Source organism: Diuraphis noxia, unplaced genomic scaffold (genome assembly GCF_037042655.1).
Source record: "Diuraphis noxia isolate RWA-SAM2 unplaced genomic scaffold, SU_Dnox_SAM2 contig0004, whole genome shotgun sequence".
Taxonomy (NCBI): Eukaryota; Metazoa; Arthropoda; class Insecta; order Hemiptera; family Aphididae; genus Diuraphis; species Diuraphis noxia.
This window is the reverse complement of record NW_028301714.1, coordinates 40,065,755-40,316,135: the sequence shown is the minus strand read 5'-3', so window position 1 is coordinate 40,316,135 and position 250,381 is coordinate 40,065,755. Positions and strand designations below refer to the sequence as shown.

Here is a 250,381-nt window from a genome sequence, read left to right as displayed (position 1 = left end):
CAATACGATTTTAAAAATTTATAAGTTTTGTTCATTTTTAATACTAAGAACCAACTTTACTTCGTTGAATAAAATCGAGATGGTTTTAAAGGGTCAAAATTTAACAGAGAAGGAAGGTAAAAAGACACCTTCAGATCGAAAAATAACTGAAAATACATTACCTCCGGTAGCAGAACTATCTGATCATCAAGATTTAAAAAAAAACGAAATTCCATCAATTCAATCTCTTAAGAAACCAAAATCTTCAGAAATACAATCATGCAGTAAAATAATACTTGTGGAATCCTATGCAAATGATAAAAAAGAATATTTATGGATAACACCTAAGCCTGCATCGAACTTCAAAGAATATTTTGAGTTGATACCTAAAGTGTCGTTTTTCTAAAAAAAAAATTATTTTATAAAATATAACACCTGAAATAAAACCAGTTATTATACTATATGTATTATGTACCTACAGTATGGGTAAGTATTGTATGTATTGTACAAAATGTCCGTCTTACGATTGAATACAATTACTGTGGTAATCTTAATATAATATATTATTTGAATTTTATAACTAAGTATTCTTTTTGGACTTATCTGCAACTTCTGGATTAAGTTTCACTTTTTGGTAAGAATTCACAGCTTAGTCATTTTTCTTAAACTTTTATATTAATATATTGCAATCTGCTTCAACGTTTAAGAAATTACATACTTGATTTTGTTTCAGAAAAATAAAAAGTGTACTAAGGTAATATTTATTTTATTTATTCATTTATTTATACGTCCTAATATCTAAAGTTATTGTAGTTTCTAAATAAACATTATAATTAATTTAGTGTTAAAAAAAATATTGTATTTAATATGATACATGAATGGTTTAAATTATTGGAACTACATGTGATAAAATCTGGGTATTTATTTTCTGGATCAAGTTCTTATCTTTGAGGAGTTGAAAAAGATACGTTGTCATCTCTGGGTTGGATGCTAGTATTTCACATTGAATGTAGGGGAGCATTCTTCTATCGCTCAAGGTACTATTTTTATATTACATTGGTGCACAATTATAATTGTAGTGAATTATATGATAGTATTGATATTAAAATGCAATAGAAAACTTGATATTATTACAATATATTGAATTTTGATAATTTAAATTTTATTATAACCAATTTTCGTTTGAACTTAAAATATATTCTATTTCACTTATTAGTAGTGTCATTTTGAATTGTTGATATCACTAGTTTGTGAAATACACGAGTAATTAAATGTGGCATATGATCACGGAAATAGCTTAACTAACCTTATATTTCAGTATAGTATGCCCAATAACATTATATTTATGTAAGTATAACATATTCTGAACATGGTCAGTGGGATCCATTATTCAAGAATAAATAAATAGATAAAATATTCAATAAGTGAAGACAAGTATCAATAGAAAACCATATTGACGAGTATCCTTATTAACAAAGATCGTTATTTATAGCTCTAAAAAGTACGGAGATAACAAGAATATTTGAATAAATACGTACAAATTCGTGTTGCTTTTCATACTAAAACTAATTGCACGATTCCAGCAATCTTGCCAGCGGGATAAACGTGTCTACTTCGTGTTGCCTCTTAACGGTTTTTTTGACGATTCGTAGTTGTACATGGTGGAAAATGCATTAAGTAGGTATACAGGTATGCGAAATCTGATAAATGTCTAAGAGCAGCAAACGTACGTTCTTTTTTATCATTATTTACGTTTACGGTATAAGTAGCTGAATAATTATATTCGTTTCTATAATACTCCAATGATATTATATTTTTATCAATTTCCAGCCTATACCTAAATATTTAAAATTTTAATTTCGAAATACCTTGGTCATATTATTAGATATAGTCACCAAGTTCATAGGTGATACCAATTTAAATAATTATATCCTGATATTTCATCAGTTTTGATTTAGGATCTGATGTGTAGCCACTATTTTAATAGAAATAAATTTAAAGTAAGTAATCCCAAAATAATGGAATAAATACATTCTATAAAAGTTTGAATTTAATGTAATCGTTAAAATTAGTTATTGAAAATTCACTCTGTATTTACACATTACATACATCATGTATTTATACAACATGAATTAGGATATGCTAAACAGTAAATTCATTGAAATTTATTGATTATTGTATTCCACCCCTATTTTAACCTAAATTAAAACTAAACTAAAAACTAAATAGATACTTATGTTTGTCGTTTACCAAATCAAAGTGCATATATGCAGTGCAACTGCTTGTTTTGTAAATTTCGAGGGTACGGAAAGAACTTCTAAAGTGTTCACCAAAGGCGATGATTCAGTGATATCATCACTCATCTTAGTCAGGCTTATAAAAAATATTTTTTAATAATATTAAAATACAGATACATAAAATTGTTTTAAAAAATATTTAAAATAATTATATGAATACTTTGTAAAAAAGTAATTGAGTAAAAGTGCAAATACTTTAAAAATCATCAACATCTCTAATCGCAAAAAATGTTTAATTAAGTTTCATTTTTATTATTTTATTATTGATTAACATTCAAATTATATTATTCTTATTTTTCTCCGTCTTTTTCTCAAGATTGTCACATGTACAAAATAATGCATAATATCAATAAGTCATTCTTATAAATGGGTGTGATGATAATTGACGAAATATGTAACCTAGTGTAAAGTGTAATTCCTACTGTTAGTAGTATAATGTTTTTTATAAAAAATAATAACACAATTAACATTTTGAATACCATAAATATACTTCAACTAGTTCAACTTATTTTAAAACCAAATTATAAGAAGTATCACAAATAAAAACTTAAATTTTGATTTTAAAATTTGAATGTATACTTTAAAATAATATTTAATCACAATAATGTATTATTATAGGGATCTTTTTAATACAAATATTTACAGCTATAAAATAAACATTTTTTGTTACTGCCTAAGCGAGTAACAATGTGTTTACAATCATTTTATCTAAATACCTATATAATCGATTATATTTAAACGTGGGTTAGAAGTTATAAACCTTCAAACTTTTCAGAGCCAGTGATATGAAATAATGTTGATATAAAGGACGTAGAATAAAAGGTCCAATAAACTGCAATTAATGTCTTGCTTGGAATATTCTGAGTCGTGTTAAATCATTTTTAATGCAGTATAAAGTTTTAATCAAAAATTGTATAACCATTAAAATAAATTTATACTAGTATACACTTTTCTATTATATGGGGATTATCTCAATTTAATATTTATCAATAAAACTAACTACACACAATATCTTGAATCTAAACTATTTAAATACATCAATATAATTTATTTATTTATTTAAAATATTAAAATACCATCAAACTATATGAAATATATTGCAAATCCATTACTATAAAAATACCTATAACTTTAGATATGTCTTACTGAAAAATATAATATGTAAACAACTACATTATCTACATTAAACTTTAAATTATATTCAGTGATTGACACAAATAAAGTAAAAACATAAATTACGAAAAATGATTTAAGCCACAATGACCCAATATTTAGAAAAAATGAATAATTTAAATAATTGAGATTTCAAAAGATTACCAGAGATTTCCATAGATTACCATTGATTTCTAAAGATTACCAAGAGTTTCCAAAGATTACTAGAGGTTTCTAAATATTTTCAAAGATTACAAAAGATTATTAGAGATTTTTAAAGATAACTAGAGATTTCCAAATATTACAAGTGAATTCCAAAAATTACCTGGAATTTCTAAAGATCACCAGAGAACTTCCAAAAAATTTCAAAGATTACTAAAGATTTCTTAAGATTACAAGATATTTTTAAAGATAACCAAAGATTTCCAATATCTAATAAACATTTCCTGATTCACAGAGATTTCCAAAGATTACTAGAGATTACTAAGCTATTTTACCTAGGCGATTATTAATCTCAACCAAGGCTTTATAAAGTTTAAAAATCTGCTATCTTCAAATTTATTTCATCGCGTTTGGCACAAAAAGCTATTTCATAAACTTAGTATAGATATTCCTCTAGAATTTGAATTATAAATGAGTAGTTTTTTTCAAACCCTACTTGTTCAGTTTTTTTTAAAATTATTATTACTTTAACCTTTAAAGCTTCAATATCTAAAATTATTAGTTTACATTTACAATATTTAGTATGTATAATTTCACAGTATTTGATATAGGATTAAACATAGTATGCAAAATAAAGAAAAAAAAATAAAGATAAACTTTTACAAGGCTATGAAGTTTGGTTGTTTTTTGAAAAATTAAAATTTTGTTCGAATTAAAGTATGTTTAATTAGGTTCTAATGTCTGCATAATTGTAACTGTGTTGAAGGACGTATTTGGTAGTTATAGGTCTTCTCCGTAAGTACCTAACACATTGTATAGGTTTTTCACGTTTCATGAGAAAGTGTAAACCACGTTTGTCCGATTCTCAGTTGTTGTGCTACACAACTTGTTTACGTGATAGGTATTCTGTTGCTATTGGTAGAGGACAATAACCGAAGTAGATGTTGAAACTTGTAGAACATTCTAGCGAACCATAACGTAACCTACAAATAATGAATATTCATAATATTTTCCTATTTATTATTATAATATATAACATGCATTAACTTTGGATTTTTAATTTTTAATCTACATTTAATACAAACTATTTATAAAATCATTTTTTTTTTTTTTAAGACTCGTTCGTTTAAGTATTTTATTTAATTTTTTTAGTTTTTGAGATATAACCATTTAAAAACATGATGTAGTGGAAGCTTTTTGTGTTTATTTACACTTACACTTTTAATGTTCATAGACAGTCGTACAATCAGACTGGTCAAGTGACACAATGTAATCACTTGCCACTAAAAATATTTATTATTATAACGTCATATTAAATTATAGAAGATATTATGGAATATCAAAATTATTGTTTTACAAAAATAATTTACTTGAGCGTTAAATCGTTAAACATATAATATATAGGAATTCCACAGTTCAGAATCGTCCCTTTAAAACAACATTCCCAGTGTCATAATTTTTCTCTATTAACTTTTATTTAACAGATACTCGTCTATTTATAGATTAACCTTAATATTACCTATGGCGTATTTTAATGATAATATAAAGATATTACTAAGATAGATTTTATCTCAGTTCATGAATAAGTATTACGCTGAATAATATATTATCTTAGTTCATGATGCAATTTTGATTAAAATGACTTAGAAAAGAGATACCTAATTATTAAATTTCTTGAATTTTCAAAACATACACTTTAAAATGCTCGTAGTTGCTTCAGAATTCAAATATCTAGAAAAATTTTCCTGGGGGCTGAAGCTCTATAATAATCATAAGCTATAATAACGTAAGTACGTATACTTAGATGTAGTGCATACACATGTTAAAAGTTCGAATATTGTTCAATATATACACTAATGTATTATTTATTGTCGATAAAAAACATTACATAAATATGTTTTTCATTTGGAAATATACTCATGTATATCAAAACCATTGTTAAATATGCATATTATACAACTTTAGTATTATGAGCTGGTGCAAATACCTATTTAAAGTCATGTTTTTGTCACTTTAATATCAATAATAAATCAGTAATAAAATATAATTAGTAACAGAAACTGACTCATCTTTGTTTAGATTTATTTTTTATCTGAAATGTTTTTCATAAAATTCAAATTAAATTATTCAAAATATATTTAATTTATTTCACCAATTGACATATTGTTTAGAATATTATTATTTTTTTTAAGTAATAATTTGGCTTTCTAGCATGATGGCATAAATAAGAAACAATGAATAATGATAAGCTTTTAAAAGTATGTTCAATGTATCTATATAGGTAGATAAGGGTTTTCAATAGCTAATTGTATATTCATTGTTTACAATAATATACACGAAATATTATTTGGTCGTAACAATTTTAATCTTATTAAATAATATATAAATAACGCAACGACAATTCGTGGAATAAAAAAGAAATAAAAACGGAATAATTGCTTTATGAGTATAGCCATAATCTCTCAAACAACGACCGATATATTTCGCACCCTCTTAAAATGTTTGAGCTACTGCGTACAACTAGTGCTGTGGTACACAGTGTATGGGTATTTCAGCTATGATATTGATATTCGAAAATGTGACGATCGTAGAATATAATACATATGTTCAAGACACTAGGGTGACTGTAAATTTTTTTTTAAAAAGTAGCGAGTGGGTATAACGTTTATAATAATATCATTATTGATTAATGCAAAAGATATTGCGTTCATTGTTTATTATAATTAATAAAATACCTACCAATTTGTATCTAGGCACAAATAGGAATATGTTGTACGTTTTATTTTACAACTCATATAAACGGTTGATTAGAATATAAATATTAAGAATTTATGGAATTTTAGCTGAATCCTCATTATAGGTACTATGCAATGTACTAATATAGTAAAAGTAATATGTGTAGTCTATTGTACGAATATGTATATAATTATAGCATACGATTCATCGTAAAAATAGAGAAAAAAGGCTTGATCAAAAAATGAAAACTTAAGTTAAAAAGAATTTAAAAAAAAATCGTAAAAACTGGATATAATAACAAAATAATACGAATAATTCACTCGTGTTTACAATGTGTGGCCGTGCCTTTTAACGGTATAAAACTATAAAAGTCGTTTGATAATAATTATACACTTTTGCAAAAATAAATAATAAAACCTTTGCGTATGCATAACAGAATACCGCCACCTGCACCATTGGTTGGACGCGCGAGCATTTTTTTTATATTATATTATAAACATTTTTTTCTCCGCAAACTCGTATGTATATGCCAGATGTATGTGTATGTGTGTGTGTACATAAAAAATGCGCGACGCTATAATATAATATGAACCGTTGAGCACAACCGCTATATACCTACCGCTACCGCGGTTACCACGGATACGTGCGTTGTGTGTGCGCTCGCTCACGGAGCCGGCGCGAGCGGACCGTGCGGAGCGCAAGTCCCACAGGAAGAAGAGTGCAGTGCCGTAACGACCGCCGCCGGACGTGTGTGTAACTTTGGCGCGAGAATTTTGTTTGGATTTCGATTTTTTTTCGTTTACGAACCGCGCCGTTCCTCCATAATCATCGAGAAAATTTTTGTCGGTAGACACTTAATATAATATTGAGTTGTATTCGTAACTCGTACTCTTCTTTTTTTACGCGTTCCTGGCGTCCGCCGCGGACGACCACCGGCGGCGTGTGCCCCGTGGGGCCGGCTCGGATATCCACAAACGGATTTCACCGGTATCGAAACCCAACCGGAACCGAAATAGTGACAGTGGTCGAGGTTGCTATCAAAGTAACTGGTAACCGTCGTCTACGGTGGTGGTGGTGGTGGTGGTGGTGGAGGAGGAGCCATGCGAAAACCAAAGGTAAAATAAAATAAAATAAATAATATTAATATTATGAATAACAACGCAAGTATATCATTAATTTTTTTTAAATTTTTACCACTTTCAACTATTATAAAATAGATGCGTTATTATTTATTTTACCGTCTTTTCGCGTTGCCACGCCGCCGCGACTGTACGAAAATAAAGAGATTTGGCGGGACAGAGGCCAAAACGCTATTACAACGCTATACGTAATACATCTGTCTACCAAATAGCCATCTCGTGTCCACGGCAGGAAATTCGCACTCGGCCAATTATTACTACCGTTTTATTATTGCATAACACACTCGCCACACACGTTGTGACTGTGAGTAGAAATAACGTCTCAACTACAATTATTATTCCAGTTAAATTACTTGTTTCGTATCATATTATTTATATGGAAGAATTTTCCCCAACAAAAATATCAATGACAATCGTATGATATTGTTAGTATAATATTAATAATATTGTCGGGGACTATGTAGTTGGGGTGCTGCCCTATACTCACATTCACTATACCTATACTTTTGTATAGGATATATATATATATATTTGCAGATTGTAAAAGCAAAACACTTAATTTTAAATAGATAATAATAAATTGTACAAAATAAAAATACAATTTAAAATAAGCATTTCAATTCTTTATCAAAATTGTAGTTATCTTTCACTATAAATATAGGTCTAAGAACAGTAAGAACCTAGTTGAACTTTGTCCATCGTCTAAGATTTACCCTATGGGTGATATTGGTCATTCTTATGTTTAAATACTCGTTTAAATATTTAAAAGTTTTGGCACTTACATTTTCCTTTTCACCTTTTACAACCTTTTGCTGTAACAGTTTGACATTTGGCTCACTATTTACATCAATGATTTGAAATGGTGAGACATCCCAACTAGAGGTATTAAAGACAATAAAACAAAAACCAAACTGGTTCAAGTATATTATTAATTATGGCAAAGTACCATATTTTAGCCCATGTCTACAACATTTTTTTCTACAATTGACATATCGAGAATATTATGCTTCTCAGTCGCTGCTACTCGTCTTCCATCAACATAAAATAAATATGCAGATTAATTTTTATACATTCACTAACGTTTTATGGAAGAACTTTATGTCTAAGTTATGAATCATTATCAGTACTCAAATAGAAACAAAAATTGAGAATGAATGTTAATTTAGTTCAGAAAACATCATAACTTGTACATTTTATGGTAACTCACAGTACCCCTTACATATATAGTTAATTTAATAATAGTGTACACAATAACACTTTAATATTCAAACACTTATTTTATTGTTTAGTACTTCGTAGAATGTGACGTTGTGGCGTCTATTACCCGTGATTCGTTAATCCACGCGAAATTAATTCCGTGATTACGTCCAATAATAAAATATGAAAACAAAATAATATTATTATATATTATACAGTGTAGGTATATCGTATGTTTCGTATTTTCAATGATCGTCATCGGCAATAACCTAATTTCCGAGTGAATAGTATTAATTAATTTTTCTTATAGTAAAATATGTTTGATAAGTTAATAAATATAATATATGTAGCTAACATATTATTGATTCCGTATCGACTATCGTTGACGATAGCCGTTTTCTGGCAGAAAAATAGCCATCACTTAATAAGAAATAAACTGAAACAAAATCCAAATTCTCTTTTCTAACATTTCTTTCTTAAAATTAAACGAAGAGGAACACGATATCTACCTATGAAAAAATGAAAGTGGGCTGGCTGGACTCTGTTGGTATATGACCCTATAATTCGATCACTATACTCATTATTGTTTGATAATCCTACATTTATAATAACGAAATAACGTAATTTCATTCAAATTAATTAATATTATATGGTATGTATTAGCTGATGTTACACATATTACCTATAACATAGTTAACATTCATTTTATAAATACTTGTTGTATTATTTTTATTTTTGATCCTGAAATTCAATGTACTAATATTTAATAGGACATATTATAAATTACATTGTACTAATGATGACTAGTATACTGGTTTATAAGCTTTTTTTATCTCTAAATTCATTCACAGAAGATAAGACCATTCAAAACATTTATGTAAAGTGTTAGGTTAAACAAGCAATATGTAAATTTAATTTTATAGAATAAATTATAAAGTTTAATATACTTGAATAACTCGATTGTAGCAATAGAGATTGGACTGAGAATTTCTTGGTGATCATTACTTTTTTAATGCATCATAATACCAATACAGCAATACTTAGTTCATTAAAATCAAACTCTTTGCTCATTTGTACAGTTTTATTACCAAACCAATGGAATCTCTGATTACGGTTTGTTAATCTTCAACTTGTTTTTATTAAAAAATCTACATAAAATAGTAAAAACATACAAATAAATATGATTTCCTTTTCAAAATCACGTATCACCTACCTACTAAATCACCCTATATAATAATAATTTAATACCAATGGGAAAGAGAGAAAAGACGCAATGCTTATTAACGTAATAAACACAACCATTAAACTAAATTACTATAGAATTTATCATATTAATATAACATTTTTAACAATTAAAACATTTGAGCTTAATTTTAAATAGGTAATAATTTCAGCATTGTAGGATTTCCATTTTATTTGCTAATTGTGATAACTTAAACGGAATTTCTTATTGAAAAGACAATTTTACATTAAGAATAAATAGTAGGTAATAATGTTATTCATAAATAAAATAATGTTAAACAAAATAATATAGTGAACAACGTAATAATATTCATAAAATTGTATATTAAAAGGACGCCGCACCCGCATGTGTTTTATTTATTTTACAAGCGCGTAACATAGAAAATTTAACGCTCAACAGATCACGTTTAGCTCCGTTAAATTAAAATTCAGAGAGAATTGACCTGTTATAAAACTAAAGGTAACATTATTATCTAGGGTATCTCATGATCTTTTAATTATATTTTAATTTTAAAGTGAGTTATGAGAATTTTAAAATTAGGTGTAAAATTTGCTATGTTACGCATTTGTAAGATGGAGACAACACATGCGTTAGTGGCGTCCTCATAAATAATAAGATCTTATCATGAATGAATATATTCATAGAAAAAAATCAATACCTATATTATGTCTACTCAGTAGTTTATTAATTATATTTTGAATTTTGATATTTGTTGTCCGATTATATAAAATATATTTAAATAAAAAAAAAGGTTAGGTAGTAAGTTTAAAAAACCTAAGTTTCTAAAATATAATATCAATTTTTTATTCTTAACTATAAATAAATTATATAATCTTAGTCTACGTGTATAAGTCATTTACTTAAAAATATATAGGTAGGCAATTGATATGATATTACGTACTGTTTTTAGAGTTAATTTTTTATAAGCGACTAATAATATTTTTTTAAAAAATGTACAAGAACGGAATTAGATTAATATGTTTTTATTGTTTCATTATAAATAGTTGAATAACATTGTACATTTTAAATAAATTGCATGTAAAACTTGAGTGTGCTTATATTTTTATTTTATTCATATCTATATAAAAGAACATTATAGATATTATAATATTATTCAAAAATTTAAGCTATAATCTCGTAAAAACTTAAAAAATAATATTTGTCTTTTTACCTATTGCAGTACTTTCTATACACTTTCTTATACAAGAATGATATTTCAATAATAAGTAATTATTGATGAATAACCATCGTAGACATACACTTTTATCTTTTATTTTATTTACTTTAATTACAATAGTATTTATAACTAATAAGTTATAACGTCAGAAGTAAAGCGGAAGGTACATACGTACATATCAAATTACTTTTTTAATATCACATTTATATAGTTAGACATAAATTAATCATCAATTAAATGAATAGAAATATTTCTTTACAAAATCCAATTCTTATAAGCTATTTACTAATAATATTATAATCAGTGATTATTGATTAAAAATAGGTAGGTAATCGTATAGTCTTTTAACTTGGTGATATTATGGACTCTATAATATTACCTAATCAAAATTATTACAAACAATTCAGTATTTTATTATTAGGATATAAAATTTGTTGTATTTATAATCTTTGAATGGTGCAAATATTCGTTATGTATCCATTTTCACGTTGAACTCATTAAAAGATTATATTTAAAGTAATTATTTATTTATATAGATATATAATATTATACTAATTGTATATAACTAAATAACAGCTAATTAAAAAAAAATATACGACTGAAGGATCAAATTAAGAATAATGATGGATTTAACAATATTTTATAATTAAGTAACCATATTTTTAGATAGGTATATAAATAATATGTTCATAGATATTGTATTATTTTATTAGTGTTGATATAAACATATTATTATATGATATTTTTTTTTCAACAATTTTACAAAACGTTAGTACCCACGTTTTTTATACTTATAAAAATATAAATGCAGTATATCTATATTTTTAAGGACGTTTACTCTTATTTTTGCTTCCAATTAAGAGGACGCTACACCCGCATGTGTTGTCTCTGTCTTACACGTGGACTATGTACATAGCAAATTTTCGTTCGCTAGATTCAATAGTGTGCTGTTAGTTTTGATATTAGAGTGAATTGACCCATTATCAAACTTTTAGGTGAGAACATTATCTGTGTTCTCATGTTGGTTTTTACGATATTTTAATTTTTAAATGAGTTTTGTGAATTTTCAAATATCCACACTTAACATGCTCATACCTCAATTAAAAATTAAAATATCGTAAAAAACTTAAAAACCAACATGAGAACACAGATAATATTCTTACCTAAAAGTTTGATAATGGGTCAATTCACTCTAATATCAAAACTAACAGCACACTATTGAATCTAGCGAACAAAAATTTGTTATGTAGTACGCGTGTAAGACAGAGACAACACATGCAGGTGTAGTGTCCTCTTAATGATTAATTCTTAACACACATTTCTGTCCAAAACAAAATAAATTAATTAATTTATTCATAAATATATATTTATAAATTTTTTTTCTTCATATAATAACTGTATTTAAAAATCTTGCTCAAGGTTTGCACACTAATATATGATATATTTAGTAATAATGAAAAATACGACCAACATTTTTATAAAAACGATTCAAGTTTAGTTGAGTAAGGATCCGTTAATAGTAACCTGCATCAAGTGACACTTATTATTTTGATCATTGCCAAGCAATTAATTTTGTAAAAGGTCGTGGCATTTTATATTCAGTTAGTGATTGGGATCTGAGAGTGATTCATTCTATACATTTTATACAAGATGGGATGAATCAAACAGTGCTGTTTTCGTTTTGAAGGCTATTAAAAAAAAACTCCGAAACTTACAGAAATTATATTTATTTAATTTTCTTCAATACATCATACCGATCTATGTATCGTCATCCCAATTATCAAAAACGACGAATTAATTCTGTACAATATATGGTTTAATGGATGTAGGAAGAGTATAACAAACTATGAGTACCTTTCTATAATATAATAATACATATTATAAAGATAAAGCTACAATTTCCAAACAAAAATATAATACAATTTTCACTAGTAAACATTTAACAGATGAATGTATTTATAAAATATTATAATATATAAAATCCCTCTATCATATAAAAATGTTTTGAAAAATAGTTTTTTTAAATAATTATATCATGACAATCTATATTAAAGTTATTTTGAAAATTTTAAGATGGATAGAAACAGTGGTCATATTACATGAAAAACACATGTAATGAAAAAGAACACTTTATAGCCAATCAATAAAAATTAGACAAAACTAAAAGAGATAACATAAAGAATACCTATCCTGACAAGAAATTAAAGAAACACCAATTAGAAAAAAAGAGGAGCCTGAAAATTAGATATAAACATTCTGCGTTATGACAAAAAATTGTCAATATTGTACTTTAAACATTAAAAGAGGAGATTTAAAACCACTTGCTATTAATACGAAATGCTTAATTCCTCAAACACGATAAGTGCTCACATATGTATTGAAAGATTTATTGTATGGATGATGATGTAATCAATAAACATGTTAGACAAAATATCAGAATTAATACTAATTTTTTTCACTTTTTTCGTTTAGTGTTCAACATTTTGATATGAATCTAGGTAAGGAAATATCATCCAAGATAACTGCTAATAAAGCTACACAAAGCTTACAATCTAAATAACCAACATTTGGTTAGATAGTCTGAATAAAATATAATATAATATAATCCAAAATGATGTCAAAATAATATTGAGTTTCCCAAATTATGTGTGACCAAGCAACAAATTCCATTTAAACATATTTGTTATTTGATCACATCATACATCACTAAAGATTTGTATATAGACTTACTTATGACTTATAAGGGTATCTACTATACTTAAATGTTTATTTTTATCATTAAGTATTTTCAACGTTTACAGTTTGAATTTATTATTTTATTATTAAGTAAATATCTCAACTATTTAAATTGTTTTTAAATTTTACTTATGTAATAACTCAGGAAATCTGCAAGTTATTGTTATTTAATTTATATTAATGTTATATTATGAAATGTTAACCATTTTATTTAGCATAAATATCGCATTTATAATAGTTTAGTATGTATAAATATACAGTAAATACTCAGTAATAGAGCATATCTACATTTAATAAATAAAAAAAAAACACTTTCTTTATAATGATTTATATTAAGATTTAGTAGATCAATATATTAAAAATTTTAAGTATTACTTATTAAAAAAGTTTAATTAAATTCTCATCCAAATACAGTAGATTACTAACTAAAACTTATAAAACAAGTATATACTTATTGTGTAGAAATATAATTATCTGTATTCGGTTGAAACACCCTAAAATTCCTATGAACCGAAATATTAAGGGATGTTCCTTGAAATACTAAGTAATTTAAATATAAAATTTGTTTGAAGATTTTTGTAGTAATAAGTACTTACTTTGTAAATTTTATCTTAACAACCTATATTTGAAAATATTATATTATTATGACTGAGTTGGTCTTTGTTACACTCGTTTAAATATATATATATATTTTTTTTTTTTTTGTATGATTTGAAGTGACTACAGCACTAATTAGCTGTATAACCACTAAAAAAAAAAAAAACAAATTAGTTTTTCTGTGGTATATTCATTAACCATAACTACAATATTGCTTTGACAAAACACATTTAGACATTTTAATTTACTAGTTACCAATAATTAAATAGTCTTGTGTTTCGTTTTAATTCAATATTTATTATTATAATTTAAGTTAATTTATTTAAATACAAAAATACAATAGAATTCCTACATGATGCATTTTTATTTTTGTTTATTTATTTATCATATAATTAAAGTTTAGAATAAAAATACATTACATTTTATATTGGAGACGCTTATATTCTATATTATTAAAGCGTAAGTATTTGTGTCAAAGTTAAGTCATAGAAACAGAGAATCATAAGAATACAAACAAAAAACATAAATTACATAAATTAGCGCCATTATTTTACAATACTCCTATATTTAAACAACAATAAAAAATAATAATAGTAAAATGTCTTTGTTTCCCACAATGTAATTCAACTGTTTTGATTATCTTATGTTTGAATATTAAATTTAAAATAAATAATACAATCTAAATATTGTTTTCACATTTAAGTTAATTATGTATTATATTTGATAATACAAAATATTATATCTAATTCAGACACGCCAAAAGATGACTTAGTGATAAATAAATTGACTAGTTTGATTTGTTTTATGTTCCCAATAATTTCTAAATATTCCCGGAAATTACCACCAAGTTATACTATCGGAAGTTATACAATCTTTAATTATCTTGTAATTATATATTGTGTGGCAATGTCGGGAAGTAAGACGACGTGTGCAGCACGATATGTGATTGAAATTGCCTTCCTCCACGAGCCACACATATTATTTTTTGTCACGCCTCTGTGTTCATCAATCACAATAAAAGTGATGCAGGGATTTATGCATCAACCAGACTATTCTACGGAAATAATTTCAAGAAGAAAAATGTTTCCACGTCATTCAAAGAGGTTATAATATATGAATATTCATAATATGATGTAACCAGTTGTCCAACAACTTGTGTTTTGTAAGGACGATGGTATAAATCAGTGTCTGGTTGTGCATGGGATAAGCCAAGAACTTTTGTGGATTTCCAATTTACCCCATCCAGCACTTTTGGAAATTTCCATTTTACCACCTGGCAATATTATGGGAATTCCCACATAACTGTCCATTGGATAGGAAAAAGTGGAGTTCAACATTTCAATCATAATCGAAAACAAAATTTTAGGTGCAGGCGTGACAAATTAATATTATCTGTCAAGGTAACAACATACATATTTAATCATTAGTCGTTTGAAAATAAAATATACTTGTGTTACTGACAATTCAATATTTTCATAGAAATACATTCCATTCAGTATTATTAATTGTTATATTATATAATTATGTTTTTTCTTTATTGAGATTTTAACATTTATATAGTTATATAATCTGATATTTAAATTTCTGAAAAAATGTTATGAACATAACAATGACTATTCAAGTAAATTTATATATTATTATACCTACTCATTAAAAATTATAACATTTTTTTTACAAATTAAAATTTTTTTTATTAATAAAACCATATTAAATTTATAATCTGCACATAATATTATTATATAAATATTACAATAACCAAGTTTGGCATAATGTTTAAATTCGATTTAAGACACGAAAGAGGAAGTGTTGACCCATTTCTGGCAAACCAAAGCGTAATAAGTTTAAAAAATAAAATATTGTTTCCACATTACATTACATACCTACCTACCTACATTTTGCTTTTTTTTTTTTGGTGAGCTATGCTATAACAACAGTCTTTTGTAAATCTCAAAATTAGACACACTTATTGAGATACACATTTCTAAGCTTTAAACTTATAAAATATAATTAGGTGTAGGTATAGGGTATTGTTTAAGGAAATTTGTGAAATACTCACATTGGACCAGTTGATCATTAGCTACTTTCCATGATTACAGTAATAATTATTGGTATACTCAGAGGGGAAATGTGATTAAAGATCTACCTTTCTCATATTCACTTACAATAAAATACATATAATATAACCAAATCCAATTGGATAACTATAAGAAAATTAAAAACAATATTTAATTACTAATTATTATGCTAAAGTAAATTCTCGATAATAGTATACTACAGCTTAATATGTTTTTATTCAAACAATTTAAGTTTATTTAATATTTATTTGTCTACATAATATACGAATCATTTTTATTAAATAACATGACTGTTTGTCAGTTAATTTTATTAGTATTAATTGGATTACTGTAGTAGATGTTTTTCCGCTTTTAGCTGAGGAGTGCATAGAAGTTAACGACTAGTTTACTTAAGGAAATACTGTTAATTCCCAAAGCGCCTTTAAATATACAATATATAACGTAATAATTGAGAAATTCTACCTAGTAAGAAGATGGAATACAAGTAGAAGAAATTGAATTATATCTTGATTAAACTATTTTGATAAAGTTTGATGACCGTAGATAAGTACAGCTATAAACTGTTATACAGTGTGATCACGATAAGTGGAAACACTCAATAACTATGTGCAGGCTTCATATATTTCAATTCTGCTTTTTCGGCTAACTAATAAACATTATTATACACATTTTCAAATAATTAGACTATTTTTTTGACACTTAACTTTGCGCATGCGCACAATAACTTTTTTTTTTTAAATGGCATGATCCATTTTTGACCACAAATTATTTTTTTTGGTATTTTTTTTATGAATTTTAGTGGTTGAATTTCTTTTCTAAGTCAAAAAATGACCGAGTTACAGCAATTTGATTTTACGTTATTTGCACGGGTATAACAGATTATAAAATACTTAGTTAATAATAAAAAAATAAAAATAACTAATCCAATTTATGAAATACCTGTTTACCTATTGTAATAACGTAAAATCAAATTGCTGTAACTCGGTCATTTTTTGAAAAAAAATAATTTGTGGTCAAAAATGGATCATGCCATTTAAAAAAAAAAGTTATTGTGCGCATGCGCAAAGTTAAGTGTCAAAAAAATAGTCTAATTATTTGAAAATGTGTATAATAATGTTTATTAGTTAGCCGAAAAAGCAGAATTGAAATATATGAAGCCTGCACATAGTTATTGAGTGTTTCCACTTATCGTGATCACACTGTATATACCAACTATCGTAAATATGAAGTAAAAAAAGTAATAATTTTTAATTTTAGAAATTCGATGTTATACTAATTTTGCATTTTATAAAGACACATTAAATAGGTTTAGAGGTATTTATTTTAATCTAAAAACACAAATAATTAGTATATTTAATTAATTAATTGAGTTTATAATAATTATAAATATATTTCAACTTATTTCCTATTATTAGACTACTAACGTATTTGAAAAATATCAAACAAGACAAAAATTGTCTACTAACAAATTCCTAGCTTTTATTTTGACAATACTATATACGAAATGTTATAATATTGTTATAAGTTATAAACTAAGTTACCTATAACTTATAGCTATTAAAACTATTGTATACATTTTATGAGTATACAAACACTATACTAACACTTGTTAAACAATGTTTACAATAGGTCCATACCAAAATATTAATATCAATGTATTCCCCTTCAAATTATTTTGCGTACCTATTTAGTTTTTAATTATATTTTTTAAGGCATCATGAATTTAAATTGTACTCTTTAACTTAAACTTAACTTTAACTTAAAGAATCATGTGTTTAGAGTATACATTTAATGCTCGAAAAATACCATAGGATTTTTTTATTTTGGTGAACCCTTTAATATTATTTATTATTTATATATGTTTTTTTTAAGGTATATTAGAACAATTAAATTAACTTTTAAAATGTTTTAATGTTGTTTTTACTTTTATGTACCTATTATAACACTATGATACATGTTATATTATATTACGGTATGCTTAGTTATCCACACTGATTTATTATATAAAACTTAAGACTTAATTTTTAGTACGATTGCATTATAAATCATATTATATGATGAACTGTAAACGCTTTACTGATTACAAAATTTTAAAATAAAAAATCATTCGGTTGAACATTTATATCAAAATATAAGCGAATATTTAAATATTTCTCTTCTGGAGTTCATAAGATATTTTAATAGCATATTGTTTACAAATTGTATTTGTCATAAAATAAAATATCTTTTAAATATATATTTTAATAATTTTACCTCAATTTATGAAATTTACATATCAAAGTAATTTTCAAGTTTAAAGAAAAACTGTTTTTACGCAATCTTTGTTTTTAAACACCCGAAGGAAACAAACAGTCAAACTTGAAAAATATTAAAAAATATAAAAACTATAAGTAGAATTTATCAAACCACTTTCCTATGTTATACAAATAGCTCTTTTAATCGTAATTTACGAACTATAATTTATAAATAAATGCGATTATTAGAATGCTAAATTGTTTTTATTGACAATATTTATATATACTTGATTTAATACTAATAATACTTGAAGTCGGAATTTGATACGGATGGTTCTTTAATAACTGTATTAAAATTATTTATAGACATAATTTTAGGAAAGTAAAAAAAAATTCTACCTATTAGTTTAATGTAGTACTAATACTCATACATTTTTTATCAGTGGTATCGATTGAATATGGTTATTTGATTAGAAGGTTTTTTTTTTATTTTCCCAGTATTCCCATGTATATGAAAAATACAATTTTAGCTTTTTATTCAACTAAATATATCACTTTATAAGCTGATACACAATATTACTGCTATGTATAGTGGATTATACTTTATTTTAAAGATAATAAAAAAAAATATTTTATTTAATATGGTCTTGTGACTTTATAGTGGTTCGGTTTTTGCATTAAGTATATACACTGGTGTCTGTTGTACTGTAGCCTGCAAATTATAGAAGTGGACAGTAACATAGACCACAATATTATGTAATAATATCCTGAGCACAATGTTTTTATCAACGAATCAAGTGTGCATAAGACCCGGATGTCGTGTATCTATAATAGGGATGGTGTAATCTCCGGAAATCCATTATGGAGCTGCGGTACAATGGTGGTAGAACTTTTGCGGATTACGGTGGATGGCTCAGACAACGACTTATTTGTTAATTTAAATTTTAACTATTCATACAAATGAAATTCTTTTATAATTATAAAATTTAAAAGTTTATACTATTGTTCTATAGTATAATCTCATTAAAAAGTGACCAAATCACATGCAGAAATTGGGTGCAATTATTTGGAGGAGGTGCTAACAGCATATTAATTACCTTAACACAATAAAAAAATGTTTCCATTTCACTCGAAAAAATATTATTACAAATTCATGATAAATATTATTAAAAAGTGTTTCAGTAAATAAAAATACATAACATTTTCAATAATATCTAAGACTTGACAATTAATTAATACCAATAATCTCATAAAAAAAATTCTAAAATTCCAAATGCATATCAACAGCTTCAAATAATTTTAAATATTGCATAGAATATAATTAATAAAATCGTAATTTATGTAACATTTGAATTTTTTAAGTTTTTCTAAATAATACTTTTTGAGTTAAAACTAAAAAAAAAAAACCACGATATAACTTGAAATAAACCGGTGTATATGAATAACTCGAGGAATCTGCTACTTAAAATTTTCTCCGAAAAACCAAATAATTATATTCTATTTAAATCGATACAAAAAATAGACTAATTCAAACTAAAATACTTATAAATAGAACAGAATAAGTAGTATAGAAAGAACTGAAATTATTTCACTCTTGGTAAATGCAAATAATATGAAAAATTGTATTCATCTATAGTTTTTGATTTTTAAGTTAAAAAATATTAATATTTATTATTTATCAAAAACTGGAATTTTTTGGGATAATATGCAAATAATAATAATTTATTTTTTTTTTTTTTTTTTTTTTTATTAAGAGAAAAGCCTCGATAACGTGACCATTGGCTTATTTTTACATCAAATGACGACTTAAATTAAATTGTACAGTTCAGTATCTTTCAATAATAATTTAACTTATTGGCTACATTTGTAATAAATAATAACGATATAAATATAATATAAGAGATCCTATGCTGACAAACCATTTCCTCACAAAATCGTTTTTCGAATAAAATTACATTATATCATTGAATTAAAATGTAATACCATCCATTCATTGATTCACTTGTAGCCTACTGTACAGAAGAACATCATCTTTTTACCCGTTTATTTTTTTGCTCTGTTATCTTATAAACTATTATGAGTCTATGAATATTTTTAAGGCACCTTCTAAGTAGCGAATAGTTTCAATTTACTGCTAGATACCACACTCAAATTCAAGCATTATGACTTTTAAGAACTGATACTAGACAGAAATATAAATTATACCAATGTAAAAATCAACACATTCATCACACTGCTCCGAGTTTAGTAACAATTTTTTTAAATTTTTTGTTTAGTAAAATATTTTATACTTTATAGACAATAACATTTAAAAAATATTTAGGATAGTTATTTCATTCATATATATATATATATATATATATATTCGTTTTGAGTGAATGTAAATACTATAATTTCAATACTAACATTGTCATTTAAATATTTAAAGTATGATTAAAATTAATTTGTAAGTAATACAAGATTTTTATATATTATGAAGGCTAAGTATAAAAATAATTAATTTATCTGACATTACTTCACTACATCATAATATTATAACTAAATCTATTCTGGAAGAAACCTGTTTGCATAACTTAAGATATAAGTACTTATGATTATTATCGATTTAATTTTTTATATGCAGTAAAAACATAATATTATAATATATTATTAAGTATCTATAGTAGGTACTTGAAATCGTTTTTCAAATATCTCCTTAGCTTAAAGTGTTTCAAGAGGTCAATAAGTTTTCAGTTTTTTTTTATTATTATTTTTTTTTCTTTTTCATTTGAAGTGAATTACATGTTTTCAACATTGGTAGCTTATTTCCTTCTTACACTTTCAACTTATTCGATATGTTGTTTTCTTGTTATAATACTATATGCGTGTCATTAATTAGCTACCTGCATGTAACGGTAAACGTGAAGGGTTTAATATTGTAATATCCTCGTTTTTTGAGGTGTAGGTATTATAAGAAAAACTAGTAAAATAATAATGAAAAAAAAATCGTATACTGTAGACTAGATGTAACCGTAAAACTCTCTGGACTGCTGACACAGGCTACTGTGAGAATTTTCGAATGAAAATTCTCATACTTCCGGTTGTTTAACCCATATACTACGTATTCCTACAATCGTAAATCTACAAAACTATATATATATATATAAATATAAATATAAACCTATGTATCTTTTCTTTTTCTTTTTTTTATGTTTTCTGTTAACATATTCGTACTCTACCCGGTCGTAACACATTGAATGATGCAGCTATCAAATCCAGACATCAAATTCAGTAATACCAAGGTAGTATTGAAATTTGTGCACTTCTATAAGGAAAACGGATCATCCTGAATACCTGAGAGTAAATTATACTCGCAAAAGTGAACACCAACTCTACCCTATTTTGTATAAAGGAATAGTATCCATTTCACATCTATAGAAATTGCTGCGTCACTTATGATGTATTCACTATCACTTAAAAAAAAACTTTATTCAGAATATCTAAAACAACTAGTCATCACTCACTTCGTAAACTTTAAGTACTCAGCGGAGTATTTTGGAATTAATTGACCATAACTTTGAGTTTAAACTTTTACAGTAAGATAAAATATAATTTATATTTAACTAAAAATAAAACGTTATTTTGTGATAAAGCTATTATAGCTTTTTATAATCAAATATTGAATTAATTACATTGGCATTTATTAAAATCAAACCTAGATATAGGTTTTTAGCATTATATGAAGCATTGTTAAATACTTTTATTTATTTCCATTGATTTTCGTCGCTTTAACGTACTGATTTACATTAGTGATTATCAATTAGAATAGTGTAGCACCCTTTCCCAAAGTTATGGAAAATCTAGATTTAAAAGTATTTTTTGAACGATTAACTTTGGTTTTAAACTTGTAATTCACGACTATATAATATAATTGTTTTGTGTTTTTATAGTTTTTTTAACATTTTCAAAGATAAATATATTAATTTACGCAGAGTAAAAATTTTTAAAATAAAAATTACTATTTTTTAACAACCTCATAATTTTAAGTGAAACCTCGATATACAATTAAGATGTTAGGTTCATCCAACATGTATAATCACTGGATTATATATTTATTGTAATGATTTATAACTATAGACCTTTATTACATTATTAAGTTATATTATAAGGTTATTAATTTAAATGCGTGTATACATTTTATGGAGATGTTTTAAGTTTCTTAAAAATATTTTCTATTATATAAATTAGAGTAGTATATAAACCTAAATTTGAAAATAAATTTTGTATTTTGTTACCAATTTTATGTTTTTATTTTTGAATGAAAGGATATATTTTTAACTCCATATTCCAAAGCTGAATGCCTGAATATTTGAATATACCTATTAATAAAATAAACTTGAATTTTGAACAAGTAGTTAATTCATTATAATTTACAAGGATTTAAAGTTTAGATGAATGCTATTATAGTGGGCAACAATTTTCTATGTAGTCTTCTGACTCTCCACTCAGGTCATGAAAACTTAAATACTTTGAATTGAGTTATAATGAATAATATAGTCATTTAAAATTACATTTATATATACTTAAATTCTTTACAAAAATGTTGTTTTATAATATATATAAAAAAAAAAACTTAAATTGATCTTAAAACAATTTACATAGTAGGTACCTATATTATTTAAATTTATATTATAAATTATAAAATTGTTTTCAAATGTTTATATTGTAATGTAATTTACTATAAATCACATGATAATGTGTATAAAATCACTCTTTGATTTATTATCTGAGTAGCTACTTACTTGCAACTAGTTAGATTATGGTATTGAGGTATTCGTATCTACATGTAGCATGTAGTATGGTTCTTAACGTTAAATCATTCCTCAATCACACTTTCATATATTATAATATTTAAGTATAGTATAATATATTATAAGAATTGTTTAGCCTTAAAAGATTCATTATTATAAGTAGATTTATATTACACAGGATTAAAGATGACTGCACGTAAACATGTTTGCTGTGTCAAATAGGTAATACTCTTAGATGACAACGGAGGTGGTATAATATTATCGCGATATACGATTTCATTGAAGTGTTTTTGATGCACCTACTGTAGTACTATGTTGTACTGTCATTTTGTTTTCTTCAACTACTATTTTTCCCCCTTCTAATATATAATAATAATATGTTGATATGTAATATAATATAATATATGATAATATGTTTTCATTTACGTATTTAAATTATGACCACGATTTTTCTTTCGTTATCATGCCTCAAATTCGAAAAATATTACTGTGGATTTATGGTCAACTTTTTTTTTCTCACAAAATTTTACGGATAACTTGTATCACATTTTCAAGTTTTTTAACCTAGCTAAATAATTGTGTTATTAACATTAATTAATTAATTTAAAAAAAAATAAAAACAATGATCGAACATTTCATAAAACGCTCATAAATAAACTTAGCATCAGCCAAAATATATTGAAAATATTACAGTGTATAAAAAATGAAAATATAAACATTCACTGAAAATTGAATGTATGTATGGAAATTTGTTTTAGAATTACACCAAAATCTAAAACGATTTTATGGAAAATCGGTTTTGGGTAAAAATTCCCAATTTTTTCTTATATATTAGATACTGACCGAAGTGATGAATGTATTGATTTTACAATGATGTGTGTTTTTTTTTTTGTGTTTGTGTACAGCATAACTAGTAGAAATAATGCTTCAATTTCAAACTTTGGGGGTGGTTTCCGATGTAAAAGTGAATATCCTTGGTGCATTATAGAGGTCAAAAGTAAACATTTTTCAACAGTTTTCAAAAAAAAATCGAGAGAAACAAAAAAAAAAGGCAGAAAAGCGGGAGTTCTTACGCAAAACCAGTTTTCAACCAAACCGATTTTTTTTATATGGTTGTAATTCAAAAACTAATCACTGTAAATACTTGAAATTTTCACCAAATGTTTATGTTAGTGGTATATATATACAGTTTAATTTTCAAAAAGTTTTTATTTTTTTCTGAGTTATTTATAGACCACTGAAATTTTCGATTTTTTTGAGAATTTTTTTTTGAAGTGTCGGTAAAAAAATGTTGGACGACAAAAAAAACTTGAAAATTTAATACAAGGTTCCTTATAAGTTGTTCTTATTGTAGCTAAAAAAAATTAAAAATCGTTAGTCACAATTATTACGCTACATTTTTTTTATAAGCGTTTATAGTTCAAATTTTTACGAAATATGTCGAAAACGCGAATATTTGCAAGTAATTTTGAAGTTTAAAAATCATAAAATTTTTTCTGTTTATAACTAAGGATTAAAAATATAACACTAAGTTTTCCTTCAAATAGCTATAGAGAAAACTCGAAGCATCATTATTGGAAAAATTTTAAGTGCGTTTGAATTTTAAATTTTTACGAAGTAGCGTAACGAAACGATTTTAAACATTTGTTATTATTCAAAAAGTATAAGTCGTAGATACTTAAACATTTTACCAGTTATTTAGATTGACATTTTCTTTACATGATTTAATTTTAAAAATATTTTGGCCTTTTTTTGAGGTATTTATAGACAACTGAAATTTTCAATTTTTCTGAAAAATTTTTTTTTGAAGTGTTGATAAAATTTTTTTGGCCCTATTAAAATACTTGAAAATTTAATACAAAGTTCTTCATAAATTATTCATATAGTGATTGAAAAATTACAAAAAAAATAGACACGATTTTTTTATTAGCATTTGAAGTTCAAATATAGACAAAAATTCGTCTAGTTTTTCTTTTTATACCTAAAATTTAAAAAGTTTATGCAAGGCTCCTAAAATATTTTTACAATAGCATTTGAAAAATAAAAGAAATATATAGTTACACATTTTTTTTATAAGCATTTACAGTTCAAATTTTGACTAAATACATAAAAATTACGGCAATGTTCAAATTATCTTAGATCGAAATTCATAAAAGTTTTTCTTTTTAATTCTAAGATTTGAGAATTTAATACAAGGCTCATAATATATTTTTACAATATCAGTTGAAAAATAAAGGAAATATATAGCCACATTTTTTTTTACATGCATTCAAAGTTTAATTTTGACAACATACGTAAAAATCACGAAAATTCGTAAATTATTTTATTCTAGAAATTCATAAAAAATTTTTCTTTTATACCTAAGATTTGAAAATTTAATACAAGGCTCCTAAAATATTTTTACAATAGCAGTTGAAAAATACAATAAATGTATATAGTCACATTTTTTATTACAAGCAATCAAATTTTAATTTTGACAACATACGTAAAAATCACGAAAATTCGCAAATTATTATAAGCTAGAAATTCATAAAAGTTTTTCTTTTTAAATCTAAGATTTGAAAATTTAATAAAAGATTCCTTACAAATTTTTCAATATTTATCACAAAAAAAATGTCAACCGGAAATTCAAATTAAATATTATTAGCATTTGAATTTCAAATATTGACAGAAATTCGTCAAAACCATGAATATTTGCAAATTATTTTGTAGTTCAAAATTCATAATATTGTTTGTATTTATATCTAAAGTTATAAAATTTAACACTAAGTTTTCAATAAGTTTTGCTTCAAATAGCTATAGAGAAAATTTGAAGCGTCATTATAGGAAAAATGTTTTGAGCGTTTGAGTTTTAAATTTTTATGAAATCGCGTAATGATAACGATTTATCCTCAAACGAGTCAAACGAATTTAAATATTATTTGTTAAACTTCAAAAATTATAAGTCGTAGATACTTGAAAATTTCACCAAATATTTAGATCAGAAATTGAAAAATTGAAAATTTGTTCAATAATTGTACTACAGATTATAACACATATATATTAGACGAGATGATTATATTGTGATTACGAAATGTTTTCATGGATATTAGAGAAGAATTTGTTTGAAAATGTAATACAAAATTCCTCATAAGCTATTCTGATTAAAAAATTATAAAAATACGTAGGCACAATTTTTTTTTATTAGCATTTGAAGTTCAAATATTGACTAAATACGTAAAAATTATGAAAATTCGCAAATTATTTTAAAATAGAAATTTATACAAAATTTTTTTTTTAAATCAAAGATTTGAAAATTTTTAATTATCTATAATATATCCTAGACTGACAAATCATCTCCGTTCAGAATCGTTTTTCGTATACAATGATACCTATATTATACCTATATACCCAAATGATACTATATTTCTTGTTTTGTTTTTCCATGTGCTTTTAAAAAATTCAGAGAATTTTAAATGTTGACTTCTCAAATGCACCAACTAGATTCACTTTCTCATTCCAATGATATTGAAGTTGAATATAACGAAAAATTATTTCGACCATTTATCGTGAATATAGACACAAATAAAATAAAAATACACACACACATATCATTGTAAAATAAATTAATTCATCTTTCCACTCAGAGTCTTAAATAACAAAATATAAAAACATAAAATTATTTTTTAGTATTATACATATTACATTAAAATAGTTATATTTAGTATGTTTGTGTTCTAGGTGCTTAAAAAAAAGGTTACAGAGAGTCGAGGTTACAGAGCTTAAAAAGAAATTGATATATCCATTTACATAAAACTACTTAGCTACAAGTGTTCAACTATAGGTTAGGTTAGTTATCCTAACTTAGATAGGTAGAAAGTAAAATCAGTTTATCTATCTAACCATAATTCATATTTAGTCGTACATGGTTACCTACTTTCAATTAATTATTGGCAAATATAAATTCCAAATAATATCTGGTTAAAATAAAAAGAGTATAGTAATAATATTTAAACGGATTTCAACATCCCAATCAGTTTTCATTTTAAATAAATATTTGGTAGATATGGAATTTATTAAAGTTTTAAATCAATATTTTGTAGATTTATTTGAACTTAAAATAATATTTCATCGGTTTTTCTTAGAAAAATAAACGTAAAACATTCGAATCGATAGAACAAGTGCTTATGTACTAGCTGTTGTTCTAAAAAAGTACGTTATCGATGTAATATTCGTAGCTATAAAGACTGATACGGTTTTATTTTTCACATCACTTGACATTTGGCGATCATCCGTGGACTGTGCATGAGAGAAGAAGTAATGTTTACAGAGTGCCGATAAACCTATTTGAAATAAATATTTATTATCCACTACCCGTCTGTGTACATTTATAAGTATATTGCCCCTTCCATTAAATATAGTGGTATATACATACCGCAATCGAATGATAGTTACGGAGGGGATGCCACTTGTTAAAATAAAAGCTTTATTTTTATTCTTCCTGTTGCGTATCTTTAAAAAAAGATATTCGTCGCTAACCAGTGGGTGTTGTTGTTATCTTTTTTTATTTTATCGAATAGAATATTTTTTTGGGTCAAATACTACGGTCGTTATGTATAATTTCAACACATTTGAGGATAAAAAAGTAAAAACAAAAACTTCTTGATGGATATTACAATCACGGTGTTACCAAAAGGTATCTCCGTTAAATTATTAATGGACTTTGGTGGGACTCCGCTTTCGACCGTACATAAAGTGACGCATTCGAAAATTCCCAATACCCTTTTTACCACTACATACTCCCCACCCACGCATAAACCGCTATACACGCCCAAAATTGTATTATTAACCCTAACATACGATCACTACTTTAACTTAAACTCACGACCCACACTATATAATATATATATATTTTGTGTAAGCTTTCGTTTTTTTCTTCGTCTCGCATAATAATAAACTAAAATGCACTGCACTAATTTTAGGCTGAAAGTTGCATGCATTATAGCAGTTTACGCAGGTATAATATTCTTGTTTTGTGTGAACCATATAAATGATAAAATGTGAAAAAATATGACAAAGTGAAATCGTTCACGAACGGTCTGGTAAAATTAAAATAATAATAAAAATGCATTGTTTCAACCAAATTATTACAGTGGTTTCCGTTCGATATTGTATGACCCATTTATTTTATTCTTCTAAGACCATTATTTTACTGGCCCAAGCCCGATCCAATGGAAAATACGTGTTTTTTTATGTCTAAATTATTGTAACTATATAGGCAATTATTTGAATTACTTTGCCACTTTGGTCCTTAACATTGAAAAGCAATAATATTCTTTACTGTAGTGACTTTTGTTAAAACTAAAAAAAAAAAACCAATAAATCTATTATTATAACTTTAATAATATTTTCGATTATTTAATTAAAAATAATACAATATTTAAGAGTCACTTGTTATGACCTAACAATGCATTCGCTTAAGTAAATTTACCTAATATTAAATACATTTTAATGTACGTTAAACTTTATCCACTCGATATTAAATCATGTATTTATTTGTTTGATAATTTTGTTTTACATTTATATCAAAAAAACGTTTTATATTTACTGTCACTTAATAAAAAAATAACTAAATTTTTACTGTATATAATGTATGTATAGGTATTATTATTTCTTACAAGTATTTTTTAATCTAATAACAAAATAACAATAAAAATTAGTTTTTTATATTGAACTCATAAAGAGGTATTAGAAATAATCGGTGAATCAGTGAGTAATATATTTTCAAAAAACGGTCTAATGTAATTTATTTTATGTTTCGTTTGATGAAACCGTGTACTAGATAAAATAGTAAACTGCTGTTTTTAAGACTCTCAGAAGCTTTAAATCTATATATTTAAAATTAAAAACATATTATTTGATAATATAGTGAAACCTCTATCTATGGACACATTTGACACCTCTCGCAATAGAGAACACTTTGAAATCCCCCGACTATACCATAAGTTATGAGTTGGAAAATATTATGTATATTTGTTATTTATTATGTTACAGTATGTTATTAAAATTTGTCTACAATAAATAATAATTTAACCACTTTGGTTGTATCGTACGATGTACGAACGTCATTATTAAAATGTTAGTTTTTCAAGTTCCTGAGATAAAATTTTTATACTAGTTTCAAACGGGGTAGAGTAAGGCCATAGGAATTTCCCACAAAATGTTGATTTTCTACTCAATTGGTCATATTAACAGCATCTATATATATGTACCAGTATCATTCATATTTAATAGTTATAGAAGATATTCGTATTTGATATGAGGCGGGAGCTGTTTGTGGGCCTGCCCCTAGTGTTTTAATAATACAAATATAAAATACTGTATGAAATAATCACGTCATTGGATAAATAATCAGATAATTGTTATTTAACCTAATTTAAATAAGCTAATTTATAAAAATACGTGATTATATACCATTTATGCAATAATATTGGATTAGAATTCGTACAATGGTTCATAAGCTCTAGATCAAAAAAAAAAAATATTTTGTTTATATTTTAATTTTCAACATAAGTTTTAATACGAAGTAACACCTAGTATAACGAGTTGCTAAAAATAAAATTGTTTCATTAAGACTTTAAACGATATAATATCATGTTAATGAGTTGTGAGATATTCTCGAAAAACTCGAATTTTATGATAATATATTTTATAGTCCTTATTTTTATACTTCTCTTCATATCTGTCATATGTGGTATGTACCAACAATTATATTTTAAACTTCCTGTGAACCTCTTGTTGAAAACAACTAGTTTCCGATTCTATTTACAATTAATGTACAGTGAAGAATCCAAAGATTAGTATTCTTATCAATCGTTTCCTAATTAATTGGTACCTAATTAATTATTATCGAAATTCATCGAATTTCCATCTACGAACTGTAGTATATCCTGATATAATATACAAATGATCTGATAACTAATCCCGTGACTTCATTGACCGTAAGATGGAGTTTGGTATACCGAAAGTGTTGTCGTCAAAGGGGCAGCGGGTGAATAGGGGTGGAACTTAGGTTGTGGGCGGAGTCTTCGTAATGGTTTCCGGCAGAAGACCGGTTCATGCTGATGGCCTTTGGCGATTTCACCAAATCCTTGAGCGTGAGTCGAATGTCACCACCAACGGCCGTCGGTAGCACCACCACTACAGCCACCACCACTACAGCCACCACCACCACCAAGGCCGCTGGCGCGCACGAGTATAAGCGTTTCGGGCGTTGGTGGCGGTGGCAGTGGTGGGTAAACGGAACGGGCGTATTATTTCCACGGACACCACCGCCACACCATGCTTAAATATGCGATTGGGAGCAGGTGGGTGGATGTAGTCGGGTAGGAAACGCAAGCGGAGCCGGATGACCGTAAAATCAATACGCGTGATGGTACGGCGGCAGTCGTGGTGGGCCGCCGGCGTCTTGGGGAAACACCTCCAGCCACCCCAAGCGAACACGCACACCGACTCTGCCGACGTCCGCCCGCTCGCCCAACCACCAACCACTGTTCCACCACACTTCAAGCGAGCGTACCCCATCCCCTTCGGGGCCCCTAAGCAGTATATACTCCCCACCATCGGTCCGTCAGTTTTAATATTAAAATACGAATCGGATACACACGCATACACATATATAAGTTATTTACGTACTGATATACATATATATATATCGCAATAAAGGTCACTGGACGACGAGGATGGCGCACATATCATGTATATTATATTATATATATTATAAATAACAATATATGTAAGTATAATATATACATACATGTATATGACGTATTATATTTAATCTACATACGCACAAAGACGGTGCGCTGCGGCCTACAAGTGACGTGTTGCGCTTCTCACGCGGGGGGTTGGCCGTTAAACCGTTACGTGGTCAAGTATTATAAAATACGATAGAGGGATGACGTTTATATTATAATATAAATATAGTCACGTACAATTGTAAGTTCTTCTTCTTATTACTATTATGACATCGTTGACTCTTTAATACGTGACCATATAATGTATTATTATTATTATCATCAAAATTCAAAATTGTATAAAATAATTTTTAAAAGTGTAAAGTACAAATATAATCCTATGCTTAAAAACGATTCAAATTTACAATTTACTCTATAAGCTATAACAAAAAATTATTACTCAAATTAATTTTTATTATATCTGCATTAGTTTGTCAAATATAATTGATAAAATAAAATAAATTAGTGTGGTTAATATCAGTTAGGTATACTATTTTTATATTAAATAAAGGTTTAATATTAACGTTTTAAAAATTAAATTTTTATCAGCATATTTTTTAGGTAATATAATATTTTATAATATAGTAGATAATACCTTAAATTGAATTATAATTTTTAAATTTATAACTATTGTAAAAATAACTAAAATTCTGAAGCTTAAGTCCTCGTAATGAATATAGTTACTTAAATAAAAATAAAAATACAAACATTCACTATTTGAAATAATATTAATTTTATATTATAGGTACTCATTACACTACGGTACTTAATATGTGCTAATATATTTATTTAAAAATTTAAATCGTATATACTATATACTTAATTTAATGATGACTAATATTAGTTAAATACAAATTTATTATATATAGTCATCTGAAGATTGGCTTGGCAATTCATGACGTAGTTTCTATTGGACCACATTGGATAAAAATGTCTGTGGTTTAAATGGATTTTGTTTTTAAATCGGGTTAGAGAAAGGAGCTTAGATCAATCCTTAGAACCTAAGATTGAATTATGTAAAAATTTAGTTTAAAAACGAACGCTTGGAAAACTAAGAACATTATGGTATGACTCATGAGTAACTATAGGAATATTAAATTTGTAAGAAATATAACGTAGACAATTATTTTACACTAACTCGATAGTATCCTTCTATTTAACTTTATTTCTAATCCAAATAAAAGTGAAAATTCTCGATATTAGAATGAATAAGGGGTAAAGTGTATACAGGGCAGTTAAATCATTAAATTTAATAATTGAAATGTTCTTTTGGTAAAACCTAAATTACGCATTGCTTTGTGATAAATAAAAAAATAGTGTTCAGATAGGTAGATTTTTAGGCGTGTACAGAGAAACCATTAAACAACAGCACATGATGCTGTTTAAAGCTTTATGATCTCAAGACAAATGAAAAAAACTGTAGGTTAGGTTATCTCGTAGGTAAGAACATATCTTACCTTTAAAAGCATAATTTTCTGATCAGTCTTCTCGTAAATAATAAAATATATTTCCCAATGAACGTTAATAACCATGTTTATATCTTACAAATTTTTACATATTATTCTGGGATTTATTATTATATTTTTGAGAAATGTGTAGTTATTTATATCAAGTTTTATTTTTTCATATAACTCACAGGCTTCACGAAATGTTGTCACATACTTTGCAGTACTTGCTGATTTATGCGTCCATTCGTTTAACATATTAAATTATAATTCAGTTGCAGTATATTATGCTTACATGTTTTTATGAGAATCAATCAATTTCCGTAAAATGTTTATTGTCTATAAAAGGTAGGTACATTCAATATACACAGTGTTTGATATCGGTAAATAAATAACTTCTTTTTATCATGAAAAATCGTAAACAATCGGTTTTTATTGGATAGTGACTTTATATTAAATGGTGACCTTTAAATTTGTACTTGTAAAATGAAAAATTTTAATATTTGAAATGGTTTGAAAAAGCTTACCATAACCTAACCCCATTTTTTTAAAATTACATTACGAAATACTTACTATGTACCTACTTATAACTTATGGACTGTGGTTATTACCACATCAATATTTATATAATAACATGGTAATTTTAATTAAGATCTGACTTGAGATCGAATACATTATATGAAGTTTTCTATTAACAACAAAAGAATTATATATTGATTGTATTGTGGTGAGTGGTAATAATACAGGGTGTAACAGAAATATATGACAGATTTACATGTAAATCTTACACAAATCTGTCATATCTTTCTGTTACACCCTGTATAGTTTACATTAATAATATAATAATATAATAACTAGTACCTATAATATTCATCATTAGATATTCATATTAATGATGATAATATAATAACTTTTTTTCATTGATTAAATATTTTAAAGTTATGGATATTCCTGTGTATATGTTTCTGGAATCATACCTGGTAAATTTAACTATATAATATACTATTGACTATTTGTTTGAACTTAAAGAAGGTATAGAAGCAAATATTATGATGTATGATAAAGGTTATATAATATTGTATCATAGTTTACATATAAACATCTAATTTAATAAAAAAATATTAAGTTTATTAAGTTTAAATAATTGTAACTAGTTAAAAATCTTGGGTGAACATTTAAATTTTTTAAATTTGAAAAAACTAAATATTTTTTATAGCTATCATCGTAGTAAACGGTATGTTGTTATCATCAAAATAAAATGTTTCCCATTTTTATTATTCATTGGCTCATTGCTATAGCTTTTTAGGAACTTTGGTGAGAATTCAAATCCAAATAATTCCGTAGTGTTCATTATTCATGATTTAAAAAGACTTTTAGTTTAAATATTTTTCTTTATCCTTCTTTCTTTTAATTTTTAATATACACATCAACCTTTATTTATTTTGATTTCTTAGATTTCTTTTAAGTTTATCATAAAGATAATATATTTTAATACAAATAACTCTACCGTTACGCTTATTATATTTTATACTACATAATTCAGAAACTAGAAAAAAAATCACAGTTACAATATTAATCTACGAAAAAAATCGAATTCTTAGTTTTTGGTAAATACTTAGTAAAGGGAACTTAAATGCTACGATCATTAGTGATCCTAATATTTTTGTTTTACCCTTGTAATATTATTAAGTGATTAAACATTAGAACATTATTATTATTATGCATTTTACAATTTAATATCTTTTGTGATATTTGAAATAAATATAATAGTACCTATTACCTTATTAAAACAGAATATTATAAAATAATTTGGATTGAACTAATTAGAAATAGTTAAATATATAATATTTTAACATATTTTATCATCGTTTTTAAATTTAAAGTCACCCGACCTATCGATAATTTCAACTTCTGTTGCAAATTTTTTTATATATTATTTTATATAAACTTCAACTTAATACCTAATTATTTTAAATATTTTCCTTCATTATTATCTGGTTAGTATTATTCATAATTTACACGTAATGTCCAGAAGAGACGAGGTAATTCTTGTCCGCAATAGGCACGGATATCTCATGGCCAAAGAAGACCCTCCATCATGCCTGACGTGTGGAACAATCATCACAGTCAAGCATATACTAACAGAATGTCATAAATTCAGTGAAAGGCGCATTGAACTAAAACTACCCGATACACTATACGAAATGATATCACCCACTCCCGAGACGACCAAAAAACTCCTCAATTTCTTCAACTCAACAGAACTGCGTCAACTGATTTGAATATTCTAACTTAGATTAAAATATAAATCTTTAAATATAGGTAATAAGTAGAAATTAAACAAATATGTAAGTAATTAATGTAAATTTAATATGTAATGCCGGCTAATAACCATGTAGTTGATGCCATAAACAATTAATAATAAAAAAAAAAATTTTCATGTATTATAATTTTTTTTTTATCACATAATTTAATTTAATATCAGTATATATATATATATATGTTACGGTAAAAGTACGAATATCAGTTATGCCTAGGATTTACCGGTAATTCCTAGGTTTCACTGACTATATACTGTTGGTAAATGTCTGAATTTCGGATATTTACCAATTGATTTTGATAAAACCTAGGATACACAACATCGTTTGGTAAAACCCCAAATGATTTTTGTAGTCCGGAATTTTGCAATAGCGATTTGGTAAATCTTAGAATAATGTGTTAGTAAAATTCCAAAATTTTTTACCAAAGTTATTAATTATTATTATTATTTGAGTATATTAGGTAGATACTACATATTAAACACACACATTTATATTATTGTTATATATATTTTATGACAACAAATTTTTATAATTATTACATAATATTATTACTGTAGTGTTGGTATATTATTTTATTATTATTATTAAGTAGGCACTCGTGCAAAAATTGACATATTAAGTAGAAACAACTTTTATCACATACCTAGGTACTTTTTTGGCTAATTTATTGATTGTATTGTAATTCTATTGATAGAGATTTGATTGTATGAGTAATGAGTATATTATCACGATGTATATTAAAGTCGAAATGAAAATTCCCAAAGTCAATACTTAAATAAGAATAATTATGATAATCAAGATAAAAGCCGATCACAGTTTAGTTTCATAATAATATATAACAATAATATAAATGTGTGTATTTAATATATTAGCCATTGATGTAGTACCTATACCTAATCAGCGAAACCTAGGATTTACCGGTAAATCATAGGTTTAACCGATATTCGTACTTTTACCGTAACATATATATACTTATATATGTATGATATTATTGTTATTAATTTATTAAAAATTAATTATAAACTTATTCATACATACATTATTTATGATATTATAGTAATAGATAGTAAATAATAATAATAATAGATAATTTATATTTTACAAAGTATATATTATGTTAAAGCTGGAGAATGGAACGGATAATAAAAGTAAAAATTTAAATGAAATACACCCAGCGTGAGGTTGTAGATAGTAAGGTTTTGGTAAATGTTGCTTTAGTCTATGTAAGAGATTATTAGGAATTGTGTTTAATAATAAATCACTTATATAATAAGAAGATTTTTGAATGAAATATTTATGTCCCTTTTTAATAGTTGGTGAGTTATAGATAGTAGTTTGCAATTGTTTTCGTAATTTATTGGTAGTACTTACTGTATACCCTGGCATAAATTTGTAACTTACCAATACGTAAATTAAAATATATTTGAACAGTTTACGTGTTGGATGTCGTAGTAACTTTTCAAAACTACTTAACTAGAAGTTGTATAGCTTTATAATATTAATGTTATTCTTAGTAATATATACTTATAGAAAATTTGTATTTTAATAAGAAATTGATCATATAAGATAACATTTTAAATCAATTGTATTTATTTTATAATTTAAATAAAAATTAAACCAGCTAGTGTACTGCATTTTACATATGTCGTATGACTCAAGAATTCGTTTACCAATTATACTTCCATAATTCTTTGTAAAATTTTAATAATTAAATCGTCAAAGTAGAAATAGGACTTACAGTATAATATATGATTGGCTTTAACATGTCTTTAGTGAAAATCGTTTACAAGAAAAGTCTTGTATTATTTATTTGTCAATTTTTCTATCCTATGATTTCTATTATATGCATTGTCACTATTTCATACAATAGAAAGTCCAGAAATGTTGATTCAAAGGGGTTTTCATTTTAATTGAAAAAAACTAACGGATCGTTCAAAGAAAATTCTTTCTCAAATTTTAATACAACCACACTACTATTTTCCTTTGAATAGGTATCAAAAATAATTATTAAACTATCAGGGGTGATGCAATATGATGATGAACTAATATAACTTAAACATATATAAACAACCTAAACTTTATTAAAACTATTTTAAATTCAATTCCCTAATAAATCAATGCATTATTGTGTATGATCGTTTGGGAGACATATTTATACTCTTTATAATATCCAGTTAGGATAATTGATTTTCCAATAATGTTTATTTCTTTTTCTTTTAGATTCTGAGCGGAGCGATAAATGTATTGATTTTACCATGATGTGTGTTTTTTTTTTTTTTTGTGTCTGTTTTTCAGCATAACAAGTCGAAATAATGCTTCAATTTCAAACTTTGGGGGTGGTTTCCGATGTAAAAGTGAATATCCTTGGTGCATTATACAGGTCAAAAGTAAACACTTTCCAAAAGTTTTCAAAAAAATAGAGAAAAACGAGAATTTTAACGCAAAACCAGTTTTCGATCAAATCGATTTTTTTATATGGTTGTAATTCAAAAACTAATCACTGTAAATACTTGAAATTTTCACCAAATGTTTATGTTAGTGTTATCTTTATACAGTTTAATTTTCACAAATTCTTGACTTTTTTTGAGTTATTTATAGACAACTGAAATTTTCGATTTCTATGAGAATTTTTTTTGAAGTGTCTGTAAAAAAATTTTGGATGACCAAAAAAACTTGAAAATTTAATACAAGGTTCCTTATGAGTTGTTCTTATTGTAGCTAAAAAAAATTAAAAATCGTTTATCACAATTATTTTTTGTAAGCGTTTATACTTCAAATTTTTACGAAATCTTTCGAAAATGCTAAAATGATAATATCATTGGATTCAAATTTAATTCCATCCATTACAGTAACCCACTTGTAACCTACTGTACAGCAGAGCGACATCCACTTTCCCGTTTTTTTTTTATTCTTTTAACACTTTTTCTCCCTCTAAATTTGCTGAAAAGTACCAAGTATAGCATTTTATTTTTTCTGAAAGGTAATGTTCTTGAGTTGGTTACTTTACAGAGGTCATTTTTCGATTTTCGAAATGGTACTCCACATAAAAATGATTAAAGGAGAAAAAAGTACGATTTCACGATTTTATAATATTAAATAATTACGGACGACGTTTTCTACCAGAAATTTCAATTGTAAAATGACAAGATACATGTTTTATTGTATTTTAGATTTTTTTCCTTAAGGTTTAAAGCTTGGAACATTTTAGCCATTTTTTTGCTGTTTATAGACATTTTAATCTTGGGAGTTTTTTGTTGTAATTCGGTTAAAAACATTCGTAAAAACTTGAAATTTGGGTTGTTTACTTAAATTAGCTTTACCTAGACATGGTGAAATTTTAAAAACATTTGAGCAATTTTTGAGCTTTTTCTTTTTTTTTCATTTTTACGGTAGGTATTTCCTAATTATATAAATTACCTATTTATATAAATCGTTCTAAAGCTGTTCTTATAACGCTTTGTTTGTCACCATAGAAACGAATAAATTAAATAAAAAAGATTCCCTCGTCCGCTCAGAATCGTTTTTTATCGAATGCAATCATAGCAGTCAAATCGAATACAGTAAAATTACACTATTCTGTCCGAGGATCGAAGGGACGATTGACAAACTTCCACCACCGAAATGCTGACCTATTTTGTTTCTTTTACACAATTGTTCATTAAATACTTATCACACGTTCTAAACTTAATTTTGAAATAAACCATAAATAATTGAATAATATTGCTTCCATTACGATCACATGTGAATCGAGTTATTCAAAATATTTCTATATATTGTATACAACTATAGTACTTCAATATGTTAATAAGATATAGCGTAGATAACTTAAAAATATTAATGTATATAATATAGATACCACCATTTATATTTTCCCATATATTTAAAAACAATTTATTTAATGAACAATACTTTTTTTAATGATTTTGTACAGAGAAAATTTACCACGGGAAAAAAGCAATGAAAATTATAAATAATGAAAAATTAGCAAAAATAAAAAAACTATCCCAAAGTTTATAAATAATTTATAATTAAATTTTAAATTAACTATGTTAAATATAGTGTTCTTAATTTGTATCAAAAGCTTATAATTTCAATGTCAAATAGTTTGGACTCTTGTAAAGGTACAAAAGTGATATGGGTTTAAAGTATTCAGTTAAGTTGACATGTAATTTTTGTAATTGTAAACTAGAATTATCAAAACAAACATTTGTTTAAAGTGTTTATACATAATATCATTATGCTAATATGTCAGAAATAACACATTTTTTCTACCTCATAATAGAATAACCATAAAAAAAAAAATAAAATATAACTATACTACATGCAAGTTCTTTTGTAATCAAAATTAAACCAACTCATAGAAGTATAAGCTGCTCACATATATATTTTTTTGTATATTCTATATAGTGCTTTAGGTATTTTAAAACCAAACAAAAGTATATAATTTAAAAATAGCAATTAAATCGATGAGGAAATTAATTTTGTTATACGTTAATTATTGTGAATAAATAATTTATAAATCAGATTGGTTTATCAAAAAAAAAATATTTTTAAATTAAATGTCAATTAATTCATGAAATCATTTTTAATCAAGTATGTTGATTATTTTTTGGAGACTTTAAGTTTTAATTTTGAACATTTATACATATAATACAATTACAGGAAATGCATAAAATTAATTATAAATACAAACAACTTAATATTATCAAGATAAAAATTCTGTTTTTTAATACATATTTTCAGTGAAATGTATATTAAAATTATATTTTTAAAACAATAATTTGTTTAAAAATGCAGTTTAAATAAAAGTTAGTTTTTTTCAATATTATAGTCATTAGCCCAGTTTTCATTCATTTAAATTTAAATAATTTAAACTAAGTATATTTTTATTGAATTAATTAATTATTGGCCAACTAAAAAACTTAACAATATTATACATAATATTATTCACTACACTATATAGAAGAGGTTTAATTGTTTTATTTGATTAACAAAATGTTAAATTGATTATTATTCTGTAATCCTTTTCTTTCTAATACAGCAACAGTATATCAATAATTATTATTTCGTGAATATAGATACGGTTTTATGGTATGTTTAATATAATAATGATCAAAAACTATTCACAAAGTTTTAAAGAGCCGTTTAGCACCTTGTATCTCATTAAATAATTATTAAAAATCTCTTCAAACTTTTCACTTTGAATTCCTATTAGTATTCACGTGAGAAAATGTTTGTTTTCATTTAATGGGTGTAAGTATGATGGGCGTAACCGTTTTCCGCCAAAATCGACCTTTTCGTTTACCACCAAGTCCGTTTACCGCCAGTACAAAAATATATATTTCCTTTTACCGCCACCACAAATTTCAGTTTCTACATTTTGGTAAACCCTTGGTAATTATTTTTAAAATAACAGAAAAAATTAGGTACTCAAGTTTTAATTAATTATATGATTTTACAAAAAACATTCAAGTGATACTTAAAATTATGATTGAAAGTATTAAAATATTATATTATATACCTACGTATATTTATCACGTAGATAATCACGTTCAAAATCATGTTTTTTTTCTATTAATAAGATTATGTTCGAAATTTATGCGACAACTGACAATAATGATAACGCTTGTCTGGTTGGATCTTTTATAGATTTTACGATACCTATAACATTAATCAATAGAGTGTAACTATAAGAAATAAATAAATAAATGTTTGACTGTGATATTGTATTTTACGTCGTAATATTTACTTTTTTGTAATATATTATACAATATTCTATATAATTTTAATTTTAAATAATCACTTGAATGTGTTTTTGTAAAATAATATATTTAATTAAAAATTGATTACCTAATTATTTTTGTTATTTTAAAAATCATGACCAAGGGGTTACCAAAATATAGAAACTGAAATTTGTGGTGGCGGTAAAAGGAAATATATATTTTTGTACTGGCGGTAAACGGAAAGGTCGAATTTGGCGGAAAAGTCGATCACACGTAAGTATATATAGCTTACAATGAAAATGCATTTTAAGAAATGTTTCTTCGATTAACGAAAAGTTTAATAATTCTAAGGTTAGGTTAGGTTAACCTAATGGTTAACCAAATGGATTTAAATCATTCGTTTACCTAGCATTAAATTCATAATATAAAAAAATTATATAAATTCAATATAATATTTGTTTTTGATAATTATTTGTTGATAATTTTTAGTTTCTAAGTAATTAAGAAATATAAAAATGTTATTGGTTTTATGATATGAATGATACTACTAATATTATTGTTTTTTACAAATTTGAGTTAGGCAAATGTTTTTAAATTTATTTAACATTACGTGATAATGTTGTATAAAATATTCTTATTTCATAATTTTTACATAAATACATTAATTGTGATATAATTTTACTCATGTCAATTAAAAATAAATGTCACATTTGATCTATTGTTTTATTTTAATTTTAATTATACTATAGTTTAATTCAAAAAGACTTCATAATTTAGTTGGAAACATTTAAATATTTGAAAAATACAAAAAAGGTTTTTATGTAGTAGTATATAATATGATAAATGGATATGCTTTCCCTTAAAGGTTTAAGATAATCGTTTAACGTGAATAAGCTTATCCCAAAAATCTTTCTCCATCTATCAGTTATAATTTATGTTTTATTCAGTTATGCATATTGTATTTTTGCTTGTGAGAAATAATAGTAAAACATTATTTAGAACTTTATATTAGGTATACATTATACACGCATAATGCTTATTATTTCTATTTCATATAATTTTACTATCTTATGCAAATTAATTATATTTAAACATCTATCCTTATCGTATCATGCTGAATTTATGATTTTTTAAATGGGTTAAGTATAATCCTTAAATTATAGTTGAAACATTTTTGTTGAGCTCATAATAATGATCAATATCTTTTTACGTAATCAAATATCCAACATGTCTCTAACCATAAAATATTTGTTAGTAAATATACAACTATTATTTAGACATGATATTTGTTTTTTAATTTTTCTATGTATTACAGTATCATTTTAAACGTATTTGTAGTACACCTATACTCATAGGTAATCACTGATTGTGTCAAATAACGCATTATTCGTATATAAATAAATATTATTAGACTACGAAACTATACATATAATTATTCATGAATATAACCTAATTTAGTTAGAGTGAATAATATATATTTATAATTTATATATATATACATATACGTATATAGAGATATGTATTTATTTAGCTTGTGATGTTAAAATTGATTCATGATATTTTAGAGTATAATTTTAAATAAAAAGATTGATGAACGAATGTTATTATATCTGCTTTTTATGTACCTATAAAGTTATTGATGTCTATGGTGTTGATAAAACAATTGTTATATGCATATCAAGTATCTACACAATAGCTTTGAAGTCGGTACCTATACATACTTGAAGGATCCTATTATTGATGTAATTTTGTTTATTATTCACTTTTATCAGAATCATTGTATATTGTTATTGTATTACTACAGTTTAAAATTGTATCATGTAGGCACTAAAATAATAATAAGTTATATATATATATATATATATATAATATAATATAATATATCATCAACGTTTTAATAAAATATTTATGTTATTAAAACTATTTGATTATCAACATGTTATATTGTTTTTATAGTTTGGTATTTATCACAATAGTTTGTTGTTTAATCTTTACGATTGTAAAAAACTAAAAACGTTTCCATATCTGTGGGTAGCATTTGTATTTGTAAATATCTATTAAAACGCACTGTAAAAACTATTCTATTTCAGAGTTTATCTAAAAATGCTTAAAATGTGTTTATTTCAACATTTTCTATTGTTTTTTTTTCATATCATTATGAAAAATAATTGAACATTAAATATTGTACAACTTAATATTTTTAGTTATATACATTTACAAATTAACTTATTATGCAAATATTAATAAAAAATAAAAATAAAATTGTTCAAGTACATACTTAAGCTGTACCCATGGTGGTACATTGATAACTATTCAAAACATTAAACCAATGAAATTGGTTTTCTTATATTTATTTAAATGGCAATAAGGCACATAATATTTTATAAAAGTACTTGATTGGATTGTGTACTAAAAACCAATTATGATTTAAAATATTTAAATGAAAATTCTAAAAACCACCATAATAACTCATAAAAAAAACGAATACAACCATAAGTTTTAAATATTAATTTACATTGAGTTTGTCAATGCTTATTGAAATATCATAACACCTGCACCTACCCTATGTGTATTAACTCGAGGTTCATATCTATCGTTACCTACAAGAGATATAAAATGCAAGCGAACTTTTAAACTTAAAGGTAATTATGATTAATTGTTCAAGTTCCAAACAAGTCACAGTAAAAAATCCATGAGAGAATACGTATGTATTTATGTGACTTTGTACATTAGTATTAGATTTTTCAATTATTAATATTACCTATTATACTTCTGAATCTTTCTGAGAAATTTCTAGAATAACTATAGCCTTAATTATTATTCAATATTAAACTCCACTCCTGTATGTTATAACAATCCATTTAATTTATTTTAGGTGAGTCTACGAATTATCACTGCGATAATTATAAATACATTTTTTTTTTTTACATCGTAACGTTTCATATTTATTCTCTAAAACAGAATCTAAGGTTCATGCGCAAGGAATTTATTATGTATTATTTTCAGATTTTAAGTTAGAATATATCATTTTAATCAATTGGTTTTCAAAACATAATTAATAAGAGATCTTAATTAAAATTTTTAAATTATTTCATGTATTATATTCTTATTCTTATAAAGTTTCAAGGATTTAAAAACTTAAAATCACGTTCATATATATTACCTATTACCTATTATAACAATATTACCTTTTAATATTTACCTATTATTATATAAACTATGTGATTTGTGATTATTTTGAAAACTTGTTTATAGGTTTTATTATATTAAAAATTTAAAACACTTAGAACACAGTTCATACCTTAATCTAAAATATTTAACGAATAAAAGCAAAACGGAATATAATATACATTTGAATACAGACTTAATAGCACTCAGTTTATACTTGTAATCAACTCCATGCAGTTTTGAACTTCCCTGCAGTTAAAGCAGCAATTGAATGAGTGGTTTTATTTGTCTATCGTTGTCAAACTATCACTGATGAAAAATATAAAACCATGAAACATATTATAAAAGTTGTATAAAACTATTAATCTGGATCTCAATGTTAAAATCATATCAACAACATAATCTGACACAGCAGTACACCCATTATAATAAGCAAAATTTCTTATTATTTTCTCGTCCCTAACATTACATTTACATTTGGTGGCAGTATCACCATACAAATTTCCCAACTAGAATATTAATTATATAGAAAACTATAAATTTAGTTCAATATGTATTATAATAAAAATATATGTTAAAGCTTCAAACTTTTCTTAATATTATTCATAAATTTATTACACAATGTGAAACCTATAAAGGTTCTGACAAACAAGAAACATTTTAGTTTTAAATAAATAATGATATCCATACTATATTTATGAATTATATTATTTACTATTTAATAATTTATCAAGGAAACTCATTATCACTAGTGTTTAAATTTTATTTACTGGGCGATAAGGAACGAACTGATATATAAATTAACAATGAATAAATCGTTGCATTTTTATTTTTAAATCTAGGTACGAGTATTTAATATTATCTATTATTCTAACTTAACGTTGTTTAAATCTACTTAGTATAAAATGTATCAAGTCTTGTTAAGTATTAATTAATAAATACAATTTATAGGGAATAACTGGTTTGTATTTTTAGACAAGTAGTTTTTATTTGGAAATTTATAGGAAAAAAATTAATACTTACATAATATTATATTTTTAATTTATTTTAATACAAGTATACAACACTGAAGTTGCAGCATAATATACAACACACTCTCATAGTATCACATATTATACAAATGATCTCATATTGTGTATCTATAAATACAATATTAATGTTATTCATAGTGCGAATTTTAGCCAAAACTCGTTTTTCATTATACCACAACATTTCTGAACAACATATCAAGCGTCAGCCATGGATCCGATCATTACCTTTAAATTATATTATGCCTGATGAACCTCTTTGGTCCATGATTGTGGAATGTATTGTTGGCGGCTGCAGTGGAGAATGTATTGTGTGCATGTACATATAATATAATATTATACTATATACAGTACTTAGCATGTACTCTACTGTATCTCGCTATAGCGAACGGGTGGAAAGATATTAATTAACGCTCTGCCACTGCCATGGGAACAAAAGCAGAAAATGCTTCGGCAACTTTAATCTCCGGCATCCGTCGGAAAAACGCTGCCAGCGTCCGCTGATCGATTGTCTCGTTCATCTGAATTATTACTATATTATATTATTGTACTTCCGACTACTCCCCTTAGTTGTCACACCACCGTCGTATTTAGTCATCGGATCCTCAAGCCGTGATTTTAAACGATTGTTGTCGTCGTCATCGCCCACGAGTAGCAACGAATCCGATGGGATTTTATGGAAATCATCATAATCGTTGGACATGTCTTGTCCTGCGCATCTATGTTTCCGTCGTATGTCCTCGATGTCGATTTCGGCAGGTCAATCGGTTTTTTGTTTCTGTACAATTTTATTTTCATGATAATTCCCTTCTGGCTGAGCCGTTATATTGTGGCGTATTTATAGTATAATATACATTATACAGTCTGTTTCGCTTAAATGACAAAATTAAATATATCAGCTAGATGACCTTAGTTTTAGATGGGTATTTTTGATAAAGGCTGAAGATACTTAAGTATACATTTTGTATAAATTTTCAAAATCTTTACCATTTCGGTAGTGAGCAATGTGCATGTATTATACAACTTTAATTTTTTTGAATGGCATTACATAATTATCCATTACCAAGTTCAATATTTTTATTTTATTTAAGAATCTTTAATAAACACACTTTTTTATCTCATATTACATTATAGACTAACATACATCAATTCAAACTTTCTTGATGATCCTGATACTAGTGATGTAGTGAAATATGACATTTTTAACGTTATGAAAGTAACGCCCCAAAATCGTAAAAAAATGATAATTGATCCAGAATTTATATTATATTTTCATTTGTGATCCATAAAAATTCACATTTTAATTTAAGTTAATTCAGGTATGAGATTTCGTTTTAATGTTTAAATAAAATACACTTTATTTATATTTTATATAAAAGCAATATATCACGTATTCAGTGGTCTAAACAGGGCGGGGAGGGATGTATGTTGTAACAGAAACAACATCCGAAAACAAATCACATATCTGAATAACATCATTAAATCGACCATAAAACTGTAATTAGCTTATAGTAATAAAATTACAATAATTGATTAAATAGAGATATTACCAATGTTAGAAATATTAAAACGACTCAATAATAACTATATATAATATATGCGGACGACTTAGCAAAATATAATACACGATAATAATAACAATTTTCAATAATTAATGATTATTACCTATTCATTTTCCCACAGTATGCTTTATTGCATATTTTGAGTTTGGAGATTTACATTATAAAGATATTTGATTTACATTTTTATATATCTAATTTAAAATTAAAGTAATACCATAAATTACTTATTATTTTTTATGTGATTTTGCTGACTGTAATTTTAATTATAAAAATAAGTTAGGAAAACACTACACCTCTTAACGACTGTCCTAGATAATAGCATGATGCTGCACCACCATAATAACTAAAGTGATATTATAACTATCCATGATTAACAGGCTGTGTTAAATACAAACCAATGTATTGTGTTAAAAATGAATCCAAGCGTAAAAGCACGCTTAATTTCGTATAAAGAATATTTCCAAAAAAAAAAAAAAAAAATATATAAAAAGCCAATATTTCTATTAACTTCAGTCATACTTAGACAATTGTTAGTATTGTTGTAAAAACATTATACCTAGGTATCTAAAAACATTTTAGAATTTTTAAAACGTAAGATGATACACATAACTATAAAAATAATTGTGGTATCCAATAGTTTGTTTATATTATCTAAATAGGTATTTTTTAATGTTACCACTATAATATATTATATCCTTACATTCGTATGAATATCCTTGTACATTTAAATATGGCACAGACAGTGTATAAATACACCCAGGCAGTTGCGAACTTCTATATTAATACATAAAAACAGTAAACAATTGTTTCTCTTGGTTCTAGTTTTACTTTTAAACGAAATTATACCCTTAATTATGCAAACAAATGTGTTTGTACATATTTTTTCTATACAAGAATAACGTTTTATTAAAGATTTGCATAATTACTGCAAAGGCTGAAGTGCATAGTATTTTTTTTAAATATCAAAACTTTGGATATTCTTAAGTAATATTTTACTATTTAATAATGTTTAACTTTAAAATGACAAAATGTATAATATGTTTTCCATGGTTTATTCATTTTTATTTATTTATTTTTACGCCAAACGGCAATTGACAAAGACAAATACGTAGATGTTGGTGTGTATTAAAAAATTATTATATAAAAAACAATATAACTATATAGCTAAAGTACTGAAAATGATAATTATTGACATTTAATTAATATACATATTATTATTATCAAGTAAAAACAAAACTTTGTGTGGTCCGTGTCTAAGATTTATTCTACTCTTCAATTTTGACTCAAAATCCGAAAGTCTTGGTCTGAGTTAATTTTAAGCGTAGTTTTTTTGGATAGGATCATTGCATAGATAATTTGTTCTACGAGTACTAATTTCAAAAAAGCGGGTAAGTGGATGCCACTCTGCTGTACATTAAGTGGTGTGGTGCACCTTGGACCACTGACTAGGGTAGGTTAAATTTGAATGCAATGATAGGTATCATTGTATACGAAAAACGATTCTGAACGGAGATGATTTGTCAGTCTAGGATATTATATTATATTTAAATATTGTCATATTATATTCTATTTTGAAACAAATATTTTATTTTTCAATTAGGACGCATTTTGCACAAAGAGTGGTTAATCATTTTTTCAAAAAACATTGCATGTAGTTATCATAATTCATAATACCTTATATTATCATAGATATACATATACCTGGTTTGAGGATAAATCGTTATCATTACGCTATTTCGAAAAAATTTAAAATTCAAACGCACTTAAAATTTTTCCTATAATGATGCTTCGAGTTTTTAGCTACAATAAGAACAACTCATAAGGAACCTTGTATTAAATTTTCAAGTTTTTTGGGTCATCCAAATTTTTTTTACCGAGACTTCAAAAAAAAATTCTCATAAAAATCGAAAATTTCAGTGGTCTATAAATAACTCAAAAAAAGTCAACAATTTTTGAAAATTAAACTATTTATATATATATAACACTGACATAAACATTTGGTGAAAATTTCAAATATTTACAGTGATTGGTTTTTGAATTACAACCATATACAAAAATCGATATGATTGAAAACTGGTTTTGCGTAAAATTTCTCATTTTTCAGTCTTTTTTTTTGTTTTTCTCGATTTTCTTGATAACTGTTGGAAAATGTTAACTTTTGACCTGTATAATGTACCAAGGATATTCACTTTTACATCAGAAACCACCCTCAAAGTTTGAAATTAAAGCATTATTTATTTATTTCGACTAGTCATGCTGTACAGACACACACACAAAAAAAAACACACATCATTGTATAATCAATACATTCATCACTTCGTTTAGAATATAAAATTTATTTACTACGAAACCCATTCTTAAGTATACGAATTTTAACCCTTTTGAGTAGACGGCTAGTATAGGTCTTCCCTAACACAAAATTATTTAATAATCTTATATCTAGCATGTTTCTTCTAAATTCAAGGTTAGACAAGTTTAAATAGTTCAATGTGTAGTTATGAGAAGGGTGATTAATTTTTAAAACATACCCAGTGAACGCAAGAAATCGTTTTTGAACCCCTTCAATTCTTTGAATGTCTTTCTGAATATAGGGGGACGATGCATACGTATACTATAGTGCTTTCAGCTTTGCATGCGATGCACTCAACATAAATACTAAAAGATAAAGACGGTACTAATGTGAATCTTTATTGAATTTTATATCACGTGGATATTGTATTGTCACAATATATATCTATTTAATTATAATCTTGTAACGAAGTGAAATATCATTGGTAATCGGTTTTTCGCACATAAAATGTTATACAATTAAATTCCTAGGAAACTTATTTTATAATTTAATTAATATAATAGCTACATTAAGTACATTTTTGAACGATAATATAATAAAGAGTATAATTTATATTATTTACTGTAAAATATAAATAATTCATCAGTTGAAGAATTATATTTCACTGCAATTATTTGAATATTAAAGAATTCTATAGTTATAAATATATTAAGATATGAGGATATTATTTCGAAGACATTCTTCTATGTCAAAATAATCATTAGCATCCACAAGTAAAATCACGAAGAGAGTTTCCCTTAGCATTCATGTATTATAATATTTTTATCATTTATGGAAATAAAAAAACATGCTCTTCAGAATATTTGTTCATATTTTTTTATATGAAATATTGTCGTTCATATAAAAAAAACATAAAAGTTTTAATAAGCTAGTTATTTTATTTTATTTCAGAATTATGGTATATTTAATTCATTTTTTTTTTCCAAAACAAATTGCATACATTAGATAAATAGTAATTGTATTATTATATGTAGTATCATGTTATTATATTACAAGTTTTTAACTAAAACTTCAATAATGAAGTACTGCACATCCGTATGAATAGGTTCAAAGTATAAACAGCTTAAAATTAATCTTTTAAAAAAAAAAAAACCTGTTATTTTTAGTAAATAAATTTGGTCACAAATTTCAATACCCTACGTATAATATTTTTGAACAACAAACAAATAATATGTCAATTCATTACTTTTCGATTAAATATAATTCGATAAATAAAAGTTTACTTTTTTTAGCTTGACAAATAATGCAAGTTATTTATCATTTTGTAATATTAAGATTTTTTTTTAAATTTCAATGATATTGTTCTGCGATAGCGGTTGTCCGGTTCGCACGTGTGTTCGTGCTCCAGTGCGCTGTTATTTATTTTTTTTTCGACTAATTATTCACTTACAAATACGGTAAAAGCGTCGAAATGCGTTAGTCGACTAGTGTTTGTTTGATATTTTAGCTAAAATAATTTCAAATTCGTAATTTATGCTTATTTAGTTTACTCGGACGGTACCTATATCACGTTAACCGCAGTCGAATTTCATTGCAGCGGCCGCCTTAAAATTCGTATAGTCATTCTTATCACGTTGCTCGCTATCGCGTGAATAGTGAATAATTGAATAATTATAAATTTTTTGTTTTTTTTTTTTTTTTATATATATACGATATCGTGTTTATACCAAAACTTACGTCATAATGACTGGAAACAATAATCAAAGGAACAATAATCGAAACAATAATAATAATAGATTGGTATCACCTATTAAAATTGTTAATAACAGTGCATCGTCTCAATCGAATCCAAATGACACTTCAGATAATGGGAACTGGTCCGTTAAGACTAATAAAAGAAATCACTCAAGCTCATCAGCTCCAAACTCACTCAAAACGCCAAGTCAACCAACCAAAAAAAAAATATTTGCAACAACTAATCCATTTGAAGTTTTCAGCCAACCTGATAACGATAATGACAAAGTTAACAATAATCATAACTCTAACATGTCCTCTAATAATTCGGATTAAAACAACACAGAATCTACCGTCAAATCTCCTCCTCCAATTTTTATAAAAGGTGTCCTAGACTTTCCTGATCTATGCACAAGTCTTATTGAGTTACTTGGTGTTGATAACTTTTTTTGTAAGTCTTCCACGGATCGACTTAAAGTTCAAACTAGCACTCCTGATGCATAAAGAACACTAATACACTTCCTCAAGGATCAAAAATCAGAATATCATACTATCAGCTCCAAGAAGACAAACTCACTCGTGTAGTGATTAGAAACTTACACCCATCAACGCGAATCAGCTTAATCAAATCTGAACTAGAACTTCGAAATTTTGAGGTTCGTAATGTTACAAACGTTGTTCAGAAAGTCCATAAACATCCATTACCACTTTTTTTCGTTGACCTCGAACCTTCCCCCCAATCAAATGATATCTATAATCTAACTTCTATGCTCCACACCAAAATTAAAGTCGAGGAGCCCTTTAAACCCAAATTAATAAGCCAGTGTTAATACACTATATAAACTGTCAAGAATATGGACACACTAAATCTTATCGTAATTATCCATCACGCTGCGTTCGCTGTGGCAATTTTCACCTTTCATCAGACTGCACCAATTCTCGAGATGCCCACCCGTATGTGCCCTGTGTAAAGGAAACCATCCAGCCAGCTATAAAGGCTGCTCAGTATACAAAGAAATTCAACGACGTAAGAAACTTCATTTAAACAATGCTTTTCTATCTGATAATTCTAGATTTAAGATACATAATGTACAAGCTAGCCACCCAACAAATGATGCCCCACCAAATACTACTTGTTCCTACGCTCAGGCTACCTCTGGCCAACACTCAACTCATCCTCCTCTCTCCTCAAAACCTAACATGAATAAAGTAATGACTCATTTTCTAGAAGAATTTAAATCTCTATTAAATCCACTAATAACACTACTTACTAAAGTAATTTCCTCGCTGTTGGATAAAAAAAATGACTAATTCTGCTACTAATAAATCCCTACTTATTTTACTATTTAATGCTAACGGATTAAAAAATTAAGTATTGGAACTTAAATCAGTTCTATACAATAAACTTTTTGATATAGCCTTAATAACTGAAACCCATTTCACCCAATACTCGTACATACATATTCCTGGTTATAAACTCCATAAAGTCAATCACCCAGACAACACAGCGCACGGGGATGTAGCAATCTTAGTAAAAGATACTTTAATATATCAAACCCTCCCAGAGTTCTGCGAAGATTTTCTGCAATCTTGTGCTACACAAATCCATCTAAATAACGTCCCAATCACAGTTGCTGTAATTTATTCACCTCCAAAACATAATGTCTCTCATGCGAACTTAAACAATTATTTCGATACAATAAACAACAACTTTATTATAGGCGGAGACTATAATGCGAAGCATCAGAGTTGGGGCTGTCGGGTAAACAATTCCCGTGGAAACGTTCTATATAATTTCATAAATTCTAAAAAATTCAAGGTACTTGCTCCCCCAGGTCCTACTTACTGGCCATCATCCCCCCATAAAAATCCAGATATATTGGATGTCTTCGTAACAAAAACCCCTTCCAATTTACACCTTGATATTAATAATATTCTAGATTTAAACTCGGACCACTCTTCGGTCATTCTCACGTTTAATGACTACCCTCCAATCAATACTGTACCACCAAAGCTCTTTTACGCCTCTACTGACCGATACAAATTTCATGACCTTGTGAATCAAAATCTTTATTTAATGTAAGATTAAAATGTAATGATGATATAGATACAGCTGTAAATTACGTCACGAATGTTATTCAAACAGCAGCTTGGTCTGCCAACGCACTTAAAAACCATGTACATAATAATAATACCAATTCGCTACCAATTAACATCCGTATCCTTATAGCTGAAAAGAGAAGAGCTCGAGCTATTTACCAACGCACTCGTCTACCCTCCCACAAAAAAAATTACAATAAACTAGCCAACACTCTTAAAAAAGTCTTATCGAAAGTCAAAAATCGCTCCTTTGAAAACTTCCTGACTAATTTATCAATTAATAATGACAGTCTTTGGAAAGCGACTAAGCTAGCATTCCATTATAAAGTTACTATCCCACCTATTAAAAGATCTGATGGAAGCTACGCTTCGTCAGACTCTGAGAAAGCCGAACTATTTAAAAAACACCTTTTTAATGTATTCCAACCTAATCAAGACGTTTCACCTACTAACACAAATGCGGTACTTAGGTTTCTTGATTTTCCCTTTCCAAATACTCCCCCAGTTAAACACTTTTCACCGAGCGATATTAAATTTACCATTCAAAAATACTGTCTCAAAAATTCACCGGGCTTCGATTTAATAACTGCGGAAGTGGCTAGATGTCTACCTAAACGCGCAATCGTACTACTTACCCATATATTCAATGCCATACTCAGACTGTCGTACTTCCCACTTCTATGGAAGTTCTCTAAAATCAATCTGTTCCCAAAGCAAAATAAACCTCCGGACTTGGCAACATCGTATAGACCAATTAGTTTACTACCATTTTTCTCTAAAGTTCTAGAAAGACTCATATTGAAACGGATACTTCCCCTTATTAGTGAAAATAAAATTCTACCCAACTATCAATTTGGTTTCCGTGCACAACACTCAACTATCCATCAAGCGCATCGATTAGTCGACTCAGTTTCTTTTGCACTAAAAAAAAAACTGTATTGTTCCTGTGTTTTTCTGGATATTCAACAGGCCTTTGACCGAGTATGGCACCAAGGACTTCTCTATAAACTAAAAAAAATTTTCCCTCTACTTATTATACTCTCCTGAAGTCATATCTAACTGATCGCTTCTTTCAAGTTAATTTTAAATCCGCATATTCTAATTTAGCTGTTATCAGTGCTGGTGTTCCACAGGGAGGCATCCTTTCCCCAATTCTGTATAATATATTTGCTTAAGATCAACCAACCACGCCCCACACAATGGTGGCAGACTATGATGATGATAAAGTTATTATATCTAAAAACGAAGACCCCACTGTCACATCACATAATCCGCAAAATCATCTTTCCCTTATGGAGATTTGGTATAATAATTGGAGAATTAAAGTCAATCAAACTAAATCAAATCACACAACCTTTACTCATAAGCTCGGACATTGCCCAGCTGTTACTCTCTTCGATACTCTTCGACTCCTTTCAACACCAAACTCAGGTAGATGTAATCTACATTGATTTTCAAAAAGCATTCGATTCAGTCAATCATAATGTTCTTATACATATTCTCAAAGAATCAGGTTTTGGCGAACCCCTTCTGTCTTGGTTTAGTTCCTTTCTTATTAACAGGTATCAATGTGTTAAAGTACTTGATGTTAAGTCTAATTTGTTCTTAGCTTCGTCTGGCTTCGTCAAGGGAGTCATCTGTCACCAATATTGTTTTCGTTATTTATTGACAACCTCCATCGTGTGCTACATCACTGTCATTTTCTATGTTTTGCTGATGACATCAAAATATATATGCGCGTAACCACGCCAGATGATTGCACAAATCTTCAGTCCGACCTAGATCGGCTCTCAAATTGGTTCAACATTCTAGGTTTATCACTTAATCTTGATAAATGCAAAATAATGACCTTCACTAGATCCCGTTCTCCGATAATGTCCCCATACTTCATCAACAATGCAGCTGTTTCTCGTACTATGGACTATGTCATGGATCTTGGCTTCAAGCTAAGCTGCAATCTGGACCCAACTGCACACATCGAATACGTATGTTGTAAAGCTTTAAAAACTCTTGGTCTTGTCATCCGATTAATAAAGGACTTTCGGCTTGTATCATCATTAAAAACACTTTTCTGCGCTCTTGTGCGTCCCATTTTAGAATATGGGACCGTACTTTGGAACCCACATACAGCGGATAATGCAAGGCAAATTGAGCGTGTTCAGCGACGGTTCCTGCGCCACGCTAGTCATATTCTTAAGATACCTTGTCCACCTCACGACTATACACCGATTGCTGTTCATCTTGGTCTGGCCCCCTTGGCCGAACGTCGCTATGTTGCAGGTTTAAAATTCCTTGCGGGTCTTTTAAACAACAATATAGATTCTCCAGTCCTTCTCTCTCAAATCTCCATTAAAGTTCCATCCCGTCAATCCCGTTCAAAGGATTTCTTCTATGTCCCACACGCCACCACCAACTATATGGCTAATGAGCCTTTAAGACGCCTAATGTCGTCTGCCAATGCAGAGCCTTCCTTCGACGATTTGCTAAATTTGTAAAATATTTTTAATTTTTTATTTATTTTTTTATTTATTTTTTTTTTCAACATATTAAGCTATTATTGTCATCAGATATACATATTCTATATTAATGTAAATTGTTTAGATCTAAGTTGCTTTATCTGATTGTAAAATGTCTAATATAAAAATATATATTGTAATGTAAAAGGGCCAAAGCCCGTATAACCAATAAAATAAATAAAATAAAATAAAATACTCAAATTCCATCTACTCAGACTGTAAAATACCTCGGCCTAACCCTAGATCGTCGACTCACCTGGGCCCATCATACGCGTGTAAAAAGACTTCAACTAAACCTCCGACTTCGTATGCTCAAAAATTTACTAGTGAATAACAAACACACAAACCTAAATATGAAACTTCTAATGTATAAAACCCTTATCAAACCCATTTGGACTTATGGTCTCCAACTCTGGGGAAATGCTAAAAAATCGAATATAAACCAAATCCAGGCTTTCCAAAACATTGCTTTAAGAAAACTAACAAACTCCCCCCCCCCCATATGTTTCAAATCATACCCTCCACACTGATTTGAAAATTAAATCTGTGAAAGAAGAAGCAATAATTTACTATAAAAGATTCCACAATCGTCTATCCTCTCATTCCAATCCTCTTATTAAAGCTCTCTCAACAAATGCTATTCCTGGAAATCCTCCAAGACGCTTAAAACGCAAATGGTGTAGAGATCTTTTAACATAGAAAAAAAAAAACATTTTTTTTTTTTTTTTTTTAAATATTAATTCAAAACTAAAAGTGTCATCATTGGGGGCTTCTTTTATCAAATTCTCATGTTACTAATTTAACTTATAGCAAATACTCTTATTGTACCTTTTAGGAACATATTGTGTATATAAGTATATAAATAAAGAAAAAAAAAATTCAATGAAAACAGAAATCATGGTATATTGCCACTTGTTTATACCTAATATTATATAGACTTTATATAGTTTTGATAAAATAATTTAAGAATTAACATTATATGAATAAATAATAATAATCTTAAATATAAAAATAATGATGTAAATGTTAATAGTTTCTATTAATGAATTAAATTTAGAATATTCAAGGTATTTTTATTTTTCAAGGTATTTGTGTGTGTATATAATATATATATACCTAAATTAATTAATTATATAGGAGCTCAACGTTTCACCCTCGATTAAATTATTACAAAGCAAATGTTTTCATCGACCCAATTATATTATTAATATCACCATGAATTTATATTTGTGTGTATTGTAATATACAGTTTTACGATAACATCATTTTTAATGCTATTTTACATTAATTTCCTGTACAATACCTACTATTCGGCTAAAATACCTATTGAATTTAAAACTAAAATGTATTTAAATTTCTATACTAAAAACTATAATATTATACACGATTGGGCGTGAGACTGTAAATTATAAACCAGCATCGCCACTCTGTGCCATAATTTAGGCAGGTCATTGCAGCACCTAGTAAATAATAATCTGAGAAAAATGTGGATTTTTTACCATAATGGATCCTACCTGTATTTTGATGTTTAACAACTAAAATAAATTATTGTTTAGATTAAAATATTAAAAAATATATACCTCTGTACCATTGCTGACTGAAACAATTAATGCTCTCAATTTAACATAGGTTTATATTTGAATACGATGCATATAAATTCAGTCGCTTATACTTTAATTGTTTTATAAATATTTAAACATTGGACTTCGATATAGACTGCCTACGTTTTGCTTAATCTGGAGTATTAGCATTACAATGATATCAAATTTACGAATTTGTTTGTTGTAGATAATAATGTATATGTACATTTTAATTTGATGTGGCATGTGTCAGTGGTGTATAGCACGCTATACAGCCCGTGGCCTTGTAAACTAGTAAAATAACTTGAGGGAATTTAAAATCTACTGACCAGACTAATGGCTCAGACTTCGTTCCCGGTTAGTGTAATATAATGTTCCAGCCAATCCTTCGATTTTCTTGAAATTCGTGGTTGTTTAAAATTAATTTCTTATCTACTAACTCGCACCAAACGTCAACATTAATAAATAATAACCAGCAAAAGTGCAAGCTTTTCAAAGGATTTCGTTATAAGAATTAAATATAACTCGGTCAATTATATTAATTTTAAAAATCAAATGTTTTCTTGAATTAACTAAAACAACGAGAGTTGCACTACATCTATTACATATATCTCAGAGTTAAAACTTAAATTATGCAAGTTATATAATATTTTTAATTTATACCTGATTGGAATAAGTTTAGAAACGTGTTGTTAGTTGTTAGATTCAATTGTCTTTAAAACTGGACATTATATATTTTGCTCTAAATATAGATATTTTCCATCAAGTTTACCATGTTTATATAAATATACCTCTGAATTTTTAATTATTAAGTTTTACTAAAATAAATTCTAAGTATACAACCTTACAACCTATTAGAACTGGAAAATAACGCCCACCGTTTGTAGTTATTAAATGTTTTTTATGTTTTGAAATTAAAATATAATTTTTATTATTAAAATTGATTAATTATTTTAATTCAATAATTTTAATTGTAACAATGCGTACTTAGACCTGAACATGGGGGGGATAATTTTTTTCGTGATATTATTTTTAATTGTCATGTGATAATAAATAAATATGTCATTACTTCTTAATCATAGGTACGTATAAAAAAAAATTGTTAAATTATATATAATAATAATAATAATAATTTAAAAAAAAAAAAAATAAAAAAATGAATCAGTATTTATAAATATAGCTAGTTTCATACAACTTCCAGTAAAGTGCCATTAGTGGGTGGCTTCTTACTCATGTAAGTAACTCATTATAGTAACCCTTATCAAATATTCTAATTGTGCATAATTGTACAGATTGTATATATTATTGTGTAAAAAAAAGATATATTTTTTAAAACATTAATTTTCTATTTTTTTATATTGATCACTTCAATATTTTTTATAAGTACTTCTCTGTGAATACATAGATGAACCAATCCATTTATGTGATCCCCCCCCCCCCATTGAATTCCCTCAAGTATGATTTCAAACGTTTTAACATTGAAAAGCTCTGTTCTACGCTGGCAACTGTGAAGAGCAACGTAGCGTCAATTTTTAAATATTGGTATACTTTAGGGAACAGTAACTTTTCACAAAAATTTATTGCATTTATAAAAGTGCAAGGGAGTTTATCTTCCGCGGTTATCCATCTTTGTTTCTACAACAGAATTTCAATATTGTCTCATGAGTTTTATTATTACGATTGGCCATTGTCTTGACATCACTTCCATACTTGTCTGAAATTCATTTTCGAATAATCTTATTAATTTGTTTGGTATAAAACTCTAAATAATTTAGAGTGTATTTTTGTGTTTGGTAAATCTAATTTCTAACTGCGAGATAAAATGGTTAATAAACGGGATGAATACAGATACCCGATACTAATTTTCTGTTGAAGTTAACTCATAATTATTTGCTTTATGTTGTTGAAATTGTGTCAACACTTATTTTTATATCTTCTCTGATTTCATTAGCAAGTATTTCAGATATAAATTATGGAATTTCGACTGTACATTGCTATGCATTTTCTTTATTAGCATACTTTAATTATTAACAGTTTTCATTGCAGATGATAAATCAGCATTCACTTTTTATAGATTGATTGATAGTGGGTGAGCTCTTGAAATCATTTCTTGGATTACGACCATTGCAAAAATAAAACTTCAATTTTTGAGAGCTTATATACCATGAAAATTAGTCTTATTATAGAAATTAAACGATAAAAAAAAATCTAAAAATAATACATATATAATACAGTCTGCGTGAATATGAATATTTACAACACATAGTTCATTTTTAGGGTTCAATAGTAATAATAATAATAACAATAGCCTTACCTGAACTAATTTAATCAATTTCCGATTTCTCGTAGTTTGATTTGTTATTATAATTTGGATCATGCTGGTCTCTATAAAGTTAACGTTTTTTTACTATCCACTTATCCACTGTTAAATGTTAATACACTTATACTTTTTAATACAAATACAAATATACAATAGTTCGTATGCAATTGTAGTATCATTTGTCAATAAGTGTAATATAGTTCAATGGTTTATAAAATTACATGTACGATGGACTGCTTCGGTAATACATGAAAACGACATCAACGATTGTCAATTAAAGTTTAAAGTGGCTTATACACTATAGGTAATTAATCGCACAAAATAAAATACGTTTTACGACGACGATAAAAGATTGCCATAATAGTTACACCGATCATCGTTCACGTGTATGTCTACAATATCTTCATGGAAATACTCATATTTCCGTAGGTACCCACATCAGATAATGTAAGCTATACTATTTAATATTTATAATCAAAATTATATAGAACAATATTACAAAGGTATTTTAAAATGTACCCTGTTTATATTATTATATGATGGATAATTAAACTATTTTATTGATGGGCAATAAAATTAATTTACATGTAGGTACCAGAAATTTTAATTTTTTCAAAATAAATTAAATCATCTAAAAATTTCTGGGGGAGAGGAAGTTATCCCCCAAATACCCCCTCACGTTAGTATGCCACTGCAATATGTATAGCTTATATAACATGAATTTAATAAATATATTAATAAAACATAATTTATCTGGATTAAAATAGAAATTTGATATATCTATCGTTGTTTTAAATAGTCAGTATGATAGACGCTCAAGTTCCAAGTTTTACACAGCTATAAACAATATTTTTGTTTTGTTTTTATTTTAATCTAAAATATTTGTAAAAAATGGTTCAACCAGCATTTTATAGCATTTTTTCTGCATTTAAATAACTTTGAAAATAATTTTTGTTATTATATAAACGATAATAAATGTTCGCCGACACCACGGCGTGGCGTACCAAAAGCTACAAACAAACAACTATATGCTAATGTAATATTAATGAAAATTACTCTCCAAGTAATTTAAATAATGAAAAAAAAAAACATTTAACTATTTTTTTTTAGAGTCATGTTAATAATTATATGTGGCGTGGGTAACTTTAAAATATTACAATGTTATATTGTATAAGATTTTCCATCACGTGACAGACCAATCTAAGATGTTACTCTGCTTTTTTCAAAAATATTCCGGAATGTATTCAATTAAATGGCACCCACCTTTATCTGTGGCTTTTTTATAGAACTAAATGTAATTGTACTTTAAAGTACATATGATACATTGTTTAATATGTCACTTATCAATGACATACTTTGGTGTGATTATATTATATTTTCTTAATAGAAAGTAGAAACTTAATTTTGTTGATATTTTTTAAATCTGCGCGTATATACCGGTATTTATATTGAAAATATTTTTAAAGATTTATTTTTAGCAATACTAAGTCAACAAAGTTCAATGTAAATAACCATTTGATACATTATAGCAAGATAATCCATTTTGTGTGATATATTGTCCGAACGCCCGTCGAGATATCTTGCAATGTCAGGTCCCACGCTTATACTACAGCAGGATTATAACGAAAATCGTAGTTGTCCTTTTTGCCCGAGTAGCAACGGCTGAGCCATTTATTTAATGTACAGTCGACGCCATCCGACTTTTCTGTCCCGTGAAGTACATACACGTATTATCAGAAAAAAGAAAATATTATACTTCTTGCTTACAAATTGGTTTGTACATTTAACTTGTACAAACACTAAAAAAAATATATTATACAGAACCGATTTTTCAATATGTAAGAGTGTATATAATCGTTGATCAAGAAATAATATTTAAAGTGCACGATTCGTTAGCTGTAAAGTTAAAAGAATGATAACTTGATACTCAAATAATATTTTTATAACCATTTGTTTTTAATTATTTGTTTTAATTTCATTGGAATGCTATTTTTGACTTAAATATGTTATATTTGGTGGGTAATAACCCAATTTAAATGAGTATTGCCTGCCAAATTATTCAATATTCTATTAGATGTTAATGTGTCATAATTTTGATTATATGATAATATGTACCACTTAACGGCTATCTGAATTAATGCAAGGTATTTAGTAGATTAGATTAGGGTATGGAAACCTATATTAAATTATCTACGAAAAAAATTAATTTCTCAGTGCTCATACAGTAAGGCTCATAATTATAAAGCACAATCGCACTAAATCGTTACAATACTATTTCATTTCATCTCATTTATATAGATAATTATAGACACGTAAAATAGAATATGAATTATATTAATTACTATTAACTTTTGTCATAATATATATATATATATATAAATAATTATGCACAGTAAAATGGTTGATTAATGAACATTTTAATCAAGATTGTATATTTATGCATTTTTAAGAAATATTAATCACTTACACTACATGATTTGCGTTTTTATACTTAGTTATTTGATATATAAAGGTGAATATAAGATAATAATCAATAGTTTTTTATAATAATGATAATTTTACGATACTGGTTTTATGGAAAAAAAAATCATGGAAAATAAAAGCCAAAAATACTGATGATTAATTAATTATGTACACTAATCAATAAATAAATTATGTTAATAGAGTATCATATATTGCTACTAGTATACCTAAAATTACTACATGTAAGGTAGCTTCATTTAACCGAAGGAACATACATTTTAATATTTTTGTTGAAATATATTTATTATAATGAAATTTATTGATGAATAAAATACAATAAAATAATATGCATATGAAAAATATAAAAAATTAAAACAAATTATTATTTGTTATTTTTTAATATTACAAAAAAAATGTCGATACAGTGAAAAATAACGTAAATCATATTTTTTGATTGTTGTTGGTACAAATTACATGCGTTTGATTTTTTTTTATAGATTCATTATAATTTATCTATAAAAGACCTGATACCAGCGGCGTTAATTTGTGTTATTGTAGATTAGTGCTTAGTGGTAATATTTTTACTTTAATTTGTTACTTTGAACATATGGATTAGGTCATACTAACGTCTATATGGGAAGAAAATGAAATATCCCTCACTCTCATTTACGATAATAATAAACTAAAGTAGTAAATTTAAGGATTACATATTGCTCAGTATTGGTGAAGACCAAAGGTAAACCATGTCAATTTAATCATATCCATATGAAATAAGTAAATATGGAAGGTTAGTCCGTTGTAAAATATTTCAAAAATGTACAAACTGTAAAACCAAGTATATAATAGTTGTGTGTATCTTTCCCTGCATCCGAATTCTGAATAACTCCTAAAAATGTAATGATTTTCCAATTGGTTCTCATGCGATAACAGAATATTAATAATATAAAGTATAATAATTTATATTATTGTTACTTGAGTAATTCTGGCCTCCATAGATCTTTCCCGGTATAAGCTTTTCGTCATCATATAGCTTCCTTCACGGGCGATACAAATCCATCCTCGTCGTCCTGGATCGGCTAATCCACCACCCGGTTTCTCGCATGACGAGTTAATCGAGCGCTCAGTGGTTACGCGCGGAGGGTCCTGTCGTCCCACTCCTCTACCTTCTCCACCACGCTACCGTTCGTAGACAACGTGTGGGCAAAGAAGAGGGTTGTGCGCGAGCGGAAACGGTCATTAATTACCCCGAGAATATACACACTCACGCGCGCGCACACGTATGTATACTAATCCAGAACTACCTTCTTAAGCACCAACGCCACCGCCGCTAATACCGTTAGCGTCTCATTTGAATAGCCCGTAATTTGTCCCCGAGGAGCTCACGGGCCTTGGGATACCCGTTCCCCCCAAAAAATCCTCACCAGCGTACCGACAATATCGTCTCTGCAGAACGATATCATAATATAATTATGTACCTATGTAAATCATATATATGTGATAGTATAATATGTTATATAAATATATACAAGCTTGGATGCAGGCAACCGTACATAATATATAAAGACAACGGACATTATTATATTTTTATAATTCCGTACAAGTGAGTGTGCGGTGACAACGTGGTGAGTAACGCCTAGGAATTCATCCGAGACAAAAGTATACGTGACATTTAAAATTATGTAGTACACCAATAACTTGTGTAAGTAAACAATACCTACAATATTATGAGGGGTTGTGAAAGTATAGCTTAAGTCCTCAGTTTGTATATTATATTGTTACTGAGAATAAAGAATTCATGTGCTTGGTCATTACTCATTAGCCTGTGCGATTGTATTTACAATATTATTAATGAGTAGTTTAGTTATAATTGGTGATTACATAATTATGGGGTTACCAGTTTTTACAGAATTGTATTTTTGTAAAATATTTTTAAAGTAATAAACTGTGTAATATATATTTTATAATTAATATTTTTGTTGGTTATGTTGAAATTTTTGAGTCGATTTGAAGAAGCTATGGAGCATGTGTGTATGATGTGCTTCCTAGGTTCTAGTGCTTCCTCCATCGATGAAGGTTTGTTGAGGATGTTTCTTGTATTGAAGAATAGCGGACAGTGTAGGACTATGTGTTTGATCGATAGCGGTCCGTTGGATTGGCTTCAGAGTAGGGTTGCTCCTCATGTTTTATGAGCACGTATACTCTGAATGTCTAGAAGTATTGGGAAGGGTGTACCATTTAGCTATTTTTTTATATTGATTTGAGTTTGTTAGAACTATGGATTGCATCGCAGGACGATTGTCACATATTAGAGGTGTGTATGTTGATACTAATTTTCAAGGCTGGGCATTAACGCGTTAATAAGTTAAAGTTAAGTTAAAAAGTTAAGTTAATTTAACTTTTTAACTTAATAAGTTATTTTTTTTATGTTTACTAACTTAATTAATAACTTTAGGAGCTTTTGAATTAACTTTGAATTAACTTGAGTTAATTTTACATTTAAACAAGTTAATTTAATTTAATTTTGTGAACTATTGTAGGAATACAAATTGCTGGTAGGTACACATTTTATAAGGTTATAAGTATATGCTAACAAAATGTGTACTGTTAGCTTTTGCACACATAAAATAGTAATAGTTCTTTGGTCTAATAACATGAAAAATTTTAGGTACCGATTATTTTAATTTTATCTATAAGCAAACAAGAAACTTTTTTTAACTTAACTTGAATTAAAAAGTTAATATTAAATTTTGGTTAAATCTTAACTGAATTCAATTGATGGAACATTTTGAATTAACTTTTAACAATTAACTTGATTTAGATTTTAATTTAACTTAACTTAACCGAGTTAAAAAAAAATCATTAACTTGCCCAGCCTTGCTAATTTTTATATCATGATATAGAAGTGTAGTAATGGATGTGGATGTGGTCGAGTAAATTTCCCCGTTTGATAGTATTTCTATTTTTTAGTTTTTAATGATGAGTGCATTGATATGTTGTATTAAATCAATGTGATTTTGTTTAGTGTCTGTCATCTTCAACTTCAATATAATATTTTCCAATAGAAAAGTGAACTTTTTTATTTTATATGAATGAGGATAGAAATATTTATGCTCGCTCAAAGTTCTAAATAATTTATGAAGGCCAAGATAAGTTATTTTTTTAACAATATTTAAAACATTAGAATTGCATACTATGAATTTTTTTATAAACGTTTAATGTTAAAATTTTGACAGAATTATATATTTTAACAACGAATAACAATATAATCAATTTTTTTTTTTTTTGAAATTAAAGTGAGTAACTTTTTTTGGGTACCTACTTGAAATACTAACTTATTATTATATTTATTGAATGTAATACCGTTTTCAAAATATTTAGATTAACATCAAGCCAGGTATTGTTTATATTTATACCGTAGTAGTGTGGTATTAACTAAGTCGTAGACTAAAATAAATTACTACACTAGGAATATAAATATATTATGAGATGAACGTGATTATATAGGCTGACAGACAGTCTGCGCTCAAAATCGTTTTAACACATACTATAAATTTAACACTTCCACTGCAGTTACAGATGAGGTACACTACACTCAAACTATACAACAGAGCACAAGCGGTTCTCTACTATTGCTCGCTTTTATTTTGTTTATCCTTGCGTCATGGTTGGTAATATATTTTAATATAAGCCAACGATAAATTTCTAAATATTTTTAACAATTTCAATTTCAATCTTAATTTTTTTTTCATTTTTTTTACTTAATATATATATATATTATTAATATTATATTATATATTATAATTTACGATTTTCTATCGAAATTCCATATACTAATACAATGTATGATTAATGCGATTCATGCGCGTATACCTACTTTAGATCACACAATAATGGATTTTATTATACATATCTAATATATGCATACAATAGGTACATTTTTAAAAACGTGCGTAATTGTAAATCGTAATTGCATGTTTGACATCATAATCATACCTACTCAAAATAATCACATTATAAAAGAGTAGGTATTATAAACATTTACAAAAAAAACATTCCAATATAATATAATTTGAATAAGTTAAAAAAAATAATGCAATTTACTAATAGTATTTACTAATTAAGGGATAGGGTCATCATTGTCTTATATAGTTATATCTATATCAAAACAATAAATTTATCATGAACATGGGACAATATTTTATGTTATTATAATTTATAATACGTATCATTACAATTGAAATTATAGTTTTGTCATGGTTAATCTTTATTATTGTTGCTTTATACTATTATACTGTTAATACATGATTAATGATATGCCTAATTATGCCGTATTGTTTCAAATTGCTTACTTCGTTTAAAAAAATATATTTAACTATAATCATTAATATTATGATATAATTTATTTTATTGTCTATAAACAAATTAAGCACACAGATATTTAGTAAGTACCGGCATATACATTTTTATCTTTAACTTAACGCTCAATAGTAAAATTGGTAATGTTTATTATAATATTATAATAATATGTATTCTATGCTATAATATTATATCTAAATATTATTATGATATGCAGTAAGATATAATATGCACATACAAGTTATAATATTCATACTACTAGGTTCTTAAAAACAGAAAAAGTGTTTAAGACTTCAAAATGCAGTCTGTTGAAACTCCTTTTTTGAATTTGAATGCTATTTGGTTTGTAATTCGCACAAATATTATTAAGAATATAAAATTATAAAATAAACAAAAAAAATATGGAATATGCATTGAACTTTATATGAAATCTCTTTCGTGAATTCTAAATTGCATTTACTGTAGCGTCAATGATTGTATTATATTATTGACTATCGACCATTTAATACGCAGAGATCTACTTGCTTAAACATTTTATTTCTTAAGGTTTATGATTTAAAATTTCTAGAATTAATTTTTTACAAGCTATCTCCAATGAACCAACGTAGTATTACGAAAAAAATTATTAAATATTAAATATACCGGTATGTAGTAAGAATGTAAATCAATATATTGTAATTAAGTAACCGCAAATTGAAATTCATCATAATATTGTATTGATGATTAATTATGCTAATTATTATTCGACATTGGTTTGTTGATAATTTTAATAATAATAAGTAAAGAAAACCATGCACCGGGACAATATGATTTTATTAAACAATAAGACTTATTCAATGGCATATTTAAATCAGAAAATAAAATAACATAACAATTATTATTTTGCTTTGTGCTATTAATTTTTGAGGCGAATTTTTTCGATGAAAATTAAAACAACTAAATTACTTTTCTTATTCAATTTGATTTAATTTCCATGAATAATTCAGTATTTTTAATTTTATTTACACTGTTAACATTTTCATTATTAAAATATGTTATCATTTTTGAAAAGATTGCTCAACTTCTCAACAACTCATGATATGTATCCTTACACACATTTTAAAGCAATATATTAAAATCTGTTTTTCTGTTTAAAATAAGTTTCAATTTGAATATTATTTATATTTATGAAACATTGACAATTGTTGAAAACAAATATTTCAAATAAATAACAATATATTTGTAACTGAAAAACAAATTAATTAATTATGAAAAACAGGTATTATTTAAATTGTATATGCGATTGGAATATTTTTTTTATTTGTACAGTTAATGCGCTGGTAGACTAAAAATTTCAAAAATAATTTCACATTTCGGCCATTGCTATTCTTAAGGGTAGTATTTATTTTTATTTTTTTATGATTGTTTTAAATAAACAATGTACAATCGTCGGTGACAAGCAATTATCATACAAACATAGGTACAGGTTTTCTTTTGTACACTTGTACACTCTCAGTAGTAGCTGTTGGTGATTATATTCTGAAAACAAAGCCATTCGCTTTCACGTAATTAATTTGAACATTCTCAATGTACACACGATAGTTATGTATAACGTACTATCGCTGAAATATTTTATTACATAGGTAAACCGTATTTTTGAGCGAATGTAATAAAGATCTATAATGTTTATCTTGAAATAATAACTTATTGAAATTCAAAGAGAGATGGATGGAGTAAAATTGAGTGGAGATGTTTTTGTTCAACAGATTAATTCTGAATTGAACCAATTTAATTTGAATATAGTTGTTGAATACATTTCCCCAGAATTAGAAGCCGGAAACGCAAGATATTGCCAGGAGAGTTGGTGGAAGATTATATAATTAATGATCAACTTCAAAAATTTACCGCTGATGTACATAATAAAATTCTAGATACTATGGTACAAAGTATGAGAAGAAGGTTTCTAAAACATCGAGACTTATATACTGATTTAGCATGCCTTTCACCTACAAACTTTAAAGAAATAACTGAACAAGGACTATTTAATATTTAATGCAACCACTTTAAGGAACAAACTTCAACAGTTTAATAAAAATGCTTCCAATGAAAATATTAAAAATGAGCTTATAAGTTTTGCAGAGAATTGGAACAAATTGAAAAAAAAGTATCCCCGAAACCTATGCAACTATTTATATGAAAAATAATAATGAAGAAAAATATAAAAAAATATTAGTAGACACACAAACAAATGACAATGATTCAACAGCACTTTGTAAGAGTTGTAAAAACTGTTTTTTGTGCTGTTACACTGTTTTAACGAAATATTACTTATATTGTCAAACATACTCAAATCTATATCTTGCATATAAATATGTACTGACCTCACCTTCAACACAAGTCACATGCGAAAGATCATTTTCACAACTAAAAAATATTAAAACAAGACTTCATAGTCAGTTAACTGATTCAAAGCTTGAAGCTTTTATGATGATGGGCATAGAAAAAGAAAAATTGGCTTCTCTAGACCACGATGGAATCATTAAAGTAGTCTCTCAACAAAGTGATTTACTGTATAAAAGTCTAATGTTTTAAGTTAAAACTATGTTTAAAATTTGTAATAAAAAAAATAAAGAGCTAATTTGAATTTTAAAATATTGTTTTATAATAAATTACTAAGAATTTCAGTAAGTTTATAATATTATATTGGTCAATACAAATGGGCCTCCGTGTTTATAATTTCCGTGGCCGAATTTTGATCCCAATCTGTCATGTCCCTGTCTTGAATGTCTATTATAAATATATTATAATACTACTAGGTAGCCGATTCTCAACATCGTAACGTTTTGATACAAATAATTTGGCAACTTTTCTTATAAAGAAGTCAATGTTTATAAATGTTTCGTTGATTCGAACTGAATATACAAGGCGTTGATATAAAACATCAAAAGTGCATTTATTTATTTTGGTTATTGTCATATCACATTTCATATTTAAATGAACGAATTGTAAACATGGACCTATTTGATGAGAATAGTAAACATTCATTTTACTAACTTCAACATTGAAACCAAGTTGACTATCTAGTTGTACTATTATATCTGTGGTCACGTCATCATTTCCGCAGATACATGGTCCGAAGCGTATCCGTTTTGCGTCCCAGGTGTTAGCCGTAAATACAAAAGAGGGTATATGCGGAAATGAAAGTTATAAATTATGATAAACCACATCGTGATAATAATATTACTATATTTGAGAATATATAATTATTTGTTCTGTTTTCATGGTAATGATTAAGCATTAAACTAAACGCATATAATAAAATACTGTATGAAAGTTTACACAAGAAATAAAAGTGTACTACCATTACAGTGTGTTTGGTGCAAAATATAATGATCATCGAATTAATCATGATTTATCCTCAAACATTGCATTGCAACAGAATCATCGTTAAAATATGTCCATGGCCCATGATGTATTTTGATTTATTTAGTACTTTTCCGTTTAAAACTTTTTCATTTAGAAAATAATATTCTAGATTAAGTTAATTTCAATTACATAAAAACGTAATTATATTCTACAAGTTATAAAATACTTTAAAAAATCGATTTTCTAATATAAATCAATATTTATTTTGTATAAACAAAAAAAATTTCATCTTCAATAAAAGTAAGGTTAGCAAATCAGTTAATCCAATTTAATGCAAAACGTACATTTCGAAATAATATCTACAACCTATTACCTATCGACTATTGTTCAAAATTGTCACATTATACCCATAAACATACCTTTAGAGATATTAACATGATTAATATCTGAAATTCAATTACATTGTCCCAATAATAAATTAGTAATTTTACTTAGTATGGCGGTAAATTTCTAATACCTAGTTTTTTATGGTCAAAATTATGATTGTATCATAATATGATAGAAATTATGTCACAAAATTATATTTTATAATTTTTTTTGCAGTTTAGATGGATAGCTAATTGATAACCATGGCAATTACGACTATTTACCACGAGAAAAACAATTATTCCATATTTTAGTAATTGTGTACAAATATACATTATTAAAGAAAAAATTTCGGTCTATAACCATATTTTTGTTGACATTGTACGCTTAACGATTCAATCATTTGATTGTAAATTTTGTTCCACAATTATAATAATATAATATGTATACAATATGATACACATTCACTATACTTGGTATTTATGATGACTTGGCACGTTGTTTGACATTACAGTTTGGCAGAAATCTATTGATAACATTTCAAGTGAAAACACGCTTTATAGATGCATGAAATGTATGTGTCAAATTTACAAGAAGTTAATATTTAGGTAAAAAATACAGTAAATACTTGTGTATTAATAATTTTTTTATTTATAAATGATTAAATTCTTAATTATTATTACAATTAAAAAAATATTTAAAAACGTAAATAATAATATAATGGTGGTTATTATTATTATTACTTCCAACAATTATTAACCATAAGATTATCTTCAAGCTTGTTCACGAAGAAAATTAAGACTTAAATATTTTACTCATAAAATAAAATTAAATAGTTGGGTTAATAATGTTGTACTACTTATGTGCTATGATTCTATGTTTACATATTTGTAATTTGCATATGAATAGTTACCAAAATGTTTTTAATTCTGAAAAGAATAATGAACATATTTATTTTAAAATGATGTATTTCTGTGTAATGTGTTGTGACCTATGTACACTTTTTTATAGTATTATAAATACTTATATTAACAACTTGAAGAGTGGTTTCTAGTAGCCAACTGGATGTAGTTGGTAATTTCAAAGGACCCGAGTAAAAAATGATGAGCACTTTTAAAAAACTAGAACTTAACACAAGTTTAGGATGTACGAGTAGAATGCAATAAGAACAAATCTGCGTTGTGCACGTTCAACCAATTATTGCGAATCTGATGCAGTGTATGTGTCCCCAATCAACAGCACCACCATGTTAAACAATTGAGTGAAGTGGGTGGACTAGAAAATAATAAAAATAACCTAATACATATATAACTAATAATAGGAATACAGTAAATTATAAATTTGATAAAATCGTACACATCTCATGCATTTTAGATAAAATTATTTAATAATCTTCTTACCTATACTTCTTCCATGTATCTATGTATATATATATGTATATATATATATATATATATATATATATATATATATATATATATATATGTGATCTATTTGCCTGTCAGTATGTATTTTATGCATTTCTAAACGGCTGGACGGATTGGGACGAAATTTGGTACAGAAACATATACATACAGAGTGATTCTTTTAAGTGGGTACACTAATTATCTAGAAAAGTATTTACTTTTTTCAAAATATTTTTTTACATGGTTTCAAGTTGTTAAAAAACCAACGTTTTTATGAAAAAATTATATTTTTAAATATTTTTTTATCCTTATCATTTTTTAAGTTTTTTACTTTTTTGAATGACAACATAAAGTTTTAATTTCATATTCCAAAGCAGAATATTTTTCTAAGTATTTTGATTCATAAAAATCGAATTTAGGGCTAGTAGTTTTTGAGTTATAAGTATTTAAAGTTTAGATTGGTAGAGTGAAGTGGTACGGGGTAACCCCTCAAAATGTTTGTCCACTACTCTGCTTGTCTAAACTTTAAATACATATAACTCAAAACTTCTCGTCCTAAATTCGATTTTTATGAATCAAAATACTTAGAAAAATATTCTGCTTTGGAATATGAAATTAAAACTCTATGTTGTCATTCAAAAAAGTAAAAAATTAAAAAAATTATAAGGATGGATAAAAAAATATTTAAAAATATAATTTTTTAAGAAAAACGTTGGTTTTTTAACAACTTGAAACCATGTAAAAAAATATTTTGAAAAAAGTAAATACTTTTTGAGATAATTAGTGTACCCACTTAAAAGAATCACTCTGTATATTAGAACTATGGTCAAAAGATAGGATAAGTTAAAAAGTGATAGACCCAACCCTGGAAGGTTCCAAAACAGACATTTTGAGATTTACGATGGAAATTTTTTTTATTTATAAATGGTTGCTATTATTGAGGGTTTATATTAGTGCTAAAGAAATTATTATCGCTAAATTTGTTATAATTTGTTTCCCTGACACGTGCGTCTATGGCGTTACAAGTTTTTTATTGGTATTTTGAATTTTTTGTTCCTTTTTTGTTATAATAACGCCATTTCTATGCAGTTATGCCTCTTGAAAAATAATTTTTGAATATTATGAATTTTATTATCATAAATTAAAGTTGCTAAGATCTGGTTACCATGGGAAATTATAAATTTTTTAAAATATTTATTGTTCTTTAATTTATTTCATTGTACTCGTATATCATTGTATCAACGTGTCTGTAATACGATTGAATTGCGTGTTTTCCTTAATCACTTTAAGGAAATCACAATATTATTATTGGAGCTCAATAAAATACGATCGTTAATAAATATGTATGATACCTATTATAACGGTGTATTATTTCAAACCTAATAAAGTAATAACTGTTCACGCACGTTATCACATAGCAACATACGTATTAACAAGGCATAAACACCAACAAATTTTATCATCTAATTTTTACTTATGGTTAGGTCCAGAGTGAATTTAATTTATTTATTTATTTGTAAAAATGTTATCAAATATATAGGTAAATATATTGTTGATAACATTTTCATATTTCATATTAAATTTTAAAACATAAATTTGGTAGTCAAAATTGAAACCGAGAATTACATCAAAGTTAATATCAAAATGTAGCATAATTTAACTTATTTGTGGGTACAATACATAGATCTATTTGCAAAATTTTTGTAGTTGAACTCGGATCTGTTGAATTAATATTAACCAAGTTATTAACTATGCAAACAATCATAAGAAAAATATCGTATTTCTTATTATACCATTGAAAACAATCGTTTTAATCTTATATATATATAAAAAAAATTATAAATATATATATATTTAATATTAACTAAAATATCCTTGGCAATTAATTATTTTGTATAATATGCAGATTGTAGTTTATATTTAATCGTTTTTGAATAGTTCAGAACAATATTAAATTATATCATTATTCTGTACACATTAAATCAAGGTGGGGTCATCGATGGTGCTTTCGGTTTAATGTTAATTTTTTAAGTAAATCACAATAATATTATAATATCATGTAATATTGTATATTATAATATAAACAATGGATTGTCTCAATAATCTTTATTATAACAAACATATTTGTTTTTGTCTTGTAGAAATGTCACTGTCCATTCAAAACACATATTGTGTGTCTATGATACACACCTTATGCATGTTATGCCAACGGTTGCTGCAGTGATAGCAGTGATAGTGTCACCGAAGAAACATCATAATTTGACTGTTATCGTGAGGAGTAAGCGGCGTATAAAATTGACACAGTCGCCTGAGTAAATATCGTGAGTAGAAATCAGCAAAATGTTTGCTTCTTCCCACACTTTATAACGCTATATGAGCAATTTTTCCAACGTCATGTAAACCACCGACGACACTTTCCACCACCTCGTTTGACCCACTCATCACTCCAACCCCTGCAATCCGCGCTCTATTTCCAATTTATTATCGAACAACATTTCGGTCCCTCCTGCGGTGGCGGTAGCGGTGACAGCGGTGCTGCGTTTTTGCGGTCACCATGTATATACATATATACTACTACACACTATAATATAATTTGGTTCGGTTTATTTTCCGATGCAGTAGAAAGCCGTGAGTGAACGTATATATATATATATATATATATAAATATACAGTAATAACGAATTGAGGTTTAATTTTCGTTAGTCCCAAGTGTATTGAGATCAATTCCAAAGAATTTCACCACTTTGCTCAGTTTTTTTTTTTTTAATTTTAGTTCTCCATAGAGAAAAAATAAAATAAAATATGCTACGAGCTAAAATATTTCATTTGAAGTTTAAAAAAATGTTTAACTCAGAATTATAAATCCAATATCCATGTATAAATGTTTGAATTATAATACATAACTGTAAGTAAATTCGTATGACGATTTGTTCAACACAGTATTTACAATTATCAGAATTTTTCTAAAGACCATAACAATCTCATGTTTTAAGCTGACATGTAGGTAACTTGTACAGCTTGAGAACAGATCGTCAATTGATCAAATAGTGTGTGTATAACAATAGTTCTTAATCCACGGTTCGATAACAATATGAACAATATTATTGTTTATATATAATATTATAAGGTGTCAGTTTGTAATACAATGTGTTAAAGTTTGAAATTCAATTCAGTTAATGCAATATTATTCAATTTGCTTGTTATTAACTTGTCGAGTAATTTTTGACGTAATAGCTAATAGGTATGAGTTTAGAATTTACATTTTATCTTCACATTTTGGATTAAATCCATGTTTATACAATATATTACATGAAACACTGGTTAGTGGTCAAACTATTTTTAATGTACTATATTATTATTTATTACAAGAGATTATAATAATTTTGGTTATCGCACGTCACACATAATAATATATCAATGTTTTAATGATTCAATTTTACCAATGAAATTTATTACTTACGTAATTACCATTCTGATCTTCACAGTCACAATCGGTCAAACTCTTTGCATTTATTCATTTTTATTGACATGGTTCATTATTAAAATATGAAATAATAAAGTTTCGTTGGGTATAAGTGCACGGTGAAGAGTACTAAAATTATACGTTTTATTTGCTCTCAACGTAGTAGTTATATAGCTATTGTAGAGTCCCTTCAGATAACAAAAAAAGTATAGAATCCTCAAACGTCGTAGCTAGAGTAGGGTGACAGCCATGCGTTGAAAAATAATTTATAATAAAAAATAAAAATGTAATTTAAGGGGTAGAGTTAATAGATGGTTAGTTGACTACAGAAAATGAACCTTTTGAAAAAATATATAATAATAATAAATAGAATGTAGACGTTCATCATATTAAAAAAAAAAAAACGTTTGTTAATTTTAATATTTAAATATTTAAATCCAACTCAGTATTTATTTAAATTTTACTACGGGTTTTTTTTTTTTTTTTTATGAGGAATTCGTTAACGCACCGCAATATACGCATTTAAGGTTATTTCAGTAAATATATTTTTATATTTTATGTCATAATAATATAGTAATTGAAACTAAAACCTAGCTAAATATAATTTCACATGATGATATGTGTTTTGGACATTTTGGTAGTGATAATTTATCTAAAATAAAAATTGTATTTGTTTTATTACGCTTGAGTTGTATTTACTAATTTAAATGTAATTTTCATAATAATAATAATATTTATGTTTGCTTTTATTACTTTTATTACCATACATCTAGGAGTTTAAATAATTCCGAGAGTTACATAACTCATTATAATATAGTTCATTCATCGAGTAATTAATATTGGGAATAATTTACAGCTCAGAAATATAAAATAAAGTTGTAATGAGGTTTTTATATTGTTATGTTAAACAATCATTTCAAAAATGAAAATCCAATCAAATGTTTATAATGCTACTATACGATAATAGGTTATAATACTCAATTTAATACTAAAAATTACTTATTAGTTACAATTAAATATAAATGTATATCAAGTTGGGTTTCATATTTGAAAATATCGTTTAACTTTCGTTAAAGTAAAAACTAATAATTGGATATAACTTTTAGAAACCGGCATTATACTTTTTTAATGTTCAAGAATACCACCTCATAATTATACTTTATTCAGTTTATTAATTATAACTAAACAGAATATTGAAATAATGAATTAGATAGGTATGAATATTATGAAGTCAATCTCCAAGTTTATTCATAAAACATCTTTAGAATTCATAACGTTAAAAAAAATCTTATATGGCCATGATACAATCCGGTTAATGTAAAAACTTTTTTTGATTATAAAATTATATTGATGGATGGATAAATGAGTATTCGGTTTTAAAAAAGCTTGTGATGTATATAGTATTGAGCGTATTTGAATGACGAATTGATTTTTTGGTATTATATACGCAGTTTTCAAATATTCGGTGAAAAGTTCATCTGGGTGTAACCGTCATACTTTACTCGGCATTTCCGACCAAGTGAACTTCCACAGAACTATTCGATAAAACATTCAATATATTTTATTTGATTTATTAAAAATACCTTGACGGCCACGCCCGAATAATGTTTCCTCTTCAAAAATGGATTTCCTCCAACACGAAATATGATGATGATCATAATAATAATAACAATAATAATAATAATGATGATGATGATGATGATGATGATAGTAATAATAATAATATTATAACCGACCATGTCGAGGAAAAGCAACTTTGAAACATAGTGAACGACTGTAATTATTTTAGCAAGATGTTTGTACAATAATTTATAATAATAACTTTGAAAACATGATTATTATACTGTGGTATAATAAAAACGTTCTTTCAAGTCGTCTGCTGCAGCAGTTTAATATACGATGTTGACAGCAGATTTGTAGATTTATGTTGTGAATGATAAATACAATATGTATAAATTCAGTTGTTGCACATAAATTGCATTTACCAAAAATACTGATAACACCAAATTAGAGCCATTGTTTCAACTCCAAGTGAACAACGTCAATATGACGAAGGCACGTGACAATATTAATGTGTGCACAGGAAACGCGTATAAATTTAAGTTTCTGCTAATAATAATAACGTGTTAATAATGCCGAGGTGTCTGATGGATAGCAATATAGGTATCTAATATAATATTCTTATTTTGTATAGATATTGTTCTACCTACCTATAGGTACGACTAAAATAAAGAGAGGTCTGACGCTGTCATGTACAGTAAAGTTGTCGTATAAACAAAAAATTTGATTTTAATGATGATAATAATTAATTCGTATCACTCACAGGCGATCTCAAGTCTCTGTCAACCACACGTGGTTTTTAGTATTATACTTATTATATCTTATTATAGGTATAATATGATAAAGATCATAATAATATACAAATCGCCGCTATTAAGAAATTTAAACTTCGAAGGACCTGCAGTATTAACTATAATAAGTGTTTAAAGTAATTATATATATTTTTTAATATAGTAAATGTTTAGTTTTTTTGAAATAATACGCTTACCTAAATTTACCTAAAAAATATTTATATTAATGATTTTTATACTAAAAAGTAGCGTGCTCCCTGGGGTCTCTCTGCATGTCCTTAATTCACCGCTTTAATCAGATTAAAGTAATGATCTACGTGGTCATTAATTGCCTGAGACTCGATGTTTAGGGCTCATACATCGAATGAAACCGTATATTTGGTATTATGTGATGTACTGTGCTTGACTTAAAACCAAACGCGGCCTGTATTAGTATAAATAGTATAATATATACTATGGTATATAAGTGACTATAATTATATTGTATGAATTGTATGAGTATATACCAACGTTTCAAACTTAATATTTACATGTTACATCAATATGAAAATTGTATAATACACATGCACAATGTGCGTGCCCCTTGAACTCTTTAGTCTATATACATAAAGCATACTACACACACACACATATATATATTATATAGAAAATATAGGTATGTATATAAATCCAGACGAGTATATAGCGTATAGAAGTATTTTTCGGTAGTGTATTAAAATATAAATGCTACATATCACAATGTACATAAACATAACCTTAGCCGTATGGGTACGTGACCAAGCCACGCACCCCGTGAAATGACCTCCGAATTCCTTACATAAATGAGCCAGGCTAAATGTCTTCTCAGCAGACGTGTCCTCTATATATACCTCTCGCAAACGCCAAAACCATTAATCACCACCCCCTCCCCCGATCTCTCTCACTAATTCTCTGTCACCCCCCTCACTCTCTCTCTTTCTTACCACCCTATCTTTTCTCTTATATAATACGTACAATATATTTACCGTTTTTATCTGTGGTACTCGTAATCGTTTCCCCACAGCCATTGTCACCAAAACTGATGGCCAAGATCGGTGGCCGATCAGAGATCCAAATACCTATAATATAATGATATTAATAAAAAAAATACCAAAAACAATCAATAGATCACTACCGCTGTGGTGGAAAAAAACTCATTCCGTGGTCAAGCATATCGTTGCATTTTTATAATATGCTTAATGTGAGATATTTGATATTCCAGGCGACCACGCACGATACATAGTGTTCAATGAGGATTTACCTACCCAGTTCCACATCTCCTGAAATAATGTATATAATATCATCATTCAATTTTTTTTTTTTTCATAAGACTCACAAAGACAAGGTCTAGTATTTTATACTTTGATTAAACGTTTTAGTAAAAAATAATTTAAAAAATAATTTAATTTAATAATTTTCAAAAAAAAATAACGTTACCATTATGTATAGTTTGTTGTTTTTGAAAATGTTGACGTTTTTACATTTTGTTTTCATTTATCTCATAATTTAAATTTTTTTTTTTTTAGTTTTAAGAACAGTTGTATTACTGTACAATGTTGAACAACAAATTGTAATTGAAGTTTTTTCAAAAAACGAGAAAAGATAATATTATCATAAAAACATTAAATTTAATGAATATGGTATTAATTAATACCTAATTCAAATTATTTCTCTAACTAAACAAAATATCAAAAATCATGAGATTAAATTGAAATAATTAAGTAAAAATTATTTCTAACTTTTTTATCAAAACTTTTAATTAAATTTAAATTTAAAATATTGAAATATTTGTAGTCCTTTTCCCGATGAGTTTTATAAATAAAACAGAATTATGATATCTACATTATTTCAAAAGCAATCTCAATGGCTTAATTCTCACGGGACATCTTGTAGGTATAATCTAAAATATATCTGCAGATTATTTTGTACAAAGTAGCTCTCTGGTTTTTTTTCGGTTTGCTCCCTTTTATTTATTTCAACTTAACACAGGAAATGAAAAATTGAATGATGTCATTCAATGTATATACAATGTACATGTATATTAGGTTCGACAAACTTCATAAATGTAATCACATAATATATTCCACACAGAAATTTTTTTTTCTTTAGACTTTAGTCATATTTTGCTCTACAGTAGGAATATATTTACGTTCTATACTATTGTGATGATTATATTATTATGTATAATTTAGAACTGTATAAAATAATTTTTGCCTATTTTTATTTTTTAAATTTAATGAGAAAATAGTGATGTGCATAAAAGTTAATTAAATTAAAATACCGACTATAAAGTTTTTTTGGGCAATCTTTAAATAGGTTTTGTTAAACTTTTTTAATTTTTAATTCCATAATTTATTCCAAACAAAGTTATAAATTCATAGCATGCGCATAAATTCATTAATTCTGACTATGTATTTAAAACAACTTTCAACTTACAATTATAAAATAAAAATCTGAATGATGTCAACGTTTTAATGAAACTCATTATACGTTAAATTATATAGATCTACATTCACCAATTAAAATTGTAATAATATTCTAGACAAAACTGTCCAATTTGTGTTCAATGGATGCTTAATAATACAAACAGGCACAACGTCGAACAAATGGTTATCTAGTTGTTTGATTTTAAATAAAACAGAAATCATTTGATTCATAGAAACTCGAACAGTTAATTAATCTAGTCAACGATAGGTCACTTCAATAAAGTGTTTTAATTGTTGGTGACAGTCGTATACGAGATACAGATACAATGGAACCAATATCTGGCAATTTCATCACAACCACATCGCCTACCTACATAATAATCTAACATTTATTGTGATGAGCACTACTTAAAATCGTGTACAAATTATATCTAAATTGAACAAAAATAAATAATAAAATGACAGCTAGTACACACATTATTGTATTCAACGAGCATTTTGATAGGGTGATATAAAATATATTTAGTACCTGTTGCCTTGAGTGTAGAGTGCCTATATATATAGTGGAACCACTATAAGTCGAATTTTCGATAACTTGAATTTTTTTTTGCCCCCCCCCCCCAGAATTATTGAGAGTCCACTATATATATATATATATATATATATATATATATAGTATATTATATGAACAATGAAATATCCCCAAAATTGTATAACTCACGTGCACAATATTAAAATATTATACATCATGCTGTAATTATTTTCAAAATTGTTATTATTTTTTTTTCCCCCAGCAGCATTATATATATATAGATGTTTACTACTGGTGACTTGCCAGTCACTGCAGTTGGTACTCGAGATTTGAGTGTATATAACAGTGGTGGCGCGGTGGCGGTCAGCAAAACTTCAAAGTCCTCGTTATACGCCCTCCTCGCGGTCAAGTGCGATCAAAGATCTAGAAGACTCGACGACGTTTTCGGTCGTCTGCCGCAATCCAACCTACCGGTGTCGGGGACAATGACGGAAGCGGTAGCGGCGGTGTGTATAGAAGCATGACGGATGTGTGTGCGAGAAGTTTGAGGTACAAGTCCGTGAGCGGAATACGCTTTACGCTGCTACCTACTGTGGCGTGCAGGGTGGTGGGTGAAAAGGAGGTGGGTGTGTGTACGGATGGGAGAAGGGAGTGAACGACTCGTGAATCGATATAAGGGTGGCTCATACGCCTCTACTGCTATTACTACCGCCGCACTACTATATATTTATATACACAACCACCTCCGATACCTCCACTCTATCGCGACCACTACTGGTGACGTGGTGGCGATGTGTACATACATAGGTGTACTGCTCTAAAATCGATATCGGGCGGACACACGACACACGACTTAGAGGTTTTGTGGATATTTTTGACATTCGTATATATATTATATTATATAAGGCGTAGTGGAGTGATGGCGTGAGGGGGTCAGACGTATGATGGAGCGGATTGGTAGGTAAGCGGGGGTTGCGATTGTTATAGGATTTTTGGAACGCGTGATGTGAGGTCGAGGGGTTCAAAACTTACTCTCCTGCTCTGCGTGCACAAACACACAAAATATAGGTTTTTCTAATGACCAATCGTAAGACGATATTAAAATTCACGGTTCGCGTGTTCCAAGTTAGTTTTCCCAAAAACCACGGAACAGCATAATAAAACGGCCTCAAAACGTGGTTTTTACGTTCATTCCGTATATCTATAATAATATAATGTACATTACATACATAACATATTATATAGGTAGGTAGATGTACTGCTCTAATGTAGTAAAATAAAAATAAAATTCCACGCACGTGTGGTCTTAGCTACACCATAGGGCATTATAATATTGTATTGTAGCATAGTGATATAATATACATTAATATAATATACAGAGCATAACTAATAGCTGAATTTTTGATTGCACAAAATGTTATTCAAAATTACAGAGCTGTTTTAATGTTACTATAACGCCAATTAAAAAATTTTCTTTTTTTAAATTTTTTATTACTTTATGTTATAAATTCATAAAACTTCCAACCAAGCTGAATTGATTTATTAAAAATAAGTTCAACATAGAAACGCAATTATAATAAATCGTACATAATATAATAATATATTACTAGTTATGTACTGTCTTAAATATATACGACTTTAAAAATAGTGGACTAAAATATACATTTGTATTTTACACTTTTAAGTAAATAATATTCATAAATTATTTTATATATTAATCTCACTATGATCATCAATATATCATAATTTTAAAACACGTACCTAGGTAGTTGATTTCAAAGATAAAATAACATAACTACTCACTAAAATTTTGAAAATTTTACATGCATATTACTTACGTCACGTAACTTGAATTTTAATTAACTACACCCATGTAAAATAAAAATAATAATTAAATTGTCATATTTTTGAAATTTATATTGAACTAGGTACAATTTAATAAAAATAAATGTATTAATATGGAAACTATATTAAATATACACTATATTACTCTATTCTTCTATTAAGTAATGGATATTGATATTTTTGACACTTAAATCTTGTTAGGTACTTGCAATTATTATGATTAATTGTATTATATTTTGTGAATTTAACATTTCATGAATTCTTAGATTTTTTTTTTATTTTCATATTTAGCTTAAAAATATATAAATAAAAAAAAATTGAATTTATGCATTTATATTTGATAACATTTACTTACAAATTATAACAGCACTTACTTTGTATTAAATTTTATTAAAAACCCATTTAAATTGCTTTTCTGCCAAAAAACCGTAAACTTCTTTGTGAAACTTACTTAATACCGTGAAAATCGTTATTAAAAAATTATAATATATTTAAACACAATAAATTCATACCAATTGTGCTTGAGAAATCGTAATGAATATTTCAATTCGTATGGATTCGACGTTTGTAACAAACGTCACGTCGTTGTGTCTCAATTATATATTTTTATAAAAAGGAAATCATTTATTTCTTCAGTTTTATTGAGGTGATAAATAAATTAAACTATAGTTATTATTTTTGGAATATAACAACAATTAATTAATTTTCTCCTCTTAAATAACGATTCGTCAACATAAAATAACACGATGTAAAAAAGCTAACCAACAATAATTTTACTGGCTTCAACAATAGCGAGAAAAACGAGCCGTTTATATTAGCAATCAGCATATTATAGAAATTTTAGATAGGTACAATTCCGTCCCCTTCCACAACCACTCGATCACATTTTTACCGTTTGATAATATTGCTGGTTTCAGCTCATTTCAGAAGTTTGTAGATCCTTTCACACAATTTCTATATTTAACGTTAATATTATAAAACTAATGCTTTAGCTTTTCTCATAAATATATTTTTTAAACCAGTATTATAGACGCTTTCGAGGTATGCGGAGAGTGCAGTATAAGGTGTAGTGTAGATTTACTGACAAATACTATTATAATAAGCTCTACTCTAACGTGGCAGTAAATTGTATTCTTGTAATAACATGAAAACAGTGGCAAGAGCCAAGAAGGGGTATATAGTTCAGTGCTTATGCGCCTGTTGTTCATGTTATTTTATATGCGAGTATAGTGCACGCAAAGACCAACTTTAACTCTGCAGTGTAGGTACGGTCACTGCCACCTGTAAATAATTTAATTTTTGTTATACAACTATACGAACTAAAAATGAATTACTTCATGAAAACAATTGTTACGTGTCTATACATATTATATATTTATATATATGATACGAGTATTTTATCGGAAATATTTCTGGTAAATGGAGTTTTTTTGTTAATCGAACAATATAAATACAATGTTATTATTATTATTATTACCTAGGTATATAGTTTGTTTAGTAACAATTAAAAAATTGATTTTTCGTTAGTAACAAACTATGTATTAATAATAATTATTATAAAAATAATTTTAAAAAGTCACTTATTTCTAATTAAGTTATCCGGTTTTACGATAAAAGAATCAGTTCGTTTATATTTCAAACATACAAACTTTACTGACATTTTAAATTTTAAACTTTAAAATTTTTTTTTTCTGTAAATTTCGATAAAAATTTATTTGTTGGGTAGTAAAGCTTGAAAATTTAATTTAAGTCACCAAACACATTGTTACAATGTCAGTTGAAAAATATTAAAAATACATAGGCACGATTTTTCTTTTTAAAAGCATTTAAAGTTCAAATTTTGACTAAATACGTAAAAATTACGGCAATGTTCAAATTATCTTAGATAGAAGTTCATACATTTTTTTCTTTTTAAATCTAAGATTTGAAAATTTTTAATAATCTATAATATATCCTAGATAGATAAACCGTCTACGCTCAGAATCGTTTTTCGTATACAGTGATATAATATCATTGGATTCAAATTTAATTCCTTCCATCACAGTAACCCACTTGTATCCTAAAACTGTACAGCAGAGCGATATCCACGACTTACTCGATTTTTTTTAATGCTATTAAATGTCTGTACTCAGTATGCACAATTTATAATTGATAAAATGCTTCGATCTTACTTTATTTTGAGGGTAATTTCCAAAAAATGTATGTCTAGTTTCCTTTCAAGAATACAATATTGAAATTTACACCATTTTTAAAGTAATGGAGAAATAAAAAAACATATTAAATAAAAAGATTAAAACTTTTATGGAAAATACATTTTTGGCGAAATCGATAATAGTTTATCTTATTATTATTTGCTATTTTGAATTAATATGTAAGAAATAAAATAGTATACATATATGTGAATAAATATTTTTTAACGTTTATCTAAGTGGATGTTGAAATTTAAATCAAAGACGTAGATACTATTGACGACTTTGATTGTGATTCTATTAAAATTAAGTTGATGAGATCCAATAATGTAAGTAGATTTCAATATGTCACTATAATAATCAGTTGCACAAATATTTTAATGCAGTTGAGGAGCTAATTGGTCCCAACATTTTAAAAAATACCTGAAAAATATCCGATTATAAAACATATATTGTATAGGTATAATATTATATATTATTATTGACTATATCCCAATTAATAAGTTTATTAATATATGTGCAACTGCTTACAAGTTACAACTAAAATATTTTAACCACAGGACAGGTGATGTTGTCAAAATCACTGTAATATTATGTAGTACCTAGAGAAAATTATGAAATTTTCCACTATCAAGATGGTGTGGATGGCAAGCAGCATTTTGAATGTTTACACCCTTTATCGTTAAAAATATCACGTACGCCTGTATACATGAAGTTATGTGCAGTGTAGGTATGTGAGAGGTGAGAGTCATTATCGAGCATGGTAAAGATATACATCCCTTTCCCCCTTTCCGTTATTTACTTTGTGACGCTCGTGGGTATGAGTTTATTTGTATAAAAAAAAATTACTGACTGGATCTTAGCCAATGGATACGATGATGGTTGATTATGTGGCTGGAACAAAGAAAAAATATAAAAACATAAACTACTTTTAAAAACCTCTTTTGTCGTCGGAAATGTTGTTTGCATAAGCGAAACGAAACGTTTTCATCAATGACAACCATTATAATTAGAATGAAGATTTTTCGAACGCAGAACGAAAACCTGCACCGTATTATAATAATAATCAGGAGAACAGTGTAGTATATATCGAGCATTCATAGTTGACAAGCGAAATGGAGGGAAATGCATGGAAGGCTAAATGGGAGTCTTTAAACGATGTGGCAGCATTTTTCACGTGTGGTAGTGGCCTTTCGTCTGGTAATGATGTAACACGCGTTTGGATATTGTGCACACGTCTCATTCGCTCCGTTGATAATAAGCCGATCTTTTCTTTTTCATTAAACATCTAATTCGTGCCAAATGAATAAAGGGTTCGGGAGCTATAGTATTTAATCAACTATTTCAAAAGAGTCGTAATAACGAGCCCATTTAATCCTTTCAACGATGACTTTCAGTAATAATCTGAAACGAAAATGTGATATACCGAATAGGAATTTAATAGTAGAAAATAATCCAGTTTCTCTCGAACAATACCGAGTAAAATCGATTCATTCAATATTGACGTATACAATAATTGTAGTGGCTGCATAGTCACTGGTGTGCAGGATGGTTATTGAAACCTCCGTTCTTTGTATTTTATGTCATCAGTAACCATTCGAATAATCACATACGCAGCGTGCTTCGACACATAGTCGTTTCTTTTTATAACCAAACTGTGCTCGAGAATAGTCGTTCAAGACAGTCGTGGAATGAAATCACTTCGGGGATATTTCTTATAGGTCTTATGTTCATGTTTTTTTTTTTTTTTTGTAAAGAAGACCTATAAAATATTTTTGTGACGTAAAACTACATAAAAATACTTAAACATAATATAAAAATGAAACTCAATGATAATATTAAATGTATATAAAGTATTAACGTAATAATAAGTTGAATTTGTGATAGTAGACGTCAACGGTAAATAATAAAAACGAGCAGCATGGAAGGCAAATATATTGATCATCATTCTGATAAGAAGGTTTTTTTTAAGGTTGATAAAATAATATGGTCATTTCTAAATAACAATTTTGTAGTGATCTTTGTTTTTTTTTAAAAATATATTATGTTCACTCAATTTCGTCTGGTGTTTCAGAATGGGGTGGGCGATTGGCGTGTGGATGATACAATCCACGTTTGAGGTGCATTTTGGTTCAACTGCAGACATGAGGACGCCATGTTAAGGTTTGTCAGGCGTTGTGGTACAACCGCGATAATCGGAGCTCGACTGAGGGTGACGATAAACGGTGGCTGCAGTGGTTTCGTTCTGTTCAGGTTAACATGGTAGGTGGTCACCAGCCGCAGTCGACGGGAGGCGCCAACTGTACGGGCACTATGATGAACATACTGAACATAGACGCCGAGAACCGGGTGGTGCTGAACGTCGGCGGCATCAGGCACGAGACCTACAAGGCCACATTGAAGAAAATACCGGCCACGAGATTGAGCCGGCTGACCGAAGCGTTGGCCAATTACGACCCTGTGCTAAACGAATACTTCTTTGACAGACATCCTGGTGTGTTTGCTCAGGTCCTCAACTATTACAGGTGAGTGCTATACAAAACTATACTTTAATAATAATAATAACAATGGGGCCTTTATTCCACGACAAATCATGTGGTAATGTTGTAAAGCTTTGTGCTATTTAGTGTATTATTATAATAAACCTACGCGGTACTATTTTAATGAATAAAATAAATCTTGTAAAAATAATTTAATGTATATAAAAATGTATTATTATAATATGGATTTAGACCCAATAATAGTGGGGGAGTTAATGGAAATAAATTGATTTGTTTAAGCTAAAATCAAAATATTTATATTCAAATGATCAGAAAATAGTTCACGAATTATTTTATTTTTTTAACTCTATAAACTTAAAGTTAATATGGAGAATCATAATTACTTTGCTTAATTTATTAAAAAAAAATAATTCATTTTTCTTTTCATAATCACACTTGATATGTATATAAATTTACATAATACCTATGGTTCGTAAAATTTACTACATTTTTACATAATAAATAAATTTTTTCTTAATACTCATTTTACTATCAACTCTTGATTTTTTGAATAATTGTACTCGATGTGGTTTCTACTTTTTGAAAAAATATAAAAACATAACTTATTTTGTTAATAACTGTACTTATACAAATTATAACCGTGGATACATTTTTCCTGAGGTAAGTATATTTTTTTACTAACTGACAAAAGTTAAGTAATTCACATTGCTACTTAAAAGTTGATAGTGGTTTCACCAATAAATTTAAGACTGAAAAAAATAAAAATATTTTATGGTTTTAGAAAAACCTAAACCCAAAAATTTAAAATAGATAATACTTTTCAAGATGATTAGTGTACCCATGATATTCACGATTTCTTTTTTAAGCTATAGATCAATATAGTATATATAATTACTCGAAGATAACATTATTTTATTGAAGATTTAATTATTTATGAACATTAGATATATGAAATTTATATTTAAAAGTATACTTTTGAGGATTGAGTGTATGTTATTACAATATATAATCAGCCTAAACCAGAGCATAGTGATTCCGTTCGCAGCATTAACTCCTAATCGGATTTAAAAGTATGAACAAACAACAATAACAACGGTGAATAATGTAAAATTCAGAAAGTATAGAAATTCACAATAAAAATACAATTAAATTACACATATTATATGCTTGTGTGTTTTGCACCGTGCTTATGAACCCGAATATCGATTTGTGTGATTTGTTGGCTTAATGCAATTAACCACCACAATAATATTTTAATGTCACGGTTATCAACAAGTGTGTTTAGGAACAGCAGTAAGTTATAATTTAGTTACTAGTAGTCTTTGGCCAAATTAAAAATATCGTGATTATGTCACGTGTGTACCTTGTACTTAATTGTATAAAACGTAATACTATAAACGTCACTATCATTTTTTTTTTTTAATTAATGATACTTTTTTCAAAAAATTTAAATTGTAAAAAAAAATCATAAAAAATATTCATAAGTAAGTGAAATTTATAAATTTACAAATTTACAAATCTAATATGATTATAATATATACAACATTTTTAATTTTTATCGAAAATGTTTGTCTACAAGTCTTATTGATTTATCATATATTGTATTATATATTATTTCTCACGTAAATTTTATTTATTTTTTTATAAGATAGAAAGGTTTCAACAACACAGGGTTTTAGCCTACTTACATTTAATTAACATAATATAAGCGAAAGGCGTTAATATACATTAGATTTTAGTATAAATATTGATACATTATTTTCAGTGAACTGGGTAGGCTTATATAGTATAACAACGGTTATCTTTGAAGGCTTAGTGGAATGAGAGAAGATTTTTGAGTGTCTTGTGAGCTTCAATGTATTGAGGGGCAGATTATAACAATGTATTCTATTATCAGAGTTACGTTAAAAGTATCTACTGCTTATTGGTAAAGTTCCTTGCTGATTAGGTAGGTGTGTGTTAAGTTGGGAGTGGCCTATTTAAGCTCTTGTGAATGTCACATCTTCTCTTCTTTTTGAGCCAGGAGGACAATTAGATTTATATATTATAATTTACGTTTCTTAATTTTTTGACAGAGATATAATTTGTCTTATATGTATATTATGTAGTTGCATTTTCAGAAGTTTGTATTATTATTTTTTCCTGGGATTGAGCTGTCGGAATATTTTTTTATGCTCATCCGTCTTCCATAAAACTCTCACAACTCACTAAATGCCTACTTTATGTCAATCATTGGTATTGTAACATGGTTTCATTTAAATTTTCTAGCTGCAGTCATAATAATAATATTAAAATTATTCTTCAACGTTCATAAAAAAAAAAAAAAAAATATTGTATCCACATAAAAACTAACGAGTAAGTTTTAATTGATTGTTTGTTCCTTCACAGTTACTTACACAAACATCAGATCCACCCATCCAAAATAGTCCCAACACAAATAAAGTTAAGTTTTTAACTTCATTCTATCATATCATTCTCCCTTAATTTTTTTGGTAAATTTATTATGTAACTATACTATAAAAAAATATTGTATTTAACATAGAAGCACAACGCTTTATCTCTTACTCCTTCTACTGCCGGTATATCTAGCGGTGGCGTGATGTGGCGTCGTTATTTTCCGTTTTTATCTTGTTACAACACTGCTGTAGCTTGTGTAAAACATTAATAATGATAGCAATAAAATACTGGCAGTATTCTCGCAAAATAAATGATTTTATATAGTATTGTACACCTTGGAGTTTCAGAAATATTGAAAAATATGAGTGATTGTTTTAAAACATATTTTTTTAATGAACTATTTTATAACTATTATCGTCATAGTGCTTGAACTCCACTGTATTTGTGCTTGATAGATTATTTATGACCTAATTTTATAATTTATTAACGGATACAATATAAAAAGTATTTAGAGCTCATTTTCAAATAATCAAAGTTTTTAATATTTGAATGACATATTTTCTGTTTTTAATGTTCAATAATACGTTATTGATGCTTAGTAAAATTGTTAATATAGTAGTAATATTAAAAACTGTGTGTTTTAAAAATACAGACATTTTAGTGATGTGCATTCATTTTAAGTAGGTAGGTACTTACATTTTTAAGCCATGTCACATCTAGTATACTGACTTTGATCTTATAATTAAAAAAAAAAAAAAATTAAATGCTTGTATTTGCTATGATTTTGTTCGTTTAACGATAAAATAATCATAATATATGCACGTAAAAATATTAATGGCTGAATCCCTCTCCGCTGCATCAGAAGTAAAAACTCCCGAGAGAACAGCAGTAAAGAATGATATCGTGGTATATCAATTTATCGTAAGGGTAAAACGCATACAAAGAGGAATATTTTTATGTCTACGTGTAAAAATGGAGATCTTATATTATTATTTTTTATTTCATTTCCGTACCATTTAGTAGATATGTATGTTATTAGCGACATTATGGTTAGATTACGTGGTTGCTGAGGTTATCATGCATTGAATATTATTATTATTTTCGTTAACCAAATTCGTAGTAGGTATAACGCAGATTTTCACGATAAAAGCCAACGCCAGCGTGAAAATTGACGATAAATCGACAAGATATTACTGCGTAGTTTCTGAACCTATGTATGTAATCATTTTTTTTCCTTGTTGGGAACTGACGACTGCTGCTGTCTACGCCGTACGCAATATTGATCCACTGTCTTTACGCTTTTTAAAGAATCTGAGCTTAACTTATGAACGTGTAAATGAACGTTGAACCAATTTAATAACTGTGATTAATTTTATTCTAGAAAAAATATACAGTGAACAGTTTTACAAAATAGACATTTGTATGTTTCGATACGTTACTATAAGACTTTTAATGTTTGAATGTATAGACCTAAACAAGGAATGCTTTCGTAGATAGTTTAAGAACATATTTAATTTTTAGTTAAAAATAAATTCAAGTAAACAAAACTTTCTCGAATATTGAATGTTGTCCAAATGTCTGTCTAATCTATATTATTTCAGAAAAAAAAAGTTTTATTATTTATTTATTGGTCAATGTCTACCAACTTAATTAATAACTCAATACATTTTATTGGTGTTGTATGACATAGTAGCAACCATGGGTTCTATTAAAATCGTTATACTTTTTTTTTTTTGCTGACTTCATCGTAAAATATCACTTTTCAACAATAACTAACATAGAATAGATAATAATTAGAATTGATAAATTACAGATTTTGAAAATTATATCAATATTTTTCAGTCATGATGGAGCTGAAAAATCAGTTTTCATTTTTTATTAAATATTATTTCCAATAATAATTACAACAAATATTGCTTTATTTTATTTTATTCAACACAATTTTTCATTTTTATTTTTTATTTGGTAAATTTATTTCGCTAACATAACAAATGTTTTAACAAAACTCTTACCATAAATTTAACAAAAATAATCATAAATAAACAAAGACCTATATTTCTATAATATATTTGTATGTTGTCTAGTTGATCTTTTAGAGAAAGGTCTTATGATGGGCGTGGTTTTATAGCTTAGGTTTAGATGTTTTTACGTCGATAATTTAATGGAAACCTCTTTGGATTTTATTTGGGATAATGTCTACGTTTTTCGGCTAATTATCTATGTTGATAGAGAAGTCTCGTAACATTAAGTTATTGTTTATTTCACATATAATAAGGGGCTTTGATTGCTATTTATAGGAATTTATTGATTTTGGAGAAATTGCAATGTTTTCGTTTGGAATGCAGCACCCCGTGAACTGAGCATCCATAAGATAATAACGTTCTTATTATTACCATGTATAAAGTAGAAGACATGATTTCATCTGCATGGTTGAAGTTTAGTTAAATAGGGTGTACCTATAGGATTTCATCTTTATGTATTCTTGCCTCTTGGTTTAGATTTTTATTGATGTCGTCATAATTTAAATATACATATACATAATGGTCCGTTATGTTTCAACTTAATATCTTTATTGCTTTATATATTATTGATCTTTGTGACTTTATTATATATACCATATTATGATTCTTATAAAGTGAGATATTTTCTTATATCATATATGGACGATTTTGTAAGGTAGTTATTATGTAACTCATTTTAAGCATATACATTATATATAAATTGGTAGCTCAACTACCCAAGTTTAATATTGTAATATCAAAAATCCCTTCACTCCATCTAGTCATCAAAAACGATCTCAATATTTTTGTCCTTGGCGTGCCTATGCAGCGTCTTGATCATTACCGTTTGGGAAAAATTGCATTTTCAGATTATTATGATTGTTTTCACCTCACAAACTATTCTGATATTAAATTTTGTGTTATAGAATTGTTTTGAAAACACTTGTGAACCTTCTCCTCCACTTCATCATAGTATCATTACCATACCCTCTACCCTTCTGGAAAGCCAACAAAAATACCCCATTTGTTTAATATGCTTTAAATAGCAGCTGTCAAACATATAAATTATTGACAAGTTGTCAGTTTATCGGTGAACCTGACAAACTTGATTACACCACAAGGAATACGCGTATACATATTTACAATGTTGAATAATATATATATAAATTATAATTTTAATATTATATTTGTTGGATTTTTAGCATAGTATTGATTTTTTTTCAAAAACACATACACACACATACACACATACACATGCACATACAGATATAATAATCAATTTTGGACCTATATTATTAAATATACTATTTATAAATCAGAAAGAGAGAGGTATAATAAACACGGATCAATAAAGAATTTGTTTTGAACATTGATATGTTTTACAAATAAGAAAATTGAATTTATATAAATTGGATATGACTATACCAAAAATAATAATTGCATTGAGCTTAGAAGTATTCTTCAAATTAAAGCTACATAACTATAATAATTCACTAAAACTGTGCTAAAACTCTATACAAACATTTCCACCTTATTGCAAAGTCATCAAAACTTCATCATTTAAAAACCTCTCTCCTCATACAATCCCATCAGGTGACCCTGATCAACGTCTAAATCGAAGCTGATGCTATGATTTACAAGTCGACTAACTAACCACTACTACCCATGTCATTAAGTACTATTATTAAATAGTTTCTTTAATCAAACCAACCAAGCCTCTTATGTATCCTTCCATTGTGCTTATTATAAAAATATTTTATACGAATTATATAAATTAAAAAAAAATATGCTATAAACTCCTGTTCCCTTTCAAATCGTAAAAATCATTCTCATTTTACTAAAGATTCCCGTAGATGGGTATATTCAAATATTCTTTAAAAAGGTGTTATAATTTACTTAACAGCTATGAAACAATTATTTTATGCTTTTGATTGATATTTAAAACACATTAAGTAAATTATGTTTTTAAGAAATTATTTAATATAAATCAAATATTATACAAACAACAAAATAGTATTATTTCAAAATATCAGGTCTTTGCACCGGAATAATTTTTTCGGGTTTTGGGTTTTGGGTGTTTAAGGAAAATTTTGGTTATTGAATTTGGGTGTTTCGGGTTAATGAACTTTTCTGGTTATGGTTAAATGTAAATTTATTTGTGTTAAAAAATACCCATGTTTTATATCAATTAACATGAGCTTTTCGACGCGAATTTGGTATTGTACTTTTATTTTTATTTTTAAAGCAAATATAATTTTAAAAAAAACATATTAAAATCATACTAACCATTAAAAAGTCATTTTTCTACAAAAAAAGTTCTTGTTTATTATTTATTTTGATCAAACATAATTTTGTTGTTAGTATTGTTGAATACAAAGGTTAGATAACACAAATATAATTATTTAATATTGTGAAATAATATAAAACAATGATCTAGATTCTACATCTTTAGTTGGTTTATATTTAATATTAATTCATTAAATTTATATTAATTTTTCATATTATAATCTGTTGTATTTATAGTCTGTACACTGTATAGACACGTTTGACACTGTAAATTATTGTGATCACAAGCATGGATAAAAGAATAGATCACAAGTCATGACTAAACGCAGGTCACTAGCAACACAAGCAAATACGGGTAGGTAATACACGCGCGTGTTTAAAGATAATATCGTCGAGAATTAATAATTATACAGTTGCAGTCAATATCAATAGTCGATACAACATAATATTATTATGTTATGTTTTATTAATATAACGATTATAATGCCAACTATTTTCTTATCTTCTTATTTGCGTAAAATACATACGAATTGATATGCCACTCATGTCTTTGTATTTAATAATAATTCGGGTTTTGGGTTAACCCAAATATTAATACTGGTTTCTGGGTAATTCGGGTGTTTATTTTTTCATTCAGGTGTTGTATTATACGGGTTTGGGTTTGCAAATTTATTCGGGTTAATTGGGGTTTCGGGTTTTGGGTTTCGTTCAGGTGCAAAGCCCTGCAAAATATCGAATAACTATATATTGGTATACGAGAAAATTAGAAATTATTAGTATTAAAAAGAAATGTTACATAGAGCTTTAAAACATCACATAATAGTCTAATGACTATGGTTTAACACTTAATGAGCTACTTTATTCTTACGACTAACACAAAATGAATTTACATTCACAAAACACATGTGTATGTAATATTGTATGACCCACACAATAATACTTTGTTGGTTAGGAAATAGGAAATATAAATTTTAATATTATATACATAATATGCCAATTTCAAAGTTATATTAAAATTTTAAACTGACAATCTTATAAAATTAACTATGTTATTTTTAATTGAATGATTCAATATAAGTTTTATGAATTTATCCAAAAATGTTCATTCATTTCTATGAAAATATTAAAACTTTTTTTATTATTTTATTCTAGTTGCTGTTAATTTAGCTCAAAAAATTTAAGTTCATTATCTGTAAAATATTATGCCAGTTATATGGCATAAGATTCACTATTATTATTATTATTATTCATTATGGCAGTGCAAATAAGCAGATAAACTAGTCTGCTATATTTTAAAACAATTTTTGTTTCATATTTCCATATGTTATATCCTATAAATAACAACATAAAACCACAAATCCATTACTATGACCTACATACAATGTACATCCAATACTATAGTATAGAATCACTGTATTCATATTATGATACATTTTAAATTTTAAAATAAAAATTATTTATATAGTATACAAGCTAATAATATGTACCTAATCAGCTCATCCTTTTTTTATCTGTAGGTACTAGATACAGACTTGTTAATCTACTCACAAATATTATTATTTTTTTAGCAAAAACTCGGTTCTGCACATTATAATTACATGAACTAGATAGTATATATCCATGTACAAGTTTTGTTGTAAAGTTAAGCATTGCTTCTGAATTATGTTTAAGTATAAATATCTATATATAATATTTTATTATCTGTACCAGTTATTTGAAAAACACTTATTTCATATTTTTTTTTTTCAATATGTCGATAAATTCAATTAAATTTTGAAATATTTTTATGTACCTACACTTATGACGTTTATATAAAAATATAGAGATTGCATACTTCTTAAACACATTGAGTGATATTGGACTATTGCAGAAGGTTGTATAAATTAAAAGCTCAAACCCATAAATATCATTGACCTTGACCCCCACCCCCTATTTTATATGTCTCATTACAATATGATATAGATCATTAACTCTTATTAAAAAACAGATTTCTTTACGAATAAATAACGCAAAGTGTTTACTGTTAAGTTAAAATAATTAAGTATGAAAAAAAAAAATAAGTAATGAATGAATTTTATTATTATGAGGTAAAGTTTTGTTTTTTTTACAGTGAGCTATTTCTGCTATTAAAATTAATATCCAACCATAATTTGAACAGTGATTGCTCAACAATGTCAATTTTTTAGATAATAGAAATAAATCCTTAAACGAGTATAGATCAACGGTAGTTTGGTTGTTGAAACAACATTCAGTGAAACATCTCAAAATGGTTGTCAAAAATATAGAAAGATCATGAAATTTTTGATGCAAAGCCAGATGAATAAGCTAACATAAACTCAATCTGAATATAATGCGTTGGAAAAATATTTCAATCAAACAGTTTTATAAATAATAATGACGCCAATTTATTAATGGTTATTTTTTTGTTTTTACTAAGTATAATATTACCCCTCTTTATAAATCTTCTAAGTGCATGATATCGATTGTGGTGAATGATTTGAAATCAAAAACAATTTGATTACGCTATTGTTTATTTTGATCCATAAAACTTAACAATAAAGAAATGGAATATTATGCGCAGAAACATTTTGATACTTGGTAAAAACCAAAAACTAATGATGGTGTGATAACAAAAGTGTAATTATATCATGTTGGTTTATTAAAGTATAAATACATAAATCACCATTATCTATCTCTGGTAGTTATGATATTATAATAATGACATTTTGATTAGGTATAGCTAAAAAAGACATAAATAAAATAATAAAACAAACACATATTTGAGATTCAAAATATTCTGGTACGTAGCTGTATAATAAAAATTTAATACAATAGGTCCTCACTAATTTTTCTTATCTATATTTTATTTCTTCAGTACCATTGCAGTATAAGGAGTTTTTTTTCATATTTAGACCTTTGTAAATTTAATCCAAATTTATATTGTTTTTCAAACTGAATTTAACATAGGTTTATATTAGTGTAATGTTAGTTTAATTGGTGTAAGATAGTTTACCTATTAATTATTATTGTAGGTTGTTGATAGAAGTTCGTACACAATACATTTTATTCGTTTATAAACGTTAAGACATATTAACTCACAAAGTCAATATTGTAGATATTCGTTTAAAAACAAAAATTTGTATGCATATTTTAGATTCTGAGCGGAGCGAGGAATGTATTGGTTTTACAATGTTTATTTCTTTTTCTTTTTTTTTTCTGTAAACATTTTTTCTCCCTCTAAACTTGCTCAAAAATATCAAGTGTTGCAACTTTTCTGAAAGGTAATGTTCTTGAGCTAGTACTTTAGAGAGGTCATTTTTCGATTTTCGAAACGGTACCTACTCAAAATAAAAAGGGTTAAAGGAGAAAAAACTTACGATTTCACGGTTTTACAAAATTAAATAATAATTACGGACAACGTTTTTTTTTTTAATTATTATAATATAATTTATATACTATAACATTATCCTAGACTGATAAACCGTCTCCACTCAAAATCGTTTTTCGTATACAATGATATTACATCCTTGAATTCAAATTTAATACCATTCATTACAGTAACCCACTTGTAACCAACTATATTGCAGAGCGACATCCACTTACCAGCTTTTTTTCTGTAACTAGTTGTTATAATAATAATAATAATAATATGTATCTACATTATTTTATATGAGCTACGTTTCATATACAGTGAGAATATTTTCTATAGTATATGAACTTGATTGTTACGAAATCTTCCAGATATAAATAAAACTATCTAAATAAAATAAAATTTGAGAACTTGTACCACTAGGCCAAAATATTTTCAAACGAAAAATTGAGGATAATTTGTTGAATATATTATTCCAAAAATTTAAGACTTGTATAAATATATTTTTACTATCTATTAAATTCTAGAATTATAAACGTATTTTTAATTCATTTTCCTTAAAAACTAAATAATATTTAGAAACTATAAATTGTTATGTCACCAACAATTACCACTTTTGAATTTCAATAAACATACCATATTATATAAAAGTTAATAATTTAAACCATTTGAATTTTGAATAGATGGTATTCAGTTATAGAGTTCTTTTCAACTGTTTACGACTAGTAACTTATTCTCCTTGGTATTTCATAAATAATAATCTTCATAAAGACCTAAAAATCTCTATCCTTAATCAATATACAAAATTGTATTGCTTTAAATTATTTTAAACTCAAACGCTCTCAAGTAACCCATTAATCAAACAACTATTCTACACCTTAGTTTCCTATAACGGGACCACTTGGTCGGGCGACACTGTTGAATGCTTGTCTATAAACGCTAATCACCTTTTATTAACCATTATTATCAAGTGTACTCATTATACTTATTGTATTGTTTTGACTGTAAAAAATTTTAAATGTAATACCTATGTAAAAAATTTATTATAAATTTATAACGTAATAAAAAAATGTATATGGATAGTATTGTGTCATTAAATTACAACAAATAGAAACATATAAACAATTTGTATAAATATGACACGGTTTTGGGAAATAAATTGTTTTGTTGTTTTGGTGCTAATATTAAATTTCACACTAAAAATGTAAAAATTATACGTAGTATATTAAAAATAATGTAGAAAGCATTTAATTTTTTTTGTAAAGTTACGTGCGTGATAGAATAAATGTATAGTTGTAGTTTCAAGAGTTATCTGGTAGTATTTTCCTAAAAATTGGAAAAAAACCAAATTTAAAATTCAATAGTTCATATTGTAATAAAATAAAATTTAGGTATAGTCTCTTCTTTGATTCTGTATACATAGAGTATATATTTGTGAGTATACCTTTCTTGCTCTTTAATCTCTCTAATCCGGGCAAAATTTATAATAATTTCCGGAATGCTGCGTAGCGTGGATAGGGAACCGGAATTCACTGCAACGTCGTCTTATATTATATGCGCGTATCGTATACTCGTATATAATATTATTATACAGGCAAAGCCAGCAGCTGAGACCTGCAGTTTTGTGGTTGTGCAGTCAGAGCACCATCGCACGTGATATACAATATAATATATTATATTCACGTGCGTGCATACGTTCGAGTGTGTATACGTGTGTTTGTGTGTGTCTGTGTGTACACTTAGATAGGGAGTACGAAATGAATTTACCCATACCCATGGTCCCGTTTGACAAAGGGGAAGTTGAACCGGGTAGGGTAATGCAAAAGATCGTGGTGTAGAGAAGGACGACAAGGAGAAGATCGAGGCAGCAGGCGCAGCGACGAGCATCAAAAGGAGTAAAAGGGCCATAGATAAAAGGGTGTCAGCAATGGACGAGTGTGCAGGTATATTATATACAGCGTAATCGATTTACATACCTACACGAATTTTAGATTAAAATGAAAGTTGTTTTGTATTTAAATTATGAACGCAAAATGTTTAAAAATCATAGGTACATCAAATTAATGGTAAAAAAATCGTAGGTGATTATAAATTGGTATATTGAAGAAGTAAGAAAAAGTTATCTATAAAGTAAAGAGTGGTGGATGAAGAGAATTTTCGATGCCTCAAATTTTACCTATGAATAATATAAACCAAATAATACCTGATTTTTTTTAAGTAGGAACCTATGTTTTTTTTTAAATTATACAATCTATTTTCAGTAGGTACACTCGCGTTAAACAGGGGAGTTCACAGTAAAGTAATTCTGAATTTTTATATAATTAGTTATCTTTTGTTCTTTTTTTGTTGTATTTACAATTTAAATATTACATTTATATCTAGCCAATATTTTTAAAAGGAAACATCTATGCGTACATTTTTTTTTCAAAAATACTCAGATTCCTTTGTTATTTTATCCAAAAGTTTGCCATACTTTTTTTCTTTTATAATATTATGTATTATTATATTGAAAATGGAAAAATGAAAGGGTAAAAAAAATCTTTTTTAACAAGACATTATCAAAAATTTTATGAATTCTGTGTCAATTATTATTCTATAGCCTCATTTTGTCGACAATTTTTAAATTTTAAATTGTTATATCAATTGCAATTTTGTATTAATAGCAGTTTATTATATTGTAAATTATATGAAAATTCCAAAATTATTATTATTATTATTATATATGTTTTTAATAATATTTTGATTATTACTAACTATTTATTAGTAATTACGTTTATTAAATTGCTTGTAACAACAAATATCCTAAATCAATAACTATTAAGTTATGACAGTATAATTTATATTGATAAACTAAAAATTACAATTAAATTTTACAATATTTTAGAAATTTTATAAATGATTGTTTATACATTATTTCTCAAAAAACACATTAAAAATGATCAGATAAGTTAAAGTAGGTATAACTATTTTAGTTGAACATGCCATAGATTTACTCTGGAATTATTTTTTCTAAGGGTATACACCTATTATTTTGTAATATTTTAGCATTTATACATATGAACTACGTAGTCCGTAAAATTACTTCAATTACACATTATACTATATGGAATGTTTCACCATGAATATATCCATTACAATGCCATAAAACTATTCAGCGACTTAGTATGTATTTGAAATTTGAACTTCATATAACAGTATTATTTTGTCTTTCAGGACGGGTAAACTTCATTACCCGACGGATGTTTGTGGGCCGTTGTTCGAAGAAGAATTGGAGTTTTGGGGTCTGGACGCGAACCAAGTGGAACCCTGTTGCTGGATGACCTACACCCAGGTAAATTCTTACTTAACCGATTTGCATCTGTAAACGCGTTGTCTGGAGTATGTTTTATTTATATTAAATGGAATAGGTAACTTCATTTAAGGAACGTAAGTTTAGATATATATCTTGTTATAATAATAATTACGGTCATAAATTATAGCTGGAATTTGATTACATGTTAAATCCCTCGAGCATGACATCGTTCGACACCATTTTATTGTTGTTATTTTAAGTTGTGTTATTGTAGCGTCATATTGAGGTTTTGAAATTAATATCCTCTGTTTGGTTAAATGCTGTGGTAAATTAAAGTCTATGGGGATCTCATTTAAAATATATATAAATTAAAGGGGTAAGAACGAATAGGTTTATAGGCTTAAATATTAAAGTTTAGTTTTTACCGATCTCAAGATTCTTTATTTTTATTCGTTCTTTTAAAGTTTAATCCATTCAATATTTTGACACTGATTCTAAATACAATTTTTAATTAAACTTAATTGCTTATTCATGATTTTCATAAACCTCTGTATCGCCAATCCTAACCTGACCTAACTCACTGATCCTGTCAATATTTTTATTTTTTTTTCCGATATTATATCCTTTAATAATAATTATTTTATATATATATAATTTTTTTTTTTAACAACAATAATCAAACAAAAATGACAAAAAAAAAAAGAAATTTGACGAAATTAAAAGTATATTGGCTGTTGTTATTGTTCTCTAAGTACCTTGTAATGCAAAAACACAGTTCTAAACTCAGATAAATTTACATGAAACTATGTTTGATTTGCAAAAAAAAAAGTATTATCTGATTGCATATAATATTATATTTTATCTTTAAAAAAAACGTATTTTGATTTTTATATCATATTTACCAAGATTTTGATGAAAACAAAATTAAAATAGGTAACTATGGAGAAGATGGTATTTTTTAATATTTACTTTGTATACAATTATGTCTAAATTTGAATATAAAATAGTATTTTAAAAAAACTGTGATTTTATATTATATTTATTTTATTGATCATAAGTCTGGCAACTATGGTCATTAGTTGTTTATGGAGGGGGGGATGATTGGTTTGGAATTTGTAATGCATATGTGACAATTATTTGTTGTAAAAAATCTGGTTCATCACCCATCTGGCATTAGCGACACCAGTCGATACGTATACTCGATCAGATCGTTTTCAAAGTTGAGCAAACGACCAAGCCACTACATATAAATTTTTGTCAAGGTGTTATGACGATTGTATGAACTAAAGTTTTTATGAATTCCTAATTCAAAATAACATGCAAATGTTATGATTTTAACAAATTTTGTCAAAATGTTATTTTTTTTTTTATTAATTATCCCGTGGAAACTTAGGCCATTGGGAAGGAGGTGGTTTATGGAATGGTAGGTGTGTTACACGTGGGTGAGTTTTGGGGCACCCATAGGTTTCTGCCATGCCCCAGAGTGGGGGATGGTGACACTTGTTCTCCGGACACCGTGACTTGTCCGGAGAAAAATGTAGCCCGATGGTCGAAGATCGAACCCGGTCCGGCTGAGCTCAGCCGACGCGTTAGACCGCTCAGCCACCTCGTCCCCCACATCTTATCTTTATACAAAACACTGTTGGTGATATACGCTGGATTTTATTTTTTTTTGAATTTCCCATACCAACATCTTTTGAAGAATCTTTTCTTACACTTTGAAATATTTTACTGAGTGAAAATCTTTTCAATCGACAATAATATTAAAAAAAAACTTTTTCTTATTTCTTTAAAAATCTCAAAAAGTGTCAAAATGTTGTTCAAATATAGTGGTCTATATAAAATAATCAAATTTGATCTCTCGAAAGGATCAACTAGATCAACTAGAACAAAAATCGATCATTATTTCTACTAGAAAAAATGTTTACAGAAAAAAACACGTCATTGTGAAATCAACAATTTATTGCTCCGATTAGAATCCAGTATATTTAACCGATAGAAAATGCCATATTTATGTATACGTTTATAAATAAATGTTTAAAGTTATCATATTTATGAAAATGATAAAAGTTAAAATTTGTTATTGTTAAAATTAAAATCAATATTGATAGTTTAAATCCATAGCATTTATATCATATCCATTATTCTATAGGTACATTAAAATAAATTTACTGTTTTAAATAATATTTTATAAAATGTTTTTTTATATCATTCTCTTTTTTTCATAATTTCGTTTAATAGCATCACTGCATATTTATAGAAACGTACTAAGATACTATTACAGAATGCAATATAATTTTAAATTTTAGATAAATCCTACTAAAATAAAACCAAACATTAAAAGAGTTTAAATTTTAGTATAATACTGCAGCAATACATTTTCGATTTTAAATATAAAGCTTCGATATATTGTAAGTATTTTATAAAATTTAACTGCAACAATGTACAACATATATAGTTATAAACATTTTTTTTTATTTGTAGGTATATCGTTGTATGCAGTATAATGAACTGACACCTTTTTTATGTGGAAAGTTAACACTAATATTTCCACACCGGCATACTTCATAGACTTGACTTTAGATTTTTTGCCAAAAACTTAACACGAATCAAATTATTATGTTTAATAATAATTTATATTTAACAATTTGGAATTTTTCAGAAATTTTTGATATCACTTTAAGATCTTTGTTTTTTTCAATAGGTACAATATAATACTAGAATAGCATATCTTATTGTGTGCAATGTTAATATATAAAAAACGCGACGTCGGTTTTTTTTTTTGAAGGAAATAATATAATAGTATTGGATTTTATGTGCAGACGCTCTCGCTAGTATACATGTATTCACTAAAGCGTTTTCCTATGGAAATTTTTCTTGTCCATTAGCTTTGGTTGAAATACTACATTTATCATCAAGGGAAACATGTTGGCACTGAGGAATTGGAATAAACAATACTATCGTTGTAATTTTTCTCCCAAGACTAGACATAAGGATTATATTATTTCATCGTGTCTGCTCATTAGTATTTCAATGAAAATCAATTAAATTTAGTAGAAGTCAAAGCAAACTATCTATTAAGAAATGGTTTGATAGAACACTTTCTGTGGGTTTAAAATAAAAATTTCACATCGTCACTATACTAATATTGGGTTACTGCTAATCTAATGGTTTTTAGCCTTTTAGGGATTCATGTTTTCACTATTATATCAGTTAATTTTGTTTGTACAACAACACAAAATAAATATATATTTTTTATGAACCATAAAAACAAAATATGGTTTATTAAACATACATTTACTAGGTAGGTTCTATGTTTCTCTCCATATTGTTATCGCTGTTTTCCACCGCAATATAATATTATTTACCAACATAGGCAAATTCATTTTGATGAACTATTTTTTATTATTTTTTACTATTTTATTTCATATCTATAAAATAAAATTGTAAACTTTTCGATCACGTTTAAATGTAATGTCACCTTGTTTTTGGCGTAGATAGAGTAATTTTAATTTTATATGAACTGAAAGATGGTAATTTCAACTAAATGACTGACATTGCACAATACGTACACCGTTTGTATACAACAATTGGTTAAATTGAAAAACTTTTATTTTATTTGTGTTTTTCCATTACAATACTATGCATTAGCCATTCACTGAAATTAATTGTTGCAAAAAAAAATATATATTGTCATATAACCGTTGTGACGTAATTCACATTCGCAGTAGTTGATGTAGGTACATCATGGACACTGTAACAGCTGAATGTTGACCCATCATATATAAAGCTTTAAAATTAATAAATTTAACACTTAACTTTAATTTCCTAATCCATAAGCCAGGTAAACCTGAAAATCTTCCCTCTTCTTTTCGTCCAATTAGCCTACTGCCGCCGTTCTCAAAAATACTCGAAAAAGTAATACTGAAAAGAATCTACCTAATCATTAATGTTCAAAAGACGATCCCAAACACTCAATTTAGATTTAGAAATAAACGCTCAGCCCTCCACCAAGTCCATAGAATTGTAGATAACATTGCTTCTACTCTAGAAATAAAATATTTCTGCTCGGCTGTATTTCTAGATGTTGCCCAGGCATTCGATCGAGTGTGGCACAAAGGACTTCTCTACAAAACTCGATTTCTTCCTACTCCTATCTACCTTATTCTTAACTCATATCTCTCTAATCGTACCTTCCAAGTGCGCTGTGAAGATGTTCTTTCTGAAACTCATACTGCAAAAGCCGGTGTATAGGTGTACCCCAAGGTAGCATTCTTGCACCCACGCTCTATAATATTTACACATCTAATATTCCTCACTCTAACCTTACTAGCCTAGCTACTTTTTCCGATGACACATGCATAACATCCTCCAATCCAGATATAAACACGACAACGAGGAACCTTAAATCCCATATAAATGACTTACAAAATTAGTTTAATCTATGATAAGAATACAAATAAATGAAAACAAATCATCACATATCACATTTACGATTTAACCAAATAACAGCCCCTCGGTTACTCTCAATAACGAAACTATCCCTAGAGAAAGTTCAGTAAAATATATACGTATTCATCTAGACCAAAGATTAACATGGGCCACTCACATCAAAATCAAAAGGAAATCAATGAAACTTTTTTTTTTGTATGGCACTATTGTCCGGGTGTACTAACCTACACTGGAGGCCTGTTTGGCAGAATTTCTAATGGACACCCGTAGATTTCTGCCATGCCCCGGAGTGGGGGCACTTGTTCTCCAGACACCGTGACTTGCCCGGAGAAAAATGTTTCCCGATGGTCGAGGATCGAACCCGGTCCGGCTGAGCCACAGCCGACCCGACCGCTCGGCCACCTCGTCCCCATCAATGAAACTAGAACTACATAAACTCGTCAACTTCTCCGTTCTAAAATATTACTTGGTGTCAAAACTCTTGTATACAAACAATTAATTCATCCTGCATTGACATATGGTATTCAAATCTGGGGCTCAACCAAAAACTCAAACCTAAATCTTCTCCAATCCTTTCAATCGATTAGTCTCTGTTTTCTGACAAATGCACCTTGGTATGTTAGTAATCATACAATCCATAAAGACCTGAACATTCCAACTCTTCACACCCTTGCTTCAATACATTATAAAAAATTTCAATCTAAAACAAATAATCATCCAAACCCGCTAACTTCAAACCTCTTCTCTAAGACTCCCCGTCGACTAAACCGAAATTGGCCTCGTGATTTACTTCGCTAAATAAAAAAAAAACCTGTTTGAAGTAGTGTCAATGGACGCAACCTCCACTCAAGCATCGAAACCTTGTAAAAAAAATCTCAAATTTACTAATTGTTTTATTATATTACAGATTGTAAATACATTTATTTATAAACTTTAATTTTATATAATATATTACACTTATCACCTAGTAGACATATAATATTCTGTGTCATGAATCCAAAATGATTTTTTCGGTAAACATTTTATTATTTGAAATTGTATTGTTTTTATTTTACTTCAAATCGTTCTGCGGATATTCTTTCTATAATCAGAGATAGATTAATACAGGCTGTTAGAACCATAAAGCACATTTACAATTTACACTAAGGACTTATTACAGGGATTTTTAATTATTATTTTTAATAACATTCTTTAGTTTAAAATTAAATTATATATTATAACAATTAAATATAAAATTGAGCATAATATGTATTATTAAATATAGAATATTTGTTAAATATTTGTTATTAATATCGTAACTATTGTAATATAATTTCTAGTTTGTAGTCAATTATTCTATTATTTCAAGTTATAATTATTAATAAGTAAATGTATTTTCATTCTAGTTCAATAAGTACTTAATCTAAAAAATATACAAAATAATCATACAACACCAGAAAGTGATTTATTTAAGCAATATTTATGAATTATTAATAAATTAAATTACGTTTGAAAATCATTATCATAACTTGAAAAATAAACTACAATACGTATATTACAAAATTATCTTTTGACAGCAATTGTATTTTAAGTAAAAAATTATGTAAAAATTTAACATAAATAATAATTAATTAATTAATACGTTTTAATTTATTATGTGCCTATTGATATTCGTATGTTAGTAAATAAATTATATAATTCATAAATCATGAGAAATCGTTAAAACAAAATATCATAACATAATATGCAATATTCATTCATTTTTTATTCTAAGCAACGTACTAATTTTCCCATTAATTGGGATATGACATTGGATGATATGGCTAACACACTGTATATGGCTTTTATTATTATTTTACTTATATTTGTATGGCACTGTTATGATTGGGCTGTTGTTACAGAAGGATTATGTGAAATCCCCATTTTCCGTTACCCTATACCCACATGCACCTATCATAACTATTGCTGGTAAAAATTAAACTTAAATATTAACAACATACATCACGGATTTTATACATCATATTATATCTAGTCAATAATAATTAAGCACCACAATTTTTGTAATAGAATGTCATATGAAAATTATTATTCTATCCCTCATAGTCATGAATCAATCAAAATTATAAATTCGACGATTAACTTAGCTTTATTTTAATGAAGTCCGAAATCATTTATTACTGTTATTTTTTCATACAATAAAAATAATAAATTATACTATTTGTCATGTACGCGAGTATTATAATTTTATGTTATGATTTACAACATAAAATTATTGGCTTTTAAAAATAATTCCTATAGTTAAAGTTTTGCAAAATTACTAATATTAAAAATACATAAACAACATAAATAAATTTTATGTGGAAGTATACATAAAACGTGGTATGCATTTAATTGTATTTACTTTCTACTTTATAATTAATATTAAACCCAAAAACGATTTAAAAAAATGATTTAAGCCCGTTGTCATCTTTTAATGCGAACAAATATAATTTATAAATTATGTTATATCAATATTATATGGGCCATTTTTCATTAATATTTTAAGTTTTATATACCAATTAGATATGTAACCATAAATATATACCTATTAATTGAAAATACAAATTGATTTATCATCAATTTTTATTATAAATTATATTTGTATTTAATCTTTTAACTTGTAATTATTTCTCTTTAAAATAACTTGGAAAAACTTTAACATTAATATATTTAAATCTATACTCCAGTCATATATATAAAAAAAAAAAAATATGTGCTATAAGATAACAAAATATGTGAATATGTTCAAATTATTATATTTGAAAAATAATTAGAATGAATTTGTCTTGAATACTTTTACTGTATCTAGAATAATATTTTTAAATGTTGATACAATAATATTTATTTTTCTCACCTAGATATATTTATTTTTTTATTACCTATATGTAATAGTAACTATATTATCGTTTAATTAACTTAAGTACGGATTTCTAACTTTTTCCGTTCACTTTATGTATAATATTTTTGATAAGAATCAGGAATATATGTATATGTATTGTATAATATCGATTATAGTACTGATACGAATATGAAATCTTAGTGTATATTTTCGATATCGGATTTTATGGGTAATAAACTCATATCATTTCAATGTGTTATTAGTATATTATTGCACATTTACAGAGATATTTCAATGGCAATTTGGGATTTTATGCTCGTATACAATAGATGTCCACATATTATACTTCCTAAACACTTAACACTTCTAATGTAGTAATGTGAGATAGAGCACACGCGTTATAGACTTTAAAACAATATTATTATACTATCACCATTCATCGTAATGAACAACAAAATTACTACACATATCTCTTCTTTAGATCGAGGGTATTTAATCTGTCAGCCTCCGGGCTCTGAGCAAAGATGTGGTGTGGGCGTATATTATCATAAATTAATGTACTGTATATTAAATAATATGGTTTTTTTGCCAATGGTCTCTGATATCGTCAGACATTCAGATGTTATTTCCTGTCCAAGGTTTAAAGCTACCATGTCGTTTTCCCATTTTTTCCATGAGGTCAACACAGGAAAACACGGATTAACCTTATATAATATATAATTCTCAGCACGACGCCAATGTTCATTGGGATCTGTATGTCACGAAATGCTAATCGCCCACACGCATCGTCCTTGCTATTTATTGTATACTTTCATATCATATACCTCCATTGAAATTTAATCGAGTGTGAGTCTTTTAGTAAGTATAGGGCGATAGCTTCGCTTTGGTTTTTGTTTCCATAATCGATAGGATATAACACCATACATACGAGACCTAAATGAGATAGTTTCGAAACGGCAGTCTAAACGCAGTCGATACTTTCTGTAATGATATTGATAATATTATGTGGTTATAGTCGTTACTAAATCCAACACATATTGAACGTTATACTTTAACTTTATTTTACGCATAAGCGTTCAAAGTTTAGATGATGCCACGGAGAAGACGAGTTTTACTTACATAAGGTTGGCAATAATAGTAAATACGATAAACATTTTTGATATTCTAATGCAGGTCTCGTCTCAATTGCGATAACACAGAAAAAAGAATGAAAAAAAAAGTCCATTTTGGAAATAATCATAAACAATTTTTGAATTGTATTATCTCTTTCTTCCTCTCAAAGTTATAATATTAATTATATACTATGTTATGACTTATGAGATTCGGAATTGATAAACCACTCTGTTATAAATGTTTATTATTATTCCGAATATTATTATTAATAATATTATAACTATGTACAAATATGAAAACGGCGACAACAATCAAACTTCGCGTTCGTATATGGTATATACAGTAGGTATATTATGTATTGTTATGTGGCCTAAAAACGATGAAACCCATTAATCAAGTAGGATTCATCGTGCGTTACTTAGAACATATTATTATTATGGTCCAAATGCGCGTTATCGTATGTTTGGCAAGCAATGTCTTGAAGCACTATTTCTATATCATCTTTCCGTATTAATAAATGTAACTTTAAAACATACATCACGAAATTTGAAGTAGAGAGACTTGAATATTTAATAGTATTCATATTATTGTTAGTTAAGCATAAATCTAATGTTTAATTTACTTGTATTTTTAATTCTTTATTGGTTTGACAATACTATTAAATATAAATAAAATTAATAAATATTCAATATAAAAGTAAATTGTTTTTAATGTTTCTAACTTAGATGTACCTACTTACCATAATATGTATTATATATTTATATTATGTATTTATATAAACTAGTTGTTATTATCATTACGTCAAACTCAACGATTTTGAGGAATTTATGATAATACAATTTATTCAATCTATAATTAAATAAATTGTTGGATTACTATCTTAGTACGTTTAGTAGAAAATCGACTGTTTTTTTTTTTTTAATGTCAATCGTTTTCATGAATATTAAATGCCTACATTGTCTTAACGGCATTATTCTTACCGATCGTAAAACTTAAGTTTCTCAATAACAATAAAGACACTAGCTATTTCTGACATTAAAAAACAAAAAATTATTATCATTGTGTTTTAAGAATATTAATTTGTTGGATTGAAAACTGATATCAAAAAAAAAGTTAGAAAACTGGACCATGATTTCTATATTATATGTAGGATTTGTATCTGTAGCTTACAAATCCCATAAAACGGAGCTTAAACAAAGAAACTTTCACAGAACATTTATTTTAAAGTACTTCAAAGCCAGTCTTAAAAAAAACATTTGAGAATAAAAGTTTTCTGTATAATATCGATTTCCTTTAGATTCAATTTTAAAACTGACTTTTATGTTACTCACGCTTATTTTGTTTGAAGATTTATTACCTTAAGTTTAAATATTATATATTAGAACTATCTATTTCATACATTTTATATATAACAGGTGTATTTCCGTACATAATTTATTTATTATATGATTCATTAGCATAAACACTTTTGAATTCCAAGTGCAGTAAAACCTCTACATAGTGAAAATTTGCTAGGAATTACTAAATCTTCACTGTAGTATAGAGGATTGTTTATATATAACAAGCATACATACTTTAAAATTGATACACATAAGTTAATTATTTATTATATATACAATATGACGTATGTTTATTCATTATTTTATGTATGTATATTTATATTTATATATTTAATGTATAATTAAAAAAATCACTAATATTTTTTACTATTCATAATGAATTTTCAAATTAGCCATCATTGATAATGCGATCTCAACTTCTTTATTTTTAAATTATTTATTGTTTTCCAAACTTCTTTAAACGTTGGGTTATTGTGAAAATGAATAATTATAAATGAAATCATATAATAAAATGTTCGATGTGTACATGTATTGTATCAAGTCCAAGTCCTCTATTAGGAGGATATAATTCCTATTATGTGCATACATTTTTGAAGAGGAATTTAAAAGCTTCCACCACTGAGAAAGGCCCACTATTAAGAGGTGTCTATTAATAGAAGTTTCACTGTACAGTGTACTGTTTTAAAGAGATAATATATATGACCAAAACTTCTATTAACCACTGACCACTTTTCCTATGGACTCGTATGGACTTTTCTTAAGCGATGTTTTGCACATTTTATTATGCAAAGTATCACTTAGTTTGACGAAACTTAAATTTAATTAGTGTTGTAAATATAGATTTTCTGATCTATAGGCTATAATTAAAAACATGATTTACTTCAAACGTTTTTAATTGAAGAAATATTTGTAAAGTTGTTTTTATTGGTTGATAATGAACCATACAACATGAACAATTATTCAAGGCATTGACTATGTAGTTATTAGCCATCATTATTTACACTTATCTATTAACATATTCTGTCATATTTAAATGTATACATTGGTTTAATTTACCATTTTAGTAGTATTTTAAATTAATTGACGGAATTCACTTTTTTTGGTGAAATGCACTTGATTGCTAGATGTCTCCGGTGTAGATTTGAGTACTTTGTATGTCTCATGTATCGCGAGTACTTAACTACATGGCTTTTGAGACCCATAAATATAAAAAAACAAAAAAAACAAATATTTTATGATTACGAAATAGGCATTACCGTGTTTGCGAAACATAGGATACCTTATGATTTCATAATTTTTTCCAACAAGTTACAGATATTAATACGATAGCCTGATAAATAAATTATCGTAGGTAGAAATATACTTACGCATAATATTCTATAGTATAGTTGTATCAATCATTATTTGATATGAGTGTTACATTAGAATACATATTCAAATGGCTTAAAAAAGCTTATTAAGTAATTTTAAATGTTATATAGATTGTTATTTTGCTTATTCCTAATATGATCGAATTGTTACGTGTAATTGACACGTGATTGATTGTTATCAATTCTTGATGGTATAAAAAAGGATGCAAATAATATTTTTACAAGTGAAAATAACAATGATATAGGTATATAAATATTTATTCAACCACTATACATTTGAAAACATTATTTATTGATCAATTTTTATTTATGTAAATGCTCATATAACAATGTTTTTGTTAAACATCGACAAGTACGTACTCCTCTTGAACATTGAACTGATTAACTAAATTTAAAACTGTTAAGAAATAAATGACATATTATTCACTATTTTTTTGTTTTTTGGCAGTTAAAAATGAATATAAAGCAATATGAACTAACATCCTATATTACCCATTGAACGTATCAAGCGATCACCACTGAAGAACTCGCATATTTAATCTAGTCCTATCATTCACATATTATCGCTTAACCTAGTTTCTATTTTTCTACATCTGCTATAACTTACTGACTAAGACTTAACACTAAACATTGTTACACATTACATATTATATGTTTACATAACCTAGTGAATAGTTTTAATATTAATATATTAATATATTATGCATCATATACATTTATTAGATTTTTTTAATATTTTAGTTTTAGTATTTTCAGCATTTACGAGTATAATATGTTAAAACTGCTATATAATATGTGTCTAAATACATTGAATAATCTCAGTGTCGTTAAAAAACTTAAATAGTATAATTCTATTATTGTATAATGTTCAAATGAATCGATTAAATTACAAAACGAGTAGATACAAGTTTACAGCAGTATGACATTCATAAGTCCCGAATGAACTACATTTACTACAGTTTCATCCACTATGTACATTGTATAGTTATATTTTTACGTCATTGCATTTTGAAGAACGTAGTGAACAGATGAGTAAGTAAAATAAAGGAACCGAATAATATTAATATCATTATAAATCTTCACTAAAAAAATATATATATTTTTCGATTTAGTTAAAAAATAAGTAATTCCTTTCTTTTTTCCGTTTGAAATTATGCATAGTAACAAATATATTATTTGAAAAACATTGAATTTTTTTTTTGGACTACAAAAATATGCATGCATGCATTATTAAGTTTTATATATAGGTCGTCGTTCTATCTTATACTACACACTATGCATATTGCATATACAAGTTATATTGATATTTTTACTTTTAGATTTTGCTAATAAGAATGGATATTTGCACCTACCTATTAAAAATATTAATCTCATAATATTATATAAAATGAAAAAACATGAACTTATAAATGCAATTCTAATTTACGGTAGATAAAAGTGCTGTATGAATTATGATATAAATTGTATAATATAACTAATATTATTTATGTTTTAATGTTTTATTCAAGGTAAAATGTCGTTATAATGAAAAAATATACTTGTTGAAAAAAACAACAATAATAAGTGTGAAAATCAACAATATTTTTAGTGAAATCTAAAACTGTAAACCATGCAGGTTACTTGAAAACAATGATGCGCAAGCACAAAAATGAATAAATTATGCGAAAGACGCTTTGTCATGGATTCTAGAGTTTTTCCTCGGTACTAAAAATTCAATGACATAAATTATAACGTGATATCACTTTATTTTTTCATAGAAAAGAATATAGTAATATAATTTGTCTAGTTTAATGTTTAATACTGCATTTGTAAGCTGACTACGTAATCCATCGTACATTTTTCAATATCATTACGAAATGATCACTTAATCATATTCTTTTGGATGACAGTGAGACAAATATTATCAAATAATTATTTCGTAAAAAATTTAATTTATACACCTGACCAAAGTTGATAAAAACCCAATATAAATAGTATAAACAAACGTCACCTTTCAAACATAGTATTATGTCAATCAACAAAAATATTACGATACTAATGTGTTAATCTCTAATCAGATTTGTGCCTTATATGAAACATCTTGAAACTAAAAATTAGTTAAGGTATACATTTATGTACACTAATAAAAATCCAAGTATTAACATTTCTTATTATAGTATTAAAGGTACCTACTCCTCTTTTTATTTAATAAACAATTATCAATGAAAAAAATCATTGTATTAAATATATGATACTAACCAGAGAAATTTCTTCGTTCATTAGCCGCTTGTTCTTTTTTTTTTAATGATGATAAATTAACGTTACCTAATTATAAAACTATGACCATTGCAAATTAAAATTATGAAAATATAGGGACCCAAACATACTTGGTCAAACAGTCTTTCACAAAAAGTCTGCTAGGAAATAAGCTTTCTATACAGGTAAAATTCGAGCGAATTACGTGATGTGTGACGATATACCTACTATTTATAAAGCTATATAACTGGTATTATTATTATTTAACGAAACGTGGCTAATCTGCTCGCGTTCGGTTTCTATGTAATAATATATATATATATATAGTCACCCGGACGAGGAACTTTTGTTCTTGCTCGGCGCGACGTCGACGATTTGTCATCGAGTTATTAATGGACGCTGTTTCCGGCCACTGTTGCAGCGTGGTCGACCAATATTTGTGTGTGCGTGCGTTCATGTGTGTGTGTGTTACAGTTGCATTGTTGGAAAACCGAAACTCCATTCAGAGGCTTTATCATCTTTCTAAAATCGATGTTTTTCCCGAATATCGTACTTGCGTACAGGTGCTGAAAAATTGGTAAAGTATGCGCAGAATTATAAAAGGGTTTACAGTACCTACATGCTGATAGAGCTGATCGTAGCGTCATGAAACACATATACGATTACCTATATGACAACAGAATTTGAAGCTAAAATACAAAATTTCACCGATGGAGTTTCACGCAAATTGTGGGTCAAACTATGATTTGAGACGATAAGCTGGTACAAAGTGTTATATCAGTATCTGCATATAAGTTATCGATTTATTATTAAAATAAATAGTATGATATGTCAAGAAAAAATTAATGAGCCTATTAAATTTCTTTACTCTTACTTTGTTTATCATCATGAGATATTTCTTATGATAGTATAGCTATTATATACTAATATTGATTAGGTGGTTTTTGCAGCTTTTAGCTTTTATGTCTACTACACGAAAGACCAGAATGTGAAACCTGCCTTGCTTTAGTTGATTTTAATATATTGTTATCGTGGTTTCCAAGTTCCAAAGTTTGTAAATTTGTTAGTATGAAGTGTATTTTACTGACAATAACTTATGAGTTATGACACCAAGAATTTTAATAATACCAGTACGGTATTTAGCCAGAAACATCAACTGATTTTAAATAAAACAAGTAAAATATCTGGTATGATTACGTTAGTTAAGTTTTTAATAGAATGTCAGTTTTTTAATACATCAGTCTTAGTATTATAGGGACAATAACTAATTAGCACATATATAACAAATATTTTTTGTAAATTTGTATATCTGCTCATCACTACTGTGTATATACAAACATAAATTATTATTATTAAATAAAAGAACTGTATTGTAGCACCCGATCGAGTCTACCGCTGTATCTATTGCATACTTTATTATTATACTACAGTCGTCGTCGATGTATCCTACATACAAGACCGATATTTATTGCTCCTGTTCTAAACTCCAAGATATAAGAACGTGTAGGTACCCGTAATATATATATATATATATCACTATCTGAGTAGGTACACTTTTGGCAGACACGTGAGATATCACAGTGATGTATTGCGTTGACGGTGTAGGTATACATGTGCCACGGGCGCGGTTAGGGATAATTCACTTTAGTGTCACCAGCTCCAGCTCTTATTTCTACTTCTCCGTGCTGTTTGATCGTGTGTTACGAAAAAATATAGTATAGCTACAACTTTCTTCATATGACAAAATATGATACATAATATAATATAATATCCCTTTGAGATAGCCTATTGTTTTTGTGCATGTTTTTCCTCTCACAATCATAACATATTGCATAAAAAGCCAAGAAGATGACTGCTGGAAAACGGCAAGGGTTAACCCAGTCAAAATTCATTTTCAAAAGCCAAAAAAACCACCCTATACCCCACAATCCACAGTAAATAATAAATAACGAGTCACCATTACTTATCACTCATTCTCATAAAATATTAAAGAGTAGATTCGTAACTCATTCAATCTTTGGTGGTGGGGTAAAAGCTTTCAGATGCAGAAACAAAATATATTTTAAACACAAATATAAATATTATATCTAAAAAATTAACGAAGAATAAAACTAAATTATTTTCAAAATTGTTTTGCATTTTGTTAATAACCTATAGCCATAGTAGGATATGGGTTAGGAAGAAAAATAATGTATACTAGTTGACCCCGCCCACTTCGTTACGCATTAAAAATACCAACTTTATATGATTCAAACTTTGTTCAAATTGTTATTTGATATTAGGTATAATGGCGGTGTTCAAAACCATACTGAAGTTCAAAATACTTGTGCGAACATCACTTTAAAATGAAAATTTTGGAAAATGCTTTCTTAGTGTACATTTACATACTATGATAGTAAGAAGGTACCGTGAAAATTGCAAGCCTCATAAGCTATAAATGGTCAAGGTATATGATGATTAGTCAGTAAGTCAGTCAAGACACATTAATTTAAAATATTATATTAAATCCATCCCACCCAACGTTATCAGTGCGACTAACTCGTGATTATAAAACCAGTATAGTATCAGGTAGACGATCTACTTACGATAGGTTAGGTTAGGTTTGTAAGAGTAAAATTGTTATCTCTAAGGTTTCATATTTAAATCAAGTTTTTTTTTTTTTTTTTTTTTTAATTTTTTTTTTTTTTAGTTTACATAATTTATTCAATTCAATACAATGTACCATCTGGTTGTTTTTGATACAGAAATATAAACTGCCTTCGACCCGAAAAAAAATGATCAATTACAAATTATAATACAACGTTATATTGATATATTTAGGTTTTAGAATAACACTGCAATTTAGAGAAATACGCCAAAATTATTGTATGTTAAAAACCTTCAAGAGAGTGTACTCACAACTTCCTAAAGTTTCATCGTGATCGGATATACAGACACTTTTTTACTATATACATATATGTATAATGTATATACAGATATACAGAGAGAGAGAAACAGACAGAAGATAGCTGTCCCCAATGAATTTCGTTTCCTTTAAAAAATGCCTCCACTTATATAATTCAAACTTTGTATTAAATTCGTTATTTAATACCCAGCGTAGTGATGTTCAAATCATGAAAAATAAATTTAACTTTAACTTTGTTTTTTAACACCACTTTAATCATAACATTTCACATTTTATTTGTACTTGTTATTATGGCTTCAATAAAAAAGTTATGTGTATCATGCCGCTGACCATTTTTTAAATATATTAATGACTGATGTATTCGTGGTATATTGTTTTTTAATTATATCTGACCATTGTAATATGCTAAAATAAACTGTTTCCTGATAATTCCAATTTATTTATCGCATCTTAATCTCTATTGAATATTTTTAACACAGTCAATTATAAATAATATTTTATTTAAGTAACCGATAACTATAACCTTATAATAAACCAAAATGTATTATTTTTTGTGAGTTAAATTTTAAAAAGGTTAAATTTTTTATAATGTTAGTTGATAGATATAAATATATATTTTTTAATTCTGAATAGAATGAAGATGTCACTGTTTTAAAAACCTATTATTATCATTATTTTTTTTCACAATATTTTACGAGAAAACTGAATTTAATTTGTATTCCTAGTTTACAATATCAATGGCAATATGGCATACAATCGGTACCTAATTTTTACAGGATATGTATTGTTATTAAGACGTTTATGATAAAATGTATGTAAGAAAACACGAAACGATATAAATACAAGTTTGTTTAATTCGGGTATTGTGTATTTATTTTATTGTTTGTATATTTAATTTTTTTATAAGTCACACTAAACCATATCTATTATTTTCCTTATTCCCCTTATAATCTACTTAAATATGTTAAACGCAGTGAATATATAATAATCAACAATATTAGTATTAGTTTATTAGTTACTAATAAAATTACATTACTCAAAAGTTCTACTCAGCGTCATTTAATATAATATATCTATTACAGTTATCTAATTAATGATGAGAGGATATACAACAACTATAATAATATAGCATTCCAGATTCTGTATCTTTTTTTTTATCGATTATTACGATGAAAATAAAAAATACTGATTAGATTGAACTGAAAGATTTTTTTGGAATTTATTTTAGCAGAAAGTATAACAATTCTTTAAGATTATTTCAATGCATTTATTTGCTTTGTTTTTTTATTATCATTCATAGTGGGTCGTAGAAAGTAGCAATTGGGAAATAAACCAATAAAGATTGGTAATTTGTTAATAAAACCTTTTTGCGATCAACCAGAATGTAATCAATATAAAAAGAGGAATTTTACATTAGTTTAACGTATTTGGACAGACGTTTAAAATGTACAAGTTTGCAATAAAGATAATAATATATTATAAGGATCGATATGAACCGTAATCAGAGCGGCCCCGTTTGTGTAGAACCTATATATAATACATAACGTCGAACAGAGTTTGTTATTTCTGTTGCCATTGGATATGTGTACTGTAAAAAACAAAAATAGAAAACATTTCACACACTTTAGAACGACATAGACGACCTGAATTATCGATAAGTTGCAACAAACCATAATAATTTAAATATATTATTGGAAATATATGCGATTATACGTAAACATGATAACATTGAAATTTCGGAAATATCCAGGCAGTACAAAATTTGAATCAAAGTAAAATCAAAATATTATTCATTTTCAAGATTTACGTAGCATTGTATTATAATATTACGCGTTATTGGATACGACTTATCCTTTTGATAAAGTTCGATATATTACCGCAGCTTGTCGTTGGCAGCTACTATTTATTATAATAATATTTTTCAAACACAGATATAGCTATATAATATCGCCATATTATTATAGGCGACATATCAATCGATAACCATCTCAAACGATCGACGATCAGAAAACTCCAGTAATTTATGGTCATTTTACCTACCTAATATCTATGAAATCTGTTACATTTAAAACATGCTGTTCTGTTACCAGATTATACTACCAAACCCGTAAGGGATTATCTACCTTAATAATTGTCATATTATTTTTCCGTTGAACTGTTTTTATTAACCGTAATATTTTAGACCAAAAACGAATTACAAAACGACAGACATTCACGCTGACTATTGTGTCATAATTTGTGAAAATTAACCACTATTATTTTTTGTAATAAAATTATTTATTTACTTATGAAACGTGCTTTTTCATACTAAAAAAAAAAAATATTGCACGAATAATGCTAATTAACAAAAAAAAAAAATCTACTGGAAATTGATGATCCAAAATATTATATTATATGTATATAAATAAACCACGGATACTTTGTTTAAGACAAACATGAATATTTATACTTTCCGAATCCGCTAACTAATGCAATAGAATTCCTTAATTAGTATACAATTATATTTTATGAAATTATTTAAATGGAAAAATAGACTTCTGAATATTATATTTATTGAATATTACAAATAAATGTACTCTTATGAAAATAATAGTTAATTTCAAAGTATATATTATATATAATACGGTTTAAGATTATCAAAGTATGGAAATGACAATAGCTATTGAGGAAATTAATAAGTAAAAAATGTTTAAGCTATTATTCTTTATGACCATTAGATGGAAAAAAGTCGACAATAATTCAAATCTTTTGTTTAAAATAAATGTCAACGAAACTGCCGTTTCGTCGATTGTATTGTATACAATTTTGTTATTTTTATTCAAGTAATCTGGAAAAAAAAGATTTATACGTTTTCCAGTGAGGCCGTTATAATGGGAATGAATATAATATTTTGTTTAAAGTTCTAAAACTACTTAAAAAATATATAATTTCAGAATTCTTTACACAACTACTTTTAATAATGAGACTTTTTTTTAACACTTTAAGATACGAGGTACAATAATGTTTTACTACTTTAAATGAATACAAATCATATTTTATTACTTGTAGTAGTAATAATGGAGGAAAACTAAAAATGAATAAATTTACCGCGAATATTTTATTATTATTATCATTAATGATAGCGTTGAAAGATTTGTAGAAATTAATATTATCAATATAGACAGTTGCAATGATTGGCGTACATTTTTTTCAACAGACGGCTGTAAAGTGACTGTGCTTAATAATGAAACGACGTATGAGATGAGGATCGAGCTGGTATCGTGTCAAAAAAAAATGAATGTGGAATTATTGTATAAAGCACCCTCCTAATCGATGTTATTTCACTGCTGCGATCGGCTTGTAGTCAGTCAACTTTCATTTTCACTTGAACTGGCTCCACTCGAACCCTGAAATACTGTCTCCACATTCACTGCAGTATTTTGGGAATTGATACTCTACCCACACGATGTGAATCACAACTTTTCCTCGGATCGAAAATCCACACGCCTCGTTTCCCGTGAAGCCTTGTTTTTCCAACGGGTGAACTTCTCAAGTGTCCAACGCGAATTAGTATGGCTGTCTGAACTGTGAAATGGCCCAGATGAAATAATATTAACTGTCCCGTATATGTATATAAAAATAATAAAACTACATGAAACCCACGTATATCTATTGTAACTATGAACATATACAGAATAGTAATAAGTATTACGCAGTATTACGAATGGACGAAATATTATGAGTGTATATATAATAATATATGCATTTTTAGGACAGAGAACAGAGATCATGTGGATAAAAAAGATTCATCTTTATTTATAAATTTCCTAAATTGCATCCCTAAACCAAGGTCACCGTTATATTTTACTACGTAAATTCTGACCATGATATTTTTTAATCTCATGTAAATTGCGTCTTGAAATATTCTGTTTATTCCAGTCGGAAAAAAAAAATTTTGGGATATTATGTAATTATCTACTTTGTAGATAATATTTTGTTCACTAATATAATACAAGTAGTAGCCAGTGAGTATTTTATCGCCACTTGTGTTCAGTGTACAGTTATCCTTATCACATCTACGAAAATATCAAAACAATAAATAAATCGACAGAAACTTAAGAGGATATCAGCGCAATATTTGTTTTATTGCGCAACATAGATAAAACTCTTTTGCCTAAAATAATTTTTTATAATTTTTGAGTAATCTTTGAATAAAATCAATTATTACAAAAATATAAAGGATGATATTTTTGAGGGTTCGGCATGTCGGTTCTATATAATATTATGATTTTAAATTGCATTTGAATTTAAAAATAAAAAATAAAATTAGACATATCGATGTCAAACCTTCAAAAATATTATTTTCCGTTGTTTTTGCAATGAGTTATTTTACTCTAAGATTACACAAAGACATTAAAAATATGATTCTACGTTAATGTTTTTTATCTATACTGTGAGTAGGTCAAACAGAGTAAACAAACCACATATTGACATTCTCTTAACATTAATTCAATAATAAAGCTTGTTGGCCGTTCACGATATTATATTCACTAAGCTATCTAAAATTTTTTTTTTCCTAATTAGAAAATGCTCGTATTGAACTTTAAATTTCCTGAAAATATACAACTATTAACTAAAGAAATTTTCCCAATTCTATAGTTTCTATTCTACTTAATATATGTTCAGTATTTTTTTTTTCATAACTTCACGACATTTTTGTCAAAATGTAATTCAAAACGTACGAAATGATTTTTTTTTTGTTTATTGTTAATCACAAACAACAAAATAAATGTTAATATGTATAAATAAAAAAATATTTAGATCAAATTTTGTATGACGTACATGTATACAATGCTGGTGCCGAAATTTAAAAATTTTGTATGAAATATCCCAGGGCCATAAATTACATAAACATTTACAAATGAGATGACATTTACAATAGCTCTTATTTTATTTAAAAAAGGTCATTATGGTATACCTATAGATGTTTATTTGTTATCTGAACTGATAATAAGTTACAAAAAATAAAATTAAGCTCATGTTTGCATTAATATAGACATGCGTGTAGATTAACAGTATTACAATTGAAATTAACATATACTTTTGTAATATGTGACCATTACTAATAATTTCAATATTTATTGTTGAGTTGGTATATATTTTAATGTATATATTGTAATGAGTCTGAGCTGAGCGAGGAATGTATTGATTTTACCATGATGTGTTTTTTTTTTTATTTTTTGTGTCTGTCATCACGTTTTGGGGCAGTAAAAAAGCTTCGATTTTCGACTTCAGTACCTCGTTCGATCATAAAGTGAATAGCCTAGTTGGTACTTTGGGGCATGCACGTATCCAGGATCAATTTTCGGGGGGGTTTAAAATATTTTAAGTCTGTCTTCCGACAAGATTGCGATAAAATATTATGAATATATAACTATTTTAAAAATTTCGGGGGGGAGGGGTTGCCCCTAAATCTCTCCCTGTATACGAGCCTGCTTTGGGTGGTCGACTAAAGTTGAACTATTTATGCATATGCAATTTTCGTTCATTATTAGTTTTTTAAAAATTAATATCGATAAAAATTTATTTATTAGGTAGAAAAGCTAGAAAATTTAATATAAAGATCCTAACATATTGTTACAATAGAAGTTGAAAAATAAAATAAATTCATAAAAATTTTCTTTTTAAATCTAAGATTTGAAAATTTAATACAAGATTCCTTACAAGTATTTCAATTTTTATCAAAAAAAATAATGTCCCCCAGAAATTTGAATTTCATTTTTATAAGTATTTGAAATTAATTAAATGACAAAAAAAGAAAATTCCACCGGAAAGTCAAATATTTTAATAAATATTGATAATAAGTAATAATAATCTATAATATATTCTAGACAGATAAACCGTCTCTGCTCAGAATCGTTTTTTGTATACAATGATATGATATTATTGGACTCATATTTAATTCCACCCATTATAGTAACCCACTTGTAACCTACTGTACAGCAGCAGAGTGACATCCATGAGTAACCCGCTTTTTTATTTTTATTTTTTTTTCATCATTTCAACTGTTTAATTTTTTAAGTAACTACATAAATTATAATTATAAATAAATAAAAAAAAAAAACAATTTAAAATCTTAATTTAAAAATGTTCAATTAAAAATAAATCATAATATAGGTACCTACTGAACAAAGAAAATATAATTAATAAAACACGATTATAAAAAACTAAACTCACTTTGGGCCTTTATAATGCTTTGGATTTATAAACAAATATGAAAGAATTTATTTATATTTATAAATTTCATATTTTATGACCATAGCAAAGAGTTAAATTATGTCAACGATGTGATTTGAATTAATTATATAATAAAGTACTGCTCACTCAAAAGTTTTTCTTTTCAATTAAAATGTAATTGAAAAATCATTTTATTTAATTAATGACTATTCAATTTTATATTTTGTATAATTTTAACATTTTTGGACATTTGTGAAGAACCATTTGATATAAATTATATTTGTTCAAAGCCAAATATTATTTGTATTCCATATAAGTAACTAATAAATTTTCATTTCTAATTATTTGAACACATACGCTTTACAATACAAAAGTATTTACAAATTAGATAGATATTTTTAAAATTTTTAAAATTTTTAAAATTTGTATATAACCCTTCTTATAAAAAAGATAAATTATAACCTTAATATGATAGTATAGATATGTTTTAATAACCTAGTTCTTTTCGAAATAATAACAAATGGCAAAAAAGGCAGAAAAAATGACAAATACCTGAAATACCTATATACAATAAAAATGGTTTAGTATAATTACATTTTTTTTTTGTTTAATCATTATGCGTTCTTTGTTTCATAAATTATGCTCAAAAAGGATAAATAAAATATTTATTTTTAAGATATTTCAGTTGACCTGATTTTTAATTTATGTTTAACGTTACTTTTTTCTTTGACGTTGCTCAGACAGTACATTTTTTTTTAATAAGCACTGTTGACAACTAAAAAATATATGTTTTGAAAATAGTTTGTGTGCTAGTATATAATCTCTAATTTAATAATCAAAAATTATCCTATAATTTATTATATTTTATAATTATCTTAATTGTATACATTATTATATTGTATGCTATAATATTATTACACTTATTTTATTATTTTAACACTGAATATATTGGCTTGAAAATAATGGCTTTTGGATACTGAAGTAATATCAAAAATACTAGAAATATATATTTATGTCCATTAGAAATTATATTATATGTATGATGTTTTACATTGAATTTACAAAAAAAAAAACAAAAAATTTAAAATAAAATGTTTCAATCTACTAGCTTCAGGCTTATTCCGGAATAATATGGCAATTTTGAATGTTCATTCCCCAGAGGATAGATGGTGCCTGGAAGAAATAGATAATTTATTTTCACTATCAACGCGCATAGAATTTATTCTGAATGCGCAACACTAATAATTATTGTATACAATATATATATATATATATACTTGTTATAAAAATATATAATACATAGAGGAAGGTATCGCTGAACATTTTTGGGTTTTTCGTTTTAATGGAAAAGGACAGACTAATATTTTAAATATATCCCAAAGCTTCTATTTAAAATTCGAGTGAATTCTTTGAATGTTATGAAAAAAATACCGTAAGGTAAATATAATATGTACCTATTTCGGGAATTGCCGTTTTCTCGTAAACAACACACTCCAATCCAATTTTGGCAGTAATATAAAATATTTGTGTATACATATACATATATATTATAATGTATAGATGAATATACACTATATAGATACTGAATGCTGATTTTGTTTGTTATAATATTGCAAATAAAACGTGTGTTTATTGTTATAATATTATAACCTAACCTATTTATACTTGTATTATAAATCGAGAGTGGTTATTTACTTAATATAACCATTGCATGTTATCCGTATTGGTTGTATTAGTTATAAACAAGTACCTTTTAGAGTAAAAAAATTGTTTTGATATTTTAAGTAAGATATATTTTTTATTCACATTTTTGGTTTTGTTCATGGGTAATTATTCAAAATATTTAAAAATAGTTCAACAATTTCTAAGTAGAAAAATAAACATATGGTTTTATCGTAAAAAACGGTTGTTTTTTAATATTAATTTTTTTATTTTATTACTAAAACATGTTTTTAATGAAGAAAACAATATTTTTATTCAATTACCTATGTATATCTAAATAATATTTCACATATTTTTTACTTTAATAGTTTAATATGATGTTATAATCTATAATCTATAAACTATATGAACTAATGTATATTTTGTATTTTCCCTTTATTTTTCGTATTCAATGTTTAAAATGCATTTAAATTAAAAATTTCTGTTCTCATTTTTACATTTTTTGCCAAAAATTACTTTTTTGTGGAAGTATAAAATTGCATATTTTAACGTTTTATAGTGTTCCTAAACTAAGTAAGTCCCAAACCTTGCATTTATAATACTTTAGCTGAGGTAAAATGACCATGATTATATTTTCTTATTTATAGTTCATAATTATTCTTTGTATATATACTTTTAAATTATAATTCTATCATGAATTATAAGGAATAATTATTATGTACATTTTATGTTGATAATGCATAATGTATTGCTTGTACTGATAAAAATATAATATGTAAAATTATATACAGGGTGATTCACCAAACATGCTCACCCCCTTTTTTCTTTAATAATGAAGTTATTTTAAACTGAATTTCGGAATCTTGAAATATACTCAATGACAATATTTTTGTATTCTTGAGATTTTTGTACCACTTAAGAAATGTCCTGTGGCGATCCAAACTTTTGTTTTTCAAATAATAACTCCAATTTTTTACTGTAAATTATTTAGTGGGTATTGTTTTTAAGAATTTTGATGTATTGAAATCATAATTCTAATGAGTAGTTTTTGAGTTATTTAACTTTATATTCTGAGGATAAAAGGTTCATGGTTTAGGTTCATAAGATACTAGCTGAATTACCAGCCGTTGCCCTGGAAAATTAGCGTGTGTTTAACTCCTTTTGGTTGTAACTAGCTGTGGAAGTTACATACACTATCTGCTATTTATTATTTTGCGTTATTATTTGGAAATTGCATTTATAATATTAATTATTCGTGTACATATAATTGTTTCAACATGTAATAATTAAAAAATAGTCTTTAGACCTAGCGATTTGTGCCCAGTATATATTAAGCATTTAACCCCCTTATCACTTCTTTATGGATCGAATTTAGAAAAATACTTTCTGAGTGCTCGCCTACAATGTAGATGAAAATTCTGTGAAAAATTTCATGTGTCTAATCCTAGTGGTTTAGATTGTGGGTTGATATATCAGTTTATCTTTTTATATATATCCTTTAATTTATGTGTATTACTGTTCATATTTTGTAATAATTAGAAGTTGGCAAAAAATGAATATATTTTAATATTTTGAAGACAAATTGTATAATACAGAATCACTAATGACACAATAAAAAGTGTTGAATATAGGCATATCCAAGACATATCAACTATCATTTTAGGTTAGGTCATTATTATTTCAACTTTAACAAACAGGTATAATAAACAACATATCTTTAATATCTTTATGATATAGTTGTAACAATAGCTACTTAACTACCTACTTATTATACCAAATACACTGACTAAAGTAGGTACTATTTGAGTTCCTTTTAACCCAGGTAGTGGTTGAATTTTGAAAAACCTTTTCTTAGTGGGTGTCTACTACTATATATATATTTCGTTGCCCATTAAAAATACCAACTCTATATGATTCAAAATGTTTGGTTAATTCGTCGTTTATACCTGCCTAATAATGATAAAAACTTCCCGTGATATATTTCCGTAGATTTATGCTTTCTTAATCTCCATAAAATATTTCTAACTCAGTCATTTAAAATACAGGACCAAAAGTATATTCAATCATAATATTTACACCATTTTTAGCTTTGTCAGGGTGAAACAATTTTTAAAATTGGTACCTAATAACAACCTGCTAACTTCTTAGTCTTCCATACTAAATTGTATAATCAATAGAAACCATATAATACACACAAATATATTTAATGTTATTATTATTATTCCTATAAAAAAATCTCAAATTTGCAATAAAAAAATTAAGGGCGACTTATCAATATATATATAATATATCCTACAGATGCAAGATATTGTGTAGTTTTCTGATGGTAAAACATTATTAAATCTGTTTAATAGTTCCAAACATTAAACCGATCAAATAAAAATTGTTTTTTCTTTATGTTATATAAAGCCTTTTAACTACTTTAGGGGTGGAATTAAAAAAAAATTCTTTCTTAGTGGGTGTCTACACCAAGAAACAAAATAACTGTCCAAATTTCATACACATAGCTTCAGCGGTTGTGTCTATGCGATGATGAATCACTTAGGACAAGGCATAAACGGTCGATAAAAACAGTTCAATAAGATGTGAATCGGTTTGATAAACATCTTTATTGAATCCACAAAGTAGTGTTCGGTTGCACAAATAACTCCATTAAGTTCAATGGTTCGTTCGTTAACCGTGGTTATGTGGTTATTGATTACAAAATCACTTACAAAAAAGTGATAAGTCAATCGATTTTATCATTAAAACACACTGTTATCAGTTCAATAAAGTTATAGAATTCTTTTTAATATTTATCAAACCGATAGCAACATATTTATCGGATCGATAAAAGATAAAAATCGTTTATGCAACCCAGCATCAGTATCATAAATACTAAATCTAATCTTACATGTATTTTATATTTTTGTAAAATTAATTTTAAGAACTCTAATCCTTAATACAAACATTTTAATAACTAGAAAGCTACTCGTTCAAATTCTGGTTTCAAGACATCAAAATTCTCTGAAAAATTCTCCACTAAATACAGAAAAAATTGGGGTTCTCATTTGAAAAACAAAAGTTTGTATCACCAGAGGTTAAGTTAAAATTCAAAAATCATATTTTAAATAACTTCATTGTTAAAAAAAAAAAAGATTAGCATACTTGGTAAATCACCCTGTATAATTTAATGATTGTGTGATTTTATTGAATTGGTATTATATTAAAATATTAGTCTATTGTAATAGATTTAGGAACAGTAAATCATTATGTGCAGTACATCACTTTAATATTACACTGATCTATAATTTGATCTTGGTTCAAACATTGAATCCTTATGGATAGGTCCTATTTAGATAATTAAGAGAAGCGTTTTGATTTGGTGATTTACTTTACTAAAAAAATCTGTCACGAAAGATTATAATATGTAAATCCATTGTATAATATAATGTGTAATACGTACCTATCGTGTATATACGAATTTCGAATCTTTTTCTAGCACAAATTACACTATATGATTGATAAAATATAACGAAATGAAAGAATCACTTCAACTAATACCATTTCTAGTAAAAATATGTTTTAGAAACTATCATAGCTATGTTAATTCTTAGTATTTTTATAATAGTTAAAATATTACATACTTATTACTTACTTATTTATTCGAGAAGGCAGCCGACATAAAGTTGATAACAATTTCGTCTTCTATTCGATAATAATATGAAAGTTACTCAGTTTATTATTACCTACCTATTTTTTTTTTAAATATTATTTTTATTTCCCTGAATGTAGTTTTCCACATCGATGTTACTTTTTCCCTCATAATGTTATATGTTACCAATCGATAGTGAACACTAAAACTTTGGCTTAATTTTTTTGATTTCAATTTTCTATTTCTTTTTCCTCAGTCAATCATATTATTATTCACTGTTGTAGCTATGTTATTTCGTTACGTCAAGCATCGTTCTCATCAAATAATAACAATATTCATCATTGTGATTTTATTTTTAATCAAAAACATTAATAACTCGACTTCTCAAGAATAGAGTCACAAACTTTTTTAATTATTCACTTTAACGTAAGACCGTCTTCAAAGTTTGTATTATTAAAAAAGAATTTCAAATAATATTGTTGGTCTTGCCAATATCTGTTTATTTTTATGATCAATAATTTATATAACAGTCAAACGTTATGTGAATAATTCATCCTGAAAAAGTATTTCTGCCAAATCAGAATGATGAGGTGTAAAATAATGTATGCATTATTATCATTATAGTATTTTAATCATTAAAAAAACAAATTATTCCTGATAAAATTAAAAACAAACCTATGCCAAAAAAAATAAAAATCGTGGTGTATTTTTATATTATATTGGTTTGATAATGATGTCTTGTTTTTGTATGCTTATGGACAATTTTTGAGGTCTGCATCATTTTTGAGAGCCTTTTATAATTTAATATATCGAATAATAATATTGCCTTTTTTCTTCATAAAAATTTTGATTTCCGTAACATCTTAAAATGTCATACCAGCTAAGTAATAATACAATTGTAAAATTATAATTCATAAAATTTAAGCAAGTATTCAGAAATCCAAAAATCAGCTAAAAAAATTTTACTGTGGAAAATCAAACTTTAAAGAAAACTAAACAACATATAAACGATTTGTATATAATTTATCAAACACATTACGTGTATTTATATTTATTTATTTATTTATAACACAATACAAATAATTTTTACTCTATAAGTGCTGATGTTTTGATTATAGATTACTATATTTTTAGCAGTATTTTATCAAAGTCAGATGATGAGGTTCTAATCGACTGTTTTCATAAAAAAAAAATTAAGGTTACACGGCGTATTGGATAGGCAATCTAGGCACATAGCTGTTGAGATGATAATATAATAATTTAATATAACATTCATGCTTCACAGGACTATGGCTAGAGTAAGAATAGTGTGACTATTAAATGCAATAAATTCTGAATATTATAGCACATCCATCGTGTTTGACCTAGTTCGAAGTTTGAAGTTAGAAACATCTCAATCTCACATGATTCAGAGAAACACCAGAAACATGCCATATGGCATATGCATTATAATATGTGGAAAAATAAACCATCGATGAACAGTGGTGATATTATGAATATATTTTCGTTTTATTTTAATTAATTATAGTGGCAATCTAAACTTTGACAAAAATGCTAGCGAGATCATAAAGGTCATTTTTTAGTATTTTTATGATTTCATTACATAACATTGAATTCATTCTGTGCCTAATATATTATAGGCTACAGGAAATGTCTTTTTAGTATATTTTTATAGCACTAATCGGTTAAATGTGAACTTATTTTTATGTTAGACACTAGAATTTTAATCTTAATGCTACATTTGTACAGTACGTGACTGACAACTTACCACGTAGCACATGTTTACCGTATCGCCAGTGCGCATTTTATAGCTCTCGATAGCACATCCACGCTGTACACAAATACAAGAGTAATATAATTATATTAGTTAACCTAACTTATTATATAAGGAGCACCAATAAAAATATGGGAACAGCGTCATTTTCACTGGTCATTACAGGACCGATTTCATCCAAAGCTCCAAATAAAACTAATTTAATACAAATTACGAAAACTATAAATGCAGCTACTACATAATCTAATATCTATCTTGTCAGACAAATAATAAGTCTATAACCATTAACTACCCCACCTCCCTTTATTCACCTACTCCATTGTCTTCAGCACTATCACCTTCGGCGACTACTTCGATGAAAGATATCAACAGCCCAGAAATACGTCATAAAAAACTCCCAAATAATATTAAAAACTATATCTTAACTATTTACAACATGATCTGAGAAAATAATGCCTTTGTTAATTCATGGAGACACAGACACGTTATGTATAACATTAAGCCCAACATAAATAAATTTTAAGCTGAAAACTAGCGTCCCATTTCTTTTATATAAATTACTTGAGAAAATAATTAACCGTTGTTTAACATGGTTCCTTGAAAACTTCGATCTTCTTTCTTCAATTTAAAATTGCTTCCATCGCCATAGGAGTAGCTTCAATAACTTACCAACAATAAAAAAGGAGATTTAAACTTCAGAAAATTAAAAATAAAACCTTGGAATGATAAGCTTCGATATAACTAAAGCGGACGACACGTCATAGAGACCTTGAATACTTAACAGACTCAATAAAATCATCTCCAAAGGAAATTTAATATGCTCGACTTCATTACCAACTTCCTCAGTTGTCGAACTTTTCAAGTCAAAACTTCTAACACGCACTCCGATATATTTTGCCAAGAAAATGGTGTCCCACAATGCTCCACAAGGCTCCAAAATCTCCGTCACTCTTTTTATTATTGAAATAAATCACATCCCCAAGAAATAAAATCTCTCTGCGTACCTCTTTTATATGCAAATTACTTCACCATCTTCTGCCGCAGTACCAACTCCGACTCCATTCAAAGGCAACTACAAAACTCATGTCCTAGTCGAAATCATCTGGCTTCCACTTTTCCCCATCCAAAACCAACCTCTAATATTCAATAATTCAAAGAGGAAACCTCAAAACATACGTTCCAAAATCAAAGACCAAACAATAAAACCTACCAATATTCAAAATCCTAGGAGTGATTTTTTACGCTAAAACCACATGGATTCCTCATATCTCAAATCTTAAAATCCTGACTAGGTATTCCTAGTCACAACTTAATTTAAAAAAATTGCTCATACCTCAAAGGGAGCCTAGTTTCAGAGTCTCGTGAAAATACATAAAGCCTTCATCCTCACTAAACTCGATTATGTCATCTCTCTTTTCTCAACGGAAAAACTAGCCAATTTAGAAATATTAGACCCAGTCCACAACGCAGGCTTTGACTCTTCGACGGTGCCTTCCTCTCCAGTCCTACTCAAAGCATCCTTTCATTAGTCAGTATCTCTTCGTTAGCTAATGTTGGGAATAACTAAGTCCAAACTAGCGGCCAGAATGACCAGACATAATACCTCGCCCTAAACAACTGCTTAATAATATATACAAATAATATGATCTTGAAATTATAGTACCAAATGAAACCCCTCTATGTCCACCTTGGCTATTCAAAATTAACATCAATTTCGATCTGTACACTCTCCCTAAGAAATCAAAAAGCTCTAATACATTTAAGAACTTATTCAAGGAAAATCCTTCCTTCACACAAACCTATATATATAAACGGACGCATCCATATCAGGATGGCATTTCTATCACCCACTAAGATATCCAAATCCAAATTATACTGTCAGAAAAATTTTCCATATATACAGATGAATCTCTAGATATTCTTAGTCATTTTTTTTTTTATTTTTTTTTTATTTATAAAGTTTTCCTGACAATAAATTGGTCATCTAAACTTAAGGCTAAAGGAATATAATATTTTGACGTTTTGAAAAAGGTTAACATAAAATATTTACAGAATAGTAATTATTGATAATATAGAAATTAAACAACGTTTGATAAACTTAGAACTAATTATATTATTATATACAGAATAGGTATGTACAATTAAGATTTATTAAGAATTAATAAATGATAGAATAAACAAAATAATAGACAAATTAGCGTAGAAGGTCATGTGGACGTCCACGCTTGAGACGGCGTACAGTAGGAGGTACACTTAGGTTGTAGTATCTTAAAGTCATTTAATACATAGTATTAGAATCGACTTCATTAACTTCACAATACAGAGCGATTCACTATCTACACTAACCAGCCTAGAAAATCAACACAATCCCTTTGACATCTCCAGGAAAATCCATAATGCACACTTCACTGCAAAATCTTCCAGCAAAAACATATAATATACATGGATCCCTGGTCACTGTAACATTGAGAGAAACAAACAAGCCGCAAGGCTGTCAAACTAACATGCCCGTGCACATGCTGTGGGGTTGTCCTCACCGTTCAACACATACTCTTGGAGTGTGATGTGTATAGCTTGGAGAAAGGAATGATACAAATATCGAATCACCTTACTGAGTCTCTAAGCCTGAACCTTCCGATATCACCAAGTTTTGTCAATTTCTTTTCAACAACAAAGCTGTCAAATATATAGCAATTAACTTCGCATACCCCCATGTACTATACTTCTTCAAATTATGTATACATTGTTACTTCTTTATGTAATTTTATATTATCTCATTTGTCTTATATAACCTAACTATTGTTATTAACTAATTTGTAATTGTATACATTTAATTTAATATCTGTATTAAGTAATGTATTGTATTGTTTTGTAAATTGTAATAATTTATGCCCAATGGCCATAGTAGTCACCAACCTGTTCCATATAATAATAATAATAATAACTATAATTTGACCTTATCTTATAATTTTACTTCATAACGATATTTTTTTTAAATCTCCGATATAATATAAAATAGATAATGTGTATAGATTTAAGTTAATAGTCTTCAGGATAGTGTACATTTTCTTAATATGTAATTTTGTTCTTCGTTCGCTCTTGATAAATTATATTTTAATTATTTGTTTGACCGTCTTTCGTGAACATTTTTTTCTTCCTAAATCGTCCAATATTGTAAATTAAAACTGAACTGCGGTTCACCAGCTATTAAAATATAATATCTATCTAATTCAAACTGGTAAAAATACTGAAATTTTTTAAAAATGTAAATAAGAAATTGTATACTGACTAAATATTTATATACATGTGTCAAATATGTAGTTTTCCTTTAAATTTAAAATAATAATAACAACTTAGTGAATTCAAACGAGTGCCTGATATTCAGTTTCTATATTTTAGCTGTGTACTCTTTTTTTCATTTTGGTAATGAATCTTTTATAGCGTTGTTTTGAAATATAAACTTACAGTTTTTATGAATGTAAAGTTTTAAGTTTTTAACCAAGACTAACGAAAAAGTTTTGGAATATGATTATGAATTATAAATGTACGTAAAGATTATGGATATAAAAATGGTTATATAATTAAAAATTAAATTTTCTTGTAAGATTAAATAATATTATTGATCAGTTAACTACAATAATTGGAATAAAAATGTTCATGAAATATCTCTGGGAATAATCCTAAAAAAAGACAATCTCCGGAATAATAATTCCTAAAATATATTTGATGCACTCTATGTAGATCTATATAATTTGGACGTTGGAAAATCTCAAGCATATAAGTGTATTCATATATACATGTAAATATCATATTATTTACATGCTATTAATATTACAGTTGGAGTGTTCCATATTATTTTAAAATTTAATTATAATCAGTATTTATTTATCTTAACATAAGAATCAAATAACCAACATCCATCAATGAAAGTTGGTGAAAAAAACTAAATTAATATAATTATTCGATTCACTAGAGAATTTTTGACAGCAACAAAATTTGTTAGGGAGTAGACTATCAATTTGTTTAGGACTCATGAAGCTATCATGAAGCATGCATATTTTTAATGTATACATACATTACATATAATTTATAACGTATTATTGGTTGTTACGTCCATGAAATATCATTATATATCGAGCTTACAGAGTTTTTTCAAATAAAATTTTTTTTGCTTTTGTGTGATGTAATAAACCGTGTATTATTTATCAAATGGTGTGCAATAAAATGGGTGAAAAATCAAATATTTCCCTGGAAAACACTTTGACTCAATTGTTATTAATTTCAAAGAGTGCACGATCAAGACCAAGGATCAAAATCTGCACGTTGTTCCACGATTTTGGGTCGTGTGTATTCCGTTTAAGTATTCTGCTCACGTGATCCAATGGTAAAGAGGGTTTGGGGTGCATTGCAACCGACATGCTTGGTTTCCGAACGGATACCGAGAAAACGGGTGCAATTTAGTTTTTTCTTTCCATCCGACTAGCAGGTTGAGTTTACATGAAATCAAAATGAAAACGCAATAAAACGAAAACAATTTTTCATCCACTATACGTGGATTATCACAACATGAAGATACTAGGATTTCGAGAATGCAGGCTGTTCAATAAAAAAAATCAGTTCCATTTTAACACAATAAAGAAAATGCATTCAAAATTGTCGTTTAATTGAACGTTTACTGGGTGATTGTTGTATTACTTTAAAATAGGTACAAATTAAGTGGTAACTTTCAATGAAACAGAACATAGTTTCATCAAATATAACTACCACAGTAGAATTAATTCACATTCACACAGCTATAGGAACACCGACACCGATTCGTTGATGAACACTGAAATTAGGGTTAAAGCTTAGTAAAACCTAGTACGCCCAAAATGTGCCGAAGTTTATGTGTGTTAATTGTTTACGGACAAAGTCAACCTAACTTAAACTATTGAAGTGTTTGAATAGTTTGACTTAAAATTTAATGTAAAAATCAGATAACTTCCCCGATATTTTATTCCCCGAATAATTATTATGTGTACATATTACATTTTTAAACATATGTTTCCAAAATGATCGTTTTTTCTAATATTTTTTCGTTAAGGTGACATTATAGTTCGATTAATTTCCTTTAGTCTTTAATTATATTTTTAGTAATAATATGTTGTTATGTTATCTGCAATTAAATTGTTAAAATTATTAGACTTGTTGTACTCATGCATTGTTTTTTTTGAAATTTCTGTTTATAGCACAGGGATACGCAAGAAACACTAGCAGTTCTGGACCGGCTAGACTTGGATACGGAGAAGCCTAGTGACGAAGAAATGGCCCGGAAATTCGGTTTCGAGGAGGCTTTCTTTCAGGGTAGACTCACTTGGTGGCAGCGGTTCAAGCCCCAGCTGTGGTCCATGTTTGACGAACCGTACTCGTCGAACTCTGCCAAGGTACGTACTTTTATTTATTTTAAAACACAGCTACTATGTATATTGATAAATATATTTACATGTCAACTTGAAATAATTCTCTGCAGGTGGTCTGTTAGTTATTTGTATTTTCGTCATTAAATAATGCAGAATTTACAGTAAATATTGCCACTTTGTTGACTTTAAAAGAATACGTTTAAAAATATAAAAAATAAAATTTAAAACATTATTTTTCGTTCATTAAGCTTAATATTTCAAAACAGTATTTTCAGATATAGTCTATATCTATATACTATTCTATGTCATATAGAATAGCAGAATGAGGCTTAATGATTCTTAAACACAATAATTTTATATAAATCATATTTTATTTTATAACTTAAATTAAATTATCTTATTTCTTATTTATATTAACAGTATTACATAAATATCTAACGTTTAAATAAAACAAATGCTTCTTACGTTTGAGATCACAATCTATTTATATATTTTTGTTTTCGTTGATATGTTTTTAAACATATTACTATTTATATAATTAGAATTGACAAGTGTCAATTTTAGTTCAACATTCCTCCAAAGTAGCTTACGTTTTTGTCAATGTAACATAGTATTTGATAGTAAATTATTTCAATATTTTCCTGAAAGGGTATACACCCACATTGCTGTCAACACTGAACTAAGTTAAAGCTACTAAAAATGATACGAATTGAATTGAAATGGTCTTCAAATCCGCCGATCTTTGGTTGATGGTGTAATAATAGTGTATTATAATATTTATAATATAAGAGCTATTAGATCCTTTTCTGAAATACGAAGGCATAATAAAATCGTCAATGAGATTAACTAAAATAATGTAGTAATTATGTATAGTTTCTTCTGTTTCCCCATTTGGTTGGCGATGAGAAATTATTTTTTTGGTTAGCAAAATAGAATTTGATTGAAATACTCTTAACTCGCTGCCGATGTGATTATGGCATATTTTATTTGACAATAATTAGAGATATTCATATTAAATCATATTAATAAAGTTTATATATATGTATATGTATATAATACAAAGTGACGCCACTATTCTGTCTATTCTGATATGTGAATTTCGATCGATTGCAATAAGTTTAGACGCTGAACGTGTCTATAATTACTCAATGATTTCTATGTAATCAGATTGTCGCATCAGATTTTCGGTTTTCGTTAAAAGTTCAAAATATACAACAAAAATAACTATTGCAGATAATATAACTTCTACAAAAGTATCTATAATTATATATTAATACAGCATTTCAGTCATACTATTTAGAAAATTGTTTTAGAGAATTAACGAAGCTTATGAACCTAATATATAAAATCTATATTGTTTACAAAAAAATATTTCAAATGAGCTAAACTTTTAAATATTATTTAATTTATAAATTAAAATTACCTTGACTAAACATAAGTTTTAATCAATTTGTGTATGGATATAATTGCATTATCACATTGTCATTTTGTTAATGAAAATAAATAACTTTTGAATTCTTACGTCAAATTATATTTATATAATCTTGTTAATAATGAACGGATTGAAATAATTTTTATAAACCAAATAAGGCAAAAGTAATTCTTCAAAATTCTGCTTACAACTTTTACTTACAATGGTGTGGAGTAGTTATACATGACTAGTCGGTTTTTTTTAATTCCGAAAACGGACAATGTTTTGTTTTTTGTATAAATTGTTTGATATACATCCAAGCCCCAAGGATACAATATTTCATACTGTACACAATCAAATTGAGATAATTTAATTACTTTTAAATTCAATAATTCATATATTAGTATAATTTATATAGTGTTAAGTTCTTAAACTTAATATATTAATTGTATTACTTGGACAAAAGATTTATAAATTTTTTACGTCTATAGTATAAAATATATGACACAATAATATTTATTCGTTTAATATTAAATACACATTTTGTTTAAAAATAATAACTAGGTAGTGTAACATGTATAATTTTGTTAATTATATGAAATTCTAAAATAGAGAAAACTGATTTTCATTTATATATTGTGACTACTAACTACCTGAAACAATACGAAATGTTCGTGATTTCAATCCTTGCTATATAACCATATAAATAGTATCTAAACTTCTATCACATTTAATTTATAATTTTGACCTATCTATAAATTTCTCCAACAGACGAATTTTGTCCCATTTGATTATTTATTTTAGTGAATATTTTAGCCAAAAATAAATTTTAAATCAAGCAAATACATTTAAATATGTATCATGTTATAAGTTTTTTTTTTTATATATATAAAATTGTATAATGTATATATTTATGAGATAACAAATTTAAATTTTTTTTCTCCTTTTATGATTTTAAAGTTTTAAAACAATTAATAGGTTTGTTATATTTTTCTCGTACAAGATAATAACGATTATTCTAAATGATTGTTTTAATAAAATATATAATAAACATTACTCATTAGTTTACCTATCAATTAAACATTTTACAACGGAGTTCAAATTAAATGGTTGTAACCACACAGGGTCATAATAAGTTTAATGTGGATTTTACACCAGCGAAAAGTCCATTCAACCACAACTTTCGAGCAATATTCGTTTTAAACTTTGAACTTCATTATAATATTCCAACATTATATCTTTGCTATTTCCAAATAGTGTATTTAACTGTTTTATTAATTATAAATAATTTTATCTTGAGAATTACTTTGGTAATTCAATTTCTAGTGGAAAAATAAGGGTGAAATAAAAATTTGACGTTTGGCCATCTGTTTTTTGTCTTTCGTTCGTAGTTATATGAGTATCTGACAATAAAATAAAATTAAACATATTGTAGTCGAAACATTTGTTTCCTCTCATCTCCAACAAAATCTCGTAATCACACACAGATGCATAAACATTTGTACTTGTTTCTTTAAAGACCAATTTCTAAAAAAAGAAATGATGAAATTACATTATACTATATATTTCGTTTGGTTAACGAATTCATTGAGTCAACTTGTTTGAAATCCTCGTTCTTGTAATAAAAAGCAACGAACGTTTGAATAAAATTGGAATAATATATTATTATTATATCATTTTACTAAATTATACTTTTACAAACACAGACAAATCCAATTTGAAAACAATCATAAATAATAACAGTGTGAGATAAGAGCAGACAAAAGAAAAATACTCTTGACCTTTTCAACGAATTACTATATTCAGTTTTTTTATCTAAATAGAATTCATACAAAATCATGTTTTCAATTCATTATAAAAAAAACCATAGCGTTTAAAAATCATTATTATTTCTGGAACAGCAACGTAACTATAATATTACTATTTATATACAAGTACACTGATCAATCAACAAATAAACGATTTGCGGTGTAAAATATATTAAGTCATATACTATAAGCATAATTTATAAAAATATAATATTTTTTACAACATTAAAACATTTTTTTGAAAGAGGGGAAGGGTTATTGAATTAAATTTTCGTGGAGATATAGTCTCGTGATTTGTTAAACATCATTATGCCAATTTATATACGTCCGTTTAACGTATGATAAGTAACAGTTCGCCAGAACTAATGGAATTGTATAAATTGAAATATTATTGTGTAAAGGGCGTGTCAATGGAACATTTCATAAAAGTATAATACCGTTGAATCACATGTAAATTATATTCAAAGAAGAGTAAACATTTTAAATAGCACCCCATGAATCATCAAATTATAAAAAATAGTATAGGAAATAGACCATTTTTGGTAAAAAATATTTAAATAGTAATTAGCGCATACAATTTTTGAATAAGTATAACATTATTTTTCTGTTACATTATTTGAGTTCAAGTGTATTTATTGTAAACCTTGAGAGGTAAAAATATTTAAAAATTATCCATTCATCTTGAACTTAATATATTATAATTTTAATGAAAATAATAAAAGTTATTTAACCATTATTACACAGAGTATACCTATTTCAATATTATCCCAAGAGCCTTTAGTGTTTTTTTTTTTTTTTTAGGCATAATTAATTAAATAAGTGTAGAGTAAAATTTATTTACAAAAAAAAAAATATTAATTAAAACAAAAAATAAATGATGTTTTTAATTATGCTGAAATATAAAATTGTAAATAATCTAATATACCTAATAGGTTAAATACTTAATTCGCTTCATGCGAATGTATTAACTTTTATTGCACGTAGTTTCAGCAAAAATATTAAATGCAATATTATATTTCACATGTATAGACTGTAGTTGACTTGTATTAATTTGTGTAATTCGACCACAGGGTGCATGGAATGGATGGTATACGTACGTGACATGCGTGTTACAGATTTAACATTTATCACTTATTTACAAAATAATGAGTATAGGTAACAAGTTAAAACTATTTATATGTCTATCCCATACGTACGTGCGTAGTTTTTTACAATAATTTCTCGTTGTACGATGAATTTCAACTTATGATGTTATATGATTATAATATTGAATTTAACGTACCCTATGGTCGCAACAGCTAGTTAAACACTGGTATTTCAACTTTTACAAAATCTTGCTGTTGACAAGTATAGGTGCTTACCTATCACTACGTTACTATAGTGTCGGTTTTAATATCTTATCTTTTATTAATTGTGGTATCAGCGGAAGATGTATTTTTCCTAAGGGCTTATGTTAGGTAATATTATATAATTCTGTCACTATATATTCTGTCGAAAATAATTATTAATACGTATAGCCCTATTTATAATATTATTGTTATGAATCGATGGCTAGATTTTACTTTTCGAAATACATGGAAATTTAAAGTTGTAACGCTCCACTTAATGATAGGTACTATTTAGTATTATAAATGTATAATGTGCAAACTATTTTTCTATTCTAATCAATTTGGAAAATTTTTATATTTTTTTTATTAATTACGAACTGTACCATTGTATAGTGATGGAATTCTCTCGCTCAACATCGAACATAATATTGGATACCTAATATAACACACAATATAGTAATAGGTATATAGATTGGAATTCAGATTATCATGTATATTATAACGAGAAACAAGTTATTCACTGTTCGATAACCACTTTCATACTTTTTAATCTCGATGGTATCGTATTTTACTAAATATCGCTTGTGTGGTTTGTGCGTAAAACTTTTACTCGAAGAATATTTTTTACTATACAATACCATTTTGGTATTCGCTGACGAAGTGTGCCTCCGTTGTCATCCACGCTTTACTGCACCTTGACAAACTTACGGATCGCGTAGATAACTTATGTCTATTTATATACATGGGTTTTTGATTATCGAGAACTATTGTGACCGACGCGCGACGTCAATCCACCCAAAGCCATATACAATAACTGCAGCGTCTCACAGACGATTTATAATATAAGTACCAAAAAGCAGACACAATGGCGATGTAATCGAATGGATCACGTTCAGCCTGGATCTAGAAAGAATATTTTGATAGAAAGTGTTGTTCTGTATAGACTCTTGTTATCCATCGATAACAACGATATTAATATGCGATTACATTATCCACGATGCAGTATGTTATTCATTCGTTTTTAATTCGAATGTCATGCTTGGAATAACTTTTTAAAGTCCTATAAATTATAACACAAGAATATTAACAGATCTACTGAACAATATTCAATATTCAATTCACGTTATCGAACCAGCTGACGGTGTATTATTTAGTTTCCAAACCGGTGGATGCAAAAAATATAGATAAGTTTCAACAAAATAAATAAAAATTACCTACGTAATATTATTTATTAGTTTATTAATACAATATTACAATATATATAATTAATATTTAATATTGCATTTATCGAGTAGTGGATGAGTTTGTCTATAATAGTAAGCCATTATAGCTGAATACATAATACAGCTATATAATAGTGAAGAATCATAACTAATAAGGGTATATTCACTATTTTGGAGGACGTTCAATAAAAATATAAAACAAAGATGATGATACGAAAGGTATTAAGAATATGCTCTACTGAAATTATTATGTTTACTTTCAGTATCATACTTATGACAAAAAACCAATATTATACGTAGTACAAAATATATGTATCAAATATTATGCGGATACCTACTACACATATTTGTTATAGTATTGTATTATTATATACATTTACGAATTGCTACATTTCAACTAATATATTATATAATGTATATAAATGTATTTATTCAATAAGATATTGAAAAACACCATATTTACAAAGCCTACAAAAGGTATATTTATTTACATTAAAAAGTTGTATGAACAAATTTAAATAAGCTATCTGGTATGATTATAAGCAATTTTTTTATTGTTATTGGTCTTGTAGCTAACCTAATAAACTAAATTGATCTTGAACCGCTGAGGTCATTAGCTTTTTTTATTATGTTTTACTTAGGTTATTCAAGTGAGATTAAATAATAAATAGTTATTGGATAAACTTTGTCTTAAAACTGAAAAAAAAAAAACTATTAATATTAAATTTATATCGCTAGTTCCAGTTATCCTAAGATTTGTGTTACTATCATAGGGCCAATTTTTCATAAAGGTCCATTGGTATATTGTGCTCTACTCTTTTTTCTTCGTTGGATATGCATTAAAATTATGGCTTTAAAAATGTCAGCATTAGATAAAAGATATAATGAATAAATTATTATAGTATTCCATCTAGAACAAAGATTTTGGTTTTGTGGATGGTTTGGGTGTATAACATTTGATTTTTATTTCTTCCACAAATTGAATTTTTGAATTTCTTTTTAACTGAACTTTATTTTTATTTTTAAGATTTTTCTTCTGAACTTTATGGTATAATTTAAATTGTTCTAAATTTTTTCTCGGAAGTAGTCTAAATGTTTCACTGATTCTTGTTGCGGAACGTATTTGTTAGTTTCATCGTTTAATTTATTTATTTAGTTGTTGCGTTTCAGTCTTTTTAATAATTTTATTTTAGGTAAGTCTACTTTAAAGTTTAAACTTAAAGTTATTTCAAGCCAATAATTGATTTCACTATTTTTAATTAGATATTTGGTTTGGGTTCGAAGTTTACTAAAAATAACGAAATAGTTTTATTGGTTTTGTTGTTAGTGTTTACTGTTTATTATAACCTTATTTGTATTATATTGTTATTTTGATCTTGTCGTCCTAATATTAGTTTATAATTTTATATTTAAATACCATTAACCATAAGTTTTTTTTTCATTAAATCAATTAGTTGTAAACATTAATGTATATTATATTATATCATTAGAATATAAAAGTATCTATCGTTGTGAAAAAATGATTTATTCTCAAATAAAAAAAAAATATGTACGATGTAGGTACATCTAGTTTCAAAACCTATACTTTGCGTATTAAACGTTTATTAGTACCGATTCAAAAAATATTCAATAACTAATGTACTACCATCAATTACTTTAATACAATAGATACTTTAAAAAAAACGTCATATGTAATTTAGTATATTGACGCTGAGTAATTTCTAATTATTGTCGTTGTTTGATTGTATTGCAGATCATCGGCATCGTGTCCGTGTTCTTCATATGCGTGTCAATCCTATCGTTTTGCCTGAAAACGCACCCCAATATGCGGGTGCCGATCATCAAGAACATCACGGTGAACACATCTCACAACACGACCGCCTGGGTGCTGGACAAGACCCAGACGAATGCGCACGAGGCATTCTTCTACGTCGAATGCTTGTGCAACGCTTGGTTTACGTTCGAGATCCTAGTGCGATTCATCGCATCGCCGAACAAGTGTGAGTTTGTCAAAGCATCAGTAAACATCATCGACTACATCGCCACGTTATCGTTCTACATCGACCTGATACTGCAGAAGTTCGCATCACACCTGGAAAACGCTGACATACTTGAGTTCTTCTCCATCATTCGGATCATGCGACTGTTCAAGCTCACCCGACACTCGTCGGGGTTGAAGATACTGATGCAGACGTTCCGGGCATCTGCCAAGGAGCTGACACTACTGGTGTTCTTCCTGGTGCTAGGTATCGTGATATTCGCCAGCTTGGTGTACTACGCGGAGCGCATCCAGGCCAATCCACACAACGACTTCAACAGCATACCGCTTGGCCTGTGGTGGGCCCTGGTTACGATGACCACTGTCGGTTACGGTGACATGGCCCCGAAGACTTACGTAGGTATGTTCGTCGGGGCACTGTGTGCACTGGCCGGTGTGCTCACCATCGCCTTGCCCGTTCCCGTTATCGTGTCCAACTTTGCCATGTATTACTCACACACGCAAGCCCGGGCCAAGTTGCCAAAGAAACGGCGACGGGTACTGCCCGTTGAACAGCCCCGCGGTCCCCGGCTACCTGGCCAAGGCCCACCGACCCAGCAACAGATAAACCAGCCTGGTTGCGGCATGGGCGGCATCGGTGTCGGTGGTGGTGGTCACGGACCGTGCGCCGGCGTCGGTGGTCTGCCGCCGAACGTGGCCGGAGCTCCAGTCAACACGACGGGTGTACCGGCCGTCAACCGGCGTATGAACGCCATCAAGAGCAATCATCCCAAAGACGGGGCGGGACCCAAAGTCGGTGAGATACCAAACACGTGACTATGGCCACATTCGTGTGACCTTTGACACGACCTTTAAGTCGTCGTCATCGTTGCCTCGACTTTTATCATGTTATATTTATTAACTTGCCAGTAATTTAGGTATTATAATATATTGTGTTTCTCGCTGTTCCCATCTAGGGTGCTTTGGCTTTTGCGCAAAGCTTGTGTATGTGTTTTTAGTTTTTTTGAGGTTATTTCCGCGTGGTATGGCAGAAAACTGGCGAGCTCACAAAAAGGATTTATGGAATTATCTTTCTCATGCTTTTATTTTTGTAGTGTCAAATCAGGTTTGGACCAGTTGAAAAAATTATATGAAAAAATTTATACCTACAGCAAACATATTGTTATCATTTTATTGTTAATTTATTACATTTAACTTTTCGTTTATTTATTTTTTAAGGCAACCCATTTAGCCTTGCGCTTAAATAATTTCTTTTTGAATATTGTTTAAGTACAGTAAAAATATAAACGCTAAATTGTTTTTCGACAGAAAAAAAAATATGTGTATCAAATCGATAAATGCTATTATTTTATATATAGTTTGTTACTTTATTATTTTTTTTACACTCTGTTTTTTCACGAGTCAAATTTGTACCCCTACTCAACTATCATTATCAGCTACAATTTTAAAACACTGTTGTTTAAGATCTATACTCAGATACTATTTATAAGTATATAATATGAGATCTGAATACGGATTCTGAATAATTAAGAATTAGAGCTACGATAATTATGTAAATACATATTATTTTTACTAAAGCATGATAAATAAATTAAGACAAAGGATTAATTCGTTTCACGTACGTGATTCATAATAAATAAAATGTATTTTATTTAAGATAATATCTTTACATAACTTTGCATAATTTGTATAATTTCCACTTTTGTCTTTTATAATTCGTAATTCCAAATTCTAGAAATATTAAAAAATAAAATAATAATTAAATGTACATAATAAATATTAAATGAGTGGTTTATTAGTAATCTATAATTTGATACAATTACTAGTAAAACTATTTTAAGTGTGTAGTTATAGATAATACATTTCTTTGAAATTTTAAAATCTCAGATATAAATCAGGGTTAGCTTTAATTTCAAAAATTTTAAACTTTATTATATCATTTATGATCGCTTTGCATTCCAATGCTTTTTTTCACCTTTCACTACATATTTTGTTCATTTTAATTATAGTTTAATTATATATTATCAATTATCATACATCCATTTTTTCTTCTATATTAGGTACATATAAATCCCAGACTATTAATAACACTTAATTATAATATTTAGCGTGACTTCATTTCACAAAAGTATTACTTGGATAGCATTATATCTCTGTAATTATTGTTAAGGACGATAATAATAGTATTATTGAATCTATAGATAATTTTCGATTATTTTAAAACGATAAAAATATTATTTACATTTGTTAATTTAAAAGCGTTGACAAATGGTTACATATTAGGTGTTTAGGTATAATATATATCTGCTACCTTTAATAATATACGTTAATAAATTATTTTTCAATTGGTCCAAACGTATAGTTTGCCCATTTTATTCTATGCACAACAGTGGTTATTTATCGGAGTTGGAAGCCCTCCCCTAATCACATTTAATTAAACTATTTTAGCGTTCTGTTCGTTTTATAAATGATTTCAATTTTTCGAAAAACAAAAATTTAAATTTAATTATAATTTTGTTATTAAATTCGAAATAGCAATGGTTTGATATTTAAAAAAAAATTCATAAATTAACTCGGTGGTAACGTAAGTATGACCATTTGAACAAGCAAAAATGTTTTGATTTAAGTTAATCACATACATGACGTTATGATATTTCCATTTAAATTAAATTAATTATACACAAATACCAGATCAAAGTTCTTGTAGAAAAGACGTTAAGTTTTGTGGTGGTTCTCCTAATCAAACTGTCTATTTGCTATTATTATACTTAACGTCTCAGTGTATAATAGAATGGTTCTTAAATCCAAGTTTCACAACTCCGTGATTTTAAATCACTGTGATGATTAATGAAGACTTTATTATTATGTAAGACGTTAGATCTGCCAGTGCCATTGCTTTTCGCATTAATTATTGAACGAAATCTGCGAGTTTAAAAACACTTTTCGTCTAAAATTTAGATTATTAAAACAAGAACAAAATAATATTATAATTTATGATGCATAAGATTTAAAATTTAAATTGTGTATAAAATAAAACCGTCTAATGTTAATTGAATTAATGAATATTAATCATCCCATGTATCTATAAGATCTATTAAAACGGAAGAAGAATGTGTTTTTAAATAAGCAGAGCTGGGTCAAACCATATATTTTGCTAATCATGCGCTTATAAATGGTGTGTAATGCTTACAGAAACTGAACCCGTCACGAGATACTAATCGATAATACACTCTGAACATAATAAAAAAAACAAACAAATCATCAACGGTATACATAATATAAACACTTTAATATTACACACATAATTAACATTTTTTTCAATTCGCACCATGGTGTTTTATTTGGTATTGTTGAATCCAATTATAACATTGATAAGTATAATATGATAGTATTAGTTTCAATTGCAAAGTAAGAACCCTGTAAAAAGGCGTGTGTCAATCACAGTACTTTATGCTTATTATTAAATTAATTAAATTTGTTATTTTTTAAATAATATTACTATACTTAATTTAATAATTCATCTTATCTCCTAAAATCTATTTATTAAAATAGAGTGAAAATAAATATCTTTTTAAATGGAACATTAATTACATATTATTAAACCAATTAGAAAAGTCTAATATACAACAGATTTTACAAACAATCGGTAATATATAGCATAATTTTAATTCAGAGTAATCTGATATAAAATATTATTCTGAAGATTTGTTGACTTTTAAGCTAACTTGTACCATCATCGTAATGTTTGAATTCATTTCAGATAGTAAGTTATTATTAACATTAATTTAATTTCATAGAAATGTTATCAAATTGAACCATATCGCCAGCGTATAACAAGATGATTTGACGTAAAAACAAATAATATATTTTCGATTTTCAGACATATCTCTGACATAATAATATGACATCTTGTAATAATATGTACACTTTGACGATGAAATCTTATTATACTCCAATTGGCCGACTGGACCGAAATCATAAAACGACATGTAATCCAATTTCGAAAATTTTAATGGAGTTCCGGAAAGTGTGATCAAAATGACGATCACCACCATCAGCTGTTATATCTTAATGTAAATTGAGTTCCGGGGTTAGGTTAGATTAGGGGGATATTAATACCAATGATATTATTATAGTTTATTTCACGTGCATACGCATTCGACATTATAGAGACTATCGCGTACTGTATTAATAATGATAATAACAATATTATTCGCATAATCAGTAACTATATTTACTTCATCTTTTAATTGGTTAATGTCAACGCGTAATTATAATACCTATATGAAACGGATTTATCAACAACAACTAAAAACAGTTTTATATTACATACGATATTATACTATCCAAAGAATAAATAAAATATCATGTTAATTCCTAATCGAGTAATTGCAAGGTTAAACTTTAATTAATTGAACAATACCTTTATAACGTTATTTTTTTGATGCATCGCACCTGGTACTATAAGCTGTGCAATAAGTATTTACATCAGAATTTGTTGTGGTTTTTTATTTTGTCTGTGGTATATGTATAATAATATAATATAATATTTACATTTTAAATACATATTTAGTTTCCTCATGACTGGTTGGTCATTCAATTGTTGTTTAAGCATTGTAAAGTTACCCTTAAGAAATGTACCTATTAATATTTTTTTATGTCCCACTGGAAGAGAAGTTATACTAATGCACACTAAGAGGTAAATTACAGTTCAAAGGTATCGTAGTTAGAGCGAGTGATGCACGTTACCGAGAACACACGCCTTATTTGCCGTAGCTCTTCTCAATGAGTCATGATGCATGCGTATATTTATGACATTAAGAGCATCTTTCGAAGACGCTGTAACTTTTTACATTAGGTATCAGTTACTGCTGATATCATGTATTCATGTGACATAACATAGTTTTATTGTGTCATAGAAAAAACATACAATAAAAAGGCTGTACGATAATTAAACATATTATATTATTTTATTGTCCAAGCTTATGTCCTGAAAATATATTTAAAATTAGTAGAAGAGAAATAATATTATAATTGCAATAAGGAAACAAAAACATAAGTATATATGAAAATATTTAAAAAAAATACCTAGAAATATTATAACTGAATAAACTAATCATTTATTTAGGTTTTTATGCTATTATTATTAACACTATTTTCTATATATTTACAGCTGCATAAAATATAATTTTTTGTTGTACTATTTTTAATTTGTAAGCATAAATTTATTTATTTATTTTTATTAATTAACCCACGGTAACATAGGTCATTGAGTCATTATTTTTAGTAGGTTTTTCGACTGTGAGAGATAGTACGATTGGTCGGACCACGTTTTTTTGTATGTATGTCAAGGATTTGCTGCTAAAAACCTGGGTATAATCACTAGTAACCTATCCGGGAGCTAGCTTGAAACACCGGCCGCCGGTACGTACACTTAAAGCGTTTCTGTAGCTTAGCGTACCAATGTCATACAAAGCAACGTAGATATTGTTATTTTTATAATAATTGGGTATTAATAAAATTGTGAAAATTCTATGAAAATAGATAGTACGCGTTTCTCTCTCAAAAAAAGATTAAACAATAAATACAAGAGTTATCTTTGTCATCGTTGATGCTTTGGAAATACCGATACAGTTGATAAGCTCGATGAAGACAGATTTAAAGAAAACTAGACTTAATTGTTTGAATATGATACAAAATTATCATGTAAAATAATAGAACACGTTAATTAAATAATCATGGGGTGAGATTGATTTTTTCTAAGCCAGATTACACCTCACACCCACAATCTATGATACTTTATCGATAGTGAAGTAAACACATATAAATGGAAAAATTTATAAGGAACGTGTAAGCCAACGTATCTAGTAGTATTTATAATTTACAAACAATAGATATCGCGCACATAATATACGTACCGCTGCAAACATGTGTTGATTGGAAGCCTCTACTTCAAAACAATATTTAAAAAAAGGAACGTACGGAGAGTAGGTGGGTATAAAGTGTAAAATACGACACAAAATGATATAAATATATGTGTATAAAAATTAAAAACCACTGACAACCGAAAAAAGGTCAAATCAACTTTTGCACGTCTGCACCTAAATGATGACAGTGGAATTACGTGCACTGTAATTAGGATATGCCATATAATTTAATCTTGGCATGCATGCCCATTTATTATAAATTATCATTTAAAACGGCAACGTCACGCTGGAGGTATAAACTAAATTAATGTAAACTTATGTTTGGAAAAAAAAAATAATTACGTTTTGATACTTTTTAAAGTTCACTATATCAAAAATATTCTTTTTTAATTTGATTTAAGATAATAATATATAGGTATAGTAAAATAGATTTTTGAATCTAGTTTATTGATCGCTGTGACTCGTTTGCGCACATTCAACATTTTTTACCCGTAAATCAACAACTCGGTTGCGCACAACGACACATTCACACACATGTATAGGTGTATTACTACAGATGGCAATACAAACCATCATATTATATCATTTGAATTTTTTAAACCAAACTACTTTTAGTACAGTTTCAATAGTTTCGATTCAGTATAATATCGATAATTATAAATTTAAGTAAATGTCGTGTTTTAATGAGTAGATATTCAAATTTTAAATGTACTAATAAAAATATCCTGAGAGTTTTATTGTTAATAAATTAAACAAAATTATAAAAGTAACCGACACTCATAATCATCATGAAGAGTAATATAAGATAATTGTATAACAAACTTAGAACATAATGATGTAAAATTGCTAAGAAGATCAATGCATGAATCCCGAAAAAAAAAACATTATCGGCATTATCATAAGTCTATTAAAGTAAGTAGGAAAATGTGTGCGTAAACGAGTTACCTAGAGATACTAGAGATTTTCGTCACAGGTAGCCAATTTATATTATGTGTGCAATCAAGTTGTGTTTTTGCACAAATGAGTTGTAAAAAAGGCAAATGTGCGCAAACGCTCATTGAATATAATAATCATTGAGGTATAATTTAAAATCATTTTTAGATCTTCAACGTTTGTATTTTATCACATAAAATCAATAATTTTTTAAACCACAGCAAATATGAACAGTATAGCTTGTGATTAAAATATACTTGTATTGTATTTCATAACATAAAGGTTTTATTTTTAATCAATAGTTTAAATATTAAATTACATATTTCAGGCCACAGTGTAACCATTATTACGTTCATCGACTTGTGATCCGTAAGACCGTAAAATCATTATCGCCATTATTCCATTTATAATTATAATTATACCTATTATAATTTATACAAACTTTCATATTTTTATAGATACTTACTTTTCCATTTATGTATTTTCATTCCCTCGTATAACTTAGTAATTAATTACTATTTAATTGTTTTAACACGTTTCCATAGTATGATAAGGTTGATCTTTAGGTTCTACTAATACTAAAATAAGAAATAACATTTTAAAATTATGAATAAAAAATATATATATGCAGTATGGGTGTAATTGTGTTTTATATAACTACACTTAATAGGTATAAAACCACAAAATTGACCTATTAAGAGAATAAATTGTTTTTTAATAAAAAACGACGAATATCGTTATTAATTGCTCAAAATGAAGGTTAACTTCATAATATTATAATACTTCCATTTAGAAATCGTTCAAAATAGCAAAGCTCTTTCAATCAATATTCACATAAAATACACAAAAAAGTCGAGGGTCAGAAAAAATTGATGTTTGTCTGAAAAGTTTTCCAGAAAGTTTCCTAAGAAAAATCACTTTTTACTTTTCAAACCTACATCGATATTCATCTATGCAATCAGTAACGTTTACCGACTGTCTTTATTGTTTGCGATATGCGTAATTTATTTATCATAATAACGTAAATATTGTTAGCTATAATATATATCATTATGACAGATATTGTTTTGATGCAGTGTAAAAGGATTTCGGGGCGGCTACCAGTGTGCAAGTTGTCGAGATATTTATAATTCAACGATTTGTGATAGCATGTGTACTATAACGTTCTGTTTAAACAACGCCATTTATCTCGATCGGGTAATTGACGATTCAATCAAATATTCATGTTAGCAATCTTGGTTATTAATGATTTATGTGTAAATGTTCGACATTGAAAAGTACGTAACTATTGTAATTTTCTCATGACTAAAAACCCGAGGAAAGTTTGGTGTATAGCAGGTATGTTCCATAGCACGCACAAAATATGTTTACTTTCTTTGTTTGTATTACGAAAAACTCACTGAGAATAAAATAATATATTTAATTGACTTTTACTTTGTAAGTAATTGAGTGTTTAGCTTGTGTACAATTTTATGTTCAACTATTAACTCTGTTTCTTTCTTTTTTCATTTTTTTGAAACGTAATAATAATATAATCAACTCGGTGTTCGTGTGAACGTGTAATAATGTGATAGGTACCCTTAAATGAGTCACAGTTATATAAGTATAGAACTTTAAAAATAAATATTTTTTAAACATAGTCATATAAAAACAATGTCTTACGTTGTACAATACGAATGTGTGTACATTTGGGCATTTGACTCGTAAAATACCATAGCATGAAGCGTTAACCGTTTTACTGTGTATTGCGATCGATAATGAATGTAGCTGTTTACTCTGGAAAAATATATTTCATGTCATTAAAAAAAACGACTTGAGCTAAGTTGATATACGGTCATTAAGGTTGTAACTATCTATCTATTGTTCTAATGAGATGTGAAATAAAAATTTATAATATAAATATCTAGATAGGTACGTAAAAAACGTATGCATATACGAAATTATTAAACTTACATTCGATCCCATTAATTTAGTTTTCACTCTCGTTGTTGACGGATTGTCATACTCACCGCAGAGCATACTATCTTCTATTAATTGTTGTTTTCGAATATTCGTAGGTATTTCTTATCCATATTTACCTTCTTGTTTAATTTTTAAAACAAAAATATCCCAAACTTTTATTCGTTATTTTGTTATTTTTCGAATCCTGTATTCAACAAGTTATTTGGCTTTAATTAGCATCGAATTAAGTCATGAAATATTAGCATTTTAGATCAACCATGAAATCTTATAATATGTTTTGTCTTAACCGGATCTCAAAAGAGACATATCAATTTAAAAGGAGAAATTAAACGAAACGGTTCTCGAGCAACTCAACCTTGATTAAAATTTAAAGAAAATATTCAATATTAACCATGGTAGATTTAACATTTTAACACGTCGTAACTGCAGTACTAAATTTTAAATCTTACCCAAACCATATTAATGCTAAAATAATCAAAATCAGTGATTTAAAATTCATTAACGAGTACAAACGTGTTGATAAATCACTATGACTGTTACTGACACTGAAACACCTGGAATTGGGATTTCGTGGAATCAGTTTACGATGATATACGACAATGGTAGAACTCAGCAGAAGTTCATTGTTTAGAAATACGTTTCGTCAAAAATCAGTAATGGACAGCGTGGTTTTCAAATGTGGGAGGGGTCGTGAAATCTACCGCCTGAGTACAAAAGCAAAGCCATATTCTGACTTCAAAAACAAGCCCTCCATACATTACCAAAACCACAATAATAACCGCGACCAAAATATAATGATATAATATTATTGTATTATAAAATACAATTAATTAATTAACTTTCACATGTGTGCTAGTACGCACGCGCACACACACACACACACACACACACACACACACACACACACACACACACACACACACACACACAGTGCGAGCGCACGCGTGAAGTTAAGTACACGATTTCGGCCCATGAACTATACAATGAGCTGTTGATTACTGTTTTTGAACGCGGTCGATGTTAAAAGTATATAAGTATATGTGGACGCGTATACTATTATTATTATGTGAAGTGTCCTGGAGACTTTTGAAAAGATACTACTGCTGTCTGCTGCCATTGTCTCGAATAAACGTTGCGTAACCGGGCGACGAGTCACCAAATGAACCGTCAAAAGCATTACAAAAACTGCATACGCTCTTCACTTCATCCACTGAGATTTATTACCCATCCAACTTATGTCCAGATAACTCCATTTTTTCGGTTGTGGAAGGGGTGAAAAAAATTGTTAAGCTTTTGGCGCGTGGACGACCGAAGACGAAGCAAAAACTCGATGGTATCCCGGGAAAAAAACCTACTTCTAACAGCAGACGGCCAGCAGTGACTTTATTTGCAGTTTAGTTGATTACTGCTATGATGCATCACTATTGTCTACCACGTCGAAAAATTGCTGTTCATCTGTCTTCAATCTACCTCCTTCTAATCCCAAAAAAATAAACTGTGTTTACGATAAAAAAAAGTTTTCGTCATTATCACATCATCTAATTTAATATCGACTCGCATAGAGAATATTTATGTTAAAATGTTGTGATGTTTTTGTTTGTAATATGAAATTATAAATAAAGCTACGGTTTAGAAGAGAAATTAAAGCTAAACAGTTATAAATTGTAATAATAAAAGTTAATAGTTTTGATGTATTTGTCACAATCCAGTGGTATCATTGAATACTTATTCTGTCTACTATTAAAAATTATGATATAAGAAAATACAATTCTTCACTGGCAATAAACCTAACTTAAAAAAAATATATTCATACATCATACATAATAAATTTACTCATAAATTAATTTATCTATCGAATAAATAATGTTTTTTTACACAAAATAACTTATATTTTTTGATCGATTTTTCATGATAATTATTTCAAATTTTGTCAAAATATAAATATTTGCATTAAAATCATAATATTATATTATATTACTTCAACACACTAGGTAACTGTATATCAAATTACGTGATTCAAGAAATCGCCATAAAAGTCTTTTACAAGTAGATACTGTGTAATACTCAATGTTTGCTCAAGTTCGAATAATAATATAATTAAATATATTTTTAAATTAATGTCCTGTTACACTAACACTATAACATGGAATCCGCCTGTACATCACTCGGTTTTATAATATAATATAAGAAAAGTTTGCGTCGAACAAACATTACACGAGGAACTGGGTCTTAAAGATAATTAAATGTTCGCAAAACTACGAGTAACTAAAGTTCTGAACAAAAAACTGACAAAAATACGTCTTTTGAAGTTATATTAATTTTTCGTTGCGTCACCACTGCTAGAGTAGGTGTATACTATAAAACACTCGTTGAAGATTAAATGTATTAAATAGCTTATAAAATTACAGACAATTTAATAAAAACGATGATAGATTTTTTTATGTGGTTAAACAATATCTCTCCAGAAGTCAAGGCTTCTGTTCGACTGAGTAAAATAATTTTAGTTAACGGCATACGATATCTTATAATTATTATAAAATATTAAAATGTTCATAGTTGTTTCTCTAAAATATAAGTATGCATACTGCATATACAAGATAATAGATGATTAGGCATATATACATGATAAAATATAAATACAAATATAATAACTAGGTAATAAAAGTAATAAAAGAATTATACTGCGACACGTAAACAACGTGTTCACATAAGGTAACCTAAAATGTGTTCAAGGTATGTTTACCCGAATTATATATATATATATATATATTATATAATAATAAATAACGTTATATTTTTTAATTAATACTAAGTGTAATAAATGAACATTTAAATCAGTAAAAGAAGAAATTGTGAAATCACATAAAGACATAAAAGACTCATAATATTTGCATACAATTTGACAGAATAATAAAATCGTCCATGAAATCTCATAGGTACAACGGTTTTAAGAAAAGCTAAAAAACAATATTTTGGTTTCTTATTCATCGATTTTATATGGAGCTAACGATACATGATACGATTTTCAATAGTGTACCCTAGAATTTTAACGGGGAGATGGAAGGTTATTATAGATCACTACATTACTTGAATAAAATCGGATTCTCTGTGCCGATTGTTTGCCTTTTCCGATTATTGAATTTCGGTAATTAATATTATGATGGTGGATTATTTTTGATAAATCGTAGGTTTTTGAAGATAAATCATCACGTAAAAATTACCAATTCTAGCGAATATTACCCAGTTCAAACTGCACTTCCCTAAAATATCATATTTTTTTCAATGTTAAATTCAAACAATGTCAATGTAATATTAGTTTTATTTAGTTTCACTTATAAAATGATACTTATGAATATAGACTGCAGAGAGGAATTGCAGGAAACTTCTACAACTTTTTAATTACTTGCCAATGTAATATGTCTGAACATGATAGGTACAAAAAGATTAATAAATAAACATTTAAGTTAATCTGATATCCAATACATGTGGCTTGCCACGCTAGTTAAAATCTAATGTACATTAATTTTCTTAATTTAATATATTTTAATAATATAATTTAATAGCAAAATCATTGCTGCTGGAAGTGTAAAATTTAGTCTAATTAGCTAGGTACCCGGCTTCTATGACTACGCTCCTGATATATATATATATATATATATATATATATATATATATATATGTTGCGTTGTACGCGTATATGTTAGGTTTAGTTAATGTTACTATAATTATTAGATATTATGCAAATAACATTAGCCAACGGTCAGATATTTAACAACGGTGAACACATTTAATGTCGATTAACGTTTACCGGATATCGTTGCGTTAACTTATTACCTATTAGGGCTATTCTATGACGTTTCAATAAATGTAATATGATTAATTAATATTAAACGTCTTATAACTCACACATTCACAATGTAAGGAAAGCCCAGAGGGATTTGGTTAGATTAGAATAGAAACTAGATCTCGAATATTAAATACTAAATATTTTAGCTTAATTGGACCAAACTTTTATAGAAATAAATAAATATTTGTAATGATTACTCCTTCCTACATATTTTTTTTAAATCCAAATAATTTTTGCTTTAAATATTTCTAAAATTATACTCCGTGTATGAAAATATATATTTAACCAGTAAGTGTGTAGTAAATATAAATTAATATTGAGCCATAAATGCCTTTTTTAAATTAAATAAAGAGTTTGAGAGGTAATTGTTGAATGCATAATATGTACAGGTGTTATTTACTTTTGTAAACGTGTGGATTAACTTCAAATTTTGATCATCAGATGCTAAAATTATACGATCGACCTGGAATGTAACAAAATTAAGTTTTAGAGTAATTTTAAAACATTAAGGGCCCCGTATTACAATAGTTGAACTCCGGTTAAACCACGGAATTCAGGCGGTAAAATCAGTGTTTCAAGCATAACCGAGGTTTAAACTATGATTGTAAAACGGATCCTAAATGGCAGTCCTCGGAAAAGACGAAATACTTTCAAAAATTAATTGATGCCATGTTCCCATAATATATATATAATATATATATACATATATATATATATATATATATATATAATATTTGTACATTGCATACGTGTATCATATTATTAACTTTATAGGAGGGACCAAATAGTAACTATCTGTAAAACGCTTATACACATATTTTATATGAAGCCAGAGACGCAGAGTTCGTGAGTAGAATATATTTTGCTGTTTCAAACTAAAGAAATCGTTTTCATTAACAATTATTCCGGAAACTATTTTGATCCACGTCTCTATTTTCACGAACACAAACTTTGATAATATATTACTTTTTCTCTTTTCCGACATTCACCGGAACCAGCTCAAATCGTGTATTGGATAATATAATACATTATTTTTCACAATAATTTTAAAACTCACAGCGGCTTTCGATTATAAATACAATTTTACCAACCATTCGAAATTTGTATAATGTCATGCTAAGAAAATTTAATAAACAGGGAAACTGGCTATGCTTTATAGTATATTTCAAGTATAATTCATCATTAAATAAGTCACTATAATGGATGTGATAAATATTAAGTCAACGATAAATACGATGAAAAACGGAGACTTACATGTCTATAATTCTAAGAATATTTAATAATATATTTAATATAAAATCAATAGTTTATTTTTCTATAGGCAATACGTACAGTAGATTAGACTGATTTTTCTGAATACAAATCATATATTATTTTATCATATAATTTATTAATAGTTGACAGTTATTCACTTATAAGTCATTTTTTTTTAAATTTAAATATCTAATACCATAAAATATTTGAAATTGTATACCCTATATACAATAGTAAAAATTTAGTATATATAATATATATATAATATTAAATTAGTATATTAATTAACATTATATATTATTCAGTACATAAAAAATCACTTTTTCTGAAAAATGTTTTTATTGTTTTTAATAATTATTTCTCTCATTACATATTATTGTATACAGGTGTCCCACAGAGATCTGACATTCTGACAAATGAAATAACTTTTGTTTTAATCAATATTTTTAAAAAATTTCTTTTAAATATAATCCATAGACACTTGCGCTACATTTTTAGAATACATTTTTTATTTTTTATTTTTTATTTTTTATTTTTTAATACTGAAAATAAAAAACTTAAAAATTAATAAAATATTTTTTTTCAAAATATTCAATATAGACAATTTGTAAATTTGATTTTCAGAAAAATTTATATGGTAAAAACACTTATTTAAGTCAAAAGGCTGATTTTTTACAATTTTTTACAATTTTTTAAATATCAATATTTTCGTTACGTAAATTATAGTAATTTATAGTTTATACATCACATATTATTAAAATAAATACAATAAAAAAAATAATTAGATTTTAACATGCACTTATTTAAAAATATTTTTAAAAAACTTTATTATTATATGAATCTACAAGGTTTCTAACATAAACTAGATCGTAATTTACTTAACGAAAATATTAATATTTAAAAAAAATTGTGAAAAATCAAAAATCAGCCATTTGACTTAAATAAGTGTTTTTACCATATACATTTTTCTAAAAATCAGATTTACAAATTGGCTATATTGAATATTTCAAAAAAAATTTTATCAATTTTCAAGTTTTTTATTTTCAGTATTAAAAAATAAAAAATGTATTCTAAAAATGTAGCGCAAGTGTCTATGGATTATATTTAAAAGATACTTTCAATTTCGAACCTAATAATATTTTATTGCATGCTAATATAATTTAAATATAAGTATATGTATTTACGTTTTATATTTTATTTTTTATTTATATAACTTAAACCATTAATATTAGAGTAAAACTATGATGATGAACAACGTCCAAAACTAGTAGTAACCATTTATATTTTTTAACTATGATACTCATCATACTTGCAGCTCTAACACATATTTCGTTTCACTACTATTTAAAATAAATTATAATATTAGACAGAATGGACTTTGTTGATTTACCTAACAGGCACTCAAAAACCAATTTTGGCTTGAAAAAGGTTGAAAAATTTATTGCATCAATCGTAACCTTTAAAACAACTTCGCGCTGGTATAGATGGATTGCGCATGTGCGTAACAATAACATTTTAATAATAAAAATAATAATATTCCTACCTACGTATAATATTCAGAATGTGTATCGTAATCCGTTCGCCCCGCTGGTCCGTTTAGGTTCTAAAATGCTCGCGTAAACGAAATCGTAATAATTTTCGAACAATGTAAAATTAAATTCGTATTATTCACAGTCGCGTGCCGTTTTATTATTAATAAATTCCATTATAAAATAATTTCACCGTTCAAACGTCTTGTCAGCGCGCGCTGTATGTCTGTATATTAAACGAGAGGTATGGACCTAAGCGGGTATATGATATAATATATATGCAATATGCATATTATCGTCGGCAGGGTGGGTACTACAGGGCATATTGTATTAAAATATATATTATATATATATGTATATATATATATATATATATATGTATATATATATATATATATATATATATATATATATATGTATATATATATATATATGTATATATATATATATATAGCTATATAGCATTTAACACCAGCCAAATAATATTATGTTGACTTTATGGTGGATAAAATAAATGCAGGTCAGCTAGGTAAGCATATAAGCGTTTAATTTAATGATACCTAATCAATAATATTTTTTTGTTTAAAGTAATACCAATAGACACGTTGATACATAAATAGGTACTAGGTACATATATCTAATATCCTAATAGCAATATATATTCAGACGCTCTTCTTCTACTATACGTAAACCGCTGTTAAGTAATTTAATTTTAAAGTATTTTCACAAAAAAAAATATATATTTGCCTGTTAAATATATTTTTATATTCTTTATCATTGTGATGTTGTAGGTTTCTTCTTATTAATAGTAATCTTTATTTTTAATATCATATTTCAGGACTAATAATATGTCACATTAGTATACAAATTAAAAATTCCTAAAAAGAAAAAAAATACATCGATAAAAAAATTGTTGTACAATAATTATTTATTTGAGTTTTAACAAATTTTAATATTTACATAAATGAAAAGGCAAATTTAAAATTTAATTATATTCGTCAGTCACTCAATATGTTAAAATTCATTTATCTATTTCTGTATTTGTCATATTTTGATAATATTTCAGTTATATCAGTAGTTCCCAAACTTTTTTGGTTCACGCATCCCTAAAAAAAATTATAAAATAAAATAAATTAAAATAATCTCACCTACCTCGAATAAATAAATTACGACTTAACTAACACTCACGTAACACTAATTTATGACTACTATTACTACTACTATTACTACTGCTATTGTCAGACAAAATATAATATATATTAATATATGATTTATTGGTCATCATTTATTATAGTTCGAAAATATTCAGAAGACACGATAACGCTGGGTTTTCATTTGATAAACATCTCAACGAAGTATAATTGATCTAAAATATCAATTTTTACCTTCACCTCCTCTAATAAATGGTTGTGCTTTTCATGGGAGGCCTAACTCACAGTTCGGGAACCGTTAATCCATACTATTCTCATTTTAAATTAATGTTCTTACAATATACTTCCAATAAATCGTCTAAAGTAAGTAGTAGAGACGTGATTTAATTTTAAAATATTATATAATGTCATAAATGAAACAAAAAATGTTTTGTTAATGTTATACTGTAATATCGTTTTCTATCGTGTTTTTTTTTTGTTTTACTAAATGTATCATATACATTAAAATACTTTATACCTATTTTATTAAAATGAATTTCTTTGAACCCAAATCCAAGACATTTTGTAAGAATATTAGAGATAGGTAATAACATTTTACTACTTACCAAAATATATTATCTGTAGAAATCATTGAAGCTTCTTCAACACATTATTATATTTTATGATATATTGAAAATAATAAAACGTCTAATGGTTAATGATACTTATAGGTTTCTTAAAATAAATCTGTATTATTTGTATTGTATATTTTTAGAATTATTATTAGTGCTTTTTATGTTTTTTAGTGTTTTTTTGCTTTATTGCAAGTGCTTTTTATTAATTTTATATTGTAGTTAGTATATCTAAGCTCCAAATCAATAATTGTATCGATGATTAAATTATGTGCCATGAGCCCATGAAGAAGCGTACATATTTTAACGCATTTATGTATATACAGAGCAACACAGTGTTATTGATCAGTGATTTATTTGTTTTATTTTTCATCACCTTTCGTATGCAGTTGGCGTTGCAATGACGTTGAACCCGAATGGCGTGGGAGTAAAAGCCGAACCAGTGATGTCCACGGGTGTTGGTGGCGTTAGCGGTCCAAGGAAACAGTCGGCCACAAAAACGTGAATGCCTACGGTGAATTGCGGCAACGGCCGTGATAGAGGAACGTTTATTCTAAAATACGAGTGGAAATCAAGGATCAAAATCGTTTAATATTTTTCGTTTTTAAGTTTTATTGTTTTTCCAAAGATGACAAAATACACTCCCGTTACGATATTATATAATACCTAAATAATATAATTTGTATTCTGAGTATTTTTATTACTACATGACGGCAGTAGGTATATCTATTTATATTATTATTATTATTATTATTATTAACCTTAGAAAAATTACAGTCCTGGCATGATGTACAAATTTTACTTTTAATACTATTAAACTGCACACAAAAAAAACGACCAAAAAACGACCAAGTAATGTGTATGCATTAATTTCTGACCAAAGATCCACGACGTTTGAAGGTACCTACATGGGCAGCAGCCACTACTTATGTATTAGTTAGTATAATATTATATGCGCGCCCCCTGTCATCGTCATCATTAGAATAATAGTATTATAATACAGCCTCTTGTTGCTAATGTATTCGCACCGAGTAACACTTGGTATAAATATTTGATTTCTGATTTTTTTCTTTTACACACAATATTTGGTTAAATGTTTTATTATATTGTTAAAATATATTTATAATACCGAGATTAAAAAATCTTGCTACTCCCTGCAGCAACCATGGCCATTAGGCTGTACTTTTATAATATTAAGGTACTTACTAGGTATTTTTTTTTAACGTGAGACACTCATTAAACGTCACAATGTTTTTATAACTATAAGTGTAAATGGTTATACCTAATTAAATATTTACATATACGACATAAAAATTAAAATTAATCTTACCTATAAGGCTATAATATTATTATTTATTTCATTCATTTGTTTATATTTTGAAATTTTTGTTAAATTTAGTGATTTTCTCTTGCTACTCTTTCACTGGTGTATAATTTAATATCTTCACTAATTATCAAAGAATTATTCCATATGTAGGTAGGTACCTAAAATTGTGTATGTATTAATACTAAACATCGGGTGAATTAAATTCTTCTATGGGATATGAAATAAAAAGAACGAGAACATAAAATGTATATGAAAAAAAAAATGAATAAATAGATAATAATATAATATAACATAATTTAAAATAAATGCTATTTTTTACAAATAATAGTGTCTTGCGTGATAAAAAAAAATCACCTCGTACATGTATTTATATATTGTGATATTAGATAGCTAAATATTCATGACAAATGTGTCATTGATTATAGTTGAAATGGACTTATATATATTGGACATTATCAACAGTGGTGTGACCTGTGCCCAAAACAATATTATAATATACGTATGTGCTATGTAATATTATTTGTATAATGTATACTCTTATGTGTGTCGTTGAATACGAAACAGCTGAACAAACCAATAATAATAGATTTTTTTTATTGAAAATATCCTTACTGTGGGATTTGTACGGTTTTACAGAGAAAAATTTGCTCACTTTTAAGAAATAATAATAAAATATAAAATAAATAATAGACTATATTATATTATATATATAAAATGTGTTGCACAGAATTATTTTGTTTCTATTCAACAACTACGTTACAACACATTATTATTATTATTATTATTATTATTATTAATATTCGAAAAAAAAAACAAAAAAACATTGGCGATTATTTATATATATATTATATATAATTTATTACATTTTTTATGTACATATTAATTACTCTAGTAGATTATTTATGCGTAGCAGTATTATCTACGATCATTTTTTGAATGCACCAAAAATAATTAGACAAAAATAATAATTTGCTTCGATAAACAATACAAATTAATACTCTCATTTATATATTATATATATAATGTCGTTCTTAAAATGTTTATGAAAAAATTATATTATAATATGTATTAAACGTTAAACTTAAACATTGTATTTAAAAACATTTTATACTCGTTTAGAACTAAATTTATTATTATCATCCATATATGAACATGTTATTATACGATAATTCTATTATCTATTTATAATTAAATTATTATGTTTTATAGTTAAATTCTGTTGCTTTCCACGAATACTTTTTTCTTATAATATGTATTTTTTTCTTTATGTTAATTGTATAAGTTATGATTATATTATTATGTTTTGACATTCATTTTACGTTCCCTGGTTGTGATTTTAAGGTTGTTTTTATGTTATTTCTTTATAAAGTTTTATTATATCATTGTCGTTCAAACTCTGGTTGTGTATTTTTTTTTTATTACTATCATTCGTCACAAAATCAAAACAGAAATTCGCATGCACACGCACGCATACTTAACCTAACCCGTAATCAGGAACGTGTTGTATAGTGGTTAATGATAATGTAGTATCTACAAAAGAGTATAATATATTATCTAACATATATTTGGGTCTAAAAAGTAAGTATACAATAGTAAGTATCAATATTAAGTTTGTAGTGTAATCTTTGGCGATGTTGACTTCGATGAGGCACACACGATGTCGTCAAATGTGTTCATCTTCTCGATCTTGTCACACGGTCGACGACACCTTATGTCGTACGAAACAAAACAAAAACAAATTTACGACGAACACTGTTGTTGTTCGTATCTAAGACACATTCCCAAGTTGTCTTCGGGGTTTTCTTCTCTATTTCCTGGTCCAAACTGCACTCGCATCACGAATGGCGTGGTGCTGCCTGTAGATAAATCAAGTTAACTAACACGTCAGTTGTTTAACTTAGCTGCTGAAACGAGTAAGTGTGTATGATTATAATATATAGAGTGATTTTCTTAAAATTCTAAGTCAAATTTTCGCATACCTATAGCATATAATTTTAATGTGAAATGAACCAAATTTTTATGCATACTAAAATTTTTATTATGTTCTAGTTAGAAAATATGAAACATGAAATACTGTTTATTGTTTAAAAATGACTTAAACAACTAGCAATTCAAATTATTTCGTTAAGATTTGACGAAGGGAAATTATATAACACCTCGCCTATATTCAAAAAATATCACTTCGTATAATATTATAATATAATACACTCTTCGTTTTCAATATATAATATAGAGATTCCAAAATAATTTACTATGATTGAATAATATTTTATACTTACTTTCAATCCGGCATGGCGTTTCTTTGTCTGTGCAGAAATTGTTTCCGCAATGGAGCAAATCACATATTCCAGGACCACCCTGAGGCTGTTTAGTATAAAATAAATAATATATACAAAATTCACTCGTTTAAAAACGGCTAAGCTGATTTAAATGTCTTAAGTATAGCGAATGATGAAGATAGATACCAACCGTTATGAATTCTTCAGAATCACAGGGCATCATAACCCGGTCGCTGCACTCACGGAATACGTCCATGGAAATCACCTGGCTCCCACCTGGAACATCACCACCTTCATCTCCCGAACCCTCGATCCCTGTGTCTACACCAATAATAAATAGTAAAAATAATAATAGAAATAAGTTTTTTCAAATGGCATGGCATTGAACGTATAATATATTAAATCCCTTTTAACTCACCAGAAAGTATTGGTGGTCCGATCTTAAACGAGTTTTCGTCACATGGCTCATACGCGATCGAACACATACCTGTAACCCAAAACTAGTTATAAGAAAATAAATATTGTGTGAGGCTCAAAACTCTTCTTTTTAATTTGGAGAGGATGTCGAGGTGTGTTTTAGCTCTCCATGTAATCTTTGTATACCGGCTAACCTATAATTCACATTATGCCAACCTACTATAGGTTTGCCAACTATTTACGATGATTTAATAAAAATTACGATTGCACATTGTAGACCAGTTAAAATGTTAAAATACCTACTTTCGTGAAAACACTAGAATGCAGACCTCAAAATGAACAAGTTTATATAACAATCCAATAAAGATATAAAGTTAAAAATATTAATATCAACAATTTATTGTAAAAAGGATTTTTTTTTATATAACATAAACTTTTGGAATTCAAAGAATTATTCAAAAGTAAAAACTATGAAATTAGTGTTTATTTTAATATTAATAAATTAAAATGTTATGACTCAGTATTTGTTTTTATACGAGAACCTATATTATTTATTTTTAACATTTTAAGTACCTATTAAAATCCTTTGAGGCAAAGGTAAGCTATATAATATATAGGTATTACATATACATAAAAACCTACATAACTTAATTTAAATAAATTGATCTAGTTTGTGAAGTACTATGTTATACTAATGAACTAGGTACTTAGATTATATTATTAATAACCATTCTAAGGTCTACAACTCGAATGGCGCCACTGGAAATACGACGTGACTAATTATATAGGTACCTACCGTGTTCTTGTCGTATGCAAATCACATAGTCTTGGTCAGCCAGATGTCGGCCGTTGACCGCGAAATTCATAGTCTGCACTGTGCCCGCGACTTCGTGGAAATACTGAAGACATCCGGCTGGCGCACGCTGAGCGAACTCAATCTGTGTGATCTATATTATAAAAATAACGTAATTTATTAGGTAAATACTCACAACTTTGCAATAATTAACTGTATTTGAATGACGATTTAAAAATCTCTTGAAGGTAAGTAATAGGCACCTAAGTTGAATACTCACTTTAATCTCCCACATCCGGTTATAGTTGCTTTTAGTCAGCCTAATGTTGATCGTTACATAATCTTTCGTGTCATCCATATCATAATATACTGTGAAATGCCAATAGTAAAATTATTGTTGTAGTTCATTTTATATGATGATAAAATAAAATATTTAATGTATGAAGCTATGAACCCAGACAACAACGGATGAGTAAACAGCAAATCGACAATAAAAACATGAAGAAAGAGCACAAATTGTCTAAAATCAATATTTAAATATTTTAAAAGAAAAAAAATTAACGAATTTTTAAAACCCGCATATCTATATTATTTATAGTAGCAATTAACAAAAGTTGTACTAAATTTCTCAAAATATTTTTATATTTATAATGAGATCATAACCACATTATAAAATATATAATTAAGTATGAATATATAATATATTAAGGTAAATTCAGAAGTTCATGCCCCTTCATTCACCCATCTAGTGTGGCATACCCTATCTTCATCTAATTTCCTTCAAGCTCGCACGAATCGCGTACCGACCAACTATGTGTACACACGCGATTATTACAATTGTCACTGTTCCGGCATAAGGCTTGCGCACTTTCATTCGTTATATTATTTACGCCAACACTTACTGCTGGCTGCTAAAACTACCATATTGTGTGCGTTTTCAATTACGATCCTTTACAATGCGCTTGTGAATCCACGCATATGGCTCGTGTAAATACATAACATAATTTGGGTTTAAACCGCATTGATTGATGTGGTAACACGTTGTAGGCCTAATGTTAAAACCTGATAAACCACAAATGCACGAATATTATATTCAGAGCGCTCGTGACTATACTCTAACATTATTATCCTGAAGACGTGAATATAGTGAACCCGGATTTGACACGATTGCAAGTTGTCCACCGAGGACCAAAAACCACTTACCATGTTGGCCGCTGTTGAGACCGCAAATCCTCAAGTCATTGGACGCTCCACCGGTGACGGCAAACGTGTCCGTCTCGCACACTCCCGTTTTCCTGTTGGGCTGTGCCTGTAACAAACAATATCCATTATGAATGAGAATGAGAATCGTCAAATCGTTGGTTATTACTAGATTATAATATAATTATTGTTCTAAAAAAGAATTATTATTTCAAACCAAACGAGTTGGGTCCGAAAAATATAGTTGTTAAGCAAACTCACTAAGTTGAAGTTCACAAAGTCCAATCGAATCTGGCTTATGTCTTTGGATATCTTCTTGACACGTAGTGAGCATTCACCTACGTCATCCAACAACCCTGGGAAGTTTGGGTTAACGAAATACGTGACGTTGTTGGCCACTTCTGCGTTGCATGACGTCGTGACTGCGACAACCAAATACACGATATTAGATAGTTAGGTATATATAAATATGATATCATATCATATTATTAGAATGATCAATATTACATAACAATTAATTATTATCAATCATGATAAATTGATAACTAATGATAACTGAACTACAGGACACTTAGGAGCGTATAAATGTTTTTTTTTTTTTTTGAAAAGATTCCAATAAAAAATACGGCTTTAATTGAAGTTTTAGCTCCTCACCGATCAAAATAAAAAATACGTCGTTACGGCTATGCGAAATATTCTGGTATAACTACAATAAAAATCTTTTATGATTACAATGTGCATAAAAAACAAGTACCTACATGATTTAATATAAAAGTTGTGTATATGATATTATAGTATGCTTACAGACGCAACACACTCCAAAACCCAAAGCGCAAGGGCCGTGAGACTCTCCGTTTTGTATTCGGCACTCATACGTGTTCAAGCAAAGACCTAGAATGACACAATAATAATTTTAATTATTAAAACAATATTAGAATAATATGATGATAACGACATTGTGGAAATAAAAATATAATATATTTTACCAGTTCTCCGCGAATCGTCGGACAGGCACTCTTCGGTCACCGGCACCGGGAAGAAATTCAACACTGCCATCAACAAATTCCAAAACATGATTAATCACGCGCATTCATCATGTATATATATCATATTATATTATATTATATTATGTGCATAAACGCAAAATAGTAACTTAACGCACGCCCAAAAATCATAGTGTGGGAGAAACCTGGTGGCAACAGCAGACGCGTACTGCGACCACTATAAAATGTTATATGTTTATTATATTGTCATTATTATAATATTTTGATTCAGTGAATGATTTTCTCAAATGACGATCTGACGAGAAAATTAGATGACAGGACGTCCAGTGTGGATGATTAGTGCTATTTATGTTAAAGATATGCACATTTAAAGAATTCTGTTATTGCTATTTTTTTTTCACCGACATGAACACATTTTTACCTTAATTACAATAATACAATATTATCATTAATACACGTGTCGTGCGAAAAATAATATGTTTAATTTCTTAAATATTAGATAGTTTATATCACTAAATTGTATGGTGTGAGTTAAGAACGTTTATTATCCCGACACACATTCTACGACGTTCATCAACTGACGCGATGTCACCTCAAAAACACTTAAGTTTTTGAAACTACATTATTATCACTATTACCTATTATAATACAAAAAAAAAAATTACAAATAATCAATTTATACTATTTTCACGATGAGTGATAATGATGTTTAATACAAAAAGAACAAATTATGACAAAACCTGTATTGGTAAAGAAGAATCTTTTTTAAAAATTAATATTATTAGTAGTTTTCTCAACAATATAATATTTTTTTTTTTTTTTTTTTATTAATGATAAGGCTTCAACAATAAAGTCATTAGCCGGAAAAACATGTTTACAAGTTATTTACAATCATCTTAATATTAATATTTAAATAAAGGAAGTACAGTATAATACAGGTATATGGTGTTAATGGTATATGTAACAGTAATATATAATTATTTAAATTCTATTATAGAGATTAGTTATTTTAAGGAATGTTATTAGGAGGTTAAAATTATCTATACTTAAAATATGTTTTAGTGTTAAGTGTGGAAAGATTTTTCTTTGTTCAGATAGATTAGGGCATTCCAGGAGTAGGTGTGCTGTGGAAATCGGTGCGTTGTTGCATAGTTCGCAGTTTGGTCTCGGCTCTCTTCTCATTAGGTGTACGTGTGAGATGTTAGTGTGTCCAATTTTCATCCGTGTCCATATTACTTGTTGTCTTCTCGTACTTGAGGGAGGATTTGGGTTAGGTGACAGAAAAGGTTTTATTTGATGTAGTTTGTTGTTCAGTTCCTGGTCCCAGAGTCGTTGGTGAATCTTTTTGCTATTTATTAAGGAGTTTCGGGCGGTGTCCTTGAAAGACGAAAGGTCTAATTTGGGGGTATTGATGTTGGTGGAGGCGGCTTCTTTAGCTGCTACATCAGCTTTTTCATTTCCTGGTATGTTTTTGTGGGCAGGAATCCACATGAAGGTTACCGAACGGGGGGCAAGGGAAGAGGCTCTTTCTTGTATGTTTTTTATTATTTCATTTGATGTTCCTTGGTTTTGTATAGCTAGAATAGAACTAAGGGAGTCGCTGGCGATTAAGAAAGATTTTGTATTTTTCCAATTTTGTTCAGTTAGTTCTATGGCTTTCAGGATCGCTAGTGCCTCGATGGTGAAAATAGAATTAATCTCCAGTGAAGAGAACTTAAAGGTTTCTTCATCTGTGATTATAGCTAGTCCTGTTTTGACGTTGCATTTTGATCCATCGGTGTATATAATTTTATGATTACAGAAATTCTTAAGTATAATGTCATTAAAATGTTTAGGGATTTCGGACGGCTCTATGTTTTGGATTTCTTGGATCATTGAGGTGTTGATGTTTAGGTTCATTTTCCAAGGGGGGAATATGTAGGGCGTAGGGGAGAGCAGTTTAGGCAGTGGTGTATTTGTTGTGTCAAGCCATTTTTTAATTCGTGTAGATATTGGTTGATTTTTTTTTAAGTGTAATGAAGGAGGTGAAGTGTTGAAAAGGTATGGTGATATAGCATTGTTCTTGCAATATAATATTATTATATATTATAATACAATACAAGAGTATAAGTTTTTTGTTTTCTAAAAATTACGATAATAATATGATTATACATTTCTTACTTTCCACAGACTATAGAGCAAAATGAAAGTATTTTAGATACCTATGTAGTATATAAAATGTATAGTTTATCAATAAATTGATTGAGTGAACATATTTTGTATTAAATGCTTTGTGTGGTTTTTATATTTGTCGTTAGGTTGTTTGTCATGTGTTCTATGCGGTCTTTGACACCAAGTAAAAGAATATCTTGATCTAGAAACATATATCATTAGTAGAAAAAAAGATAACCAATAATTATAAATCCTAGTGTGGCGAATTTGAAAAATAAAACACTTGAAATCCGTAGGATTTTTAAAGTGGTCCGACGATGATTTTATGTATTAAAAATAAGATAGCTGAAGAGATTTTCAATTTGAGAAAAATTATGAGTACGCAAATAGTAAAGTTGAATTGTTTTCACATTTTAATTTAGTTTGATATTGAGACCGTGTTAACGTTGTCTAGTGTTATTTCAATTTACAATACACGAGTAGGTATATTGATATGTTTGGTATGTTTAGGTAGGTCTAAAAGTACGATATTTTATTCGTGCATTCCCCTAACCTACAGCTGACAGTAGATTAAATATTTGTGCCAGAACGGGATTCTAACTATAATAGCTTTAAACGTCACCGTGACTTTTATATCACAATTTAATATAATATATAATACGTTAGGCAACGGGCTCGCGTTAGCACGAGTTTTATCCTTTCCAATTTCCGGTGACGTCTTCGACGTGAATTTACAATGATCGTCCACATCATGGTGCAATATAACAATAGTGTACCACTCATGATTTATTTACCTATAAGAATTTATGGCTGGAGCGATCACATTACATTGATCCTCAATGATCGACGAACTAAATTATTATATGGCTCGTCAATACGTGTAAATTGCCACTTATCTATCATCACATAGCACGCGTATCTACGTTAATGTAATTTTCACGAATAGATGTTTTTTATCATTATTATTAGTTATTATACCATTCTAATATATTATTATAAAGCTGTTGACGGTGAAAGAATTTAATCAGTCTCCTGACAACCATCGAGTGTATGGTAATATACTATTGGACCGGCAGCAATCATATTCTCCAACAAATGGATTACTCGTAATCATATTATATAGTAGTAATAAATAATTATATTACAAGCCATATATATTCAAATTTTCTTTTTTCTGAACTTGTTTTTTAAATTATGAAACTTCGCTGGACCATTTAAAAATTATTCTTATAAGACCTATGCTTGTGCTGCAGATGTATGTTGATACGTCACAGGTTTTGACCACCGGATACTATTTTGTGTTATATTTATTAATAATTAATGTTGAGTCATCCTATTGGCTATGAATTTTTGACAATATAACAAGATTTCTGTAAAATAAATGTTTAAAATACACGTCATGATTTTTAGGTTAAGGTACCACTCAAACTATAATACAATGCCTCATCCGTACGGCATGTAATTTCATATCATTATTAGTATTGTTATTTCATTATTGGTTTTTAATGTTATCGATAAAATATCCGGTAAAGTTTATTTTTGTGTTAGTTGAATTTGCTATTAGCATTAGTTGCAAATGGGCTGAGGTGGGCTATAATATTATACATTTATGTACTTAAACAATAAAAATACAATTTACTTGTACAATAAGGTTATTTATTAGTCTTATCAAAATTAAATTAAATCCGTGAGTAATGTTTGTAAAAATTATAATCGTATCGTGTTACATTATAATGTATTATAATATACAATAGAATATAGCACTAACTTATTAATGAAATTATTGTTTTCTTTTTATATATAATAATAGGTAATATAAAACACCTGTTGTTTGAAATTTGAATTACCTTCACGTTTTGCAACACTAGCTATACTGTGATATTGGTGTTCATACCAAGCGTTAGCATATTTGACTGGAACAGTCATTGCAAAAGATGGTAAACTTATAAAATACTATTTTATAGCCAAACACAAACAATTACGACATTTGTACAGACGACGTTTCCATTTTAGATACTGTATATTTTTCTATTTATTAAGACTATTGTAACCTAATAAAATTCACATTACATACCTATATATTATTAATATAAAGTATAATATTATCTTATAAATATAATAACTACGTAACAACAGAATACTTGATATTATCCCAGTCTACTTTGAAAATAATGTTTAAATACAAGCTGATCCACCCAGCATACTCCACCCATTCTTTCGTTTAATAATAAATTTATTCAAATTCTGATTTTTTAAATGCTTAAATATATTCCAAGACCATATTTTAAAATTCTTGAATTAATTTTAATTAACTACATTTGGAGTGTTTTGTGGTGATACAAATTTCAGTTTTTCAAATGAGAATACCTCTTTATTACAATAAATTAATAAGTGGACAATTATTTTGGATATGTTTATGTACTCAATTCAAAATTTGAATGAGTAGTTTTTTAATTATTAAAATGTTTCTACTAAGAATAATAGTCCTTACATTTTTTTTTTATAAAAATATAAAATAGATGTTGTTGATCTAATTTATTATCTGTTTATTATACTTGAGTCATTTTTAAAAATTTTTGAAATTGATGGATTAATATTAATCACTAAAATTGTATGGTAACAAGAGTCTCCTTACCATATAAACCCATTATAGTGAGCCTGTTTTCCTTTGAAAATGAATTTAAATAAGCCAAAAACTACTCTTAAGAATTTTGATTCTGATACGTCAAAATGTTCAGAAAAATTATCCACTTTATAATTATTTAAGTTAAAAGGGTATTCTGAATTGAAAAATAGAAGTTTTGATCTCCACAAGACACTCCTTAATTAGTACAAAAATCTCAAAAATTTTAAAATATAGTCGAGTTAATAATGATTAATTCAATCATTATTGAAGAAAGTAGAAGGCAAGTGAGCATGATTGGTGGATCACCCTATATTATTTTATGTATTTTTTTTATACAGTTTATTAACACAATGACAATAATTTGTTTTGAAGGAACATTCTTTTAGTGTTTAAGATAAATGTATTATCTCAGCGTATGCTCTATCGTTGTGTTATTAGAAAATTCAATAACTCAATTAATAAAAATAAATCCTATTATTCAATTGTAAGCAAACATTTCGTAAGTTTAAAAATACAATAAAAATGAATGCATTATTAATTATCTATTTTTATCACATTTTATTGTATTATTTAATCGAATAAATAAACGATAATAAAATATTATGGTATAAAAATTTTGTTTAAATCCTGAAGCATGAGTGCAGTTAGTTCAAGGCAAAACACAATAGTCAACATCAGTGGGCTAATTCAAAATACACATTCTTATACCATCAAAGTATATTATTATAATCAGGTAATACATCAATAAAAGTTTTAATTATCGCAATCTTTCGTTTTTTAAAAAAAACGTTTTTATTACATTTAATCGATTATTTATTTGAAGTTTTTTTTTCCTGGAGGTTAATTTACAATATCTATATACTTTCGTTGAGTCTTTTTTTCATCTCTTATAATTTGTATCTGTGTATTTTTGGCATTTTTACACTTGACATTTTGTAAGTACACAAGTTTAGTCATGAATTTTGTGAGATAAATAAACCAATGGGCGTGTCAGATATTCTTACGAAGCCATTCATATACATAAAGTGCCAAAGCGCGTGTACGATAAGCTCATGAGAAAGTGCAAAAATAAAAATAGCTCTGTGTCAATAATGTGGGTAAATTTGTTAGCAAGTGTATATTGGTTTTTTTCCTGACTAATAAATTTATTTATTTTTTGCTTCTGTGAAAACGTCTCTTAGACATTAATTCGCAAAGTGATTGAATATTTTCACATAACAAGAAAAATGAACACTTTATTATTTTTTAAAACGTACTGTCATTGAATATTTATCGTCAACGGCCAAATAAATATTTTAAAGTACGAATTTGGTGGACAAAAAAATAATAATAACCACCATATGCATGTATATTATATAGGTAGTTTTGAGTGATGTGTTAAATATTTTAAACATTAATTTATCGAAAACGTTCTAACGTGATGATAGTAACAATAACCGTTTGACGTGCGTAAATTCATGTATTATAATATAGTATGTGTATTAATGTTGGTCGGAAAAAAACTCTCAAAAACTTCAGTCTTTTCGGAAATTAAAAACCGAGAAAGGGATTTACAATGTGAAAATTATACTGACAAGTAATATATAATAAAAAAGGTCGTCTCCGTGTTAATTAAATTAAGTGTACGTGCTGAATATTTTAGTCATCGAGAAAGTTATACCATTTCCATCCATCCATCATCGTTAATTTAAACGAGGCCCATTTTTAAATGGTTTTATATCGAGTCCGTTAGACGTAGGTACTTTAATTTTTTTTTTTTTTCTATAATTCACGGTAGTATACGCAAACTTCAATCCAAATCAAAAATGTTAGTATATATTGTTTTATATATAATAATTTAAAGTTAGGTTAGCCAACGGAAACAATTAATTGGAGTTACATAGTAAGGTTCAGCTGAACGTGAAGTTATAAGTTAACCTAACTTAACCCTGCAGGTAATACAAATTAATTCAAGCAATCAATTAAGAATATTTTGAGTTAGAATCTTTAGTTTATTTATAATTTTAACTATGGTTATAACTTATAAATATGAACATGATTTTAAAATCGCATTAATTAATTTTTTTAATTAATTGGATAAATGAAAGTATTGATTACTACAATTGTCTCTTAAACTAGTCGAAATAGGCCTAGATAATTTAACTAGTTAAAAACATTAATTAATTTTATACTAATTAATGACCTCATATAAATATCGTAAGGATATTATAGTACCACACATGACTAAAATCCAACACATTATGTAAATTAAACCTAAACAGATAATATTGTAATGATTGTACAATATTAATACAACCTAAATGTGAACGAATAAAAAATGTCTGTATGAGGTATGACTTTCGACCTAGTTTGTTTTATATATGTACGTATATCGCCGAAAACTTTACAGCCGTCCCGCAGCCGAATGTATATAGCTAATTGCCCAGGGGCTGTCAACGTGATAGATTGTTATTATTAATATTTGGTGACCGGCTTTTTGCACGATAATAACTCAATTTTTCTTTTAGACTCGCCTGAGTGTATTACGACATGACGGGTATACCAAACTAGCTCTTACGAACAAAAGACCTTCCGTATAAACAACATGTTTATAATATCAGAACAGTACCGTAGCTGGTACACGTGTGTAATACATACATATATAATATGGTGTTATCGATAATATTTTCGTGAACGTGAGTATGCTTTTTGGATTGTAAAGCGCACGAGATCAGGTTATTGCCTCATTCCACCATTTCGATAAATTATTGATATAAGTTATTGGACAATAATTACTTTAATGCTTTACAAACTTAATGAACTTAAAAGCAGTTTTTTTATTTTAAAAATTATAACTACACACTACAATAATTGATTTATAAAATATAAATACGAGATCTGATTTTACATATATTATATACATTTCTGAAGTAAATACATTGTACATTTCCACAAAATTAGAACCTAAAATCAATGATTTTATTCTATCGTTTACGAAACTATAATAAAAACAGAAACAGTTGTAGGTATCCATGGCTCTGCTATACAGTAAATATCGAGTTTACTTAGACATTTAGAGCGCTTTCAAACGAGACACTTTGTAGCCGGCCACTTGAATCAGTGTCTGGCGGCTGACGGGGACAAAACACGCCGATTCGGTGGCGCGACACACAGTCTGTGTCTGTGTCTCGTGTGTACGAGTATATTTATAGCAATGTTATCTTAGTCGCAAGATTCTTTTCAAACATAAGTAGCCGGCTACAAAGTGTCTCGTCTGAGAGCGCTCTTAAGGATAAGTCATATTATGATCACACTAAATTTGAATTCAACAATAAATCATTGTATGCAAAACATGATTATGAGTGAACCAACAAAAGCAGATGTATATTACTAAATATTTTTTATGATATATTTATAGTAAAAGGTAACAATAATAGGTATTTTATAATTAGTAATTTATTTTACTGTTAGTAGTACAGAAGATTGAATTAATTTTTGCCGAAAACACTGCATTTATTTTATTTTATTATTTAATATTATAATTTATTTCAGGCTATATAAATGAAAATTGAACACTATGCATTTTAACTAAAAAATAATCAGCTAAATTATTGATATTGCCTAATTTTATTAAAATTTTAACTTAAAATACACAAAAAAAAGTTCCTATATATTATCTTTAATTCTTTTAAACAGCTACAATAATACTTACAAACTTACGAGAAACTTTGTATAGCAAATTTCTAACTTCTTGGCATAATGAAAATTGTTCTCGTTATTTATAGAAGAAAAACCAAATCAAATGTATCGAGTATCTAAATACTCGAAAAGCATCAAAATATTTTTTGAATGTATCATATTGTATAGAAAACTCTATTATTAATTATCATACCTCATTTCGTGAAAATTTAAGTATCTTTAAGTTCAAAGTATATTTTTATTATATTTTATAGATATATGAAAACAGACACACATCTCCTATTAATAAAATAATTACTTACATTATGCGCTCAGAATCTAAGATTGTATTTATCATCAATTACGCAGTCATAAAATTTAAATCCATGATTACAATATAAACAAATAAGCCCTCAAAATTAAAAAAAAAATTCTAAATATACAGAAATATAATATGCACTTTAAGCACTTTTGGCATTTCATCCGTAAAGTCATGAATATAATTTATAGCTTAACTATAATAGCAATAAATCTAAAAAGCCAATAAAAATAAACACGTTTTTGTCCTTAATTTTGAAGCTGCGAATGTGATGTATCATCGACAATATATCGATTAAACTATATTACGTTAATCTATTTACATTACCATTATAAGTAAGATGAGCTATTCGTTTTGAAAATAATACGCCATCGTCGATCGATCGTTGTTATATTGATAGTAATAATAAAAATAATGATATAACAGCCTGCAATATGCTCGTCAGACCGTTTCACATCGGTTCCAGCCGTTTAGTCATATTTTTCATTCAGCCGTCACGCGTCGCATGGGCGAGAATCTTAAACACTTGTGTTACTTTTCATACATTTCTCTATTTATATTTTCTAAACACGTTATATTATGACACTATTAAAATAAATTCCTATAAATCGTATATACATAATCATAGATAGTCGCCCGAGGGCCGAGGCAAAGATTGAAGTCACCGGCCTTTTAAATTCAATGCTTAAATAGTTAATAGCATAACAGTTATTAGTAATAACTTATTACATCATCCAACAATCGAAATATCGAATACCTAATATAATTTATTTGTTTTAAACTTTTTTCCGCTTTGTAAACGCATTATATTTATATAATATCTCGTTAATAATATTAAATAATTTTATCAACATTCGGGCAGTTGACTGTATTATAGAACAACGTTGTGGAAATTCGATTTTCATGAATCGAAATACTTCGAAAATTATACTACTTTGAAATATAAAATTAAAAAGTGAGTATGTAAATGTCGCTCTGCTGCACAGTAGTTTACAAGTGGGTTACTGTAATAGATGGTATTTAATTTGAATTCAATGATATATTATAATTTTATACGAAAAACGATTCTGAGCGGAGACGGTTTGTAAGTCTAGAATATTTTATAGTTTCATATTAAATTAATTATATTGCTGTTATTTAAAAAAAAATGTAGGTACCTATATAATAAATTCTAAATTAATCAAGACAGATTCATTATGTACTTGACTCACTCAGTCATTCATAGTATATACAATGTATCATATAGTATTAATAAAAGTCATTAACAGCATTAACTATTAAAATTAGAATAAAAAATAAACTCTAGAAATTTAAAGTGCCTATACACGAATACAATTCTTAAATTACAATAATATAACTAAAATTATTACTCTCGGTTATTTAATATGTAATTTCATCCAAATTTTAACTTAAAATAACTGTAAAAAAAATTGTGTTTGTATAGTTTTTAGATTTTTTTTTTGCCACAGAATTAGCTACTTACGGGGAACCTTGTTTTAAATTTTCAATCCTTAGCTATAAAAGTTAAACGTTTTATAAATTTTTAACAACTAAATAATTTTTATCAACATTTAAACTTTAAATAATTATAAAAAAAAAACGTGCTAATGTATTTTTAATATTTTCCAACTGCTATTATATTAACGTATGAGGAAACTCGAAAAAAAAACACTCATATAATTGTAAAATTCAGGGCTGGAGACTTGTAGCATTTGCATATTTTTTTGTAGTTTATGAAAAGATAGCAGAGTAAGCAATAAATCCATTTCAGACAAAAATGAACTCAATACCAAAAGTTTTTAGTGCATATTTTTGCATATTCTAGAGGTTTTGCAATTTTTTCGACTATTTTGCTATTTATTGCTAATTAATGTAAAAATCGAAAACCCAGTCCTGCAAAAATACATATTTCGGCCACTCATCAGTGATCGACAGTTTTGGGACGTTATAAAACTCATTGTCGATTGAAAAAAATATTCCTAAAATATCCCAATGCAAGACAATATTGTGTTTATCGTATCTTTTATCTTAATGTTGTTTCTGTTATCGACTTCGACCATACTTGCTTATATACCCAATAGTTATAGACTGTTCCGATCTACAACGACGTAATCGATTAGTATACGTCAACTTTTGATTGCGCTCGTATGTACGTTTTTATCCGTATAGTGAATTTGTGAATTTATAAATTTTTCTTTGTTCAGCTTTGTAGGTTTCATTAAAACATATTTTTTATACCATGCCAAAAGATAAATTAATCACTAGCCCGACAGTTAAAAGCTAAGTACAAGAATTCGGTTCAGATACGTTTTCACACGATTCATCTATTCTTTTCTTCAAATACTGTGAAATTAAAGTAAATTGTGAAAAAAAATTCAATGTATCACAACATCTTAAAACTGACAAACATACAAAAGCAATTAAACATAAACAAGAAGAATCAGTAAAATTCGACACATACAAATTAATGAGAACAGGAAAGAGTTTTTAGTCATTATTTGTAGAAAATTATAACTGTAAAATTATATAAAACTTTTCTTTAAATTTTAATAATTATAAATTCATAAATGTCTAAATAAAAATTTTTAGTACAAAATTTTTATCAATACATTTATCACTACGTTACATATATATATATATATATATATATCAGAATTTAAAATATATGTATTCATTTAAAAATTTAAATTAAACATATTATGACGATAGCAAATTGTTAAAAATATAGTTTTTTTCAAAAGCATTGTTTGGCCATAAATAATGTAGAACTAAATATTTTAAAAAATCAAAGAAATTCTAAGGTATGACTGCAGACACTCAAATGGATCGCATTTTATATATAATATATTATTATGTATATAGTTGCTATTACAATAGAAACATTACACTGCAACCATCCATCTCTTTAAAAAGTCAAAGGCAATCGCTTCGTGTGGCATACATTTCCTCTGCTACACCACCAAATATCTGAACGGATATCGCTACTATATAATATACATTTAAGTGCACATACTGCTGAAGAACGTCGGTATTATGTCACTATAAATATAACGTGCACGTATACGCTATATAATATTATATGATTTAACATCAGGCTTATCCGTTTCCGATCATATTCTCGTTTCCAAAGATATATAAGGTAGGTACATACTGACATCAAATTTTACAATATTATGTTAATGTATTTTATTTATTTTTTATGTAGTAGTCGATATTCAAATATTTTGCTAATATCTATGCCACTCGTTTGCGCTCCGACGAAATCGAGCAAAGAAAAACAACATTGCAATAATTATTATAGTGATATATTATTGTATTGTTAAAAAATAATAATAATTAAATGCATTTTTGGTTGACCCTTATTATGTACCAGCAGAAATGGATGTTATAATACAACATACCTAGTTAATACACCAGTAGGCATGTGGAGTGACCAATAGTTATATACATAATAGTATATGTAATACAAATACTTAAAATCAAAAATATATATTATATTGCATATTACATGTTGAAAATATTGAATTAGAAAATCTAATTTGGGTACTATAGAAATTTAGAAATTGAGTATGAACGTATTTATAATTGCTGGACCCTAACAAGTTAGTTTTAAAACCTGATGATTTATTATTCAATATAATTGTATGATAATATATTATTATATTGTACACATTACGAACGTTAATTATTTTTTTAAGTAATGGCACTCAAATCAGAGACACAACATTTCATAATTTTTTTGGTGAAAATATATGCAAAAAAAAAAATCGAATAAATAAAATATTATTACGAATTTACTTAATTTACATGTAAAGCTGTTACTCAGTTGTAGCTACTAAAAAAGATTATTGCATTGTATAACTACGTGTCTACAACTTAGCCCCATCATATTTACAAAAAAACTGTAAGTATTTAGCTTTGTAAAGAAATTATTTTGTGTTTTAAGTACTCAGAATAAATATTAAAATAATTAATTAAAAATTTTAAAATGTATTATAAAAGTTATTTTTTAATAATACGTTTGATACACTATACACACCTTCATAATTCTTACATTAATAATTATTTTTACCGGATACTAAAATTTTATTTTTAGACATAGCAAACATATATAGTACCTGTTGATAATAACAGTTTTACACAGATTTCAGCAGTCATGATGCGATCAATTGTTTAAATTAAAATATAATGTTAATAAGCATTTTTTATCCATTTATTCTATTCTTGAAAAACGAATTCTACCACTTGCATATCTAAACAAAACGTTAGAACATTTGTAACTGTTTAATTAAATCGGATTGACCAAGCAATTAATATTATAATATTAATGGAAGTCTAAAATCGAACAAAACAATAAGTATTTTTATTACATTGACATATTTAGACAAACCAATAAATGTATCATTAAATTCAAAGAAAGAGAGTTGATGAGAAAAAGATAGAAACTTAACTCTGTATAATATAAATAGAAAATTATTACTGTATTTTAATTATGAATCGGTTAAACATGAATGCATATTACGAAAATTTATATATCATGCAGTGCTTACGTGAAATGGTTAGTGTAGGAAGGCACCTATATCGTTTAGATAATACATTACCCCTACATAGCAAGAAATGATAAATTATTACGACTGTAATGACTAAGATATATCAAAAGTCATATGTTTTATTATAAATTATAATGCAAACGATTCACGCCAGACATTTATCATCGGCAGTAAAATCGATGTTCTAAACAAAAAGAAACAACGTCGCGCCAAGCCAACATTTACATATACTTAATTAGAAATATTAAATATATAAATTATTGTTGTTGAATAACCTAAAAACGATTGTGTGCTTAACACATAACGAAATTATTCAGTAATAATTCTGTAAATTACAATAATTAATTATAATTGGGATGTATTGTTTTCATGAATGGCTCAACTAAAAGCAAATATTGTGATATTTTTAGGTAGTAAAATATTATGGAAATAATAATTATTATTGTGTGCTGTTGAAGGTAAATTAAAATAAGGCTATAGTAAACGAGTGTGATGAGTAGATAGATCCTTCTCCAAAACATTTTTTTCAATATTTATATTATATATATTATAATATTATCTCAAGTATTGCATTTTTTTTCTAAAAACTTGCATATTATGCTTTTACAAATATTACTGTCTATTATGTATATGATATAACATCAAAGGTCTAAAATGGATGAACCTTATGCAGATCCACAGTTTTTGAGAAATTTTCATAAGATATCCATCAATATAGATTCAACTAGATTTACATTAGCGAGACTGCGCTATTCAGTTAATATATATTAATATATTGCCTTAGATCAGAGTTTCTTAACCTTTTCTAGATAATGGACCTTTTTCAAATATAAATTAGCATTATTGTTATAGCTAACCATCCCTCAAAAAAAAAACCAGTATAATTTTTATTTTTATTATTTTAATACTAATTACTTATTAGTTACTAAGGCTTAGTTAATAAATTGTTGTAAATAATCAAGTTTAGGATACAAACAAAATTTAATGTGAAATTTATGGTCGCATCTGTGACTTAAAAAGTCCCAGGGTCACCGTGGACTTCCAAAGTCCGAGTAATAATCTACATACCCTCTGGGGACTTATGTGCACCAATTAAGAAACCCCACCCTAGATACTATTATATAATATTAGATTATACTATTATTCAAATATTCAAGTGTAATAAACTGATATCATATTTTATGAACATAAAAAGTTATATATTCTATAACTTGTTGGTTTTATCTTGCATTGTTACCAGACATTAATTATGAATAATTAATTTTAATAACTCAAAGAACTACATACTATCAGTTGTATTTTAATATAGGTATACATTTTTGGAGGATTTATAAAAACAATATAATCAAAATAATGATCAATAAATATTATTTTATGATAATTTTTATTCATAGGGAAATATTGAATAAAGAGAAATTATTTTATCTAAAAGTTATGGTTTTGGTGAACATTTCAACTTTAAAGCTTTCTTATAATATCCCATCTAGAGTTCCATTATTATTTTTTTTAAAGCCTTTTAATTTTATGATTTAACTTTTTTGTAAATATTTAAAATTAAATTTTAATCTTACAATATCAAATTCAATATAAAACAGAAATAAAAATAAATACACTTTCCATTTTCCAACCTGACAGAGTTTTATATGCTTTTTTCTTATATTCTTTATTGGCATTTAACATTGACTTCAAAGATATGATTCCTGATTTTATCCGTTGATTTATATAAATATACAATTTATAATATATTTTAAATAAATTGAATTTTATTAAGTACATCAATATTATATCATAATATAGAATATAGATTGTGGATAAACTGATCCTATTGTAAATTTTAAATGTAATTAACTAATAACTAATAAGTATAGACATTTTAATATAATTTAATTTATCTGTGTTATAATTTATAATTATAATACCTTGTAGTATGTATATATCCTGTTGTATTGTTATGTAACGTGTATATTACTAAAATATAACTTTAAAAAAATTTATTTTCAAAGTTACATCATAGATCAAACTTAAAATTATCAATAAAAGTTTTTTTCTTTTGGTGCACGAAACAAATATAATATGCTCGTAGACTATAAAAACAGCTGTTATGGGGTTTAATCGTCCATTTACATTATTCATCACATTGCATTTTATATATTTCTAAAAATATATATTTTACTATATACGTAGGTATATATTTAGAAATTCTGAAACCGTGTTTTTGTTGACCTATTTTTCTGTTTGGTTACAGCATCAGCTATAACGTATTGCGTATTCATCTATAGAATACAATTACTTGTTATTATCTATAAAGACCAGACGTTATACAGTATATAATATAGACTCACGAAACAACGATAAGTCGACAATGATTCCTATTCTCGACACTATCGTCTCACATCCACGCAAGATTGTGGCGTATATTATTATTTTTATTATTATGATGGGTGCTCAAAAAACAATTTTGGGTGCTACTCAAGAATTTATCATAAATAACGGTCGTTTTCTGTACAGCAGTGTATACTCCAAAAAAGATTTCTCGAAATAATAAAACAAATGGGTTATGAATTAGTATATTGCTATTTGTTGAATATAGTTTTAAATTTGAGTTATTATTATTATTGTTTTATTATTTACTAAAATGAAATGCTTCATAAAACTTTTATCAAAATAAATTTCATAAGATTTTAAAACTCTAAATATAAGTTCCTACACAACTATCTAATATTATTATTATAACAGTTTGAACTTTGAAGTCTGATAAATTGTTTTCAATACTCTTAAAATATTTGCATTATGATTCATATTTATCGATAAGAAAGTATGTAACTATTACTATTGCCTAAGTTTTTACTCATCATTACTGGAGCTTCACGAAGATATTAAACAGTCCGCTTTTGAGTAGATTAATGTAATAATATATAATCAATAGTATCATCATGATATATGCAGTTGCGTGTAATAATCGCGTTTACAATGAGAATGTTCATTAAATTAATACGAAACATGTTATTTCTTCCTCCCCTAACCTTTCCTGTAAAAAATAAACTCCCATGTAAACCGAAATATACCATATTGATTAAATAATTTTTAGCACCAAAAATCGGGTCTACTTGAGTTATAAATTGCTTCGTTCATATTTTAATTATATAAGTTTAGTGATGATGTCTTGTTTTTTTGTCCCTTCAATAGTTCAATGTTTTAAATAATAGTTTAGAAAGATTGACGGCTGCATATCAAAATCATAAAACATCATAAACTATAAACATTAAAAAAAATGTATTTAATCAGTCTGCTGATCGTGTAAGTGATTATCTAACACAATCAAATACTATATACGCGTACCAAACAGTAAAATAATCTGATAATAATACGTAAGATATAACAACATTTTAGATCTTATACATATAGGTAATTAATTATATATTATGATCTATAGTCAAAACATAGATGCGGGTGATATAGAAATATTATTTTTGGTAGATACTTATGTTATATTATTATATATTTAAATCTGTGGTATCGTACACAATGGTAAACTAGTTTTTTTTTGAACACCTGAGGGAAAAAGTCACTCTTGAACTTGACCGACTACCGTATGAACGGCCTTGTGCACACCGTTACCCTAAAACATTACTAAATGTCTTGGTAGCCGGTTTCGTTTTAGTCACTGCCGGAAGGACAACGACGACGACGGTCATGGCTGAGGCCGCTCTCTATTTAATAATAATATGTGGAACACTAGTGGTGGCGGCGGCGCATCGAAGTGACCTGATAAACTAGAACCATGTGCCACTTTTACGTAAAATTTCGGTCAAATTTAATGCACGTGGTAAACGATGAACATGGAACACTATACATAATAAATATATAATATACTAAATACATATTTTGAGTTCCTATACCGTAAAGTATTTATAAGTTTTTAAGCTCATATCACGAGTTAGTATTAATAGGTGACTTATTGAGTCTCATATCCTATATTATCGTTTTTGTAATAATAACTATTTATATCACTGTACTACTTGCTTTAAGCACTATACATTTTAGTCATTGCTTATAAAAGCCATTCAATATTCGCTTTTATGAGAATTGAAAAAAAAACATCAAATTAAAATATTAATGAGCCAGTGAATTGAAAACAATTTACATAATACGTAGACCATAATGCTTTTAACTATAAGAGATAATATATATCATACTATATTATGTATCCACAGAGTTACAAGATTATAATTATACAAGTTTAGTTTACGTGAGTGTGATTTCAAAAGATTTCATATTACAATTCCTACATTTTCGTTTTTCACAATATTTAGTTTTAAACTCTGGACATTTTACCGTGTAATAATAATGTTATAAGCATGTAATTACACAGTAAATATTTCTCTAATAATATTCAACCGTTTACAAAAAACAAAACTGTAAACCATATGTATTGCCATATGAATTTATTGAAACGTACGAATTCTGATGATTTTCAAGGATGCCATTCATTATAAAAAAAGTGTGCACTCAGATCGGATATGCGCATAATATACTACTTTCCCCTATTTCCGTATACTATTTTTACCCCTCCCCACCTGAATTTCAAAAATAATAATTCATCATCCCTGCATGTTGTACTTATTATATTACGTACCTCTGCCAACGGCTCTGGATGGGCCATCACCCAACGATGGCCAAGGCCAACATAGGGCTCCTCTCGTTGCAAACAACAGCAAAAACTGAAGCAGCAGTGACGTGGGAGACGACGTTACCAGGTTCATGGTCGTCTATGATTAGGAACGAACGATCACCGAACGTTGTGCGGCATTCGAGATAGTATATTTTAATAAAATTAGTTTCGTGACACCAAGAAACCCAGCACTATTCGAATGACATTGACTTGTAGCGATTGTGTTTTTCGAGTATGACAACCGTTAGGTTATTGCAATAGTGTATGTGACGTGCGCTGACGACCGGCCCGAACTGAACTGAAACGACGCCTCAGACGCCGCTGACTCGTACCGTACAGTGGGAAGACCGGTTCCGCATCGTTGTCTGTAGCCGCCGACATTATTAGTATTTTCATAATATCTATCCATTTTTTTTTTTTCATTGCATTATTTAACAGTTACCGGGGATTGATTTTGGATATACTAAAAAAAAGAATGAAAATATCCGGAAAATCATAACTCATAACAATTAAATGAAATCAAAGACAGTTTTTGGCAAAACTAAAATACTTATATTTATTATTACTAACTAATTTAAATGTCATCGTAAATTATATACAATATTGTTAATTAAGCGAGCAGTATTGAACCAAGTTTACAAAAATACTCAGATATAATGTTAAGGTTTAATAATATTATATATTACTGTGTAAAAATTTAGTATAAAATTCTTACAGTAAAATTTATATTTTTCAATAACTAATTTTTAAATAACAATAAAATTATTGTCATACATTTAAATATCCTGTGATTTAAAAATACCAACTCCAATTACTAATGTATAATAAAAATAAATGTTATGTGACTTGCAAATAAACTTTATTTTTAATTACAATAAAAAAGGTCAGAAAGTGGGTAACAACAATTTTCTGTACTGTAAGTATTGTGTTAGTCACTATAATAGATGTATTAAATTTGAATCAAATGATATAAAATATTTGTATATGAAAAACGGTTCAGAACAGACAGTCCATTTTATATTAAAATTTCAAAAATCATTCTCTGTTTAAAATTAATATCTAATTTCGTCCGAATTCGAACTTAATATATTTATATATCTAACTATTAAAAAATAAAATGTTTATAAATTATTTTTTATTTTTTTTTTATTACAGTAACAACTACTTACGATACGTTTAATTTTATATATAGTAATCAAATTTTTTATTAGATAAAAATTGTTATTAGCATTTATAAAACAAAACAAAAAAAAAAATTAAAAATTAAAAATTTCTACGAATAACTTAAAAAGTCAATATTTTTTGAAAATGTTATCATAAAACATATAAAATGATAAAATGAATAGTTGATGAAAATCCCAAGTATCTACGGACGGATAAAATAATAATAATAATTTTATATAGCATATAAGTTTATCAAGAAGAACATTTTTACTTTTCATCATTTCGCCTAACCCGTTGTTATTATAGACCAGGGCAATGACACAAATGCTATGTGACCACAAAATTATCATTTAATCATTGTTATTTAACCCTGCCATCATGGTGAATGTAGAGAAAGTCCTCGTAGGAGACAACTCCGTTACAAATGTGTAGTGTGTGATGGCCGTACATGGACATTTTAGTTTTGTGTTATAGTTTTTTGTATTGTTTACCTTTTAATTTGGAGTAGTAACAATAGATAACTATTTGTTTGAATCCAATCTAAAAATAATTATCTAACTACCTACCTACCTCCTAATCTATTAAAAAGGGACACACTGGTATTTTAAGCATAAAATAACTACGTAGACATGTTGAAACATCATTCTTATATGTACAACGAACCTGGATGTTTGAACGATGTTCTGAATTATTGACAAATTCAACGGATTCATTTCTAACAATTGACATGTCAACGGTAAAATAAATCCCCGATAACTAAAACTAAAATTAAAATGGTATTAAAGATAATGCGCGTGTGTGTGTGAGGTTTAGCACTCCTCAAGGTGAGGTATGTCGACGAACTCTATCCTATAGTCGTATTTGGATACCATATGCACCTCTGCTAATATAGTAAACAAGTTATTGTGCACAGTAACTGGTGTCTGGTACAGAGAAGCCCACAGCACCGATAAATAAAATAGTAATAATATGTAGGTGTTTGTATTGTATAGGTTGAGCTAAATTTTTACTTTGTAGCTATCCGTCTTATAAATTGGACTTAATAATCCTGGGGATAATTATAATGATTTTCGATTATGTACGCATTTTTTTTTTTTTTTTCATTATTAGCTAATTACCAGTAATTATATTGGTATAACGCACATTCAATAACACACTGTTTCTTGTGAAAAAACAATTTAAGTTTATACAATAAAATCTTTATAGTATGATTTATACATGTACGCTATTTCAATTAATTTTAAGAAACATTATTCTCGATGAATAAAATTTGATCTTTTAGAAAGGTTATTTTAGATTATAATCTAATATTTAATACTAATGAATTATTATTACTTATACAGTTATTTATACAAAAATGTATTATTTATCTCGTGTAATGACAACTAAGAAAAAAGGTCCATTCGTAATGTCTCCGTTAAAAAAAAATGAGAATTTATTAAACATTTAACTGTGTATAAATCTACTTAATTAATTATCAGTGTACTATTTAGAACGTAAAGTTAATGAATAAAAATTCAAACGAAATGGCAATTAAAATGTTTTAGTTACAACATTAGTATTCGTGACATATATTTTTTGACTTCTTAATGAAGTTTATAACATGACCTTTGGTCATCGATAGGTGCAATTTTTTATATTACTTAGTCCTAGTACCTACCCTAATCAATTTTTAACTTTAAAATTTTGAATTGCTTAAATCCGTTGGACATAACACGTCATATTTTTAAAAGGTAAAAATTGTAAAACAAAATGGTTATAATGAATTTTCTTGGAAAAAAAAAACAACCAAAATAATGAGAATTGGCTAAACACAATTATCGAGTACAATGAAAACACTTAAATTTCGTGTGTCTTGTATTTTACTGTTTAGAATAGGAGAAACAAGTTGTTCCCGAACTCTTAGGGTCGGTATAATAGGTAGGTATTCTGTTTTGAATACAACCATAGTACTAAATAGCATAGCGCACGACCTAACCTACGTCATATGACCCTTGCAGAAGCTCTAATTATTATATTATTAATACATAATATTCAATTGTAAACAATGACTGATTTTGTATCATTATTATAACATTATGCTAATATACTACTGCATGCAAATGTCAAACCCTTATCATATAAAATTCGTATTGGATAGAAAGGAAATAGCAGTTAGACAGAGTAATAGTAACGGGGTTCAAAGACATTATAATAGTGTTATAATATTTGCGACAATCAAATACAAACCGTAGATAAAATATTATTGTCAAATAAGGTAACAATAATAATACATTTACAATAGTTATAACATTATATTAAATATCAATGTTTAATCCTCCGGTATAATTAGTTCCGTATCACGAAACAAATTGGATACAATTACTTTGTGACGGATCTCACTATTTGACTAATGATTAATATTAATCAAACGGTTTCAAACAACGCCAGCGCTGAAACGATGACGATCGCACTAACACGGCGCGTCAGATATGCTAACATATGTACGTTATATTGCGCATTAATATTGCCAACGCCTTAAAAATGTAAGATCGTGAACCTAGATATATATTTTTTTTTATTTCATCTATCCAAGGCAGTGTAAATGCAAGTTATAATAATATTCAAGATTAGGATAAACAATAAATTCACCATGATTAACCACTATTAAACAGTGAGGTACCTAGTTGATATTATTTCAATAAATTACTTTGATTTTGATTTTTAATTATCTACAAGATAATTCTAATTCCTATTAATTTAACCCAAAATATAGCATGGTCATCCCATTAAAACATCTGTCATAATGAAACAATTATATACATCTGAATTAATGTATAATAAAACGCTTATTTGTTTTTATATAAGATAAAAGCAACAGATACTCTTCACTAGGGAGAAATGAGGTACAAAAAAATAAATATAATTATGGATTTGAATTAATATAAGATTGCAAACCGAGTGAATGTACAAAAGAACATTAATTGGACAGTCAGTTAATGAAGCAATCAATATTACTTTGTGTGATATGGGTACATTATAATTTATTATTGGCGATATTATATTCATTCAATGTAGATACGAATGCCGATTTATAAAACGCAGTTCCATTGTAGTAGCATAGAGAAAACTCCATCGATTAAAATATATATAATATGCGTAGTTTATCGTTTATGCAATATCGTATGTTATATATAACAGGTGCTTATCCATCGTCATATAGTCGGTGTAGGCTTCCTGCATATACAAGGCTCATGATACTTAATATTATCACCTAAAATATTATCGTGTATGTACATGGTAGATTATAACGATGGAACAAAATGTTTCAAGCGGATACTAAAAATATATTATACAGTATCAAAATGTTCATTTATGATACGTTTATAAATGTATTGCAAAAAAAAGCGGGTAAGTGGATGTCGCTCTGCTATACATTAGGGGGTGGGGTGGATCTCTGACTAGGGTAGGTTAAATTTGAATGCAATGATAGGTATAATTGTATACGAAAAACGATTCTGAACGGAGATGATTTGTCAGTCTAGGATAATATATTATATTTAAATATTGTCATATATTCTATTTTGAAACAAATATTTTATTTTCAATTAGGACACATTTTGCATAAGGCATGGTTAATCAATTTTCCCAAAAATATTGCATGTAGTTATCATAATTCATAATAACTTATATTATTATAGACATACATAGGTATACCTGGTTTGAGGATAAATCGTTATCGTTATGCTATTTCGTAAAAATTTAAAATTCAAACGCACTTAAAATTTTTCCTATAATGATGCGTCGAGTTTTCTCTATAGCTGCTTGAAGGAAAATTTATGGAAAACTTAGTGTTATATTTTTAATCCTTAGTTATAAACACCAAAAATTTTATGATTTTTCAACTTCAAAATAATTTGCAAATATTCATGGTTTTGACGAATTTTTGTCAATATTTGAGCTTCAAATGCTAATAAAAAAAATTGTGCCTATGTATTCCTATAATTTTTTAATTACTATTAGAATACCTTATGAGGAACTTTGTATCAAATTTTCACGTATTTTTATAGGGCCAAAAAAATTTTGTCGACACTTCAAAAAAAAATTTTCAGAAAAATTGAAAATTTCAGTTGTCTATAAATATCTCAAAAAAAATCAAAATATTTTTAAAATTAAATAATGTACATAAAATGCTAATCTAAATAACGGTAAAATTTTCAAGTATCTACGGCTTATACTTTTTGAATAATAACAAATGTTTAAAATCGTCTCGTTACGCTACTTCGTAAAAATTTAAAATTCGAACGCACTTAAAATTTTTCCAATAATGATGCTTCGAGTTTTCTCTGTAGCTTCTTGCAGCAAAACTTATGGAAAACTTAGTGTTGTATTTTTAATCTTTGGTAATTATCGCGTTTTCGACAGATTTCGTAAAAATTTGAACTTTAAACGCTTATAAAAAAAAATTGTGTCTAACGATTTTTAATTTTTTTTAGCTACAATAAGAACAACTCATAAGGAACCTTGTATTAAATTTTCAAGTGTTTTGGTCATCCAACATCTTTTTACCGACACATCAAAAAAAAATTTTTCATAAAAATCGAAAATTTTTGAAAATTAAACTGTAAATAGATAACACTAACATAAACATTTGGTGAAAACTTCAAGTATTTACAGTGATTAGTTTTTGAATTACAACCATATAAATAAAATCGATTTGGTTGAAAACTGGTTTTGCGTAAAAATTCCTGTTTTTCTGTCATTTATTTTTTTTAAACTGTTTAAAAATTTTTACTTTTGACCTCTATAATGCACCAAAGATATTCACTTTTACATCGGAAACCACCGCCAAAGTTTGAAATTGAAGCATTATTTCGACTAGTTATGCTGTACACAGACACAAAAAAAAACACACATCATTGTAAAATCAATACATTCATCACTTCGTTCAGAATCTAAATTAAGTCAAAGAACCATAAAAGCTCATAACTGTCTATTGGATAATACCATAGTATTTTCTTGACCTCATTGCAATATTATAGAAAAAATATGCAAGCTTGAATTAGTACCTATATTAATTATATTATTTTTATCATACAAGCCATCAAAGTAAGGACACATTAAAACTGTTGAAAAATTTAAATTATGAAGAAAAATTCCACTCATTATACTAGTGGATATTTATTATAACTAATGTATTATGTACAATTTTAATATCCATTTAATATGAAGAATCCACGACCCGGTGATTTTGGTATAAATAATAAATTCCGATCACCGATTGTTTATTTTAACTAAATTGATTATAGCAAAACGTATATTTATTATTCAACTACTTATAATTTTGTTTGTAGGTATTTAGGTATATCAGGTACTTGTAAGCGAAGTGATTAACTGTTTATTATAGTTTTTTATCTATACATATTATAAAATCCAACCACTCAAACCTCTAACCTCTCACTCACTGATCTCTGTAACACCTGTAACTCAAAAACTAGTAAGAACAACTCATAAGGAACCTTGCATTAAATTTTCAAGTTTTTTGATCATCTTAAATTTTTTTACCGACACTTCAAAAAAAAAATTCTCATAAAAATCGAAAATTTCAGTGGTCTAAAAATATCTCAAACATTTGTCAAAATTAAACTGTATATAGATTACACTAACATAAACATTTGGTGAAAATTTCAAGTATTTACAGTGATTAGTTTTTGAATTAAAACCATATAAAAAAATCGATTTGGTCAAAAATTGGTTTTGCGTAAATATTCCCGTTTTTTTGACATTTTTTTTTTTTTTTGTTTTTCTCGATTTTTTTGAAAACTGTTTGAAAATGTTTTCTTTTGACCTCTATAATGCACCAAGGATATTCACTTTTACTTCGGAAACCACCCCCAAAGTTTGGAATTGAAGTATTATTTCGACTAGTTATGCTGTACACAGACACAAAAACAAACATAAAAAAAAAAAATACACATCATTGTAAAATCAATACATTCATCACTTCGTTCAGAATCTAAAAAAAAAAATGGTAAAATCCTATACTAGTGAGTTAAAGCACCTAATCTACCATTATTATAATTTGACGCGTCTGTTTGTAAAACAAGAAACGAAGACTAGAAATGACGGATAAACCAAGAACTTTTTAATGCCAGTGTGGTGGTTATAATAAAATAATAATTTGTTATAGATCAAACCAGAATAACAATTTTAATCCAATATATAATGGATAAGTTTCCAATGGTAGACGTGTTCTAGAAACTAATCATGGTTTACAATTAATGTACAGTCCCGTGTAATATAATGAAGAATTTAATATCAGATGGGTAATGGAAATTTCGAAAAATAAAAAAAATCTTTTTATACCTATATTATTTTAGGATTTGAATTCTTAACAAAATAATTTGTTGAGACTTTTAATTGTCTCGTCGATTTCAAATTCATTACTTAACAATATTTTGTGTAAAATTTAAACATTTACACATTGAAACGTTTAAGTTTGCGTTTGACACTGACATAGACAACATTATAATAACATACAAACTACGTATTAGCAAAGTAAATATTTTCAATATTCTGGGTTTATATTTAATTAAAATCGTACTCATATTGTAAATACTAAACATTAATATATTTATTAGATGTCAAGCCATCTTTTGAAATGTTTATACAACACATTTAATGTAGAGGTTTATATATAATGATAACGCTGTTGTATCATTCATAATATATAAGAAATATTACAAATATAACCATTAACTAGGTTAAGTACAGTGTATAACACAAAATTATTATGTTTTATCTACAGGTTATAGTTATTTTTAAACTTTAAGTTCTTACCATTTTTTATTTTAATCTTCAGAAATAGTACAACACTTCATTGTTATACTCGTCAATATACATGATATACAACGATTACTTACCTAATGAGTTTTCCAGTTTATGTGTTATATATATATCGGTTCCACGTCGATTTTTATGGCCAATTTCTAAATAAAAATACCACAGAGGTTCTAAATGTTCTAATACACTTTTACTAAATATCTCTAGAACATGACCATTCACTCAAAATGAAGTGGTTTTTCTTTTTAGACATTTATTATATATGCTAAATCCAAACAGCTGCTAACCGAAAACTCAAGCAATTGTTCTTTACGAATTCGATTGGTATTGTAATAAACAGTGTGGATTCCATCGTCAATTTATATAACGTAACATTATATTATTCACTTTATGTTGAAATAATATTATACTGTTCACTTTTTACTGTTTAGTTATCGTTTTATCTTTGATTCAAAAAATAAAAATCAGGTTTTAGAGTTTATCTTACTTAGGCACGCTTGTAAAATTCGTTATACCCTATCATATATATATATATATATATATACAGAGTAATTCTTTTAAGTGGGTACACTAATCATCTCGAAAAGTATTTACTTTTTTCAAAATATTTTTTTACTTGGTTTCAAGTTGTTAAAAAACCAAAGTTTTTATTAAAAAGTTATATTTTTAAATATTTTTTATCCTTATAATTTTTTAAGTTTTTTACTTTTTTGAATGACAAAATAGAGTTTTAATTTCATATTCCCAAGCAGAATATTTTTTTAAGTATTTTGATTCATAAAAATCGAATTTAGGACGAATAGTTTATGAGTTATAAGTATTTAAAGTTTAGATTGGCAGAGTGGAGTAGTACGGGCCGGTTACCCCGCAAAATGTTTGCCCGCTTGTAACAACTTTAAATACAAATTAATATAACTCATAAACTACTAGCCCCAAATTCGATTATCAAAATACTTAGAAAAATATTCTGCTTTGAATATGAAATTAAAACTCTATGTTGTCATTCAAAAAAGTAAAAAAACTTAAAAAATAATAAGGATAAAAAATATTTAAAAATATAATTTTTTAATAAAAACGTTGATTTTTTAACAACTTGAAACCATGTAAAAAATATTTTGAAAAAAATTAAATACTTTTCGAGATAATTAGTGTACCCACTTAAAAGAATCACCCTGTATATATATAAATATTATTACTAAACTTAACACACACTATATGATTGACCAATACAAAATATACACACTCAATACTTTTCTACCAGTACACATTATTATTATTTATGATTAAAATGACACACGCCAGTTAGTTCGACAGTAACCATCAACAGGAGCGAACTCGCCAATATGTACCTACACTTATTAACAGCCATTTGATTGTTTAGTAAAGTATTATTTTTAATATAATAATTATTATAGATCTGTAAACCAAACGTGTCTTATTATTGATAAAAAAACCTCATAAATAATGCTTTAACCCTCAGCTACGGAAAACTTATCCATAAGGAATAGAAACCCTTCTCTGGATAATTATTAATATCATAACAAAGTACCCCAACCATCATGTTTCACCCTAAAATACAATAATTATATTATAATTACAGTATTTACTTTTTTTTTTTTTTGAGAAAAAAAATCTTAAAGATAAACTTAGAAAGATACAAATTTGTTTACAGATTGACGATTGTAGAAAAATTTTTGTTACACTTAAATTTAACTCGAAAATATTTTACGACGTACGAGCAACCAATGGCGTCTTAAACAAATTAAAGTAAGTAGTAACCTACAAAAAGTACTATAACGTGCAATTTTCTTAAATACCACGTGATATATGATGATGTAATTATAATTTTTTTCTTTTTTAGGAAAGGAAAAGAAAAATATATTATTTTAAGATAGTGATTTCATTTTAACTAACAAAATACATTATAAAGGAGCAAAATGTGTTGTCTTATAAACAATAAATATAAAAACAGATACCTATTGAAATTCCAAGCTTCCATGTTGGTTCCAATATTTGTGTAGTTGAACAGTTATATTTCTGTTCCGTTTTGTTTATCGGTCATCACATTGACGGAACTATGTTAATATTTTTTTTTCATTCAGTTAGCTTTACTCCACCGCTTAAAAACTTTGGGAGGAGGTTCAATTTATTCATCGAGTTGTAGTCATATGTTAGCTTTGTAAGGTTCTTAAATTATTGCTTATTGAAGTATTAAGCGTGATTTTAAATAAACGTCTTAATTAAGTCTGATGTATTATACTGCACATTATCAACCGTATTGGACTAATGAACCATTTCACGTAGGTAAGAATAAATAGGTAGTTTCAAACCATTATGAATCTTCGACACAATTCTTGTACTAAATTGTGAATATTGTATATTGTTTGGATTTTTCTATTCAAAATTATTCTCATTTACACTGAAATAAATTAAAGATTAAAGTATACGCTTGTAAAACTTAAGTACAGTTACAAACGATATTATTATGGTGTTGGCATTTATATTACATTGATTAGGTATATCTTTGTAATGAAATATTACTACTATAAAAATTATTCGTTTTTAAATTTTATTTCCTAAATTATTATGAACAAATAAATAATATGACGTATAAAAGTAATGGTTATATTAAAATTATGAAAGTCTTCATCAAATTTTCGTATAAGCACTAAATTATATCTATATGTAATATGTATAGTAATGATGATCATCAGTATAAACATCTATACAAATATAACGCTAATATAGCTAAAATATTAATGATCAATACTGTAGAGAGCACTTTAATAAAATTAAAAAAAAAAAAAATTATGTATATATTTATTTATATTTTTGTATAGACATTTTGTATTGACATTTGTGCATGCCATTCTTAAGCAAGTTATCGTAAAAAAGTCTGTGAATTATAAACCTTAAGAATATAACTAACTTTTATCATAACCAGTTTCGTACAATCAATATTGACGTAAACACGTAAAACCAATACATTTATCGTACTGTTCAGAATCTAAAATAGTTTTTATAGTTTGTGCAAGAAGGCAATTAAGCCCTTGCAACACAGTATTGTATTCAATTATTTGATTAGTAAATGTTAAATAATTTCAAAAAATATAAATTTCTGGTGAAATGAGAAAAAATTGTATTTCTAAAAACGATCTCCACATAAAAAAAAAACTCTAAACTCATCACTAACATTCAAATTCAGCGTGATTGCAGTTTTAATACCATGTTATATTTTACAGTCCAAACAAATTACGAGTATATTTATAGAGGACGAGGATGGTGATGAAATGTTTAATTTAATGATGAGCAGTTGATGTTGTGCCTCCACCGCATATGGTTTTTATACTTCAATAGGATACATAATATTACATTTTACCATTTGTTGGACTATTATTTGTATTCACATTTCAGCATATTATGTGCTTGTAAAGTTGTAACCATCTCAAACCTTTTTACTTCTTTTATAAGCTTAGGTGAACTGTATGATTAGTGATTACCTACGTAATATTAATTTACTTATCATAATTATATAATATTACAAGCTGAACCTGTGCAGTTCGTAGCCCGTTAAAAATCCTACCTCATTTATTATGGCTCAAAATGTGTATTAAATTTGTTTCTGTGATTATGCTATCAGTATATTTTTTTATATACATATAGATAGTTAACGGTTAAAATATATTAAGTAATAATCTTATAACGATATTCAATTTAGTTTATTATTAGTTAAATTTATTGGTTTTATCGAGAAAAATCTGACAATTCAAATATTCAATTGAATGATATTTGGGCACATCACTTTTGAACTTGGCCTAAATTCTGCCCAAAGGTGATAGGTCTAATAAATCTCTGTACAACTGTACCAATAAATTTTATCACAATTGTTCCAAAAATTGGAATGTTATACAATAATTCTAGTAATAAATGATAAACAGACAGAAATCCATTTTTGGATATAGCTAGATAAATAGATAGATAGAAAGATAGATATAGATATATAGATATTTATAGATCTGTTTATATATATAATATATATATATATATAATTTTATTAATATATATATTCCTAAACGGTTTAACCGATTATGACGAAATTTGGTACAGAGATATATTTGACGTATGTCGTATAGGCAGAAGATAAGCTAAGTTAAAAAGTGATAGGCCTAAATATATAAATTAAAAAATTAAAAGTTAAAAAGCCTTGTTGGCATTTTTCATGACAAGCAAATATAATACATTCAAATTAAAAAATAATACTAATAAATAAATAATATTTTCAAATCCTATAACCCATAACAATCATTAAAAAACAAAAACTTTTATCCTAAATCTAGTTAACCCTGTACACTTTTCCCTTAAAAAAATTGTGATTGTTTAAATCTTTTTGGATGCAACTCACAACAGTACGTGCAATTCATATACTCTGGAAATCCGTATATAAGTGGCTATTAGTACCTATTTCAGCCTACTTTAAAATATTAATTTATACGAATTATTTCTCCTATAGTAAATAGCAACCATTTTTAACTAACTGAAACCAATAATTATTATTATAAATAGCATTAAAACCCATGGAAACCATTTATAAGCAAAAATGTCTACTGTAAATCACAAAATTCCAATTTGAGCACCTCCTGGGGTTGATCAATTTCCTTTTTAAATTAGCCTAAAACGTATTCTGGACCAACCAAATATACACTGAAAATTTTATGAAAATCGATCAAACCGTTTCGGAAGAGTTCAATAACTTACACTTAGACACGACATTTTTGTATGTTAGATATGCATGCTATTTTATCTATATGTTTAGATTTCCATTACTAATGGATCTATACCTCCAATAAAATATACTCCACCCCTCCCTGGCATATTTGAAACAAGATTTTATTATATAAATAACTAGTTTTTAATATGAAGCTATGATAGTTATATATGCTAACTTAAATTTTCAATTACTGAACCCTTTGTTAAAATATTATGTCTTCCTCTCACAAGCTAATGAAAAATGATATGTAATGGATAGGTACTTACTCACTTTAGAAATTTACTATTATAAAATATAGATTGATGATACTATGAGACTGTTTAAAATGTATTATTATCACCTATGGCATTTTTGGAAAACATGTTCAAATTTTGCTTTTTATCTATTTATTTTATTCAAACATTTTTTTTTTTTTTGGTAAGGTTTTAAACACAGTTAGTACCTTTTAATAGTGAATACTTAATTATTTCTATATATTTCTATATTACGCGTGTAAATATTATTATTTAAAAAACATCTTTTAACTACATATTCCATATTTTGTTATGAAACTACAAATATGCATTTGATTATTCATATGCTATTTTTTACTGTTTCAATAACATGGTATCATATTTTGCTGGCTATCACACAATTCAGAATAAAAAATCGCTTTTTATGACATGATTGAACTAATTTTTTGGCGTATCAAAGGATAAAGAAATACAAAAGAAAACCTTCACGATTAAGCATAAAAACTATGAAATTTGGTCATTTTCCACAATTTTGAACTACAAATTATACGAAGAAAATAATTATTAAATCATTACAATAATATAAATATAGTATTAGTTAAAATATAACACGATTTTATGTTTTTAACTCCTAGCTTAAAATCCATCTCAAAAGATTGTATTTTTTCGATCACCATTTATCCTTTTTAAATTTATTTTGACTTTTTCAATTAAAATATGTTGGATATTATTTTATACTCGTCATATTAAAATCAATAATAATGACACACGTTTAAAACTTATTTAACGCACTGACATAATATGTGAAGGTCGAAGGACTACCTATTATATAACACTCACTACATAAACTAAAGTATTTCTTTTATAATTTAGGAACAGTTACGTATTTTAAAACTATAATTCTCATTTTAAATGTTTGTCCAGTGCTAAATGTTTAAAACTTTTCATTTATAACGGTCTGTATAAGACTAATTTAAATATAAATATAAATTTATTGCTTTGTTACAGAATTAATTTATTAATCGATAACATTGTCGATAAATCCGGGCTAACGGCTGATAGTTTATTATTTAAACTCAGTATCGTGGTAATTATTTGCGTAATAATATGTGAAAATAATGAATAAAAAAAATTTGGTTTGAATGAGGCAACGTCACATAAAATAATAGTCTATATGCTATATGCTTATATCGTACTCGTATTTCTAAAAAGGTATATCAAGGTTCAGTTGTATTATGGTCAATCGTGTATTACTACAATTGCTAATATCCACGTGATATAAGACTTATCATAATATACACACACACTCATAAAATGTGAATTGTAGCAACAAAAATCAGTATCAGATAGAAACAATACATACATAACTTCATACGCCATTACATATTATATTATTCATACATATGTGAGCCTTTCAATCACAACCCAGACCAATGCATTTGCTGGGACAAGTAAAAAATTAATAAACATAATATTATAAAACGCATCATAGAGCTCTAAATAGGGGCTTTTGTACCTGAGTACACTATTTTAATACTTGATATGATTTAAGGTTTTTTGAAAAAAATTTCTTTTAGTTTCTTAGTGCTCGATGATACTATGATAGAGCTGTACTGAAAGTTTCATTACATTGATCTTAGTGGAGCTCTCTTTATTTAAATTGAAAGCAAAACTATTATCAAACAATATCATTTTAGTTCCTTTTATTTGGTTTTTCAATTATGTTGTTTGATTTTATGCATAATATATATATATATTTATTTGGCTTAAGTTTTTATATATCATATATTCATTAGGCTATAATATATAACAACAGATTCATAAAATTCTAATGAATTTATTATTAATAAATGACACATTTTTTACTAATGAAAACTTTTTAATGCTTTTTCAACTACTTAATTATCAATTATATTTTCTTGACATAATTATAAATTTACTTACTAAGTTAATTTTATGATCTGAAAATCTTGAGCCATACTTTTAGGTCATTGTAATAATTAATAATAATTTAACAGTAATAGTTTTTTATGACGGTTTAAATTCTAATATTTTTACTTGTTTGTGTTCATAGTATCATAATAAAAGGGTAATAATTAATTTTATAAATAAAACAATGGGTACAACAATAGTTATAATATTATATTGTGTTAATATAGTGTTTCATTTTGTACAAAATAAATACCAATGTCTAAACTTAATAATAATAACACGTAGTTCACGTAGTTGGCTAAGTTGTAGGTATAATAATAGGCGTAACGGAGTGTTGTTTTTATCTATGACCATTAACCATATAGGTATTTAACAAATTGACGATCGATATAATGTGGCACTAGACTTAGTAAAAACTATCAATACCTACATTTAAATATATGTTATTATCAGTTTACTACAACCACCTAATACTTAATACAATAGTTGTCTTAGATCATATAGTATATTAGATGATCCAAGACTGTTGTATTATTATTATTTTTATTTATAGTGTTATCACAACATATGACATAATAAATCATAAAATTAAAAATAATTATTATCACTAATTACTGAAAAAAACAATTACCCACCATATGAATTATTATTATTATTATTGTTACAATATGTTAATTATCTTGACAAACGTGCAATATAGCAGTACAAATTGCGTTTACAATTTTCAATATTTTAATCGGTCAAGGGTTAATTTCAAACGTATTAACTTATTAAGCAATTTTAAATGTGAATTACTGTCATTTCTATGTGCTTGGTAAACTAGTAAGTGGTGACTCATGTAACTTATGTCAAGATCTCATAATATAATATAATAATTGTTTTGATAATATTTTATTATTCAGAACTATGGAATGCATTTATTTTCTCATTAAGTTGAATAAAAAAATATCAATTTCTTAAATTATAATATGACGTATTAATAACAAAACTCGAATAAGTAGTCTTGATCCTTTTAAGACATTATGCTTAGTCAAAAATCACTAAAACTTAACCTACTGTATACGAGTATAAGACGTAGTATTAGGTACCTATACCTTATGTATACATAGGTAGTATCTATTATATATATTAAATTCACTCTCGTGACCATCCCTCGCAGTGTATTTATTTCATTACCACAGTACTCAATGATAAACAGTTTCATTGATGACGATTAAGACTGAATTTATGAAATTATTTTTCTATAGATACCTATAATGTAATGAATTTAATTGAATAATATAGTTTCTGATGCTGGATACCATGTGTGGATACGACTAATTTAGTAACAGTAAATATTTTATAGTTTCACAGTAATTACGTGTTTTTTCAGCATTGTCAAGTTTGATGAGTAATATAAAAACCAAAACAATTTTCCCCTCACAGCTCATTTTTAGTTTTTATATATTTTAAATCAATAAAAAATAAAGTTATAACCACGTGTGTTGGACAAATATGTCTCGAAAAGTATGTATATGCAGTTTTGTAGTACCTGCAAAAGACCTTCACCCACACCATGTTATTATGGTCGATGGACTATGCGTTAGGTTATTGCGATAATTCATAGTGAAAAAAAAAATAATATGCCACACTCTTATACGGTAATTAATAAATAATATTTAGTAAATAAAATTTTCCTACGAATTTTTGGACTTAGATCTTAACACAAAAGTCCGTATTACGTTAGATATAGTATGTAATATTATTTACGCAAATAAAACTATAATTATTTTTATTATTTCTTTGGTCGCTCCGGGCAGTGGGTGGATGATTCGTAGTTTCCTTTATACGCAAATTCGACCACCATAAGTCATAATATAATATTTAATTAGTGATTGATCGTATGCAACAATAATAATAATTAAGATAATATACATACTTCGATGCGATGTAAAGTAAAACTGATCGAATATATTGTATAGAATCATTCAGACACTATAACTGTTGCAAATTGTAATAGTCGTTAATTTCTCGTTTTACCTGTATGTTTGATTTATATTACCAGTATTTATGATTAATAAAGCCGATACTGGATACTGCTTATAATAGCTCTCCGACGATACTACTTTGTTATTCTGCCGAAAAACTTTTGGCCAAAATTTTTTTCTCCTTGTTTAACTGCCCAGACTATTGTTAATATTATCAATTATTATTTATTATTGTTTATCATATTAAAATATTATATACAATATTATAATATATATACTGGATAAACTATACTCGTCGTCGACTATTATTTTCATAGATTTTTGTCGTTGTTTTAGTACATCATAATACTACAATTTTTGATTTTGACGTATGTGCCTAAAGAAATAATGGCTGTTCCTAGAAGTCGACAATTGTTCATAAACGTCATGCTAAGTCAGAATTATTGTACTCATTGACTTATTGTTATTTATGTTCCAACATAATATCGTGTAAAAATTAGAAACTCGATTTTGGGCTATCAGGCATAGGTAACTATTAATTATTATATTTATATAGCCTTCACGTTAGTAAGTGATTTTGTAAGCGGGAATTATATTTATAACAATAATGACGGTGAGGAATTAAATCAATAAGAATAGTACAATATTGAATATAAATATAATTATAAAAATAAACATAATAATTTAGTATGACATATTATATAAATAAACTTATAACTAAAATAGTGTATCGTTAACTTAGAAATTAGAACATTTAAATAGTCTATATGTTAGGTTGGGTGTGAAGTGTTAATTTCTTGAACACAAACTTAGACGACTGAATAAGTTGTTTATTTGGTCTTGTATGTCTTTTGGCAAATCTTCATCTACTTGTTCGTACAAGAAATGTGCCACTTCTTTGGCCTGAAAACGTGAAATAACATAATATGTAATAAATAAGCCGATGAAACGAAAGTAATCAACGTCATTTTAACGTGGACGACGACGACTCACCTCTTCAATCCAAAAGTCAATGGGGACGGAAAATAGTCCGTCAAAGTCCACGTTTAGTCCTTGAACATTAAACGATCCACGGGTGGGCACATTACCGATGGGTGTTGGTTGCGCAGTGCCAGGTTCGTTATCTATCCTGCGCAAAATCCAATCCAATACACGAGAGTTTTCACCGTATCCGGGCCACATGAATTTCCCCTGGTTGGGCACGTGTTTAATAATCATTAGTATTTAATCAATTAAGAATGGTACATGTTGGGTTATGATAATAATGTGAACCTTGGTACACAATTTGTTGTAAGAACACCTAGAGATCTGAAGTATTTGACCAAAAAACTGTTATCTATAAATTCATATTTAAAGTCATACCTTTTTTCATTGAAAATATCAAAAGGTATAATAATATTTAAAAGGAAAGTACTTGAAACTTTTTACCAGGAGCTTTAAATTTACAAGACTACGTCTAATATATTTAAAATGTGAATATTAGATCATTTCACTCACTTGGTCGTCTTTTCGGAACCAATTGACGTGGAATACTTTGGGAACCTTGACGTTTGGTGAGGCGGTCTCCATCGACAGCCAGTGCTGCAGGTAATGTCCAAAGTTGTATCCGAAAAACGGCCGCATGGCAAACGGGTCGTGCATAATTTCTTTGCCACTGTGCTCGGCGGCTGCGGTGGCCTCGGACTTCATAGAAGCACCAACGTAGACGCCATGCTTCCAGTCAAACGCCTCGTATACCAGAGGCACGCCCGACGGACGTCTACCACCAAACAAGATGGCGTCGATTGGCACACCATCTGGGGACTGCCAATCTGAGTCGATAATCGGACACTGTTCGGCTGGTGTGCAAAACCTACAAAGAGAGTGCGGAAAATCTTAATACGGAAATTTATTAACATGGCTATTATTTAATAAGAATTTTATTTTTATTTTTACTTACTATAAATAATTCGTGTTTATAATTAACTTTACAACATAACTAGTTTAAATAAGTATTTTATTATCATTGTTTTTATGCTAAGAATTAAAAACTATATATTATGTTTAAAAATAGGTATCCATCTAAAATTGAAAATTAATTAAATATTTTATGTTATTATTAACTAATCATATTATAGGTGCATAATAATTTTAAATAAAAATCAACCAATAAACAATTTTTGTACTAAAGTAATTTATTTAATAGCTGATATTAACTCGTTGATTGTCTTATAACTATAATAAAATAAATTTTTAATAAAATAGTTTATTAATCAATTTTAAAAAAATGGAAGTTATTAAATAATTGTAATAGTGACCCAGCCACTTAGGCTGTAATTAAATAAAATCAATTAGCATTTTTAAACTAATTTCAGTTAATATTGTTCTTCATATTATAAAATTCAAACTTGTATAGGTAGTTAAATATGTTATTTGTTAACTAGGTATTTTAACTTGTCACTGAATTGATTGAACTAACATTTTTCTTAAATTTTATAAGTTAATTTTTTATGGTCAATCTAAATATTAAGACATTTATAAATTAAAAAATCAAAGTATTGTGAGCATCGATAATTTATTATGAAATAAGAATATTTGTAATTTTAGAATATCCTAATTTTCACATGAAAGTTAGAATTATTTTTTATTTTTTTGGTATCCCATATGATACCCGAATTTCGTTCACTTTCATATAAACACTCACCTGGAGTTCGGATGCGCAGCCGGTGTGCTGCCGGGTGTCCATGGATTGCCCTGCCAGTCGGTAACGGTGACTCCCGGCTTCAATTTGTCCATGCCCTCCCAGTACACACCTCCATCGCTAGTCTGTGCTACGTTGGTAAAAATCGTATTCTTGAATACCGTATCCATAGCCACAGGGTTTGTGGTCCTAGATGTACCAGGTGCCACGCCGAAGAACCCAAATTCTGGATTGATGGCTCTCAGCTGCCCGTTCCGGTCAAATCGCATCCATACGATATCGTCACCAACACACTCTACTTTATAACCCGGAAGTGTTGGCTGCATCATCGCCATGTTGGTCTTGCCACAGGCGCTGGGAAACGCGGCCACTATGTATCGTTTCCGTCCCTTTGGATTAGTCACGCCTAAAATCTGTCGTATAAAAAAATATATTTCTCGTAAATTCTCAGCTGTATAATATCACCCTTTTCCCCACATATAGTCTCGAGGGAGATAGGGTTTTAAAAACGAATTTAAAATAAACTCTTGTAATCTATAATATGTGAAGAATCACATTTCTTAAATCATCAAATATAATAATAAAATATAATATATTTTAATTTTATAGTACATCTCATAATATTATTATTTATTACTAAATACTAACCAGCATGTGTTCTGCAAGCCAACCCTCACGACGAGCTATCGACGAACCAATTCTTAATGCGAAACACTTCTTACCCAGGAGCGAGTTGCCACCGTATCCACTCCCATAACTGATGATTTCATCCATTTCAGGCCTGCAAAACATCACACCTGTTATTACCTCGCCTGACACATATTACCTCAATATATCACCTAATCATACCAAAATTTTTGAAACAACCAACTAAAATTATAATCTTGTAGAAAGGCGTTTATTTTAATTACTTAACTCATAGTAAAAGGTAATCAAACGTAAGTTTAATCATTTATACTATTAATTCAATATTTTTTTTCTTTTCAAAATAACTGGAAAAAATATAAATCGAATAATTCACGTCAACACTGTGAATCGGGGCTAATAAACTCTGTATTTTTATAATTTACTATATACACATAACATAAGTACATAATAGTATCACCAAATGTCTATAAATTGCAAACTAAAATCTATACTAATATAAAAATAGCTAGAGTAGACTCCTGGATACCATTTCTTAGTTCCGTTGAACCATTGGTATAACAAGAGCTTAACGATAAACGATTTAGACGATATTTAATAAAATTTGTATAATTTTGTTATTTTACTCAAAGTGTTAATAATACAATTAATAAATAATTTAAGTAATTAATTAAAAGCATTTCTGTCTCACTGTTCAACGATATTGATTCACTGAAAAATCTTACTTATGTACGCAACAATATTACTAACATACTGTATAGAATAGAATATTTCAAAGGTATGATTGTATGACAATAGCATAATATGAGACTTAAATAAATAAACATTATATTATAATAGGAATCTGGTATACTGACTTGTGCAGGATTATGGTACGGTCGGGATCACAGGGCCAGTGTGCGTGTTGTACAGGACCGTCGGCAGGACGGCCGACTGAATGTAGGGCCTTAACGAAGTAACCCGCACTATGACCGCTGTCGTCAGGTGAGTCAAGTTTTTCAAGCACCTTGGTACCGATCCTGGTCATGATGCGCATCGAGCACACAACATAAGCCGAGTCAGTGATCTGCACTCCGAGTTTTGAATACGGTGAGTCCAGGGGACCCATACTAAACGGTATCACGTACATGGTTCTACCCTCCATGCAACCCGGGAACCGTTCGGCTACCGCATTGTCTGCATCTTCCAAACTCATCCAGTTTCCCAGCATACCTTTGACAGAACCCCTTGGCACGTTGACTGCATCTCTCCGGTTTTTAGTGCATATGAAAGTCCGGCTCTCTACTCTGGCCACGTCCCTGGGACTGCTCCTAGCCAAATAGCTGCAAGAAAAAAATGGCATTTGTTAGATCACAGTTAGGAACCTCTACAGAGTATGTTTGTGATATAAAAGTGCTTGTTAAGAGTTAAGAGTGTAATGTATTAGGAAAGGTGTAAAACGGAACCAATTATCCTTTAGGCATTGCATCTCGTTGCTTTTACAACATGTCAACAGAAAGTATTTTGACCTTTAACACAAAAGTACATCCATTTTTTTCCAATTTTTTTATTCCAATAATTAAGTAGTTTTAAAAGCACTGTATTTGTCTCATTTTATTTAGTAATGATATCAATAATGTAATATTAGCATCCTGAACAGTCTTAAATTCGCAAAACTTTAAATAAGTTTTTAATTTCACACGCAACATGAATTTAGCATGAATTCACTTTGTTCTACTTATTTTGCAGGTAGTAAGCCTAAATATACTGTAATAATAGAGGTAATAGGCGGTAAATTATGACAACTAATTTGTGCCATTTTTGAAACGCATTAACGACTACAATTATAAATTAATAAATAAGAGTTATCATTACTATTTGACTCGAATACGATGTGTTTCTATCACGCACGCGAGGTGAAATGTCAGCGAGTATTCTTTGGCGCGTAATTATTTAAAATCTGTCTTATTTTTCAGATTACATATTTTAACTCATTTTTAAGTCAATATCGTATTATTATTTTTATTATCATTATCATTATTATAATCCGCCGACCGTGATAGCTCATGTAACCTATATTATATTCCTATCTAACGATTATAATATAATTAAATTATTTTATTGATTAATTGTATAATTTGTTTTCGATAAATTTATCTTTCTTAGGACTCAACAGCTATAATTTCTTAAGAACATTGAATGAGATTCGTAGATTGTAGACAAATAATCTAAAAAAAGGTAATTATTTTTGAATACCAAAAATTTGAAAAGTAAAATATACAATATTTTTAATATTGCCGATTATTATCAATTATCAATAATATTTATTAATATAATATTGGATTATTAGTGATCGAGGGATAATATTTTTTAACTTTTTAAGTTTTATTGAATCGTATTTTTGTTTTAAGACAGGTTTTAATAAACTCTTTTAAAACTTAGAGTTTCATTCAGTAAGTAATATTTAATAATTATTTTCGAACATCGTTTGAAAATCAGCTGCGTGTTCACAGTCAAAACTATCCTTTTCACAGGAATTAACTTACTTGTTTTAAATGGATTTTCAAAAATTTTACCATAAACATTTCATGCCCAAAACTGGATTCTATCGGAAATATTTAATTTCCATGGTATTGAATATTTAACTTTTTATATCACAGAATAAAAACGAAATCTATTCCGAAACTAAAATTTGCTCAGTTCTTTGCCGTTCCATTTTATATACAATATTATTTATTTTTATCTTTCGATAAAATAAATATAGAACGTGAAATACGTCGCGTTTATATTTTAGTAAAATTGTATTTTTTTTTCACTAACAAAAAATACTCATCGCATTCAACAGAAGAATATACAAAGTACATAAAACCAATATCAGTTTTTTTCATCTATGCACATTTTATTATGTTATTGCGTTACACGAAATTAGTTTTGGAAATTTATTTGTACATTGACATCGTAAAATAACGAGCAAAATAACAACTTTCAGTGTAATGAACAAAAATTGTGATGTTGCTAGATTATTATTCAACGTAAATATTTATTTCACGAACTAATATTATATACTAATAAATAATAACATTAGGTATAAATGTGTAATATACCCACACGATATTCAGGTATAATGGTATAATGATTATAAATCAAAAAAAAAAAAAATCAAGATATTAAAAATCGTTTTTTTATCTGTATACATCAAGTTTCAATCATCTAGTCTGTAACAATATTATATTTTAATATAAGTTTGTGACATTTTCGGTTATTCAAAAAACACGTCGTACGTGCAGTTATTGATTATTTCTGTCCATACGCGCAGCGCGCGTTTGTAATAGAATTGTTTGTTTTATTTAATCATTTTCCTAATTTTTTTTTAAACGAGGGTTGCCGTTTTTATCTAGAAAACTGTTGCAAACGTTTTCCGAGAGAGAGTTTATAACCGTTTAACATTTTTAAAGCACTATAAACAAATTTCCGTGTTCCGGATATGTACAAATAAAAATTAATCAAAATTCAAATTTATTATGCTGTAGAGATGATAAACTTTGATCAGTGATGGCTGTGTGAAGAAAATTACCATGGGATACCGGAAATATGCAGAATAAGGTGCCAACGGATGTATACAATTTGGTGTAATAATAATAAAATATAGGTACCTACTATAGATAAAGAGAAAGCCATCGTTCGTAATTGTGTTATATCGATATCAGTTAGATAATGATCAAGATTTATAACGGTGATCATAAAGTGAGATTCTGTCTAAGATTTCTGTACATGTGTTCTCAAATTTATTGAATCAATAAAGAAGTAATTCATTCAATGAAATTATTAGGAATGAGGAGTTTTGAAATTTCTTACGATGCTATGTGATCATTGTGATCACGACGAGTAACTATATTGATGAAATAAACGATGGTATAATTATTTTAATAATAATTATAAAACTATAGATGAAGTCCATCATAAATAATAGAAAAATAGTCACGAGTCGTTACAATAATATTTTAGACTAACCAGTTTTGATACTTTGGCAGCGGAATGATGGTGCGGTTTTCTATCAGAAGTTCGATGAGCATCTTGTTTTCAGCTTCAGATCCATCACAAACGTACACGTTTGACGGTCTGCATAACCTCACGCTATCTTCGACGAAATATTTCAGCTGTATAATCATTATTCATATCATAGTTATTATAATATTCAGGTATAAATATTAAAAACACAACAATATTATTATCTAACGCATATGACTACAGGCCCATAAAAAAGTTCACATAAAAACAATTTTATCGGCTAAATATTTGTATATCTTTTTATTAGTCTGTATTATATCGATAGCAAAAATAAAAAAATATTCTCATATCAATAAAAACACTATGTAAAAAAATTATTACTACACTATACAAGTACTTACCAAACATGTTGATCTCAGTTTCTATAATGTAGTCTATATAACCAAATCAAAAAGAATTTACGCATATAAAAATGTTTTGAAAACAGTTTTTATGTTCAGTAAAAATTTTATATTTACGGTATACAATTGTTGCGTCTTAAATTTTCACTTATTGATGTTGTATTTAAATTACAAAATTAAGCCATAATTTTATATTTATAGGGTTTTTCATGTTGTATTGATATTATAATTTGTTACTCAGATCTATAAATTGAATTAATTGTTACAATTTCATTTTTATATGAAATTCCAGATAGGTTCCGATCAAATTATAACAAGAATCCAGATAGGTAGGTATTATATCCAAAATCGTACAAAATATTTTAGCAATAACTTATAATTATTCAACAGTGCGCACAACAGAAATAGGGCAAATACCATACGAGAGAGGAAATCGCATCATATAATATGTTTATCATTAGTGTTTGTACCTTTTGAGGCAGCAACGACACAACGCTCAACTTCCTGACCGGCTGCGACCCGGAAGCCCACTGTAGATGCACTTTCGGCTGGCAGTGTGAAATGTCCCTGTGAAAAAAAAACAAAATATGGATAAAGTAATTGTTATATTATTATTATATTGAGTAGATAAACATTATCTTAAACCTTTCAACGTAAAGTTTTACGAAAATACTAACGTTGTATACTAAATTATTATGTAGGTACTTACTCCCCAATACTGTCGAAATCAGGCATTTTTAGTGTTTACGATAATTTACGGTGATACAAGATATGAAAACAATGTTACAAAAACAATAAGTGACCACTAATTAAATCAGATGATGACTTCAGGTATCGCGTTTCATACTATATCGCTAGTGAGTGTACTATAATAATATTATCATATTATGATAAAACGAATCGGTGGTGATGTGCTGCTGACGATCGACTAAATATCAAACTGTCGGACGATTCGTTTTTAAGTGTACGTGGAGCGTAATCTGTTTACTCTACGTTATCGTTGACCACCTCCTCCTCCAATGTTAACACGTGACTAGACAGACTCCCAATGAACGCTAAATCGTATAATTATACGATCTACCCGCGCGTGCCTAACGTGCATGTTATTAGATTGTGATAGTAGTATAATACTATAGAAGTAAAGTGCCATTACCTTTTAACTAGTTAATAGATGTATGCATAATTCAGTCTTTAGACGGAGATTCTATTGTTTTCATTTTAATCACATGTCACTGTAGATTATGTATAACAGGTACTTACCTATTTAATAAGATATATTCCAATAATAATATAAGTAATGAATAATGATGTTATGAACGAAATTTGAGAGATAAATTAAACTAAAGCACATTAAACAAGCTATTAAGTACCGGGGACTTAATACCCATAATATAAATTTTAGAATTTTAATGTTGACTATTCGTTTCTGTATGTTCAAACATTTTTGCTGATCAAATATTATATATCCTAAGGTAAAAGAACATACAATGTACCTATATTGTACATTTTGAAAAAATTTTCCCTTATTGACGTTAACATAAAGAGTTGTAAACTTATTGTATGTCCAGAGTTTGTAATTTTTGTCAACTACAACACAAGTGAACAATCAATATTGGACTTATATTGAATTGATATTTTATATAAACTTAAAATACAAAATTGATGATTTTTAGTATAACCATACAAATCTTGAATAAATATAACTAAGAAGAAAATAAATTTCAACTTATCAAAAACCTGTTTTAATCATTTAATGCAGCAGTTCCCAACCTTTTTAGATTATACACATTTTGTTAGAGGCCCTTTTGTGAATATCACAAGTAACGTGATAAAAATAAACACTAGTTTTCATTCATAACTGATTTAAGTAATTTTATTGAACATATTATCATTGATTATAAATACTATAAATAGTATTTATAATCAATGATATTAGCAACAAATTATAATTTTTTAGTCGAAAATAAAAAGAAAAAGTTCAGCTTTAATAGTGAAAAACTAATAATTAATGGGATATTTGAGGCTGCTTATTTTTGGAAAGTTTGACAATATTTTTATCTATTTTTATTTATTATTGAATTATTCGACACATATTAGAAACACTATTATATTTAATATTAGATATATACAGATAGTATGCTAAGTAATTTTGTACGTAAAACAATTTTTCGTCTTTTCAACTAAAATCAACTTTTAACAGTACCGGATCTAGGGGGGGGGGGAGCGATCCGGGGCCCATGCCCCGGGCGCTTATCATAGAGGGGCGCAAATTTCAAATTTTAAACTCATCATTTTTATGATTTGGTGACTTTTAGGGGCGCTAATATTATGTTGTGCCCCGGGTTGCATAATTTGTAGATCCGGTACTGACTTTTAATCTTAAATATATAATTTAATAATTTATTTCATTCTCGGATGAGCCGTGGTGCCCCTTAAATGAGCTCGCGGTGTCCTTAAGGTGCACAGGAACCGCTGATCTAATGTAAAAAAAAAACTATAACATCGTATGAAATATTTTTATTTTTGGGTACTTACTGAAGTAATTAAGTACTAAAAAATAAAGCATGTGAAATTTATTTTCTAACAAGTTATGGAAAATATTGAAATTATAACTCCGTAAAACTGAATTTTGTAAGATCGTCTATTGTGAATAGACCCTTTTGAAAATGGGGCACATACTCTTATTGCTATTTTTCATATTTTGTTAACTATTACGAGTATGTCTAATAAACTTGAAAACACAAAGTACTGAACAAAAACGTATGACTGTCTGTTATACGCCTTTTCTTGCATTTTTTTTTAATATCTATTATATGCCTTCTGTGAATTAATATTTTTAAATTTTTACGAAATCGTGTAAAAACAAGTTTTATATGATGAAATAAATTAGATGATTTACTATAGCTGATAATTTACTATTAAACATTTTTTAACTAATCAAGTATGTACTTTTTCAATTACTTAATTACAATATTTAAATGATAATATATGAATATAATTATATATATATTATACGCATTATATATATAAAACACAAACCTAAACGTAAATAAAATGTGTGTAAATTATTTTCATCATCCATTAAAATTCAAACCATTTAAAATTGTATTTAATTTATGTGTTATATAACAATAATGGTGAAAATATAAAAATCAGTAACAACACATACAGATATCTTGTAAATAGAATAATAATAAGGTTATAACTACCTATATGTTTCTATGTCACAAAATGCTACTTTTCTTCATTATTTTATACATTCAGTAATTTAATCCGATGATTGTATTTTCTGTAATTTTAGTTCATTACATTTTTGCCAGTAAACTAAACTACCAAACGGTTAACGATACATCTCATTTACAGAATACACAGAATGGTGATGTGGAGAATTTCGGTATGTTTGTACACTTATAAGCATAATATAAGCATAGATAATATATATATGGATAGGATATTAGGTGGTTTGGTATGTGATCAAAGTGAATATATGTTACCACAATGGTTATGTCCAGTTAACACTTGTGTTATCCTCAATAGCCTACATTGATAAGTGATTACGTCACAATTTAAAAAGTAAAAATAAATTAATTTTTTATTAGTAAAATTATATTATAGAGTATAGTTATTATACTATCATTTATTAATCTGTCAATTTGTTATTACTGGTTTTTAAAAAGAATTAGTTTAGTAAATGTTGACCTAATTTTTAATTGTTCGTTTTTTTTTTTTTTTTGTTTTCGCAAAGTATTATTTATGCTTATACTTTGTGTTGATAACATAGTTTTATTATAAACCACTAATGTAACCACATGTAATCAGTGTGGTAACAACATATATTCTCTTCGGTCACATTATACCGCGTTTATTACCTAAGTATAGGGATGTCCTATCCATGTATATATTATTTATGAATATAAGTATATACTTTTATGATTAACTTTATAAAATAATTATCATAGAAAATTTAGCTTTTGGGGGACTAATGCAAAGCATTTTATTATACAACTATAATACTACACAACTTCTAATATCAACAATGACAAAACCAAACGACCAAGGATAGTTTTTGACGTATAAATAAATATTATTGTTATAAGAAAATGTTTTACAAAGATAAACTACATAAATAAACATTTTTAAACTTAAATTTACATCCATGTAAAATTTACATAAAGTTAACTTTAGTTATTCAGCTGTTTCTTAGTACTTTTTAATAGTGTTACAGCTTATAAATTACTGATCCATAGAACTGATATATTTGTCATAATGACATTTTGTCACAGAACACAAGACAGTTCATAACTTTGAGAGACAAAAAATAGAAAAGAGTACTCTGATCTCTATACTATTTGAAATTTTGAAACGTACCATGCGTATAAGCTTAAATAGGTAATTATTATATCTTTAAATTTTTAGCTACTAGATTCAAAATAACGAGAGAATGTGTTGTAACAGTAAGTCTATAAGGTTATCGAGTTTTAAATAAAAAATAAAAATAAGAGGTCGTACTGGTATAGGCTAAGTCTGGAGATTAAGTGATTTAAAGGTAGAAGCGGTGTACCAAACTTTAGCTTTTAATGTTTTTGTATCCAAGATATGCTATTATTTAACATATAATACCTATATATTATTGTACTGGATAGCACACCTAATTTTCTGAATGAATTTGTTCTAATCGCTGCCATGGAATCCAAACAAACAAAGATGAAATTAATGTCATAATTTAGCAATATAGTACCTAGGTTGCTCTTAGCAACCGATGCCAAATATAATTACAATGACATCTACTTTACGTTACAGTGCCAAGGTCTGTGATGCCCAACCTTTTAATATTGTGCCGAATAAACAAAAATAAAGATGTATCATAACAAATTAACACCCGTGTATCATTTATGGTTATATAATATATTTATTTCTTAACTTATACTTAGATCATAATAATGCTTGATTTCGTTTAATTTGAATTTGAATAATAATAAAATCTAAGTTAAAAATACATGTTTCATAATTATAACGAATAAATTATAATATTTCATTTTATTATTTTGTTGAGATCAGATATTTGGATATTTACATTAATGGTAAATTAAAAAAAATTAAAACATGACTATTCTTAGTTCCATCAACTCGTACTATCTAAACCATAAAACTAAATATTTTAACTCTATATCTGAATTTATTAATGCTTTAAAACGAAAATATTTTTATTTTTTTTAAATTTTAAATTTAAATTTTTTGTATTTATTTAAAAGCATAAATTCTACCGTAAATTTTTGTCACGTAGATGTAAAAGTTTTACTAGAACTCAGCATGATATAAATAAATGTACTTATAATTTATCAGGTTTCCGAAAGTTCTTCATTAATGTGAAAAGAAACCAAAATAATAGTTCAGTTTTTGTTATAAAAAAACAATTTTCATAGATTTTAATTAAATAGTAAATATTATTAATTTAAAATCTTCTGATGAATCAGGCAATGATGTATATAATTGTGTTTATTTATAGATCACCGTCACTTGATAATAATTCATTTTTGGATCTATATGACATAATAATTAATTAAATCGCTACAAGACTAAACATTAATTATAAGAGATATGAATATTAATATTATTAATAATGAACACGTAAATAATAAATATTTAGATATGCTATCATTATATAATTTTTGCTCACTTATTAATATATATTATACAACACTCCCATTAAACAAGTAACACTCGTTACAAAAATCACATATTTATTAAATGTTGTAATGAAACTTTTCTAAATAATATTAAACAAATATTATTCAAATCGACATAACAGACCACTGTCCAATAATTGCTTCAATCCTGTTTATAAAATATGATCATCAAAAAGGCAATAAAATAAAATAAATTAATTATGGCCTAGTTAAACATTATTTTTAAAAGGAGATTTTAGACTATATTATTTATGATTAGATTAATATTGAGGTCTCATTTAAAAATTTATTGTTTCATAAAATAAATTACATTATTGAAAAATGCATAAGTCAAAAAAAAAAAAAAAGTAATAATGTCAAAAACAAAAGAATTAAATAATGGATAATTACAGCTTTGTTTTGTTCTACAGGAAAAAAACGAAATTTCTATAAAAAAAAAAGACAAACATTAAACTTTAAATAATGCATTAGTTAAATATTATAGCTATATCATATAAGAATAAACTTAATTCAGCAGGTAAATTAATTGATAGAATTAAATGCTAAAAATGTATACTAAAACAATAGATGTTCATAGTAAACCAATTAAAATATTTATTTATTTCGTATATGATTACAGAGAGCCTATAAAAGAATACAATGAGTACTATACTTCAATTAATACATTTTCTCAAAGAAATTTATTAAATAAAATCATAGATTCACTATAGTTTATATTCATGGTAATAAAAGTTTAAAGAGGGTATAATTTCATCATAATTTGAAATAACTGTTATTAAACCAATTTTTAAAAATAGAAACGATCAAATATTAAATAACTACATAACAATATCGTTGATCATTAATTTAGCAAAGATCCTAGAAAAATGTGTTTCCTCAAGGGTAATAACGTTTTTAAAGAGTAATAAACTGTTTTAAAAACATCGATTTTACACCTTTTAGACCAGGATTTGGAATTACATACGCTTAAATCAAATCGTATCAGATGCTTTAGATTCATGATAATTGTAGTTATTAGATTTTTCAAAAGCATTTAATACTGCAAAATGGAGATCATACAAAATTATCAAATATTATGTCATGATTTTAAGCTTTTTGGGTGATATTCAAAAGGTGGAGAAACAACTACCTAATGTAATTTCTAAGAAGCTATTTCTTTTTTATTTTTTTAATATTTGGGTCGATTGAGTGAGTGGGTGTGTAATATGAAGGCGGAAAACAATTATTAAAAAATTATTATAGTAAAAAGTAATGGTAATATTAATATTAATAATATCTGAGTTTATTAAAATAATTGGTGAGTGGGACAAATTTAGGTTCATTTCACCACTGCAGGCGACTATAAATCAAATATTAGGTTGTGATAAGAAAATACGAATTAAATCGTAAATTGTGATGTATCACAGTCCATAAGGAATTGTACTTGGTCCGGTTCTATTTATAATGTACATAAATAGCATATGTAAATATGTAGCATACTAATATGAAAATTGATGGGAAAGATTTTTGGATAATACATGGAACTGGCAGCATACGAAAGCCATCTCTGAATTGAATCACTAAATAATTAACAAGAAAACTCAATTATTTAAAAACGTATTTATTTATTTATTTATTATTTAAAAAAAAAAACATTTTTATAGCATTCTTGATTGATTAATAATTGTTCAGGTTTTCTATTTTAAGATTTTAAAGTTTGTAATTACGATAAAATAGATAATCCAAGCTACCCTATAATAAATAGAGTGACTATAAAAAAAATATTTAGATTTTATGTTCGAATATGAGATCGAATTCACATTATATTAAACATAACAATACGACTAACGGAAATTACGTTTAAATTATATTAATTTAATTTAATAATTTCTAAAGACGCTATGAAAATTGCATGTATGTTACTATTATATCAGTGTGTAAATGTCAATATGGAATAATTGTATATGGGGTGGTACAACAAATAGTATATTCAAATCACCATTAAACATTCAACAAAATGAAGGTATTCGTATCTGCATTAGCAAAAATAAATAAATCTGTATCAACAAAAGATAATTATATCGAACTTAAAATTTTAACAATATAACTTATAAGTTAGTGTTTTGTACAAATAAATAGCTAGGTATTTCTTTTACATTAATAAAATTCTTTTCAACGCATTATATATCTAATAAGCATAGATTTATAGCATATGACATATAACACAATAATGAATTATGCAAAAAAAATCTAACCTAACCTATTAACATCATTAATTCTGTAACAGATTTAGGAAACACTTTTTCATACTATGAAAAAATAGATATGGAAAAATCTGAAATTAAAGAAGACAAAGTTTCCAGGAATAAGAAATAGTACACTACTATGAATCATGTCAAGGCGACACATAATTTGAAGTTAGAGAATCATTTAAAATAAACACATATTTTGTCATAATAGAATCATTACTTTCGGAGTGAGGAAACAAAAAAACTCACATGATAATATTAATTTCGGATTTTTTTAAACATGTTTGATTTACCAGTAACTGAAGTAAGAAAGAAAGCAACCATATTACATAGTCAGTATCCTTAAGATCTCAACAGATTATTTATAAATTAATGTATTCATTTTCACGGATACTTAAAAAGTTTGGCAGGAAATGTATCACCAAAATCTATTTTGAGCAAAATCATCGAAGATTACAAAATAACAGATGTCTACCCATATGTAGATATTACGTTACGAATATATTTAAGCTGTTCGATTTCTAATACTTCAGATACACGGTCATTTAGCGTTCTGCAAAGAGTGAAATCATACTTAAGGTCTTAAATAAACGACAAACTCTTAAACATTTTGGTGATTTTAAATATAGAATGTGAGATAACTAAATCAATTAGTTATAATAATGAGGTCATTGAATAATTAATTGCCAAAAATCTCATCGCAAAATATAAAAATGTACTTGCTTCTTTTTTTGGATTAGATATTCAAATGTATTTTACTTATCTAATGTATGAAAATGTCGTGTTATAGTGTTAGTTATTAAACTTCTCCGAAACGGTTTGATTGATTTTCATCAAATTTTCTTTGTATATTTGATAGGCCTGAAAATACATTTTAGGCTAATTTAAAAAAGGGTTGATTCCCGGGAGGTGCTCAAACAGGGAGATTTACGATACACATTTTTGCTTTTAAATGGTTGCCATAAGTCTTAAAGCTATTTATTATTATTTTTTTTTTTTATATGAATTTATTCTATTCGTTTGTCATTAAAAATGCCAACAAGAATTTTTAACTTTTAACTTTAAATTTTTTAATTTATATATTTGGGCTTATCACTTTTTAACTTAGCCTATCTTCTGCCTATGTCTAATATTATATCTCTGTACCATATTTCGTCACAATCGGTTAAGCCGTTTAGGAATGTATACAGGACAAACAGATCTATATATTTATATCTTTATCTATAAAAATGGATTTCTGTATGTTTATCATTTATGCACTCCAATTCCAATTGGTGGAATGATGACCCGGTGAAATTTGGTATAATTATAATTACAATATTCATCCAAGTGTGGTAATTGGAAAAATGGATAAATAATGCATATGTTGTAGAGCATTCAAATTTAAGAATGAAACATCAGGTAAATGTGCGGTTTCTGTGCTGGCGAAAAAGTAAAATTGCCAGAATTACTTACCATTCCAATTGCTGGACCAATTGTGACAAAATTAATTAGTACAGATATTTATTAGACCTATCGCCTTTGGCAGAATATTGGATAATTTCAAAAGGGATGGGCCCAAATATCATTCAATTAAATATATGAATTGTCAAATTTTTCTCGATAAAACCAATAAATTCACATAATAATAAACTAAGTTTAATATCGTTGTAAGATTATTACTTAATATATTTTAACCATTATCTATATTTATAAGTATATATGTGTATATAAAAATATACTGATAGCATAATCACAGACACAAATTTAATACACATTTTAAGCCAAAAAAGAAGTACGATTTTTAACAGGATACGAAGTGCACAGGTTCAACTTGAAATATTATATAATTATGATAAGTAAATCACTGCACTTTGGGTCCAGCTAATTTTATTTTAGCATTTAATACTATTTTCTGAAATTCTGTTAATAAACGGTTTCCTCTTCACGTTATTCATGTTTGTATATTTTTTATGTTATCCTTATTACTTATTACTTAATTATTTGTTATTGTAAACTGATTGAATATATTTAAATTAAAAATAAAAAGAAGCTTTTAATATAACTATTACAACTCGACAATTATTATGTTACGTATTTTAATGTATATTATGCTCTAGCTATATTATATATTATGTTATATATACTTCTATAGATAGTATTATACAGTATATTAAACATATATTATGTATGATTATTGATAATGTTGTTGTTTTCGAATCTCAAGATATTTTTTTAATGATCATAAAAAAAGGTAAATAAGTGTCTAAATTTTGGAGGCAACAAATTATATGAGTAATACCAAGGGCATCAAATTTCTAAATACGCCATTGGTTAAAAAAAGGTAAAACTCTAATATTTTTTTTTTTTTTTTTAACACAATAACATACGAATATAGTTGTTTTATGATATTGTTATTATTTATCACCTATTTTAGTGTAGGAATTCTATTTCATAGGGTTTCAAATTATTTTGCCTTATTAAATTATGAATATTGCTTCATTTCAGGTGGAAATAACTACATAATATTATTAAAATTAGTTTTACTCTAGGAACTGATGTAGTTTGCAAAAAAAAAGTATTCTATGTATAAGTTGTAGACATTTGTGGCGTAAGAAAAAAAAAAACAAAAAACTTGATATGTATTGCATGTTCGTACCATGCGTGATCTTATCATCGCAATACATACTGTTCAAACCTTCGCAAGGTCAAGATAACGAAGATCATTATGATATATGCGACTTATTTACCATAGAGCATAAAACTTTGAATAGTCACCCGGATGAAAATACTAGCATAGTTGCGTCAACACACTAAGTGTACGCACGCATCTCCTAAAATTATCCTTAATCTTATGTAAATAACTGTTTGCAGTCTTATTTATTGTGTTTTCGTTTTATGGTCATACGTATCTCACGGAGATATTAATTACTGAGCACACACACTTCAACATGTTATTATTGTTTTTGAGGTTGATGTCCAATGTAGACTATAGTTTAAACGAAATGTGTATAAATATTATAATATACCAACTACCCCTATTTTTTTATAAAAGACATTTACAATCTACTGACTAAAATAATAAGTAAATTTGGTACATGGTACATAATAAAAGTTTCACATGAATAATTTGTGGAGGAAGTTGGCTGTTTACTAACGGCACCATAGAACTTAAAATTTTCTAACGTTTATTTTTATTTTTTATTATTATTGTTTGTTGCTCGTTAAAATTCAGAATAAATATCGGGAACTGTTTCGTTCGAGACGAAGTTCAGGCATTTCCAGAGAGGGAAACGACTCCTGTATATAGTATTAATAGGTGAGCGACTATATAATATATTATACAATACTAATGGGCGTTGGCTATAACAACAACAATTATATAATTTTATGAGCTTGATTATCATAATATGTTTGATCATATCAGTCTGATTTGGATGAATAATCTTTGGCGTCTTTGCGATAATGCACATAAGATAATTCAGTATACGTACGAAAAAATACACAATTCAATGGAATATCGTGCCGTAGTTCAACTTGTTGGCATATACACTTGGTAGTTAATCGTTTGCAAGATATATTTGGTGAAATACAAAATCACCAACCTTTTTTAGTTATAACTATAAACATTTAACCTGATGAGTGGTGTAGAGTTGTAGGAACAGCAACAAAACTAAAATCTGATGATCATTTTCACTCAGTAACCCATATAGTCATATTATATTATATTATTATCACAACCAGCTCAATCACGATCAATATAAAAATTCTTCACCGTGACGAGACGACAAAATCTACTACTACTGTCTACTGACGATACACATTCATTATAATCATAGGTACAACATAAGTAAACAATACGATAAAATATTAAGTTTATAAAGCAATGACAAGGCTGGATTAATAAATAGATATAATTATATAAAATAACTTTTGCGTATTATTAATATATGCATCAAATTTTTAAGATAAGTAATAGGTAATTGAATACATTTTATTTCATGTATAGTATATATTATATATTATAATATGTATTATATTTATATAGGATTATATATAAAGTAAATACTTATCTTATCAACACATTTAAAATATATATTTTATTATATTGTGAAGAAATAATATTCATAAACTCATAATACTGGTTCTTAACAGTTTCTAAACAGTTTTTCCACCCACGGTAGCTTATAATAAACCAAAAAATAATATATAAGAACATAAAAAAAGATTTTCTCATTTACAGCTGTCAAAGTTTAGTATTATTGTGTATTTATAAAAATTATAATATACTATAATACCTACTAAATATTTTCAATATACTTTTTATTACTTTATTATTAATATTGTTATGTGCAATACAATTTAAAACGATAATTATACATAATATTTTAATTCTACTTCAATGTTTTTGTCATTAGATTCCCGATTAAATATTTCAGTTAATTAAAAGGTATATGTTATAATAAAACTTCAATTCAAAATATGATGACTGAAATTCAATGTATTCTAATTAAAGTAATATTTACCTACATAATATGTTATATATTTCGTAAAAAACTTTTTATAGTAGGGTGAACAGACCAGTTATTGAACACCCTCCAGTAATTGAACAACGTCAACAAATGCTTTAAAATTAAGAAAACTAGATATCTTATTTAATAAATAATTTTTGTTTTCAATATTAGACATAGTGGTCATACTGTATAACCAAGATTTAATAGTTAAGATGTGATAACAAAAAAATGATAAATATACAAAATCACTGTAATCAAAATTGCGTGTGTTAGGGCCAAATTTGTTTAAGTAAGTACTCTAAATTACTTTCTGTGGGAACTGAATAACTAATAGAATATTCATTGTATATGGTTATTATTTGTTTGGATATGTTAAATACCTAAATTTGTATCATTTTCTTGCTTAAAAATTTAAAAAAAGTCCTTATCTTGACTAGTTATGTATGTGTTCAATTACTAGTTACTAAAATTTAACAAAACCTAGTAATTGAACACATGTTCAATTATTGGTATTGCTTAAATATAATTTAATCCAGTGATTGAACAGGTATATTAATATTAAAAAAAATTATAGTACACATTTTTTATTGCATTAGTTACCTCGATACCTACCTAATAATAATATATATAATATATATTAATATATTCTACAAAATATATTGTCAATATTTAAGTGTGGACTTACAAAAATATTATACAGCATTAAATAGAGTATATTAAAATATTACCAATGATAGTCAAATTTATAATTATGGTTTATAAATATGTTTGAAACTGTGAATGAGACTGATATGTTTGAAACTGATGAGACTGAAAATAATATGAATGAAACTGTATTATGTGATATTGAAATAGAACCTAAAAATATAATAGATTGTAGTGTTAAAAAGACTGATAATGTAATAAGTGAGGGAGTTATAGAAGTTAATATAGTTGATAAGTGTCCAAATGAAACCATTCAAAAAGCAGTAAGTGTAAATAAATCTAATTTAAGTCCTGCAACAATTGAAGAATCATGGAGCAAACATTTGTTTTGGCCAAAGCCTGACACAAAAAAGAAACAAAATAGAAGTCATGTAAAATTACCATTTGCTGTTACAGCAATTAAGTGGAGGGAATATCATGCCAGTAAAGAACAAGAAAAACTTAAAAAAGAAGAAGAATTAACACAAAAACGAAAACGTAGAGAGGAAATAAAAAAAGAAAAAGGTCTTAAAGATGTCAAAAAAACCACAAAAAAACAGGAACCAAAAAAATCAAATAGTGCAAAAAAAATTAAACCACGATTGAATATAATTATGAGGTCTGAAGATGATGCCACATGTTTGTACTGTAAGGAACCTTACACTTTGTCAAAAAGTGGTGAGCCATGGATCAGATGTTGTGGATGTGCTGAATGGGCCCATGAACTCTGTGCTGGTTCTAAAAATACAGTTGCTTATATTTGTGAATACTGCCGTTAAGTTTTTTTTTTTTACTTACAATTGTTAATTTTTAAATGCTTAATATACAACTGTTATATATAGTTGTAACATTGTTACATTCCTACCTACACAGATATTTATTTTAATAGTTACCAAGTTGATTTTCACTAATACATTTATTTAAGTCATAAGTTATGTTTGTTTAAAATTGTTTTACTTTACTTACAATTGTTAATTTTTAAATACTTAATATACAACTGTTATATATAGTTGTAACATTGTTACTTTCCTACCTACACAGATATTTATTTTAATAGTTACCAAGTTGGTTGTCACTAATACATTTACTTGAATCATAAGTTATGTTTGTTTTAAAATTGTTATTATAATCCTGTTACTATGTTTGTAATTAGGTATAAATGTTTTTAAATTATGTGTTATTTTTTAATAAAGGAACTACATTTTATTTATGAATTATATTATTAATTATATATATGAATTATATATAAGTATTTATTAAATACAAATTATTTAATAAAATATTTGTAGGTGTTCCACAGAGTAATAATATGGTGTTCATACACTGGGTTTGAAGTGTTCATAGACTAGTATAGTATGTTCAATCACTAGGATTTCACTTATTTTTTCAATTAAACTAATATGCTTAATAGTAAATTGATCTTATATGGTTTTATCAATGTTAGCTTTATAATAAACAGTTGTACCAATCTTAAAATCTAAAATGTGTAAATGTGATGCTAAAAACCTAATTATGAATGCATTTTTATTGCAAACAAATCCTTAACTGTTCAATAACTGGTCTGTTCACCCTAATTGTACTGAAAATGTATCCATTGTGATTTGTTTTTTTTATAATATTGACTATAACAAAGACTACAAATATATTTAATTTAATGTTTTGGTAAAATAGTTTAAAAAAATTAAATTTTTTATTAAATGATTTTTAAAAAAAAGTAGAAATTTTTGAGAATTTATTTTGAAAATATTGGGTATTTTGATTTCATTAACTTCATGATTTAATTGTTAATATTAGTTTTAGTTTTTAGAACAATTTTGTACTACAATGTTGTAAAACAAAAAAAATATTGAATAAGTCAATTTATCAGAAAATAAGACAAGATAATATCATAACACTGAACATTGAAATTAATTACCATAATATGATATTAATTAATAATTCACAATTTTTTTCGAATTAAAAAAAAACCAGTAAAAATCATGTATTTTTTTTATGATTAAATACAGATATTTTTTACTTTTTTACCGAAATTAAATTGAATTAAAATATGAAATATTTATAATCTTTGTAGGTACATGAGTTTCTATAATAGGTATTACAAGTTGCAGATTGAATATATTCCAAATATACTCTATATACTCAAAATAAATATACTATTTCTATATAACTTTTTTATAATAATATCCAATCCGGCGAATCGTAAATTTGTAACGAGTGTTACCCATCAGCACCAAAAAAACATTAATTCGTTTTGGATATAGCCCATTTGTGCCAAAATAAAAAAGTTTTTTTTTCCAATCGTCCATTTATGCCAAATTTACCTACGTAAACATTTTACATTACGATGACATGGTTAATTCATATATTTTAAATACGTCGTGTCTGTATTGTATTATAAAGTATTTTTTATAAGTAAATTATTCTTTTTAATTACAATAAAGATTAGGATATGTTAGAAAAAATCTTAATTTATATCTCAATATAATTTATGAAAAATGTGTAAGTACTATTAAAAATTTTTTCCTAAAGCCTATAGTTTTTATAAACAATTTGTACCGATTCTAATTATTGTTTCCAAAAAAATGTGTACAATTGACTCTGATTTAAATAAAATTGTATTGATTATAATTAATATATTATCATTTAATTCACTATTATTTGAGGAAGAAATATATTAGGTACTTAATTAGTTAATTATAATAATACTAAGTAAATTTAGGGCGTATGGGGATCGTAAAAAACATACCTTTTTTATTTTGATGCTAATGCAATACCCAAGATGAATTAATTTTTTCATTAAATAAGTGATGCCCTTTGTAACACTGTCGGATAGTACCTAACTTTTAATTTTCCTGCGAGTTCAATCAAATGCATTGTTTTCAAGGTGAATGATGCCCATGATGATTACATACACGGTTCATTAAATTAAGTGGCGTTATAGATAAATCTGCAGACGTTATGGAAATAATTAGGTATACAATATATTATACCATTATGGATGGCTATTTTTACGTTTTGACAAATATTTAGAAACACAATGAAAGAAATAATATAATTTATAATATTATGACTAGAGTGCAGTAAAGTCAATGCTATACATGTTAATAATGTTACACATTATTGCACTTCTCTTCCCATTTGATGACGAAATAAACTGGATTTTATCATATGCGATTTGTGTTTATTTGTGACAAGCATGACGTGACAAACAGATAATAATAATATTATAATAATAACCACGGATGGGCATTATATTATTTTAGTGCATTAAAATGGCAATCGTCCGAAACGGTGAAACAGCGGCAACATGAAAATAGAACCACGAATCCTCTGCGTTCTAAAACGATATATAATATATACTGCATACCTAGATAATTGTACTATAGTGTATGATAATAATAATATAATATCTATTATATCTTTATATTTGTGATTTGTCTATAATTTTACGCAAATAAGTCGCCGCGTACAAAACGACGAGGTTTACGGGTGATTAATCATAAAAACCAATGAAATTTATTTATCGTATGATCTGTAATTAATAACTAATTTACGGTATATAGCCGTGTAACTTACTAATAATACTAACTTATTATTATAAATGCTAAATGTTTTATAATAATGCGAGTCGGAGTCACCGTGTCACAATAACGCATACCGGAGGCCCGTCACGGGAGAACGGAGATAAAATATATTGTATTTAGGACATTCTAGGCGGCGATTAAAACACGTTTGATATTATTTTGTAACAGATATTAAATATTAATAGCAACTTGGAGATTCGTCACGAGGGGGGACAACCCTTACTCAAATTTACATAAAAATTGGTTAGTTAATATATGCCGCGAATAATGACTATAATATTATTATTGTGTACTTACCTTGCAGTACTTACTGAATATGGCTCACTCCAAATGTTACGTAACGACCAATAATTCATTGCCTATTATGTATAAATCTCAATTGATGCGAAAAAAGTTTCTAAAGATAGCTAATTTAACAACCACAACAGGTACCACGTGTTACGTACCTCATAACAGACAAATATATCAGACCTAACAATTTTATTAAACAATAAATTAGAATAATTTTATATTTTATTCTTTTAAGGGATGAATTATGGCTATGACATATAACTTCCTCTTAGTTCTACAAAGTTTTAATATCAATTATATTTAATAAAGACAAATAGGTAGATTTCATTTTCACCCATTTTTAAGCCCTTGAAAAAGTAGGCTATGACCTACCTATGGCTACAATACTGAACTATAAGTGTGTTCGTGATAATTAATACAATATATTATTATTAGTTATTCTCATAATTTCAACATGCATCACATCAGGTAAATGTGGTTTTCGTATATGCACCTATACAGTAGGTATATTAATAATAAAACTCATCGAAACTTTGGTGTTTTTAAAAACACTTTATCTATATTTACTTTTAAAACAAGTCCATACGACTAGTATATTACTTGTTTAATGTTTGTCATACATGCTGCAACGCTATGGCAGTGGTACGCATTAACTGTTACTTTTGTGTTTCCTGAGGATTGTCAGTAAATATGTCATAAGTCCAAAGAACGGTCTTTATACCCAAACAGTTGAATATATTACTTACTTGTCAGACATACCAATCGTTGGACACAATATCAATAAATTACTCATAAACACATTTAATTATATCAAAATAAACACATTAGTAAAAAAGTACACCAATAATTAAATGTGCTTGTGAGTAATTTTTTGCAGATATTGTGTTCCAACGACTATATATATATATAATACCTATCTATACAGCTATATAACAATAAAAATAAAATTTATACTACGAAATGTATTAAATACAACTTGAACACTAACTCACACTCACGGTGTCATTTTCACATAAATATTAAATAAAATATAATTCTGCGTTTATTATTACTTACTCAGTAATCTATAAATCACTATTATACACTGTAACACTTTTAATTTAAAAAAATATCAAATATTTGTAAATGCTACATAGTTTAAGGATTTACATTTTTAAAGATTTAAAACTTTAAAGTTACATACATTTTAATGGGACCAAATTAATTACTATTTGATGTAGGTAAAATATATTGAATATTTTCTTCTAAACGCTATAATATAAAGGTATTCTAAGTTTGCAGTGGTTAAACCATTTTTTGATTGAAAATGATGATACAGAATCATCATTAAAACAATATTGATGGTCTGTGATTATATTTTTTCTGCATCTTGAAATCTTCAATCTTTGAGCATAGTTTTGAGTCGAATAAATAGTAAAAACCCAAAACTATTATAATCATATATAGTGAACTGAAGAGTTAATCGAAAATATGTTCACGTTTTCGATCACAGCCAGTGACGATATCGCGCACTAAAGCTTCTGCATGAACATTTACGTTTTGCAAAATGTCTCAAACCTTTTATATAAAAATAGCATATGTAACGACTAACGATATATCGATAACTTTAAACTCGTGGGCGTGGTTGGGCGAGAATACGCGATTCGCCTAATACGGTGGCAGTAATACATATTTAAGCACCGGGGAAATTTGCAGCTGTGTATATTTTTTATATACGTTCTGTACATTACGCATATATTATTATTTATTTTATATACATAATATACCATTTATGGTTTTACGTTGCGTCCAGTTCTCGTGACGCAGCCCGCATTCATAGAATCTCATCTCACTCGACCAAAATCTCCGAACCTGATGCTAAAGTCCCTCGCGGCGGCGTCGTCTATTCTACGTCGTAGACTTATTGCACTTCCGTTATAGATATAACAAATGTATATATATATTTTTTTAAATCTATCAACAACATCAATCTCTATACACCCGCCTCTCTCTCCCCCCCCCTCGTATACCTTTATTCTTCACCTAGTTGGATTGTTACGTGTATCTAGGCTAATTTATTGCAGATATCGTTTATTAATTATTACGTACAATGCGCACCGGTATAGCATTTTAATACTAATATTTTAATTTTATCACATATTATACCACATTGCTCAACTATCACCACCACTGATAATTATTATACGTTTGTCAATTAAAAATGAGTTAATCATGTCACGCCCAAAGGTTACTAGATATGTGATAATAATATACCTAGTTAATACGATAGTATGACTATTGACTATTATATTTTCATTTTATATAATTTGATACCCTTCTATTGGAAATTCGTCAGCACACATTACTAATTATTATTATTATTTTTTTTTAAATTCTTAAAACAGAACTCAAAATCCTTCTCTATTGAATACTAAACATGTGTTAAGCATACTTAATCGATTATTTTACATATTTTGTACTTTTGTACCTATCTAGGAATTATAACGTTTTATTATAATTATTGGTCTATGACTGGCAATAGTTGAAAGATCACGAAAGTGCATGTACACAATATGTTAGTTGTGAAACATGTTTCAAACAAAGTCCACGGACTCGATTGATTTTCATAGAGATAATAATAATAATAGTACGTTTTACGATGTACCTGCGTTTGATTATTTTATTTTGTTGGGATTAGTAAACACCGAAACTAATCTTAACGTGTAGCAATAATCACGTATACATATGTTGAATCTGATTTTTATTGATTGTATGAATTAAATTAACAGTTATTCAACAAGTAAATAGTATAATTAAAATTATTTTCAACATAATATACCTGCGTATTTGGTCTTAACCTTTGAGCATTTGTTGGTAATCTGGATAAAAATCTGTTTGTAAACATTGAAATGTTTCGTAAACACCCATACAGCGGACATAATATAATATCTAGGCCTGTTAAAACATGAATTATTATTAATTTTATCATTAATTTTAACTTAAATTTTCAAGTATACATAGGTACTTACATTAAAACGATTTACAAAATATTTGCATAGGTTTTTTACAGCATTATTGAAGATTATATGCGCACAGATGATACAATGTTGACAGAATGTTAGAATAATAAGGATAGTAAAATTCAGAAATAATATGTTAGAATTTCCAGCTAAATATAGGTACATTAAGATATTCTTACTTACTAGAAAACGTAATAAAAAAAAGAATTTAAATAAATTCAAATTAAATGGAAGATAAACTTTCTTGGTGAATCAATTTGTTTGTACCTATTATATAGGTACCTATTATTCATTTTTGATTCTATATTTATGCCACACTGTGACCCATTTTTATATACCTATATGCAAATTAAAAATCTCGTTATAATAGACTGCGTTTGATGTTTTACTCACGTACCGGTTTATATGTAATTTATTTAAATATAAGTACTATATTATATATGCATCATGGAAAAGTGATTTCGATTCGAAAACGGAAGTCCACACACGTGCGCGAACCAATACGAATAATTCTTAATTTTTGTCAATCCTTTAAAAAGTGACTTAAGCCCTTTAAAGAGAATATGATACACGAGTGTATATATGTATATATATATATGTTTTAAAATTTGTAAAAAGCCATAAAATATTAATGAGCAGTGTGCACAAGATTGCATAATAAAAAACACATACCCGAGACAATTTAATTGTAATTTGTGTATTAACAAAAGTATGTACCACTATATGACATTATACCATACCTAGTTCACAATAAATTATATTATTATATTGATGTGAAACATCTAATATGGCGAGTCAGATCAACTGTCGGCATGAAAAATCTAATGTAATTTTAAAATAAAGAATAATTATTATTTATCTTGAAAAAATCGGAATATTTTGTTTTTGATTATTCCATGTTTATTTATTTTAATAAGCCAATCCTTTCAATTTTCTTGAATATTTTCTATCGAAAATAATTACCATATTCCACATCTAGCAGGTGTTACAACGGCTCACGTTTTAATATTTTACAAAAACTTTTACGTCACACCTTAATTTCAATTAGATAATATTTATTAGTACGATCTTCAATGCAATTAGAATTAGCGTAGATCACAAAATTTAAATGTCTTATAATGACGCAACTGTCATAAACTCATAATGTATGTATTTAATATTGAATCAATATAAATATATTATGCTCATTAGTTATTACAAAAAAGATTCTATAAAAAATCACACAGACAGGTGCGGATCCATTGAGGGTGATAGAATGTTAAATATCCCATTTGGCGTGTTATTTCTACCTAATAAAAAACAAAATATGTTATTTATAATATGCAAATTCATGAACATACGAAGTACGACAAGATTCTTATATGGTACTCTAAATTTAATGAGGTAAATAACATAACTATATCAACTCAAGCAGTTAGACCATATGTATTTTATTAATATTAATAACAGTTTAATTAAAAATACCCAACTGTTGACAAATTACTATTATTTTTACGATGGTTAATATCTTTTTTAAATTGATTAATTTAATTGTTTCGCATGTATTATATGCTTATTTTATAAAGATAACTAGTAACTACCGTTACCTGTACATATAGTACCTGCGTTACTAATAGTAAAATAAATTACTTTGATAGCAATATAAGTTTGTCAACTAATATGTTTGGTAAGTAATTATATAAACTGATAGACCAACTTCACTGAAAACCGTTTATTGTACCTATGTAATGTATCACTGAATTCAAATTTAAGACTAGGTATATTATACATTACAGTGACTAATTTCTCAATGTTAAGGTACACTCAACACCTATTTCTGCAGCAGAACAATTACCTGCTTTCATCTTTTTTTTATCTCAATTATTAAGACAAGTGCTAGGAACTTTTTATTTCAGAAATTTAAAGTACCTACCACCTAGATTTACATTCCTGACAACCAAGAATAATATTGGAGTTGAAAATCTAAATATTTTTACAGCTCCGACAGATGTTAACAGACACATCATTGTAAAACCGCGCGATACATTTTTCGATTAACTTAAAATCTAAAACCAGATACTAACGTTATTTCATTTTATTTATTACCTACTTATAATTTTTTCAACTGAAAGACTACTTTAAACTTTTGTTCCCGTCATTGAATATTCGAGCTTAAAGTTAAAATTACGTTCATTATTTCAAATGAATACTCGAAATTACATGTGTTTTCTTTAATTTTTTCACATTCTTTGTATTTAAACCGAAACTATTATAAGAATTTAAGAATGTTTAAGATAACACAAAAGTGTGTAAGTTCTTCCTACTTCAATCATAAAATACTTAAATTATGTCGAAATTAACTATATTGTTTGGATTTAATAGGTTTTGACGAAAATCGTTTTATTACACTAATGTAGGTACTTAAATGTATTTAGATAAATGTTTTGTACTAAACATTACGCTTACGATATCGCAGGTTAAACCAGAAAATTGCTATTTCTGAAAAAATAAAAAAAAATTGATTAGTCCGTATTTATAGGGTTTCACATTGCCTCCCCTTATAATATCTGTTAGTAAAATTCTACTGTATTGAAACTTATACATACACCAACAAAATGTTTTAAGGCGTAATTATTTTTATTTTTGCCAAGCATCATAAATTTATAAATAGTGACAATCGTTTCTATCTACGCTTTGGTGATAATTTAATGACTAGGACACTTACAACTAGGTGTCACCTACCTATAATTAATATCTGCTAAAAGCTGAACAAATATGTGTACAGGATAATTGCATCTGTAATTGCGTAGTTTCTGACGCTCTTCATTTCGGGATTATACGTTACGATACACATAAATCATAAGACACAGCCCGTTAAGTATAATCGTTTAAGTACTCGAGGAGATACGCAAACACATTTATATATACATATATTCACTGTTTTATATCACGGGATATGTTGTATATATAATATATTATATATTATATTATACACATATATAATATCTGTGTGTGCTTGTTGTGTGTATATTGTCGTTTCTACGTGGTGCCAATTATAAAACCCTCGATGTTCCTGCAATTTTACGAAACAAAATAAAAATAGTAATAATTTTAATTATAATACCATAATACTAAAATATCTATTATATCATGAAGGTTGTCATTTTAAAAAAGAAATGTTTATCGCTATACAGACACCGTAATTAAATTTCATACAAATTCAAGCATTTGAAAATATCGTTTATTTGATAATTCTGGAAATTAGAATTTTAATATAAAAAATATCGCCAATGTCAAAAGATAAAATGGAGAATCACTCTATAATAATGTGTATTATACATATTATATTGTGTATAGTATGTAAATAGTCAATAAATAATGATAATAATATAGCTATGTATAACATATTACAGGTATTAAGACAATAATTTTTAATTAGATATATTGTGCTTTTCACAGTTTTTTTTTTCACATTTAAATCAAACAAAGAATAAAGAATGCAAGAATCTAATTCGTGCTGTAAACAATAACAATACAATCATCCAAACAGCCGTGCCGATAATAATCATGTATACGATAGAAACAACTTTCCTGTTTTGTACGACATACATGATACATAATAATATACCATCAAACATATTAATATTATATAGGTAGATATCATATAATTTTCGAGTACAACGAATCGCAATTCGCAGTAATCTGCAGATCGATCAAAACAATTAACAAAAATTTAATTATTTGTGTCAAAACTCAAAATTCAAAAGATATTTTTTTATACAATTAACGAAGGTTAAGGTATAGGTACTTGTATAGATATACCTACCGATAATTAATACACTGTTAATTTTCATCGTAATATTATGTTATTTACTCAAAATGCACCAACTTAATATCTTATATCCATTGCGAACGTGATAGTGCTAATCTATATAATACACTCTTGAGCATTGACGCGGTTTTAAATTGTATATCTAACTTGACATATTATATTTAATATTTACCGAAAACATAATATTATAACGGCTCTCTAATATGCCATCGCCATTTCTGTTTTTAATTTTATATTTATATTATTTACGAAGTATAATATCACGATATGTGGTTATGTGTGTTTTCTGATTATTTTTAGTCGTAGTTCACGTTGAAATTCTATTAAAATATTCTAAAACGCATAATATTTCAACTGCAGTACTATAGGAGTATAGACAATTGGTATATTATTATAATAATTTATAATATTGTTGCAACAACGTCGTTCGATTCCGGTTTGGTGGCGTGGTTTTACATGTATAAGTATTTTTTATTACCTTTAGGCTGCAGTAGACTTTTCGAGGTCTGACTGTCTGAGACAACTACATACATAAATTGTTATCACGTTGGTTAATAAATCATGGAGAATTGGAATTAATAATTACCTATATTTCGTTAAAAAAAAAATATATATATATATATATACAGGGTGATTCTTTTAAGTGGGTACACTAATTATCTCGAAAAGTATTTACTTTTTTTCAAAATATTTTTTTACATGGTTTCAAGTTGTTAAAAAACTAAACGTTTTTATTAAAAAATTATACTTTTTAAATATTTTTTATCCTTATCATTTTTTAAGTTTTTACTTTTTTGAATGACAACATAGAGTTTTAATTTCATATTCCCAAGCAGAATATTTTTCTAAGTATTTTGATTCATAAAAATCGAATTTAAGACGAGTAGTTTATGAGTTATATTAATTTGTATTTAAAGTTGTTACAAGCGGAGTAGTGGGCAAACATTTTGCGGGGTAACCGGCCCGTACTACTCCACTCTGCCAATCTAAACTTTAAATACTTATAACTCATAAACTATTCGTCCTAAATTCGATTTTTATGAATCAAAATACTTAAAAAAATATTCTGCTTGGGAATATGAAATTAAAACTCTATTTTGTCATTCAAAAAAGTAAAAAACTTAAAAAATTATAAGGATAAAAAATATTTAAAAATATAACTTTTTAATAAAAACTTTGGTTTTTTAACAACTTGAAACCAAGTAAAAAAATATTTTGAAAAAAGTAAATACTTTTCGAGATGATTAGTGTACCCACTTAAAAGAATCACCCGTATATATATACAATACAATATTTATAATGGTAAGGTGATTATTGAATCATAAGACCTGAATCCTATATACATATTGAAAAATAATAATAATTTGGCTGTCCTTAATAATTTGTTTATATTCAGTAAACTATATATGTATTAAATGTTTGATATTTTATTATAAAGCAACTTCGAAAGAAGTATGGGAAAACATTAAATTTTGTAATTTTATCGTTTCATATATACCTATGTTTTTGATAAGATATATTTTTATATTAATAAACTCATTGACTAGTAATATTTCATTTTATAACAAGGATTATTAAAAAGAAAGTTATAAACTTTAAATTATTTTTAAACTAAGTATGTATAACGTGCATTGTGTATAAGAATCAACAAATTTTTAACTACGACTTTATTCAGGCTACAAATTTAAAAGAGATTGTTATTAAGTTAAAATACATTATGTGCTTAGAGCTATCATATTACAGCGAAATGTGAATATTGTGAAAAACGTCAATTTTTATTTATTATTCCGAACCAAAAATATATAATATATAAATTAAGTAGAACTATAATTATGCCTGAAACGTAATTCATATTCATTTGTATGCTCATAACACAAAAGGCCGAATTATTATTATTATTATTATTAGCTTGAATGGCTATTTAGATTTCTTGTACAAAAGTAAAGCACAATAACTCAGATTTGTATAGGTAGTCTTTCCTTGCAGGGTATTTCTATTCGATTTAATTGATTCAAAAATCTCGTTTGAAACGATTTTATTGTTCCGTTTCTACAAACAAAATAAAAACAGATCGAAAGACACAAAAGAGGTTTGGTAGTAGTACGTCTGTATTAAACATTTATACTAATATTTTTGAATATTGTTTAAAGACTATATTGAATGTCTTACACTATATTTCACTTTATACAGAATGATTCATTTATCATGGACTTGGTCAATATTTTATAGGTCAAATAAATAAACAGAAAACTAAATATTCATTTAAATATTTAATTTCATCGAGATTTTAAATTTAAACAACTATAAAAAAAATTCTGTTTGTATATTTTTAGAGTTTTGGATTACAGTATGAAAATAATTAAAATAGTTGTTTTTTGTTTAAATATCTAATTTTGTACAAATTTTACATAAAAACAGTGTTTATATATTTTAAGATTTTTAACTACTGTATAAACTACTTATAAGAAAAGTTATTTTTAATTTTCAACCTTAAAAACTATTTTTACTATCCAAAACGTTAATGATAGATGGCGAACTCCATTGGTCTTAGCCTTAATATAAGTAAATGTCATGTTATGTCGTTTTCTAGGCAGCGATCTCCTATCCACCACAACTATTTCCTTAATGGCACTTCTCTTAACCGTGTTTTCCTCTATAAAGATCTTGGTATTCATTATACACCATCATTCCATTTTGAGCACCATATAAATGTCACTGTAGGTAAAGCTTTAAAAGTATTGGGTTTATTAAACGCAATACTAAACAGTTTTCTTCTGCCCGTTATCTCTGCGCATTAAAATTCTCTTTAGTACGCTCTACATTAGAATACGATGTGGTAGTATGGCATCCCTACCTAGCCAAAGACGAACTAAGACTCGAGCGTGTACAAAATAGGTTTCTTTCCTACATTGCCTACATAATGATGATAGCTCACCCTACACATGAGTACATGACTATTCCCTAATACGTAGTTCATTGGGAATACCAATGCTGTCAACTCGTCGACAAGATGCCGATGAACGCTTTATAACCTCGCTCCTAAGTGGCACCATAGATGCACCCGATCTCCTCTCTAAAATATGTTTTCGTATCCCTTCCTTCTTTTCCAGAAATCACTCACTCTTCAAAGTTCCAACTCACAATACATTATATGGACATAATCACCCCTTGCACAGAATGCTTCGTAATCTGAACTATCTTAATTTTGATTTTAATATGTAATTAAATATACTGGTTATAAATATGTTGTACTATAGTTTTATATTATTAAATTAAAGTATTACCATTTAGTTTATATTATGTTTCCATATGTTCTGTTTTTTTGTGTATTTGTATTATTATACTATTATTGTATCTATTAATCTTTAACTTATACTTAATCTGATATTTTAAAATTGCCGTTTGGCGTTTATATATTATAAATAAATAAATAAATAAACACAAAAAAATAATTAACACACATCTTTGTAAAATATCCATTATTCCTTTCAGAATAAGTAATAATATAAAAGAAAAGAAAAAAAAATATTCAAATTAGATGAATTAGCCGTGAAAATTAATGTTTTAAAATAATATTTTATCATTATTATAGAACTGTAAGTATATACTTCAGATTTTATCATCGACTTTATTTCTGGCGGATAGCTGCTGAAGTAACGTAATATAGAATGTATTATGTATGAATATTCTCCACCATAACAATAGCAGTATTTCACCAATGAAAACACACTTCAGTCTCAGCGACAGAAAGGGTCTGCTGCTTTTTTGTTTTGCTTTCCCACAACACGCTCGCTGTTGTTAGTATATTTAAGCGGCGTAATACACAGTCCATCCTAGTCCGCACTCAAAGTGTTGTCATGTCACATCTATATTGTGTCGGTCGTACCAAATGCACGGGTCTATCACCACTTTAACTCCAAAAGCAAAACGTCACGAAAAATAAACAAAGGATCATTTTTTTTCTCAAGGCAAGAAAGGAAAGGCTTGCTGTTGCAAAATAAAAAAGTCCAATTTATATAGACGTATTCCGCTCCATTCGGTTCGTTACACACACCGGGTGTGACGACAAACAGTCTTTCAATAATATATCATACATCGAAGTTTCAAAATGAACTCTATGTGTTGTAAGAACTTATGTATTGACGTTGATAATATAAATATAACCATATACGGACCGGGTATCTTAAACTCTGGGGAACCCGATGCGAAGTACAATTTTGATTAAAAATGTCATAAAGAAGGTCCTTTCTCATTTTTATTAAAAATATATTTATCATTGATTAGTGATTACAATACCTATTATCAAATTTTAAATAAATCTGTAGCCGTCCAAATAATCTATTTCATATAATAGTCCTAATAGTTAATACATAATCTGATGTTTATACGATATGATTCATTTATATCCATATGTATTATTCCTTGATATCAGAGGGTCTCATTATTATTTCAATGTGTACAATTTATAGTTTGCATCATTAACGCAACTTAGTAGTGTTATGGGTGGATGCCCCCTTTTATATCGGTGACGTTTTAATAAAAGTTACATAGACTATAATAAAGGTAACAAAATAATAAAAAGTATTTAAATACCCCCCTCCCGCTGATTTAGCTCCTGTTACGCTACTGATTTGCGCTTGGTTTATTTGGTGCTGGACCTATATTCGGGTGGTTGTAAACACGACTTAATCAGATAAAAAAGTAATAACCTAAATCTAATGAAAATCCCAACAGTTTTATTTTTTACTTATAAAAATTAAATGGAAACTCCACCAATGTTAAGAGGATGTGATACCCGCATGTGTTGTCTCTGTCTTACAAGTTCGTATAACATAGCAAATTTTACTCTCAGCAGATCACGTTTAGCTTCGTTAGTTTAATAATTAGAGTAAATTAGCCGCTTATAAAATTTAAAGGTAAAGAATATTATTTAGAACTGAGTTATAAGTATTTTAAAATTGTAAATTAATCTTAAAATACTTATAACTCGCTTAAAAATTAAACTATAACGAAAAAACCCACGAGGTCGTCTAAATAATATTCACACCTTTAAATTTTATAAGAGGTCAATTTACTATAATTTTTAAACTAAAGGAGCTAAACGTGATCTATTGAGCGTTAAATTTGCCATGTAACGCATTTGTAAGACGAAGACAACACATGCGGGTATCATGTCCTCTTAAGGCCTTGACGTAAACGTAATACATTACAGTTTGTATGATTTATTTGAACAATTATTGTTTTAATTTTTTAATTTTAAGTTTTATATTTCTTTTTCGTATACACAATACACATATAACATAATTACCTATTATTTAATGAGGTCAATTATTATAACAAAAATGATGATTTGTTGTTTTAATAATAACTTATTATAACGAATATCAACTTAACTGTAATTTGATTATCTTTGATTCAGTTTTACCTGATTTTTTCCCTGTCCTAATTATACTAAAAAAGGTACTTGTTGTGAAGTTTACATGCGCCCCTATATTCATTGGACCAAACTGTGAATTTCAATAATTTCATATTACGTATAAATTCAAATAGAGATATTTAATGACCTTTTGAAGTTAACTACTGGAACCCACTTCAAAACTATGACATTTAACACCATATAATATTTATATATACTCGAAATTAAATCGGCAATATTGCATTAACTAATATGGATATATTATCTAATTGAAATCTAATAAGCATTTGTATCATACTAATTTAATACACAGATTTTGAGGTACCTATATATTTTGATTTGAGTTGTAAATGCATTAAGTTTGTGTTGAATTTTAATAATTGGTAAGTTAAAAACAGGCAATATACGTTAATAAAGCATGACAATGTGACAGCTTTAATGAATATTATATTATATTATTACCAAGGCATATAAAATAAATTACCTTTTTTTTTAAAATGTACTTAAATACATTTCCAAGCTATTATATTCTGAGAATTATTCCAAACATAACAAGCACAATCATATTAACTTTGCCTTGAATTTTAGACTGTAGAAAATATTATAATTGTACATTTTAAAACACATTTTGTCATTGAAATTTAATTTTTTTTTTTTATAAGTCATAAATAATCTGCAACATTAATTGTAAAAAGCGGGTAAGTGAATGTCGCTCTGCTGTACATTAGGTGGTGGGGTGAACCTCTGACTAGGGTAGGTTAGATTTGAATGCAATGATAAATATCATTGTATACGAAAAACGATTCTGAACGGAGATGATTTGTCAGTCTAGGATGTATTATATTTAAATATTGTCATATATTCTATTTTGAAACAAATATTTTATTTTTCAATTAAGACGCATTTTGCATAAGGCATGGTTAATCAATTTTCCCAAAAACATTGTATATAGTTATCATAATTCATAATACCTTATATTATCATAGATATACATATACCTGATTTCATAAAAATTTAAAACTCAAACGCTCAAAACATTTTTACTATAATGACGCTTCAAATTTTCTCTTTAGACATTTGAAGCCAAACTTATTTAAAACTTAGTGTTGAATTTTTTAACCTTAGATATAAAAACAAACAATTTTATGAATTTTGAACTACAAAATAATTTGCAAATATTCATGGTTTTGACCAATTTTTGTCAATATTTGAACTTCAAATGCTAATAAAAAAATTGTGCCTATGCATTCTTATAATTTTTTAATCACTATAAGAATTACTTATGAGAAACTTTGTATTCAATTTACAAGTATTTTAATAGGGCCATAAAATTTTTATCAAAACTTCAAAAACAAATTTTCAGAAAAATTGAAAATTTCATTTGTCTATAAATACCTCAAAAAAGTCAGAATATTTTGAAAATTAAATCATGTAAAGAAAATGCCAATCTAAATAATTTAAAATTTTCAAGTATCTACGGCTTATACTTTTTGAATAATAACAAATTTTTAAAATCGTTTCGTTACGCTATTTTGTAAAAATTTAAAATTCAAACGCACTTAAAATTTTTCCTATAATGATGCTTAGAGTTTTCCCTATAGCTTCTTGTAGCAAAACTTATGAAAAACTTAGTGTTGTATTTTTATTCTTTGGTTATAAACACAAAAATTTTATGATTTATCAACTTCAAAATTATTGCAAATTTTCACGTTTTCGACAGATTTCGTAAAAATTTGAACTTTAAACGCTTATAAAAAAAAAATTGTGTCTAACGATTTTTAATTTTTTTTAGCTACAATAAGAACAACTCATAAGGAACCTTGTATTAAATTTTCAAGTGTTTTGGTCATCCAACATCTTTTTACCGACACATCAAAAAAAAAATTTTCATAAAAATCGAAAATTTTTGAAAATTAAACTGTAAATAGATAACTCTAACATAAACATTTGGTGAAAATTTCAAGTATTTACAGTGATAAGTTTTTGAATTACAACCATATAAATAAAATCGATTTGGTTGAAAACTGGTTTTGCGTAAAAATTCCTGTTTTTCTGTCATCTTTTTTTTTTTGGTTTTTCTCGAATTCTCGATTTTTTTTGAAAACTGTTGAAAAATGTTTACTTTTGACCTCTATAATGCACCAAGGATATTCATTTTTACATAGGAAACCACCCCCAAAGTTTGAAATTGAAGCATTATTTCGACTATGCTGTAAACAGACACAGACAAAAAAAAAAAAACACTCACATCATTGTAAAATCAATACATTCATCACTTCGTTCAGAATCTAAATTAAGTCAAAGAACCATAAAAGCTCATAACTGTCTACTGGATAGTACCATAGTATTTTCTTGACCTCATTACAATATTATAGAAAAAATATGCAAGCTTGAATTAGTACCTATATTAATTATATTATTTTTATCATACAAGCCATCAAAGTAAGGACACATTAAGACTGTTGAAAAATTTAAATTATGAAGAAAAATTCCACTCTTCATACTAGTGGATATTTATTGTAACTAATGTATTATGTATAATTTTAATATCCATTTAATATGAAGAATCCACGACCCGGTGATTTTGGTATAAATAATTCCGATCACCGACTGTTTATTTTAACTAAATTGATTATAGCAAAACGTATATTTATTATTTAACTACTTAAAATTTTGTTTGTAGGTATTTAGGTATATCAGGTACTTGTAAGCGAAGTGATTAACTGTTTATTATAGTTATTAATCTATACATATAAAATCCAACCACTCAAACCTCTAACCTCTGACTCACTGATCTCTGTTAACACCTGTAACTCAAAAACTACGCAACGTGCGAACTTGAAATTTGGAATAGAGGTTCTTCTCATATTTTCACTGTGCGATGAGAAAGGATTTTAAAAAATGTAGCCTTTTTTGTGGAGTAATTAACAATTATAATTATTCATTGCCAATACGTATTGTGCTGCACGGCATGGGCTCATGAGGTCCCGTGGGTTTCCAGCTACTTGCAACCTATCCTCTTTGTGGCTGTGTATACCTATATATATATATATATAGGTATATATATTATGATTAACTTCTGAAAATGTAAATAATATGAATACTTATATATTTTTTAATGCATTTTATACAATAACAATAATTATACAAATTATTAAAACTAAATCATAAAAATACGGAATTTAATATACCTATACCTTTTTTTAGCTGGGAGGTAATTGGTATGAAAAAAGGTTCCCATACCGGAAAATTGACATCCGAATTTGTTCCCAATATTCTAGGCAGGCGGCACACGTCCGAATTGGTTCCCGATACAGACTTACGAAAAAACAAAATACAGTATAATATAAATGAAATATTTAATATTATAATTAATATTTTAAATGAAAAACTTAATGAATTCTTCGATTATATTTTAAAAATTATATTAAAAAAGATAGCTCACTCCCACCAACAATGTGGGCTGAATATACCAGTAGTATAGAACGAAGTTAGCAATAGGTACTATAATTAGCAATACTAATTGCTGTGAATCATTTCACAGCAAATGCAACAGTTGCTTTTATTCCGCACATCCGAACATATTTCAATTTATGGATGTATTAAAAAAAGTTCAAATTGAAACTTATATAAAATTGCGAAGTTCGAACAAACTACAAAACCTGAAGTCTAAAAATAAGGAAATATTTTATAAAAACAGAAATGGACAAATATAAAAATAACGAAATCAGTAGATTTGAATTTTTTTTTAAATGTTTGTTAAAAGTTTTTACCTCAATAATAGAAAATAATAACTATAAAAAAAAGTGAACGAATTAAAAAAAACGATATACTGCCTATATTTATTATTATTTATTTTATATTTTTAAATTAAGATTTTAATTTTTTTTAAATGTTTGTTATATATTATTTATTAAGCCAAAATTTTAACAACTCGGGAACTAATTCGGATATACTCTTTGAAAGAACCCGGGAACCAATACGGACACTCCGGCCAATATATACTTAATATACCAATAGAATAAACTCATATTATATAATAATCTTCCAACGATAAAATGCATACCGATAACATAAACCAATATACATACAAATAATTAAAGAAGAAAAATTGTTCATTTGATTGGTTTAATCTCTGAAACTATTTAACAGGTTTTAAAATTGTTTTACCATCAGAAAGCTACAAAATCCCATGAATCTATAGGCTATATTATTTCTTGATAAGCTGCTCTTAAATTTGTTAATGTAAATTTGAGAAAAATAATAATTATATTAAATATATTTTTATACAATTTAGTATAGAAGAATAAGAAATAAGCATTTTGTTATTAGGCAGCAATTTTAGAAATTGGTTCACTTATACAAAGCTAAAAATCCGATAAAATAATATTATTGAATATACTTTTAATCCTGTATTTTAAATGACTGTGTTAAAATTCTTTAATGTAGATTAAGATAGGGTTAATCCATGGGAAGTTTTGATCATGACTATAGGCCTGGTATAAACGACGTATTAATCATATATAGTTGGTATTTTTAACGGGCAACGAAGTGCACGGGAATCAGCTAGTTATTGATATTTGACTGGTATGTCCCATATGGTAATGCAACCGTTTAGATGGTGTCAGCCTATACAACGAAGAGGCTCTGTGAAAAAAAAACAATTACCCCAATGTTCCAAAAATAAAAATATGGCCTCTCAGCTTATCGCGGGCACTTGCGAAAAGAGATAAAAATATACATTATAGTAATTACCTACTTATCGGAGAGTAGCAATGTATAAAATTTAGGTATCACGTTAGAAAACGTGTCAGATAGGTAGGTACTTATAAGTTATAATCCATGTTATACCAGTTTAACCTTGGAAACGCAAAGTAACAATATGACGTACATTTCCGGACTCCACCACCACATTGCAATTTTCACAATTTTTCTTTTAATATTTATTAATATGTTACTTTTTAAATTTGCTTAGATTCAAGCATGGTTACATGGTCCAAAATATGTTCATGAAAACCATAGATTTAATATTATATGTTGCACATAAACTGCATGTCCAATATGTATTATAATGTAAATGTTACGGTGAATGATGTAAACGAGGTAATAATAGACGTCATTCCCCGGCAAATGACATCATTTACCTAAAAATTGTTAAACGTTGTAATTGCAGACATTCTCCGATTATTGTCGTCAATCATCAGTTTGATTGGAGAATGATGTTTAAAAAAAAATTTCAAAGCTTGATGTCGGACGTCGGTACAACTGTTGGTGTCCCAATACCAGATGTTGATAGAGCACGAGGTTCTCCGTGTTATTTACTTGCTGTTATTATTTCATGCGAAGATGACATGTATAAATTATGTAAGGCAATTTTAATTTGATAATGTTTATTTAATTTAAATTAAATAAATACCCGAATGTTTGAACCAGGTACAGAATATGGGGTGTTGAAACACAAATATACACGAGCACAAATTTCTCCGTGTAAAGAAAAATTTCTAAAGCTAGATGAAGCCATGAAAAAAATTAAAGACAGGGAAATAACATTAAGAGAAGCAGCAGGACATGGAATAACTGGTCATCAAGAATTTAATCGATGCAACTGCAAAACTGGTTGTGGTACTAAAAAACGTGCTTGCAATGCAGCGGAAATGTTGTGCAGTTCAAAATGTCATGGTAACCAAAATTGTACAAATAAATAATTTGTAATATGTACGTATTTTATTATTTTACTATTTTTTTATTTTAATAATAAATCATTATTATAAATAGTACATACGGTAAAAAAATCAGTGTATTATTTGAGATTTATCATCATTTTTACCACTAGTTTTGGTAAATTACATCAATGACCGGTGAAAGATGTACATTTGAATTTAAAATTTGGTATTTTAGATCATTTACCTACATAATCGAATCATTTTGGTAAAAGACGTCATTCAACGGAGAATGACGACATTCACCAATATTCATCTTTTACCGTAACATATATACCTTTATTTAGGTCAAAAAGTTTTAAAAGGTCCCAATATGTGTACTCTATCTTTTTCTAAAAATGTTGTTATCATTTTTTTTAAACTTATCTCTATGCTCAGTCTATATGACCATATTAATATATTATCCTTATATATGAACATAATGAAAACTTGATGTACCTAGCTGGATTGTCGTTTTTGTAACACTGTATTCTTTTATTATAATATAGCTATTTACTATTTCACATTAGAAAGTTTTTACCATCAGGCATCACGATCACGAAGCATCCTACCATTTTTAAACATATTCGTAGACAAAAACAATTCAAATAGTCTTATATATAGGATAGTCAGGGTAGGCATATGATTGATTACATAATATACCTAATACTTGCACAGTAAAACCGATATTAATTGACTTTTAATTTATATATGAGACCAAAATTAATGAATATGTAACAATTTATATTATTATTCAGACATTGCGCAATTATTTTAAATCAAAATTTCACAAGTATTAAATAATATTATTTTATTCTGCTTTAATTTCGTACACATTATACTTTGACATATTAATTTATACATACTCATAAGTAATATAAGTCGTATTTTAACATGAATCGGTAAAAGACTTAAATTATTGCTGTAGCTAAGGCATTCGGTTTGTTAAACAAAAGCTGATGATAAGCAGATGCAGGACATGTAGATCGTAGGTACTATATAAGTCAAGTTAATAAAAATCAAAAAAATATCGATTAATTCAAACATTTTTTGAAGAATAAAAAGCATTTCTTAGAATTTTTTTTTAATATTATCGAATGTTAGAATTCAGTTTTAATGAACTATTGGAAAATCTATGGTATCTATGGTACCAACGAAAACTATCACAACGTTTCGCAATTGTATCTGTGCTTATGATTTATGAACATCTCACAGTAATAACTTCATGATAAGTTAAATTTTAAGTATGAATAAATTAATAGCTGCTTAAAAAAAATATGATCATGGGATGCCGCCATTAGGTGACTCTCCCTTCCTACCAATTAAATCTCTTTAAATTTGCTTATTGTATAACATGTAAATATTATGCATATATGACATAATATATGTATTGTCAAATATAATATTGTTTCATTAAAATTAAAATAATGATGAAATATTTTGTTTTTCTGTGATTTTAACAACGTCATAACAAAGAGTAGTAATTGAAATACTTTTCCATTATACAAGTATAATTATCATTTTTAACTAGTAACAAATAAGGTTTTTGTACTTTTAGATATATTTAATTTATATTATTTTGAGGGAAAAGGGATAAAAAGGTGTGGACTTCCATAAATGCCCCGGGTAGCTAAAATTCAAAATACGGCGGTAAACAAATCATCAACTTGTTAAAGTATTAACATCTAATTTTATTATTGTGATAAATGCATCTCTATTGTTTTATAATGTGCATAATATGAAAGTTAATGAATTATTTAAAAAAAAATTTGTTGGTACCTACATAATATTATGACGAGATTAATTTTATAGCACGAACTTACATTAAAAATTTAAATGAACAGAAAAAATAAAGCACTAGTGATAAAATATTATATTTAGATGATCGGTGAATTATTTTTAAATTTTAAACTGTAAATTTAACAGCATAGGATGGCTGTATGTTATAAATTATATTATAACTTATGATAAATAGTAAAAAAATATTTTTTTTTTTATTAGTTGGTGTAGTTAAAGTGTACTTAAAATAAGTTTAATGTACCTATGGCTATACAATAGAAAAATAGATACTTGTTATTTTTAGAATCAATTTCAATATAAAATGTAACACATCATAATAAATATAATAATAATAATAATAACTGTACAATTTTTAAGATTTTTATCCATTAATTCAACTTATTACATAATATTAGCGTTATATTTATATATATATATACGATTTAATAATTTCAACACGGATGATTGTAGATGCAATGTACACAGTGTACCGATATACGAGTATCTGGGTGATGTATTTATAATTTATGCTCAATTTGCGTGAACTGTAAATAATTACTCTATGTGGCATATCTTAGCTAATGATATCTGCATCACTGGTGGATTATATATATATATATATATAATTATTCGGTAAATGCGTTCCACTTGGTTTCCGTATTTCTGTGTTCAAACCTCTACATTTTAATTATCATTTAGAATACGTAGTATGCAACATATTTTGTCATTTGTCACATAGAGAAATCAATTAATTAACGCCGATTAATCTGGTGTTAGCCAGTTATAATATTTAACATAATATATGCACAGAAATAAAAAATAAGACTTTAAAATGGTTTTTTTTAATTTTTTTTTTATTTATAAAGTTTTCCTGACAATTAGTCATCTAAACTTAAGGCTAAATGGTAAGATCAATAAATAATTTAAGAAAATATTCATAAATTTTATGTCACTAAAAAAAATCATATGTTATTGACTAAATTTAAGAAATTTTTGGGAAATTCATATATTAATGTATTTATGTAGATAGCATACGAAGGATGTACCATACTTTTATACCAATGATGAGTGACTATTGAAAACTAAGCATACCTATATTATATAATTAATTTACATTCGTTACACTTCATTTCCAAGTAATCCAATAATTTTTAACATAATATTATAATTATGTTAAAAAATAACGAGAATAGTAAAATATTGTTCTCCTTTGTTTTTGATAAAATTTTAATAACTTCAAGTGCTACATTAACCTGTCACTTGTCAGTATGGTTTCAAATATTATGTTAGGTACTCAATTTTTTGTAAAAATTGTTCTCTGGTAGGTGATGATTATATTTAGTCATTTATAGAGATTACAATTTTTATGAATTTATTATCGTGGTAGTGATCGAGGGACCAAATTAGATATTTTATTACTATTTTATTCTTATATTAGGCCCTTGATAAATCTTGTATATTAGGTATTATTGTAAAGGTATAACTAGCTTATTAAGGTATATTTTTAAAAATAAAAGTCATTAAAAATACGATACAATTAGCTCTATAAATAAATGTAATATAATATAATTAAAAATTGTTCCCAAACGCAGTTATGTACCTGTTTTGCCTTTACTCTACGCCGTGTTACAAGTTATAATATATTTGAATACAAAAAAAACTGCCAACAACTTATTTTATGTGGAAATTCATTTTAATGAAGTTTGTATCCAACGCATTTGAAAAGTTGCTGCTAAATATTACTGAAAAATGGAAACTTTTATCACCTCATCAACATCATTTCATGTGCATTTATGAATTAAAAGCCTTGGGTTACAGGCACATCCGCACATCACTGTCTTTCGCACCTAAGGAGTCGCAAGTTTCATCGAATTCACCGTGCACTTAATCGTCTAACGTTACAGTAACGATCTAGCCACTACCGAAGAAGTCATTGCGAGTTCGAAACGCCACCATCGGTCTCATCATCGCCTTTGACACACGAAGCCGACTTGTGCTGCAGTTTAAATTCGAATATACGACATGGTTGCAGTAAATTTTGAATGTATACCTAGTACCTATACCGAACCGATTTGACGAAACTTTCAGCCCGCGAGACGGCTGGTTTCGAAGGTAGGGTAAGTTGTGGTAACCGCAGTAATGCAGCGTCGAACCTAACTGCAACCGCGGTCAATGATCATTCGTAGACGCCGCTCACGGTGGAGCAGCCGGACGAAGAGAAGCGTCCCGCAATTTGTGTGATTGGGCGCTGTTGACATGGGCCGTAACTTATAGAGTTAATAACGTTTTACAACGAGTGTTTAAGTACTGGATTTTAAACGCACCCCCCCCCCCCACAATTATGACGTACTCATGTCGTTCGCAATGTTGCGTTTTGGTTCCGGGCTCACTCGCATTTTTTGTGCCATTGGATATCCGTTGCGTCCGTCCAGCCTCCAACGTCGTTTTACGTTTGTGCACTTTCGCCAATCCCCGTGTTTGCGGCCGTTATAAGGACAGGTTTGCCACACGTATTTCGTACCACCGTTATCGGCTCTTGCTCGTGTTTTGTGCAGTGCCGCTGTGGCGCTGTGTCAAACAACGTCCGAGAAGAGTTTTTTGGTATGGTTTTAGGTTGCTGTGCCAACTGCTAATATTAATTATTATTGTAGTGCCAGTTTGGCAGTTTCACTTAGGTCGCGGTCATGTGTTTTAGCATGTTTCATCAAGTCATAACCCATACGGACTGACGCGCTGAATTTTGGGGAGGGGGAGGTTGAACCCCCAAAACCCCTCTTAAATACGCCACTGCTTACAAGTAGTGATAGATTAATGGAGCACTTTAAGTTATTTATCAAAAACGATTCCGAACGTGATTAATAAAATTAATTTGTATGTATCCTGCACTAACCACATAACCCTATTGTCAGGCCGGTACGCAGGATTTAATAATGTTGGAGAGGGAGTGTTTTGAAAAAAAAAATGTATATAATAGATACATCAATAATTAGCAAATACTATTATAACATGTTTATATTTATTATTAATTTTGTAAGTACCTTTTTTTTAAAAGTTATGCATTATTACAAATAAGATTATAAAATACTACATAGGTATAGGCATTAGATCAAAAATGAATAACACGATTTTTAGGTACATACCTATCATAAATAATGGCTATCTACTGCCGTAATCCTATGTAGATTTACAGGAATAAACGTATTTGTTTTTATTTTATATTATTTTAAATAAACGCTTCAACACGCTGTTGTAAAATTAATTAATTACCTATGCAGTTTGTAGAAATTGTGTATATTTTACACCCCTATAGATACACTTTCGATTTTTTTTGTAACCAGTGTAAAACGATGAAGAGCCTTGTATTGAATTTTAAAGCTTTTTTACCAAAGAATATAAAATGTTATTTACATATTAGTATATTACTAAGGTGCATAAAAAAAAAATCATAGACCTTATATTTAAAATCGCCATTCATTTTCTTATCATTCAATTTTCAACTACCTACTGTGGTTAATATTTTTATCATTTAATGAACAAATGTGACATGATCTATTACCTATATCAAAATCAAAACAACTATTATTATAAATGTTAACGCCATATACAAGAGTATAAGAACTATAACTTAAAAATATTTATTATTAATTAGGTAACAGTTATAATATCTGAACAAATAATTAGTTTTTAGCATACGTGGGCTGGACCTTTGGTGAAAACTGTACAAATGTATTGTACGAAGGTATATGCGTTGCGCTCTCTGGTAATCTCACTCTAATATAATAATATGTTAATATCGTTGACCATCATCGTGATTCCTGGCATCACATTGAACGCTTTATATATTAGGTATAAAATAACAATAAGCATGTTAATACTACGGAAGTTTTTATTTTTTACGCGATACGTGATGAATTTTACTATAATTACTAATAAGTAATATCTATATGTATTTTTAATAGTTTAAACATAGTATAAAGATTAATTAGGTACTGCAGTAATATTACCTATATTATTTATATGCGTATAAAACACAAACAATCTTAGAACAATATGCCAATATATGTGATTAAATATTATATTTTTTTAGCGAGTTATAGAAGTGTTTTAATTTTAAAGACATTAAGTAAACAGTTTATACAAAATAGTACAAAAGTCAAAACATAAAAATCTCAAAATATGAGCAACTACAAATTGCAATATTAAATATAATTTTTGATTTTTAATTTTTAATTTTTGCGAATAGGTTTATTATTTTATTTATATCTATAGAAATGTGCCGTTAGATATGCATGGGAGCGAGACTAAAACGAGACGTAGAATGATATAATGTCTACAGTTTTCATATTAAAAAAAATGTTACACCCCTGAATATTTATTCAATTACCGTTTTGTGTGGTGTAGGTAGGTACCTACTCAACCAAAATTTAAGCCGACATAATGTTGAAAAGGATTTTTCTGTGATAAAATGACTCATGGCTACAAGTATTGAAACAA

At 27.2% G+C, this 250,381-nt stretch overlaps 6 protein-coding genes across 7 annotated transcripts; 4 read left to right on the top strand and 2 right to left on the bottom strand.

Annotated features, from left to right (window-relative positions):
• Positions 1-7,059: 7,059 nt before the first annotated feature.
• Positions 7,060-160,301, top strand: Shaw (potassium voltage-gated channel shaker cognate w). 2 transcript variants are annotated; one of them, XM_089225605.1, is made up of 8 exons: positions 7,060-7,441; positions 73,154-73,333; positions 85,911-85,999; positions 86,090-86,361; positions 99,604-99,721; positions 134,469-134,663; positions 142,163-143,204; positions 160,012-160,301. In XM_089225605.1, exons 4-8 carry the CDS (start codon positions 86,096-86,098, stop codon positions 160,125-160,127), a joined length of 1,737 nt encoding a protein of 578 aa, XP_089081731.1. In that variant the 5' UTR covers positions 7,060-7,441; positions 73,154-73,333; positions 85,911-85,999; positions 86,090-86,095; the 3' UTR covers positions 160,128-160,301. The 2 variants fall into 2 exon arrangements, with proteins under 2 accessions (XP_089081731.1, XP_089081732.1); XM_089225606.1 differs by adding an exon at positions 145,601-145,675 and having other exon boundaries at positions 85,911-86,361; positions 160,012-160,114.
• A 2,189-nt stretch (positions 160,302-162,490) lies between these two features.
• Positions 162,491-184,900, bottom strand: LOC107169430 (uncharacterized). The gene is made up of 11 exons (XM_015519161.2): positions 184,582-184,900; positions 166,625-166,687; positions 166,443-166,529; positions 165,900-166,060; positions 165,642-165,747; positions 164,719-164,807; positions 164,442-164,592; positions 163,647-163,715; positions 163,419-163,549; positions 163,229-163,313; positions 162,491-162,805 (listed from the first exon to the last, which is right to left on the bottom strand). The coding sequence occupies exons 1-11, from the start codon at positions 184,706-184,708 to the stop codon at positions 162,690-162,692; spliced, it is 1,185 nt and encodes a 394-aa protein (XP_015374647.2). The 5' UTR covers positions 184,709-184,900; the 3' UTR covers positions 162,491-162,689.
• Positions 184,901-202,142: 17,242 nt separating this feature from the next.
• LOC107169431 (phosphoenolpyruvate carboxykinase [GTP]-like) lies at positions 202,143-210,159 on the bottom strand. The gene is made up of 9 exons (XM_015519162.2): positions 209,926-210,159; positions 209,687-209,783; positions 208,819-208,964; positions 205,686-206,150; positions 204,832-204,964; positions 204,187-204,596; positions 203,001-203,355; positions 202,497-202,694; positions 202,143-202,406 (listed from the first exon to the last, which is right to left on the bottom strand). The coding sequence occupies exons 1-9, from the start codon at positions 209,949-209,951 to the stop codon at positions 202,293-202,295; spliced, it is 1,944 nt and encodes a 647-aa protein (XP_015374648.1). The 5' UTR covers positions 209,952-210,159; the 3' UTR covers positions 202,143-202,292.
• An 11,701-nt stretch (positions 210,160-221,860) lies between these two features.
• Positions 221,861-223,387, top strand: LOC149056044 (uncharacterized). Its single transcript, XM_089227696.1, has one exon. The coding sequence runs from the start codon at positions 222,389-222,391 to the stop codon at positions 223,085-223,087; it is 699 nt and encodes a 232-aa protein (XP_089083822.1). The 5' UTR covers positions 221,861-222,388; the 3' UTR covers positions 223,088-223,387.
• A 12,134-nt stretch (positions 223,388-235,521) lies between these two features.
• On the top strand, positions 235,522-235,958 carry LOC149056043 (uncharacterized). Its single transcript, XM_089226994.1, has 2 exons — positions 235,522-235,710; positions 235,761-235,958. Exons 1-2 carry the CDS (start codon positions 235,522-235,524, stop codon positions 235,956-235,958), a joined length of 387 nt encoding a protein of 128 aa, XP_089083120.1.
• Positions 235,959-243,349: 7,391 nt separating this feature from the next.
• LOC107169428 (uncharacterized) lies at positions 243,350-244,114 on the top strand. The gene is made up of 3 exons (XM_089227531.1): positions 243,350-243,512; positions 243,583-243,773; positions 243,843-244,114. The coding sequence occupies exons 2-3, from the start codon at positions 243,626-243,628 to the stop codon at positions 244,112-244,114; spliced, it is 420 nt and encodes a 139-aa protein (XP_089083657.1). The 5' UTR covers positions 243,350-243,512; positions 243,583-243,625.
• The last annotated feature ends 6,267 nt before the right edge of the window (positions 244,115-250,381 follow it).

Excerpts from the sequence above, each read along its gene's own strand:
- Shaw (XM_089225605.1), top strand. The coding sequence starts at position 86,096 with ATGGTAGGTGGTCACCAGCCGCAGTCGACGGGAGGCGCCAACTGTACG. Across the intron at positions 134,664-142,162 it reads ACTCGTCGAACTCTGCCAAG|ATCATCGGCATCGTGTCCGT; the intron begins GTACGTACTTTT and ends ATTGTATTGCAG. Across the intron at positions 143,205-160,011 it reads CGGGGCGGGACCCAAAGTCG|TTGGCGTTGCAATGACGTTG; the intron begins GTGAGATACCAA and ends TTTCGTATGCAG.
- LOC107169430 (XM_015519161.2), bottom strand. The coding sequence starts at position 184,708 with ATGAACCTGGTAACGTCGTCTCCCACGTCACTGCTGCTTCAGTTTTTG. Across the intron at positions 166,688-184,581 it reads ATCCAGAGCCGTTGGCAGAG|TGTTGAATTTCTTCCCGGTG; the intron begins GTACGTAATATA and ends TGTTGATGGCAG. Across the intron at positions 165,748-165,899 it reads ACTTTGTGAACTTCAACTTA|GCACAGCCCAACAGGAAAAC; the intron begins GTGAGTTTGCTT and ends TGTTTGTTACAG.
- LOC107169431 (XM_015519162.2), bottom strand. The coding sequence starts at position 209,951 with ATGCCTGATTTCGACAGTATTGGGGA. Across the intron at positions 204,965-205,685 it reads CGTACCATAATCCTGCACAA|GCCTGAAATGGATGAAATCA; the intron begins GTCAGTATACCA and ends GATGTTTTGCAG. Across the intron at positions 202,407-202,496 it reads TTGACTTTTGGATTGAAGAG|GCCAAAGAAGTGGCACATTT; the intron begins GTGAGTCGTCGT and ends TCACGTTTTCAG.
- LOC149056044 (XM_089227696.1), top strand. The coding sequence starts at position 222,389 with ATGTTTGAAACTGTGAATGAGACTGATATGTTTGAAACTGATGAGACT.
- LOC149056043 (XM_089226994.1), top strand. The coding sequence starts at position 235,522 with ATGGCGAACTCCATTGGTCTTAGCCTTAATATAAGTAAATGTCATGTT. Across the intron at positions 235,711-235,760 it reads AGCACCATATAAATGTCACT|TTTTCTTCTGCCCGTTATCT; the intron begins GTAGGTAAAGCT and ends AATACTAAACAG.
- LOC107169428 (XM_089227531.1), top strand. The coding sequence starts at position 243,626 with ATGATGTTTAAAAAAAAATTTCAAAGCTTGATGTCGGACGTCGGTACA. Across the intron at positions 243,774-243,842 it reads AGATGACATGTATAAATTAT|GTACAGAATATGGGGTGTTG; the intron begins GTAAGGCAATTT and ends TGTTTGAACCAG.